Source organism: Microcaecilia unicolor, chromosome 4 (assembly GCF_901765095.1).
Source record: "Microcaecilia unicolor chromosome 4, aMicUni1.1, whole genome shotgun sequence".
In the NCBI taxonomy this organism is placed as follows: Eukaryota; Metazoa; Chordata; class Amphibia; order Gymnophiona; family Siphonopidae; genus Microcaecilia; species Microcaecilia unicolor.
In genome coordinates this window covers 338,846,851-339,081,505 of record NC_044034.1, presented here as the reverse complement: position 1 = coordinate 339,081,505, position 234,655 = coordinate 338,846,851, and the positions used below count along the sequence as shown (strand labels likewise).

Genomic DNA, 234,655 nt, shown 5'->3' with positions numbered 1-234,655 from the left:
TTCTGCCCAGCGTGCTGCTCTCCATCCTCCTGTATGCAGCCTGACGGTCTCAGCGAGATTCAAAATGGCCGCCGAGGCCACTTTAATTCTCGGCGGCCATTTTGAATCTCGCCGAGACCGTCAGGCAGCAATGCATACAGGAGGATGGAGAGCAGCGCGCTGGGCAGGAAAGAGGGGGCTCTTTCCTGCCCCGACATCACTAGACCACCAGGGAAGATCGCGTGAGTAGGGAGAAGTGGTGACAGGGCCGGGGGGAGGGCGATCCCGAACTCGGAGGGAGGGAGGGCGGGTTGCCTGCCAGCCAGCCAAATCTCTACCTTCGGAGGTAACCCTGAGGGTGATCCCGAACTTGGAGGGAGGGATTCGGACAAGACGCACCGGAGCACCTAGGTTTTAGAGGAGGGAAAAAGCAAATTTTTTTTTTCCTATTTCCCTCCTCTAAAACCTAGGTGCGTCTTATGGTCCAGTGCGTCTTATAGTCCGAAAAATACGGTAATTAAAGAAGCTTCAGACCGCTCAGAACACGACAGCTAGGCTTATATTTGGAAAAACGCGATATGAAAGCCCAAAACCCCTCCGCGAAAAACTACACTGGCTCCCAATTAAAGAACGCATTACCTTCAAACTCTGCACCATAGTTCACAAAATAATCTACGGGGAAGCCCCCGGATATATGAAAGAGCTAATCGACTTACCAACTAGAAACACCTCAAAATCAACGCGAACATATCTAAATCTGCACTACCCAAGCTGCAGAGGCCTCAAATACAAATCAACTTATGCATCCAACTTTTCCTACATAAGCACACAACTCTGGAACGCATTACCAAAAGCCTTGAAAACGACGCATAACCACCTAAACTTCCGGAAATCACTAAAAACTAACCTATTCAAAAAGGCATACCCTGCCGATCCAACCTAAATGCCCGATCTCTGTGACACAGCAAAATTAAAGTACGTAATGGACATAACTCATTTCCTCCGCTGCACGCTTCCCTAAATGTGACTTTACCACAGGAACTCTATCCTACCACAATATCACTTTGTAATGTTCTCACCGAAGCCGCCAAACGCCTTCCGGTACTATGTAAGCCACATTGAGCCTACAAATATGCGGGAAAATGTGGGATACAAATGCAACAAATAATAATAATAAAAAATTTACATTTCCATTGTTTAACATCTTGAATGCCAACGAAATGTTTTGGTTTCTTCATGATTTTGTAAAAGAATGTTGTGCCAGGTTTTTTTTTTAAACTTTTTGTACAAGTATTATACTTGATTGTAATTTTAAAAAATTTTCATTAAAAAAAAAAAATTACACAGAAAGGTACAATGTCTCTCTGTGCTGGTTAAAAAGAAAAACAGTGCGGGAACAATTGCGCATGTGCTGAAGTGGTTTGCCATGTACGGCACTGATCGATGATATAGATGGCATCAAGTACTGCTCAGACATGGCGTATTAAACTTATGAAAGGGCCAGTTTAGGAAAAAGATGGCAAGGAGTGGTGAACGCAGTTTGATGATTACGACTGCCAGATTGAAGCAAAACTATCGATATTGTGTGTTATTTATTTATTTATTTGTTACATTTGTATCCCACATTTTCCCACCTATTTGCAGGCTCAATGTGGCTTACATAGTACCATAAAGGTGTTCGCCAGTTCCGGTATAAACAGTTACACAGTGATGTTATGGTAGAATAGGGTTCATGTGGAACAAACGTATTAGGGAATCGTATAGAGGAAGAGTTACGCTATGGCCATTACGTTCTTTGGTTTGGTAGTGTTGCTGGGTATGCCTTAACAGGTAAGATTTTAGTGATTTCCGGAAGTTTAGGTAGTTATACGTTGTTTTCACGGCTTTTGGTAGTGCGTTCCATAGTTGTGTGCTTATGTAGGAAAAGCTAGATGCATAAGTTGATTTGTATTTGAGTCCCTTGCAGCTTGGGTAGTGGAGGTTTAGATATGTTCGTGTTGATCCAGTTGTATTTCTGATTGGAAGGTCGATGAGGTCTGTCATGTGTCCCCGGGGCCTCGCCGTAGATAATCTTATGAACCAGAGTGCAGATTTTGAAAGCAATGCGTTCTTTGATTTGTCTCATTAATTCCTGCTTTAGTGTACAAAGTGCCAGCATCATTTTGAAGGAATGAAATTGGAAACACTTATGAATTGTTTGAATACAGAATGCATGGATTATAGGGAGTGATTAAATAATAAAACAATGTACTCGCATGTTGTGTTTGTGAATTAAACTGAATCACCATGCCCGTGATATGATATATTAGAAATCTGCTTATGAAGATATCGAATATCTGCAATCACTCCTTGATATTGAAAACATTATAATTGTATTTTACTATATGTAAACCACCTAGGGGCACTTTTATGTTGCCATTGGCAGTATATCAAGGAACAAGAAATACATAAATAAATACTCAAAATCATATTCCAGTCAGGCTCGAGGCTGTGAGTAACAAGGAGATCAATTTTGGTGGCTATTAACAGACTAGTTCTGTTAAAATCAAGGCCATCCACAGAAATCATCTTTCTGGCTACTTCCTACCACTTCCTGCTCCCCTCCCCCACTATTATGTCTTCATGTCCACTTGTTGTCAATCCCTTATTTCGTATTGTAATCATCATTTCCAGTAATATATACTTCTTTCTATGTAGAACTTAGTGTGTTGCAAGGCCCCAGGGTTACACATGCATGATAACTGTAGCAATAAGCAAACACATTTTATTTTAAGTAATTCTTTTAAAATTGCTTCTTGGGCACACTTTTTCGGAGCATAACCATACTAACAGAGTAGCTGACAGCATCAATTCCTCAATCCAGTCTGCCCAGTTATCCCTATACACAATGCTAAGGACACATCATACCCGCCAGCTGTGCAGTGTGACTACAAAATCACCTATTTAGTTCATAATTCACATCAAGCCACTTCACCCCCCCCCCCCACCTCCTTTTCCAATTTCTAACCACAAATCTTTGCAATAATCTAAATAGCTATCAATTGAACACCTGGCCTCCTAGAGCTGTTTTAAATTTTGGATTTGGTTCTTTGAAACCAGAGTGATTCAAGAACAGAAAGCAGGACCCGGCACGTAGCCTGCTCCTGTGTGATACATGGAAATGCTCTGTATGTTGCAGAACTCAGGAAGTTCTTGGGAGGAATGAAGACAGTTGACTCAGCCTATCAGTCTTGCACCATTTCCCTTTTATTGGGAAGGAAATAGTATACGAGTAAGGACATATATCAGTTCACATCATTGCAATTAGCCGACAACACAGAGCTCTCTGTACCCACCAATCATTTACATAAGGTAAGGGAGAATATTCTAAAGTTTCATTAGCACTTCTAACTTTAAGGGACAAAACCAATTTACAATTGCTTGTTCCTATCACACGACAGAAACTGCTGTTGTTATGGTTACTAGTTCATTTTATAACTTTTCTTTCTTCTTTTAGCGATGAAATTCAAGGTGGCTATTATGCTTAGTTTATGTTCTAAAATAATAAAAGGTTATGCACAATTAATACTGAAAACAATAGGGCTAGTAATTCATAGCAGTGTGCAGCCTAAAAATGTTTATTTTGTTTTATTTACCATGTCCTTTATGGGAATTTTCTATTTGTTCAGATTTAAAAAAAACTTTTTCGTTTTAGAAGCAATACACCTTTACTGTAGTTATGTTTTATTGTTATGCTGTTCACAAAATTGTAAATTTTATGTTAAGCTGTACCTGCTGTACACCGCCATGGCCAAATCTCTTCATAAAGGCGGTTAATAAATCCCAATAAAGAAATAAAATACCACTAGTAGCATCACTCTTCCGATAGAGTGCACACTCTTTCCCATTAGTGCACACATGTGCACATACCCCAGATTCTATATACGGCACCCAGATTTGTTAATCCGCAAATAAACCTTTTCCGGAGATGGGAAGGCGGTAGAACTAGAGGACATGAATTGAGGTTGAAGGAGGGGCAGACTCAGGAGTAATGTCAGGAAGTATTTTTTCACGAAGAGGGTGGTAGATACTTGGAATGCCTTCCTGCGGGAGGTGGTGGAGATGAAAATGGTAATGGAATTCAAACATGCGTGGGATAAACACAAAGGAATCCTGTTTAGAAGGAATGGATCCATGGAATCATAGCGGAGATTGGGTGGCAACGCCGGTAATTGGGAAGCAAAACCAGTGCTGGGCAGACTTCTAAGGTCTATGCCTTGATCGTAAATGAATAGATAAGGATGGGCTGGAGTGTAAATTTTAAGGGGCTTTGATGTTAGCTTCAGAACTTTTAATACAAGAACAGTACTGGGCAGACTTCTACGGTCTGTGCCCTGAGAAAGGCAAGGACAAATCAAACTCGGGTATACATATAAAGTATCACATACCATGTAAACTGAGTTTATCTTATTGGGCAGACTGGATGGACTGTTCAGCTCTTTATCTGCCAACAATTGCTATGTTACTATCAGGCTCATTTTCGAAAGAGATGGACGTCCAAAAAGTGAAAAATCGGCACTTGGATGTCCATCTCTCAGAGATGTCCAAATCGTTATAATTGAAATCCGATTTTGGACATCTTTATCGGAAGTCCGTCACAAAGACATCCAAATTTCAAGGAGGCGTATCGGAGGCGTGGTCAAGGTGGGACTTGGGTGTTCCTAACACTTGGATGTCTTTGAGCCATAATGGAAAAAAGCAAACATGTCCAGGACTAAAACTTGGACGTTTTCCCCCGGACCTATTTTTGTTACGAATAAGACACAAAAAGGTACCCGAAATGACCAGATGACCCCTGGAGGGAATCGGGGATGACCTCCCGTTACTCCCCCAGTGGTCAATAACCCTCTCCCTCCCTCAAAAAACATCATTAAAAATATTACTTGCCAGCCTCAGATGTCATACTCAGGTCCATGACAGCTCATGCAGGTCCCTGGAGTAGTTTTGTAGTAGGTGCAGTGCACTTCAGTCAGGTGGACCCAGTCCCATACCCCCCTACCTGTTACATTTGTGGAGGAAACAGCGAGCCCTCCAAAACTCACCAGAAACCCTCTGTACCCACATATATGTGCCCCCTTCACCCGTAAGGGCTATGGTAGTGGTGTACAGTTGGGGGTAGTGGGTTTGGGGGGCTCAGCACACAATGTAAGGGAGCTGTGTACCTGGGAGCATTTTATGAAGTCCACTGAGGTGCCTCCTAGGGTGCCCGATTGCTGTCCTGGCATGTCAGGGGGACCAGTGTACTACAAATGCTAGCTCTTCCCACGTCTAAATGGCTTGCATTTGGACGTTTTAGACTTGGACGTCTTTGGTTTAGAAAATCACCAAAAATCAAAGACGTCCAAATCCAAGGACGTCCATCTTTTTTCAAAAATGACCTTTTCCCCACCTCCGAATTTGGACGTTTTACAAAGATGTCCAAATTCCAACTTAGAAGTTTCTTTCGAAAATGCCCTTCTATGTTACCCTAGATTTCAATGGCTAAACTATTGACGAAGGGTTGAATTATGCATTTCTGACAGATCTAACAATATTTAAATGTACATTCATTTTAAAAGTATGGTTTAATTTACAAAAGCTTCTAGGTATTTTTAAAGGGGCTGGATCTTCATACTCTCTTTTTTGAAAAGAGCACAAGAAAAAACAAAAAAGGAGAAAGGGTTAAATTAATTTTATGGACAGCTATCTAATATATCTGTCCTAGAGAGATCTTAAAATAAATTAAGCTTATTCTGTTTTCTAGGTTTCTGTTTATATTTGTATAATTTCTATTGGCTAGAAAGTAGCTTTTATATAAACATGTTTTTCATTTGCAGTATACCATGCAATAAGGATCTGGTGTTAGGAGGCTGCGGCTCAGTAGAAACACCTGGGTTTGATTCATAGACTTTATTTCTGCTTTCCAGGGTAGGTATAGACCAAGGATGCTGTACAGGCATTCACAGGGTCTGGTGGGAGTGAAGGGGACTCAGTCGTAAACAGTGGGCCAATATTCCTTGCCTGTCCCCTCTCCATCCCCCCTGTTATAAATAGAAGTGCACAAGATTGGAGGGTCAGGTTTAAGATTCATTGGAAAATCAAGAAAAAGGAAGAATCTGCTTCCCCCACCCTCCAAATATTGTTTTGAATAGATGTGCTCTAAATGATAAATTATATTCTTTTTAATTGACTGATATCTCTCTACTGCAGGTCAAATTGTACCAAATTTTCAAAACTGTGAACACGGCATGGTTTTCACAGTAGGACTTGTTCCCTTGATTTGGATTCTAATAATATTTCCTAAGGATTGTATTCTATCTCAGGATAAAGAATGTAAGTATGGCCCTAGAGTTACTCCTTAATGTTCAATTCATGATTCTTGAATTTAAGGTAATCAATAGAAATCAAACAAAATAAAACATGGAAAAGAAAATAAGATGATACCTTTTTTATTGGACATAACTTAATACATTCCTTGCTTAGCTTATAAAATAGAAGAAAAGTGATATACAAATTTGTTAATACGACCAAATGATTTATTAGAAGACTAGTAAAAAAGGCCCGTTTCTGACACAAATTAAACGGGTGCTAGCAAGGTTTTCCTTGAAGTGTGTATGTTTGAGTATATGTGAGAGTGACTGTGTGTGAGAGAGAGAGTGAATGTGCGAGTGTGTGTGTGTGAGAGAGAGAGAGAGAGTGAATCTGGGTGCGAGTTTGTCTGTGAGAAAGAGAGTGTGTGTGTGAGAATGAGAGTGTGTGCAAGTGCGTATGTGAGACACAGTGTGAGAGAGAGTGTGATTCATACAGATACAGTGTGTGCGAGAGAGAGAGAGAGAGTGTGTGTGTGTGTGAGACACAGACTCTCTGTGAGGCTGAGTGTATGAGACCAAGAGAGTGTGTGAGTGACTGTGTGACACATAGAGAGAGAATGTGATACAGTGTGAGACATAGAGTGTGTGAGAGACAGTGTGTGAGAGTGAGAGAAAGACATTGACTGTGAGAGAGAGAGTGTGTGTGTGATAGAGATACCTCCCCCTCCTCTCTGGTGTCAGGCCCCCCCCTCTCTCTTGTGTCTGAGCGTTACTGTGCAGGATGCTGAGCTCTGGCTGTGCTTCAACGAACTGACCAATCCTATTTAATAGAATGCACCTCCAACATTCTGAAGCCAAGAAACCTCGTGTGGTTGGTCACTTCTGCTTGTGACGAACCCGGAAGTACGTGATGTCAATTCAGGAGATGGATACAGAGAGCAGGAATGCCTCAGCCATGCAGTCAGCTTCAGAACGTTGGAGGTGCGTTTTATTATATAGGATGGTAACACAATACCTATATCACAGTTTCATGAAATTACTATCCAGTGTATTGTAAAAAATATTTTGATTGGGTCACAAAATGACGAATCTATAATCTAGATATATACATAAGCACATGTCATCTGATTTATAGTGAGTGCTTTAAAAGCACATTTATCATCATTATCATCATTATTATTATTCCAATATGAATGTTTAGTATTGAACATGTCTTGATATATATGTATCTTTTTTATACAGAATTTATGATTTCTAATTATCTAAATTTTAAATTCTATATACAAAAATGTTCAGTCTATTGTGGATTGCTGAGATAGCGACACTATATAGACATATATATATATGTAATTTTCAGTGATGTTTCCCTATTATATTTTTCAATATATTTTATAATCCATTTTATGAATGTTTTTAACAATATTACAATGTTGATCAAACATATGTTTTAACATTTGTTTATTATTTTTAATGGTGATTTATATGTTTTTATATGTTAGACCCCTGAGGCAGGCATTATTTAACGCCGAAACACGGCTTTTGTCGGGTCATTTATCAATAAAATACTCCTGTTGTCTCAGTCTTGAAGGCCCAGTGTTGCTACCTCCTACCCACCCCCACCCTGTTAGACTGTCAATGAAATGCTTGGATGTTTCACTTATATATGCTGTCATCTACCACATTTGCTTATTTCCGATCTGACGAAGAAGGGCAACCTTCGAAAGCTAATCAAGAAATGTATTAAGTTATGTCCAATAAAAAAAGGTATCATCTTATTTTCTTTTCCATGTTTTATTTTGTTTGATTTCTATTGATTACCTTTAAAAGTGGACTAACACGGCTACCACACCTCTCTACTCAAGATTGAATTTAAGGATATTTGCTAGTTTGGAAAATTCAGGGATTCCATCATGTGGGAATTATTTGCAAAAAAGAGAGAGAGAGAGAGAGAAAGAGAGAAAGAGAGAGAGAGAGTGAGTGAGAGAGAGAGAGAGAGAGAGAGAGAGAGAGAGAACACATAACATTTACATAAGTGAAAGTAAATAGCCTAATATAATACTTTTTCAGTAAAAGTACCACAACTACAATGAATACAGCAAGATCCCAAAACAGTACAATGCATTTTATGCTGCTTATCCTAGAAATAACCAGTGGATTTTCCCAAACTCTTATATTTCCAAGTTACTCGCTTTAACGTCGTCCTTTAATCTCCAACTATGCTCCACCTCCCCCACTCATCAAAATGGTCACTGTCTTGATCTCATCTTCTCTTCCAACTGTTCACCCTCTAGTTTCCTTGCCTCCGATCTTCCCCTCTCTGATCACCATCTTATAACTTTCACACTTAAATCTCCTCCCTCCCAGTCCCGTCCTATCCTATCTAATTTATCTAGGAATCTTCACGACATTGACCCTTCATCTCTATCCTCCCATGTTTCAAACCTCCTCTCTACTGTGGCACCATCCACGTCTGTCAACGAGGCTGTTTCTTCTTACAACAATACTCTATCCTCTGCCTTAGACACTCTTGCACCTTTGATGACCCGCCCTGTAAGGCGTACAAAACCCCAACCTTGGCTGACTTCTAATATCCGCTATCTACGTTCCTGTACCCGCTCCGCCGAACGCCTCTGGCGGAAATCTCGGGCCCTTGCTGATTTCTTACACTTTAAGTTCATGCTGACCTCCTTCCAATCTGCTCTTTTACGTGCCAAACAGGATTATTATATCCAACTGACCAACTCTCTTGGCTCTAATCCTCGACTTCTCTTCACCACATTGAACTCTCTCCTCAAGGTGCCCCCTCCCCCAACTCCCCCTTCATTATCTCCTCAGACCCTTGCTGAATTCTTTCACAACAAGGTTCAAAAGATAAACCTTGCTTTCTCTACCTCACCAGCTCTCCCTCCACTAGTCCGTTCCCCTCTCTCTCCTTCCCCTCATTCCCTTTCCTCCTTTCCTGAAGTTACTATTGAGGAAACTACACTTCTCCTTTCTTCCTCAAAATGTACCACCTGTTCCTCTGATCCCATTCCCACCCACCTTCTTAATGCCATCTCTCCTACTCTTATTCCTTTTATCTGTCACATTCTCAACCTCTCACTTTCCACTGCGACTGTCCCTGCTTCCTTTAAACATGCTGTGGTCACACCTCTCCTTAAGAAGCCTTCACTTGACCCTACTTGTCCCTCTAATTACCGACCCATCTCCCTCCTTCCTTTTCTCTCCAAATTACTTGAGCGTGCTGTTCACCGCCGCTGCCTTGATTTTCTCTCCTCACATGCTATTCTTGACCCATTACAATCTGGTTTTCGCCCTCTCCACTCAACTGAAACTGCGCTTACTAAAGTCTCCAATGACCTATTACTGGCTAAATCCAGAGGTCAATATTCCATCCTCATTCTTCTTGATCTTTCCGCTGCTTTTGACACTGTCGATCACAGCATACTTCTCGATACCCTGTCCTCACTTGGATTCCAGGGCTCTGTCCTTTCCTGGTTCTCTTCCTACCTCTCCCTCCGCACCTTTAGTGTTCACTCTGGTGGATCCTCTTCTACTTCTATCCCTCTGCCTGTCGGTGTACCTCAGGGTTCTGTTCTTGGTCCCCTCCTCTTTTCTATCTACACTTCTTCCCTTGGTTCATTAATCTCATCCCATGGCTTTTCCTACCACCTCTATGCTGATGACTCCCAAATCTACCTTTCTACCCCTGATATCTCACCTTGCATCCAAACCAAAGTTTCAGCGTGCTTGTCTGACATTGCTGCCTGGATGTCTCAACGCCACCTGAAATTAAATATGACCAAAACCGAGCTTCTCATTTTTCCCCCCAAACCCACCTCCCCGCTCCCCCCGTTTTCTATTTCTGTTGATGGCTCTCTCATTCTCCCTGTCTCCTCAGCTCGAAACCTTGGGGTCATCTTTGACTCTTCTCTCTCCTTCTCTGCTCATATCCAGCAGACCGCCAAGACCTGTCGTTTCTTTCTTTACAACATCCGTAAAATCCGCCCCTTTCTTTCCGAGCACTCTACCAAAACCCTCATCCACACCCTTGTCACCTCTCGTTTAGACTACTGCAATCTGCTTCTTGCTGGCCTCCCACTTAGTCACCTCTCCCCTCTCCAGTCGGTTCAAAACTCTGCTGCCCGTCTCATCTTCCGCCAGGGTCGCTTTACTCATACTACCCCTCTCCTCAAGACCCTTCACTGGCTCCCTATCCGTTTTCGCATCCTGTTCAAACTTCTTCTACTAACCTATAAATGTATTCACTCTGCTGCTCCCCAGTATCTCTCCACACTCGTCCTTCCCTACACCCCTTCCCGTGCACTCCGCTCCATGGATAAATCCTTCTTATCTGTTCCCTTCTCCACTACTGCCAACTCCAGACTTCGCGCCTTCTATCTCGCTGCACCCTACGCCTGGAATAAACTTCCTGAGCCCCTACGTCTTGCCCCATCCTTGGCCACCTTTAAATCTAGACTGAAAACCCACCTCTTTAACATTGCTTTTGACTCGTAACCACTTGTAACCACTCGCCTCCACCTACCCTCCTCTCTTCCTTCCCGTTCACATTAATTTGATTTGATTTGCTTACTTTATTTATTTTTTGTCTATTAGATTGTAAGCTCTTTGAGCAGGGACTGTCTTTCTTCTATGTTTGTACAGCGCTGCGTATGCCTTGTAGCGCTATAGAAATGCTAAATAGTAGTAGTAGTAGTTAATATTGGCTTATGGACTTTTCATTTAGGAAGCTATTCAACACTTTTTTAAACCCAGCTAAGCTAAATGCTTTTACCACATTCTCTGGCAACGAATTTCCAGCGTTTAATTACACATTGAGAGAAGAAATATTTTCTCCAATTCGTTTTAAATTTACTACTTTGTAACTTCGTTGCATGCCCCCTAGTCCTAGTATTTTTGGAAAGAGTAAACAAGCAATTCACGTTTACCTGCTCCACTCCACTCATTATTTCATAGACCCCTATCATATCTCCCCTCAGCTGCCTTTTCTTCAAGCTGAAGAGCCCTAGCCACTTTAGCCTTTCCTCATAAGGAAGTCGTCCCATCCCCTTTATCATATTTTGTCATCCTTCTCTGTACCTTTTTTTAATTCCCCTATATCTTTTTTGAGATGTGGTGACCAGACTTGCACACAGCATTCAAGGTGCAGTTGCACCAGGGAGCGATACAAAAGTATTATAAAATCCTCATTTTTATTTTCCATTCCTTTCCTAATAATGCCTAACATTCTATTTGCTTTCTTTGCTGCCACAGCACACTGAGCAGAGGGTTTCAAAATATCGTCAACGATGACTCGTAGATCCTTTTCTTGGTCAGTGACTCCTAACTCGGAACCTTGCATCACGTAGCTATAGTTCGGGTTCCTCTTTCCCACATGCATCACTTTGCATTTGCTCACATTAAACATCATCTACCATTTGGATGCCCAGTCTCCCAGTCTCGTAAGGTCCTCTTGCAATTTTTCACAATCTTCTTGCGATTTAACAACTTTGAATAACTTTGTGTCATCAGCAAATTAAATTACCTCACTAGTTATTCCCCTATCTAGATCATTTATAAATATTGTAAAAAGCAGCGGTCCCAAAACAGACCTCTGCGGAACCCCACTATCTACCCTTCTCCATTGAGAATACTGACCATTTAACCCTATTCTCTGTTTTCTATCCTTTAACCAGTTTTTAATTCACAATACAACACTACCTCCTATCCCACGACTCTCCAATTTCCTCTGGAGTCTTTCATGAGATACTTTGCCAAATGCCTTTTGAAAATCCAGATACTACTTATCATTTCTATAGCGCTACAAGGCATACACAGCGCTGTACACCATACACAAAAAAGACAGTCCCTGCTCAAAGAGCTTACAATCTAGATACACAATATCGAGTGGCTCACCATTATCCACATGTTTGTTCATCCATTCAAAGAAATGTAGTAGATTGGTGAGGCAAGATTTCCCTTCACTAAATCCAGTATATCAAGTTTTAATTCAATTTAAATTCAAGTGGGTGCACTTGTGAGTTATTATTAAACCAGCACAGTTAAAAAGGTGTTCGGCAACTGCACTGACAGGGAGTGTTCAGTCTGATAAAAAGTTCCTTCAAACAGGGCCTGTGTTAGACATGATGGGGCCCAGGGCAGACGTTAGGGAAGGGGCCCCAAAGCTTTTTTTTCAACTTCAGGCAGATTTAGGGCCCCCAGTGACATGGTGGGCTAGGGCAATTGCTCTGTTTGTCTAAACCTAACGCCGGCCCTGCCTTCAAATCAGACCAGGCTGCAGCAGGGGTGTAGCCAGACTTCGGCAGGAGGGGGTCCAGAGCCCGAGGTGAGGGGGCACATTTAACCCCCCCCGGTGCTGCCAACCCCTCCGCCATTGCCGACACCCACCCACCCCCGCCATTGCCAACCCTGCCGACGACCCTCTCGACCCCCCTCCCGCCGCCAACCCACCGTCGCCTACCTTTGTTGGTGGGGGACCCCAACCCCCGCCAGCCGAAGGACCCCAACCCCCACCAGCCGAGGTCCTCTTCTTCCTGCAAAAGGCTTCCTTCTGTTTCTGACGTCCTGCACGTTGTACATGCAGGACGTCAGACTCACAGAACGAAGCCTTGCAGTTCTTCACTCCTCCACTAACACTATCACACCTCCCAGTGAACCTGGAGAGCTCCTAATCCCATTTTTAGTAATCCCCTGGGGGAAACCCATACAGTTCTCTTACTCCCAAAGTCCCAGGGGATTACTTATATAATAATTTAAATAATGAAAAGACCATATTTTACCTACAAGCAAAATAGCCTCTGCACACATAGACCTCTGCTAATGAAAACTGAAATTAAAAGCCAGTGCTTATACAATGGCTGACTTCCCACCACATTTGGAGTGCTAGCTGATGTCAAATCTCCACTGAGAGATTAAATCCTAAGGAGTTTACCATAACAAATTTACAGACTTAAATTCCTGCTAAACTTTTGTATAAAGCTCATTTATTTGTAGCACTCTGTTTACCATATAAACTACTATGCAAGATCATAACTTCATTACTTGAAATCACATTATACACACACAAAAAAAGAATGAAAAGAGTAGCCCCCTCCCTCTCCTCCCCAGACTACCTTACAGTCCCTGGTGGTCTAGTGGTATAATCAGGGCAGGAGTGATCCCCAGTTCCTCTTGCCTGTGTGTGCTCTACTTTCAAAATGGATGCCATGACCTCTGGAGCTGTCTTGAAAGATTGTCAGTAGAGGTTATGGCAGCCATTTTGAGAGCAGCATGGGCAGAAGTGACTGGGGATCACTCCTGCCCTGGTTATACCCCTAGACCACCAAGGATTGTGCATACGTCTAGTAGCGCTTTAGAAATGATAAGTAGTAGTAGTAGTACTTCCATTGAAAGCAATGGCAGTAAAACCCAGACTGGCTTAATCTGTCCTCCTTTCTCTGGAGCCATATGGTAAGCCTACTGAGGGGGCATCTATAGGTGGGCAGGGGGGAGGCAACTCCTGTTTGGAGGGGAAGGGAGGAAGGGAGACAAACAAACAAACAGGACAAAGCCTACATTTTCAGCTTCCATTGAAAACACACAGTCAGTTTCAGCCCAAAGCAAAACCATGACAGCAGTCATTCATCTAAAACCGCAACCAGACAGAAAAAGGATTTTGGGCAGTTTTAGCACTGTAACCAAAACGGAAACTGAAATTCAGTTGACCTCTAATAGTATATTTACTGCTGCCACCTATCCATTTTACAGCACCAAATATGCACATTTTTAAAAAAAACACCGTGGCTGGGTTTCTAAAAAATTGGCTCACTTCTGACCTGGTAATGTTTTTTGTTTTTGTTTTGTTTTACAATGAAAGTGTTTTGTAAAATCAGATTTTGTTATATTTTTCAGTGGAGGACTTTCACATATCCCTTACAAACTTGAAGATGACTGTGTCAAAGCCAGGAGTTGTCCTTCTGACCTGGGACTGCAATGTAACTGATGATATACAGAAAGACACCAAATACACAGTTTCTGTGAGAAAATCACCAGGATCTGAGCCGGAAGAAAATCGAGTAAAATAGTCTATATATGTGCCCATAATTACTACTACTACTACTTAACATTTCTAAAGCTCTACAAGGGTTACGCAGCGCTGTACAATTTAAAATAGAGGGACAGTCCCTGCTCAAAGAGCTTACAATCTAAAAGACAAGTGAACGGTCAGTCCGATAGGGGCAGTCAAATTGGGGCCGTCTGGATTTACTGAACTGTAGGAGTTAGGTGCCGAACGCAGCATTGAAGAGGTGGGTTTTAAGCAAAGACTTGAAGATGGGCAGGGAGGGGGCTTGATGTATGGGCTCAGGAAGGTTGTTCCAAGCATAGGGTGAGGCGAGGCAGAATGAGCAGAGCCTGGAGTTGGCGGTGGTGGAGAAGGGTACTGAGAGGAGGGATTTGTCCTGTGAACGGAGGTTTCGGGCGGGAACGTAAGGGGAGATGAGGGTAGAAAGGTAGTGAGGGGCAGCAGACTGAGTGCATTTGTAGGTAAGAAGGAGAAGCTTGAATTGAATGCGGTATCTGATTGGAAGCCAGTGAAGTGACCTGAGAAGAGGGGTGATATGAGTATATCGGTTCTGGCGGAATATAAGACGTGCAGCAGAGTTCTGAACAGATTGAAGGGGGGATAGATGGCTAAGTGGGAGGCCGGTGAGGAGTAAGTTGCAGTAGTCAAGGTGAGAGGTAATGAGAGCGTGGACGAGAGTTTGGGTGGTGTGTTCAGAGAGGAAAGGGCGAATTTTGCTGATGTTAAAGAGGAAGAAGCGACAGGTCTTGGCTATCTGCTGGATATTTAATAAATAATTAATAAAACAGAACTACGTTCATATTACTCTATCCATAGATTCACACTCATGGGTCATGGTCCTTCATTTAGAAGCCCTATTTGTCATTTCCATGCCTAAACCAGCACTGCCCAGTTAAAAGCTGCTGAATATCAGCAACCTGCTCACTCAGCATGGTTGAAGTGGGCAGGAGCCCCGTGGTTTTTTTTTTTTTTTAGTGACTCCAAAATATATAAGCTCAACTTTAGGAGCTTGACTGGCAGTTTTGTAAAATCTTGCACATACACCTGGAGAGAGGAAGAGAAGAGGGAAACACGATGCTTAGAGGGTTACAGACTAGGGTTTGGCGAGGGGAGGAGGATGTCTCAGGGAAACAGGATACTGAGTGGGTGATAGACAGTTACAGGTGGGTTAGGAGACAGGAGGAGGAAGACTCAGGGAAACACGATGCTGAGAGGGTGAGAGACAGTTACAGACTAGGGTTAGGAGACAAGAGGAGGAAGTCTCAGGAAAACTTAATGCTGAGAGGATGAGAGACAGTTAAGGACTAGGATTAGGAGGGGGGGGGGGGGGGAGGAAGTCTCAGAGAACCACGTCATGATGAGAGGGTGAGAGAATTACAGAAGTAACAGACTACCAAAATGCCCTGTCATTGCAGTTGAAGAAAGAACATTCTGGCTTAGCTCCAGAAAAAAGTGTCAATCAAAGTGTAGCCTTAGCTCCTTGTGCAAGGGATGAAAGAAGTAAGAAGAAATACGGGACTGCCAGCATGTTCAGTAGCTGTCCCTGGAGCCATAACGACCAGAGCTAATTGTTTCCCATCATTGTTGAACTGTGTATAGAGATCAGTCTGATCCACAGCTGCCCCTCGGAGGCAGAGTGCCCTAAAGCAGAAAGCGTGGTCATGGAGAGCAAGGTTGTAGTCAGGGAGAGCAAGGTTGAAGCTACTGACAACTGTAAGTCCCAGTCAGGGAAGGGATTGAAAGCTGAAAGCAGTGGAACCAGTGAGTTCCAGGGGATAATTTACCCATCTGGGGCTTATCCTTAACCTTTTCACAAGGCATTCAGAAAACATTAGTAACCACAGGAGAGTTAACTGAAACACCACTGGAATAAGAGAGCAGGAAACCTGTTGCCATCCAACCAAGAAAGAGAGCGAGAGAGAGTCTCTGAGACTAAAGGCTAAAATCCACCATATTTCACCTAAATCAGGAAGAAAGTATAAAGAATAGCTAAGAGAGATTTTGATACACCATCATAAGGAGTTTATTTTACCATCTGCTAAACGTACAGAAGATGCTGGAGTTGGAAGTGAGTGAAGTAACACCAAGGAGACCTAGAAATGTTTCTTTTTCAATGTTGCAACCTTTTATCCTATGACCAATTTGTCTTTTACATTTCATCATTCTTCTATCGTATAGACTCTTTTTTGCCATTTTGTTGTCCTACTGTATCTGGCACTTTGTTATTTGCTTTACTGATCTCATTAATTGGAGAGGAACCCTTGATAGTCTGCAAGATTTGAGATTGAGAATGAGAAATATTACCGTGCATTTTGGCCAAAGACAATAAAAATTAATTATGTACCCGCCGCAGGGGTGACTCTCAGCCCTGACCAACGAGAGGCTGTTTACACAGACTAGGCTGAGATCAGGGAGACAACTACAGACTAGAACTGGCCAGGTGAGAGCTGGTAAGAGACAAGTAAATGGCAGACAAAGGTTAACAAAACATTTATCTTGAAGAAATGATTTTGGAGAATTTTACGTTGTTTTCATTGTATTTTATAAAGGTTTTTATTTTACATTTTGAGTGTAATAACTGACACTGGAGCATGACAGTGCTTTACTTATATTTAGTCTGTTTTCCCATGTTTAATAAATATTTTTAATGATTTTTGTTCCGTGTCTGGCCTAGGAGGAATTGTGCATAATGTATGACTTCCTTTTGCAACCCTGCCCCGCATCACCTATCTATCTGAAGTTCACATTATGAACTTGAGTGGTCTGTAACAAGACCATTTGATTACTGCAACCTCCCCAGAACTCAGGTCTTCTTGACAAGAGGAAAAGTGCATACCTCTTCTGTCTTTCCCCCTGGAGCTGGATCTCAACTGCTTCATTCTTTGATCCATGTGTAATCAAAGTACTAGGCGATACTGAGGTGGTACAATTTTGAGCTTTGGGCAAACAGCAGGATGTAAGCACCTCTCATGTCTACTAAAAGATAATGGAGGATCAGAAAGGACTTAAAGAGGAGATTGACTATATTTTCAATGGTTTCGGGAAACTTGGTTGCAAAAGTGTAGGGCTGGAGTCAGAGTAGGTATGTTGTGTAGATGCAAGGGGAGATTATGGTCCGGGCAGTCTTGTTGTTATACGGGGTGGGTAGCAGGAGGAGGAGGGAGGTTTCAAAACGGACTAGCAGGGCTGCACGTTAGTTTTTTTCACCTTCTACCCCAGTTTTGTTATCTTTCCCATGGACACATAGTTCCAAGAGAGTTAATTCAATTTTTTGTACATGGGGAAACAAGCTTAGCATGCATTTAATTTGTGTTGGATATTCACCCTATGCTCAAATGCCAGAATCTCATGGACATTCATTATGGCTATCCTGAAAACTTGCCCTGTTAGCAAATTTGTGCATTGCTGTAACCATAGTATCAAGAAAAAAGTTCAGAAACAAATACTTGCATGTTTTCTTTCATAGATATCAACTAAATATTTTGAAGACAAGATGGAACTACATAGAAGTTTATCATTCAACGTCACAACAAGCATAAAACACGTAGAGTTGTCTACAGAAGCCCATTACATTCCAGAAGGTAATGCAATGTTCTTTCAACATTCTGGCTGTTTGTAACTAATATTTCTGAGCAAATTGTCCTTTTTATGTTTCTTTCAAATGGCAGGTATGTTAAAGATTTAGCTACTTGTTTATTTGATTTTTGCTCAATCCTTTACATCAATAATTCTGCCTTACGTTTTCCAAATAATATATTTCCCTAGACAATAATGAAACAATGAAATTATATCATCTGTTTTATTTTAAAAAGAGCAAACTAATCAACAAAACGTGGATGGCAAAACACCATACAAAAGTGCCTAAGGGAGGAAAAAACCTCAGAAACAATGTCTGTGCACGTGAGGAGATATTTACTACTCAGTGTCACCCCAGACAAAACTTATAATTATTGACCAAAAACCTCCAGCACTATTATGCAAACAAATTGTGCACAGATATATTTGTATAAGTTAGTTTCAAGACAGTCTCAGTTTCCAAGTCATTCAAACGCTGTTATAGCTTCAATCAAATTTTGTGAAAAAAAAACTGCACTTATCTTTTTTCGTCCCTGATGGGGGTCCCATTTCACTAAACACTTCATCAAGGGTTGTCTAGTACACACTATGTAAAGAGCTATTTATTTATTTATTTGTTACGTTTGTATCCCACATTTTCCCACCTATTTGTAGGCTCAATTATGTTCAAGTATCCCCTGATGAAGCGTTTAGTGAAATGGGACCCCGTCAGGAATGAAAAAAGATAAGTGGTTCAATTCTTGCTTTTTCCTCCTAACACTCCTTGAGGCATTTTTTTGTAAGTCTAAGTGCTTTGAAAATGAGCCCCAAGCTTGCGACCTTGGGCAAGTCACTTCACTCTCTAATGCCTCAGGTATAGAACATAGATTATAAAAAAGGCCTCTTGAGCAGAAAAATACTGCTGTGTAGCGCAGCTTGGGATCAGAAAGGGGAATGAGATTTGATATACTGCCTTTCTGTGGTACAAGCAAAGCAGTTTACATGTAAGAACATAAGAATAACCATTCTGGGTCAGTCCAATGATCCACCTAGCCCAGTATCCTGTTTCCAACTGTGGTCAATCCAGGTCACAAGTACCTGGCAGAAACCCAAATAGTGCCAACATTCCATTCTACCAATCCCAGGGACAGCAGTGGCTTCCTCCATGTCCATCTCAATAGCAGACCACGGGCTTTTTTTCCAAGAAATTGCCCAACCCTTTTTTAAAACAAAGATACACTAACTGCTGTTACCACATTCTCTGGCAATGAGTTCCAGAGCTTAACTATTCTTTGAATGAAAAAATAATTCCTCCTATTTGTTCTAAAAGTATTTTCATGTCTCCTAGTCTTTATATGTTTTGAGAAAGTAAACAATGGATTCACCTTTACCCATCCTATTCCACTCAGCTGTCTTTTTTCCAAGCCCTAGTAGGCTCACAATCTAACCCCCTTGTTTACTGAGCCGCATTAGCGGCTGCTGCGCAGCAATACCAACAAAGCCCATTCAAAGTGAAATGGCTGTGTCTGCATTAGTGTGCGGCTTAGTAAACGGGGGGGGGGGGGGGGGGTACGTTTTTTATACCTGGGGCAATGGAGGGTTAAGCAACTTGCCCAGTGTCACAAGAAGCTGCAGTGGGAATTGAACCTGGTTCTCAGGGTAATGTATTAACCATTAGGCTACTCCTCCACTCAGGAGATCTGGAACAGTCTGAAAGCTGAAAACTGCTATAAATATGGCAATCGATCTTGACGCGAGGAAAGTAAACAAAAACAACAGAAACAGGAAGTCTATATGGTTCTCCAAACAAGTGGCTGAAAAAAATGAGGGCAATAGAGGCTTCGTTCAAGAAATACAAAAGAACTCAACGAGAAGATCATGGAAAAGATGACTGGATTATGCTCAAAGAAGCAAAGAGGGAAATGCGGCTAGCGAAAGTGCGGACAGAAGAAAAAATAGCTAAAGAGCTAAAGAGAGGTGATAAGACCTTTTTTAGATATATTGGGAAAAGGAGAAAAAATAGGAATGGATTTACAAGACTGAAAGATACTGAGAAACGCTATATGGAGAGTGATGAAGATAAAGCGAACATGCTACACAAATACTTCTCTTCAGTGTTCACAGAAGAAAATCCTGGAGAAGGACCACGGTCGGTTGCTGTGGGTTTATCTGGGAATGAGGGAGTAGATATTGCACCGTTCACAGAAGAAAGTGTTTATAAACGGCTTGAAAATCTGAACATGGACAAAGCTGTGGGGCCAGATGGGATACATCCCAGGGTATTTAAGGGGCTCAGAGAAGTCCTAGCTGGACCTCTTAAGCAGTGGCGTTCCGTGGTTGACTGACACCCGGGGTGGTTCGCCGCTGCGCGCACGCCCCGGGTGCAGTGCAACATGGCGGCACCCCCCCCTGGCGTGGACCCCCCAGCGCAGCGCCTCTCACTCCCCTCGACAGTCCCCACCTGCCTACCAGCTGAGCTCCGTGCAACCGGCACCTCGAATCTGCAGCACTGCTGACTGTAAAAGAAGAAAATTGTCTCGGCGTTGGCCCTTCCCTCACACTGTGTCCCGCCCTCTGATGTAACTTCCTATTTCCTTGAGGGCGGGACACAGTGAGGGAAGGGCCAACGATGAGACAATTTTCTTCTTTTACAGTCAGCAGCGCTGCAGATTTGAGGTGCCGGGTGCACGGAGCTCAGCTGATAGGCAGGTGGGGACTGTTGGATGGGGGGAGTGAGGGGCGCTGTGCTGGGGGGGGGTCCACGCCAGGGGGGGTGCCGTGCCACGCCGGGGGGGGGGGGGGGACGGAGCACCTCCCCACCCATTGACACCCGGGGCGGACCGCCCCCACCGCCCCGCCCTTGCTATGCCACTGCTCTTAAGGATTTATTTAATACATTTTTAGAGATAAGAGAGGTACCGAGGGATTGGAGACAAGCTGATGTGGTCCCTCTTCACAAAAGTGGAGACAGGGAAGAAGTGGGAAACTACAGGCTGGTAAGCCTCACATCGGTGGTAGGAAAAATAATGGAATCTCTGCTAAAGAAAAGGATAATGGACTTTCTAGAAGCCAATTGGTTACAAGATCCGAGGCAACATGGCTTTTTCAAAGGAAAATCCTGCCAAACGAATCTGATTGACTTCTTTGACTGGGTGACCAAAGAACTGGATGAAGGACATGTGATAGATGTTATCTACTTGGATTATAGCAAAGCCTTTGATACGGTCCCTCACAGAAGACTTGTGCTGAGAGGGCTGAACTGGATTGGAAACTGGTTGACTGGCAGAGGGTGGTGGTAAATGGAATCCGCTCAGAGGAAAGGAAGGTGAGTAGTGGAGTGCCTCAGGGGTGTGTTCTGGGGCCGATTCTGTTTAATATAATTGTGCGAGACATTACTGAAGGGTCAGAAGGAAAAGTTTGCCTTTTTGCAGATGATATGAAGATAGCCATTAAAGTGGATACCCTGGAGGGAATAGAAATCATGAAAATTGATCTCCAAACATTAGAAGAATGATCAAGGTTCTGGAAGTTAACATTTGATGCCAAGAAGTGCAGAGTGATGCACTTGGGATGCAGAAATACAAAAGAGATGTACCGGATAGGAGGGGAGAGATTGGTATGCTCGGTTCAGGAGAGAGACCTTGGGGTGATGATGTCTGAAGATCTCAAGGTGACAAAACAGTGTGACAAGGCGGTGGCCATGACTAGAAGGATGCTAGGCTGCATAGAGAGGAGCATAACCAGCAGAAGAAAGGAGGTGTTGATGCCCCTGTAAAAGTTGTTGGTGAGGTCCCACTTGGAGTATTGTGTTCAGTTTTGGAGGCCTTAACTTGACAAGGATGTAAAAAGACTTGAAGCGGTTCAGAGAAAAGCGACTAAAATGGTAGGAGGCTTATGCAGCAAGACGTACATGGAGCGACTTGCTGACCTAAACATGTATACACTGGAGGAAAGGAGAAACAGGTATTAATTTTTAAACAAACCTTTTCCAGAGACGGGAATGTGGTAGAACTAGACGGCATGAATTGAAATTGAAAGGGGGCAGACTGAGGAATAATGTCAGGAAGTATTTTTTTCACTGAGAGGGTGGTCGATACCTGGAATGCCCTCCCATGGGAGGTGCTAGAGATGAAAATGGTAACAGAATTAAAAAATGAGTGGGACAAGCACAAAGGAATCCTGTTTAGAAGGATCGGATCCAAAGAAGCTTAGGGGAGATTGGGTAGGAAAACCGGTGCTAGGCTGACTTCTTCAGTCTGTACCCCGATGGAGGCTGAGTAGATTTGGATGGGCCAGAGTGGAGCTTTTTGGGTGCTTGGACAACAACTTCAGAAATTTTAGAATAAGGCCAGTGCCGGGCAGACTTCTACGGTCTATGCCCTAAAAATGGCAAGGATAAATCAAGAACATGTATACATATGATGTATCACTTCATACCATATGTAATGAGTTTATATCATTGTGAAGACCGGATGGATGTACAGGTCTTTATCTGTTGCCAGCTATTACGTTCTATTACTATGTTATATATGTCCTTGGATTCTTGTAACCCAAGTGCATGACCTTGCAGTTCTTAGCATTATATCTTAGTTGCCAATTATCGGACCATTCTTCAGCACATTCACTCAGTTTAGAGGGAACAGAACTTCTTACCCTATTCATGTTTCTGAAACATTTTTCATGGGGTAGGAGTGATCCTGTGTTGCTATGGTTGCAATAAGCATGTAATATATGCAAAGTGTATACACTGATGCATGTATAGAAGTAAACTTCACATAGCATTTATTTATTTATTTATTTATTTATTTGTTACTTATATCCCACATTTTCCCACACATGACAATTATTATGACTTTATATGTTTTTTTCAAATTTATTTATTTATTTATTGTATTTGTACCCCACATTTTCCCACCTTTTTGCAGGCTCAATGTGGCTTACAGAGTATAGATATGATAACGTCGTTACATGATTTAAAAACAGTCGATCATAAGCAGAGGTGAAAGAGGATTTAGATGGAAGGTGTTAGGTAAGGTCGTGTGACAGGTGTTTTTTGGTCTACTTGGGTAGTTTAAGGAATGATTTGTTTCATTGAGGGTGACTTTTGTAGGCTCTGTTGAAGAGATGTGTTTTCAAAGCTTTGCGAAAGCTGGTTAGATTGGTCATGGTTTTCAGGGCCATGGGTAGTGCGTTCCAAGACTGTGTGCTTTTGTACGCAAAGGTAGTAGCATAAGCCTGTTTTTATTTCATTCCTTTACAGCTGGGGAAGTTCAGATTGAGGAATTTGCGGACTAATGCAGGCAATGGTCTTAATGAGATGCTTATGCAGATCTTCCACACAGATCTTTGAAAGCTTGCAGATGCTACAAAATACTGTGACCAGGTTTATCATAGGATTGTATCCCTATACCCATGCCTCTTCTATGCTTTAGCAATTACAGTGCTTGCCTATTGATTTTCATGTTCATTTTAAATGGTTAAAAACTATTTTTGATGTATAAAATGGAATCTGCCCAGTCTATCTGAGTATGACGTATGAGGAGAGACTTTCTGAACTAAACATGTATACTCTGGAGGAAAGGAGAAGCAGGGGGTGATATGATACAGACGTTCAAATATTTGAAAGGTATTAATCCGCAAATGAACCTTTTCCGGAGATGGGAAGGCGGTAGAACGAGAAGACATGAAATGAGATTGAAGGGGGGCAGACTCAAGAAAAATGTTAGGAAGTATTTTTTCACGGAGAGAGTAGTGGATGCTTGGAATGCTCTCCCGCGGGAGGTGGTGTAAATGAAAACGGTAACGGAATTCAAACATGCATGGGATAAGCATAAAGAAATCCTGTGCAGAAGGAATGGATCCTCAGGAGCTTAGTCAAGATCGGGAGGCGGGGCTGGTGGTTGGGAGGCGGGGATAGTGCTGGGCAGACTTATACGGTCTGTGCCAGAGCCGGTGGTGGGAGGCGGGGATAGTGCTGGGCAGACTTATACGGTCTGTGCCAGAGCCGGTGGTTGGGAGGCGGGGCTGGTGGTTGGGAGGCGGGGATAGTGCTGGGCAGACTTATACGGTCTGTGCCCTGAAGAGCACAGGTACAAATCAAAATAGGGTATACACAAAAAGTAGCACATATGAGTTTATCTTGTTGGGCAGACTGGATGGACCGTGCAGGTCTTTTTCTGCCGTCATCTACTATGTTACTATCTGAGTATGTGTCAGGTTGCTGACTGTGGTCATCTGCCATAGATTTATTGGTGATCCCGGGATTGGCTGAGCCTCGATTGATTTTGTGGCCCTCTTGGTGGAATGCTCTCCCTGAAGATATCCCCCTTTGTTCTATCTATAGTATTGATGCTTAGCGAAGTCTTGAACAAGCATTCAAGCTCTGAGTGGGGTCACTGTCAAGACTGTTATATATTAGATGAAGGGTAAAACTATGTGCTGATGGGTAGGAATTGTTCACAATGAGATATATAGGAGTGTATAAATGTTAGAATGTGCCTCTTTATGTGATTCTCTGGGAGGGGTGGTAGGTATTTTGTATAGTAAATCACTTTCAATTATTAAGAGAGGCAATTAAGCAATGTGAATGAATAAATACTTACATAAGATGTGTTGCAGGCTTCAATGGAACATCAGCAGAAAATTTCTCCTGTGTGGCGTATAATGTTACTTTTATGAACTGTTCCTGGGTTGTGGGCAGGGAAGCTCCACAAGATATCCAGTATTTTATGACACTGAGGTAAGTAAAAAAAATTTTTTAATCACTCTAGTTAATAAAAGTTTCATAACTTATTTGACCTATGTCTTAATAGTTCTAACTATATCTGAAATCTTTTGGAATGTACAGGCAAGGAGAAACAGTGGAAAAATGTCAGCACTATAAAAAGAATTCTTTCAAAAGACACATCGGCTGTAATTTTCAGAACCTGAGCATAAGCTTTGGTAGCAAAACTTATGCACTAATACATGGTTCCAGCAAAATATCACAAATCCAGATTTTCGACAAATGGTTCGAAATCAACAAATATGGTATGGATAGTGTGTTTCTTTTTTTTTTTTTTTTTTTTGGGGGGGGGGGGGGGTAAAGTGGTATAAAAATAATTATTATACCTACATTGTTGGGTGTCTACCCAGGTGCAAAGTCAGTAGATATTTTGGAACCATAGACTGTACAAATGTTAAAAGTAAGAGAGTGTGTGTGTGTGTGGGTGGGGGGGGGGGTTACTTTCCCTTTGAAAACTGCCCAATGGTTGCAGCTGCTTTGTGGCCATAAAGCTGGGAAACAAGCATGTGTGCATATATGCTGTTTCCTAATCCTACTCGAAAAACATCCCTGAGAATACCTCCTAACCCACCCACTTTAAAACAGCTTACAGGTGGGCAGTTTTCAGATAGCCTTCTCACGTAAGTAAATCAGTATTTAGCCAGCTAAAAAGATTTTGAAAGTCCTTCATCTATTGTACTAATCCATAAGTATTTCCCCTAAATTTTTTAATATAAATTGATTTATTGAATCAAAACTACATTACATAGGCATCAACAGGGTAAGCGTACTTGTATCGTGTATCATGGGTGCATCAACAAAAAACAATACATTGTTTACAATCACAATGTTATTTACCTACCTACCCACCCACACACACACCAACCCACCCCTCCCAAATCTCTGAGAGGCATCAAATAAGGACAACAGATACAGAGAGAAACACATAGAATGTAGTTATGGTTAATCATATATAATCATGTTAATTCAAGAAACGGCTACGAGCTATCGGATTAAGTGTGGACCCAAATCTCTCCCAGTACTTTTGAAAGTTCCTTCCCTTTGCTGAGGCAATGTCTTTCACGTCCATCCTCTCTAAAGCTAACTGAGTTATCATCTGCGAGCGCCAAGTAGAATACAGAGGTGAAGTCCTCTCTCTTCCACTGCTGAAGTATCACCTCCCCTAATTTTTAAATCAGTATAAAAAACTGGACACACTTGTTAAGCCAAACAAATTAGTTGCCAGGGGCTGCAAAAGAGGTCATTTTAGAAGCCTCATGTGTGGTAAGTAATTGCAAGTTTTCTAGTGCCAAAACAAGCAAGCAAACAAGAGCCCACACTCCACACAAAGCCAATAAGCAGAATAACAGCAGAGGATGTTTCAGGATGCAGATTCTGTGCATGGTCTGGGTAGTCTAAAAATATATATGCATTCCCGATTTTGCACAGGTGTAAACTACCATCCTGATCCTCAGAAACATTTATCTGGATAGTATCAACTGTGCAGAAGAGTGCAATTCAGATAGGGCCGCCGAGAGACTAGAGGCAGGGCCGCTGCCCCCCCCCCCCCCCCCCCCCCCCCCCAGGATCGTTGCCACTGCCCCCCCCCCCGTCAGGATCGCTGCTGCAACTCAAATACCTTGGGACTGGTGGGGATCCTGAGGTCTCGCCAGCGGAAGAATCCAGCACTGCGCTTCACTCCATGCCTGCCCTGCCCCTGCGGCTGCTTTTTTCTCTTGTCGCACATGCTTGGTTTCAAACCTGAGTATGCGCCTGAGGGGAAAAGCAGCCGCTTGGCACAGCAGTAGAGGTGGAGCGAACAGCAACGATGGAGGGGGGCCCATGCTGGAGTTTTCTCTCTCTTGCTCCTGTCAGGTCGCGATCACCCAGGTCCCGTCAGGAGCAGAGAGAGAGACCCCAGCGCTGGGCTCCCCTTGGAGGCTGGGCCTGGGGAATTTTGCCCCCCCCCCCTCGCCTCCCTCTCAGCGACCCTGAATCCAGATAGCGGCTCATGTGAATGTATGTACTGTGGAACATTGGCATGTACTCGCAGTTTAGTGCATAGCAGAAAAATAGTCATTTGTGTATGTGTCAGCAGACGTATACATGACTAGAATATTGGAATTTACGCATGTTCTTGCTGTCTACATCTAAGCGGCACCTTATAGATTTATTTATTTATTAGGATTTATTTACCACCTTTTTGGATGCATTCACTCAAGGCGGTGGACAGCAAAAATAAGTCAAACATAGGCAATAGACAATTATAGCAGTAAAAATATTCAAATAATAGTACAAAGTATGGCATAGTATACTACATTACAATGTCGACACAATAAGAAGCAAAACATTTAATAGACTGCCATTACAAAGAAAGCAGCAACAGGACAATATGTCCTGTACGAAAATCTCCTTCCCAACACCACAGGAGACAGTACATTGGACTATCTCCCTATGAGATGGACCAATCGCTATGCAAATGCTAGAGAAGCTACAGAGGTACCTGCAACTATATAGTAGATTAAGAGCACACGGGAATGCAACATAATAACATAATGCTTTATACAAGGATGTGATCAATAATCGATATAACTATGTAATCAATGCAAACGTATAATCAGCATATAATCAGTATATAACCGAGAAATTAATTAGCTTGATGATTTTTAGCTATCAAACATATAAACGGCGAGTGACCGACTCACTCGCAAATGCGCAGTAGAGACTTCCCTCTCTGTCCCGCCCCCGCGTCAATACGTGATGACGAGGGCGGGACAGAGAGGGAAACTGCGCCACCAAGGTTGATACCGCACCCGCCCACCCGAGGTCACCGCTACTGTTACCCCCCCCCCCACACACACACACACACCCGGCCCGGGCCCTCTCTCCGCTACTAAACTTACACATCCATTCGCCGGAACGCAGCATGCACATCAGCTGAGCTGCCATCGGCCTTCCTTCCCTGCCTGTGTCCCGCCCTCGCTGACGTTACGTCACAGGAGTGCGGGACACAGGCAGAGAAGGAAGGGCCGACGGCAGCTCAGCTGATGTGCGTGCTGCGTTCTGGCGAATGGATGTGTAAGTTTAGTAGCAGACTAGAGAGAGAGGGCCCGGGCCGGGTGGAGGGATGGCGGCGACTCCGGGGGGGGGGGGGGGGGGGGGGAAACGGTAGCGGTGGCGACCTCGCGGGGAGGGAGGGGGAAGAAAGGAAAACCCCAATACCAGCCCATTTTTACGGGCTCAACTGCTAGTATATACATATGTAAGAGTATGATTAAACCTGCAGATTAATAGGTTAAAAGATATTGCCTTTGTAATTGGATTTTGTTGCTCAATCGCAGATATGGGTTAGTCCCAAGAGGGGTTAGAATAAGACAGAGATGGTATCTATGTTGTGATTAGGATGTCAAAATCTTTGCCATACCAGCTTTCAATCAGACTCTCCAAATAGATAGCTTTACAGGATACCTTCTGGAATGGATGGTACCATGCTAGACAACCCTGGTGTCACCCTATGAGGGGAAACTTGAGACCCCTCCACTGGAATAGTGGTGGGCCGAGCTCTATAACCTAAGCTGCTGAAAAGCACTGACTAGGCCTGAAAATCTGATGATGGCCTGAGTGCCTGCGGAAGCAGGACCGCTTGGCAAGCCTTATTAGGATCTAGTGTGACATTCAAATACAATGTAAGGGCCAAGATGGAGGCATTAATGGCTAAAATAGTAAGAAGATTGGTTCATAAGATGGAGTCTGCTTTTGTTAAGATGGCGTCCAGTTCATGAGATATGAATACTAATCTCTGTATGTTATGAAAGATGTTTACACTTCAGGAAATGGCAGTTATGAAGAAATAGGTGGGCACCTGATCTGCAGTTAAGCAAACTGTCAGAAAGTATGATTCACATATGAAAAAAATGTGTGCCCGTTGAATTGAATGGCCAGCAGATGCTATTTAAGGTCTGCATATCTAGGCGGAGTTTGGAATTTTCCCCAACTCTACCCAGAGGGCAGAACTATGGTCGGTCCACCTGAGAATCTGACTGATGAGTGTGCCAGATTGAAGTTCCAATTGGTGAGAATAAAGAATATTTCTACCATTTACTTTCCTAGTCTGTGCCTAAACTTCTTGACTGCCTATCTGTTTCTTGGGACATTCTTACACAAATAGTGTTCACACAAGTAAGGTGCCTCCTACTCCTTAGTGCACTGTGTGGGAGAATAGTTACCCTAAGACACACTTAGACACCAGGAGTCAGAAAGGCGAGGTCCTGGGTAACAGACTTAAAATGAGCCTTCTGAAACCCACTCTTCATCTTCGTGGGCATGGGTCCCCCGGAGGTCTAGAGAGGGGTAAATAAAACACATTCTATTTGCTTTCTTAGCTGCCACTTCACACGGAGCAGAGGTTTTTTAATGAATCATCAATGATGACACCTAGATCCTTTTCTTGGACAGTGATTCCTAATGTGGAACCTTGTATCATGTAGCTACAGTATGGGTTCCTCTTTCCCAAATACATCACTATGCACTTGTTCACATTAAGCGGTATCTGCCATTTGGATGCTCAGTCTCCCAGTCTCTTAAGGTCCTCTTGCAGTTTTTCTCAAACTTCTTGTGATTTAACAACTTTGAATAACTTTGTGTCATCAGCAAATTTAATTATCTCATTATTCCCATCTCTAGATCATTTATGAATATATTAAAAAGCAGCACTCAGCACAGACCCTTGAGGAACCCCACTAAATACTCTTCTCAATTGAGAATACTGACCATTTAACCTTACTCTCAGATTTCTATCTTTTAACCAGTTTTTAATCGACAATAGGATATTTCCTCCTATCCCATGACTTCCTAATTTCTTTCATGAGGTACTTTGTCAAACGCCTTCTGAAAATCCAGATACACAATATCAACCAGCTCACCTTTATCCACATGTTTGTTCATCCCTTCAAAGAAATGTAGTAGATTGGTGAGGCAAGATTTCCCTTCACTAAATCCATGTTGACTTTGTCTCATTAATCCATGCATTTGTAAATGCTCTGTAATTTTGGTCTTTATAATAGTCTCTACCATTTTGCCTGGCACCTATGTCAGGCTCACTAGTTTCCTGGATGACCTCTGGAATCCTTTTTAAAAATTAGCACTACATCCCCGAGAATAACTCCTAACCCACCACATAGATGTATTACAGGTGGGTAGGCCATGCCTTCATCCCTCCAATGTTAATTTGCTCAATCAGGGCACCTTTTTGTATTCTGGACATGATTGAAACAGGTCTAGAGAAAAATGTCCTCCTTTTTTGCCTTGGATGTTTCTTCCCATTCCATTATCTCTGAAAGACATCCTAATTGTGGGCCCACCCTAGTCCTGGACAAAACATGCCTTCAACATGCCCCCTTACTATTTGGACAAACTGCCGTGTAAAACATCCAAATTCTGACTTTTGAAAATCGTGATTTGGATGTTTTCGGCAGATGGACCTTTTTGTGGCCATTTTGAGATATCCATCTGCTTCGAAAATTGACCCCATAGATAGATATGATAGAGTAGCAGGAGATAGAAAATAAGGGGACTAATTTAAAGAAAGTTGCACATGAAGTCAGAAAGGTACATGGATATACAACCAAGGCCTTAACCCCTTCATCTATGCAAACGATGTCACAATATACATTCCTTACAAATTTAAACTGACAGAAATCACCAACGAAATCAAGATCAGCTTGAACATCATGGACTCTTGGGCAAATGCATTTCAACTAAAACTCAACAAAGAAAAAACACACTGTCTTATCCTCTCATCCCAACACAGCGCGGACATCCCCACAAGTATCAACACCCCAGATTACACCCTCCCTATCTCAGACAACCTGAAAATCCTCAGCGTTACATTGGACCGCAACCTAACACTAGAGAGCCAAGTGACATCCACAACAAAGAAAATGTTCCACTCAATGTGGAAACTCAAACGCGTGAAACAATTCTTCCCAAGGGAAACATTTCACAACTTGATACAATCAATGTTACTAAGCCATGTAGACTACTGCAATGGAATTTATGCAGGATGCAAAGAACAAACCTTAAAGAAACTTCAGACCGCTCAAAACACGGCAGCTAGGCTTATCTTTGGAAAAATGCGATTTGAAAGCGTAAAACCCCTCCGTGAAAAACTACACTGGCTCCCAATCAAAGAATGCATTGCTTTCAAAATCTGTACTCTGGTTCACAAAATTATCTACGGTGAAGCCCCGGGATACATGACAGACTTGATCGACCTACCAACTAGAAACACATCCGAATCAACACGAACGTACCTAAATTTGCACTACCCAAGCTGCAAAGGACTCAAATACAAATCACCTTACGCATCCAGTTTCTCCTACATAAACACACACCTGTGGATCGCATTATCAAAAGCCTTGAAAACTACGTACGACCACCTAAACTTCCGGAAAAAAACTAAAAACTAACCTGTTTAAAAAGGCATACCCTACCAATTCAACATAAATGCCTGATCTCTGCAACACAACAAAACTATAAAGTACATAATGGACATAACACAACTCTTCCTTTGTACGATTCCTTAATGTGGCTGTACCACATGAACTTTATCTTACCACAACATCACTTTGTATTTGTTTACACCGGAGTCTGCAAACGCCTCTCCGGAACTATGTAATCCACATTGAGCCTACAAATATGTGGGAAAAGGTGGGATACAAATGTAACAAATAAAATAAATAAATAAAATAATCTTAGCTAGGGTAGACGTGGATAAGCATGTCCTGCTACAGTATGTGCAGTCGGTGTCACTTCTTGTGTGTGTGACTAGCAAGTTAGTTATTTCTTCCATTAAAGGCCTTGGCGATGAGCCAAGCTTTCACCTGCTTTCTGAAGTAGAGTTAGTCTTGTGCTGAGTGAAGCCTTTCAGGGAATACCCATGAATGCTGAAATTCGCACACAGTAACAGTTACCACACAAGCATGGGTCATCCTGTGCTAAATCTCCCACATTAATTGCTTTCCACAGCAGAGGGTGGGAAATGGTTGGAGAAGGTGGGTTACGGGTATGGCTAATGTTTGCAGATACTATATAGTTATTTACCCTTGCATCAAGTAGTAAATGCTTCTAAAATATGGGGCTACAAATCTAAAAGCTCATTGTTATCAAAAGACAGGCATCCTTCATTGTGGATTCAACCAAGTATGAAACTGCGGTGAATGGAGGGAGCAGCCAAAGATATATAAACTCAGATTTTCTGATAGCAATTGTGCACCTATTCCTCTAAGAGCATTTCTTTAATTCCTAAACTGAATTTGTCAGACCTGGGCTCTCATGTGTGAAGCCATATGGTGCTAGTGTTCAGTGACTTCTTTCCACTTTTCCTTTGTCTGGCACAACAGACAAAATACTCTGAGCCAGACAGGGTTATGGAGAGGGTAAGTGCTGAGACCATGCAGTCCTGTAAATGGAAGTGGAATTGCCCACGCAAGCATCTTTGCTGACAGCAAGTGCAGACAAATATCCCAGAAATCACTGCCTGTAGATCTGATGTTGTAGCTCACTCCCGAGGCTTGAACATACCAAACTGCAAGACCACAAGCCAATGTGCATGAGTCACCGTGCTTCCTAGTCATGATGGGTTCTACAATGACTGTCCTCAGATTGCCACACATGAAAGAGAGTTTCCAGTGCTGCACGGAAGTGTTATGACTCTGAAGACAGAAACAAGTTGCAGTAGCCTTGTTAAATTTCTGATGAGGCTTTTTGACCACCTTTGTTGCTTCTGTATGAAAGTATAATACCCCCCCCCCCCCGCCCCATGAGATGCCCACACATATTTATACCTGTTCTGAGGCATTCACTAATGTCCTGGCCAATGTTAAGCACATCTGCATGCAATTTATAACAAAACCTGAAAATGCTATCATTAATCTGCTTCAATCAACAAAACATTCAAATTCTCTTTACAAACAAAACTAACACATTTCATCCTCGCCAAACTGGATTTTGGTAGTATCATAACACTGAATCAACATTGCTAGGCATTGCTATTTTTATATATAATCACCTCGACCACTCTCAAAGCATTCTCCTCTTATCTCTTGACCTTACAGTTGTCTTCAACTTCATCAGTCATAAGATACTACTTCATCACCTTCAGGATATAGGAATTACAGACATGGTTCACAATTGGTTCTGGTCATATTTAAAAGATAGGCAATATACTGTCCACTCCGGCAACAGTTTCAACTCCATACGCTCCAACTTCAGGATACCTCAGGGCTCAATCTTATCTCCACTTTTGTTCAATATTTTTCTGTCCCCATTGCTCACTTTGGCCCAATCCATTGGTTCTACTCCCTTCGTGCAAGCTGATGATATTCAATTTTTATGTCCAGTTGACCCTCAAGATCCCCATGAGATGTCAACAGTTAAGTACATAAGTATTGCCATACTGGGACAGACCAAAGGTCCATCAAGCCCAGCATCCAGTTTCCAACAGTGACCAATCCAGGTCACAAATACCTGGCAAGATCCCAAAAAAAGTACAAAACATTTTATGCTGCTTATCCCAGAAATAATTTCCCCAAGTCCAATTTAATAACTGCCTAATACGCATAACAAATTGGCTAAGCAATAGTCATTTAGCCCTTGATCCAGACAAATCAAAAATCTTGTTATTTACTAACCATCCCTCCAAACAGTTTCATCAGCCCATCCATCTTTGCAATCGCCCTGTCCCACAAGTTGATACCACATGCATCAGACCGTACAAGCACCGGACTTAGTTCTTCACAGCGGAGTCAGTCGACATGCAAACACACATGCAACCATTTAAGTTTTGGTTTTTATACCATTCATTTTCTATAGAGATCATCTGTGTTCATCCCATGCCTTTTTGATTTATATCACTGTTTTTCTCTCCACCACTTCACTTGTGAGGGCATTCTAGGTATCAACCACCCTCTCCATTAAAAATAATTTCCTGACATTACTCCTAACTCTACCACCCCGCAACCTCAATTCATGTCCTTTGGTTTTACCGTTGTCCCTTCTCTGGAAAATATTTGTTTCTGTATTAATACTTACAAGTATCTGAATGTCTGTATCATATCTCCCCTGCTCCTCCTCTCCTGTAGGGTCTACATATTCAGGTCTTCCAGTCTCTTCTCATACGTCTTTTGGCGCAAGCCCCATACCATTTTTGATGCCTTTCTCTGTACCGCTTCAAGTCTTTTGACATCCTTAGCAAATTGTGGCCTCCAAAACTGAACACAATACTCCAAGTGGGGCCTTACCTACGACTTGTACAAGGGCCATCAACACCTGGTTACACCTCTCTCTATGTAGCCTAGCATCCTTCTGGCTATGGCCACTGCCTTGTTACACTATTTTGTCACCTCAGATCCTCAGATACTATCACTCCAAGGTCCCTCTCCCTGTCTGTGCATATCAACCTCTCACCTCCTAGCACATACGTCTCCCTTGGATTTCTACTCCCTAAGTGCATCACTCTGCACTTCTTTACATTGGATTTTAATTGCCAAATATCAGACCATTCTTCTAACTTTTGCAGATCCTTTTTCATGTGTCCACTCTGTTACAATTCTTGGTATCATCTGCAAAAAGGCAAACCTTACCTTCTAACCCTTTGGCAATGTCGCTCACAAATATATTGAACAGAATGGACCCCAGCAGTAAATTCAATTAACCACCACCCTCTGGCATCTGTCTTTCAAGCAGTTCCTAATGCAGTTCACCACTTGTGGTCCTAACTTCAGCCTGCCAAGTTTATTCAAGAGGCTCCTATGAGGAACCGTGTCAAAGGCTTTGCTGAAATCTAAGTAGATTATATCTAGTGCACATCCTCAATCCAATTCTCTGGTCACCCAGTCAAAGAATTCAATTAGATTTATTTGGCACAATTTACCTTTGGTAAAACCATGTTGTCTTGGATCTTGTAACGTATTGGATTTCAGGAAATTCACTATCCTTTCCTTCAGCAATGCTTCCATTACCTTTCCATGTGTACTTGTATAAAAAACATTTTCTGTGTTTAAAACCAAGGATTTATACAATTACACCCCCAACATATGTCACAGCAGTAAAGTACAGTGGAGATTTGGGGAGAACTGTGATAAACGGATCTGCTCCTAGGGGACCCTCTCACCGGAGAGACACTGCAGGGAGCACTGAATTAAAGTGCTGCAACATTGGACATAAGGAGGATGATTTAGCCTGTTACCCAGGGTGCCTCAGGAACCTGCTTAATTTGAATAAGTGCTAACCTATGCCTGAAGGGGGAGCCCTAGATTGAATATGGAGTGGAGTAGTAGCCTAGTGGTTAGAGTACCAGTCTTGGCATCCAGAAGTGCCCAGTTCAAATCCCACTACTGCTCCTTGTGATCTTGGGCAAGTTACTTAATCCTCTATTGTCTCAGGCACAAAATTAGATTGTGAGCCACCTCGAGGTCGTATCTCAGCCTACACTTCCCAAATCGCAGAGGCATCAAATACAAGAAGATCTTCACTCCATCTTTCCAATACTCCTGTGCCAAGAATTGGAATGTCCTGCCGAAATAAAACTGCAAATGGATCACCAACTGTTCAAGAGGCTGCTGAAAGCCCACCTATTTGGAATGGTCTACTCCCCTTACACTCTTCAAAATCAATAGCCCCACTTACTTACCCCTGAAACTGTTATGCCCCCCTTCCCCTTCCTTGCCCAATTTTTGTCTCTTACCATTTCTCTTATTGTATTGTCATTTTTACTTATCCTGTGTTAGCCACATTGTGCCTGCATGCGTGGGAAAATGTGGGGTAGAAATGTACTATCTCTATATATAAAAGGCACCACCAACGTTCTAATGAAGCCTCCAGCCGGAAGTGTGAAGCGCCAGAGATATCCGGTTTCCCCATGAGTGAAGGAAAACAGCACAGCACGAAATCCCTCTCTCTGTAACAGTGAAGGACTCAGAGGGGGGAGGGAGAGAGACGCCCTCACTCTCTCTGTAACACAAACACAGCACAGCAGGAAACTTAACACTGAAGGACTGGACTCGGAGGGGGGAGGGGGAGGGGACAGACAGCACAGGGGAAGGGAGAGAGGGCAGAGGGCAGGGACACACACACTCCCACATGCACACTCTGAAGAAAACCTTGCTAGCCCCCGTTTCATTTGCATCAGAAACGGGGCTTTTTCACTAGTAAATAAATAAATACCCAGTGTACCTGAATGTAACTCACCTTGAGCTACTATTGAAGAAGGCATGAGCAAGTCCAAACATGATGAGGACTTTGGATCTCGCATAGATACCACAGGGAACATAACCAATATAATATTATGGTGGGCTGGATGATCTCAGAATTCTTGACTTCCTCACATAATCTATGGTGGGCAATTTAAAAAGTGTTTAGTCGAAGGCTTGCTCAGCTAGAGAAAATTGGGATACTTTTCATTTCACTACCAGCTTTTGTGTTGACCTTGAACAGGGGGGAGAGAATGGGATGCAGGGAGTAGTGAGAGACAGGAGGTCAAGGCTGCCAATGTTATGACTTAGAAATGATTTTGCTAGTGTTTATTCTTTAATGTCTTGTTCTCTTCATTGGTGCCTGACAATTAAACTATTCAAAGTATTCATACATGCTTCTTGTATGCAAAGAATATAAATTTGAAGCTTTCAAAACCTGACATAGTCCATTTCATTGTTCTTTAAAAATGTTACTTTTGGGGTGGGGGTGGGGGGCAAATAGGGCCAAAATGCTGAAAAGCTGGATAGACTTTACAGAAAATAAAGAGTTTAAAAATATATATATTGTTATGCTTTCCAGTGATACCATTCCTCAGATGGACAGCATTACTCAAATGCTAACAATGAAAGATTGGTGCTGATCTACAAATCTAACTTTTCAAATTCCTTTCAGAAAGGCTAAATCCTCCTGTAAATATCACTTTGAGACAGAATCAACAAGATGTCATAGTGGAATGGAAAAAGCCAGAAACCAATTATCCCGCATGTGACGAATGCTTCAGATATCACATATACACTGATGATGTCAGCAAGAATAAAAAGGTACTGTCAGAGAATAACAGCTCTCATTTAAATCATTGTCTTAAAGAATCTTTTGTGTGCATCTTAATCTATGCTACAGTGGGGAAAAAACACAGTACTCAATCTATATTTGACATACTGTACTGGCAGGAAGATTTCTCTGCAGCATAAAAACACTGATTTTTTTTTTCTAGCAAAAAAGGTGCCGGTACTCAAATGTCAGGCTACCCTTCAGGGGTGGGGTGATCACTGAGAGACCCACCCCACAATAGCCAGGACCCCTGCAACTAGTCACAGAATCTATGACAAGGCAGAATTGTTGTGTAGAGCCTGAGCTCTTTCATTAAAACTTGGGAACCATGGGTCAATTTTAGCAATGGAAAAGGTGCCAGTACTCAGTACCCCTAAGTACCCCCTCGAAAAAAAGCCCTGCATAAAACATTAGTTATTTTCACAATTTATTAGCAGATTGCTGAACGAGTTGGAAAACATTTCTTCCCTCCTCTCCCCCTTCCTCTTCCTCTCTCCAATATTTTAATAGTAAAGATTTGTGTTGAAACCCAGGGCCGGTGCTAGGGCTTCTAATGCCCCCCAGCAACATATTTTGAAGCCCTCAGGTCCAATCCCCAATCACCCTTCTTAAAGGCCTCCCCCCCCCCCCGGTTCAAATCCCACTGCATCTCCTTGTGATTTTGGGCACAGGAGTAGCAAAACATATTTTTAATTGGAGAGGTCAAATTAACCAATCTCGGGCCCAGCATGCAAGTTCTTGAGTTGATGATCCCAGTGTTGGGGAAAATATTGGTGAGGTCAAGACTCAAGTGGTCCACCCCATTCTGCTGTCTGTGCTTGTACAAGTCACGTAACACTCCACTGCTTCAGGGACAAACTTAGGGGCCTTTTACAAAGCTGTGGTAAAAAGTGGCCTTAGCGCCCTTACATGGGTCTTTTCCATGCCATAAGGCTATTTGTACCACAGCCATAAAAATGGCTTTTTTCCATGTTTAAGAAAACAAAGGGGCAGACGATCTGCAAACTCCAAAGTGGAAACTGTACAAAGCAGATCGTTGATAAACTGAGATGTATTTTATTAATATAACAGAATTAAAATATGTATACAGAAACTCATATACATATACATATCATAGCCCGACACAGGCCGTGTTTCGCCCTGCTGGGCTGCTTCAGGGGCTAGAAAATAATAAATAAATAATAAATTATGCGTCTTAACATCTAAATAGAAGCATAAAATGATAACATAAAGATTGCATAATTTGAACATAAATAATATTATAAAAAATATTTAAAAAGAAAGGTATAACATTAAAAACAGATATAGATTTGTCGTGTCAAAAACAAAATGACATAAAATATATATGTATATACATCTATAATTACATATAAATTAATATCATTAAAAACTATAGCATCAAGATCCCACAAACTCATTGTTAATAATGAAAGGATATAGCAGTTGAACAATCTGAAATCGCATATGTTGGTCACAAATGGTTAATATATCTACAACATATATATACAGGTACATGTTACAGAATTCCAAAAGGATAATTATATAGTGTCGAGAGAAACACATAGACAGTATATACAGGAAAATAAATACAGACATAACATATTCAGACATCAGACAGCCATCCTCAATAATATAATTCGAAAGGCACCCACCTATATAGTGGTATTCCACCATCAAACCAGAGATTTTACTGGAGAAAAAACTAAAGAAAAGAAAAGTGAAGATGAAAATAAAAATAAATATAAATAATAATAGTAAATATGAATATAAATATAAAAATAAAAATAAAAATGAGTATGGTCAACTATGAAAAAAAGAGTAATGTGATAGAAGAATGATATAATAAAAACTCACGTATATAGTCTATATTCTGAAAAAAACAGCTCGTCTGGAAATGCAGAAACAATTGGTTGTAAACCTGTATAAGAACAATGTGATAAGAGTATATATTTAAAAATATGTGTTTAAAACCGGTTTGCAGGAGTATTCGCAAAGAGACTGTGTGATTGAAGATCAATCGCAACGCTTCATAATTATGTGCTAGAGAGAGATTTTTAAAGCCATTGTAGCGTTACTCTACGTGTGCCTAAACTTAGATAAAAAGGTTCCAAAGCTTCTAAAACAGTTACAGCGTCGCGCTATTTTATGCTTCTATTTAGATGTTAAGACGCATAATTTATTATTTATTTATTATTTTCTAGCCCCTGAAGCAGCCCAGCAGGGCGAAACACGGCCTGTGTCGGGCTATGATATGTATATGTATATGAGTTTCTGTATACATATTTTAATTCTGTTATATTAATAAAATACATCTCAGTTTATCAACGATCTGCTTTGTATTTTTTCCATGTTTTACATTAATGGCCATGTGCTAATATTGCTGTTAGCACACAGCCATTTTTAAAAATTAAGGCATGAGGACTTACTACTGCCAGCCATTTTGTAGACGGTAAGGGCTCACACCGTATCCGTGTGCTAACTTTTTAGCATGCGGTAATATAGCTGTGCTAACTGGTTAGTGCAGGAATGCCCACTCTCTGCCCTTGACACATCTTTTCAGAAAAAAAATATAGTGCATGCAGATTTCCGGATTGCCGTAGGCAGTGCGTTTTGTTTTGTTTTTTTAGCAAAAAAGGTGCCAGTACTCAAATGATAAGGCAGAATTGGTGTGTAGAGCCAATTAAAACTTTCATTAAAACTTGGGGTCCATGGGTCAATTTTAGCAGACAATGAAAAAGGTGCCGCTACTCAGTACCCCCTCAAAAAAAGCCCTGGCCTACTATGATAGGTATGTGTGAGCACTTAATGCACCTTAGTAAAAGGGCCCTTAGATTGTAGCCAGGGGACAAGAAGAAACCTATGGTACATGAATTTAACTTGTTTTGAGCTACAACTGAAAAAAAGGCGTGAGCTAAATCCAAACTTTCTTTCCTTTACTGAATTTGATAGCACACCTCACACAAAAAAGCCTGAAGTGTGTAACAGACAAAATAAAATCCAGCACATAAAATAAAATACATCCCCTCCCTACCAACACACATAAAATGAAAATACCCATCATCTCTGTAAGTCCTGTCCCAACAATGACCTTCATGAATGTCACAATCTTTTACCTTTCAACTGCTGAAAGTCTTACAGTAAAGCCATGCTCTTAATAAAACCTCTCTAATCACAAATCCATCGGTAATGTATTCTATAGTTTAGGACCTATTAACACAATCTCTTTAGAACCTCTCACCCCCACCCCTGATCCTCTTCTTAATGCTCTTCCATTCCCAATCCTCTTGCGTAACACCTTTGATCCCCCTCTTAAAGAATCCCCACCCCCCAAACCCTTCTGGCACCTGCCACATACTTTGATGTTTAATTTTAAAAAAAGCAGTTAAATATTTGCAAATAAATAATAGAGAAGGGGACAGATGTGATCCCCAGATGCTCCTACCCCAATGGTTCCCTGGTTCAAAATGGCCACCTCAGCCCCTTAGACCACTGTTCTCTCTAAGCGGAACAGAAGTCCTTCAACTGCATTGCTGCTATTGGGGGGTACTGCTTTAATATTGTGCTTTCTATCACTAGAGACAGACAGGCTCCCTGGAGACTTGCAGAGTTTACCTCTCTCACTTTGAAAATGTGATAATGAGACAGCACCCCCCACTGGCAGGACTGTAGGTGGAAGACTCCTGCTCAGTTTAGAGGGAACAGTGACTTATACTACTATGAAACAACCGCTATGGTGCTGAGACAGTCATTTGTGTGGGTCAGAAATAGACATTTTCCCATTACAAGCCACACAGCGCTTGAAGCCCTGTTTCTTCGGTGGCATGGCAGGGAAGAAAATCGCTGCTAGATTAAATTCTTTGAGTAATGATGGAATTATGATGACAAAAGTCAAAACCGGTTAAAGAAAATAAACTTATTGCATGAGTTAGGAAAACGAGATCGCAGGTCTAACCATCTGCGGAAAGAAGAAAACTGTTAAGGGGGCGGTGTCACTCGGTATTTATGCTGGCCCGGGGGGGGGGGGGAGGGGGGCGGGGGGATCGGCACAAGTGCATGTCTAATGACTTTAGTTTTATGCTTTACTACGGGTCCGGGTTAGTGATGTCACGGGAGAGTCACTTCACTTGTGTGGCTGCAAGATAGAATCTGTCCAGGGAGAACAGTGGCTTATGCTACTATGAAACAACCGCTGTGGTGCTGAGACAGCCATTTTGAGGCAGAGAACTGCTGGAGTAGGAGTGTCTGGAGATTATTCCTGATTTCCCCCTCCCCCCCCCCCCCCCCCCCCCACTAAGCTTTGCATCTCATTAGTTTATTTGTTTTGCAGTACAAAAATTCAAGTATTAAAGGCATGTAATGTATGTTTTAGCTAATAAAAAAAACCATGTTATTCCCTTAATACACTGTAGTAATTTTCTTTCTAAGTTGCTGCTTGAAACAGTGGCGGGTGAAGCGACTTGTACAAGGTCACATGAAACTGGTAGTCTGTAAAGAATGTTTTCGATATGCATCACATAGAATGATTTTAATCAGTTTTGCAGTCTATAAATTTGTTATACAATACATTTCAGTGGGAAATGTGGGATCTGAATCTTTGCTTCACTGATACTTGGCCTAGTGCTCTAACCTCCTTACCATGCCGTTTTGCTGTCTTCTCTCTTTACTGTATATTAGCATAATGTAATCTAGTTGTTGCTTGGTCAAAAAAAAAAGAGGGTTGGTCTATGACTACCTCTTCTTACATTCTATATAAAAATACATTTTTTCCAAGTACATGTTTTCAGACTTTGCATGCATTAATTTTTTTCTTAGTACTTTTTAAAAATTAAATCTTTGATCCTCATTGACTGTTACTCTGAAAAGAAACATTTGTTTAGCTCCTCCTTGAAGACTGTTGATGCTAAAGTCAAAGGTGAAGCTACATCCTGAGTCTCTTGAAGTAACTGGCCAGTGGCCTGGTCTGATCTTTGGAGGCTGTTGCATCACTTCTAACATTGAGGTGGATGGATGGTCTTCTGGCTAGGGTTACCATATGTCCGGATTTACCCGGACATAACCTCTTTTTGAGGACATGTCCGGGCAACCGGGCGGGTTTTGCCAATCTGCCCGTTTGTCCAGAAATCCAGACAAACGGGCAGATTGCTAGCCTCCCCTCCCCTTACTTACTACTGCCCTGGTGGTCTAGTGACCTCTTCCACCTTCGGGGCAGGAAAGAGCCCCCTCTTTCCTGCCCGGAGCGCTGCTGCCCTGCATGCATCCTTCCTGTTCCTCATCTCGGCGCCGATTCAAAATGGCCGCCGAAGTGACCTCGCGAGACTTCAACTCTCGGTGGCCACATGGATGTTCCAATCCATGTGGAAACTCAAAAGAGTAAAACCTTTCTTCCCGAGATATATCTTCCGCACCCTGGTACAGTCAATGGTAATAAGTCACCTGGACTACTGTAATGCACTATATGCCGGCTGCAAAGAACAGACTATCAAAAAACTTCAAACAGCCCAGAATACCGCCACCAGACTCATATTTGGAAAAACTAACTATGAAAGCGCAAAACCCCTAAGAGAGAAACTTCATTGGCTCCCACTCAAAAAACGCGTGGCGTTCAAGATCTGCACGATTGTACACAAAATCATTCACGCAGACGCCCCAATCTACATGTTAAAACTTGTGGACTTGCCTCCCAGAAACGCAGAAAGATCATCCCGCAAATTTCTCAATCTGCACTTCCCCAGCTGTAAAGGACTAAAATACAAGCTGATACACGCCACCACCTTTTCCTACTTGAGCACGCAGCTATGGAATGCCCTACCTACAGACCTGAAAGCGACTGAAGAAATAACTAACTTCCGCAAATCTCTGAAGACACATCTCTTCCAAAAGGCCTACAAAGAAAATACATAGCCTACGAAACTACCTCAACAATCCACACAGTTACTACAGTTCACCTATATCCTACCTAACAACTTCCGTCTATCTTCCTTTACCTAATCTTCAAACTTTAATAATTGTATCTGTTACCATGTAATGATTAGGTCTATCTTCCCTACCTAATCTTCAAACATTAAGAATTGTACCTGCTATCATGAAATGATTATGTCATAACCATACTCTGTAAGCCACATTGAGCCTGCAAAAAGGTGGGAAAATGTGGGATACAAATGCAATAAATAAATAAATACATTTTGAATCGGTGCCAAGATGAGGAACATGAAGGATGCATGCAGGGCAGCGCTCCGGGCAGGAAGGAGGAGTCTCTTTCCTGCCCCGAAGAGGTCACTAGACCACCAGGGCAGTAGTAAGGTGAGGGGAGGGGGGTGACGGGGAGGAGAAAATGTGACAGGGGGCGGAGCATGTGTCCTCCTTTTTGGGGGACAAAATATGGTAACCCTACTTCTGGCCAGGAGGACTTATATAGTATGGCAGCAGCCACTAATTTTGAGCTCTCAACCATGCTCCAGCAAGAGCCAATATCAATTCTCCTTAGCCTCTGTAGGTTTTGTGTGGGTCATGAAAAAAAGACCCAGGGTAACCTTTGGTATCCATGAAGACAAAGATGAATCCTCCTTCTTTGTATGGGTGGCAGTTGATGTATGATCCCAATGGGGTCTTATCAATGCTTGACAGCAAAGAAACCCCATGACTCCTGAATGTTAATGCGACCCCAGTGTCTGGAGCCGCTTCTGGACCCTTTGGGACCAATGCCTTTAATGCCACACATTGAATATCCAGGTCAAATTCAGCTCACAGTGGTCAAATTTGCTGACCACTGTGAGCAAATATTAGGGCGTATGTTTTTTGCATTGTACTGCAGAGCACACCAGGCTAGATTTGATAAAGCATGCCCACTAAAAAAAATGTCAGTATTAAAATTATTTTCCAAAGAAATATAGACAACACTAAACCTAGTTATTAAAAAAAACTGATGTAATAAAGTTGCTAATGTAATAAGTGTAATTATTTATCAATATGTTTTCTTTATCATTTTGCAGATAAATGTTACAGTGAAAGACCAAACTTCATACCAAATTTCTGGTTTAAATCTGGACAGAGTGTACACTTTGAAAATGAGAGCACGCTTAGAAAACCTTGACAAAAATTATGAGTGGGGTGAATGGAGCCCATCAATTGAATTTGGTAATATCTGAATGCTGTGAATTTTTGCATCTCAATTTACTCCACCTAAACCTTACAAGTGTAATAGCCTAGGTAGCTGGGGTGCAGAGCGGGAGGGGGAGGGGGAGGGCTTCACATTTCATCACCAAGACAGTTCATCCCATGACACTTCATCACCACCTCCGCATGGTATTTGTTTCTTGCGCATTTGTTATGCACTGTTTTTCTGAGCCAGATAGTGTCGCATTTTTTTCTTGCATGTATGTTAGGAGCAAGAAAATCTGATCAATAGAAAATCTTATACAAAACTAATAGTGCTCAACAACAACTTTTATTTACAATATAATCAAAGTTTTTCATGTTTTCAATAAACTTTTATTCAATTTTTAATAAGTACAAAAGACAATGTGAGAGGCATGCAATACTGCGCAAGTATACTAGAATGTCACTTGCATTATACAGGCTTACAGTATTCTTAACATAACATATAGTAACACAGTAAATGGCGGCAGATAAAGACCTATGTGGTCCATCCAGTCTGCCAACAAGAAACATAGTAACATGCTAACATAGTAGATGACGGCAGAGAAAGACCTGTACGGTCCATCCAGTCTGCCCAACAAGATAAACTCATATGTGCTACTTTATGTGTATATTTGACTTTGATTTGTATCTGCCATTTTCAGGGCACAGACCGTAGAAGTCTGCCCAGCACTAGCCCCGCCTCCCAACCACTTGACTCGCCTCCCCCCACCGGCTCTGCCACCCAATCTCCACTAAGCTTCTGAGGATCCATTCCTTCTGAAAAGGATTCCTTTATGTTTATCCCACGCATTTTTGAACTCCGTTACCGTTTTCATCTCCACCACCTCCCGCGGGAGAGCATTCCAAGCATAAACTCATTTTACACGATAAGTGATACTTTATATGTATACCCGAGTTTGATTTGTCCTTGCCATTCTCAGGGCACAGACTGTAGAAGTCTGCCCAGCACTGTTCTTGTACTAAAAGTTCTGAAGCTAATGTTGAAGCCCCTTAAAATTTATACTCAAGCCCATCCATATCTATTCAGTCACGATTAGGGCATAGACTGTAGAAGTCTGCCCAGCACTGGTTTTGCTTCCCAATTACCGGTGTCACCACCCAATCTCCTCTAAGATTCCATGGCTCCATTTCTTCTAAACACTGTATTCATATTAAATTTAACGCTTTGCTTTTTGGAACAGCAGGTTGAACACCGGCTACACCTACCCCCCCTTTCAAATCAACATAATCACCAGCTACTCTGTGAGATCTACTTGTCTGTTTCTCCATCTGTGGGCACTTCCGCTTTGTCTCACCATTAAAATATCATTTTCAAACAGTCGTGAAATATGGTCTTTCATTCATGTACCAGCACCTGGTAATACATGAATTAAAAACAAAATAGAGCTGTCAAGCTACCTGTCAAAGAAAGTTATGCAGGAACCAGTTTTAGTGTTATCATGGGCAAGTTAAAATCATATCCATAGATGCATATCCATAGTCATATCTTCATATTTTTTTTATGTGGCCATCTACTGCACATGTGTAAGAAAACAGCATTACCATGCAAAACAAATACATATGCATACAGTCTCTGCCTCCAGGTAACAGTGCAATTTAACTGCGCTTATAACCATGCTTAAAATTTACAAGATATTTTGTTGTTAATAATTGAAAACATTTGCAGTAGGCAGCCAGCCATACCCAGTAGGGTGTTATTGTAAACCACTTTGATGCCTATGTGTAGGCCTTTTGCCGCTATATTAAATGTGTCAAGTAAATAAATAATGACCTTTGTGCAAGTTTTCTGTGCACATATTTGAGTACATTTCAGTACGTAAGTATTGCCATACTGGGACAGACCGAAGGTCCATCAAGCCCAGCATCCCGTTTCCAACAGTGGCCAATCCAGGTCACAAGTACCTCGCAAGATCCCCAAAAAAGTACAAAACATTTTATGCTGCGTATCCTAGAAATAAGCAGTGGATTTTTCCAAGTCCATTTTAATAATGGCTTATGGACTTTTCTTTTAGGAAGCTATCCAAACTTTTTTTAAACCCCGCAAAGCTAACTGCTTTTACTACATTCTCTGGCAATGAATTCCACAGCTTAATTGCACGTTACGTGAAGAAACAATTTATCTGATTCATTTTAAATTTACAACTTCGTAGCTTTATTGCGTGCCCCCTAGTCCTAGTATTTTTGGAAAGAGTAAAGAAGCAATTCATGTCTACCCGTTCCACTCCACTCATTATTTTATAGACCTCTATCATATCTCCCCTCAGCCATCTTTAGTTCAAGCTGAAGAGCCCTAGCCTCTTTAGCCTTTCCTCACAGGGAAGTTATCCCATTCCCTTTATTATTTTCGTTGTCCTTCTCTGTACCTTTTCTAATTCCACTACTTCTGTATGTGTTGAACACTGTTCCCTCTATGCTGAGCTGAGTCCTCCACCTACAGTCCTGCCATTGGGTGGTGCTGTTTCACTATTACATTTTCAATAGTGTGGGACAGGCAAGCTCTGCAGGACTCCAGGGAATCTGCCTGTCCCTAGAGATTGAAAACATAATATTGAAGCTCCACCTCCTCTGGCAGCAATGCAGTTGGAGGATTCCTGCTCAGCTTAGAGGGGGCAATGCTAATGAACAGGGTTGCCAGGTGGGCGGTTTTACTGCCCAATTGAGCGGGTTTTCGCCAGCGGCGGCGGGAAAATTTTGCCGGCCATGGGATGCGTTTTTTTGGGCGGTTTTCCCGTTGCCGCTGTGCGAGTTCAGCGGTTTTTTCCGGGGCTTCTATTGGTCCAATTCGGTCCAATAGAAGCTTTTCTGGGGCTTCTATTGGTCCAATTTGGTCCAATAGAAGCTTTTCCGGGGCGGGGTTGACATCAGGGATGATGTAGGGGGTGTGGCTAGTAACGTGGGAGGTGGAGTTAGTGATGTGGGAGGCGGGGTTAGTGATGCAGGGGCGGAGTTAGGTGATGCGGGGACGGGGTTAGGTGATGCGGGGGCGTGGTTGGTGATGCGGGGGGCGGGGTTCGGTGATGCGGGAGACGGGGATTGGCTACAGGCGGTTTTTGGGCTGGTTTGGGGCTGGGAAAATTTTTCCCAGCTGGCAACCCTGCTGATGAAGTGTCATGTGATAAACTGCCACATGATCAATTGTAAGATGTTGAACTGGCCCAGTGATGAAGTGACACAGTGAGGAAGTGCCGTTTGATGAAGTGATGTGGTGATAATCTCTTGGTGATGAACTGTCATCAAAACCTTCACAGTATAGGGTAGGGGCAAAACTCCAGGGGCATGTGTTGGGTGGGGAGAGTATTAACTCTCGAGAGCCTAAATTTCTGTGGGATGCTGCATTTGATCTGATCTTCTCTTGGGCACATTACTAAGTTCACTGTCCAGGCCAGTCTCTGGCCGTAGCGAGGGGAGCTGACACCCGGGGCGGGTCACCGCTGCGCACCCCCTTCCCCGGGTGCAGCATGGCGCACCCTCCTCCCGCTGGAGCGCACCCCCCCCCCCCGGAGTGTATACCTCCACCCCCCGGAGCGCATACCTGCGGCGAGGGGCGGACGGGAGGGCCGATCCACCCCGACTGCACGTTGCTGGGGTGTGTCGGCTCCGCGCTGGTTCACTGCTCTCTCTGTCCCGGAACAGGAAGTAACCTGTTCCGGGGCAGAGAGGGCAGTGCACCAGCGCGGAGCCGACACCCCCCCAGCGGTGTGCACCCGGGGCGGACCCCCCCGCCCCCCCTTCCTACGCCACTGCTGGTCACCACTGTTTCCTCTAAGCAGGTCTGCCGAGAGACTGAGCCGGGCCTGGGGCAGGGCCTCTGCTGCTTCCCCCCCCCCACCCGATCACCACTGTTCCCGTCCCTTCCCTCCCCCTCCCTCCAGGATCGCTGCTGCTGCAATTGAGGTACCTTGGGGCTGCCGTGGATCCCGATGCCCTACCAGCAGAAGAATCCAGCACTGCTCTTCACTCCATGCCTGCCTTGCCCCTGCAGCTGCTTTTTTTTCTCGTCTCGCATGCTCGGTTTCAAAATCGAGCATGCGCCTGAGGGGGAAAAACAGCCGCTCAGCACGGCTGTAGAAGCGAGCAAAGAGCAGTGCTGGAGGAGGGCTCGGTGCTGGAGTTTTCTCTCTCCTGCTCCTGTCAGGACCTGATCACGTGGGCCCATCAGGACCAGGAGAGAGAGAGAGAGAGACCCCGGAGCTGGCCTCCCTTGGAGGCCAGGCCTGGGGAATTTTGCTCCCCCTGCCCCCCCCCCCTCTCGGCGGCCATGCCTCTAAGCTGAGCAGGAGTCTTCCAGCTATATTGTTGCCATTAGCGGGTGGTGCTTTAATATTATGTTTTCATTGGCTGGGGACAAAAAGGTTCCTTGAAGTCCTGAAGAGCTTGCCTGACCCACTGTTGAGAATGTGATAATGAAACAGCACCCCCTGCTGGCAGGACTAAAGGTGAAGGACTCCTGCTCAGCTTAGAAGGAACAATGGTGGTCACGCCTAACTTGTGTGCATGTATTTTATCTGTTAGGCTAGTTTTCTATAAAGGAAAGTAGGTGGCCACTTTCCTTTATAGAATTGGTTCCAGATAGGTGCCTCTTTATAGAATTACCCTCCTTGTCCCAAGGTGATTAGAGAAATATTCAGTGGCACTATTTTGATAAACAGAAAAGTTGAGTGGAGGAGTAGCCTAGTGGTTAGTGCGAGCCTGGGGAACTGAGTTCAATTCCCACTGTAGCTCCTTGTGACTCTGGGCAAGTCACTTAACCCTCCATTGCTCCTGGTACAAAATAAGTACCTGAATATATGTAAATCACTTTGAATGTAGTTGCAAAAACCTCAGCAAGGCAGTATATCAATTCCCTTTCCTTTTCTTTTGAATATTGAACTGATTTTTTTAAGCATCAAAATGTATAGTTATTAGCGCTATGAATCATAACTTCACACTGTGATGATGTGCTTTGTCTTTTGTCAGGTAATACTGTCCCATCCAGATTTTATATTATTGTGATACTCGTGATTATGGCAATCTTAATAGCAGTGTTCTCAATTCTCCTATGTCAAAGGTAAACTTATTTTAGGATGACTCCTGGTGCCGAAGTGGCAATTACACAATAGTATTGTTTCTGACCTGTAACAGGTATTTTCTGTCTACAAGCAGGATTGATCAGGCACATAAGAGGTGTCAGAGAGCAGCATGAAAATGGGGATTGTGGGCTTACCATGGGATTTCTGCAGGGATGGAAGAAATTGCCATGGGATTCCCATGGGATTGTAGTCAAAATCTCTGAACACTCCAGAATGAGGCTTGGAATGCACTGCAAGAGGCAGACTGAGGCTTGGAACACTTATTGGTTGAATAGTGAATACCATCCAAAAACCATGGGAGGCAGTTGGGGTTGGGAGGAAACAGAGGGCTGTGAACTAGTAAATAATAGCGTCAACTCCTGTGGGTACAGGTGGGGATGGAGGAGATTAATGGTGGGGACAGAATGGATCTTAGTGGATACAAGTGGGTATGGGTTACATTCCATTGGGGATAGGTGCAACTCTCTAGTGTCAGGTCAGAACAGCCCTTCCAGATTCCAGAACTAAATATAAAGCTCTTTGCATGGCTCTTCCCACACCCAGTGGTCTTCTCAGTTACTCAGTTATTTTTTTAGCTCAAGAAGGAATACAACTGTCTACTACTACTACTACTACTACTTATCATTCTCTAGAAGTATTAGGTAAATGCAATGCTGTACACATACACAAAAGAGACAGTCCCTGCTCCATGGAGGTTATGTTTATGTATTGCAACTTTTTATTTTCCATTTCCAAGTAACAATCATTACTTACAAACAGCCAGATAACTCAACTCATTGCAAAAAAAACAACAATGAAATCTTCCAAGTTACATGTTTTACAATTCATCCTCCCTCCTCAGCCTTAACCACCCCCCCTACAGTGCTTGGACTCAGTGGAGTTCCTTGCACCAAATCCAGGAAAGGTCATTTCCTGTTATTCCAGTCCTGGGTGGCATCCATTTAAGTCAGGTAGTTCAAAATTCAGCAATGTACTCTGTGCAGCTGCCAATCACATAAGTTCCCATACTTTTTGGAATGTTGTCCATCTATGCAATTGGGACCATCCTGCACTATACCTGTCCATCACCACAGTAGCACATAATAAGTTGAATCGATGTGTTAACATTAGGTGGGGAGGAATGTTGCCATTGCAACAAAATATACTTATGTACCAAGATGAACATAAAGATCTTTGTTCTGCTTTAATGAGTGTTCACTGGAGAATGTAGTAATCGGCAAACAAGAAAAGTTGGGAGAAAATGGGAGGTATAAATTTAGCATCCTCAAAATAGTCTGGGACACTCCATCCAAAACCGTTGAATGGCTGTAACGTCCAAAGAGATGACCAAATATAGCCATTGGCTTTCCGCATTTAAGACAAAAGAATAGCCATACTGGCTCAGATCAATGGTCCATCTAGCCCAGTATCCTGCTTCCAACAGCGGCCAATCCAGGCCACAAGTACCTGGCAGAAACCCAATTAGTAGCTTTACAAAGAGTGTCTTCCCTCTTCATCAACTAAGTGTTTCACCCTCTTGAGACCGCTAGCTTCCCATGTCTTAAAAACCTTACTGGTCATTCCTACGTGAAGTGAGTTACACCATAGACCTGGGGTAACTGCAGGCCCATAAATACAGCAGGGATGTGTGCAACTTACAGTATTCTGTAAATTACATGTGTAACTGGGAGCCCTGTCCCATGTCCTACCCATGCTCCATCCATGTCTATGTCCCCTTGCATTTACATGCTATGTAAGCAGTGCATTTTTTCTACCAAAAAAGATGCCAGTACTCAAATGCCAGGCTACCTACAGGGATGGGGTGACCACTGAGGAACCCACCCTACAATAGCCAGGCCCCCTGCAACCAGTCACAGAATCTAAGACAAGGCAGAATTGCTGTGTAGAGCCTGAGCTCTTTCACTAGAACTTGGGGACCATGGGTCAATTTTAGCAGACAATGGAAAAGGTGCCTATACTCAGTACCCCCAAGCACCCCCTCAAAGAAAGCCCTGTATGTAAGTTATGTGTGCCATTACAGAACAGAGCTTAGGTACCTTTCTAGCATTTCTTTGGGTGTTTGTGTACTTACACATGTAATACTAGAATTCTAACTGTCTAGATTATAGAATTGCCCTTTAAATCTTAAAATGCACTCTGAATTCAATAGGAAGCCAGTGTAATTCAGATAAGATTGGTATAGTATGGTCAAAAACCATAGGTGCAGTTTGGGATAAGCATGGGGGGAGGGGCAAATGTTGCGATTGCTAATGTTGAATTGGTCCCCCTCCTCCCACTGCCTCATCTAAAGTTTGGTGCAGTTTATAGAATTAACGCTTAAGCAGACAGTTCATGTGTAAATTCAGGCACCGCCATTTCCGCCAACAAAAATGTAATGCATGTGCCTGCACCTAAATTTACATGTGGAGCCCCATATTCCGTAATTACGCATGTAACTCAAAACCACGCCCCCGATCCACCCCAAAATGCCCATGACCCTCTCATTTTCACACGCCTTTTTTTCAAGCCACACAAATGTTAGATGTGTAAGTTCCATTTAAAACTAATTAGTGCTAATAATTGCTTGTTAAAAAGTCAATCATTGGCACTAATTGATTCATTATTCAATTCAAATTGCACACACAAATTTGGCATGCACCTAAATTTTACAAAGACATGCTAAAAAGTGTCCTGCCCTAATTTTAGCATGTGATTTTTCCGCACTCTCAGGTCACCTCTTAGTGTGTCTGCGTAAATGCCAAAATTCTATTTGTTGAACTTTTTGTTCCTGGTGTGTACATCTCCTGCCATTTTCCCTATATAGGGGGTTTTGTTTATTGTTGTTTGGTATTCCCTACTTTGTGGGTTTTTTTTCTTAAAATTCTATTTACAGCGTTAATGGCCAGGCACTAAGTTGCAAATTAGCACCTGGCCATTTACCATGTGAGCCCTTACTGCCTCCTATTTACTTGGTGGTAACGGCTCACAAGCTAACACCGCGGTAATCAGGCAACATGCAGCAATGTGGCCACACTGCCGATTACTGCTGGGAACTCCCCCCATGGTAGAACATAGAAAATTATTTCCTACTGTGGGAAACTGCATACACCAAATTTGGAAATACTGGCACTAGGTCCGGTTTGGTGCATGCTACCCGCGTGGTAGCCCTTGGTGAAAGGGCCCCTAACCTGCTTATTTTCGAATGAGAAGGCCAGCCATCTTCCAACACAAATCGGGAGATGGCCGGCCATCTCCTGAACCCGGCCAAATCGGTATAATCGAAAGCCGATTTTGGCTGGCTTCAACTGCATTCCATCGCAGGGCCGGCCAAAGTTAAAGGGGGAGTTTCGGCAGGGTACGGAAGGCGGGACGGGGGCGTGGTTACGAGATGGCTGGCTTTGGCCGACAATGGAAAAAAAAAAGGCCGGCTCTGACAAGCACTTCGCCGGGTTCACTTGGTCCATTTGTTTTTAGAAACAAGCCTCCAAAAAGTAACTCAACTGACCAGATGACCACTGGAAGGAATCGGGGATCACCTCCCATTACTCCCCCAGTGGTCACCAACCCTCTCCCTCCCCCCCCCAAAAAAATTTTTTTTAAACATTTTTTGCCAGCCTCTATGCCAGCCTCAAATGTCATACCCAGCTCCATGACAGCAGTATGCAGGTCCCTGGAGCAGTTTTTAGTGGGTGCAGTGCACTTCAGGCAGGCGGACCCAGGTCCATACTCCCCTACCTGTTACACTTGTGGTGATAAATGTGAGCCCTCCAAAACCCAATACAAACCCACTGTACCCACATGTAGGTGCCCCCCTTTACCATTTAAGGGCTATGGTAGTGGTGTACAGTTGTGGGGAGTGGGTTTTGGGGGGCTCAGCACCCAAGGTAAGGGAGCTATGCACCTGGGATCAATTTGTGAAGTCCACTGCAGTGCCCCCTAGGGTGCCTGGTTGGTGTCCTGGCATGTGAGGGGGACCACTGCACTATAAATGCTGGCTCCTCCCACGACCAAATGGCTTGGATTTGGCCGGGTTTGAGATGGCCGCCATTAGTTTTCATTATCTGCGGGAAACCAATGGCGGCGATCTCTAATGCCGGCGATCTCTAATGCTGGCCCAAATGTTGAAATTTGTCCGGCCCCAACCATATTATCGAAATGAAAGATGGCCGGCCATCTTGTTTCTATAATACAGTCGGGTATGTCGCTTTCCGGGGCCGGCTTTAGAGATGGCCGCCCATATAGATGGCCGGCCCCGTTCGATTATGCCCCTCCACGTGACATACAATGACATGGGATATGTTGTTGACATTTCTGATGTTGCAAACAACATCCCATCCCGATTAAGTATGTATATATCCTATGCTGCAGAGCTTATGTGTGAAAACTGACCAGTAACAGGAAGTTATTTGCATGATGAAATTAAGGACACAGATGGAAATTCACAGAGTTCCTCTTTACCCTGTTTTTCAAACACACTTCTGTCTCCTCTCACATACATGCAAGCAAATTCCTTTTCTGAAACATATACTATTATATGAAAACATCCTTTAATACACATATAAACGTTCCTTAATAATGTCAGCATCTATGTCATTAACACACAAAACATAAAAGCAAAAATGTTCATGCTCTATCCAGTGGCGTAGCCACAGGTGGGCCTGGGTGGGCCAGGGCCCATCCACTTAGGGCTCAGGCCCACCCAACAGCAACACATATCTAGTGCTAGCTAATGGGGATCCCAAGCTTCGCCAGCTGAAGACCTCCCCCTGATGGTGCTGAAAACATTGCTTTCCACTTCAGCAGTCTAAGCTTCCTAAGCTGCTGATACTGGCCTCATTGCATTGGGGGGGGGGGGGGGGGGGGAGGAAAACTCTTGGTGCCCACCCACTTCTTGACTAGGCCCACCCAAAATCTACTGTCTGGCTACGCCCCTGGCTCTATCTACAACAGAAAATCTTAGTTACACCCCCCTCCCCAATGGATCAGTTCTTTCTCGTGTATACAAATATAACTTCCCCATATCACACACACACACCCTACACGCAAACATAAAACATATTTTGGAGCTCTGTGCTCAATGTAAAAATGCCTTTAGATATTTTGTGTATTCTGTGCAACGCACCTTCCCACTTTAATTGTCTTTAGTGTAGTATAGTTTGGGATATTTATGTTTAAAGCATTTTTCCCCATGAATATTTTGTTTCCTCAGGTACGAAGTGATGCAGAAGCTTTTTCCTCCAATTCCACAGCCAAAGAACAAATTGAGTGATATTAACCAATGTGATATAGATACGCAGGTACTTTGTAACTTTATATTTGTGAGTAATCAAAAGGTTTTGAAAATGTTTTAATCAAATTATAGCCTATACATAAAATCCAGCAGTGGCCAATCCAGGTCACAAGTACCTGGCAGAAATCCAATTCGTAGTGCAATTCCATGCTACAAATCCCAGGGCAAGTAGTGGCTTCCCCCATGTCCATCTCAATAACAGACAATGGTCTTTTCCTCCAGGAACTTGTCCAAACCTCTTTGCACCTTGGTCTGACTCTGCATGGCTTTTCTTCATATTTACTCTTTCCGACTAGTGGATTTTAAATGTTTTTGTGCATGTAACATTCCACAAGACAATGTCTCAGAAAAGATCTGCAAGTCCAATGATATTTGTGAAGACCAGTGGTTCCCAAACCTGGTCCTGGAGGCACCCCAGCCAGTCAGGTTTTCGGGATATCCACAATGAATATTCATGAGAAATATTTGCATGCACTGCCTCCACTACATGCAAACCTCGCTCATGAATTTCATTGCGGATACTCCAAAAACCTGACTGGCTGGGGTGCCTCCAGGATCAGGTTTGGGAACCACTGGTGAAGATGATATCTTGTAGCTTATTCTAGTTCCTCAGGCTCAGGACTGAACAGGCTGTAAACAAATGTTATTAGCCGCTTTGAATTAGTGTTCCGTCAGATAAAGTTGTGCAAAGTTGCAATCCTTCTGAAGATTCTGGATCCTTTCTAGAGACAGACCCCTCCTCCCCCCCTGATTTTCAAAACCATTTAACCAGCCAGGAATGGCACCTGGACGGTTAAATGGTACTTAGCCAGTATCTGCTAATATTCAGTGGGAGATAGCCGGCTGTTTCCTGCTGAATATCACCAGATAGTGGCTAGTGGACAGCGGGTTATATTGCCTGATATAACTGGCTGTTAATTTTCACGACGACTTTGGCAGCCATTTTTGGCTGGTTTACACATAACCGGCCAGTGCTGAATATCGGCTTGGCTGGTTATATTTAAACTGGTCAAAATTAAACTGGATATTCAATGCCAGTCACCGGGAATAGACCAGCATTGAATATCCGGGATCAGCGCTGACCGCAGGAGGCAGCCAAATACCTCCTGCGGTTTGAATATCAGCCCCTGTATCTCTCGGGGGCAATCTTTCTAAAATTGGTTAACTTTGCACATACCATGCCAGTAATGAACCTCATTCTTATGATGCCTCAGTTATGTCATCATATCTTTTCTTCAAAATTCCCATGCCTTCTGTTATAAAAGACATCCTTCCTGTAGAATTTTGGGCTGATCTAACTTATTTCAATAATATCAGCAACAAAAACCTGCATGTCTTGTAAACTACTGTTTCTGTCACCAGTACTTGAAACTACGTCATAACAGAAACTATCTGACAAGAGTCACAAAATGAACTTAAGTACTATGAACAATCTGGGAAATGTAAAAAAAATCATGGGTTAAGAGGCACTATCCTATTATAGATTGGGAACCGGTTAAAAAGTAGAAAACAGTGAGTAGGGCCAAATGGTTGATTTTTTTGAGTGGATAAAAGTGAATAGTAAAGTGCACCAGGCATCTGTGCTGGGACCAGTGCTTTTTATAAATGACTTAGAAATGGAAACAAGAAAGGCGATCAAATTTGCAGATGACACAACATTTTTTTCAAAGTTGTTAAATCATAAGCAGGTTGTGGGCAATTGTAGGAGGACCTCATGAGCCAGGGAGGTGTATTTTCAAAGCACTTAGACTTACAAAGTTACATAGAGGGACATTTTTGATATGACATCTAAATCTGACTTTGGACGTTTTGCGGAAAACGTCCAAAAATCAAGTGCTGAATATGGTCATTTTCAAACCTGAAAAACGTCTTATCTTTTTTTGTTTCGAAAATAGCCATTTCCTAGATGTTTTCTAGACATTTTGTGTTTAGTGCATCTATCTTTTTGGCCCATTTTCAGTAACAACAAAAAAAGTCCAATTGAAAAACACACAAAATCAAGCCGTTGGGATGTAGGACAAGACAGCATTCTTGTAGACTGGCCGCACAGACATCCCAGCAGAGCAGTGGGGCATTGTAGATGGCACTGCAGTGGACATCACATAAAAGGTCCTAGGTACACATCTCACCCTTACCCTTTTATATCATATGGGGTGCCCTCCAAAACCCACCAAAAATGTACTATACCCAACTATACCTTTTCCGGTAGAACTAGAGGGCATGAAATGAGATTGAAGGGGGGCAGACTCAAGAAAAATGTCAGGAAGTATTTTTTCACGAAGAGAGTGGTGGATACTTGGAATGCCCTCCCACAGGAGGTGGTGGAGATGAAAACGGTAATGGATTAAAAAAATGCATGGGATAAACATAAAGGAATCCTGTTCGGAAGCAATGGATCCACAGAAGCTTAGCGATTGGGTGGCAGAGCCGGTGGTGGGAGGTGGGGCTAGTGGTTGGGAGGCGGGGCTAGTGCTGGGCAGACTTCTACGGTCTGTGCCCTGAAAATGGCAGATAATGACAGATACAAATCAAAGTCAGGTATACACATAAAGCAGCACATATGAGTTTATCTTGTTGGGCAGACTGGATGGACCGTACATGTCTTTCTCTGCCGTCATCTACTATGTTACTATACACCACTATAATAGCTCTTATGGCTGCAGGTGTGGGTACAGTAGGTTTTTGAGGCAATGACACTTTCCACCACAAGCGTAACAGGGAGGGTAATTCCTTTACTCCTCCAGTGGTCATTTATGGCACTTTTTTTGTGGCTTAGTCGTTAGATCGAGACCAAAATGTACAACTTTTAGTCCTGGATGTTTTGGTTTTGTTCCATTATGGCAGAAAATGTGGAACACCCACATCCCACCCTTATCGTGGCCCCAGGTGATTTGGACGCACTGGCAACAGACTGCGTAGAAAAACATCTAAAAAATGGGTTTTGAAAATAGAGATTTGGAAGTTTTGGGAAGAAAACCGTTCAAATGGCACTTTACGCCATTTTTTATGTTTATTTATTTCTATCCTGCCGTTATCAAAGGCGGGTAACAACACAACATACATAATAATGAAAATACAACAGTACAGACTATAAATCAATACAATAACATCAGTCTCACCCTAATACTTCAGCAAAGGGAACCAACAAGCATTATTAATCAGGATGGTCCAACAGATATCATTTCAACATCTGCATAAATAATGCATTATTTTGTTGCGATTTCAAAGACAGAGGCAATTTATTTCAGGCCTGAGGTCCAGCCACAGAGATGCTAAATTTTTAGATTTTTTTCTCTTTTGAAAATGAGCCCCATTGTAACCTATGGAACTTTGTAAGTCTAAGTGCTTTGAAAATGAGCCCCACAGTAATCAGATGGTAGATGAAATTTAATATGAATAAGTTCAAAGTGATGCACATAGGGCAGAATAATCTAAATATATAATGCTAGGTTCCAAATTCTGAGTCATCCTGTAGGAACAGAAGCTAAATGCCACTGTAGACAATATGTTGAAATTCTCTGCTTAGTGTTTTGTGACAAACAAACAAACAAGCAAACCAAATGTTAGGAATTGTTAGAACAAAACTGAAAAATATCATAATTCCTCTTTATTGCTCCATGGTGCTATATTATCTTCAGTACCGTGTGCAGCTCTGGTTGCTGAATTTCAAAAACCATAATCTCCACAAACCAAAGGGAACAAAGCCAATCACAAACATACTTCAATAATATACATACACAGTGTAACCACCCAAGACATATCAAAGACCCTCAGAAACAGAGCTCAACCCATGCAACTAAGAGGGTGGACAAGTTTCTTCATTCTTCGGGTTCTTCACACTGCAAACTAAGAGGTACTTTTATGAAGCTGCGGCAAAAGGGGGCCTCTGTTGGTGTGTGTTTTTGATGCATGCTGAGGCCCCCTTGTACAGCAGTGGGTAAAATGCAGGGTTTGTTTTTAAAGAAATGGACATGCAGCAAGTGAAGCACTTGCCACACTCCCATTTCGGCTGGGAGCACTTACTAGCGGTAAGGGCTCCCGTGCTACCCCAGCAGTAACAGGGCAGCGCATGGCACTGCCCGATTACCACCAGGTACACATTCTTGCAAGTTTGTTTGTTCATCCACACTGCTGAGTGTGAAGGAAACATTAGTTAAGGGGCCTTAGTTCGCAGTGTGAAGGAACCGATGAATGAAAAAAAGCTGTCCACCTTCTTTAGCCACCAGATGTCTGGTTAGCTGCATGGGTGAGTTCTCTTTCCGAGGGTCTTTGATGCTTAGTCTTGGGTGGTTGCACTGTGTATGTACATTATTGAAGAATGTTTGTGATTGGCTTTGTTCCCTTTGGTTTGTTGAGATTGTGTGTACTCGATACTAGAGGAGTTTTGTGATTTACACTGGGGTTTACTAAGCCGCTAGCATGGCTGGCTGCGCGCTAGTTCACTTTGAATGGGCTGCGTCGGCAATGCTGTGTGGGAGCCGCTAGCACGGCTTAGTAAACAGATCCCTTAGTTTTTGTAATCTCAAAAAAAAAAACACCAGTAAAATTAGAAAAGATACAGAGAAGAGCAACCAAAAATGATATAAGGGAAGGAATTATTTCTCTCTGAGAAAAGACTAAAGAGGTCAGGGTGGTTGAGCTTGGAAAAAGAGATAGCTGAGGGCAGATATAATAGCAGCCTATAAAATCATGAAAGGAGTGAAATGGGTTGATGCAAATCAGTCGTTTACCTTTTTTAAGTACATACTATGTTACACACACCATAAATTTACTAAGGAGTTCTTTTACTAAGGTGCACTAATGGATTTAGCATACTAGCCCATTGTATACCTATGGGCTGCATAACACTTAACGCACATGAATTCATTAGCAGGGAATGGAGGAGTAGCCTAGTGGTTAGTGCAGTGGACTTTGATCCTGGGGAACTGAGTTTGATTCCCACTGTAGCTCCTTGTGACTCTGGGCAAGTCACTTAACCCTCCATTGCCCCTGGTACAAAATAAGTACCTGAATATATGTAAACCGCTTTGAATGTAGTTGCAAAAACCTCAGAAAGGCGGTATATCAAGTCCCATTTCCCTTTCCCTATTTTGAGATTCTACATGGAATGTTGCTATTCCACTAGGAACATTCCATGTAGAAGCCTGCCCTTGCAGATCAGCAACGCGGCTGCACAGGCTTCTGTTTCTGTGAGTCTGACGTCCTGCATGTACATGTATTTGAAAGCTGAAACTTAATATTCAGTATCAGTATTGGTTCCTTGTCAATTATTCAGGGGGTGAGCAATTTTTAAAGCGTTAACAAATGGAATATGATAACATGATACTTTATTTTAAGTATATCCGCTGTGCAATCCACTGCAAACTAACAGACGTTTGCTTTGCCTTTATGCAGAGCCTCTGCCCAACAAATGTACAACCTTCACAGAAAGCTGAAACTGAAGAAATATTTATAACTTCTGTTGAAGAAATGGCATAATTTTCAAAAAACAAAGGAATACTAAACTCAAAATTCATCTGAAATGCCCCAAGTATGCCAGGTTAGCCTGGGCTGAAGACCAAACTATCACACTGCGATTTACCCTGCAAGTAACTTTAATTTAAAGAGAACAGGGCCAGACTCTGTAAATGGTGTTCAAAAATCCACACTGAAAAATAGCGGCACTCAATGCTAGTCTATAATCTGAACTCAAAGATGGGTGCCCATTACGCAATAGCATTGAGTGCTGATTTTGGCACCCAGATTTGGGTGTGAAGACCTGCGTCTGCTGAAACCAGACATTTCAAGTTTACTGCTCAATAACAGTCTCCAAAGGGTGACTGCTATCAAAGTGCTTTACAATATTACATATGAATGGGAGAGCTACAGAACTACAATGTGTATAGGAAAGAAGAAAGAAAAGTGGAGGAGTGGCCTAGTAGTTAGAGCACTTGTAATCTAGAGGTGGCCAGTTCAAATCTAACTGCTGCTCCTTCTGATCTTGGGCAAGTCACTTAACCCTCCATTGTCTCAGGTACAAACTTAGATTGTGAGCCCTCCTGGGACAGAGAAATATCCAGAGTACCTGAATGTAACTCACCTTGAGCTACTACTGAAAAAGGTGTGAGCAAAATCTAAATAAATATTTGAGATTCTACATGGAATGTTGGTACTATTTGAGATTCTACATGGAATGTTGCTGAGTGGAGGAGTAGCCTAGTGGTTAGTGCAGAGGAACACTGAACACTGCTACTATTTGAGATTCTACATGGAAGGTTGCTATTATTGGTGATTCTACATGGAATGTTGCTGAGTGGAGGATTGGCCTCGTGGTTAGAGCACCGGTCTTGCAATCCAGAAGTGGCCAGTTCAAATCCCACTGCTGCTCCTTGTGATCTTGGGCAAGTCACTTAACCCTCCATTGTCTCAGGTACAAACTTAGATTGTGAGCCCTCCTGGGACAGAGAAATATCCAGAGTACCTGAATGTAACTCACCTTGAGCTACTACTGAAAAAGGTGTGAGCAAATCTAAATAAATAAAAGATGAAGGGAAAGGGTACAGAAGGGGCAGCATAATTCCCAACATGCCATGGCTCCCAAATCCCTGCTCCAAATCATAAAGTTCAAGTGTAATTCTCAGTGCCCAATTTGGGCACACATCCCCATATTCTAGAACACTGCGAGCAAATTCTAGGAACACCCCCTTTTGGGTTGTGTGCTATGTACACTCAAATCCACATTAGTGCCTATTAGCACTCAATTATGGGCACAAATTGGCTCACCAGCCAATTTAGTTGGGCACATCAGGGCCGCCAATGGGGGGGGGGGGGGGGGTCACAAAAATCCCCAGGCCCAGCACGAGTCTTCATGCCTGCCTGCGTCCAGGTCTGTTCTCTCCCCTGCTCCTGCATGCCGCCATCATGTTAATGCAATCATCCAGGTCCCAACTCCTGGCACAGGACAGAATGTGGGAGCAGGCATACAGGAAGAGGCTTGCCAGCGCCGGGTTCTCCCCCCCTTGGAGGCAGAGACAGAAAAGGTACGGGAGAAAGCGACAGCATGAGTGGAAGGGGCAGTGTGAAGGGGCGGCGCATGCAAGAGGGCAGTGGAATATGTTCATGAGAACTGAGGCACCAATGGGGATCAAGGCCTGATTGTAAGGCACTCCCATCACTCCTGAGGTAAATCACAGTCTATCTATCAAACCTGCTGCAATTGGTGTGGCCTTACGCTTTCCAATCTATACAAATGTAAAAAAATATATAATTCTTTACCTAGGCTCCTCAACACTCGATGAATGTATTAATATTATAAACCACTAGATGTGAATGCAATCAAGCATTAAATAAACTTCAAGCTTAATACATACACCTTCCTACATATTCGCAGGACCTTTCTTCTTCCAGCCTAGGCATTCTTGTTTTATTCTGAGGCTGGGGTTCAGTTCCTTCTCCTGAGGCCCATGTGTAAAGTAAGGGCCTTTTAGTAACAGGTGTTAAAACATGTGAGAAAAAGGCTACTGCAAGACACAAAAGCATTTTGCTGCACTAAATCACACTTTTTTTGTATGTGTGGAAAGTGTGCACCATAGGCAGGGACAGATATGGAAGTACTATCCAGGATCAGAAACTTTCTCCGATATCCTGTCCTAGTAGATGGTTCCACATTCTTCCCCAAACTTAGTTATGTAACATAAATGACTAGGCTAAAAGTTTACACTTTGCCTCCCTCTTGTGGCTTTTTCTATATCCCACCCTTCCTGTCTTTCCTGGTGCGTGGAGCATAAGGTCAGATATTAGGTCACCATCCTTTCTTTATGCTCAGTCCTCAACATACATCTCACCAGTCAATATTCAGCCCACAGCAGTCAGACTTAGCACTGGATAGTCAGTGTCGGTGCCTGGACATAGCTAGGCCCTGAATATCCAGGACTAGCTCCTTTTACGGAAGCTGCCAGAGCTTATGGGATCCCAGCTGATACCTGCCTGGTACAGCAGCCTGTTCAAAATGCCTATTGCAACCTCTAGCTGCAGCCTTGCAGTACGTGTATAAGTTACAGGTCCCTAGTGAAGCTCTAGCCTTTTAGGTAACCACCATACAACAGCAGCGACACGGAGTAGGTGTAGTTCTGCTCTTTTATTCATATAGGCATCCCAACATGGTTCAGTTTCTCCTCACTGTTAATGAACAGAAGAGTCTTCTCCAGTCAAAACAGAAGTTTAATGGACCAAAGAACTGGAAGCATATTGGACACCTCCTAGCTTCCCAGTAGGAAGAGTAATTCTCTCACACTTATGAAACTCTAAACCTCAAAGGCTTTAGACAATGAAAGGATGAAGCAGCACCCAACTATAAAACTCACCTAGCCAGTAATTATTTCCATTAGGTGACACAGTCAGTTTCCTTATCAGAACTGAAAGGGGAAAGGGCTGCTCCCAGGAGGTCCACAAATTGAGTGTGAACCAAAATCAGGGGACAGACCTTTGCTCATGGGCACAATAAGGCACACTGGGATTAGCACCAGGATCCCTAGTCCCCAGAGCACTACTGAAATCAAAAGTCAAGTTTCAAGTGGCTATGCCAAAAACCAGACCCTACTGCTTGAACCCTCAAAAGGGTCTTAAATTTGTAGACATCTGTGCAAAGCACAAAAAACACGGCTGAATAGGCATAGAGAGAAGAAAGCCCTGTTCTTCTCCAATCCAGGGCACTTCAGAAGAAAATCTGAATATGCAAGGGCTAAAAAACTGGTTAAATGGCTATGCTTGCTCCCAGGAAAAGATGGTATTAAAAAAAAAAAAATCCTTAAATAGCTGCATGTGTGTGGATGCACGAGCAATGCTTGGATGGCGACTCCAGCTGTGAAGAACCAAGGCCAATGCCACAAAGACTTTGTAGGTTTGTGTTCTGTATAAGGCAATCCAATTTACAATGGGTTGGAAAGGGCTTCAACAGCAATTTCAGTAGCTGGAACCGAGGACAGTGCTGGGCAGACGTTTACAAGCCGGATTTGGATAGACTGGAGCAGGCTTTGAGGGCAACTCCGGTAGTTCGAACATAAGGACAGAGCTAGGCAGACTTCTACAGTCTGTCTCAGCAACACCAAAGAACGACCATGATCCAAGTATATATCATGTTCATTGTTGAATTAATCATGAATTGGTAGTGAGACTGCTGGCAGACTGGGTGGACCGTTCAAGTCTTTATCTGCCATCACTTACTATGGCAATTGGGAAGCAAAGGCAGAATTGGGCAAACATTTACAGTCTGCGCTCCCATTGTACCTGGTCAGATTCCGCTTCAGAAATTGGAGAAAAAGACCACTGCTGGGAAGACCTCTATGGTCTGCACCCTAATTGTGGCTAAATAGATTTGGATGGGCAGGAGTGGAGCTTTTCAGGAACATCAACATTAAAATTCATAAATTTTAGAAAAATGGCAGTGTTGGGCAGACTTCTACAGTCTATGCCCTGAAAATGGCAAGGACAAATAAAGACCACGTCTACATATGAAGTATCATAAGTACTGCCATACTGGGAAAGACCAATCAAGCCCAGCATCCTGATTCCAACAGTGGCCAATCCAGATCACAAATACCTGGCAAGATCGCATACCCCATGTAATGAGTTTATCTTGTTGGGCAGACTGGATGGACCATACAGATCTTTATCTGCCCTACTATGTTACTATGACATAAAAGTTGTCAGCTACATCTAATGCTCCAGAGAGGTGTGGGAAAAAAAAAAAAAAAAAAAAACAAGTGTTCAATAAGCAATAGCCAAAACTCCAGTGAAAATGTCACCCTTGCTCCAAGGGGAAGGGATTAAAAAAAATAATAATAAACCCTCCTCAGCTTTGGCCAATAATCCCAGGAGAGCTGTTTAAAAAGAAATTGACAATAAGTAGACACCAAAAATGTGAAAAAGAAAATGTTGTCCATACTCCCAGGGCAAGCTGTGGTCATTGCTTCAAAATAAAAAATGACCCTTTAAAATACTTGGCCATGGTCCAAGTACTGCGATTCTCCTGCAGAGGCAATAAATCAAGTGTCTCACAACAACATGGCCAGGAAAATGGAGACCTTCGTCCAGCTTCTCTTTGCTGAAGTTTCTCAGTAAGGTTCATCCACACCTCACCACCAGACTCTGCCCACTATCAAAATTTACCTCAGTGCTGCAGCTTAAGTGGGATAGACGTCGCTGTGGGTTATACAAACAGCTGCCTGCCCAAATTCCCTTGGAGGCAGCTGAACACAGCAAGGGCCCTTCTAATAGTTTATAGAGGTTCCCACTGGTCTAAAATAAGCATCTCCAACTATACTCCTACCATGTGAGATAGTTAATCTTCTACAGTTCCATTTCAAGGCAGGCTGGGGGTGGTGATGGTGGATCTCAGACTCCTCTGAGATATCCTCTAGGCTCCACAAAGAAAAACATCAAAAGCATATATTTTTTTTTAAATTAGAGTGATGCTTCAATACCTAAATCACCACCCTCTGCTCAACTGAGACTCAAGTCCTCTAACCCGATTAGTAACTTTAATCCAGCCTATTCAGAAGCTGTATAGTATGCCCACCTCCATATGCTGCAGATAGAGAAATACTAAACACCTGAACATGCATTTTACTCAGAGAGTATAGCCCAGAATTCTAGAATTACTGTCTCCACATTTGCTGACTTACACAACCCATATGTTCTGGCCTGGTCAGGTAAGGATGCTAAGGAAAATTGTTTTTTGACAACATACTAAAGACAGAGGGATGATGCATCTCTTCCACAATGTTCACTGTGGATATCCTGAAAACCACAAGTGCAGTGCAAACAAATATAGGAATAAATGTGAGGAAAGTGATGTGAAGTCCCCATTTAGTCAGAACAGAGGTCAAAATTCTAGACCTGCAAAACTGCAGTAGTATTTTAGAAAAGGATCTGCCCACCTTTCTAATATACCTGCAGGAATACATGTGTATACGTTGCCACATGCAGCAGGAGTGTTCATCTTACAATTTTAAAAGATGGAGGAAACAAAACCACACACGTCGGCCATTTAGCAAACTGTACATGTGAATGCTGCTAATTAAATACAAAGCCAGCCATTTTCTGATGAGCCCGGAAAGAAAATGGGAGACTTTTAGTCAAAGCCATAGGCGTAGTTTGACTGTTTCATTTGGGGGGGCAAAGGATGGGGCGGAGCATATTAGCATATTCATTTGCATATATAAATATGCAAATGAATATGCTAATATGGAGGAAGGAATTGAAATTTACAGGCAAAATCTCACAGATGCACATTTCAAAAAGCTGACATATTTCAATTAATATATTCTGAATAAAATACTTTTTTTACCTTTGTTGATCATTTAGTTTTTCTATTCGCTTTGGTCCCAGTGTCTTCTGTTTTATGCAGTGTCTTCTTTCCAGTAGGCTTCCCTCTGCTCCCCACCCCTCCCAGTCCCATCCATCTCCTGCTCCTTCCCTCTGCTCACCTCATTTCCCAGTCCAATCCAATTCCTGGTCCTTCCCTCTGCTCCCCACCCACCGCTCCCAGTCCCATCCATCTCTTACTCCTTCCCTCTGCTCTCCACCCTCCCAGTCCCATTCATCTTCCCTCTGCTGCCCCCCCCCCCCCCCGAGGTCCAGGATCGTGACTCCGTTTACCCCCTCTCTTCCTCCCTCCCTCCGGTGCAGGCAGCAGTCTTCTTCAGCCTTTCTGTGTTCCTGGCAGCGGTAGCGACGTACACGCTGCCTTCGGTCTGCCCCGGAAGCCTTCTCTTCAAGTTCCTGTTCCCAGCTATGCGGGAACAGGAACTTGAAGAGAAGGCTTCGGGGCAGAGCTGAAGGCAGCGTGTACGTCGCTACCGCTGCCAGGAACAAGAAAGACTTAGAGAAGATTGGTGCTGCCTGCGCCGGAGGGTAGGAAGAGAGGGGGTAGATAGACACGCTCGTCTCCGTCCGCTTCGCTGCTTCCCTGCCCTCTCTGTCTGCATCCCGCCTTCCTCTGATGTCATTTCCTTTCGGGCGGGACGCAGACAGAGAGGGCAGGGAAGCAGCGAAGCGGACGGAGACGAGCGCGTGCCTGCTTTTTTTTTTTTTCACTTCTAGCGCCAGTCCACGTCATCGTCGTTTGGGGGGGGCATTGCCCCCCCCCCCCCCCCCCCCCCCAGTCTACGCCTATGGTCAAAGCACTCTATCCCTGAGGAAGCCTGAGGATGAAACAGGCCCTGATGGGTACAGATAAGTGCGCTACACGTGTAATGTGTTTTACATATAAAGGTAATGGTAAATAAGAACAAAACACAATTAAAATAATTTTTGGCTGAATAAATTTGGAGGAGAGGAGTTTTTTTTGCCAATGATATTTTGAGGTCTAGTAGGGACAGCCCTGTAAGAGTTTTTACAGAGCACAAAAGGAGTGTTCCACAGACTAGTCCGCTAAGGTGCTGTATTACCATGGACCGCTGAAGCTTTTTCCCTCTCTTTCCATATGAGCGATTGGTATTATGTGACTATCCGCTTAAGGTTGATGGTTTTGTAAGCATTTATGTGGATTGAGGATCAGTGGTGTTGAAAGTCATAGCCACAAGCTCACACTGCTGCCATTTTCAGTTAAGTGGCACAGCAGCAAAACGGTTAGGAGCTACTTACCCACAGTCTAAACAATCATCTAAAGCCAGTGGAAAGTGTTACCCTACGATAAGTGATATACTAATAATTAACACAATACACATTATATACCATTTATTATTTTACAGCACAATCGTCTTAATTAGAACATGATTGCAGAAATGTTCAGATGTATAAAAGAGGCCATGAACAGTGAAATACTTCTGACAACATTATGGTCTGCAACAATGATTTGGCCTTGATAAACTGGAATTTCTTGAAACTTAAGTGGTCCATTATGATACAAGTATTCTACATGATCAGCTAGTGTTTTCAGAGTAGACTAACACTGATGTTTTTTTTTTTAAATAACTTTCTTGAATTCATCATACAACACAAGCACAAAGGCACCACCCATGCCTCTAAGGACATTAGACCAGGCACCCTTGAAAAATGCTCGTCCACCTTCATCTCTCAAAATTTTCCTCCAACAGTCAATTGTTCCAGTGTACATGATCTCCGCTGGGGGGGGGGGGGGGGGGGGGGGGCAGGTAAGAGAAAGAGAAAAGGAAGCATTGGTTTAGATTTCAACAAATGAAGAAATAAGATTTGACATGTCACATTTCTACTAATTTGGGAATTTACCCACAATAAAAAAAAAATGGCAAAAGTGAATGAAGTTATGTATTTATTGCCAGATGTCCATTTCAGATTTTAGGAACAGCAATGAATTATGTTAGAACTAGTGGTGGTGATAAAAATCATTGATTGTGTGGAAATGTGTTAGTTCACCAATGCCAAAGGGTCCACTGCATATAACAAGGATGAAAAAAATGAAAAAGACAAAAAAAAAACAAAAACAATGAATGCTTAATGTTACATTTCACTTTAGTAGCAGTAGGACCATCTGACATGGTCCGTGTTTTAGCGGAACAACCCACCTGCCTCAGGGGGTCACAATCAGACTCTCTACAGCCAAGGGAGGTGTAAAAAAAAAAAAAAAAAAAAGTCAGCACCAAAAGCTCTTATAAGACACAGGAAAGCAAGGAAAAAAAATCCACATTAAAGGCTGCTCTGTTTGATCAGTGCGGATTATTTTTCCCTTGCTTTCCTGTGCTTTACAAACACTTTCTGTTCCAGCATTTTTTGCACCTCCCTTGTCTATAGAGAGGCAGACGGGTTGTCCTGCTGAAACATGGACCATGACGTGTCCTCCTACTGTGACTAAAAGTGTGATTTAGCTACATCTCCTGTGTTGGATCATCTTTTTGGTCAGCCTCTACTTTCCCCTGTTTGTGCTGTCTTTGCGTAGAGGTTCTTCCTGTTTCTTGTGCCTAATGTTAATTTTTTCTGCTCTAGTGTTTCAGGTTCTAGTAATTCAAAGCATCTATTATAACCTTGAAGAATATATTTTCAAGCATATACTTTAAGTAGGGGCTGACGAAGGTCACTGCTAACTCTTGAAACACGTATACTGGTGTATCATGTATTTCTTCCACCTGTGCATTCATACACTGCTACTGGAAATTCTGTTTAACCAAGGACAGCACTTTAAAAATGTCTACGGTAGCAACAAAATTACCACTTAATAGAACCTGTAGCAAATGTTCTTGGTATATATAGCAGGACACAAATCCTTACAGACGGGCGATGTTGCTGATGCAGCTCAGCAATGCAATAAGCTTCTCCAGCTTACATATTTTCTAGAAGCATGTACATTATTTCCTGCCTGCCACAGTCATATAGGAACCACTTGTCTCTTTTTTTTTTTTTAAAACACCGTGTACAATTCCTTGAGAAGGTGGACGGATTTGCGAGGGCTTGTGTCCTGCTGTCCATGGAGAACACTAGTAGGCATATTTTCAAAGCACTTTGGGAGGCTAAGTTCCATAGGTTTCTATGGAACTTTGGGAGGCTAAGTGCTTTGAAAATGAGCCTGTATGTCTTCTCCAAGGACAAAGAGGATGAGCCGGTACATCAAGCTCCATCTCTGGCCGTCTTCAAATCTAAGCTAAAAGCCCACCTTTTTGATGCTGCTTTTAACTCCTAACCCTCGTTCACTTGTTCAGAACCCTTATTTTATCATCCTCACTTTAATATTCCCTTATCTCTTGTTTGTCCTGTTTGTCTGTCCTAATTAGATTGTAAGCTTTGTCGAGCAGGGACTGTCTCTTCATGTTCAAGTGTACAGCGCTGCGTACGTCTAGTAGTGCTATAGAAATGATAAGTAGTAGTAGGATATCAAGTCCACATAGATGGGACTCTAACTACAAGCTGCCTTCAACAGAAAGGAGGAAAAAAAAACCCAACATAAAAGGCACTGCAACCAGCAAGTCAAAAGTTTTGGTGGCAGCTACTACTACTATTTAGCATTTCTATAGCGCTACAAGGCGTACGCAGCGCTGCACAAACATAGAAGAAAGACAGTTCCTGCTCAAAGAGCTTACAATCTAATAGACAAAAAAAAAAGTAAGCAAATCAAATCATTAATATGTACAGGAAGGAGGAGAGGAGGGTAGGTGGAGGCAAGTGGTTACGAGTCAAAAGCAATGTTAAAGAGGTGGGCTTTCAGTCTAGATTTAAAGGTGGCCAAGGACGGGGCAAGACGTAGGGGCTCAGGAAGTTTATTCCAGGCGTAGGGTGCAGCCAGACAGAAGGCACGAAGTCTGGAGTTGGCAGTAGTGGAGAAGGGAACAGATAAGAAGGATTTATCCATGGAGCGGAGTGCACGGGAAGGGGTGTAGGGAAGGACGAGTGTGGAGAGATACTGGGGAGCAGCAGAGTGAGTACATTTATAGGTTAGTAGAAGAAGTTTGAACAGGATGCAAAAACGGATAGGGAGCCAGTGAAAGGTCTTGAGGAGAGGGGTAGTACGAGTAAAGCGACACTGGCGGAAGACGAGACGGGAACAAAGCTTGGAAAAGGACAAAAATGGGCCGGGGGACAGAATCTGATTCTAATCCCCAAATGTTCTTAAGGCAGATTGGTCAAGCCTATTATTGCTTCAGAGACCCCTTTCCAGACAGTAGTGACATGTGAATGTATGGATGGACTGATGTCCCTGATGTAGCTTTGCAAATTTCCTCCATGGAGGCTGAATTAAACTTGCTTGGGCATATGTGAAGGAATGCAGTCTGCTACCCAATTAAAGCAAGTTTGCTAATGGTAATTCCAGGTTTGTTGAAAGTCACTGTGAGGTCACAGTAAAATCAAATAACTATGATTAAAAGATAGACCCTGTTGTCAAATGGGACAACAGAGACATGTAAAAATTGGTATTAACTAGTAACACAGGGGAAAAAAGGCCATCTTAAGGTGGCCAAAAACAAAGTACTAACGAGTACACTGAAGAACTGAGAACAGAAAACATGCACACAAATGGAATTCACTTTGATCAGACATGCTAGGTCAGCTCTGTAGAAAAACAGACAAGTGGTCCCATGTTACACTGGCAGGCAAGCTTCTCAAAAGCTTCCAGAAAATGTGTAAGCTGAAAAAGTTTTATTTTCCTGTACTAGGCTCCATCAGTGACATCATCCATCTGCAAAGAGAAGCTGTCTTACTCGATAATTTTCTTTTTTTTAGACAAGGTCACTATTCTGAACCAACAGCTGTTATCCCTCCCCACCAGCAGATGGAGATAGATAAAACGAAATTCAACCAGTAACATCACCAGTTATAATTTGTGGTGCTCTCTGGAACAATCCAGTATGCATCTGCCCAAGCAGAAGAATTCTTTCTATAACGCACCCAGCCCCATCAACCACTGTAGAAGCAATAAGCAAGCGAGCAAAACACCAGAGTGGCACTCGCTACCCTTTAAAATACCAGGGAACAGCCATATCACCATAACCCTGTATGACTGCCAATTAGAATCAGAATATACCCAGAACTCTGGGGCCAAGGTCTTCCAAGAGCGGGATTTCAGAACAGTGACGCTGACTAAAGAAAACAAAATTATCAGGCAAGACACAATTGCTCTTTTCTTAGCGCCAGCTTACACTGTTCTGAACCAGCAGGAATGGGTAGGGGAAGACAAGCCCCCCCCTCCCCCCGAAAGACCACTCTGACACAGTTCACACAGACTCTGGCCAGAACATCCAACATCCCGGTTACAAAAGATCCAGAGGGACTCCCCTCAATAGATTCACTAGACTGTCTCACCAGGCCAGACTGAGCATGGCCTTGGGAGGAAGTAGAAGACTTAAGGTCCTGAGAGGGCGGAGCCCACTGGGACTGCTGTAGAGAGTGTATGACAGCTCTTGCCCAAGACACCACCCTCCAGAGTCACCGCCATGGAGCTGCAAGTAGTTCCAGACCGTGGGCTGCAGAAGCTTGTACAACTGGCGACTCTGCGCACGCTCCTCCAGGAGAAACACCATCCCCTGGCATGTGTCAAAATGAACTCCCAGGTACTCCAGAACCTGGAGATGGACATGGATGGCTCAGAGTTTCCTGTGGACTCAGAGTCCGAAAAGACCTCGTAATCCTCCCCATGGGAATCAGCAACTCAAGCACCCTTCCTTTGGTCCTATGCCGCTTCGAACCAAAACCAGGGCCCCACTAGGGGGGGACCACACCCGACTGCAACTGCTGTCAGACCAGCTGTGCCAAGCTCTTGAGCCAAAAAGCTCCAGGGCCCCCAAGTGGCTCTATCAAGACCCCCCCCCCCCCCCCCCCCACGAACCCGAGGGAGGAAGGTAGGTAGGGCCCCCCCAGGCCATTTCAAAGTCGGAAACAACCCATTGCACAGTGTGAGGACAGAACTGGCAGCTGTGCTGAGTTGCTGGTTCCTGCATAAAAAGCAGCGCTTCCTGGAGGGCATCCCTAGCCATAAGTCAGACAGGTGTGGGCCTGAAATGCTGCCCGAACCTGCCTCAAACTGGGGATCCAGATGCTGATCCATCCCATGCTGTCTGGGGGTGCAAATTAAAGGAATTGAGGTAGTGGATTTCCCTGTTCAGGGCTGTTCTGCCTTTTTTCTTTCCTCTTAGTGACAGAAGCAAAAAAGCCTTATTCCCTAAAACAGGAAAAAAAAAAGGCCACCCAGGGGGATTTAAGCACCTAGGAAAACTGCAGATGGATCATGTGGGGGACGCAGCCAAACAGGGCGAACGGGAAAGAATGGTGGGTGGATGGGGACCCATACCCTTCAGGCGAGATCCCCTGGGACCAAGCTAAAGCCTCACCCAGAGTAGTGCAACTGGGGGCTGCAGAACTCCCAGGTACAATCCTGAGACTGACTTGGGAGCGGCCGTTAGGCTTGACCACTATGTGTGGCCACAGCCAGCAGTGCAGGGAGCTAGGCCAGGGACAGAGCGCCACACAAGGGAATGCTCTTCCTCCTTTGGGGAGGATCCTCCAAGTTGGAGTCCAAAGGAGACTGGAAGGTAGAGAAAAATACTGAATTGTTCCAGAGAGCACCACAGATTGCTTCCATCTGATGATAGGAAAGGATAACACCAGCTGGTTCAAAGCAATGTAAGCTAGTACTACTACTACTTAACATTCCTAAAGCTGACACTAAGAAACTTGATACCCTGCTTGTCCTTGGAGAAAGACTAAAAACAAAATTAGAGCAAGAAGTCATTCTGAATGATATATACAGGATTAATGCAAAACAAGGCATCAACTGATCAGAACATTAAATGTTTCTTTAAAAGGGAAGTAACATTGCAGATATGGTTATGTTAATTCAATACTCTGCTTGAAGGTCACATCTTATGAGGAGTGGCCTATGGTCCTGGGGAACTGAGTTCGATTCCCACTTCAGGCAAGTCACTTAACCCTCCATTGCCCCAGGTACAAATAAGTACCTGTATATAATATGTAAGCCGCATTGAGCCTGCCATGAGTGGGAAAGCGCGGGGTACAAATGTAACAAAAAAGCGAATGCTACATACCTGTAGAAGGTATTCTCCGAGGACAGCAGGCTGATTGTTCTCACTGATGGGTGACGTCCACGGCAGCCCCTCCAATCGGAAACTTCACTAGCAAAGTCCTTTGCTAGCCCTCGCGCGCCCGCGCGCACCGCGCATGCGCGGCCGTCTTCCCGCCCGAAACCGGCTCGAGCCGGCCAGTCCAGTATGTAGCAAGACAATACACTTCAAGGGAAGACTCAACTCCAAAGGGGAGGCGGGCGGGTTTGTGAGAACAATCAGCCTGCTGTCCTCGGAGAATACCTTCTACAGGTATGTAGCATTCGCTTTCTCCGAGGACAAGCAGGCTGCTTGTTCTCACTGATGGGGTATCCCTAGCCCCCAGGCTCACTCAAAACAACAACATTGGTCAATTGGGCCTCGCAACGGCGAGGACATAACTGAGATTGACCTAAAAAATTTACCAACTAACTGAGAGTGTAGCCTGGAACAGAACAAACAGGGCCCTCGGGGGGTGGAGTTGGATCCTAAAGCCCAAACAGGTTCTGAAGAACTGACTGCCCGAACCGACTGTCACGTCGGGTATCCTGCTGCAGACAGTAATGAGATGTGAATGTGTGGACAGATGACCACGTCGCAGCTTTGCAAATTTCCTCCATGGTGGCTGACTTCAAGTGGGCTACCGACGCTGCCATGGCTCTAACATTATGAGCCGTGACATGACCCTCAAGAGCCAGCCCAGCCTGGGCGTAAGTGAAGGAAATGCAATCTGCTAGCCAATTGGATATGGTGCGTTTCCCTACAGCCACTCCCCTCTTGTTGGGATCAAAAGAAACAAACAATTGGGCGGACTGTCTGTGGGGCTGTGTCCGCTCCAGATAGAAGGCCAATGCTCTCTTGCAGTCCAATGTGTGCAGCTGACGTTCAGCAGGGCAGGAATGAGGACGGGGAAAGAATGTTGGCAAGACAATTGACTGGTTCAGATGGAACTCCGACACAACCTTTGGCAGAAACTTAGGGTGAGTGCGGAGGACTACTCTGTTGTGATGAAATTTGGTGTAAGGGGCCTGGGCTACCAGGGCCTGAAGCTCACTGACTCTACGAGCCGAGGTAACTGCCACCAAGAAAATGACCTTCCAGGTCAAGTACTTCGGATGGCAGGAATTCAGTGGCTCGAAAGGAGGTTTCATCAGCTGGGTGAGAACGACATTGAGATCCCATGACACTGTAGGAGGCTTGACAGGGGGCTTTGACAAAAGCAAACCTCTCATGAAGCGAACAACTAAAGGCTGTCCTGAGATCGGCTTACCTTCCACTTGGTAATGGTATGCACTGATTGCACTAAGGTGAACCCTTACGGAGTTGGTCTTCAGACCAGACTCCGACAAGTGGAGAAGGTATTCAAGCAGGGTCTGTGTAGGACAAGAGCGAGGATCTAGGGCCTTGCTGTCACACCAGACGGCAAACCTCCTCCAATGAAAGAAGTAACTTCTCTTAGTGGAGTCTTTCCTGGAAGCAAGCAAGATGCGGGAGACACCCTCTGGCAGACCCAAAGAGGCAAAGTCTACGCCCTCAACATCCAGGCCGTGAGAGCCAGGGACTGGAGGTTGGGATGCAGCAGAGCCCCTTCGTCCTGCGTGATGAGGGTCGGAAAACACTCCAATCTCCACGGTTCTTCGGAGGATAACTCCAGAAGAAGAGGGAACCAGATCTGACGCGGCCAAAAGGGAGCAATCAGAATCATGGTGCCTCGGTCTTGCTTGAGTTTCAACAAAGTCTTCCCCACCAGAGGAATGGGAGGATAAGCATACAGCAGACCTTCCCCCCAATCCAGGAGGAAGGCATCCGACGCCAGTCTGCCGTGGGCCTGAAGCCTGGAACAGAACTGAGGGACCTTGTGGTTCACTTGAGATGCGAAGAGATCTACCAGGGGGGTGCCCCACGCCCGGAAGATCTGTCGCACCACACGGGAATTGAGCGACCACTCGTGAGGTTGCATAATCCTGCTCAACCTGTCGGCCAGACTGTTGTTTACGCCTGCCAGATATGTGGCTTGGAGCACCATGCCTTGACGGCGAGCCCAGAGCCACATGCTGACGGCTTCCTGACACAGGGGGCGAGATCCGGTGCCCCCCTGCTTGTTGACATAGTACATGGCAACCTGATTGTCTGTCTGAATTTGGATAATTTGGTGGGACAGCCGATCTCTGAAAGCCTTCAGAGCGTTCCAGATCGCTCTTGAGTTGCGAGCGATTGATCTGGATTGATCTGTAGATCGCTTTCTTGGAGGGACCACCTTCCTTGGGTGTGAAGCCCATCGACATGAGCTCCCCATCCCAGGAGAGACGCATCCGTGGTCAGCACTTTTTGAGGCTGAGGAATTTGGAAGGGACGTCCCAGAGTCAAATTGGAGCAAATCGTCCACCAATACAGGGATTCGAGAAAACTCGTGGACAGGTGGATCACGTCCTCTAGACCCCCGGCGGCCTGATACCACTGGGAGGCTAGGGTCCATTGAGCAGATCTCATGTGAAGGCGGGCCATGGGAGTCACATGAACTGTGGAGGCCATGTGGCCCAGCAATCTCAACATCTGCCGAGCTGTGATCTGCTGGGACGCTCGCACCCGCGAGACGAGGGACAACAAGTTGTTGGCCCTCGCCTCTGGGAGATAGGCGCGAGCCGTCCGAGAATCCAGCAGGGCTCCGATGAATTCGAGTTTCTGCACTGGGAGAAGATGGGACTTTGGGTAATTTATCACAAACCCCAGTAGCTCCAGGAGGCGAATAGTCATCTGCATGGACTGCAGGGCTCCTGCCTCGGATGTGTTCTTCACCAGCCAATCGTCGAGATATGGGAACACGTGCACCCCCAGCCTGCGAAGCGCCGCTGCTACCACAGCTAGGCACTTTGTGAACACCCTGGGCGCAGAGGCGAGCCCAAAGGGTAGCACACAGTACTGGAAGTGGCGTGCGCCCAGCTGAAATCGCAGATACTGTCTGTGAGCTGGCAGTATCGGGATGTGTGTGTAGGCATCCTTCAAGTCCAGAGAGCATAGCCAATCGTTTTGCTGAATCATGGGGAGAAGGGTGCCCAGGGAAAGCATCCTGAACTTTTCTTTTACGAGATATTTGTTCAGGGCCCTTAGGTCTAGGATGGGACGCATCCCCCCTGTTTTCTTTTCCACAAGGAAGTACCTGGAATAGAACCCCAGCCCTTCTTGCCCGGATGGCACGGGCTCGACCGCATTGGCGCTGAGAAGGGCGGAGAGTTCCTCTGCAAGTACCTGCTTGTGCTGGAAGCTGTAGGACTGAGCTCCCGGTGGACAATTTGGAGGTTGAGAGGCCAAATTGAGGGTGTATCCTTGCCGGACTATTTGGAGAACCCACTGATCGGAGGTTATAAGAGGCCACCTTTGGTGAAAAGCTTTCAACCTCCCTCCGACAGGCAGGTCGCCCGGCACTGACACTTGGATGTCGGCTATGCTCTGCTGGAGCCAGTCAAAAGCTCGCCCCTTGCTTTTGCTGGGGAGCCGCGGGGCCTTGCTGATTCGCACGCTGCTGACGAGAGCGAGCGCGCTGGGGCTTAGCCTGGGCCGCAGGCTGTCGGGAAGGAGGATTGTACCTACGCTTGCCAGAAGTATAGGGAACAGTCTTCCTTCCCCCGAAAAATCGTCTACCTGTAGAGGTAGAAGCTGAAGGCTGCCGGCGGGCGAACTTGTCGAATGCGGTGTCCCGCTGGTGGAGAGACTCTACCACCTGCTCGACTTTTTCGCCAAAAATGTTATCCGCACGGCAAGGCAAGTCCGTAATCCGCTGCTGGACTCTATTCTCCAGGTCGGCGGCACGCAGCCATGAGAGCCTGCGCATCACCACACCTTGAGCAGCGGCCCTGGACGCAACATCAAAAGTGTCATAAACTCCTCTGGCCAGGAATTTTCTGCACGCCTTCAGCTGCCTGACCACCTCCTGAAAAGGCTTGGCTTGCTCAGGGGGAAGAGCATCAACCAAGCCCGCCAACTGCCGCACATTATTCCGCATGTGTATGCTCGTGTAGAGCTGGTAAGACTGGATCTTGGACACGAGCATAGAGGAATGGTAGGCCTTCCTCCCAAAGGAGTCTAAGGTTCTAGCGTCCTTGCCCGGGGGCGCCGAAGCATGTTCCCTAGAACTCTTAGCCTTCTTTAGGGCCAAATCCACAACTCCAGAGTCATGAGGCAACTGAGTGCGCATCAGCTCTGGGTCCCCATGGATCCGGTACTGGGACTCGATCTTCTTGGGAATGTGGGGATTAGTTAATGGTTTGGTCCAGTTCGCAAGCAATGTCTTCTTCAGGACATGGTGCAAGGGAACAGTGGACGCTTCCTTAGGTGGAGAAGGATAGTCCAGGAGCTCAAACATTTCAGCCCTGGGCTCGTCCTCCACAACCACCGGGAAGGGGATGGCCGTAGACATCTCCCGGACAAAGGAGGCAAAAGACAGACTCTCGGGAGGAGAAAGCTGTCTCTCAGGAGAGGGAGTGGGATCAGACGGAAGACCCCCAGACTCCTCGTCAGAGAAATATCTGGGATCTTCCTCTTCCTCCCACGAGGCCTCACCCTCGGTGTCAGACACAAGTTCACGGACCTGTGTCTGCAACCTCGCCCTGCTCGACTCCGTGGAACCCTGTCCACGATGGGGGCGTCGAGAGGTAGACTCCCTCGCCCGCATCGGCGAAGCTCCCTCCGCCGACGTAGTCGGGGAGCCTTCCTGGGAGGTGGCCGCGGTCGGTACCGCACGCGGTACCGACGTCGGGGACCTCAACCTGGGCGATGGGCCAGCCGGCGCCACGCTCGACGGTACCGGTGGCGCAAGCACCGCCGGTACCGGAGGGGTAGGGCGCAACAGCTCTCCCAGAATCTCTGGGAGAACGGCCCGGAGGCTCTCGTTTAGAGCGGCTGCAGAGAAAGGCTGAGAGGTCGATGCAGGCGTCGACGTCAGTACCTGTTCCGGGCGTGGAGGCTGTTCCGGGCTGTCCAGAGCGGAGCGCATCGACACCTCCTGAACAGAGGGTGAGCGGTCCTCTCGGTGCCGATGCCTGCTGGGTGCCGAATCCCTCGGCGACCCAGAGCTCTCGGTGCCGACACGGGGAGGAGACCGGTGTCGATGCTTCTTCGATTTCTTCCGAAGCATGTCACCGGAGCTCCCCGGCACCGACGAGGAGGACGTCGAATCCACCCGTCGCTTCCTCGGGGCCGAGACTGAAGAAGGTCGATCTCGGGGGGGCTGTACCGCAGGAGCCCTCAGGGTAGGCGGAGACCCACCCGAGGGCTCACCGCCACCAGCAGGGGAATGGACAGCCCTCACCTGCACTCCACCCGATGCACCACCGTCCGACGACATCAGCAGACGAGGTCCTGGTACCACCGACGTCGATGCAGCTATCCGATGTCTCGGCGCCGATGCAGAGGCCCGATGCCTCGATGCACTCGATGCAGGGGCGGCCGAGGAAGATGGTCTGGACGCTGACGACGTCGATGCACTCGAAGATCCCGGTGCCGATGCCGACGAAGAGCCCGAGAACAACACGTTCCACTGGGCTAGTCTCGCTACCTGAGTCCGCCTTTGAAGCAGGGAACACAGACTGCAGTTCTGAGGGCGGTGCTCGGCCCCCAGACACTGAAGACACGACGAGTGTCGATCAGTGAGCGAGATAACCCGGGCGCACTGGGTGCACTTCTTGAAGCCGCTGGAAGGCTTCGATGTCATGGGCGGAAAAATCACGCCGGCGAAATCAAAAGCCGAAATGGCGAAATTCGAAGCACCAAATTTAGAGGGAGAAAAAATCTCGACCGAGGCCGAAAAAAGGCCTACCCCGACGACGAAAGAAAACTTACCGGGGCAAAAAAGCTGGAAGTACGGGGAGGATTTACACGAAACCCGGCGGGGGGTTTCCGGAGCACTTCCCGACAGGACAAAGCTTTCCCGAAGGAAAAAAACACGTTCAAACAAATTGGACGCGCGAGGTCGACTTTCCGGGGCTCGACACGGCGAAAACACGACCGTACCGAGTGCGGACAAAAGAAGACTGGCCGGCTCGAGCCGGTTTCGGGCGGGAAGACGGCCGCGCATGCGCGGTGCGCGCGGGCGCGCGAGGGCTAGCAAAGGACTTTGCTAGTGAAGTTTCCGATTGGAGGGGCTGCCGTGGACGTCACCCATCAGTGAGAACAAGCAGCCTGCTTGTCCTCGGAGAAATAAAAAATACCTTCAGGGGCATTTTCAATAGAACGTCTAAATCAGAATTCGGACATTTTACAAAAATGGCCAAATTCTGAACAGGAAAGGAGGTCATTTTCGAAAAAGACAGACGTCTATATCTTTTGTGTTCGAAAATGCTATGGACGTCTTGCAATTTGGACGTCATTTTTTTTTGGTCCATTTTCGAACAAAATACGTCCAAATGCAAGACGTCCAAAACAGAGGAGGAGTGGCTTAATGGTTAGTGCAGCGGACTTTGATCCTGGCAACATGGGTTCAATTCCCACTGCTGCTCCTTGTGACGTTTTTCTCTTTTGAAAAATCAGCCTACTTGTGTAACAAGTTCCGGTGTAAATCAGCGATCTCCACACTAGTGTAAAGTTCTGAAGCTTACCTCCTTTACGGCCAGACTGCATCATCATACGACGTCTCACTGTATCAAAAGGGTAGGAAATCACACCTGCCACAGCAGTCACCGTCTGCGCAATCATCCAGCTAACAAAAATGTGAGTATTTCTAGGATCCGGAAGCATACCTGTTAAATAATATAAACATTGAGCGACAGTGGTTATTTCATATAAGGTAATTCAATAATGTAATACTTACCATTTGTGATCACCATATCTATTCACAAAACCCAAATTAAAACTGTAATACTAGTCTAACGCAAACGCACAAAAGCCAACAAATGCAGTTAACCTGCCACAGTAACAAGAACTTGGCACTCCAACAACAGATACAACATGACAGGAAGCAGGTGAAAGCTTGGCGCTTCAACCAGGCCTTTAATGGAAGAACTAACTAACTTGTTAATCTCACTCACATAAACAAAGAGATAACATTTTCTATGACCTCAAGTACAACTTTCTTTAGTCACCTTATTTTCTAATTCCTCTTACCCATCTATATGTTCCATTATTGCTTATACCCTTCACTGTCAATTAAAATGTTCTATTACGTACTGTGTTTGCATTGTAAGTAGTATACTATGCCATGCTTTGTATTATTTGAATATTTTAACTGCTGTAATTGCCTATTGGGTCATTCCATGCCAAGTGGTCTAAACCTGCCCACCATCATGTCTCCAGTTTTGTTTAAATTTGATCTGTTGCGCGAGTCAGGTGTTAAACGAAGTTTCCCAAAATTTGAGGTCTCTAACTGCAATAGTTGCAGATCTAGACCCCCTTTTCTGAAAGGTTGTCAGTCCATGAGCGCGTGACATTTACCAAAATGCCATTTTTGGGGTCTAATAAAATCCAAACACATTTATAAGAATGGCTAAAAAATTCAAATCCTGTACAGTTTTTGATGCTAATTCCGATGAAATACATTTTAACATTATGGATGCAAAATCCAGTCAAACAAGTTGACTCAAAGTGTGCATCAAAATTGGTCGCGACTCATCGGAACATATTTGGACCAATGTTCAGACTGCAACAACTTCCATGCAAACAAAGATACGGACTTGACATTTTGAACAAGCATTATGCTTGTGCTGGACATAATACTGCCAGATTTGCAACTAACCAGCATCTATAACCACCCTGCAGGATCTCTTCAAAGTTGGCACTGTCAGCGCAAATGGTAAAATGTACCAAAGTTCAAAGCCAATTATTAAAAAAAAAAAAAAAAAAAAAAAAAAGAGTCTGCCTGAATCAGCTTATGAACAGTATCATCTGAAAAGAGTTATCAATAGAAATCAAACAAAATAAAACATGGAAAAGAAAATAAGATGATACCTTTTTTGTTGGACATAACTTAATACATTTCTTGATTAGCTTTCGAAGGTTGCCCTTCTTCGTCAGATCGTAAATAAGCAAATGTGCTAGCTGACAGTGTATATAAGTGAAAACCTTCAAGCATTACTATGACAGTAAAATAGATACCATTGGAGATTCTACATGGAATGTTGCTACTATTGGAGATTCTACATGGAATGTTGCTATTCCACTAGCAACATTCCATGTAGAAGGCTGCGCAGGCTTCTGTTTCTGTGAGTCTGACATCCTGCACGTACGTGCAGGACGTCAGACTCACAGAAGCAGAAGCCTGCGCGGCCACATTGGTGATCCGCAAGGGCCGACTTCTACATGGAATGTTGCTAGTGGAATAGCAACATTCCATGTAGAATCTATAGAAATCAAACAAAATAAAACATGGAAAAGAAAATAAGATGATACCTTTTTTTATTGGACATAATACATTTCTTGATTAGCTTTCGAAGGTTGCCCTTCTTCGTCAGATCGGAAATAAGCAAATGTGCTAGCTGACAGTGTATATAAGTGAAAACATTCAAGCATTACTATGACAGTCTGACAGGATGGGGGTGGGTAGGAAGTATGCATGGGGACATCAAAGCATATCATTGATATTCTAACAGAATGGGTGTGGATAGGTGAGGGGAGGGTGATCAACAGAGACATACAGCTTTATGGTTTATAATGGGCTAGGAACCCCAGATCCTTGTTAAGTTCTTTCTGTTGGGTGTTAAAATATTCAATCATTCTGACTTCAAAGGTCTTACGTTCTTGTATGGTTTTAAAGTTACCTTTCAGGATTCTCACTGTGAAGTCACTGGTACAGTGTCCTGGTCCTGTAAAATGTTGACCAACAGGCGTGGGAACCCTACTGGCACCAGTATTATTTTGAATATTTTAGACTATCATAGTAATGCTTGAATGTATTCACTTATATACACTGTCAGCTAGCACATTTGCTTATTTCCGATCTGAGGAAGAAGGGCGACCTTCGAAAGCTAATCAAGAAATGTATTAAGTTATGTCCAATAAAAAAAGGTATCATCTTATTTTCTTTTCCATGTTTTATTTTGTTTGATTTCTATTGATAACTTTAAGAGTGGACTAACACGGCTACCACACTCCTCTATCTGAAAAGAGAAAATTGTGCTCTACAAGACTGATATGTTTTTGTTTTGCAATGCTAAAACTAGTTATTTCTTTCTCTATAAAATCAACAATTGAAAAGGTAAGACGAAACTGCTGCTCTACTTTTTTATGCAGCTTGTGGAGAGCCAAGCTGCCCTGAACAGGGACCACCGTCTTCTTGACCACCACTATGACCAGCGCATCCACCTTAGGGTACACCCAGCACCTCTCCACCTCCTTGGGGGCAAAAGTACAAATGCTCCAGGACCCTGGCCCCCTTGAGAGCACCCATCAGGTGAGTCCCATTCCGCCATCTCATGGAGAGGGAAATACTTTGGGGGGGGGGGGTCCACCGAGACCCTCCAACAGGGGATTCCCCCTGAGAAGGAACCTTGAACATCACTAGAGCTTTAGTAACCTCATCAATAATATGGGAACACGTCTCACCTGAAGAGGCAAACCATGTGGGAACACTTCTTCCTCCTCCTCCTTTGGGGGAGGAACCTCAAGTCCAAAGGAGACTGGGTGTCCAAGAGCTCCTTCTGAGGCTCTAGGATCACAGTAGGGGCGCTGTGTATCTGTTAATGGTTTATTTATTACTATATCTGTTGTGTTGATATAAATGCAAACTTTTTTTTTTTTCATAAAAATAATTGAAAAGGAAAACGCAAGGGGAGGAGGGGCAGCAAGTGTTAAAATCCACTTCTATTACTGTTAGATCCAACACCTAGCAGTATTCCCTTTGATGCACTGGAGCATTCGCAAGTGCTCCCTAATGAAAAATGCACGAAAGCAGAGTGAGTAGCGGTCTGGAAACCAGGGGAGAGCCCAGTTCAAATTTAGCTCGTTATAAATCATGAGCAAGTTACTAAGGGGTCCTTTTACTAAGGTGCGCTGAAAAATGGCCTGCGGAAGTGCAGACGCGTGTTTTCGGCGCGCGCAGAATTATTATTCCGCGCACCTACAAAGAATACCTTTTTAAATATTTTTTTGCTGAAAATGGACGTGCGGCAAAATGAAAATCGCTGCGCGTCCATTTGGGGTCAGAGACCCTACCACCAGCCATTGAATTAGCGGTAAGTTCTCACGCGGTAACGACCTACGTGTGTCAAATGCCACTTGAGGCATGTAGCTGACGTACGCCAGAAATTAAAAAAATATTTTTCAGACACAAGCCAAAATTGAAATTACCGTGAGGACCATGCGGTAACCGGGCAGTAACTCCAATTTAGCGCATTTAGGCGCCTATGCGGCTTAGTAAAAGGGCCCCTCAATCTTCCATTGCCTCAGGTACAAACAGCGCCAATACCTTTGGTAAATAAGAAAAAATAAAATACATAATAAAGTAGGCTGGATCAGTGCCGAGTATAATTTGCTTACTATATTTTGGTTTACTAAAATTCCTATTCCTTTTTTTTCTTCCTGAAAGCATTACCACAGTGGGTGAAATATATATATTTTCCTAAATTTTATGCAGTCAACTCATCTTAGTAACTACCGTATTTTTCGGACTATAAGACGCACCGGACCATAAGACGCACCTAGGTTTTAGAGGAGGGAAATAGGAAAAAAAAAAAAAAAAATTCGGACTATAAGACACACTTTTTCCCTCCTCTAAAACCTAGGTGCTCCGGTGCGTCTTGTCCGAATCCCTCCCTCCGAGTTCGGGATCGCCCTCCCTAGGGTTACCTCCCCTCCCCCCGGCCCTGTCACGACCTCTCCCCTTACTCACGCAATCTTCCCTGGTGGTCTAGTGATGTCGGGGCAGGAAAGAGCCCCCTCTTTCCTGCCCAGCGCGCTGCTCTCCATCCTCCTGTATGCTGCCTGTGACGGTCTCGGCGAGATTCAAAATGGTCGCCGAGAATTGAAGTCTCACGAGGCCACTTCAATTCTCGGCGGCCATTTTGAATCTCGCCGAGACCGTCACAGGCAGCATACAGGAGGATGGAGAGCAGCGCGCTGGGCAGGAAAGAGGGGGCTCTTTCCTGTCCCGACGTCACTAGACCACCAGGGAAGAACGCGTGAGTAAGGGGAGAGGTCGTGACAGGGCCGGAAGGAGGGGAGGTAACCCTAGGGAGGGCGATCCCAAACTCGGAGGGAGGGCGGGTGGCCTGCTAAACTCTACCTTTGGACTATAAGACGCACCCCCCATTTTCCTCCCAAATTTTTGGGGGGAAAGTGCGTCTTATAGTCCGAAAAATACTGTAGATGTATTGGGATTAAAATTTTACAGTAGTTACATAAGGAGCTATCCTTCATTGACAAAAGGGTTTTCTCCTCCTATTTGATGTTTACAGCAAAACTATTTAAGATAAATCTAGTGTGTTCTACATTTCAGTACCCAAGGACAATTCGGGGAAGATCTCATTATCAATTTTACTTACCCTTTGCTGTATCATAGACTCCAAAATAGGCGGCTCTGTAGATGATAATCCCCTGCACCGAGACATTGAAGCCCTGATATAAGCCTCGCAGGCCATCTGATTTTGTGATTTTCACAAGACAGTCGCCCAAACCGGAAAATTCTCTGTCCGCACCAGCTTTCCCAACATCAGCTGCCAAACGGGTTCTGGCAAAGTCCAAGGGGTAGACGAAACAAAGAGAGGTGGCCCCTGCTGCACCTCCAGAAGCCAAATTACCAGCAAAATACCTCCAGAACTGGGTGTGCTTGTCCACTCCTCCCAAGAAAATCTGCTTGTACTTATCCTTGAAGGCAAAGTTGAGGGCTTGTGTGGGAAAATATCTAATCACATTTGCCAAGTTACCACGCCAGAAAGACAGCATTCCTTGCTCCTTAGGGATGCGAACCACACAGTCGATAATACCTTTGTATTGTTTATCAGCAGTAATTTGTTTACTCGCATGCTGCACCTATGACAAAAGATTTAGAGCTTTGTAAATTTACCGTAAAATGACAAACTAAAATTACAAGTACACAGAACACAAGCAGATTAGTATTAGGGGCCAAACAGGCATTCAATAAGTGAATATAAGTGTGCTTTCTTCCAGTGGTATGAGCTATTAAATGCAGTTTAAAATTAGTGTAAAATATATGCTATTTGTGAATTTTCCATCCTAACACAAGAGACACATTCACATCTTTGAAACCAATATGGTTTAAGTTTTCTATAAATCAGCAGGTGTTTTACAGTTAGAACAATCAATCTTAAAAATTGAAGAGATATTAATAAATTTCACCTTGATTTCCTTTGAGTCCTGCTAGGCAAGTCCAGAACAATAGGTTGTGTCCTCCTACCAGCAGATGGAGACAGATACACTGAACATTTGATTTAAGGGCTGTTGAAGCCTGGAAACCTTCAGTATGCTACTACCAAAGCAGAACAGATACTAAATACTACTACACATCAAATCTGTACCCCAAAGGGAACCTCTGCAGCATCTATCCTCAATCAATATTTAAATAACCATGTACAAAATCCCAGGGAGAGAGCAGGAAAAGCTGAAAAGATATTCCTGACATTGTAGTCTTTCCAGGGCAGGCCCTGGACTGTTTAGCAGAACTCAAGGAAAGAACATTAAGAGGAATGAATACATTTGACCTTCCTTTTCATCCGGCTAGACCAGTCCATACCAATAGGCTGTACAAGAGCAATACTGAACTGAGAAAAGACAAGGCCCCTTCATCTCTCATTATAACAATCTTGTAGTGGTTCAAAAGAATGCAACAAGGACCACACCACCATCTTTCAAATGCTACCTAGGGTGACTGTCCAGGAGATCACCTGAGCACAAGTAGAATGAACACTCGGATTAGCCATGACAAGTTCCATAAATGATAATTCCTCAATTGCAGCTTTAATCCAACACACTACGGAGGGCTTAGAGGCAGCCAGCCCTTTGCGTGGCCCCCCTGAAATAAAAAAAAGCCTGGCCATTTGAAATGAGGAGTTGGTAACTTCTAGATAATGCAACAGCACCTTGTGGACATCCAAATCTATGGAGTTAAGAACGGAGATAGTATCTTTGAATCAGACAGTCTACTTTCAGCAAGACAGCGCAGTGAGGAGAAAGACTACCATCATCTGAAAAGGACGTGTAAGGACCCAAGACAGACAGGACCTGCAACTCTGACACTGTCTGGCAGAAAAAACAGCTACTAGAATACACAACCTTCTGGCCAGCTTTCTTCATTGGATCAAACAGCAGAACCATTAAGGCACTGAGCACCAGGCTAAGACCCTACTGCAGCAGGCAAGTCCAGAGAAAGGGCTGAATATGCTTCACACCGAGGGGCATAATCGAACACGAATGCCCATCTCCATGGGCGTCTATCTCCAAGGACGGGTCCGCGAAGGGGCGGGCCAGACCGTATTTTTGAAAAAGATGGGCTTCCATCTTTCGTTTCGATAATACGGTTGGTGCCGGGCAAATGCATCAGATTTGGGCGGATTTGAGCTGGGCGGTATCGGCTTTCAGCGATAATGGAAACCGAAGGCGCCCAGCTCAAAAACGAACAAATCCAAGGCATTTGGTCGTGGGAGGGGCCAGGATTCTTAGTGCACTGGTCCCCCTCACATGCCAGGACACCAACCGGGCACCCTAGGGGGCACTTGTAACAATTAAAAAAAATTAATATACCTCCCAAGTCCATAGCTCCCTTACCTTGGGTGCTGAGCCCCCCCAAATCTCCCCAGAACTCTACACCATTACCATAGCACTTATGGCTGAAGGGGGGGCACCTAGATGTGGGTACAGTGGGTTTTGGGGGCGGTTTGGAGGGCTCCCATTTACCAGCACAAGTGTAACAGGCAGGGGGGATGGGCCTGGGTCCACCTGCCTGAAGTCCATTGCACCCACTAACAACTGCTCCAGGGACCTGCATACTGCTGTCATGGAGCTGGGTATGACATTTGAGGCTGGCATAAAAAAGTTTTTTAAGTTCTTTTTTTTTTTTGGTGGGAGGGGGTTAGAGATCACTGGGGGAGTCAGGGGAGGTCATCCCCGATTCCCTCCGGTGGTCATCTGGGCAGTTGGGGCACTTTTTGGGGACTTGTTCGTGAAAAAAAAAGTGTCCAGAAAAAGTGACCCAAATTCTCGCTTCTGGCGCCCTTCTTTTTTCCATTATCGATTGAGCGCGCCGATCTCTCCTCGGCCAATAAACACTCCCCAATCCCGCCTTCACCACGCCTCTGACACGCCCCCGTCAACTTTGTTCGTTCCCACGACAGACTGCAGTTGGAAGCACCCAAAATCGGCTTTCGATTATACCGATTTGGGCGCCCATCTCCTGATTTGGGTCAAAATATGGGCGTCTTTCTCTTTTGAAAATAAGCCTGACTGTGTAGTATCCACCTGCATCACCAGGTGAAAAAAAAATTCATGCACCTTGCCCCAGAAACACCAAAAAGTTGCATCCTGAATTTGCTTAGGGCTAAATCTTGCTCCAGGCTACTATACAGAAAAACTACTCCACACACCCCCCTGCTTGCCAAGGAGAAACCTTATGCTCTGAGCACCAGAACTCAAAGACCCAGAACATACTGTCTCCGAGCCATCAGCAGTATAGAAATGATCAAAACCTAGAAGCTTGTGTTCCATAGATGACATCTCTCAAGAACCAGGTCATAAGCTAGAAGCAATACAGGTCCTTCATTATGTCTGGGCCCTGATTCAGAATCCTGTTCCCAAGGCTACAAGTTGGTGGGGGGGAGGGGAGGGGAACAACCACAAGCGCATGCATAAGATGTGTACCCTGAACAAGACGAGTCTGGAGCCACCAGGATCGGAGGGGGAGGGGGGTTTGGGGGGCCCGGACATATGCCGGACCTCCAGCCCCCTGTTGCTGGGGGGGGAGGGGGCTAGCTAGCATGCAAATGCATGTTGGACAGGGCTCACTATTCCTCCCCAATGGTATGCAAACCCTAACGCCAGCTCAGAGCTGGCGTAGGGTTTGCGGCAGCCAGCAAGCCAATCTTTGGTGCACTGGTCACTGATCATTGGGGATGAATACTTTTAGCATGCATTTGCATGCTACTTGCATTCAGAGCCCACGAGCCCGTTGTTTCACGCGCTCAGGGGCTCTGATCATGGGGCAGTAGCAAACGCAGGTGCTAGTATGGCGCTAACAGCCTCTAGCACCTGCGTTTGATTCTGATCATCAGCCCATGAATGTTGAGCACCTGATTCTCATAACATGATGTCTGTTTTGGTGGCCCTTTACTAGGTGAAAACATCTATGCACGAATACAGGGAGTGCCTATAGCCAGCCCATCCAAATGACAATTTAAAATGTAGAACAAATTAGTACTCTAACCAATGAAACTGATACTTCCTCTGTGTACATCCGTATGCTGCACAAGCTGGTACGTTTGACAATATAAGTGATTATCAAATAAACATGCTACCAACAATAAAGAATGACAACGTGGATGCGGCAGCTCATAGGTTTGTTTGCTTTGTTTTGGGTGTACAGGGATGATGGCTACGCGGGAAAGGCAGGGCTGAGCCAGCTTCAACTTTGACATCATGTTGTCTCCTGTTCTCCTCGATTCCCTCCTTCCTGGATAATAACTATCCAAATTTATCCCCTCTCTCTATTCCCTCCACCCACACATCAACTTCCACTATCCCCCCTGCTCACTGACACCAGCGTGTAGACTTCCCCTCTCCCAGCCACAACAAACTTTAGTGTAATGAGCTAAGCAGGGTGCACTCTTTTGTTGTGACTGCCGCTACCTCTTTAATCATGCAGGAACTCCCCACTAGAGAATGACATGGGGATGGGGACAAACTTTGTCCCCGTGTCACTTTCTACTTTGAAGCATGTTAATGAACTGGCTGTTATTTATGTTTGATTGATGCAGACAATATTTTTATTTTTTGGAAAAACAAACATGCTGGCCACAACTAGCAAAATTTGCATGGGGGATCCTGTATATCCTGCTACCAGCACATCTTCTATTGCGGGAAGGACTGTGGAAGACAGGAGAGCTAGACTGAATCCTGAGATTGTTGATGACTTCTTATTCATTCACAGATTAAAAAATAACAGTGCTTCACAGGGCATATTTCTCCCCTCTAGGGCATACAGAACGGGTCGTAGTTTGTACCCCTGGACATTTTAACAGGGTGGATTAGGATTCCTTGGGGTAGTAGAAATCAGCTATTGTTGGGATTGGAAGGGTAGAGGGTGGTGTTGGTGGAAGGGTTTATTATAGCTGCTCATTGTTATTGTTTTCTATTTGTAATTCATACACTATAGTTGCACAGCATATTGTTCCTTTTTTTATTTTAATAAAAAAGATGTAAATATACAGTCATAAGTGTTCGAGGCTTCTGCAGATGAGAACAGAGCCCACAGGGATGGGGTGGGAACACGGACAGAACCTGTGGAGATTGAGACAGAACCCACAGGGACAGGGCGGTGACAAATTTTATTCCCATGTCAATCTCTAGTTCCCACGCTAATCTAATCTGTCAATTTCTGCCAGATCCCGCACCCACTGGAGGAAAACAGTGTGTCAAAGGGGGTGGAACCCAGCAGGGAAGAACCAAGGAAGTTCTATTGAGAACAGAGACAACACAACTTCAAAAAGCTGAAGCCAATTAGGTTAATCACCCTTTCCCTCTCCTCTGTGCAGCTTTCATCCCAGTTCACACAAAACAAGGAAACCTCATCATAACCTGTTCCTTAGCTGGACTCTAGTATTACCATATTGAAAATGTGACCATACCGTGAGTTAAACGATTAATTGGCTTTCTTGAAAAGGATATTATAGCCTTTGGATGCATGACTAGAGACAAAAACATAGACATATATGCAATTATCACAATTCCTCATGTACAATCATAAAACAACCTTTTAGGGTTAATAGTGTTCACAATGAGCACCTTTTATTATCGACCAGTTAGAAGAGTTTTCAGTTTTGGCACAGTATAAAGTCATCACAAGAACAAAATACAAGAAAACCAATGGACTGCATTAGGGGTTTATAGCCCATTTAGTTATGTTTAAACAAAAGATTTGCACGAACCAAATACTTTTATTTTGACTTATAAAGCCACTTGGCCCTGAAACATGCTCAAAACAGAATAATTCATTTGTGTATCTAAAATGTAAACTTCTACAAAACAGATGAAGATGTGATTCCATGTGCCCCAATGAAAGGAGTGTTTAATTTTACTTCCATTTAATTTCAATATATTCCATCTTCCCAAGACAGTTACAACAGTTAACATGAACCTCCATCAGGAAACAGAATATATCTCACTGAAATTTGGTGTCGAAAAATGAGCACAAAATACAGAGTTTATAAGTGCTATTTCTAGCAACTACAATAATTTTTAAGCTTCAACTTTTATTTCATGATATTTATATCTACATATGGGAAGCTTTCAATTAAATTAAAAAGCTGTGAAATATGTAAAACAAAAAAACAGCTGTTCCAGTTAGGCTCCTTTTAAGGCACTGCCTATCCAACTGGAACAGCTTTTGACCTTTTACAGATGGCCCACTCAGAGACAGTCCGTTATTTCTAATAACCTTTTACTATTGTTTTCAATTTTATTATTTTGGGTGAACTAAAACAGTGGCACTCTCCGCATACTGGCTTCAGCTGATAAAATTGTTTAGATAGGCTCATACCATCTCCTGTTCTCAATCTAACTTCCTTGGGAAGAACTGACCTTGTCAGCGTGGGGAGCTCCCTGCAAGACGAAAGAGGCAGAGGCAGTGAAAACCAGAACAGGACTCTGTTTTTAAGGTAGCCCTCTGAGGATCCGTGAGATCCAGTAAAATCTTCAATAACCAGATTTCAATTATCTTAGCATTCGATCCGCTGAATCCGTCCTTTACCTTCTTCCGACAATGCCCAATTACTCCTCATGCACTCACTGACAGAAAGAGGGCCATTTTGCAAGAAGCTGCCGATTGCAATATCAAATATGCATGCAAATTAAGTAAAGTTCATAGAAGCCAACTTTTCAAAATGATTGGGGGGGGGGGGGGGGGCGCTAAACCCAAAGAAAATGACCCCTCCTTCGACACAGTCCAGAAATGTGCTCAATATTAGAGCTGCTCATCATCATGCATCATCCATAGAGGTGGCTCCTATGCGTAGCCTCCATGCAATCAGCAGCTCTAACGCGCGGCTTTCTGCATCGACCCTGCTCTCTTATACAATTGTAGCCACAGTTAGCGCGTCGCAGTGACCACCAACCTAATCACCGTTCTCTCCGTCTCTCTAATCCCAGGCAGGTAGGCAGACTCTAGGACACAGCACGTCACGTGACTCCATCAGTACCACCACAGCGGCCAGCACTCGCTTAGGAGGTAAATACGACAAGAGTAACATCCCCACTATCTCCCTTTAACTATTGCATAAGAGAACTGTTAGCCCAAACTGCATCCTCCTCCTCCTCCTCCACGAGCACCACCGCAGCGTGGGAAAAAGAAAAAGGAACGCGCACCATTATTTGCGCGCACGCGCCGGTAGCCGCAGCTACAGCAATTAGCCGACTCGTGCGCCGCACTTTCCCATCCCAGAATAGAAACCGCGCAGAGAGAGAGAGAGAGAAATAGTCGCCTACCTGCAGCAGCAGCTTCACTCTCTCGATAGGAGCCACAGCGGTTTTGGAGATAGCTGCGGCAACGCCGCCAGCCAGAAAATCTTTGGCAAAGGAGACGGCCTGATCCATAGCTTATTATGGGTCCTTTTATTGTGCCTCCGTTAATATGTAGGAAGAAAACAGGCCACCACCTAGAAGAACCGACTTGCCCTTCACAGACCCTGGATGGAGGAGAAAAGCCCTCTTCGCTAAGAATGCAATACCATCAGCGCATGAGCTAAGAAAGAATCCGTCGAGAGCCCCGCCCTCTGCGACCCGCTTGCCTTTCCTATTGGTGAAACTGGGAGGTGCAGGAGGAGGCCAAGCCACCTGCCGGCAGGGGAGGGGCGGGGCGAAAGTGCAGCTCGAAGCCAGCTGCCAGCCAGGGGGGATTTTAGTTCAGTTAGTTAAGTTTCGTGCGCAGGGGCCCACAGAGCGGGTACAGTTGGTCCGTTCCGCTAGTCTCACACGTTGGCGTCATCCCATCTTTGTCCTGTTTCCCTGTTGCTGAATTGGCCATACAGTTTTCTAAGATTGATTGCAAATCTGGGGCAGAAATAGGAGCTGTCAGCTGCAGAGGGAAGGAGGGAGGACACTGGCCAAGGGAGGAATACAGGGATGGAGGGGGAATTTCTTAGGATGAGGTGCAAGATAAGGAATGCAGGGTTAGTGTTGGCCCTTTGGTCAAATATATATGCTGCTATCTCAGCACCAAGGCTTATTAATAGCCCTTAGTTATTCCATGACCCTCCTTATAGTAGGTGGCGGCCCTACCATTAGGCCAACTGAGGCTGGGACCTCAGGTGCCACTCTCCATGGAGCATCTTTTTCAGGTACATCAGAAGGAGAAAACCTGTGAGGGAATCTGTAGGACTATTAAATCATGAAGGCACAAGGGGGAACTCAGGGAGGACAGTGTACCTGAATGTAACACACTGAAAAGGTGTGATCAAAACCCCAAATAAATAAAGGCCAAAGCGGAGAGACTGAATGACTTCTTTGCTTCAGTCTTTACAGAAGAGGTGGTGAATCGCCTGGACTGGATGGTATACCCCAGGGTACTGAAAGAACTCAAAACATGAAATTGCTGATCTGCTGTTAGTAATCTTTAACCTGTTGTTAAAATTATCCTTAGTACCTGAAGATTAGAGGGTGGCAAGTGTAACACTGATTTTTAAAAATGGTTCCGGGGCGATCTGGGAAATTACAGATTGGTAAGCCTGATTTTTAACAAAAATCAGACCATGGTCTTCATGCAGGCTGCCGCCGTTCCTCATAGAACATCCTCAGCTCGTTGAGGATTTGCCTGTGTGTGTGTGTGTGTGTGTGTATATATATATATATATTTTTATTTTTATTTTATAGCTCTCAGCTCCTGCTACACATCTCTGCGCAGGCCTGTGAGGGTGGTCTTGGTGGCAGCCGCTTCTGGGGGTGTGGGGGGGGGCTCCTCTCTCCTGTGGGGACACGTACCTCCTTATGCTTCTCAACATCCCCCTGCTAGGTGTGGCACTGTCGTGGGCACCTCCAAGGAGCCATAGTCCATGACCACCTCCTCCCACACCCTGTCAGCTGCAGATTGGTCATGCGTCAGCTGGAGGATGACCTTTATGTTTAAAAGGTTTGCAATTGATATCAACACATCGTACATGGTTTGCATAGGTATGCAGCTGGATCTAGGAAAGCTGGGACAGGGAGAGCTGGGGGTTACCTGGGGGACATCTCTGATCTGTAGTACCAATGAGATGACATAGCAGAGAACCCTGGAGCCACTGATGTAATATCTGTTTGTCCACTGAGAGGGTGCATACTTACTATTTTAAAGGGGAAGCACCCTTTATTAGGTATGTGTCCCTTTTGTATTATCTTTTATTTGCATATTATTTATTATTTTTTATTTGTATATTTTTTTTATCTGTAAACCTTTATATGTTTTTATTTATTTACTGCACTTGTATCCCACATTTTCCCACCTATTTGCAGGCTCAATGTGGCTTACATAGATCTGTTATGGCATCGCCATAACAGAGAAGAAATACAATTGGTGTTACAAAGGGATAGAAAAAGACAAGAGGATCAGGTTATGCAGCTATACAGTGAGACATTCTGAATAAAGGAGTGTAAGGGTTGTGTTCTAGTCATTATGGGTTCTCGTGGTAGGCTTTGTTAAAGAGATAGGTTTTCAGAAGCTATTTAGTTCGTTGATCGTTTTCAAATGAGCTGGTAGTGAATTCCACATCGTGCTCATGTAGGAGAAGCTGGACGCATGTGTTAGTTTGTACTTGACCCCCTTGCAGTTGGGGAAGTGTAGGTTGAGAAAGGTGCGGGAGGATCGTTTAGCATTTCTGGGTGGAAGGTCCATGAGATCTAGCATGTAGGTTGGGGCGTCTCCATGAATGATTTTATGAACAATCGTGCAGATCTTGAACGTGGTACGTTCTTTCAGTGGGAGCCAGTGTAGGTTCTTTGTTAGGGGTTTTGCACTTTCATATTTTGTTTTTCCAAATATGAGTCTGGCTGCAGTATTCTGGGCTGTCTGGAGTTTCTTGATGGTCTGTTCTTTACAGCCGGTGTAGAGTGAGTTGCAGTAGTCCAGGTGGCTTATTACCAGGGATTGTATCAGGTTTGGAAAGATGGCTCTTGGGAAGAAAGGTTTTATTCTTTTGAGTTTCCACATGGAGTGGAACATCTTCTTCGTTGTATTCTTCACATGGTTTTCAAGTGTGAGATTTCGGTCAATGGTGACTCCCAGAATTTTCAGATTGTTTGAGATGGGGAGGGAGAAGTTAGGGGTGGTTAAGGTGGTGAATTTATTTGTATTGTATTGTGTTGTGATGTGAGTATAAGACATTGTGTTTTTTCTGCATTGAGTTTTAGCTGGAATGCATCCGCCCAGGAGTGTATGATTTGGAAGCTTTGGTTGATTTCGTTGGTAATTTCCTTGAGGTCTTGTTTGAATGGGATGTAGATCGTGACATCATCTGCATATATGTATGGGTTAAGGTTTTGATTGTCTAATAGCTTGGCTAGTGGTATCATCATTAGGTTAAAGAGGGTTGGTGAGAGGGGGAATCCTTGGGGGACTCCGCATTCAGGTATCCATGGGTCTGATATCACCATATTAGTTGTTACTTGGTATGATCTGGTTGTCAAGAATCCTCTAAACCAATTAAGAACATTACCTCCAACTCCAAAGTATTCCAGGATGTGTAGTAGTATTCCGTGGTTGACCATGTCGAAGGCACTGGAGATATTAAATTGTAGGAGAAATATGTTATTGCCAGTTGCAATTGTTTGTTTAAATTTATTCATTAGGGTGACTAGTACTGTTTCTGTGCTGTAGTTCGATCGAAATCCTGATTGAGATTCGTGCAAGATTATTTATTTAGGTGATTAGTGAGTTGTTTTTTTCACTGCACCTTCCATAAGTTTGGTTATTAACGGGATAGATGCTACTGGGCGATAGTTGGTTAGGTCATTTGTACTTTTCTTCGCGTCTTTAGGTAGTGTAGTAAGTAAAATATTTCCTTTATCCTTTGGGAAAAGACCATTTTGTAGCATGTAATTCAAGTGACTCGTGAGGTCTGTTATAAATTGTTGGGGGGCGCTTCTTATCAGGTTACTAGGACAGATGTCTAGTTTGCAGTGCGATTTGGCATATCTTTTGAGTAAGCGGGAGATATTTTCGATCGATAGCGTGTCGAAGTTGGTCCATGATCGGTCTGCTGGGTATTCCCCATGTATTGGGTCTAGACACTCAAGGAGGTTTGCATAATCAGTTGTGTTGCTGGGTATAGTTTTATGATTTTCTCTTTGAAGTAGCTAGCCAGGTTGTTTGCTGATGGGATATCTATGTTTTTGGAGGTAACCGGCGTGGTATTTAGTAGATTGTTTACGAGTTGGAAGAGTTTATGTGTATCCTTGTAGCCTGAACCAATTTTAGTTTTATAATATGATCTTTTGGTCTGTCTGATAGTGTATTTGTATTTTCTTTGTAGTTGTTTCCAGGTGTTGAATGTAGGGTCGTCTTTTTTCTTGTTCCATGCACGTTCAAGTCTTCTAACTTGTGTCTTTAGTTCTTTTAGTTCTTCAGTAAACCATGGTATTGATTTTTTTCTATGTGAGGTTCTGGTTTGGAGTGGTGCTATGTTGTCTAGTGTGATTATGCATCTGTTGTCCCAGTCATGGAGAAATTGGGTTGAGTCTGTTGTTGTTGTCCATTCATTATCATAGACTTGTTGCCAAAATAACAGTGGGTCTATCTGCCTCTTGTGGTGTAGGTAGTTTGTTCTTGTTTATGTTGTGAATATTTTGTTCGCCAGTGAAGAGAGAGGTTTGCTTTGTAATGATCAGACCATGGTATGCTTGTCCATTTTGTATCTTTTACTGTGATACTTAGTTCATGTGAAAATTTGTATGTGATTAAGTCTAGTGTGTGTCCTTTGATGTGGGTGGGGTTTGTGTTTGGCCATTGGAGTTCCCATAGTTGAAGGAAGTCTTTGCATTCACACACGTTTGTTAGGTTAGCATATTCGAGGTGTAGGTTAATGTCACCTGCGATGAGGAGGTTTTGGGAGGAAACACAAGTGTTCGATATGAAATCCATGAGGTGTGTTTGGCAGTCTTGCCAGTTGCCTGGTGGTCTTAGAACAGGATAAGGTTTAGGTAGTCTTGTAGGGTTGGGTGGTTGATTCTGATACAATTTTGAGTGAGGGAAGTATGGATTCGGCTGTTGTTATGACTGTGAATTGGGATCTGTAGATTATAGCTATGCCACTGCCACTGCAGATCTGGCATTTACATAACCTATTTGTTTTGTTCGGTAAGGCTCAACTGGGTTCGGGGATGTGTTGATTTTTATTAATTGTCTGTCATCTTGGTCTTTGAGTTTGTTGTGGCCCTTCTTTCCTTTCTGTTGGTTGTTTCCATAGGTGATGGGTTGTCTGTTCCATTTTTTAGTCTTTTGGTTAGGTGCGTTGTATTTGGGCTGTGTGCATGGTTTGTGTGTTGTGGGTAGATTATTGTCTGCGAGGGGGGTTGTCAGTGCATGGTGAATTAGGTAGAGACAGTAGATGATTAGGAGTAGTTTGTTAGTATTCATGTTGACATTAGTGTATTTGGTGTTGCGTCACGTGGAACAGAGGTGGTTGATTACTCACTGGAGATTTTCATGCTTATCCATTTTAATAGACAGAACATATCATTTACCTTAATGGATATCACCTTTTGTCTTTTAATCATTAGAATTTTGAGCTTCGTATTGTTCTTTCTATTTAAGCACTGCAAACAGTATTTATTTATTTGTTGCATTTGTACCCCACATTTCCCCACCTATTTGCAGGCTCATTGTTTATGATGTTTGTTTAATATGTTTTTATTGTTTATTATTATTAAAGTTTTATTCTGGTTTTAGACATTTTTAGGATTATGTACATGTCATTTTAAACAATTGAATTAATGTTGATCTTAATTTTGTTTTTTTATATGTCTGATTAAAAGTGTATTGCAAACCCCTGATGCAGCCTTTTGAGGCAAAACGTGGCCACATTGAGTAACTGGAAATAAACCTACACAGCTCTCCATTCCTCAGTCTGTTTTTTTGTTTTATGTTATACTAGTAAAAGAAGCCCGTTTCAGAGCAAATGAAACAGGCGCTAGCAAAGTTTTCGTTGCCAACACCCTCCTCCCTCCCTGGCCCACCCCTTCATTGTTCTGGCATTGCTCCGCCCCCAATGTCATGACATTAGACGCGAGGGCGGGGCCCAGAGCGATTTCCCACCCACCCCCACCTCCCTCCCTTTCAACCCCTTTGTTGTTCTGCCATTGCTCCGCCCTCGAGGGCGGGGCCCGGAGCGATTTCCCACCCACCCCCGCCTCCCTCCCTGCCAACCCCTTCGTTGTTCTGCCATTGCTCTGCCCTCGAGGGCGGGGCCCGGAGCGATTTTGGTGGCTTCACCACCACGAACCTTCGAACCTTTTTGAAGGAAGTCAGAGCTTGGCTTCACTGACGTCAGTGTCCTCAGAACGTTGAGGGTGAGTTTTATTATAGTAGATTTGCAAGCAGATTACTGCCTCTCCTGTTTGTTTATTTAGGCATGATTGAAACAGGTCTATACTAAAACATCTTAACTTTTAGCCCTGGAAGTTTTTGCTTTATTACATTATGGCAGAAAAACAGCAAAGTTTTGGGAAAGCCCAAATCCCACCCCCAACATGCCTCCTTGTGATTTAGACATATTGCAGAGAAAAACATCTCAAATCAGAGTTTCAAATATTGCAATTTGGATGTTTTTCAGAGAAAAATATCCAAATTCCACTTTAGGCTGTTTTTGAGACAGTTTTCTCTTTTAAATTAAGCCCCATAATGTTCCACAAATGACAGCACTGCATCTAGGTAGATGTAAGCAAGGTAAAAGAAAAATAAAACCAACAAGAACCATTTAATTTCAGCTTTATAGTTTATTAAATTACAAACTTAACTATTAAAAATAAAAATCAGCACTTCTAGGTCATCTGTAGCACATGACAATACAAAAGGGTTCACCCCTTGACAGCCAAAATAGCATCTAAAACATTTCCTGTGATTTTAATTTGAATGTTGGAGAATCCATATTTTTGTAAAAGGCGTTTGTATTCGGAGCCGCTCCTCTGCTTGCCTTCTATCATGCTTAGAGACTGCAATAGTGCTCTGGGGTTTCTTTTGTCTTCATCAAGAACAATTTCGGCCACAAGCAAGAAGCTACCTATATTCCAAAATAGAGTTAGAAAAAAAATGTAGTTAATATTCCAAATATATAACATACATTGGCACAGGTGTAAAGTTTCATTCAGTAAATAAAGGGGAGCTCTGAGCTGTAAATGTCATACTGGTTTGGTTCCGCTATCCACCATGCAAGTTATTTAGCCTTCTAGTACTCAAACTTAGTGAAATGAAAGACATAACCCCTGTAAGCAGCCTTGATAACAGAAACTACAGTAGTCCAGGGAGAAAGGCAGACATGAATGCAGTGAAGCAAAGCTTGGATTTGGGGGGGGGGGGGGGGGGGGGGGGAGAGATACTCAAGGCACACAAGTGTGACCTTGGGCTAAGCTCTGGGGGAAGGGAGCTTCTAAGCTCACTCCAGACCAGCTATTCTCTGGGGCTAAAAAAGTTCAGGAAATCAACATGAAACCCTGGACTTTACTGAAACAGATCTAACACGCATCATGTTTCAGTGCTTTGCCTGCATCAGGGGTGAAATCATAAACCAGTCAACCATAATACATGCTACATCGACAAGAAGATAGTGGCCTGGAAATAACAAATTGGAACGTAACTAGAGGAAGAATGGATACTTTTCTTTCTTTTTTTTTTTTTTTTTTTAACTTTACTTTGGATTTATACCCCACAATTACCCGAGTTGAGAACACAGTTCTATCTGGCTTACAAAAAAAAAAAAAATCAAGCAGATATACAAATATAGGTCAAGGATGCATGATAAATACAAGATTAGGGATGAGACCTAGTAGAGGGTGGTTAGCTCCTTGGAATTAGGCATGAAGCTCACAGGTAAGTTAATGGGGTTAGGATAGGAGAGGAGGGTATAAGTGGGGAACTTTTTTATATAAAAATTTTTTCAGATTTTTATGAAAGCTTTTGTAGGAAATGTTGTGTCATATGTCTTTGATCAATGTATTTCACCATTTGGCCAAGTTATATGGAAAGCTGACAGAGTGTGCTGATTTGTAGACCACCCCTTTGCAGCTAGGATAGTGGATAATTAGGTGGTTTCTCAGCTTCTCCTTGAGGTTTAGTAACGGTAACTCTACTAATGACATCATATAGCTTGGTGCAGTGCCATGGTCAACTTGGTATACAAAAATACAGATTCTGAAAACTACTCTCACTCTTATTGGGATTGCAGCACTGGAACAGCATGGTTGTATCTGGATACGCCACAGATCAGACGTGCAGAGGTATTTTGTACTGTTTGTAGTTTTTTTTAGAGATTTATTCCCTATGTCCCACATATACCTCATTACAGTAGTCTATCTGGGACAGAAAAAAAAACACTTTGGACAAGTTTGCGAAAGGTGTTTTTTGAGAAGTGGGTTCTTAGTCAACGCAGTTGCCATAGCGATCTGAATACTTATTACTTGGGACACCAATAGACCTAGGTAAAATGATTGGAATCCCTATACTAGCAGCCACATTGGTTCAGGCTTCATACAAGTCTTGCAAGTTTAGGGTCCTATTTATTAAACATATGCCTCACAGACACAAAATGGACACAAAATAGAAATATGCTAAAAGGTAAGCTAATCCCTCATTTCATCAACTAAGGGAATAGTATGGGTTGCTAACCTGTGAAAAAAACTACCTACATGAACAAAGCTTCCATGAGGATTTGCAAAGGAATTTACCAGCAGGTAAAAATTTTTCTCCAAGGACAAGCAAGATTAATAGTCTTACCTGTGGGTGACATCTGAAGGAGCCGTGTGGGAATTTTCTCAAGGTTGTTTAAAACAACTTTTTAGAAAGTTGCACCATGCATGCATCCTCCTGCCTGCCGTTGTCACATGGGACCTAGCAAGTAGATATTTTTCCAGAGGTAATGGTCACACAAAACAGCGCTCTCCTCTGTTCACATCACAGAAGTTTTCTGTTGGTGATACTATCATAGTTTTTAAGTCCCGTCATCAAGCAGGGACATTCTTCAATCCCTTTTTAATTTTCTTTAGGTTTTTCAGCTGTTTTAAGTTTTCTTTACTTTCCACAGCCCACACTGGTTACTTTAGCACCCAGCTGAGTGCCGGGTAACCTTCAAAATCGAGTTGAGTTCCCTTTGGCTATTTTTCAGGATATATCCCAGAAACAAAAGTTCCCAGTGGCTTCAAAAATTGTGTCAGGTGTAACAGGACCATATTCATAATGGATATCCATAATTGGTGCCTGCAATAACTAGGACCCAACCATGATTCCTCTTCTTGTTACTGAAGTCATGGAAGGGAATCAAAAGGTCAAGAGAAGTAGCATGAACATATTTCTGGTGCAAGTAAGTCCAATCCAATATTGACTTAGAAGCACCGGTCTATATAGCTTCTAGAGCTGCATTGGACACTAACAATGCATCAACATCAAGAGTGCATTGATCACCCTTGACATCAAGTGATGAAAGGAGCCAACATGGTTGGTCATTCTCTAATTTATTTTCTCCAAAACAGGAGGAAGGATTCATATTCATCCTCTTTGGTGCTGAGAGACAAAGATACTGGATATCAGGTGGAGGCCAAGATGCACCAAAATCAGTCACCCTCGAAGCACAGCACTAAAAGCATCGAAGCACCTCCAACATGAGGAACATTCATCATCATTGGCATCGGAGAAGGTGCGGCACCATTCCAAGGATCCAAGATTTAGACTGATACACCCCAAATGTCTCAGAAGGATGGTGCGACTGTGATGCCCCAGTCTTGGTCAATGGCAGTCTTCTAGAAGCAGCCCATGAGGAATTTAAAAAAAAATAAAAATCACAGAGTGCTTCTTTGCCTGGCATAAAGCTATGGCTTCAAAAGCCTCTTTGCCAAGGTTCAAGGAGGTACAACCGATTCTTACAATCCATTCACTGCCTGCAAGGAATGCATCAACACCAAGGCCGTAAAAGGACATCAAGCTCAGTGCAAGCTGTTCGAATGTCTAATCTCCAGCCCATCAGGAGAGGAAGCTTCCCCAGTGCATTAACACCAAAGGCCCAGGCCTGACCAAGACAGTCAGTCAACTGAGGCAGGCAGAATTTAAAAAACTGTCTCCTACACAGTGCCTTTATGAATCAGCGACTGAGAAGTCCTGGATATTTGAAGAGGAGTCAGAGGTCTTACTGGAGGAAGGGCCCACTGGTCTTCTTACAGATCCTCCCCACCATACGATAGAAACTGTCAGAGGCATGTCTAAGTCTGTCCTATTTCCTTTGGAGACCAAGGATGAGCACAGGGCAGAAGTTTTAGACATCATTCAGTTTGATGACCCCACTAAGGAAGTGAAAGTGCTTTAGGATTCTGTGAATGGGCAAGTCCAGGTGAAGATGTGGGAGATCCCCTCTGTATAGAAAATTAACAAGAATGTCAACTTTGTATAGTGTTCAAAGTCTCTGGGATTCGAGGAGCTACAGTTTCCTCACTATTCCATGGTGACTGAATCTGTTCTCAAAAGGGCCAAGAGTTCAAAGACTAACTCTTCAATGCCCGGAGAGAAGCAATCATCATCATATTATTATCATTATTATTATTAATTTTATACTACACTAAGCACTAGCACAAGGCAGTTTACAGTAAGAGTTCCAACAAAACAAAGAAAACTCAGATCATTTACAATAGACAAATGTACAAACAGTATACTAAAACACTAATTATAAAATTGGTTAAAAAGACTAGTTTTTAACAATCTTCTGAACCTACGAGTCTTTTTCAAAATGCATTTCTAGAGGCAATGAGAGTTCCCTGCCATCTAGTACCAAGCCTTTAATAGGCAGAGATTTGCCTTTGCCCACTACCCACAAAAGAACATTGGAATCTTTTGGGGAAAACTTTTTACCAGAATGCTATGCTTACATCCCACATGAGTTTAGAAATTATTAACTTAATGTGCAGTCTTTGACAGATTTTTTTTTTCATTTGAAAATTATTAAAATTAAAAATGTTCCAGCTACTAGAATATTGACGAGGGGGATTGGTCCTTCTTTGAGGATGGCTGGTCCAAGATTTCAATTTCAGTTCCTTTCCAGGAGAATGTACTTAAAGTGCTTTATCGATGGTATTTGACTCTGTTAAGGTTTCACCATATGTTTACTGGGGTTTCACCAATGTGCTGGCGTGGATGTGGACAAAGGGGTACGATGGGTCATATTTGGTGGTCCTGTTTTAAAATTTGAGCCTATTGGAAAACTATACAACAGACTGCAAACTTGGTTTCAACGACCTATTAAATGGTCTCCTGAATTTTTTGTGTTTGCAAAAAAGCCACCAGGTCTTACTAAATCTCAGGCGTTGCTGACTAGGCAAGCTATGGTGGCGGCGAGAGTTGTGATAGCAGCGTACTGGAAAGCAACTAACGCCCCACCTCTGATGAGATGGTTAAATAAACTGTGGTATATATGTGAAATGGAGAGACTTCGGGCTGTGCGTAGCCACACGGAGACAAAGTGGGAGGTGATATGGGAGCCTTTTCTGAAACATCGTTTAGACTACTGCAATTCGTTTAGACTACTGCAATCTGCTTCTTGCTGGCCTCCCACTTAGTCACCTCTCCCCTCTCCAGTCGGTTCAAAACTATGCTGCCCGTCTCATCTTCCGCCAGGGTCGCTTTACTCATACTACCCCTCTCCTCAAGACCCTTCACTGGCTCCCTATCCGTTTTCGCATCCTGTTCAAACTTCTTCTACTAACCTATAAATGTACTCACTCTGCTGCTCCCCAGCATCTCTCCACACTCGTCCATCCCTACACCCCTTCCCGTGCACTCCGCTCCATGGATAAATCCTTCTTACCTGTTCCTTTCTCCACTACTGCCAACTCCAGACTTCGCGCCTTCTGTCTCGCTGCACCCTACGCCTGGAATAAACTTCCTGAGTCCCTACGTCTTGCCCCATCCTTGGCCACCTTTAAATCTAGACTGAAAGCCCACCTCTTTAACATTGCTTTTGACTCGTAACCACTTGTAACCACTCGCCTCCACCTACCCTCCTCTCTTCCTTCCCGTTCACATTAATTGATTTGATTTGCTTACTTTATTTATTTTTTGTCTATTAGATTGTAAGCTCTTTGAGCAGGGACTGTCTTTCTTCTATGTTTGTGCAGCGCTGCGTATGCCTTGTAGCGCTATAGAAATGCTAAATAGTAGTAGTAGTAGTAGTAGCTGGGGGAAACGGGTTGGGGTGGTTGGGAAGAGGGGTGGAGGTACTGGGTGGGGCAGGGAGACATGGATATTATACTTAAAATTTTACAAATCTGGGGTCACTGTTTGAGACTTTGGCAGCATTGAAATTGATATTGTCAACAGATTGTTTTTGTGTTACTGGAAGGGGTTTCTATGGGGGTTATTTTGTTTGATCTATTTTTCATGATTGTATGCTGTTTGACTCCTGAAGTATTTTTCTGTACAGGGATTATTCAATGCTTAATAAAGACTTCATACAAATTAAAAAAAAAGTTCCAGCTACTGCCTTGCATGAGGAAAGTAGAGATATTGTAGATAATGTGCCAGCAGATAGGGTTTGGACTCAATTTGAAGATGTTTCATTTTTGCAAATACAATCTTGGTTATCTAAGTTAGTACAATCTTCATATCCTTTGGATAGCTGTCCTGTGATTTTTCTGAAGGAAGCCCTTGTTTTGATTATATATTGGATACATTTATTAATTCATTCAATTCTGGGCTCAAGGACTTATCCAGAAAACATGGAAAATATTTTACTGAAAAAAATACAAAAGAGGTAACAAACTTTTAAAATATCCTTAAAAGGCATGAAACATGCAGTTTGCTAACAAAATGGCCAACACAGACTTTGAGGGGGTTACAAAAATCTCAAAAATATAAATAAAACAAGGACTCAAAGCTCAGAGCAACAGTATGACCAAATGTGTCAGTTTTCCCAAAGGAATTCCCAGATATCATCATGTTTCATGCGTTTTTATCATATTTTACTGATCTCTATATCTAAAGCACATGGGTTAGATCTTAGGCCTAAAACTAGAGTGTAAAGTAAGATCCAACCCATCTGCTTTAGGTAAAGGGGGTCAGTAAAATGTGATCAAAAAGCATGAAACATGCAGTTTGCTAATAAAATTACTAATAAAATAGCTAACAGACTATGGGGGGGGGGGGGGGCTACAAAAATCTCAAAATTTAAATAAACAAGGCCTCAAAGCTTAGAGAGCATCTGTGACAAAACAGTGGATTTTTGAGCATGAAAACTGTTATTTCATGGAGTGTATTTTTCTTAATTGGCCAGCAGATGGCGCTTGTTTTGAGTTTTAAAGCTGTTGCAGAAAACTACTTTCTTCCAGTTTCAGCTTATGGAAAGGCAATCTGTAGTACCATTGGGCAGTTACTTTCAAAATTGATGCCCTGGGCTTTGATTGGCCATGGATTTCAAATCTAGCCTGAAGGTACTGGATTTCCCCCCAGTCTCAGCCAGGGAGAGAAAAGAGATCTCTTCACTGAAGCCCTGTGAACAGTTATATTTTATAAACTGTGAGTAGCTATATTTCTTAAACTCCCCAAGTACTACCCATATAGTAAATAAATGTTTAGATAGCTTTATAATTGATCCATATTCAGTTACCTGTTATTGCTTGCTGATTTTACCTTTTTCTGTTTACTGCTCAAGTTCTGTGACAATAAACCTTATTTAGTTTATAGACTTTGCTGTTCTGGACTGACTAAGAATCCTGGTTCATGTTTTTGGGTATGTGGGTGCTTTCTGGGAACTGTGGGACCCCTGGAGTATAGCCCCCGTGTCCTAGAAATCACCGGGGATTAACCTGATAGTGAAAGACTAGCCCAGAGGCAAGCAGGACCCAGTAGGTGGGTGGAGAGTGCTAGTATAGAGCACGAGCCCAAGTGCAGGCGAGGCAGGTCAGACCCTTCAGGTGGTTGTAGGGTAACCCCAGGCGGGTGCTAGGCGTTCCATGACAGCATCGGTCTGACCAAATGTGTCAGTTTTCCCAAAGGAATTCCCAGATATTATCATTGGTGTCAATAATCAAACTCAGAAAAAAAAAAAATCCCCAAAACAAAGAAAAAAGTTGCTCACGAAAAAATGGAGAAAAATTCCACAGTCTGTTTTAGCCATCAACAGACAACAATTCCCACATCAAATCTCCATTAATCCCATTACATACCACTGGTAGTTCACGAATTATACCAAAATACAGTTCCACAGATACTTAGCTTAACTGAAGAGGCATCCTATCCCCATACTGGGTCATTGAAACCATCTGCTGGCACTACTGCCACACCAGTGGCGTAGCTAGGTGGGGCACAAGGGGAGCGGCCGCTCCCCCAAACAGAGTTCTGCTGGTGCCTATTTTTTTTCATTGTGCAGCACTGAAAATGTGCGCCGGCGCCCGGTGCATAAGAGTGCTCTCTTTCAGTGCTATGAAGTACAAACATATTCCAGCTGCCAAAACCTTGACAAGGGCGAATTGTTTTGCAAACCCGCTGCTTCAGGAGGTGCAACCAAGATTCAAAAGATTGTCCGAACTGGCCACCAGCTTTTATAACAAACACTCACATGAACAACCAATCACAGACTGGTCCATTTTGGGGATTTTTTTTTTTTGGTTGCTCTCTTTTTTTTCTGGAGTTTGTTTATTGAGGCCAATGATAATGTCTGAGAATTCCTTTAGGAAGACTGACACACTTGGTGAGACCAATGCTCTTTGTGCTTTGAAGCCTTGTTTAAATTTTGAGATTTTTGTAGCCCCCTCCCCCCCACATAGTCTGTGTTAGCTATTCTGTTAGCAAACTGCCTGTTTCACGCAGTTTGATCATATTTTACTGACCCCTATGCCTAAAGCAGATGGGTTGTATTTTACTTTACCCTCTAGTTTTAGGCTTATCGCCAGTATTCCTCTGCTTTCTAAATTGATGGAGTCCCTGGTAGGGTTGCAACTTACTCGTTATATTGAAAAACATCAATGTCTACACAAGACTCAATTTGGTTTCAGTAGTTTGCATAGTACCGAGTCCCTTATCTTTCTTGTCTAAAGTTTGTAGGGCCATGAGTTTGGGAAAACAGATGGTTCTCCTTCAATCTGATATATTGGGAGTCTTCAACGCAGTAGATCATGATATACTTCTTGGAAAACTCAATACACTTGGAATAGGTGGATCAGTACTTGCCTGGTTTCAGCGGTTCTTGAAAAAATCATAGTTATTGTGTATTAAAGAACAGGGTTTATTCCAATGTTTCGTACTCAATAGAAATAGAATAAAATAAAACATAGAAAAGAAAATAAGATGATACGGTATCATCTTATTTTCTTTTCTATGTTTTATTTTATTCTATTTCTATTGAGTACCTTTAAAAGTAGACTAACACGGCTACCGCATCTCTCTCCTTCCAATGTTTGTAAAGCTGTTTGGGTGTCCTGTTGAATTTAGGTAACGTTATGTTATTCTACCTGAAAAGACTATTTTCCTGTGCTGACGACATCTTTGTTTTAGCTCCTGTATGCTTGGACTATTCTCTGACCTTTTCCGTTATTAATTAATGTATAACCAGGATAAGTGAATGACTGGGTACAGGCGCCTCTGTTAAAGCTGAATGCATCCAAGACAAATATACTCTGGTTTACTAATTCTCTTTCTAGTATCCCAGAATCTGCTCCCTTAATAAATGGAGCGTCATTACCCCTAAAACTTTGGGCTGCTAACAACTGGTAATTTTAGATTCTGTGTTGTCCTTTGAGCCTCAGGTAAATAATATGATCAGAACCCGAATCGGCAGAACCACTCCTAAACACCTATGAGAAATCAACTTGGAGTTTTTGGCTCCAGTGGAGGTCACATTGAATACCATCTGGAAGGCGCTTCGGGACCTAACGGTGGCAGTAAATAATTTTGTTTCGGATATGATTTTATTAGAGAGTTACATGGACAATTCAACTGTACCCTTTGAGAGTAAAAAATTGATATAATAAATGATTCTACATGAGCAAGAAGTGGTTATGATTTTGAAAATTATAACAGACCAGAAATTTTGAATAATAAAATGATTATTATAGATGATTAATATTGAGATTATTATTTTTCCCAGAGTTCCGGGTATGACTCCTAAAGTTTTCCTCACAAATATTTCCTCAAATTATTACTTTAAAAGAAGTGAAGCCTGTAAAAACTGGGAATACTTTAATCAGTGGGATTTGAATTAGAGACTTAAGTATATGTATTGTTAAAGAATGTAATCAGATGTATTATTTCTAACTAATATTGGACAATAAGTATGTTTTCAATGAAATGATTTGACTATACACCGTATTGGCCTTGAAGAAGCCAACCAGATGATCAATGTGGAATAATGAATTAGATGAGTAATATCTGGGGATAGTCAGGTTAATACCATGTTTTTTTTTCTGTTTACTGTTTAATTGATCTTCTTATCTTGTTTCACTCTCCCTATTTAGTGGTCTAAGGAAGAGAATAGAATTACCTGACTGAAATAATTCCTACATATTACTTTCTCTGTATTTCCAGCAAGTTGTTTTATCGCTTGTAAAAATTTAAATGGTTATAAATAAAAAAAAATAATATGATCAGAAAGACATTTTTTAAAATTAAAACGGTTAAGATCTATTCGCTCTAATTTGTATAAGGAGCATTTTGCTCTGGTGGTTTAGGCAGTAATCCTGTCTAGTCTTTATTACTATAATTCTGTTTATTTTGCTCTTCCTCAGAGATTAATATTCAAATTGCAGTTATTACAGAACACAGCTGCCAAGATGATTTACCTTCGCTCAAGATGATGGGGTTACTCCTTTGCTTGTGTCTCTACACTGGATGCTGGTGATGGCCAGAGTCCATTTTAAGATTTTGTGTTTTATTCTATGGCTTGGACCCCTGTTCTCTGATCAATTTGGTTAGTCTTACTCCAGTATTAGTGTATGTCGATCAAAAAATTGCTGTATGCTGGTTATACATTAATAATGGAAAAGGTCAGAGAATAGTCCTGCGGGTATAAAATACACCCTTTTCAGTTTTTTCCTCCTTTAAAAACTTGGGTTGTTTTCCTTTTATTCTTCTTTTAGAGTCTGAAAACATACCTGTTTGACACATTTTTGTTTACTTAATCTTGCAGCTGTTCTATATCTTTGATAATTTTTGTTTCAATATTTTTTACTTTAGTCTCAATGCTTATTTTTATTTTGTATTGTTGATATTATTACTTTGTTAATTTTTTGATTGTAAATGGTCTTGGACCTATTGGATTTGGTGCTATATAAAATACTGGATTAGATAAAATAGCTTCTTACCATAAGAAAGCATAAAAGTGTTGCTATACTGGGACAGACCAAAGGTCCTTCCAGGCCAATATCCTGTTTCTAACAGTGGACAATCCAAGTCACAAGTACCTGGCAAGATCCCAAAAGAGTAAAACAGATGTTATGCTGCTTATCCTAGAAAGAAGCAGTGGATTTTCCCAAGTCCATCTTAATAATGGCTTAAGGACTTTTCTTTTAGGAAATCACCCAAACCTTTTTTAAACCCTGCTAAGCTACCTGTTTTTACCACATTCTCTGGCAATGAATTCCAGGAGTTTAATTACACGCTGAGTAAAGAAATATTTTCTCAGATTTGTTTTAAATTTACTACTTAGTAGCTTCACTGTGTACCCTGTAGTCCTTGTATTTTTGGAAAGAGTAAACAAGCAAGCTGAAGAGCCCTAACCTCTTGTCACCCTTCTCTGTATCTTTTCTAATCCCGCTATATATCTTTTTGAGATGCAGTGACCAGAATTGCACACAGTATTTGAGATGCGGTCTCACCATGGAGCAATACAAAGGCATTATAATATTCTCATTTTTGTTTTCCATCCATTTGCTTTCTTAGCTGTCACTACACACTGAATAGAGGATTTCAATGTATCATCAACAATGACACCTAAATCTTTTTCCTGGGTGGTGACTCCTACTGTGGAACCTTGCATCATGAAGCTATAGTTCAGGTTCTTATTTTCTACATGCATCGCTGTGCACAACTTACTGACCTTTATTTCGATATATTCAAGTGGAATCAAATATCAACTACACTTGTTTATGCAAATTTTTATGATAAAATTTACTTTTTCAATTTTCCTAGTACAACTTTGTGGCCCAGGATGTATCAAGGACTTTAGATAATAAAATGTAAATTTTACAGAAATGATTATCCCATCTGATTTTCTCTAAATGTGAAAGACTCCAAGATGCAGTACGCATTATAATAAAGTTAAGGCTTCCCAGTAAAGTAAGATGACATAAAGGTATATTGCTTACCTGGTTTGCAACTATCAGATACTCTGGTTAACAAGGTGTGGAGCTGCTCATCAGAGTAATGATGCAAAACTCTTGAGAGAATGTAGAGATCTGCCTCAGGAAGGCTGTCTTTGAAGAAGTCACCTGCCAGAAAAATGCCATTTATAATAAAGTTTTCCAGAAAGTATATTCAAACAAACAAAACCAGACTTTGGAAGCAAGTGTTAAAAACTTGAGAAAGGGGCTGACTTTCTGATTGCAATGGTAAATCTTTGTGGGTGATGGGGAGACTACCCTCCCTATCTAGGCACTTCCATAATTCTTTTATTTATTTGTGATAGGAATCTCCATTAGGCAGAAACAAACTAAATTTCTAGCTAGTCTATTTGCAACCAACCAACATTAAATTTTATATCTGTGGAATATAAGTATCTGCTTTACACTGTACTGCAACTTATGTCTTTAAATTTGACCTGGTCCACTCATTCAGCTGATGTAGAATTTTAATATGAGGGGGTGATATCTTAGTGAGCTAGATTAATGTGATGCCTTTTAATCTGATATGGTTGTTGATTCAACTGAACATCTTCTGAAGGTGTTAAGGCAGGTGGACTATTTACACTGACCTGGGTTTTTATAAGGTCTATTAGGTGTAATTCCTATTTTGGATCACACCTTATTAGAGTGTAACATCTAATTCAACATAATTCTTACATTGCTTACTTTAGCTTCTCTAGAGTTCTTTTCTGAATGTGTTTTGATGCTGTAATTTTGTGATATGCACCGATTGTGTTGAGGTTATCTGCCTTCAACTTTGCAGGTAAAGCGGAATAGGAACGTCTAAATTAAATTAAATTACATTCTCTATTGGGAGGAAAGCTTTGGTCTGCTGGGTCTCTATTCCTCAGACACTGATAGACTGAAGGTGCTACGTGGGGGGCATGGCAGCTTTGTCCACATTTATTTGTATCCTGTGAAGAACGGGCTGCTATGAGCAGATCGCCCATGTAAGTGAAGATGGGCCACAGCCAGCACTAGACACTGTGAAAACTCTTAGCATCGAGGCCCAGATGCTTAAAACTCTGGCGTTGTCAGAAAACTACCACAACAGCATGGGGAAGGAACTCCCTAATGCTCACTGCTAATGACATGCAAATTTAGGCATGCTGTTAAGAGTTGAGCATTAGGGACCTCTATGGAACGATTGTGCCTGGACATGCGCTGAGGAGCTGTGTATTAAGCACAACTCTTGAGCGCTTGCCCAGAGGCCAGACCAGGAGGAGGGACGGAAGAGGAAGTGCTGCCGGCGAGTGCAGCTGTGAAACTCTGAATTTCTTTGCTTTTATGAGCCTATGTGGCTCTCTTCTGCCACAAATGTTAAGGATTTTCTTGGATTAGTGGTTGTATGTACCTTTTTTCCCCTGATGTGGCCAAACTGGTGTCCACACAAAAGAGCACTCTTGTGAAAATACTGGAAATGCTGCATCGATGCCCTTAAACCCTTTTGTGCAATATGCTGGAGCCGTTTTTTTTAAACAGCCATGGCCTCTTCAGCATAAGGGCTCCCAAACCTACAGGCCCTGATGCTCGGCACAACCCTAATGCTAGCTCCGAGCTGGCATAGGGTTTGCTGCAGGAGGAGCATCCTTGTGTGGCATGCTGCCTGCTGAACAATGGGTAGGAATAAGTAATCACCTCTTTTGCATGAATTTTCATGCACTCAGAGCTGGTGAGCTCGTTGGTTCATGCACCCGCCGGCACTGAGCATTTGGCACTAGCAAATACGGACGCTAGTCCAGCACTAATGGTCTCTAGCGCCTGCACTTGCTTTTCAGCATCAGGGCCTGAGGAAATACTGGTAATGTTGAGATACATTTAAGAGGGTACACAGGTACATATGATGTGCATAGATTGAAAAAAAAGATATGTGTACGTGTATACATAAATGTATATGTATATATACGTATATAACTGTTTCTGTCCTATATAAATACAATTTATCCACATTCTCTGTTTTTTTAATATTTGTATTTTTAATGTTTATATTTTATTCTCTTTTTTTAATAACCTATCCATAATGGATTGTACACATATTTGTTGCAACACTATTCTCCTGTTTCATCGTACTATCTTAAGGTTGATACAAGAGTATTTTATGCGTAAATACATATGTAAATGTCGCATGGTTATGCATAGAAGTATGAACACCAAAATTGTCCCTTTCATTCGATTAGTTCTTAATTTGCACAAATTGTCATTATTTGGTCAATATTCATATATAAAATTTTTTTTATTATTTATGATTTTCCTGTTTTATCTTAGATTTTGATTGCATATTTGCACAGTCATTTTTTATTAATGTGTAATGTATATGTATATATATATATATGTGTTTTGTAGACTCCTGATACAGGCCTAACGTCCGAAACACAACGTTTGTGTCGAGTCTTTTTTCATCAATAAACAACTGATTTAAGAATCCATCCCTCCAGTCTTTGGTTTTCCGTGGTCAAACATCCCACTTTCTCCCATATCTGTATTCTCTCGTGAGGCGTTCAAGTTCTCCGCTTTCTGCGAATTATCTGGACAATGCTGATTCTCAAACATGAGTGAGGTATTTACTATGGTGAGGATAAATTAGGACTGGAATGTAGACATCATTCAGATCCAGAGAACCTAACCTATCATTTCAGGAAAGCAGAGTTAATATGGTAGCCAAGGAGTTCAATTTGATTTTTTCCCTTAATTTATTAGCATTTACTGCCTTTTTGAAGAAATTCAAGGCAGCACACAGAGCAAGAACAATTTGGATATATGCAGCTGAACAAATATTCAAATTACAGTGTATATTATTCCATAGTATGCTATTTACAGTGGGGGAAATAAGTATTTGATCCCTTGCTGATTTTGTAAGTTTGCCCACTGACAAAGACATGAGCAGCCCATAATTGAAGGGTAGGTTATTGGTAACAGTGAGAGATAGCACATCACAAATTAAATCCGGAAAATCACATTGTGGAAAGTATATGAATTTATTTGCATTCTGCAGAGGGAAATAAGTATTTGATCCCCCACCAACCAGTAAGAGATCTGGCCCCTACAGACCAGGTAGATGCTCCAAATCAACTCGTTACCTGCATGACAGACAGCTGTCGGCAATGGTCACCTGTATGAAAGACACCTGTCCACAGACTCAGTGAATCAGTCAGACTCTAACCTCTACAAAATGGCCAAGAGCAAGGAGCTGTCTAAGGATGTCAGGGACAAGATCATACACCTGCACAAGGCTGGAATGGGCTACAAAACCATCAGTAAGACGCTGGGCGAGAAGGAGACAACTGTTGGTGCCATAGTAAGAAAATGGAAGAAGTACAAAATGACTGTCAATCGACAAAGATCTGGGGCTCCACGCAAAATCTCACCTCGTGGGGTATCCTTGATCATGAGGAAGGTTAGAAATCAGCCTACAACTACAAGGGGGGAACTTGTCAATGATCTCAAGGCAGCTGGGACCACTGTCACCATGAAAACCATTGGTAACACATTACGACATAACGGATTGCAATCCTGCAGTGCCCGCAAGGTCCCCCTGCTCCGGAAGGCACATGTGACGGCCCGTCTGAAGTTTGCCAGTGAACACCTGGATGATGCCGAGAGTGATTGGGAGAAGGTGCTGTGGTCAGATGAGACAAAAATTGAGCTCTTTGGCATGAACTCAACTCGCCGTGTTTGGAGGAAGAGAAATGCTGCCTATGACCCAAAGAACACCGTCCCCACTGTCAAGCATGGAGGTGGAAATGTTATGTTTTGGGGGTGTTTCTCTGCTAAGGGCACAGGACTACTTCACCGCATCAATGGGAGAATGGATGGGGCCATGTATCGTACAATTCTGAGTGACAACCTCCTTCCCTCCACCAGGGCCTTAAAAATGGGTCGTGGCTGGGTCTTCCAGCACGACAATGACCCAAAACATACAGCCAAGGCAACAAAGGAGTGGCTCAGGAAGAAGCACATTAGGGTCATGGAGTGGCCTAGCCAGTCACCAGACCTTAATCCCATTGAAAACTTATGGAGGGAGCTGAAGCTGCGAGTTGCCAAGCGACAGCCCAGAACTCTTAATGATTTAGAGATGATCTGCAAACAGGAGTGGACCCAAATTCCTCCTGACATGTGTGCAAACCTCATCATCAACTACAGAAGACGTCTGACCGCTGTGCTTGCCAACAAGGGTTTTGCCACCAAGTATTAGGTCTTGTTTGCCAGAGGGATTAAATACTTATTTCCCTCTGCAGAATGCAAATAAATTCATATACTTTCCACAATGTGATTTTCCGGATTTAATTTGTGATGTGCTATCTCTCACTGTTACCAATAACCTACCCTTCAATTATGGGCTGCTCATGTCTTTGTCAGTGGGCAAACTTACAAAATCAGCAAGGGATCAAATACTTATTTCCCCCACTGTATGTTTACGCAATGCACAATAAAGCATCTTAATAGCAGAGTGTAAGCAGAGGTGGAACATATAGACAGATAAGATAGAGTAACAGGAGTTAGATAGAAAATAAGGGGACCAGCTTAAAGAAAGTTCAATGAGAAGTCAGAAAAGTGCATGAATATGATCTCAGCTAGGGTAGAAGTGGATAAGCAAGTCCTGTATGTGCAGATGGTGTTACTTCTTGTATGACTAGCAAGTTAGTTTTTCCTCATTAAAGGTTTGGAAGACGAGCCAAGCTTTCACCTGTTTCCTGAAGTTGAACTAGTCTTGTGTTGAACAAAGCCTTTCAAGAAGTGCATTTCAGAGTGTGGGGTCTACTCTAAATAGGCTGGATGGCAGATGTCACATTGCCTTAAGTATCAAAGCTTGTGTAGTTAGGGATACTTCTTAGCAATCTTGGGGGTGTGTAGGGGAAGATCTTTTACAAGTACATTTTTAGAAAGACATTGGGCTGCCTCAGATTTCATATGGGCTACAGCAGCCCTGACATTTTAGGGATCATAAAGTATGTGGAATAAAATCTTGGCTCCTCTGCAGAGAAGGGACCTCCTCGACTGCACAAGCTGTTAAGTACTAAGTTCCTATTCCTGCAAGGTTTTGTGATGATCCAAATGATGGGGGGGGGGGGGGGGGGTACAGTTTAGTTTGTGTCCCTGAGATAGGATTTGGAGTACCCAGTGCTCTGTTGTAATTCATAGCCAAGCCTCCTCTGACAGATGAAATTTGCTCATCACTGGACGCCTGTCAAAAACCCAGTACTGACTTTTGGTTGGTAGTGGTGGAGGAGAGTCATTGCTTTCTTTCCTATGGTTTTTGCTACTGTAATTAGGCTTTGGTCTCCCTGATACAGTTGTGGTTGATATCATTTGTGGGAGTAGAATTACTGAAAGTATGGAGTTTGATCCTGTTACGTATAAAAAGGCACGTGGTCTGAGACTGGAAGCAGCTTGGTTTGGCAGTTGTGTGGATTACTCCCTAAATGTGGAGTAATTGACTCTGATTAATGTGATTATCTTTTACTTTTTCTTCAAATAAATTAAATGAATCGTCCAGACAGGCACATCTTCCAAACAATCATGTAGGTCCTCTCGGAAGCCAGATGCTCTTAGCCCATGCCGTTCTGTACTTTCCCACCACAATCACCACTGCTTGAGATGCTCTATCATTCACTTTGCAGCTAGAACATTTAAGATGAAATTGGCAGTTGTTGAGATCTTTGAATAGAAGAATCAGCTTAGCAGAGAAATCCTGAGGAAATGTTTTGATAGTTGAGGAACACTGCTGCCACAGGGCAAATTGATATGTCAACATTTGCAACTGATCAGTAGTAATTTTTAAGTTTAACGTGACATTTTGAAAGACTTTCCTTTCCACTGTATCTAGTGTTCTAGAGTCTTTACCCAGCAATATTTTCAATCATTTTTAGATACTTTAGCTAGTTTTTAGGGCTGCTTTTACAACCACCAACTAGTGGGGAAGCCGATACAACCTGGAGCTGGCTGTATTTTATATGTGAGGTCCAGCCTTTTGGAGGCAAGACTGCAAAGGAAGTTCTGCTATATTTTTAGCTGATGGTCCTGGAAAATCTCCTGAACTGGAAGACCTGGCAGGAAGGATGCCTTTTTTTTTTTTTTTTTAGTTACATTTTGTACCCCGCGCTTTCCCACTCATGGCAGGTTTAATGCGGCAGGCAATGGAGGGTTAAGTGACTTGCCCAGAGTCACAAGGAGCTGCCTGTGCCGGGAATCGAACTCAGTTCCTCAGTTCTCCAGGACCAAAGTCCACCACCCTAACCACTAGGCCACTCCTCCTTTGCTAATTTTTGTAAGAAACTGAGATAAGTCCTCTTATTTATTCTGGTGATTCATTATCTGGAGAAACATTTCTATAGTGAGTTGTTTCACTGGGTTCTAGTACAATCCACATCATCTAAAAAAGGCTCAGTGGAGTAATAAGCTGGGGAATTCCATCCCTAGATGACGGAATCCCAGGATAGGATACACAGCATCTGAGTGCTGAAATTCTGGTGCACATATTGGAGGGGGGGGGGGGGGGGGGGAGAAATCAGTGGCTCTGCTGCCTCAGGAAGTACTTTAGATGCTTCTTGTATAAGTTTCTGTATCAGTTGGTTATCAATAGAAATCAAACAAAATAAAACATGGAAAAGAAAATAAGATGATACCTTTTTTTATTGGACATAACTTAATACATTTCTTGATTAGCTTTCGAAGGTTGCCCTTCTTCGTCAGATCGGAAATAAGCAAATGTGCTAGCTGACAGTGTATATAAGTGAAAACATTCAAGCATTACTATGACAGTCTGACAGGGTGGGAGGATGGGGGTGGGTAGGAGGTATGCATGGGGACATCAAAGCATATCAGTGATATTCTAACAGGATGGGTGTGGATAGGTGAGGGGTGGGGTGATCAACAGAGACATACAGCTTTATGGTTTATAATGGGCTAGGAACCCCAGGTCCTTGTTAAGTCCTTTCTGTTGGGTGTTAAAATATTCAATCATTCTGACTTCAAAGGTCTTACGTCCTTGTATCAGTTGGAGAAGCATACAGCATCAGGACATGTCTGCTCACTCTCTCTAAGGTAGGCATAACCTTGTAGTGTGAATTCTGGCTCTGGAATGACATTGGAGGAGTTCTAACTGGGGAAGGAAGCTCAGGGAGTGGAACTCCTTAAGAACATTATTATGGGACTATATGCCCTCTGTATGAGGCAGTAGATATTTGTTGTGACCCTTTAAGGTTTTCCAGCTTCAGTTTAGATTTTTTGTGAACCTCTAAGAAGAGTTTTTGACCTTTATTTTTAAAGCAGTAAGTTTATTTGAGTAGATTGACTTTCATGCTTCTTCCAGCTTAAAAAAAAAAAAAGAAAAGGCGAGATGTTACAGGGGATAGAAGGAGTAGTGCAGTTGTGGCTTTTATAACTGTCTGCCTGCTTCATTGACCTGTAAATTGCTGGAGCAGGCAGAGGAATAGCGCCTGGATAGTCTGCACAGCTAACCAATTTCACATGGTGATTTTTATTTGGATTCTCCACAGGTACCTGAAAGTGGCCCACTGGGGCAGTGTTTTTTTTTTTTTTTTTTAACATATCTTTCTATTATTAATAACATAAGAAAAGCCATACTGAGTCACACACCAAGGTTAATCGAGCCAAGCATTCTTGCAAGAGTGGTCAGTTCAGGTCACAAGTATCCAGCAGATCCCAAACAATAAATATTTCTCCTAGCTCATTTCCAGGATGAGAAATAGGACCTGAAGTCTACCTGGCTAATATTTAATGGACTTTTCCTCCAGGAACTTGTCCAAACCTCTTTTGAACCCCACCTTGTTAGTTGCCTTGACCACATCTTCTTGCAACTGACTGCACAGCTTAAATATGCACTATGTGAAATAAGAACCCCACTTTCTACTATTATGTTTTCAATCTGCTGATAATTAGTTTCTTGGAATATCCTCTTGTTTTATTGTCAGCTGTGGCTGGTGAATTAACAGACCGAGTTGCTCTCCTGAGTTCTGGAGAGCTGTGTTGAATTGTGTGAGGAGGGGTGCCACTAGAATGTCATCCATGCATGTGGCAGCATTATCCCTGCTTGCCCGTGCAGAAATTTTGTTACCAACCAACTTCAGTATAGTAACATAGTAGATGACGGCAGAAAAAGACCTGTACGGTCCATCCAGTCTGCCCAACAAGATGAACTCATGTGTATACCTTACCTTGATTTGTACCTGTCTTTTTCAGGGCACAGACCGTATAAGTCTGCCCAGCACTATCCCTGCCCCCCAACCACCAGCCCCGCACTATCACTGTATCTCTGCACTACTGATGCACTTCACTACTCTGTAGAAGAAAATGATTTCGGTATAAGCCTTTGGCGCATTTATGTAGGGCTGCATCATTCAAGCCTCTTCAAAGAGGCGTTCCATGGTTTCGTGGGACATAAAAATTGTTGTAACCCACATGAAAAGTCCCTACAAGCCTGGACTCTTGTGAGTTCAAGTAACTGACTTCTCCAGCACAGCCCCACCAGTTTCTCTCACCCCTAGCATATTGCATCCTACCAACAGTACAGCCTCACTTCACCAGTCTTTCCCCCAACCCTTACCTCACTGTTGCAGCTGCTGCTGCTCCTGTTTAAGTTCAGTTCCTGCTACTACTTCAGCCCCAGCTCTGCTTTTGTTTCTTCAGTTGACGGAGGACTAGAAACCCCGCCAGGCCCACTTGGTTCATTCCTTAAACTCCACTAACTCTACCCCTCAACTCTCCCTTTCCCCCCTTCCCAGTATCCCATTTCCCCTGCCTCCATCTCCTTCCTCAGAATTCAGCCCCTCCCCCAACCTCGGTATCTATCCACTGCTTCTCCCAGTCCTCTAGCATCTGCCCCCAGTGTTGCCAGGTGGAAAATTTTTTTCCCACCCAATCCAGCATAAAAACCACCCAAAACCCGCCCAAACTCAAACCCCGCCCCTGACACCCCCGCCCCCGCATCATCACCCCCGCCCCCGCCGTCATCAACCCCGCCCCCGCCGTCACGGCCCCGCCTCCCCGTCATCGGCCCCGCCCAAAACGTCACTAACCCGCCCAAAAACGTCACTAACCCCGCCCCCCGCGGCTGAAAAAGCCGCCCAAAAAACCGCCCTGAAGCCCCAAAAGCAGCCCAAAAAACCGCAACCCGCCGCGGGCAAAAATTTCCCGCGGCGGGTCGCGTAAAACCACCCAATTGGGCGGTAAAACCGCCCACCTGGCAACACTGTCTGCCCCTTACTTTCCTCTTTCCTTCAGATCACCTGAGCCTCTTCTGCCGCAACTCTCTCTCTCTCTCTGCTCTACTGGCATATCGAGCAAGTTCCAAACTCATGGTGTTGGCAAAGAGAAGGGAGCAATAGAACAGGCTCTTGCAACTCCAGCCCCAGCTGGCCTCTCCTTGTTTTTTTTGCTGGTAGGGACTGGAAAAGCAACTGGTCTTCAGCTTCAGTGCATGAGAGAAAGGGATCATTGCAGGTAAGCACAAGACCCTCTCCAAAAAGCTTAGACAAAACTCTGTTATGCCTAAGTAATAAAGAAACATTTCTTCACAGCCAGAGAGGTGAGTTTATAGAACAAAACACTAATAGTGGTGGTGGGACAAAACAGTAATGGGATTTAAGAAAACAGGGGATACACACAGAAAATCCTGGTAATGGGGGAAACCAGGATGAAGGCAGGGATTAAGCAGAGTGCAGTACCGCAACTACACAATGCTGACACCTACACAAGATCACAATGCATTCTTCCACCATGTATGTACGCACTTGATTGTAAAACCATGTGCTAATATGTATGCAAGATCACAATGCATTCTTCCACCATGTATGTACGCACTTGATTGCAAAACCATGTGCATATTTGTAGTCCGGAAATGGCAATCGCCATTACAGCAAATGTAAGCCACATTGAGCCTGCAAATAGGTGGGAAAATGTGGGACACAAATGGTACAAATAAATAAGTAAATAACGGAGGCAGAAAAACTGGTCCTTGTGATATTTCTCCGCCATATTTTGTTCAGGTTTTTGAAGACCTGCAAGTCATATACATATATTATACACACCTTTTGTGAATGTCACCCGAGCAGCACACTGTCCTAGGGGTTGAAAAGAAGAAATGTTCTCGATGACATGGGGAAGGTCAAACACCGTGACCTTTAAGTTTGGGTATATCTGGACCAACTCATGTGCTAGAGCTCCAGTACCACCTATGGGGAAAAAAAACATTGCTGAAAATCTTACAGATAAGTTTTATGCAATTACTGTTATCTTCTGCTGTTTCATTGTTGCATCACTCGCAATTAAATGCATCTGTCTAGAGAGGTTAAGACTCAGTTTTCTTCTTTCTTCTCCATTAACATTCTCCTTCTCACACAGCTGTGTACTAAATGGCTGCAATCCAGTGATGATGATTCATATATAGGCCAGTTTTCAAACTACCCGTTTTGACCAAGTCTACAGGTACATTTTACTCAAAGACTTTGCTCCACGTTTCGGGCACTTTCACTTTGAAACTTGCCCCAACAATTACATCTGCTTTTTGTGCAGGTAGGTCACAAAAAAGAAGGAAAAAAATCCTACGTAGAGAAACAGAATCAAGGAAATGCAAAAGTAGGGACGGACGAATAGCCTTCCCAGCAAGTCCACAGAAACACTCCAGAGATAGGATCAAAAACAGTCAAACGTTTATTGAAGCATCAAACTGGAGAAAGACTTGACACGGAACAGTGTTTCAGCATGTAACGCCTGCATCAGGAGTTTCTCGAGCTATACCTATTGATGGTTCACATGTAAAGTCTTCAAATATCTCTTTGAGTACAACGCTCAAAGTTTGTGATGACATCTGGAGTGTTTTTTGTGGACTTGCTAGGAAGGCTATTTGTCTGTCCCTACTTTTGGTTTTCTTGATTTTGTGCAGGTAGAACATTGCTGGAAAATTACAGTCTCGAAAATGCAAAAACTACATACATACTTTTTCTCCCCTTGACTTAAATACACACTTAGGAATTCCTACTTTAAAAAAGGCTAAAAGCACACATTGTGGAATTACACACTGCACCAGCAGATTTCAGACAGATGAAATATGTGGAGATCAATAGTTAGTGGGAACAGGAGACTTCATTCTCCTCTTTCCTGAATGCATATTGGGATCCAGTATACCTTGCTTTGGAGAAACAGCAATTTTGAACTTCTAAACTCTAATCCCATTTCCGATTGTAAGACATTGTGGCCATCTCTATTGCCGAAGACTAGTTTAGATTTCCAATTGTTGCAGCGGCTAGCTGGAAGGAACAAGAGTAGCAGTAGCTAGGCAGTCAGCAGTAATAACAGGATTGATATGCAGTAGGCTTTAAGTGGGCAGAAGAGGCTGAGCTGCCTGGCTACTGAAGTTCAGCCACGCTTAACTGGGCAGTGCTGCTGAATATTGGCTCTGACCACTTCGATACTGTCTGGGTGATGGTGAGGTGGTCCTGAAGTTATGTGGGCACCAGTGATATTCAGTGCCAGTCCTCGCATACCTAAGTGGGCAAGTTGGACTTTGGAAACATCAGTCCTAACTTTGCTCAGTTAAGTATGCAGGTACAGTACTGCACATTGGTTGTACCCACATAACTTCCGGATATTCCCACAGGTCTGCACAGTCAATGCCAGTGCTCAGATGAGGCTTAGAATTGAATATGCGGGTCTATTTTAGTTGGCAGCAGTCAGTACTTAAAACCAGTGCTGACCTCTGCTAATACTGACCCGTACATCTTCATATTAAAATAGTGGGAATGAAAGTTTCCTAAGGTAATGAATCTGAAAAAGTCAATTTTTGTAGCTGCTCAACAAATCTGTACATATACACAGTCCTCTTTAGGTGGGTCATGGCTGGTTAGACAACTGGAATATTACTCTATTTAGACTCAGATTTTGGAATAAACATAGGCAACTGCCCACAGTGCCAAATTATGAAGGCACTATGCTGTCATCTGATCCTACTGATAACATGGAGCGGGGGGGGGGGGGAAGTATTCAGGCACTACCCACAGCACAAGCAAAAGAAGGAGAAGCCAATGCAGGGCCTCCAACTCTCATATGGATTCCTTGGTAATGTGGAAGGCAGTAGCAAAGCCAACTCAGGGCTTGATTTTATCTTCCTTCCAGTTGCTACTTCTGCTACTCCTGTGGGTGCCATCTGATGATCCTCATGAGCTGAGGAAGGACACAGGTGGGAGGATTCAGCGTTATCTTCATCTTGGCCATACACTTTCTAACCAAGGGTATTCAAGGTGTAATCAGTATGAAATCAACCATATGCAAATTGTTTTATTATACCTCCCAAGTCACAGGCAGATTTCATCCGGGAAAGGTCAAAGGCTGTTACTATGGCTCTTCCTGTCACTTTGACAATGCTGTGCATGGCACTCAAGTGTTGCTTCACTAGCATGTCCTGATGAGTCTCCTTGGCATTCAAAGAGACAGAAAATTATGAAAAAAAAATCAATTAAATTATTCACAGAAACTTATGAAATATACCTATACTACCACAAATGATCATATTTAATTCAGTGTTGAGGTTCTCTGCTTTCTCACTCTTCTTTCAAATCACAACTCTGGGTGTTGAAGGTCATTTTTATCTTTTTGCACATTATTTATTTATTAGGATTTATTTGCCGCCTTTTTGAAGGAATTCACTCAAGGCGGTGTACAATAAGAATAGATCAAACATGAGCAATAGACAATTACAGCAGTAAAAATATTCAAAAACATTGCAAAGTATGGCATGGTATACTATTTACAATGTGTCAAAACTATCAGAAACCATTTTTTATGATTTTTATATATGCTATTAAGTTCAAAATCACCCGTGTTGTATACAAATACTATCTTATAAATAAATTAAATTAATAGTGCTCAGTGATACCATACTACTCCGGCATAGGTTGCCAATAGTAATACTCGGTTTATAACATCATAGCACTATGGTCCTGCCTTCCTCCTCTTAACATACTGTGTTCTCAATCACATATTTAGGTGCCAAACAGGGCAGAGGCAGAGCTGCCAAAAGCTGACAGGTATGCAAAATCACAATGGGACAAGACCGCAGAATCCCAACAGGGCAAGCCCAACAGCTGGAGCGCTCACTTCACCCATCCCACAGACACTGGATCTTTGGGACTGCCACTGGTGAGACCGGCACCACGTGGTGGACCACGAGCAGAACGCCGGATGGAGCACAGAGACCCAGCACCAAGTTGCTGGAGGTCTTGGTGGTTGGAAGCGAACTTTCTCCCATCCAACAGATTGCCAGCAGGAGCCCCAGAACTGCAAACCTGAACCGCACAATGGAGAACAGCTGGGACATCGGCGCCGGACTTGATGGAATAGCAGGCCGCCATAGTCTCACACACAAACGCTTTTAACAGCAAAAAAGCCCTCCTAATCTGCATATTCCAGGGTGACAAACAGATCCCCAACATCACATAACCCATCAGCACCACCGATACATCACCCTCTAACATAAGTGTACAATACTACTAAATCTAACTAACAACCCACACAACCCCACAAGACAAGCATCACAATTACCACAGATTAAGAAACACAAAATAAAAAATTATAGTCAATCTCAAGTTCTATAAATAACAAATTGCTGACTGCTTAATTAGCTCATTTTCAAAGCACTTAGCCTCCCAAAGTTCCATAGAAACCTATGGAACTTAGCCTCCCAAAGTGCTTTGAAAATATGCCTCTAACTGTCTCTCAACACACCTCAAAATGGCTAATACAAAAACACAGATAACCTACCAAATGTTCATAGTATGGATAACTGGGATGCAAGCTACACCTCATAACAAATGGTACAAAATCCCTGTACTTATCTCCAACAGATGATGTTCCCAATACCATATGGAAGAGCCAAAATACAACCCTAACAATAAACCAGCGACCAAACTGCTAACCGACAGCGAAAAGATAAATCTGTATAAAAATCAACATGACCACAACCTCAAAAAAGTTAGACTGCACATAAGTACATAAGTACATAAGTAGTGCCATACTGGGAAAGACCAAAGGTCCATCTAGCCCAGCATCCTGTCACCGACAGTGGCCAATCCAGGTCAAGGGCACCTGGCACGCTCCCCAAACGTAAAAACATTCCAGACAAGTTATACCTAAAAATGCGGAATTTTTCCAAGTCCATTTAATAGCGGTCTATGGACTTGTCCTTTAGGAATCTATCTAACCCCTTTTTAAACTCCGTCAAGCTAACCGCCCGTACCACGTTCTCCGGCAACGAATTCCAGAGTCTAATTACACGTTGGGTGAAGAAAAATTTTCTCCGATTCGTTTTAAATTTACCACACTGTAGCTTCAACTCATGCCCTCTAGTCCTAGTATTTTTGGATAGCGTGAACAGTCGCTTCACATCCACCCGATCCATTCCACTCATTATTTTATACACTTCTATCATATCTCCCCTCAGCCGTCTCTTCTCCAAGCTGAAAAGCCCTAGCCTTCTCAGCCTCTCTTCATAGGAAAGTCGTCCCATCCCCACTATCATTTTCGTCGCCCTTCGCTGTACCTTTTCCAATTCTACTATATCTTTTTTGAGATACGGAGACCAGTACTGAACACAATACTCCAGGTGCGGTCGCACCATGGAGCGATACAACGGCATTATAACATCCGCACACCTGGACTCCATACCAGACAACTATAAGCTGTTAAGCACACCAACATTAAATATGTTACATATGTTCTGATTCCTATAGGCTATATAAACGCAAGGTCAGCAGTCAATAAGACAGCAATACTCAGAGATTGGATTGAAACTGAACAATTAGGGGATGGGACGACTTCCCTATGAGGAAAGGCTAAAGCGGCTAGGGCTCTTCAGCTTGGAGAAAAGGCGGCTGAGGGGAGATGCTGAGGGGCGGAGGAGTGGCCTAGTGGTTAGGGTGGTGGACTTTGGTCCTGGGGAACTGAGGAACTGAGTTCGATTCCCGGCACAGGCAGCTCCTTGTGACTCTGGGCAAGTCACTTAACCCTCCATTGCCCCATGTAAGCCGCATTGAGCCTGCCATGAGTGGGAAAGCAAAGGGTACAAATGTAACAAAAATAAAATAGATACTATTGGAGATTCTACATGGAATGTTGCTACTACTGGAGATTCTACATGGAATGTTGCTATTCCACTAGCAACATTCCATGTAGAAGGCTGCGCAGGCTTCTGTTTCTGTGAGTCTGACGTCCTGCACGTACGTGCAGGACGTCAGACTCACAGAAGCAGAAGCCTGCGCGGCCACATTGGTGATCTGCAAGGGCCGACTTCTACATGGAATGTTGCTAGTGGAATAGCAACATTCCATGTAGAATCTCAAATAGTAGCAACAGTGGAGGAGTGGCCTAGTGGTTAGGGTGGTGGACTTTGGTCCTGAGGAACTGAGTTCGATTCCCACTTCAAGCACAGGCAGCTCCTTGTGACTCTGGGCAAGTCACTTAACCCTCCATTGCCCCATGTAAGCCGCATTGAGCCTGCAATGAGTGGGAAAGCGCGGGGTACAAATGTAACAAAAAACAAACAAAAAAAAATATGATAGAGGTCTATAAAATAATGAGTGGAGTTGAACGGGTAGACGTGAAGCGTCTGTTTACGCTTTCCAAAAATACTAGGACTAGGGGGCATGCAATGAAGCTACAATGTAGTAAATTTAAAACGAATGGTCAGACCACAAAAAAACTCTCATTCACATTTCAATGGAAAGAGAACGGTAAGAACAGGGCACCAAAAACATCACACACCTACATAACCAGAGGAAAGATGGATAATCATAGGTTTTGGACAATGGTGCTGAATGAACAATCAAACTTATTGCCCAATAACACCCACTTCCTGAGAAACTGGGATGAATTAAGTGAACACACACTGAACAAAATAGCACCACTCAAAAAGAAAACAAAAAGTAAAAAGCAACCACGTCCCTGGATTAACGATGAGCTACTGGAGAAGAAAAAACTCTGTAGGGTATTAGAAAGAAAATGGTCCAAAAACAAAATCACACACAAACAATATATGGAGGAAAGCTCTAAGAACATACAAACATAGCCTAAAGAGAGCCAAAGCAGAACACTACGGCACATACGCTAACACAGATCAATATGAATAAAGTTATCAATTATGAATAATCTACTAAACACCCCATCTTTACTAGCATCAAATGAAACAACACCCACTGCAGACGAACTTGCACAATACTTTGAACAAAAAAGAAAAAGATCAAATCTTTCTGTCACACAAACATCTCTCACAGACTTCTCACACAAATATGAATACAACAATGATCATATCCAGGCAGACAGAATTTGGTCATCCTTCAAAATACCAACAGCCAGCTCATTTAAAACAGCACTGACAAAATACACACAAACTGCATACTAGACAGTTGCCCAAATTATATGATGAAAAACCCACCAGACTGGTTCATCAAATGCTTTACTGAACACATAGAATACATGTTCTCAAATGGTCACTTCCCCTCTGATAAAGGCAACACTGTACTCACTCTGATTCCCCCAAAATACTACTAGCAAGATCAGCGAAATCACTGACTATAGACTAGTGGCCTCAATACAATTACTGACCAAAACAATGGAAGGTCTAGTAGCACAACAACTAATGGAATACCTGATGTGTTTCTCAATCCTCCACAAATCTCAATCAGGTTTTAGACCACTACAAAACACTGAGACAGTCATAATAACTCTGATAACAACATTCAGAAGACTAATATGCCAAGGACAAAAGATACTATTGCTTCAATTCGACATGTCAAGTGCCTTCGACCTAGCTGACCACGCAACACTAATGACCCTGCTCGACAATAAGGGAATTAGCGGTGCAGTGGCTGCATGGCTTAATGGTTTCTTGAGGACCAGATTCTATATTGTAAAGATGTCTAATCAACTTTCATCCTCTTGGATCGCTGCGTGTGGGGTGCCTCAGGGCTCACCAATATCACTTATACTGTTCAACGTCATGATGGTTCCAATCAGGGAAAAAACTAGAGCAAATTGGCATATATGAATGGGTTAAAGCCCATGACGTCACCCCCTCCGAAGGGACACCACCTTGTAGGGGTGGAAGGGCTTGTGTGTTTCAATGACTTAGAGGGCTATGCTGAAGGGTTACCCATATCACACAGGCCTCTGAAGAGAAACCAGACAAAGAGTGTCCCAAACTGGGACAGTGGTAAGATGGTGACCTGAAGTTCGTATGCCCAACGGCCCAGCTGCCCTCTGAAGTTTCGTCTTCTTTATGTAAATTTCCTCTCTGCAATTGCAGTTACCTTAACTGAGAGGAAGGGGACAACCGGCGGTCAGCCACCGATGGCCAGCGTTTTATCCCCTGAGCAGCAAGTGCGGGACCCGCTGCGCGACGAACTGCCCGCAGATGAAAGGGTTAGTGAGTCCTTTGATTAGCGCCGGCGAAGGAGCGTCAACGCTCTTGGACCTGGAAAATACAACTCCATCGCTCCTGAATTAGTCAACCACCATGTCCAAAGGAGTGGAGGAGTGAGTTAGAGGTATATGCTGAAACGGAGGACGTTTACAGCAGAACCTGAATCGGCGGAACCACTTCTAAACACCTATGAGAAATCAACTTGGAGTTTTTGGCTCCCATGGAGGTCACATTGAATACCATCTGGAAGGCGCTTCGGGACCTAATGGTGGCAGTAAATAATTTTGTTTCAGATATAATTTTATTAGAGAGTTACATGGACAAATCAAAAAATTGATATAACAAATGATTCTACATGAGCAAGATGTGGCTATGATTTTGAAAATGATAATAGACCAGAAATTTTGAATAATAAAATGAATATTATAGATGATTAATATCGAGATTATTGTTTTTCCCAGAGTTCCGGGTATGACTCCTAAAGTTTTCCTCAGAAATATTTCCTCAAATTATTACTTTAAAAGAAGTGAAGCCTGTGAAAACTGGGATTACTTTAATCAGTGGGATTTGAATTAGAGAATTAAGTATATGTATCGTTAAATAACTTCTGGTTTTTAAAAGAGAAAGAATGTAATCAGATGTATTATTTTTAACTAATATTGGACAATAAGTATGTTTTCAATGAAATGATTTGACTATACACCGTATTGGCCTTGAAGAAGCCAACCAGATGATCAATGTGGAATAATGAATTTAGACGAGTAATATCTGGGGATAATCAGGTTAATACCACTTTTTTTTTTTCTGTTTACTGTTTAATTGATCTCCTTATCTTGTTTCGCTCTCCCTATTTAGTGGTCTAAGGAAGAGAATAGAATTACCTGACTGAAATAATTCCTACATATTATTTTCTCTGTATTTCCAGCAAGTTGTTTTATCGCTTGTAAAAATTTAAATGGTTATAAATAAAAAAAAAAAGCCCATGATGTCACTACTTACATACCTTTTAACAACAATATCACAGAAATATTGGCAAAGGTCAAAAAAGGTCTGGACATCATGGAAAACTGGGCCACAACCTTCAAACTCAAAAATAGAGATAAACCCAAATTCCTGGTTCTATCAAGCCAGCACAACCCCACTTTTTACCAAAACTTCACAAATCATCCAAAAAGCATACCAAATTGAAACCCAGCTAAAAGTACTAGGAATCATCCTTGATAAACATTTAATCTCTTGAAAACCAAGTATCAGCACTCACATCAAAGAGCTTCAAAACACTGGAAACTAAGAAGAATTAGAGACTATTTACCCAGACAATCATTTCGTCTAACAGTGCAATCGATGATAATGTCATAGCTAGACTACTTTTGACTTCACGGAAGTACTTTTTTGACTTCTCGGAAGTGTTTTTGAATACGCTGGTTTTTTTGACTTCACGGAAGTGTTTTTGAATACGCTGAGCCTTTTTCCTGCATTGGCAGTGGATTATCATTGTAGCAGATGCCTTGTTTTCATTCTATTTGTGCTTAACATTGGTATATCTATATATCACAAGACTCCTGAGGAAGGCACTTTTTGCGCCGAAACACGGCTGTGTCGAGTGTATATTTAAATAAAGAGATTGTTCCTAGCTCACGTCGCCTACTGGTGTTGTTGAAGAGCCCACTCCTCCTACTCCCCCCTTTCCTCAGACTCTATTTTTCGTAGGAATTTGTGTACCTCCACCCTTGTGGTGGTTTGGTTTGCCTGCACAACTAGACTACTGCAATGCAGATAGGGTGCAAAGAAAACACACTAAAATCACAACAAACCGTTCAAAACATGGAAGCAAGACAAATTCAAGAACTTGAAATATGAAAGAGAATCCCGATTGCATGAAATGCTGCACTGGCTTCCAATCAAAGCAAGACAGTATTTTGAAAATTAGGGTGCTAGTTTAAAAAAAAAAAAAGTTTGGTATGTCACCTGAATACATGCTAGACCTGACTGAATTATCCCCAAGAATGCTAGGTCAGAGACCAGAGGCTACCTACTACTTAGTAGTTAAGTAGTACTCTACTGCAGAAACTTAACCTACAAGTCAATCTGGATTTAGTTATCTGAGATCCAAATGGTGGAATTCAATATCCAAGGTCACAAGAAACATTACAAACTATCTTCAGTACAGAAAAGAACTGAAGACCTACCTTTTCAAGAAATTCTATGGCTAGCCATTCACGCTACCAAGATCTCCACATCACTGTAACTTTGCTTAACTGTAAAATTGTAAGCCACTTTGAACTGAAACTTGTTTTTGGGTAATAGTGGGATATAAGAATGAATAAATTGTGCACAGAGCTTGGGAGTGTACCTAAATTTCCATGCGCAATTTTGAGCACAATATATAGAATTTAGGCCAAATGCGTTTTAATGTGGGACTTTCCCGCATGCTAAGCCCAAATTTAACGCAGCACTTTAAAAAAAAAAAAAAACTTTTCAGGTCGTGTGCCATATTTCCATTAGCATACGGTACATGCAAAAAGTTACATGGGAGTAATTACTGCACCCTATTTAGCGCACACAAATCCTAATATGCTAGATGGATAACATGGGAGCACCCACTCTCCACCCATGACAAGCCCCCTCAGCAAAATATTTTTAAAATAGGTAATGGGTGGCTTAGCATACGCAAACATGCAAATTACCACAAAACTCTTAATGTATTCTGCAGCAGCCTGTTAGCACGTGCTAGCCATGTGTTAAGGACTTAAAGCCCTTTCGTAAAAGGGCCCATAAGTTCAACAAAAGCAGTAGGCTGTCTTTGTAGATTCTGTTATTGGTCTCCATTATAAAGTATACATTCTGTAGTATCTGCATTACCTGGTGCAAGTGCTCATGATTTTTCCAACAGGTCTCACGGTGAAGTGTAGTTCCTTCTTTAACAGCGGTGTCCAGGTTTGTGAAGAATGGCCAAAGATGGTCATTACTGTACATAATGTAGTCATGAAGGGAATATTCGCTGTCTGTCGCCAGATATGTGTTTGCTAACTCTGTGTTACTATAAGCTTAAAAAGAAAACAGATATATAATTCAAAGAAAAATTATAACATCTTCATAATTCCTCTATTAGGTACATACCATATTCCCCCTTAGCCTAATGGTTAGTGCAGCTCCTTGAAACTCTGGGCAAGTCTAGTAGCGCTTTAGAAATGTTAAGTAGTAGTAGTAAGTCACTTAATCCTCCCATTGCCCCAGGTACAAAATAAGTAACTGTATATAATATATAAACTGCTGTGATTGAAACCACAGAAAGGCGGTATATCAAATCCCATATTCTCTAAGAGATATTTAACATTTCTAAGATGTTCTATTTTCCTAACTTCTGCCATTGTGTCTACAGCTTCCCTTTTGCTCACATATCCACATACTTCTCCAAACTCTACAGCAACAAAGCTTAAACCAGTTATCAATGTGGGCTACATTAAGATGTGTTAACTTATCCAATTCTTATATGCAGATGATGTCACCATTTACATACCCTTTTAACAACAATATAACAGAAATATTGGATAAGGTTAAAAAAAAAAGCCTGAATCTTCTGGAAAATTGGACCACAATTTTCAAATTTAAGCTAAATAGAGACAAAACCAAATTCCTGGTTCTATCTGGTCCGCACAGTCCCACCTCTTACCAAAACTTCACAATCAACCAACAAACATATCAAATCAAAACACAACTAAAAATACTGGACATTATCCTTGATAAACATATCTCTAGAAAACCAAGTATCAGCAGTCAAATCAAAATGTTTCAGAACACTATGGAAACTGAAAAGGGTTAGAGAATACTTTACTGGACAAGCCTTCTGGCTAATAGTACAATCGCTGGTACTATCACAACTAGACTATTGTAATGCAGCATATGTAGGATGCAAAGAAAACATAGTAAAATTGTTGAAATCGTTCAAAATACAGCAGCAAGACTAATATTCAAAAAGTCGAAATAAGACAGAGCAACCCCATTGCTCGAAAAGTTACACTGGCTTCCAATCAAGGCAAGATCATTCTTCAAGGCTAGAACCCTCATTTTCAAAATACTGTTTGGCATGTCTCCTGAAAACATGCTAGATCTGACTGAACTATCCCCAAGAAATGCAAGCCCGGAAACCAGAGGTTACTTAATTCTTCATTTACCAAACTGCAGAAATATAATTTACAAAACCATCTACACAGCTGGATTTAGCTATCTGGGCTCCAAATGGCGGAACTCAATACCCAAGGCCACAAGAAGCATTACTAATTATCTTCAATTCAGAAAAGAACTGAAGACCTACCTTTTCAAGAAATTATATAGGTAATTTCATACGGCAATGATGCTCACACCACTTTATAACTGTAATAAACCATTATAACTTCGCATAACTGTAAATTGTAAGCCACACTGAATCGAAACTTGTTTTTCTGGACAATAATGGAAAACAAGAATAAATAAATCCCAGAGAAGTAGCCTAATTAATGGTTGGTGCAATGAGACCTTGGGGAACTGGATTTGATTCCCGCTCTAGCTCCTTGTGATTCTAGGCAAGTCACCTAATCTTCCAGATCTAAAAAGACCGAGTCCTGTAGGGACAGAAAAAGTACCTGTATATAATAAATGTAACCATTTTGATTGTATCACAGTAAGGCAGTTTATCAAATCCATGACCCTTACCCTTTGTATCTTCTTCACATTTACCTCTCACGTAATCAAATACTAACACTGTAATCCCTCCTGATAATTGTAAGCTACATTGAACCAAAACTTGTTTTTGGATAATTGTGGGATATAAGAATGGATAAATTAAAAAAATAAATACATTTTACTGTTTTTGGACTGATTCACCAGTTATTTCTTTCAAGAAATACGTTTATGGGCTCAAACTCTATATAACTTTACATCAAATTATTATAGAAACTAAAAAGATTATGACCTTATTTTCAAAATGCAATTTTCAGATCATTAACTCAATCCCTGGTACTATCAAAATTTGATTACTGCAATGCGGTCTACACAGGACTTAAAGATCTCACTAATCAGAAAATTACAAAACTGCTCAAAACACATCAGCTCGACTTGTACTTAAAGCTACCCGATACTCCAAAGCGACCCCACTTCTACTCAAACTGCACTGGCTACCTATAAGCTCACGCATTACTTTCACATTATATGCATTCACCTACCAAATAATTTATGGCTCACCCCCACCTTACATGCAGAATCTTATAGAGCTATCAACTCATAATGCTAAAAAATCATCCAGAGACTTTCTTATGTTACACTTCCCTCAATGTAATGAAATCAAATATAAAACTATCCACAATGCTGGATTTTCATACCAAAGTACAACCAGATGGAACTCTTTGCCCGAATACTATCTCATATTTTGTAAATTATCGAAAACTCACTTGATAAGATCGACCGCTGACAACAGAAATAACTAATCCTCTAGCTAAACATGGAATAACAACTCTATCCATATTCACATTCTATCCTATGCATTACATGTTATATGACCAGGATTTCATATTATGTTATTAGTAATTTTCTGTGTGTGTATATACGCACACACATATACACTTTTGTTCTATGTAATCAGAACACCTTGTCAGTAAGTCTGCCTTTAACAGGATTGATATGTCTCTGCACAGTCTAGGTGGAGTGGAGCGTTCTATAGGTAACAGGTTCCCGCATCTCTGTGCTGCTGCTTTTGATAGGCTGTTGCAGGTAATTACTAGCAAGCACTTTGAGCTGCTGGAGAGGGCAGATTTAGCTGGGGATTGTTTTTTCCTGGGTCAATATACTCAACGAAAGGCAGGCAAGAGGGGATATGAGTGAGATGTTTAAATATCTCTGTGGCAATATATAGGAGGTGAGCCATTTTCAAATGAAGGAAAACTCAGAAATGAGAGGGAATAGGATGAAGTTAAGAGGAAAAATAGGCTCAGACGTAATTCAAGGAATATTTTTTACAGAAGGGTAGTGGATGCATGGAGTAGGCTCCCAGGTGGAGAAAAGCTGCTGTCCTGAATTTAAGAAAGCTTGGGACGAGGCCACGTGGGATCTCTTAGGGAAAGGAGGAGATAGTGTATGCCGCGGATGGGCAAACTAGATGGGCCATTTGGCCCTTATCTGCTGTCATGTTTCTCTGTTATATTGTGAGCCACATTGAACTTGAATCCTATTTGAGATAATGTGGGCTATAAATGTCATAAATAAATACATTTATTTTATGAGGAATAAAAATCCAAAATGTTTAATGCCCATCTGTTTCATTTTTTTCTTCAAAAATGGGTTTCTTTAAAAATTCTTAAATTAAAGCTACAGAAATTTTCGTACCCAGCAAGTGTCAAAGTTCCAAGAAGGCGGTGACGTCACCTGCCAGCATGGAAGCCTGAGTCTCAGCTCCTGCCCAACATGGTGTAATATCAAGGCAATCCCCTGCCATTGCAGTGATTTTCTGGTTTAAATCTTGGTGATCTTACTTCATGTCGGAGGAGAGCAAAGGTTCCTCGGTAAAGGATGCTCTTTTGACAATTCCACCACACAACCATCATGGCCCACTGGCAGCCAGCGTCTCCAGACCATCACGTGGATTCTGAACTCCAGGACGGCTCTGGGAGCAACACTGAGGAGTGGGGCCATAAGACCAGTGGAGTATTGCCTGAGCTCCGAAAGTTGCTGCAAGATCTTAAATCTGACTCTCAGGCTATGTGGGTGGATATTTTCACTAAAGCTTAATTCTTTAAGTCAGGGCGCGTGTGATATGGGTGCCTGAGTTTTGAGCCGACAAGCAAAGAAGATTTTTCTCTGCCCAACTCATGAGGGAGGTCACCTCCACTGCCACTGGACAGCCGCGGGTCCTGCCTTGCTTGTTGATATATGCCGCCGCTGTCGCATTATCAGGGAAAACAAACCAGGGCCCCCGCTAGAAAGGGAGCAAAGTTGCAGAAGGCTCTAAGTGATTTATCGACCACCGAGACTCCTGTTCCTTGCAAGTGTCCTGTGCCAGATGGAACTTAGAATGAGCTCCCCAACCCCACTTTCTGGCGTCCATTGTCACCACCTCTCATTGTGTTATCGGAAAGGGAGTTCTGACAGTTAAATTCCTGGGTGACAGCCACCACTGCATACTCCGAATGGCTACCAGTGTCCAACAAAGATGAAGGTTGTACTTTTGTGACATCAGAGACCAGCCATTGGCGAAGAGATTCATATAATGGCCACATATGAGCCCTTGTCCATGGCACCACTTCCATTGCTGCTGTCATTAACCCCAGACCCTGGGCCTGCCTTGATTGAGGAGAAGACTAATCTGTTGAAACAGCCTTGATCCTTCTGCGCTCTGTGAGGAAGATTCACTCCAGTACTGTGTTGAATAGAATGCCCAGATACTCCAGCATCTGTTATGGACTTAGTCTGCTCTTCTTGACATTAATCACTCAACCCAACGACTGCAGAAGGCGGACAAACTTTTTGGTCGCTACCACACTGTCCAAAGAGGACAATGACAAATTAGCCAGTCGTCGAGATACAGGTGATCTCTGATTCCCCGACACCACAGGAAGGTTGCCACCACCACCACTGCCATAACCTTGGTAAACGTTCTTGGAGCTATTGCAAGACCTAATAGCAAAGCCCTGAACTGGAAGCGATGGCCCAGTACCGCAAAACATAGAAACCTCTGATGCGGCAGCCAAATAGGTATATGCAGGCATGCCTCCTTAAGAATGAGGGTGGTGAGAAATTCTCCCACATGAATGAGTTATGACTGCTCTTTGTGTCGCAATGTGAAAATGGGGCACTCTGAGGCAGTGGTTTAGAGACCTTTGAGATTTAAGACTGGACGAAAGGTGCCTTCCTTCTTTGGGACAATGAAGTAGATGGAATATCTGCCTTGTCCCTATTCAGCGAGCAAAGAATCTATGGTGGCCTGAACCTTGACCATCTTGGTTCCCTTTTGACAAGGAAACTCCAAGAGTCCTCTTGAAGAGTGACCGGGTGGGAAAACTCCAACATGTAACCTTCTGTAAGAATATCCAGAATCCACTGCTCTGATGTGATTTTGGCCCACTCCTCCCGAAACTCCTGAAGACTTCATCCCACCAGAGGAAGAGAAGAGAGGACCAGCTTCGCATCATTGCAAAACTCTGGAGACATTGGGAACTACAGCTGTCTGAGAGGAGAACTTCCTGTACGCAGGAAAGGAAGACTGGCATGCCTGAAAGAGGAACTTCTGACCATATTGCCGACGACCAAACCAGAACCATCTTCTCCAAATAGCCACCTGTCTCGACAGGGCAGTTTAACTAGATGTGACTGATGCTGCATCCGCTGCCCAATGTCGCAACCAGAACTGCCTATGTGCCGTGACAGCCAAAGACTTACTGTGGGCTATAACTCGTAACATGTCATAAATAGCATCCACCAGGTAGGCCAACCCCCACTTCCAGCTGGGTGCTATGACGCCCGTCTTGTGTTGCAGACTGCTGATGCCACTTGAGGCATGCTCTTGCCAAGAACAAGATGCACACTGTTGCTTGAAGGCCCAAAGAGGCCAATTCAAAGGCTCGTTTCAGTGACCATTCTAGCTTCCAATCCTCTAGGTCTTTTAGGGCAATACCCTGTTCCACTAGCACAAGGTGGTCTTCTTAGTCACTGCTGTAACCAGAGAGGCCACCCTGGGAAGCTGCAATTTATCTTTCTCCTCCAGAACTAATGGGTAGGGGGCAAGCCATGGTTTCTTCCCACTCTCAGTCCAGTGTTTGGTGAGACCCATTCTGCTGTAATCAGGTCCTGAATGTCTGGATGCATCGAGATGGCCTTAGAAGGACCTCCAAGCCCCCTCATGATCGACGAAGAAGTAACTCCAGACGCCGAAGACTCCTCCTCAATGGAAAGCACCGCTAGTTCCTCAATAATGAGTAGTACTGTGCTCTTCTTTATGAAATAACCTCAGTACTTTCAGCTCATCCCCTCCTCAGGAGGGCATTCTCCCTCCTTGGCTCCTCAGAATAAACCGAGGCCACATCAGATAAGGAGGGAGAAGCAGAGATAGTCTCATCTGCCCACCTACCTACTCCTGGAGGTCTAAATGAGATCTCTTAGGAGCTGGAGAGGCAGCGGGGTGAGAAACTGAAGCACCTTCCAGTAATTCTGTCCCTGCTTAACTATATAGGTCTAGTCTAAGTGCAATTTAAACTCCGGAGAAAACAAATATTCCAAGGCTGTAGAATGGTGGGCTATGCTCTGCGCGTGATCAGTCCTGAGACTTCTCCTCAATGCCGACTGGCCCCAACAAAATGGCACCTGTTCCAATGCATCAAACTGCACATCGGCCCTGCCAGAGAGCCCAAAGACCCTGGCATATTCGGATGCTACAACCAAATCTGAAGATGTGCGGTTGCCAACCTCTTCCTCCACATCTCACAGGATTCCCAGCTTGCATGCACTGAAAAAGGTGAGTCAGGATCCCTCCCCTGCACCAAGTAAACTTGCAGCCATCTAAGTGGTTCTGAGTCAAACTTTAGTCAGACTTACCAATGACAGCTGCTCCCCCCAAGCTCAGTCTCCACAAGTCTTATCACAAATGAGAACGTCTCAGGACTGATACTGTTCCATGTTCTCCAGCAAACCTCTCATTTTTTTTATTATGTTGTGCTGTAAAAGGAAAGCTCCACAGGAAACAGGAGAGAGGTGAAGGGAGGGAAGAAGTAAATTTGCAGGGCACTACAGACAGGAATCTGAAAACCTCCAGATACGACTCTGCAGACTCGCCACCTGCAAAGCTGGACCAGGAGCAAACCACTCAGAACCAGAGGCTGAAAAGTGTGTCCATCCACTTGCTGAGACTGAAAATACTGAAGAGATGGACTGGATGCCAAGAGAGAGAACTGAAAACTGAGCCGAGACATATCTATCGCTACCTGCTGGTTGATGGACACAACTATCCCACAGGTACTGGAATAGTGGGAAATTATGTAATGGAAATGCACATTTATAAAATAGGTACATACATCGCAACCCCAACCCTGGCCCACCCAAACTATGCACCCAGAACACCTATGCATGGTAGGTGAACATTTTTTGTAAAATTACTCCCTAGTCCAAGTCACTTGGTGTGTTTTTTCTAGAAGTCCAAGGGCAACACAGACATCTAGAAGTCTCTCCGTGCCAGACACAGAGATGTTTCGTTTGTTTGCAACATCCATGGCTCTCAGCAAACCTCTTTCTTTCAGTATATCAAACACTTTTAGTCTGCATGCTACAAACAGCGCCTGCACAAAGAAAGACAAAAAAAATAATCTCTAAATGAATGAAAAAAAAATATATAATCACACATTATTTGTAATGGTGTGTTGAGGCAACATTCTTATTCAAGGTTCATTGTGTCACTTTCGCTGTGTTCTTTTCTTGGTTTTTCATTGTGAAACAAAGCAAACGGGTTACACTCAAGCAGCAATGCAGATAACAAGCATGCTTCACATTTGCCACTCAAGTGAACTGACTCAACACTGACCTTAATGCTAACAAGCTGTTTTGTTTTTTTTTTAACCAGTCAGGAGATGACCGTACACTGCCCACACTGTCCACATTAATGGAAACACCCAGGGTCGATACCATTTTTACTATCTTCACAGTGGCCGTTCAAGTGTATGAAAACCTAGGGGCTGATGCAGAAAGCAGCACTTTAGAGCCGCTGACCCCATGTGGGGTTCTTGCAAAAAAAATTGCTGCGGGAAGCAGTAATCAATGAACGTGCAAATTACTGCCATGTTAAAGTCTCAACAGTAATCCACAGCTCGTTGCCAAATATGGCTCAGGCACTGACATGAAGGGTGACATTTTTCAAATGTTGCCAGTGGTCTTCACTGCCCCCCTATCTCACTCTCCTCCTGCCTGACTGATCCTCGCTCCCTTCCCAATATTAACAAATTTCTCTGGTGTCTTATAGTGGCCCTCACAGCACCCAATGGCAGCCTCCCCCCCCTCCCAACAAAACTACTGCGTGGTGTCTAGAGGCACCCGCCCAACCAGAATTTTTAAAAAAATCCCTGGTGTCTAAATGGCACCCATTCCACCTCCTTTCCAAGCCCTCCCCAAAACCCTGTACCTTGAACAAAGCAGGAGTGATACCCACTTTGTTCCAAAATGGCATCCTGGTATGCACTGGGCAGAGTCTGCCATATAAGGGAATTTCTCCAACCTAGGATCTAGGAAGGTGACACAAAGGGCAACAGACATACATATAAGCATGCACCCACCCAAAAACTGACAAACACATATAAGCAGAAGAGTTGGAAAGAATTCATGCTCTGTTTCTTTCCCCGCCTGAATCAGTTTTCCTTTGTAAATGTTGTATTTATTTGATTTTATGTGTCAATTCTACTCTGTATTTATTAGGGCTACAGGCCGATTAAAAGTTTTAATCGCACGATTAAAGGTGGGGCATAGATAGCAGTCTTGGGGGGGGGGGGGGGGGGCAGGGGGGAGGGTGGACAGCTTCCCCCGCTCCCCTGGTGTCACACCTTTGCCAGTGGGGGGCTACCAAAGCCCCCCCCCCATTTAAAGAAATCCACTATCAAAGCAGCCCCTCTTCCTCCTTGTACTGCCTCAGAAGCGAGAAAGCTCAGCCCATGGTCAAACTTGGGGAATGCGTCAGTGGCTGGAGGCATGCCACTGACTTCCTCACTGCCAGGGCAGTAACAGGAGAAGGGGGTGACTCAGGTAGTGGATTTCTTCAGCTGGTAGGACTTCAGCAACCTCCCTCTCTCTTTCTGAGCCCATCTCTCTCTCTCTCTCTCTTCTCCATTCATTGCCCTCCCTAAGGTCCATTATCTCTCTACCCTCTCTCCCAACTCCCCACCCATCCAACATTTCTCTTTTTCTTCCTTCTCTCTACCCAAGGTCCAATATGTTTTTCTCTCTCTCCCCTCCCTCCCTCTGAGAGCAACATCTCTCCTTCTCATCTCCCTCCACTGCCTTCTCTCCATCCTCTTCCTCAGATCAGTTTCTCTCTTCCCATTTTCTCTTCCCCTCTGTACAATCCACAACCTCTTTCCTCCCCTTTTAGTCTTGTCCATGGTTCTCTCTCAACTCCCCCCTTCCCTTCCTGCAAGAGCCATCATCTCTCCCTTCCCCCACACCCGGACTTCTCAAGCCGCCCTCCTTCCTGCGGCTCTCTCAAGCACAACTGTATCTCTCACAAGCCCCTTCCCCATGGTTCCCCCTCTTCCACACGGCTCTCTCAAGTCCGCTAACCCCCCCCTGAAGCTCACTAAAGGCCCTCTTGCCCTCATTGCTCTCTCAAGCTCCCTCCCTCTCGTACCTTCCTGCTGCTCGCTCTCCCCTCCCCTCTGCCGTACCTTTTTAACAAAGTCTTTGGCCTCTCTCCCCCTCCCCTCCCCTCCCAGACCTGACCTCGTGTCTCCCTCCTCCCTACCCAGACCCACCCCTTCCCCAGTACCTTTTGAAACAGCAAGTCTTTGGCCCTGCAGGCCAGCGCAGCCCATACTGAAAAGGTGCCTGCGGCCTGCACTGGGCCTTTCCCTCTGACCCAGCCTGCCCCTTCTGACACAAATTTTGTCTGTAGAAGGGACGGGCTGGGTGAGAGGAAAAGGTCTAGGGCAGGCAGCTCATAACTTTGGTGTCATCTTTGACTCCTTTCTCTCTTTCTCTGCAAATATCCAACAGACTGCTACAACCTGTCATTTCTTTCTCTGTAATATCACCAAAATTTGTCTCTTCCTTTCTGAGCACACCACCAAAACCCTTATCCACACTCTTATCGCCTCTTGTTTAGACAATTGCAACTTGCTTATCTCCCATTAAGCCATCTCTCTCCTCTTCAATCTGTTCAAAATTCTGCTCCACAACTTATATTCCACCAGTGTCACTATGCTCATATTAGCCCTGTCCTCAATCACTTCATTGGCTCCCTAGCCATTTCTGCACACAGTTCAAAACTCCTCTTGTGTGACTTACAAGGGTATTCACTCTGCAGCTCCTCAGTACCTCTCCACTCTCATCTCTCCCTACACTACTCCCTGGAAACTCCGTTCATTGGGTAAATCTCTTATCTGTACCCTTCTCCTCCACTACCAACTCTAGACGCTGCTCCTTTTATCTTGCTGCACCATACCCTGAATAGACTTCCTGAGCTAATAAGTCATGCTCCATCTCTGGCCATCTTCGATTCTAGACTAAAGTCACCTTTTTGAGGCTGCTTTTAACTCCTAACCTCTATTCATTTGTTCAGTACCATGTCTGTTTTATCGTTCCCACCTTAGGTAATTCCCTTATCCCTTATTTGTCCTGTTTGTAAGCTCTATCGAGCAGGGACTGTCTCTTCACTTTCAAGTGTACAGCGCTGCATATGTCTAGTAGCGCTATAGAAACGATAAGTAGTAGTAGTAGTACTTTGTAGGTGTAGATCAGGCAATGAAAAAAATGTTTATTAAATATGCATATAGCGCAGCGATTCTCAACCAGTTCTCTGGACACAGCCAAGTCGGATTTTTGGGATATCCATGAGTGTGCAAGATAAATTTGCATTCACTACCTCAGCTTGTATGCAAACCCTATCTCCTGACTGGTTAGGGTGCCTATATAGAAAGATTTGTGGCTCTGCAAAAATTAGCATTCCAAAACTTCTGCAGCATGCTGTAAGCAATGAACATGCAAATTAATGCTGCATTACATTTGCAGAAGTAATCCGCAACTCATTGCTAAATCTCACCCTTCCTGTCAGTGAGTGAGCAGTGATTTGCTGATGCAGTAATAGAGGTGGCATTTAAAAGAATACATCACAAGCCACCGTGCATCTGCATCAGTTCCTGTCCCTCCAAGACCTGAGCCTCCCATGCCCTGCTATCTCTCACCTCCACCCCACCCTGCCGACCTGACCCCCCTGACCCTCAGCTTAATTAAAAAAGCGAATGCTGCATACCTGTAGAAGGTATTCTCCGAGGACAGCAGGCTGATTGTTCTCACTGATGGGTGACGTCCACGGCAGCCCCTCCAATCGGAATCTTCACTAGCAAAGTCCTTTGCTAGCCCTCGTGCGCCGATGCGCACCGCGCATGCGCGGCCGTCTTCCCGCCCGAACTGGCTCGTGCCGGCCAGTCTCATATGTAGCAAGACAAAGACTAGGGAAGACACAACTCCAAAGGGGAGGCGGGCGGGTTTGTGAGAACAATCAGCCTGCTGTCCTCGGAGAATACCTTCTACAGGTATGTAGCATTCGCTTTCTCCGAGGACAAGCAGGCTGCTTGTTCTCACTGATGGGGTATCCCTAGCCCCCAGGCTCACTCAAAACAACAACCATGGTCAATTGGGCCTCGCAACGGCGAGGACATAACTGAGATTGACCTAAAAAATTTACCAACTAACTGAGATGTGCAGCCTGGAACAGAACAAACAGGGCCCTCGGGGGGTGGAGTTGGATCCTAAAGCCAAACAGGGTTCTGAAGTACTGACTGCCCGAACCGACTGTCGCGTCGGGTATCCTGCTGCAGGCAGTAATGGGATGTGAATGTGTGGACAGATGACCACGTCGCAGCTTTGCAAATCTCTTCAATAGTGGCTGACTTCAAGTGGGCTACCGACGCTGCCATGGCTCTAACATTATGAGCCGTGACATGACCCTCAAGAGCCAGCCCAGCATGGGCGTAAGTGAAGGAAATGCAATCTGCTAGCCAATTGGATATGGTGCGTTTTCCTACAGCCACTCCCCTCCTGTTGGGGTCAAAAGAAACAAACAATTGGGCGGACTGTCTGTTGGGCTGTGTCCGCTCCAGATATAAGGCCAATGCTCTCTTGCAGTCCAATGTGTGCAGCTGACGTTCAGCAGGGCAGGAATGAGGACGGGGAAAGAATGTTGGCAAGACAATTGACTGGTTCAGATGAACTCCGACACAACCTTTGGCAAGAAACTTAGGGTGAGTGCGGAGGACTACTCTGTATGATGAAATTGGTGTAAGGGGCCTGGGCTACCAGGCCTGAAGCTCACTGACTCTACGAGCTGAAGTAACTGCCACCAAGAAAATGACCTTCCAGGTCAAGTACTTCAGATGGCAGGAGTTCAGTGGCTCAAAAGGAGGTTTCATCAGCTGGGTGAGAACGACATTGAGATCCCATGACACTGTAGGAGGCTTGACAGGGGGCTTTGACAAAAGCAAACCTCTCATGAAGCGAACAACTAAAGGCTGTCCTGAGATCGGCTTACCTTCCGCACGGTAATGGTATGCGCTGATTGCACTAAGGTGAACCCTTACAGAGTTGGTCTTGAGACCGGACTCAGACAAGTGCAGAAGGTATTCAAGCAGGGTCCTGTGTAGGACAAGAGCGAGGATCTAGGGCCTTGCTGTCACAACCAGACGGCAAACCTCCTCCACAGAAAGAAGTAACTCCTCTTAGTGGAATCTTTCCTGGAAGCAAGCAAGATGCGGGAGACAACCCTCTGACAGACCCAAAGAGGCAAAGTCTACGCTCTCAACATCCAGGCCGTGAGAGCCAGGGACCGGAGGTTGGGATGCAGAAGCGCCCCTTCGTCCTGTGTGATGAGGGTCGGAAAACACTCCAATCTCCACGGTTCTTCGGAGGACAACTCCAGAAGAAGGGGGAACCAGATCTGACGCGGCCAAAAGGGAGCAATCAGAATCATGGTGCCTCGGTCTTGCTTGAGTTTCAACAAAGTCTTCCCCACCAGAGGTATGGGAGGATAAGCATACAGCAGACCCTCCCCCCAGTCCAGGAGGAAGGCATCCGATGCCAGTCTGCCGTGGGCCTGAAGCCTGGAACAGAACGAGGGACTTTGTGGTTGGCTCGAGATGCGAAGAGATCCACCAAGGGGGTGCCCCCACCTGGAAGATCTGCGCACTACACGAGAATTGAGCGACCACTCGTGAGGTTGCATAATCCTGCTCAACCTGTCGGCCAGACTGTTGTTTACCGCCTGCCAGATATGTGGCTTGGAGCACCATGCTGTGACGGCGAGCCCAGGGCCACATGCTGACGGCTTCCTGACACAGGGGGCGAGATCCGGTGCCCCCCTGCTTGTTTGATGTAATACATGGCAACCTGGTTGTCTGTCTGAATTTAGATAATTTGGTGGGACAGCCGATCTCTGAAGCATTCAGAGCGTTCCAGATCGCTCGCAACTCCAGAAGATTGATCTGCAGATCGCGTTCCTGGAGGGACCACTTCCTTGGGTGTGAAGCCCATCGACATGAGCTCCCATCCCAGGAGAGACGCATCCGTTGTCAGCACTTTTTGTGGCTGAGGGATTTGGAAAGGACGTCCCAGAGTCAAATTGGACCAAATCGTCCACCAATACAGGGATTTGAGAAAACTCATGGACAGGTGGATCACGTCTTCTAGATCCCCAGCAGCCTGAAACCACTGGGAAGCTAGGTCCATTGAGCAGATCTCATGTGAAGGCGGGCCATGGGAGTCACATGAACTGTGGAGGCCATGTGGCCCAGCAATCTCAACATCTGCCGAGCTGTGATCTGCTGGGACGCTCGCACCCGCGAGACGAGGGACAACAAGTTGTTGGCTCTCGCCTCTGGGAGATAGGCGCGAGCTGTCCGAGAATCCAGCAGAGCTCCTATGAATTCGAGTTTCTGGACTGGGAGAAGATGGGACTTTGGGTAATTTATCACAAACCCCAGTAGCTCCAGGAGGCGAATAGTCATCTGCATGGACTGCAGGGCTCCTGCCTCGGATGTGTTCTTCACCAGCCAATCGTCGAGATATGGGAACACGTGTACCCCCAGTCTGCGAAGTGCGCTGCTACTACAGCCAAGCACTTTGTGAACACCCTGGGCGCAGAGGCGAGCCCAAAGGGTAGCACACAGTACTGGAAGTGACGTGTGCCCAACTGAAATCGCAGATACTGTCTGTGAGCTGGCAGTATCGGGATGTGCGTGTAGGCGTCCTTCAAGTCCAGAGAGCATAGCCAATCGTTTTCCTGAATCATGGGAAGGAGGGTGCCCAGGGAAAGCATCCTGAACTTTCTTTTACGAGATATTTGTTCAGGGCCCTTAGTCTAGGATGGGACGCATCCCCCCTGTTTTCTTTCCACAAGGAAGTACCTGGAATAGAATCCCAGCCCTTCCTGCCCGGATGGCACGGGCTCGACCGCATTGGCGCTGAGAAGGGCGGAGAGTTCCTCTGCAAGTACCTGCTTGTGCTGGAAGCTGTAAGACTGAGCTCCCGGTGGACAATTTGTAGGTTTGGAGGCCAAATTGAGGGTGTATCCTTGCCGGACTATTTGAAGAACCCACTGATCGGAGGTTATGAGAGGCCACCTTTGGTGAAAAGCTTTCAGCCTCCTCCGACTGGCAGGTCGCCCGGCACTGACACTTGGATGTCGGCTATGCTCTGCTGGAGCCAGTCAAAAGCTCGTCCCCTTGCTTTTGCTGGGGAGCCGAGGGGCCTTGCTGAGTCGCACGCTGCTGACGAGAGCGAGCGCGCTGGGGCTTAGCCTGGGCCACAGGCTGTCGAGAAGGAGGATTGTACCTACGCTTGCCAGAAGAGTAGGGAACAGTCTTCCTTCCCCCGAAAAATCTTCTACCTGTAGAGGTAGATGCTGAAGGCTGCCGGCGGGAGAACGTGTCGAATGCGGTATCCCGCTGGTGGAGCTGCTCTACCACCTGTTCGACCTTCTCTCCAAAAATATTATCCGCACGGCAAGGTGAGTCCGCAATCCGCTGCTGGAGTCTGTTCTCCAGGTCGGAGGCACGCAGCCATGAGAGCCTGCGCATCACCACACCTTGAGCAGCGGCCCTGGACGCATCATCAAAGGTGTCATACACCCCTCTGGCCAGGAATTTCCTGCACGCCTTCAGCTGCTTGACCACCTCCTGAAAAGGCTTGGCTTGCTCAGGGGGGAGCGCATCCACCAAGCCCGCCAACTGCCGCACATTGTTCCGCATGTGTATGCTCGTGTAGAGCTGGTAGGACTGAATTTTGCCACGAGCATAGAAAGAATGGTAGGCCTTCCTCCAAAGGAGTCTAAGGTTCTAGAGTCTTTGGCCCGGGGGCGCCGAAGCATGCTCCCTAGAACTCTTAGCCTTCTTTAGGGCCAAATCCACAACATCCAGAGTCATGAGGCAACTGGGTGCACATCAGCTCTGGGTCCCCATGGATTTGGTACTGGGACTCAATCTCTTGGGGATGTGGGGATTACTTAATGGCTTGGTCCAGTTCGCCAGCAATGTCTTTTTGAGGACATGATGCATGGGGTACTGTGGACGCTTCCTTAGGTGGAGAGATAGTCCAGGAGCTCAAACATTTCAGCCCTGGGCTCGTCCTCCACAACCACCGGGAAGGGGATGGCCGTAACATATCCCGACAAAGGAAGCGAAAGACAGACTCTCAGGAGGAGAAAGTCTGCTTTCAGGAGAGGGAATGGGATCAGAGGGAAGACCCTCAGACTCCTCGTCAGAGAATATCTGATGTCTTCCTCTTCCTCCCACGAGGCATCACCCTCGTTCAGACACAAGTTCACGAACCTGTGTCTGCAACCGCGCCCGGCTCGACTCCCGTGGAACCACGTCCACGATGGGGGCCGTCGGAGGGTAGACCTCCCTCGCCCGCATCGGCGAAGCTCCCTCCGCCGACGTAGTCGTGGACCTTCCTGGGAGGCGACGGCCGTCGGTACGCAAAAGCGGCACCGAAGCCGCGACCTCACCCCGGCGATGGACCATCCGGCTCCACGCTCGACGGTACCGGTGGCGCAAGCAACCGCTGGTACCGGAGGTGTAGGAGCACAACAGCGCGCCATGATCTCTGGTGAAGAACGCCCAGTAGAAAGCTCTCTGTTCAGAGGCGGCTGTGCAGAAAAAGTGCATGGGAAGTCGATGCAGGCGTCGACGTCAGAACCTGTTCCGGGCGTGGAGGCTGTTCCGGCTGTACCAGAGTGGAGCGCATCGACACCTCTTGAACAGAGGGTGAGCGGATCCTCTCGGTGCCGATGCCTGCTGGGTGCCGACTCCCTCGCGCCGACACGGAAGGGGACCGGTGTCGATGCTTCTTAGATTTTTTGCGAAGCACGTCACCGGCGCTTCCGGCACCGACGAGGAGGACGTGGAATCCAGCCGTACTCTTCCTCGGGCGAGACCGAAGAGGGTCGATCTCGGGGGGGGCTGTACCGCAGGAGCCCTCAGGGTAGGAGGAGACCTACCCGAAGGCTCACCGCCACCAGCAGGGGAATGGACAGCCCTCACCTGCACTCCAGACGAAGCACCACCGCCCGACGACATCAGCAGACGAAGTCCCGGTACCACCAACGTCGATACAGTCGTCCGATGTCTCAGCGCCGATGCAGAGGGTCGATGCCTCGATGCACTCGATGCACTGGTGGCCGAGGATGAAGGTCTGGACGCTGAAGACGTCGATGCACTCGATACCCCCGGTGTCGATGCCGACGAAGAGCCCGAGAACAAAAGGTTCCACTGGGCTAACCTCCTACCTGAGTCCGCTTCTGTAAACAAAGGGAACACAGACTACAAGCCTGAGGGCGGTGCTCGGCCCCCAACACCGAAGACACGAAGCGTGCCTGTCAGTGAGCGAGATTCACGTCGCACTGGGTGCACTTCTTGAAGCCGCTGGAATGCTTCGTATGTCATGGCGGAAAAAATCACGCCGGCGAGATCAAAAGTCGAAATGGCGAATTTGGCACCAGAAAAATAGCGGGAAGGAAATTTCGACCGGGGCCTAAGTAAGGCCTACCCCGACGACGAAAGAAAACTTACCGGGGCGAAAAAAACTCGAACTACAGAAGGGAAAGACCAAAGAGGTCTTTCCGAAACAATTTTCAAAGTTTTCTCACGGAAACGAGTCAAACGATGCGCGAGGTCGACTTTTCGGGGCACGAATGGCAAAACACAACCATACCGAGCGCGGAGAAAAGAAGACTGGCCGGCACGAGCCGGTTCGGGCGGAAGACGGCCGCGCATGCGCGGTGCGACATCGGCGCGCGAGGGCTAGCAAAGGACTTGCTAGTGAAGATTCCGATTGAGGGGCTGCCGTGGACGTCACCATCAGTGAGAATAAGCAGCCTGCTTGTCCTCGGAGAAAATTGCTTGGTGTCCCTAGGGCACCCTCCATCCCAGTCCTACCGGACCTCCTACTAAAACAACAAACAAAAAAACTCATTCCCTAGTGTCTAGTGGAACCCGACCCCCACGTTTTACCTTAAGAGATACAGAAGTGATGCCCATTCACTCCTGCCTCCAGTGCTGCCATTTTGGAAAATGGCAACATCCAGGGATGCACCGGGCAGGGTCACAATGTCAAATAAGTGAATTTTAACTACCAAATAAGGGAAAAATTCCCTTACAGGGCAGACTGACCTTCCCTGGTGCATCCCACTAGGCAAGGCTGGGTGCTGCTGTTTTCCAAAATGACAGTGCCGGAGACAAGAGCAAGTGGGCATCACTCCAGCCTCCCTTAAGGTAGAATTTGGGGGGGGGGGGGGGCCCCTCGACACCAAGGATTTTTTTTTAAAGCAGTGAGGAGGAGTTCGGGTCAGGGGGAAGGATCCTAGAAATTAGGGCTTTTTATATTTATTTATTTTTTTATAGCCCGGGGGGGGGGGGGGGGGGGTGCCAGTGCAGAAAGCTAAAAATGGAGCATGGATGTTAGCTCATGCTACACTGCCTTAGGCCAGGCAAAAGAATTTGAGTGGTAATCATGTGCTCAAGGCCACCGTTTCCTTTCCTGCATTGCCATGGCATACTTAATTGCCTCAAATGTGCAGCCACGCAAGCTGTGTAGTAATATGCTGAGCCCCATTACTGCATTGCTCAGCCAGTGACGTGCGCGTATACCCCGCAGTAATCATGCAGCTGAGCTGGTAGTAGCTTTCCGCATCAGCCCCTTGGTGTGTCCCAAGGACTGGGTTGAGAACTCTTGGCACAGCCACCAAGGGAAGAAGAGAGATAAGCACATATTTACCTTTGATGCTTTAAAGCCATCCAGAAGTCTTATCATTTTAGAAGGAAAAGCTATTGCATGGCCAGAGTTCCCCGCTGACATTCGTCCACAAGTATACGGAGCAGTTGAGCCACTTGCTCTGTGGGCCTTGCCTTCTGGAGGAAGATCATTCACATCCAATGTTTTGGTGGCTTTAGGACATTGGGTACGAGTGGAGCTCTCATTCTCTGCATCACTGAGGTCTTCAAACGTTTCCACATAAGGTATGGAGTCATGCTTTATGCGTTGTATAGCATTCTTGGGGGGCGGATAGTACAATTCTGCTAACTTTTTGCAGAAGTGGTTCAAAGGAAACCCCACTACATTTAGGAAGTCACCATGAACGTACTCGACCAGCATTCCTCCCAGGGCCTGAATTCCGTATCCACCAGCTTTGTCCCTGCACAAAACATGGGAGGCAATCAGAACTTTGGTGAAGACTATGGGATCAATTTGTTAATTGGCGATATGCAGTAAGCACGTTATTAGTGAACAGGTCCCACTGCCAATAACAGGAGCCATGGTAAATAATGCATGTTAGCATACACACCTCTATATGTTGGGTATAGTTTTATTGTAGCAGGAAAAACATTTAACAAAGATTTGGTCATTTTTATGGACAGCCATAGATCAGACTATACGTGAAACACTAGTGGTAAATTTTATCTATCAAAGTAAAACACATGCCCACTAACTGATGAGAAACACTGTCAGTGAATACAAAACAGAACATCAATGAAAAACTTCAATCACTATATGCAACACAAACCACTGCACTGTTATGAGATATCCCTCAAATAAAGGGAGACAGTATCAGGGATGGCTGGTTACCTAGTTGGGATGAACACACCTATAAGATGACAAGAAAATGTTGGGTTGTATTAAAACCTATCTTGGGCAAACTTTTATCACACCCAGACCAATTGAGTAAAAGGTCCATATTCTCTAAATGTATAAAGCTAATAGTGATATAAACAAACAAAATTGAATGGTATGCTTAAAAAAAAAAGTTCACAGCTGTTATTCAACAAATACGACTCTTGCTCACTGTCAAAAAACTGGGGCTTTCTTTCACACAATAAATTTCCATTCCCATTCCAGGAATAAATCCATTGCCTAGAACAAGAGACACTACAGAAGAAGGAAATTGTGAAACAGACTAAAACTTTTCCGTTCTGGAGGTTCCTGAAGGCAGAACCTCTAACTATAGCTTATCAGATAGTATAAGGGCTTCAGGGGTGGTATCCCTATCGCCCTCTGGCCTAGGGAGATGGTAAGAACTCCTAGCCCAGTGCTTCTCAACCCAGCCACTTGGGTTTTTAGGATATCCACAATGATATTATTATTATTATTTATTTGGATTTTGCTCATACCTTTTTCAGTAGTAGCTCAAGGTGAGTCACATTTAGGTACACTGGGTATTTCTCTGTCCCTGGAGGGCTCACAATCTAATTTTGTACCTGAGGCAACAGAGGGTTAAGTGACTTGCCCAAGATCACAAGGAGCAGCAGTGGGATTTGAACCGGCCACCTCTGGATGTCAAGATGGGTGCTCTAATCACTAGGTCACTCCTCCACTCCACTCTCTTATAATTTGCATATGCTACCTCCTTGGTGTTCAGATCTCTCTCATGCATATTCATTGTGGATATCCTGAAAACCAAACTGGCTGACTGGCTGTGTCCCGAGGACTGGGTTGAGAAGCAATGCCCTAGCTATGGACACCTTACAGAATCATAGGTCTTAGCCCAAGGAGGACCTAACTCCAGGAAACACAGGTATCAATTAGCACCTGAAAGAAGTGAGGATCTGCCCTAAGACCAGCCCACCATTAAGCAAGGCTAGGCAGCTACCTAGGGCAGCAGCTGCGAGGAGCACACCAGTTTCATATTAAAAACACTTCACAATAGCAATTACATGTATTTCAGCAGTCCAAATATTCAAATTCAGGGTAGGAATTCTGCCACAATCTTGGCTTCAGGGTTCACACTTAGCTAGCATTTATAGCAATGGAGTGAAAGAGTAGCCTAGTGGACAGAAAACCAGGGTCACTTAATCCTCTACTGCCTCAAGATACAAACTTAGAATACAAGCCTTCCAGAGACAAATACATATTGTAATCGGAATGTAATGTGCCTTGAGCTACTACTGAAGAAACAAGCTAAACCCATATAAACAAATTTAATTTATATTCCATCTTTCCAAACACTTAATTGTGTTCAAGGCTGATTAAAATAGTGTAGTGATGGAACATTTCATTTGTTTGAAACCAAACAAAAAAAGTTATTTCCAGTCACACACTGATTTCTCACTTTCTGATCATGGGAAAATGAACATGAGGTCTGGAAGGACTGCCACCAGGTTAAGCAGAACCTCTGGAGGGAGCACAGCTCTTCCCTTCTAGTTCTCCTCTTCCAGGTGTCCATTCTAGCTGTACCTTCACATGACTCTGGTCAAAATCCCTAAAGAAGTAGCACATACTTCAAAGAAACCATGACTAGTTCTCCATTTTTCTCCCCAGTTCCCCACTTCTACCTATACTGCCACACTGTAGCCAAACTCCACCTGGTCAAGATGGCAAAATACCTTCATCTGTCTTGTATAAGTCAGCATCCTCATCTATGCAAATAGCAGGGGCTTCACGTTTCCAGAGGTCAGGAGGCAAAGCTAATAGACCCCACACAGGATAGAGGGAGAAGAGGGGAACCCAATCTGCACACTCATGGGCTCATTTTCGAAAGAGAAGAACGCCCATCTTTTGACATAAATTGGAAGATGGACGGTCATCCAAATCGGTATAATCGAAAGTCGATTTTGGACGTCCCTAAATGCTTTCCGTCGCAGGGACGGCCAAAGTTCAAGGGTGCGTGTCAGAGGCATAGCGAAGGCGGGACTTGGGCGTGCCTAACACTAGGACGTCCTCAACCCATAATCAAAATAAACAAGGATGTCCCTGATGAACACTTGGATGACTTTACCAGGTCGTGTTTTTCTTACGACCAAGGCACAAAAAGGTGCCCGAACTGACCAGATGACCATCAGAGAGAATCAGGGATGACCTCCCCTTACCCCCCCAGTGGTCACTAACCCCCTCCCACCCTCAGAAAACATCTTTCAAAATATTGATTGCCAGCCTCAGATGTCATACTCAGGTCCATCACAGCAGTATGCAGGTCCCTGGAGCAGTTTTAGTGGGTGCAGTGCACTTCAGGCAGGCAGACCCAGGCCCATCCCCCCCTACCTGTTACGTCTGTGGAAGAAACAGCGAGACCTCCAAAATCCACCACAAACCCACTGTACCCACATCTAGGTGGCCCCCTTCACCCGTAAGGGCTATGGTAGTGGTGTACAGTTGCGAGTAGTGGGTTTTTGGGGGGGGGGGGGTTTGGGGGGCTCAGCACACACGGTAAGGGAGCTATGTACCTGGGAGCAATTTATAAAGTCCACTGCAGTGCCCTCTAGGGTGCCCGGTTGGTGTCTTGGCATGTCAGGGGGACCAGTGCACTACAAATTTTGGCTCCTCCCACGACCAAATGGCTTGCATTTGGTCGTTTCTGAGATGGACGTCCTTGGTTTCCATTATCACCAAAAATCAGAAACTACCAAATCTAGGGACGACCAAATTTAAGGATTTGGACGTCCCTGACCGTATTATCGAAACAAAAGATGGACGTCCATCTTATTTAAAAAATACGGGTTTCCCCGCCCCTGGATCGGGACGTTCTGCGAGGACGTCCAAAATCGAAACGAGGACACCCCTTTCGATTATGCCCCTCTCAGTCTTCCAAGGAAGTATCCAGAATGTACTGCCTTTATAAAAATTCTGCTACCCACAATTGGTAGATTTCATATAAGAGATGCCATATAGATCAATGAATACTTACATTGGTTCTCCGCTGTCAATATAGTCCCGCAAAAGCTCCTCAGACAAATCTGCAAACTTGACCTTTGTCTCTTCGTAAAAATCAATCACTTCAGTCTCTAGCTCATTATCTGGAAATAAAAATCTCTGTGTGAACCATAAAAACAACTTATTAATGTGGAATACTATGGCATACTTTGTATTGTTTGAATATTTTTACTGCTGTAGTTGTCTATTGCTTATGTTGGCTTATTTTTGCTGTACATAGCCTTGAGTGAATTTCTTCAAAAAGGTAGTAAATAAATCCTAAATAATAAATAAATAAAATATGCATGCTGGCAGCACAACTCAAAAGTAGATGTTTCATAGTATGAGGAAGCTGAACTCGGGGGGGGGGGGGGGGGGGATTCTCATGGTGTTTTTGTTGCATTCTATTAAATGAGAGTCTCAAAAAACAAGTTTTAGCCCCATCCTCTCCCACATAAAATAACAACAAAACAAACAAACAAAAGGACAGACACACATGGCAATGCTAAGATGTACTTTTACTTCTGTGGACTATCTTAAAATTGTTCCCCTGAAAATCTCAAAACCAAGCAGTACAAAATAACAGTTAAAGAATAAATTCTAAATTTATAACAATAACTGATATTTCTGTGATTTATTAAAATATAAATATTAGACATTGATGCTCCTGCACTTACAGTAAATATTACAAAACACCCCATTATGTTCATCCTAATCCGAAGGAGAAATGAGATCTTACCTGATAAATTTCTTTCCATTAGTTCTTCCCACTATTCCAGAAGCTGTGGGATAGTAGTGTTCGTCAACCAGCAGGTGAAGATAGAGAACTGAAAAGCGAGCTTAAACATCTCTCCTAGCATCCAGTCCAGCTCCTATTTACTTAGGCAAGCAGTAAGGAGAAACTCAGAATAAACACAACATCCTTAAACAACTTGCTAACTTAACACTAACCAGATGAACAAAGGCGTGGACCTCTCTCATCTCTGGACAACTGGTAGAGACCAAGAGGTATGCAGGAAGCACCATGCAAGGTGACAGTCATTATTTGACTCACTACTTTGCATCGACTAAACAGCTCAGAAACCTCAGGCGGGCCTCTGGAATAATGGGAAGAACTAATGGAAAGAAAATTATTAGGTAAGATCTAATTTATCCTTCCATTATGTAGCTTCCCACTATTCCAGAGCCTGTGGGGTGTTCAAAAATAATCAAGTAGGTGGGATCCTGGCACCGCTGCCTTGAGGACCAAAGCCCCAAAACTGGCTTCCAAACGGACAGCAACATCCATCCTGCAGTGCTTGGCAAAGATATGCAGCATCGACCATGTCTCCACCTTCCAAATATCCAATGAGGACTCTACGCGTATTGAGAAGTTTCAAGGAAGAATACTGAGCCTCTTCATCCTTTCTGCAAAAGGACGGAAGCACCACAGATCAGCTGAGATGAAATGCTGATATCACTTTTGGAAGAAAGGAAGGAATCATGCCTCTGAAAAGTGAAGAAAGGGATTCTGACAAGAGACAGCATGAGGCTCTGAAACCAATGTGCCAACGTAACAGCCACCAGGAACGCTGTCTTTAGCATAAGATCTTTCAAGGAGGCCTTCCGGAGTGGCTTAGAAAGAAGGCTACTGAAGAGCCGAAAAGGTTAAGATTCACTCTGGACATGGCGAATGAAAAGGCAGGTTGCAATCAGCCTGCTCTCCACAAGAACTGAACGATATCTAGGTGAGCCGCAAGAGAGACATCTTTTGTAGTCGGCCCCTAAAACAGGCCAAAGCTTCAACCTGAACTTTTAGAGAACCAAACGCTAATCTTTTCTGAAGATTTGACTGGAGAAACGCTAGGATGTGCACAATCTGACCAGAGAAGGGAGAAAGTCCATGCTAAGAACACCAGTCTTCAAACATCCTCCACACGTCATGAATGTAGAGTGTTTCCGAGCCTGAAGCAAGGTAGCAATGAACAAATTAGAACAATCCCGTCCAGTAGTCAAACCATGGCTGCATATCATGGCCTCCGTGGCCAATATGGGGGCCACATGGCCTACCATGAGCCAAGGAGGGAAGACATACAGTAGATGTGTTTCCGGCCAGGGCAGCAGTAGGGAATCGATCCCTACTGACCCTGATTCTTTCCAATGGCTGAAGAATTTGGGCACTTTGGCATTCCTTTTTGTCATCCTCAAGTCAAGAAGCTGAAAATCCTGGCCAGATAGTTCCCATTCTCTCAGATCCAAGGAGTGCCTGCTGAGAAAGTCCACCTCCACATTCAAGAACACAGCAATGTGAGCTGCCGACAAGCAGAGAAGATTTTTCTCTACCCAACTCATGAAGGAGACTGCCTTCACTGCCACCGGACAGCTGTGGATCCAGCCTTGCTTGTTGATATAAGCCACTGCTGTTGCACTGTTGGAGAAAACTCAGACCGGATCCTCCACAAGACAGGGAGTAAAGTCCTGTAACGCATTCTGCACTGCCCTAAGCTCCAATTATTAACTACAGACTCCTGTACCGTCCAGGTGCTTTGTGCTAAATAGAACTTGTAATGAGCTTCTCAACCCGACTTGCTGGTGTTCGTTGTCACCACCTCCCATTGTGTTATTGGGAAAGGAGCTCCAATGGTCAAATTCCTGGGCGGCAACCACCACCACTGCATACTCCATTTGGCAACCAACATCCAAAGAAGATAAAAGTCTTATTTCTGTGACACTGGAGACCAGTAGCTGAGAAGAGATTCCTGTAAAGGCTACATATGAGTCCTTGGCTCATGGTACCACTTCCATCACTGAACCCAGAACCTGGACATAGTGCCAGACCCTGGGCCTGCCTTGACTGAGGAGAAGATGAATCTGTTGACTAGCTTCGACCTCTTGTACTCCACGAGTAAGATCCTTTCCCATGCTGTGTCGAATAGAATGCCCAGATACTCCAGCATCTGCAACAGAGTTAGTCTGCTCTTCTTGAAATTGATCAACCAACTCACTGGTTCCCACACTTTCTCAGGTCATGGCACCCCTAGACTACACATTTCCTCTTGTCTCGCCCCCCCCCCCCCATCAAGGCCCTCACCCCCAACAGCATCGAGTCCTACCTTTGCTGATGGGGATGCCCAAGTCCCCCCAGCTGAAGAGGTCCATTGCCCAAGGCCAAGCCCCATGCTACTTGTGCAGCTAGCAAATTGTTGGCATGTTTCAGCCACCAACACCTGCAATCCTACGCATGCCCTCCTTCACTTCCCCCTTTCCATCCAGTGTCTGCCCTACTCTCCCCCCTTCTATCCATCTTCTGCACTCCCTCTTTCCCCAATTTCATCTAGCCTCTGTCCTCTCTTGCTCCCCCTTCCATCCAGCCTAAGCCCCCCCCCATCAACTCCATTCAGCATTACCCTCTTCTCTGTTTCTTCCCCCTTCTCTCTGTTTCTTGTACTACGACTTAGTTTCCCCCAGTTCTTCACTAAGTTCCTGAGATCTTCTCCAAATAGCCACCTGCCCCGAAATGGCAATTTAAATACACGTGACCGTCGCTGCATCCACTGCCCAATGCCACAACCAGAGCTGCTGATGTGCTGTGACAGCCAAAGACTTACTGCTGGCCGTAACCCGTAACATGTCATAAATAGCATCCGCCTGGTAGGCCAACCCTGCTTCCAGCTTGGAGTTATGGTGCCCGTCTTGTTTTGCTGACTGCTGATGCCATTTCAGGCATGCTCTTAGCACGAATAAGCTGCACACTGATGCTCGGAGGCCCAAAAAGGCCACTTCAAAGGCTTGTTTCAATGAGACTTCTAGCTTCCTATCCTCTAGGTCTTTTAGGGCAATGCCCCCTTCCACTTGCAAAGTGACCTTCTTAGTCACCGCCGTAACCAGGGAGCCCACCCTGAGAAGCTGCAATTTAGCTTTCTCCTCCAGAACTAATGGGTAGAGGCGAGCCATGGCTCTTCCCACTCTCAGCCCTGCATCCAGCAAGACCCATTCTGCTCTAATCAGGTTCTGGATGTCTGGATACATTGGGAAGGCCTTATAAGGACCTCTAATCCTCCTCATTACTCACAAAGATTGAACTCCTGACACTAAAGCAGGAGGCTCCTCAATGGAAAGCACGCCAGTGCCTCACCAATAAGAGTACAGAGCTCCTCTTTATGAAACAACCTCAGTAATTTCAGATCATCTTTCTCCTCTAACGGATCCTTCATCGATGGCTCCTCTGAATAGAATGAGGCCACATCAGATAAGGAGGGAGAAACAGAGAGCCTCATCTGCCCACTCCTGGATGTCTGAAAAAAGATCTCTCAAGAGCAGGAGGGGCAGCAAGATGAGAAACTAAAGCACCTTGCAGCAACTTTGACTGTCCATGCTATGGGTCCTCTCACTGGCTTCTAGTCTCCTATCATACCACCTACAAAATCTTGACTTTGGTTTTTAAGATACGGGCTACAGGGGATCCCTCATTCCTTGCGTGTTTACTACATCCCCATGTCCCAGCTCAATTTCTCCGCTCTTCCACCCAACATTGCCTGCTTGTTCTTACTTTTTGTGATATTGCACATGCTAGAATCAGGAATACCGTTCTCTCTGTACAAGGCCCAGAGCTCTGGAACACCTTAGGTCCCAATCCTCCCTACAGCGGTTTAAGACTGATTTGAAGACTCACCTCTTCTTAGAGGTCTTCCACTGTTCATTATTACCCCAGGCCTAAGTCTTTTCACCACTAATCTCTGAGAGTTCTCCCTGTCACTGATTGTGTTTTCCTTCCCCCACTTTTCTATCATAATTATTGTAGTTCTCCTCCCCACCTTTCTCTCTGCTGTGTTGTCTTTCTTCTTTTATTTCTCTTTTTCTTCCCTGTCTTTTTTTATGTCTGCAAGCTTCTTAGTTGGCATTACTGATAGGCAGGATAGCAAGTACCTAATAAACTTGAAACTTCAAACAATCAGACCAATGGTCCATGTAGCCCAGTATCTCCTTCCAACAGTGGCTAATCCAGGTCACAAGTACCTGGAAGAAACTCAATTAGCAACATTCCATGCTACCAATCCTGAGGCAAGCAGTGTCTTTCCTCATGTCCATCTCGCTAACAGATTACGGACTTTTCCTCAAGGAATTGTCCAAACCTTTTTAAATCCAGTTATGCTAACCACAGTTACCACATCCTCCAGCAGTGAGTTTCCAGTGCTTAAGTATTCTTCGAATGAAAAAATATTTCCTCCTGTTTGTTTTAAAAGTATTTCCATGTAATTTCATTAAGTGTCCCCTGGTTTTGTACTTTTTGAAAAGAGGGGAAAAGTTGATTCACTTCTACCCGTTCTACACCACTCAGGATATTATAGACCTCAATCATAACCCCCTTCAGCCATCTCTTTTCAAAGAGCCCTACCTCTTTAGGCCTTTCCTCATATGAAAGGAATTCCATCCCCTTATCATTTGGTCACTCTTCTTTGAACCTTTTCTAATTCCGCTATATCTTTTATGAGATGCGAGGACCAGAATTGAATGCAGGTTGTACCATGGAGTGATACAGAGGCATTATATATTCTTGGTCTTATTTTGCATCCCTTTCACTAATAACTCCTAGCATCCTGTTTGCATTTTTTGACTGCTGCACACTGGGCAAAAGATTTCAGCGTATTGTCTACAATGACACTTAGATCACTTTCTTGAGTGCTTACTCCTAAGGTGGATCCTAGCATCAGGTAACTATGATTTGGATTATTCTTCCCAATGTGAATCACTTTGCATTTGTCCACATTAATTTCATCTGCCATTTGGATGCCCAGTCTTCCAGTTTCCTAAGGTCTTTCTGCAGTTTTTCACAATCTGCATGAGTTTTGACAACTTTGAATAGTTTTTGTCATCTGCAAATTTAATCACTTCATTCATCGTTCCATTTTCTAGATCATTTATAAAAAGGTTAAATAGCACTGGTCCCAGTACAGATCCCTGCAGCACTCCACTATTCACCCTCATCCATCGAGAAAAATATCCATTTAACCCTACACTCTGTTTTCTAGCCAATAACCAATTCCTAAGCCACAGAAGGACACTGCCTCATATTCCATGACTTGTTAATTTTCTCAGGAGTCATGAGGAACTGCTAAAGCTTTCTGAAATCTAGATACACATCATCAATCAGCTCACCTTTATCCATGTTATTTACGCCTTCGAAGAAATGTAGCAAATTGGCGAGGCAAGACTCTCCCTTGGCTGAACTCTGGAGAAACAAAGATCCCGATGTAGCTTAATGTTCTGTCAGGTCCTGAGGCTGTAAAACAGCGGCTGTGCTCCATGAGTGATCAGCCAGAGGCAACTCCTCACTGTCAGTCAGCCCTGACAAAATGGCGCCTGTTCCCGTGCTCTCCTGCATCAAACTACCAGAGAACTCCAAAGACCCTCGTGTATTCAGATTCTGTGCCGAATCTGAAGGTGTGCTGCCGCTGACTTTTCCTCCATGTCCTGTGGGACTCCCAGCTTGCAACTCCACGAGGGAACACTGCTTAACTGCTTCCATGGGAGACGCCATTCACCCCCACTATCACCAGCACAGCACAATGCGTCTCAAGCGATGAGCCAGGATCCCTCCCCTGCAAAACTTGCAGCCCTCTAAGCGGATCTGACTCAAACTTTAGTTGGACCCTGCCAGCTGCTCCCCCTCAAGCTCATAGTCTGCATAAGTCTTACCACAGATGAGAAAGGCTCAGGACTGATGCTTTGTCCCATATTCTGCAGCAAACCTATCCTTTTTTTGGTTGTTGTGCTAGAAATAGAGAGAGTTCCACAGGAGGAAAGAAGTAAATTTGCAGGACACCACAGACAGAGATCTGAAGACCTCCAAATAGGACTCTGAAGACTCAAGCCACCCTCAAAGCTCAACTGGGGACCAATTGACCAACTGGACCAGGAGCAATCACTCAGAACCACAAGAGGTTGAAAAAAGTGAGTCCGTCCACCTTCTGGTGATAGAGAACTAAAAACTGAGCTGGGACACATTTTTGTTGGCATCCTATCCAGCTCCTCAGTTTTCTATCTCTACCTGCAGGTCGATGGACATAACTATCTCACAGGTGCTGGAATAGTATGAAGATACATAATAGAAGATCAGTTTTCCCTCCATCTTTTTCTTCCCTTTCTTTTTCATCCACATTTTGAAAATTCCCCCTTTTCAGCAACTATGCCCACGTATCTCTGGAGAACACTCGCCAACCCTCTTCCTTTCCTTCCCAGGCCTGAACATATCTGCCAGGGCTGGTGCCATGGATATGGTTAGAGATCATAAGCTTGTTCCCCTGCATTACATCACTATGGCCTAAGCCATGGAGACACCCCAAGGGAGCTCAGTTTAGTTCACATTTTCTGCTTTTTCTCGCCATAACTAACTTCTATTTCCCTCTGATAAAAACACTGGAAAATTATAACCCTTAGATGTCTGAACTGTGAAAAGATCTCTATGAGCATTACAATATCCTATATAATAAAACGCACCCCCAACATTCTGAAGCTGACTGCATGGCTGAGGCATTCCTGCTCTCTGTATCCATCTCCTAAATTGACATCACATATTTCCGAGTTCGTCACAAGCAGAAGTGACGAACCACACGAGGTTTCTCGGCATCAGAATGTTGGAGGTGCATTCTATTAAATAGGATTGGTCAGTTCCTTGAAGCATAGCCAGAGCTCAGCATCCTGCACAGTAATGCTCAGACACCAGAGAGAGAGAGGGGGGGGGGGGCCTGACACCAGAGGGGGGGGGGGGGGGGGAAGGTATTTCTGTCACACACACTCTCTCTCTCTCACACTCTCTCTCTCACAGTCAATGTCTTTCTCTCTCTCACTCTCACACACGCTATGTCTCACACTGTATCACATTCACTCTCTATGTGTCACACAGTCATTCACACACTCTCTTGGTCTCATACACTCAGTCTCACAGAGAGTCTGTGTCTCACACACACACTCTCTCTCTCGCACACACACTATATCTGTGTGAAACACACTCTCTCTCTCTCTCACACTGTTTCTCACATACGCACTTGCACACTCTCATTTTCAAACACACACTCTCTCTCTCACAGACACACTCGCATCCACACTCACTCTCTCTCTCACACACACTCGCACATTCACTCTCTCACACACAGTCACTCTCACATACACTCTGTCAAACATACACACTCCAAGGAAAATCTTGCTAGCGCCCATTTCATTTGTGTCAGAAACGGGCCTTTTTTACTAGTCCTATATAATAATTTGCACCTCCAACATTCTACGTCTGGATGCCTGGGTTCGTAACATCCATTCCCACTCATTGTCCCGCCCTCGCGTCAAAACGTAATGACGTCAGAGGGTGGAACAATGAGGGGGAACGCTGGAGGCGAGATGATGTCAGGAGGAGAGAATCGCGGGACATCGAGGGAAGGAAGGGGAGGGCAGGGCAGAGTAGAATTGATGGACATGTATGGGATGAGAGGACAGTCATAGGCACCCTGTATAAGAGGCTTGGGGAGGCTAAGCCTCCCCAGCCCAACCGTGACCTTCCCCTGGCTGCTGCCCCCCCCCCCCCCCAAATGCAGGGCTGCCTGGCACAGCAGCACTGCAGCCAGGCAGCTCTCGGACAGTCCCTCTGCTCCTTCCCACCCTCAGCTCCCCGATTGACAGCCTTCCTCTCTGTTCCTTCCTCCCCCCCCCCCCCCCGCGTTTAACCCTTTTACTTTCAGGCACAGCGATGGATGGATATGGGTGGATGGAGGAGAGTGCAGGGGAGAATGGAGAGTTGCTGGACATGGATGGATGGATGGATGGAGGGGAGGGAAGAGAGGAGAAATGCTGGGCATGGATTGAGGGGAGGGAAGACAAGAGAAATGCTGGACATGGATGGAGTCTGCATAGTCTTTATGTTTTAAAGAATACTATAAATAAAAATCACAAAAAAAGATTAAAACAAAAAAAAAAAAACAGAGTTAAAACATTCCGTATCTCATACCCCTGGAGCATATTACTCATTATACACCCTCCCCAATTATTGCTTATCATGACAGAACATTTCTCCTAACGGTTCCCTTAAAAACATAATCGCCATTACATGATAACCTTGCTAGCGCCCATTTCATTTGTGTGAGAAACGGGCCTTTTTTACTAGTTAATATATATTTATTTCTAAAACAAGTCATCAAGCAGGTTTATCATCACCCCCCAGTATTTTTTATACAACTGTGAGAAGGTAACAGCCAAAAAAGTTGACAAAAGCCAAGCAGAAGCAAGCAAATAGAGGGGAAATGTGTTCTTATCTGCTAAATTTCCTTCCATGAGTCTGACAAGGCAAGTCTAGATGAGTGTGTTCTGTGTCCTGACCAGCAGATGGAGACACAATAAACTGACAAACCAGTGACATCACTAGCACATGGAGTGATGCAAACCTAGAACCTGCTAGTCTACTATTCACAAAGCAGATCTGCAACACCTATGATCTACCCATTTGAAACATTATAAATTAATTCTATAAGTAAGGCTTATAGCTCAACATTATAGAACAACCTCATAGCATAACAGTATGCTGCCACAACAAAGTGCGATCAGATACAGCAACATTTCAATGCAGTACTATAGCACCATATTAAAAAAAAAGAGCAGCATTATATAGCATCATTATAGTGGAACATGAAAAATACACCTGTCACCAGTCCAGGCAACTGGAATGTACTAAAGCTCTAAGGACCCTTGGTGGGATGAAGACTACACCATAATAGACACCATGCTCCCAAAGTGACCGCCATCTGCTTTTAATCATCATCACAGAGACCATCAAATATGGGCATCATGCTGCCCAAAGGAATAACTTGTTCCTAATATTGTGCACTAAGGCCCTGGACCTTCCCAGAGATGGAGTTCATTCTACTGTCAGAGAACTCCCAACTTCCAAATCTAAAATGTCGATCAGCTGGCACAGACCCAGTCCCTTGCTGACCACCAAGCAGGGCAACTGAATTGTCACCATGCATCTCAAAAAAGACACAGCAGAATTAGAAAAGGTACAAAGAAGGGCAACAAAAACGATAAAGAGGATGGGATGACTTCGTTATGAGGAAAGGCTAAAGAGGCTAGAGCTCTTCAAGCTTGGAGAAAAGACAACTGAAAAGAGATATAATAAGAGGTCTAGAAAGTACTGAGTGGAATGGAACAGGTATTAATTAGTAAATCCACTTGTTTACTCTTTCCAAAATTAGAAGGATCAGGGAAACACAATGAAGTTATTAGGTAGCAAATTTAAAACATGAAGACAGCACTAACATTCACACACCTTTTCTCGTTATTTTGTAACCTACATATGTGAATGTTAATACACATTTAAGCTCTAGTGCTGTCCTCATGTATTTTTTAAACATTTATTAATAAAATAGCTCCTCCCTGTATATGTCCTACTTTGCCAGAATCTCTTTTCCCAGGGGTGTGGATATGTCAATTTTTGATGGGAGCTACCTGTACAGCCTTTCCCTTGTAAAACAGGTCACATTTTCTGCATGTTTTCACTCCCAAGTCAATATTCACCCATACACAAACTATCTAAAATGGTACTTAAGGGTCTAGGCCTTTCCACAGGTTGGTCAAGTTAGAAGAATTAGTTCCAGAGAAGGCTTGGACCATCCTCTTCATAGTTTGTTGCCACCTTGCAGTGGCTGGTTGCCTCATGGGCACAAAATCCCTAGATCTCTGGAAAGCAGACTTCAGGATAGGGGGGAGGGAAGGGGAAAATGATTTTAAAATGCCATGACGTTTTTGGTATGTATGTATAATCTTGGTTGAGTTTTATTTTGGAGATCCTTTGTGATCCATCTTGTGTACTGTTTCACTAGCTAAAAGTAAACATTTAAATAAAGGACCACTTAATATTCAAAGGCATCTTTATTATATTGAAAAGCATAATATTACCATTTTCACTTTTGCAGAGAACTATGGCGACCCCAGTAAAAACACTGTGTTCCTTGCCACTCATCCTACAAATGAAAAAAAGAGTGCTGTTTATTTTATAAAGATTTTCCTTTGCTCATTGTTCAACCCTGTATTGCAAAAAATATCCTGTAACCACCCCTATTCAAATAATCATTTTGGGTCACATTTTACAGACATATGGTAAGTTTTTGTACTTACTGCACCATAGGTGAAAAACTTAAGCTGTAGAAAATGCAAAGCCAGTGCAATAAATGTAGAAGGCATAGTAAGCATCTGTCCTGCATGTACTGTGCAGGGCAGACACATAGGACTAAATTCTGTAAGTGGCATCCAAATTTGGGTGCCGACAAAAATGCACGCTGTGCTCAAAGTTGGGCACATTTATAGAATAGCGCTTAGTGCCAGGATCTGAACCCAATTTTGAATGAGACGATTTACACCACCTGCTGCAAATCCTCACACCTAAATTAGGCACAGACCGCTGTATTCTGTTACACTGCATGCAAATGCCCCTGAGCCCCCATGCCTCTGCCATTGCCACGCCCTCTTTTGGGATCCAAACAGCATCTTTATAGAACACCGACTAAAGATGCACGTGTAAATTCTAAGAGGTCCTTATACTAAGATGCACTAGCAATTAGCGCATCTTAGTAAAAGGACTCCTAAATTTGTTGCCAGTTAGCACCAGTAATTGATTGTTGGTGACCAACTGGTGCTAATTGGCACATTGTTCAATTAAATTGCATGCGCAAACTGGGTATACGCCCAAATCTGCACATACAATTTTGAGCACCATATATAGAATTGGGGGATATCGCACAGGTCCAAGTTACGTGCATTGTCAGATCCCGGCACTATCTGCTAGGTATGAAAAACGGACCTTTCTACAAGCAAAGAAAAGTTGCCACTGCAGCACAGCCTGATCTCCTCTCCCAAACAGCTCCTCACACCCCGCTACAGGTTCCCTTCCCCGAGTTGAAGCCAATCCTCAACCCTCCCCACCCCAGGACTCACATGTGGTTCTCCCTGGTAGGTTAGAAGACAGAGCAGGAGAAGTAACCTTCTGCTTCTGCCCCTTAGCTAGCCTGGGTTCAAAATGCCATCCATGACCTCTAGCAGTAGTCTTGCTGTACTGCCGCTAGGAGTCAATCTGCCATATAAGGTGGAGTTAAGTACAGCCACACTATTGACAGTCACAAAAGGCAGCAAGCAGTGCCATCCACTTCACTAGCTGTCAGTGTCAGCCACACCTCATCTCTCCCTCCCATCTGCATTAAGCAGCCAGCACAGGCTTTCATTTTTACTGTACTGGCTGGCACTGTTCCCTATAAGCTGAGTGGGAGTCCTCCATCTATATTGCTGCCATTTGGGGGTGGCACTTCAATATTGTGTTTTCAATCACTTGGGACAGGTAGATTCCCTGGAGTACCACAGAGCTTGTCGTCCCTCACTATTGAAAATGTGATAGTGAAACAGCAGGCTCCACTGACGGGACTGTAGATGGAGGACTCCCACTCAGCTTAGAGCAGGGGCTCTCAACCCAGTCCTTAGGACACAGCCAGCCAGTCAGGTTTTCAGGATATCCACAATGAATATGCATGAGGTACATTTACATAGAACGGAGGTAGTGCATGCAAAATGTATCTCAATTTTCCCCATTTTCTCTTACATCACACTGTACAACTCCACGTCAGCTCCTTCTAAACTCTACTGAGGGAAAACAGACATGTGTATCACATAAAAAGCAAGCGCTATATTATTCTACTATCTTTTATACATATATACGCCAGGGATTTTTATAGGTGACTACTTCAGTGTATGAAACACTGTTGTAGATATGAAACTACCTGCAAGATTACTAGTGGGGCATCTCTATAGAGGAACCTGCCTTCTACTTCCATTTCTTTGGGAATAATTATTAAAAACTACAGTGTCGCTACCTATTTGGAAACATCACCACATCTACCCAATAAAGGAGCGGACAACTGCTATGTGCTATCCTCAGACTTCCTCTCCTCACTCCCTAAAGAACATGAAGAGAGAAAGAGAAAGACACAATACTACTACTACTTAACATTTCTAGAGCGCTACTAGGGTTACGCAGCGCTGTACAGCTTAACAAAGAAGGACGGTCCCTGCTCGAAGGAGCTTACAATCTAAAGGACAAAATGTCAAGTTGGGGCAGTCTAGATTTCCTGAATAGAGGTATAAGGGTTAGGTGCCGAAGGCGACACTGAAGAGGTGGGCTTTGAGCAAGGATTTGAAGATGGGCAGGGAGGGGGCCTGGCGTATGGGCTCTTTCAAGGTGGCATCTAGTTGAATGAACTCTTTAAAAAAAAGATTTGTATACACCTCTAGCAATTACTGCACAGATCCTAATTCAATGTTAAAATAAAGCACATGTGGAGGGGCATTTTCGAAAAAAAATGTCTAAGTTCGATTTTGGAAGTTTTGTTAGAAACGTCCAAAAATTGAGCAGTGAACATAGACATTTTTCAGGTTCCAAAATTGCCTTTTTTCCTTGTGCTCTGTGCGTTTTTCTTTTGGGACCATTTTGGAAAATAAAATGCTTGGAGAGAAAAACACCCAAAAACCAGCCATTGGGATATCTGGGGGGCTATCATTCTTAATAGATTGCCCTCACAGACATCCCAGCACAATAGTGGGGCAGCCTTGAGGCCACTACAGCGGACTTCCCATAAAAGGTCCCAGGTACATATCTCACCATAATCCCCTTAATATTGTATAGTGAGCTCACCAGGAGCAGAAAAATACCTACTGCACCTCACTACAATAGCTCTCAAGATTGCAAGTATCACCTATATGTAGGTACAGTGGGTATTTAGTGTGTTTTGGAAGCTCACACATTCCACCACAAAAGTACCAGTGGTATGTGGGTCGGGTCCCCTTCTCTACAGTTCACTGCAGTAACCATTAGGCTACTCCTGGGACCTGCTTGCTGCTCTAATAAGAATGGCCATCATATGTGAAGCTGTCATAGAGTGTAGTATGTACTGTCACATCATAGGGGGCTGGGAGGGGGGGTCAGTAACCACTGGGGGAGTAAAGAGATTATGCCCGAGTTCCTCCAGTGGCCATTTGGTCATTTAGGGCACCTTTCGGTCACTTAGTCGTGATTGAAACAGGTCTAGCAAAAAAGTCTTCATTTTGGCTCTTGACATTTTCATTTTGTTCCATTATTGCAGAAAGATGTCTATTTTTTTTCAGGCCGCACCCGTCACGCCCAAAACATGCCCCCATCACGCCCCCTTGAAATCTGGGGTCCCCCGCCAGCAAAGGTAGGCAACAGCGTCAGCAGGGGAGAGTTGGTGGCGGGAGGGGGGGGGGGGGTCGAGAGGGTCGTCGGGGGAGGGGGGGGGTCAAAGTTGGTGGTGTCGTCGTCAGTGGCAGGGGGGTTGGTGCCGCCGGGGGGGGGGGGGGCTAAAATGTGCCCCCTCACCTCGGGCTCTGGACACCCCTCCCGCCGAAGTCTGGCTACACCCCTGCTACAGTCACAGCACAAAAGCCTGTGTATAACTCAGGGAGCATACCATGCTCACATTAACCAACGGCTTTTAAAAGGTTTATGGTAATATTCAGCTGCACAAATTTTGGTTAAAGCTACAAACCTCGAGAGCATGTTATAGGCATCTTGCTTATCAACTGGCTTTTCAAGGATGGAATCTTCCAAAGTCTAAAATATAAAATAAATGAAAAGCAAATGAGCCAATTTACAGATTTAATTTAAAACACCTACATACTTTAATGAATACCCCTTCTATGAATCTATCAGTATTTTTCCAGTAGGAAGATATATGAAGAGACTTCTCATCCTACATAAACTTGCAACACACTTAATCTAAATTTTTTTCTTGAAACTATGGGAAAATTGGCCAAAGTTTATGAGTACGTAAGAAACTGATTTTACCAGTGAATTCTGAAGGCGTCAGCTGGAAGCCAAGAAGCAATTTTATACTGAAAACTTCAAGATTTTTTTTTTTATTTTTTTTACCAAGTTAATAATGAAATTAGTTCGAGTGAGCCACTGTAACTATCCTGACTCCCATTGCTTGAAATTTTATATATACTATAAATTTTTATTAAGCAAACAACTCATAAATTAGGATAAATCAAAATGGTTTCAATGGATTTCACACACATATCCAATTAGAATAACCTGGAATATTAAGAAAATGGGGATAAACGTGGCGTATAAGATGTTTATCTACATCACAGTGGCAGAAGGAGGGTGGGGCAGGCCACACCCACAACTACCCGCAATCTTCATTAATTTTATCTCATCCTATATTATGCGGCATCCCCCCTCCTCCTCTTTCCCGCTACAGCTAGGAGAATGCAGGATGATGTTTTATGTCACCTGTCTGTGGAGTCTTGCCTGGTTCAGACTTCACAGAAAGGCTGTCAGAGGGAGAGGCGCCGAGTTATTATTGAACTCCTGCCAGCTGACTGAAATCACAGTGGGTATTAGCTGATTATAATGGTAGAAGGAGAGGGAGTGGAGTGGAAGGGGATGATTATGCAATGAGTAGGTAACTGCTCTCCTTCTCCATGGCATAATCAATGCGGGGGTGGGGGGGTGGGGGAGGAAGAGGACCTGATTTAAGGTGGTGGTGAGGAACTGGATTAGGCCAGGAGCATGGTGAAGGAAGGCAATGGTGTCCTCCAACAAAGCAAACCTAATGTCAGGTACGTGCAGCCTAAGAAAGACTGGGTAAACTGATATACATGACCTGCTAGAACAGCGTTTCCCAAGTCCGGTCTTTGAGTACCCCTTGCCAGTCAGGTTTTCAGGCTGAACTTGATTTGTATACACTGCCTCCATTATATGCAAATCTCTCATGCATATTCATTGTGGATAGCCTGAAAACCTGACTGGCAAGGGGTACTCCTGGACTGGACTTGGGGAAATGCTGTGCTAGAAGAATGAAAGCATTCCTATAAATCGCATAGCACAGCTATGCTCACAACTTACCACAATGGTATCTGCTCCTACGACAATATCCGGTGTTATGTGATGTTTCTGAAAAAAAAATATTAGATTTTCTGAATAGAAGCAAAAAAATAAACTGCTATCAAAAATTAAATTTTGCTGTTCAGCAGATGCACAGCAGAAATGTCTTTTGGTCTAATATACCATTTACTTGGTATCTTTAATTGATCATCTCCAATTAACATAATCATTGCCAAATATCTGAATTACATCTGATTCTTCTCACAAACTTTCTTATGATAAAGCCACTATACAAGTTCATTTGAAGAGAAAAAAAACAATATCAGTTTGCAGCTGTTTTAGAAGTTATTTTGCTTTGTTACTGACAGTTCTTTGGAGTGCTGGTAGTATTGATTTTGAGACTCCTGAGGAAGGCTTTAATAGCCAACACACATAACTGTGTCGAGTCACAGACTTATCCCCCTGTTTACAAAGCTGCATTAGCGAATGCCGGTTCGGTAATGCCGACACAGCCCATTTACTTTGGGCTGTGTCAGCATTGCCGCACAGCTGCTGCTAGCATGGCTTTGTAAACAAGGGGGTTAGTTTTACATTACACATATTTTTTATGGTATATTGCACGAGGCTGGACCTATTAACTTACTACATTATTGCATTAAGTTTTTAAGTTGGAATCAAATTGGTCTTCCCCTACTTTCTTCTGTTTGACATTATTTGATAAATCTCTTAAGACCTTTCAATGGGGTATCTTTCCCTTCTGGTTTCAGTATTTATGTTAACTACTTTGTTTTAGAAACCGTTGTGCTATCTGTATATTTTCTATTTTTATTTGTTTTTTTACTGCTGTGACTCATGTGTGTTCTATTAAATTATCTAAACTTACACGGATAGTAAATTAGATTATTTGATAAGTGCCATTAGCTCCAACAGGTCTAGGTACTGAGATATTCAAAATATGCAAATTCACCCAGTTCACAGACCAAGTGAATGCAGATATACCTCATGAACATTCACTGTTGCAATTCTGACAACAAGATCTGTTGGTGTCTCCTAAGAATCAGAACGGAGAACCACTGCTACAATGTTCAGGCATTACGTGCAAAAGGAAGATGTCTTGGAAGTAGGGGTGGGCAATTAACGCGTTAACGCTATTAACGCCGGCTGATATATATATTTTTTTAAATGTAAACCCAACCCCCCTTCCCCCGGGTTTTCCTCAGCATTGCGTCAAAGATCCATGAGACTTCTCCAACTTCCTGTACAGCGCAGCTCAAGTATCTGCAGAGTCCAGCTGTGTAGGGGAAGAAAAAGGACTTTGAGGAAAACGAGGGGAGAGGGGCGTGGCGAGGCTATATAAAAAAAAGAAAGACAGAAAAAATTGGGAGCAAGAGAGAATCTGGAAGAAGGCTGGGGAGGAGGGCATGAGAGAATGAAACAAACAGGATGAGACAAAGAAATGATTGTGTTCAATAGAAGAGAGCCAGTAGGAAAGGGCAAGAGAAGTGCCCAAAATGCATGCCGTTATTAAGCGATAAATTACAATTTTTAATCATTACCCACCCCTACTTGGAAGGTAATGCTCTAAGCCTATTTCCCTACAAAATGAGCTCATATAGAGTCACTACCTCAAAAGAAGTTATGTTGAAAACTTTCCTTTTCACTGTGGCACTCTCAACTTACTAGATGCATTCTCCTTGCCACTTCAAGTGCTTTTTGTTTTGCTGTTTCCACAGCATACTCATGAGGTGCTGAAAACGTTGACTTGTCAAGTGTTTCTCTGAACCATGATGGTACAACCTCAAATCGGAGGCCCTACAATGAATAACAAAGAAGCATCAGATCAGAAAATGTCATCCCAGTGTCTCTAAATGAATTAGTTTTGCATATAAATTAACAGTAATAAAAACACGCCTCAGTGACGGTAAGCTGAGTATGATTTCTGCCTTTCAAACTCACTACTTAGTAACATGGAGGGGCCGAACGGCGCCGGACAAATAGCTGGCTGGCCATCTTCGGGGCCAGCGCCGTAAGTGGGTGGAGCCAACTTTATTTTCGAAAAAGATGGCCGGCCATCTTTTTTCTTCACTAACACGGTTGGGCCCAGCCAAATGTCAGAGTTCACCGGATTTGAGATGGCCGGCATCGGTTTTTGGCCATAATGGAAAATAATGCCGACGATCTCAAACCCGGCGAAATCCAAGGCATTTGGTCGTGGGAGGAGCCAGCATTTGTAGTGCACTGGCCCCTCACATGCCAGGACACCAACCGGGTACCCTAGGGGGCACTTCTAAAAATTAAAAAAAAAAAAATCTCCCAGGTGCATAGCTCCCTTACCTTAGTTGTTTAGCCCCCCCCCCAAATTCCCCCCCAAAACCTACTCCCCACAACTCTACACCATTACCATAGACCTAAGGGGTGAAGGGGGGGCACCTACATGTGGGTACAGTGGGTTTTGGGTGGTTCCCATTTACCACCACAAGTGTAACAGGTAGGGGGGGATGGGGCTGGGTCCACCTGTCTGAAGTGCACTGCACCCACTAAAAACTGCTCCAGGGACCTGCATACTGATGTCATGGAGCTGGGTATGACATTTCAGGCTGGCAAAAAAATGTTTTTTTATTTTTATTTTTTTGGGTGGGAGGGGGTTGGTGACCACTGGGGGAGTAAGGGGAGGTCATCCCCGATTCTCTCCGGTGGTAATGGAGATTTAAGTACGAACGAGCTGATTTGTGAGAGTTCCTAGGCGGCAGGTTAATTAGGGTGTCCATATGAGCAGGGGCTTCACCGTACATGATTTTGTGCACCAGAGTGCAAATTTTAAAAGCGATTCGGTCCTTCACAGGAAGCCAGTGCAGCTTCTCACGCAGTGGCCTTGAACTATCGAATCTCGATTTACCAAAGATGAGCCTGGCCGCTGTGTTCTGGGCAGTTTGTAGATTTTCTAGGAACATATCTGTGCACCCCCCCCATAAATTCCATTGCAGTAATCAAGGCGGCTTATGACTAGCGATTGAACTAAATTGCGGAATACTTCTCTAGGGAAATAAGGTTGTATACATTTAAGTTTCCAAAGACAGAAGAACATTTGCCTGGCTGTAGAGTTCGCTTGTTGCTCCAGGGTTAAGGTTCTACCAACAATGACACCTAATATTTTTAGGGACTCCGAGATTGGCAAGACAAGCTGAGGAGTGATTAATGCTGGGGGCGTGAATCTGTTATAGGGAGAGGAGAGAATTAGGCAATGAGTTTTCTCAGTATTGAGCTTGAATTTAAATGAGTTGGCCCAGTCAAGCATGGTGTGTAATCCTAGTCGTATTTCATTGGCAATTTTGCTTAGGTCTTTTTTAAAAGGAATAAAGATAGTGATGTTATCTGCATAAATAAACGGGTTGAGCCCAAGTTTGGAAAGGGCCGTGGCCAAAGGAATCAACATTATGTTGAAGACAGTTGGTGAAAGTGGGGAACCCTGCGGCACACACCACAGTCTGCTTTCCAAAGAGGTGATAAGCTAGTGCTGGAGTTAACTTGGTGAGGTTAGAAAGCCTTTCAACCCCAAGTTAAATGTCTTCTTAACTTCAAACTGCCCAAAACACAGCAGCCTCATTTTGAAAGAGCTTCACCTTTACTTACGTTATACTGGCTTCCAATTAAAGCTAGTTACCTTCAAACTCTGCACCTTCATCTTACAAATTTTATACGGTTTAACCCTTGAACATATGCAACATCTCACAGAACTCCCTTTACAAAATGCTGTCCCTGGGGATAGAGACTACCTAACACTTCACTTTCCAAGCTGCAAAAATATAGGACTAGATTCTATACATTATGCCTAAAAAAAATCTGTGCCCCCCCCCCAAATACGCCTAGGTGTATTCTATAAAGTATGCCTAAATGTAAGCATATTTTATAGAATACATCTACATTTCCTTGTGGTTTATAGAATATGTCGAGTGTCCATCCATGCAACTAAATTTAGCCATGAGTAGTTATGCCAAGTATAACTTGGTGTAAATGCCAATGCCTAAATTAGGCATGGCCTGGGTGTATTCTATAACGACGCACACAGATTTTAGAAATGCCTACGACCCACCCATGCCATGGCTGTGGCCATGCCCTCTCATCAACTATGTGACTTACAATTTGCACACATCAAGTTACAGAATACGTTTAGACTATTGTGTGTGTAAATCCTAATGCCAATTACTATCAATAATTGCTTAATTGGCAATTATTGGTGCTGACTGGCTTGTTAACTAAATTGAACGTGCAAATCCAGAATATGACTGGATTTGTGTGCACAACTTAAGTAGCGCTATATAGAATCCGGGGGGATTCCCTGGGCTCCCTGATCTCATCTCATGGCTTCCACTATCTTCTGTATGCTGATGACACCCAGCTTTATCTCTCCACACCAGACATCACTGCGGAAACCCAGGCCAAAGTATCGGCCTGCTTATCCGACATTGCTGCCTGGATGTCCAACCGCCACCTGAAACTGAACATGGCCAAGACTGAACTTCTTGTCTTCCCACCCAAACCCACTTCTCCTCTCCCTCCACTCTCTATCTCAGTTGATAACACCTTCATCCTCCCCGTCTCATCTGCCCGCAACCTCGGTGTCATCTTCGACTCCTCCCTCTCCTTCTCTGCGCATATCCAGCAGATAGCCAAGTCCTTTCGCTTCTTCCTCTATAACATTAGCAAAATTCGCCCTTTCCTCTCTGAGCACACCACCCTAACTCTCATCCACTCTCTCATTACCTCTCGCCTTGACTACTGCAACCTACTCCTCACTGGTCTCCCACTTAGCCATCTATCCCCCCTTCAGTCCGTTCAGAACTCTGCTGCACGTCTTATCTTCCGCCTGTACCGATATACTCATATCACCCCTCTCCTCAAGTCACTTCACTGGCTTCCAATCAGGTACCGCATACAGTTCAAGCTTCTGCTACTAACCTACAAATGCACTCGATCTGCAGCCCCTCCTTACCTCTCAACCCTCATCTCCCCTTACGTTCCTACCCGTAACCTCCGCTCTCAAGACAAATCCCTCCTTTCAGTACCCTTCTCCACCACCGCCAACTTCAGGCTCCGCCCTTTCTGCCTCGCCTCACCCCATTCGTGGAACAAACTCCCTGAGCCCATACGCCAGGCCCCCTCCCTGCCCATCTTCAAATCATTGCTCAAAACCCACCTCTTCAATGTCGCCTTTGGCACCTAACCACTACACCTCTACTCAGGAAATCTAGACTGCCCCAACTTGACATTTCGTCCTTTAGATTGTAAGCTCCTTTGAGCAGGGACCGTCTTTCCTTGTTAATTTGTACAGTGCTGCGTAACCCTAGTAGCGCTCTAAAAATGTTAAGTAGTAGTAGTAGTATAGTGTATAAATCATTCCATTCGGCTGATTTCACTTATCAGAGCGCTAAATCCTTACCTAAATCCATTAACCCATTAGTGCCCAATGTTCCCATATGTGGGAACAAATATGGGAATATCGGGCACTAATGGGTTAAATGGCAAAATAATTATCTGAAGTTCGGTAAAATTTTAAAAGCTATATCTTACACTATGAGGCATATTTTCAAAGTACTTAGCCTTCCAAAGTTCCATAGATACCTATGGAACTTTGTAAGGCTAAGTGCTTTGAAAATGCGCCTCATTGTATATCTTATTTTTTGGATGCTGTAGGTTCTTTGTTGTTAGCCACATTCAACCTGAGAATGCTTGGGATAAAGTGGGATATGTCATAAATAAATAAACAAATGAGGTATTCAAAACAAATGACACTATAGTTTTATGGTTCTATAATTTGAAAACAGTGTTTTATCAGGATGTCACCTCTGTGGGGCAGCAATTTACATAACCAGAACACTGTACCAGTGATTTTATGGTAAGAATATTGAAAGGGAACTTTAAAATACAGGAACGTTAAGACCTTTGAAGTTAGAATCCTACATAATAATTCTCACCTCCAACGTTCTGAACGTTGCCTGGGACCGTGGATCCCTCGGAGGTGGTCTACTTCCGTCGGTAGATCAGAGTGACGTCATGAAGTGGCATGCGCAAACAAAAAAAAAAAATTCGAGACTGGATGCCGCCCTCACGAACCTGTACTATAGTCTCCATGTCTCTCTGGCCCGCCCTCGCGTCAAAACGTGAAGATGTCGAGGGCGGGTAATCTCTCCTACTCCTCCCCCTGCCTGAATAACACCGGCGCAGACGCGAAGACAACTTAGGATGACAGCACAGGTACGCGACGGCGTCGGGGGAGGTTTTTCTGCGGGAAGGGGGGGGTCGACAGGGTCGCAGAAGGGGGGTCCAGGGGTCAGTAACGCGGAGGGGGGGGTTGAAATCGGAGGGAGGGGGGAGTCTGGAACTCAGTGGCAGGGGCGTGAGGGAGCTTGGAACTCAGAAGAGAGGGCGGGAGGGGGGTGTGGAACTCGGAAGGGAGGGAGGGAGGGGGTGGTGGGGTGGGGGTGGTGGGATTACCTTGCTAGCGCCCGTTTCTTTGCCTACCGAAATGGGCCTTTTTTTTTTACTAGTGATTAAATATTTTGACACCCACCAGACAGGACTTAAACAAGATCTAGGTTTTCTAGCCTATTATCTATATATATAAAACTCACCCTCAACGTTCTATTGGCTGCTGACGTCACTGAAGCCAAGGTTCGAAGCTCTGAAGCCTTGAAAATCACAGTCTCTGGGCCCCGCCCTCACGTCAAACGTTATGACGTTCAGGGCGGAGGCGGAGCAATTCACCGCCCTCGCGTCAAACGTTATGACGTTGACGGCAGAGGCGGAGCAATTCACCAACATCGACGACGGGTGGGGGGGGGGGGGGGCACAGGAAAGCCTTGCTAGCGCCCGTTTCATTGGCTCCAGAAATGGGCCTTTTTTTACTAGTAAACCATAAAATTCTACTGCTTTGTCGCCAATAAAAAAAGGTATCAACTTATTTTCTTTTCCATGTTTTATTTTATTCAGTTTCTATTGATTACCTTTAAAAGTGGACTAACACTGCTACCACATCTCTCTATCAAAGATGATAAAATCTTGCAGACTCCTTTTTCATTAGTAGGACATTCTTAGCAAAGTTCAACCCTCTAAACAAAAATAGATTTATTGAGACCAGACAGTGCTTGCATAGGAACCATTCTTTACTGCACTCTGTATGAAGGCAACTCTGTCTCACCTAATGAAAGGTCTGCATTGTTGCAACAACCTGAAATTCTTGTGCAATGGCAGATATCGATCTTCTAATTCACTTACAATGACCTTGGCAATCAGGTAGCTGTTGTCCACAAGCGGTCATTTGCCCCTTATAAATAAATGGCATTTGATATAACACCTGCTCTGTCAGCTACTGGTCAGCTGGTGATAAGATAGCAATGTTACTTATTTTAACATTCCTAGAATCTAGTAGAGGAGTGTGGTAGCCGTGTTAGTCCACTCTTAAGGTTGAATGTTTTCACTTATATACACTGTCAGCTAGCACAATTGCTTATTTCCGATCTGACGAAGAAGGGCAACCTTCGAAAGCTAATCAAGAAATGTATTAAGTTATGTCCAATAAAAAAGGTATCATCTTATTTTCTTTTCCATGTTTTATTTTGTTTGATTTCTGTGAAACACTTTGAAATTTAGCGGCTCATGCTGGTGAGACTTAACCACCAGACACTGCGCAGTGTCACCTTATAAATGATTTAAGAATTCAAGTAACCCATCGACCAGAAAAGCAAAGTACATAGTTTTACAATAACCTATATACTTCTCCCATGGCCCCACAACTATGAGTCTCCAACCTTAAAATAAGCGTAAGGATTAACAGTTAAGGTCATTTTTATTTCTTCCCAAGTTGTGTGATGGTTTTGGGGCACATACTGGTTTCATCAAGATGACATCCGTTCCATCATCATTTTCATCTGCTTGTCGAATTAGACAACATAAAAGCCCTTTCTGGTCTAGTTGATATGTAGCATATCCCCAAACCCATGGAATTTACAGGATTTATATATCTTTTTTATGTAGTTCACTAATGATACTTGAGGAAAATGTCTCCAAATGGGTTAGTTTTGTGCATACCGTGACAAGAGAACCTCACCCCTAAGCCAGGATATATTGGAGATGACCTCAATTTCTCAGAATTATTGCTAAATTTTTTTTTACAATAAATGTTTGTCTCAGCACTTGCACTGTGCCAGAAAATCTCCTGGAATTCAAATGCATAGGAAACAAAAAGATGCACCTGGAAATTATTTTTAATCAAGTTGGTGGTATCTGATACAACGGGAAAAATTTCTGCATATTTCGGTCACATTTGCTTAGCCTCTGTATTGGTTGATATTTGAGAATCGTTTGTTTCTCTACATGTAATATAGGATAGTCACTTGCTACTGACACCTATATTAGTAATGCCACTCTTGGGGGTTTCTATGATGTCCAGTTTTCTTGCATTAAGCTTTTTATCAGTGAAAACTGGGATGTCCCAAATTCTTCATTCTCCACATTTCTGTCAGGATCGTGACTCCAGTGTTTTTCTGGCACAACAATGTTATAGTGTTCACACAATTTCCAGTAAATGTGTGTACTATCTCCACCCTCCTATCTACAGCCCCCAAATCTATGCCCTCAAAAGGCCAATCAAAACAGATATCTCAAGAGTTTTAAGATGATGCTTAAGTCACATTTCAGCTTGCATTGCCAGTGAAAGATTATTCCATGACAGCATGAAAAAGAAAAATGCATTCTGTCCAATAGATTCCCTGCAAACAAGAGCTGGAAAGGGAAAAGCCAGATGATGATCATTAAATTATCTTATAGAAACATGATAAAACACAAGAGAAGTGCTGATGCCATATAGCTAAGCATGTCCTCATGGAGAGCCTTAAAAGCCAAAGAAGTATCTTAAGTTGAAAATGAAATAAAACTGGGAACCAACATTCATGAATCAATAATGGCTGAACATAATCTAGTCTACATAGTTGGCTTATCTTCCTGCTTCTGCACCCTGCCTCAAAGTACCTCTCCCCCCCCCCCCCCCCCATTCTCCCCCTTGCCTTTTGACCATCTTTCATCCACAGCATCTTCCTCCTGCCTTTCCCTGTCCCTTCCTGGCATTACCCTATTGCCTTCCAGCCCTGCTATTGCTACATCTACCCCTTCCCAATACTCTCCCTGCCTTTTCTCAGAGCAAAATAACTAACGGTAAAGCACAGACACCTGCTGCTCCTGACAATCTGCAAGCCTGAGTTTGCACAACCTGAGATCTTTATTTATTTGGATGTATTTACCACCTTTTTGAAGGAGTTCACTTAAGGCAATGTACACAGCAAGAATAAGTCAAACATAAGCAATAGATAATTACAGCAGTAAAAATATTCAAATAACAATACAAAGTATGGCATAGCATACTACTTACAATGTCATCACAATACATAACAAAACATTTTAATAGGCAGCAAAGATGGAACATAAAGACAGATACGATAGAGTAAGGGGTTTGATAATAAAGGGACTAATTTACAGAAAGTTGTAGTGCGATCAGAAAGGCACTTGCATATTATGTCAGCTAGGGTAGGAGTGGATAAACGTGTCCTGCACGATCCAGTTCTTTGTTATACCCTATACACACCACAGGGAACCATGCGGATGCTGACAGTGGCTAGATCTATCTTATCCCCCCCCCCCCCCCCCCCCAAACCACCACCACCACCACCACCACCACCATTGCGCTCATCTCAGAACTGACCATGTTCGTAAGGATGTCCTGCCTCCGCGGAGATCCACTAGCCAGCACCACTCTCTTTCCCACCAGCTTGGAGATAACCGGGCTCAACAGCATGGCTCTCGGTACAATGACCCCCGCAGGTCCAGAGACGTCCTGTAAAATCAGACGTAAGAGGACAGCTTTAGTTTAGTTCACTGGTCTGCTGCTACTCAGTGGTCCAAGTCACACGCATTAGGCTGCCCTCGCTCACGCGCCAAGCACTCCTCTTTACACGCGTTCAAGAACTCTGTCCTCCTCCTGCAATCTGGCAGCTCTCCCTCATTCTCAAACTCCACTCTCTCTCTCTCGCCCTACCTTCAAACTCGTCTGAGGTCAACAACACACCCGCCACAGTTTTGGCAGCTGACTGCAGTCTGCAATAGCCCCGCCCCGGAGCGGGTTTATTTTTCTGCTGCGTCCCGCCCCCTCGACAACAGGAAGTTACGCTACAGAAAAGCCAGGGGGGCGGGACGCGACAGAAGAAAAGAAGTTGCGTCAAAGGGGGCGGGAATAATGTAGGGAAAGGAAGGAACGCTTTAGTTGTGTGACGTAAGCAACCGGCACGAATATTGGTGCTAGCGATACAGTCAAGTTTAAAAGTAAGATCTGAGTTGGGGAAGAGAGAGTTGGTTATTTTTTTTTCTCCGCTACACAATGATACCTAACCTTGGGGTGTTTAAAACCTCCTTGTTCCCGTGTTGGGGTTGTTGCGGAGCTGCCTGGAGAGAAAGCGCAGGACTTGCCCTCGGAAATCCCTAAGAAAAGTGCTCCTGTTCTTTTTAGAGCCCTAGTTCGTGTCTAGTAAATGTGCCTCAGTCTGTGCAGGGAAGAAGGTAAAAGTTGGATCCCGCGGACCTCACGGATCCTCAGGTCGATAGGCATATTTTCAAAGCACTTAGCCTTCCAAAGTTCCATAGAAACCTATGGAACTTTGGAAGGCTAAGTGCTTTGAAAATATGAATGTCTCCTAGATTCGCACACTTGCACCCAAGGAGGTTGGAATGAGACAGACGGCATGAGCACATTATGTTGGCTGAAGCCAGTAGGCGGATCTTGCTGCTGTTTTAGCTCATGAAAAACAATAGCAAAATATTATTCGAAATAACGGACTGCCTAAAGCTATTCCTGTTGGATAGACAGTACCTTAAATGGTGGAGAACAATATTAATATATCTACTATAATAATTTGCACCTCCAACGTTCTGAAGCTGACTGCCAGGAAGTTGAAGCCCGGTCCGTAATGTCTGAAGCCTTCCGGTGACGTCACCGTGTTGCCTGGGAAACTGCGACGCATCTCAAGCACGGGCGCTATGAGTTCGCACCATCCCGCCTCCCTCCCTCAAAGTGCAAACAGGACCTCTCTTCTGGCAGCCCCTCACCTTCCTGCGTGCCAGTTGTAATTTAAAAATTGTTACCTCGGGGTCCGGCGTCAGCATTGAAAGCGAGCAGCGCTTCACACTGTCTTCCCATCTGTCTGAGCTCTGCTTCTGGTCCCACCCTTCCGGAAACAGGAAATGAGGGCGGGACCAGAGGCAGAGCTCAGACAGATGGGAAGGCAATCTGTAGCGCCGCTCGCCTTCAATGCTGACGCTGGACCCCGAGGTAACAATTTTTAAATTACAGCCGGCAAGGTGAGGGGCTGCCAGAGGGTAGGTCCTGCTTGCACTTCGAGGGAGGGAGGTGCGGGGGCGTTGAACTCGGAGGAGAGGGGGGAGGGAGGGGGCCTGGAACTCGGGCAGGGGAGGGGGTCCTGGAACTCGGAGGAGAGGGAGGGAGAGGGGCTGGAACTCAGACAACAGAGAGGGAGGGGGGGACCATGAACTCGGAGGGGAGGGGGGCTGAAACTCAGATGACAGGGAGGTAGGGAAGGGGCATGGAACCTTGCTAACGCCCGTTTCATTCCTCTATGAAACGGGCCTCTTTTACTAGTATATATATATTTACTTATTTGAAAACTTCTCAAATAAAACTGAATGTCACTAAAACAGCTTAAAAATTATTGTAGCTGGTAGAAACAGTAGTAATAAACTGTTCTTTGCACACATTTTCTACACTGTTGTATACAATACAGCAAATTTAAGTGAGGATATTCTGTTTCCTGATAGGTTCATCTTAACTGTTGTACTCTGCCTCGGAAAGCCTGGTGTTATAAAGATGAAATACATTTTAAGTAAATGGAAGTAAAATTAAACTCTCCTTTCATTGGGGCACATGGAATCTCATCTTTACCTGATCTGTTTTGGAGAAGTTTACATTTTACATACACAAATTGATTATTCTGTTTTGAGTATGTTGCAGGGACAAGTAATTTTATAAATCAACATAATGCATATAAATATTTTGTTTCACACAGTCCAATGGTTGTCTTATATTTTGTTTTTGTGCTGACTTATACTGTGCCAAAACTGAAAACTCTTGTCTGGTCTGTATGGTCAATAATAAATTAATGAGCTCACTGTGAACACTGTTCATCCTAAAAGGTTGTTTTGTGGCTGTACATAAGGAATTGTGATTGTGTTCCTAGTCATGTATCCAAAGGTTATAATCCTTTCAAGAAAGCCAGTTTATCCATTTAACTTTATTAGTGGAACATAACTACAAAAGCATGGGTTGCATTTTCAATATGGTAATACTAGAGCCCAGCTAAGGAAAAGGTTTATTTTGAGTTAACCTACTGGACCAAACCTGCTTTCCTTGTGCCATCACCATCCAACTGGATAGGCGGCGCCTTAAAAGGTGGAGGATGAAGGATTTTATTTTTTGACATTTATATCCCACATTATTCCAAGCAAACTTGGGTTCAATGTGGCTTACATTTCAGAACTTACCGAGTAAAATCAAACTCAAACATATCACCACCATGGAAAGCTACCTGTGGAGTACCTCAAGGATCACCACTATCATCAATACTCTTCAACATGATGATGATCCCACTGGCAAAGTCTCTATCCAACCGAGGCCTCAACCCGTTCATCTATGCAGACGACGTCACAATCTATATACCCTTCAGTCATGACTTGACAGAAATAACCAAGGAAATCAATGACGACCTGAACATCATGAACTCCTGGGCAAATTCATTCCAACTGAAACTGAATACTGAAAAAACACACTGCCTCATCATCTCATCCCAACACAACAAGTACAAACCCACAACCATAAACACCCTAGAACACACCGTCCCTACCTCAGACAGCCTAAAAACACTTGGCATCACAATTGACCGCAACCTTACCCTTGAGAGCCAAGTAAACTTCGTAATAAAGAAAATGTTCTACTCAATGTGGAAACTTAAACAAATAAAACCTTTCTTCCCGAGGGAAATCTTTCGCAACCTAATGTAATCAATGGTCCAAAACCCTGCAGATTACTGCAACGCAATCTATGCGGGATGTAAAGAACAACTTGCAAAAAAACTCCAGACCGCACAAAATACAGCTGCCAGGCTGATATTTGGTAAATCACGCTTCGAAAGTGCTAAACCCCTCCGAGAAAAGCTGCACTGGCTCCCAATCAAAAAACGGATCATCTTCAAAATTTGCACCTTTGTTCACAAAATTATCTATGGCGTAGTCCCAGGATACAAGATAGACCTTATAGATCTACCAACCAGAAACAGAACCCGATCATCATGATCATACTTAAACTTATATACAAAACAACTTATGCATCCAGCTTCTCCTACGTAAGCACACAACTATGGAATGGACTCCCAAAAGCTGTAAAAATAATCCATGACTACCTATACTTCAGAAAATCATTGAAAACCCTCTTCAAAAAGGCTTACCCCACTGAGCCAACGTAAATCCCTACACCCAGCAACACAGCACAACCAATGATCATACTGAACAATATACAATCTTCATTCCCTTCTACCTTCACAGTGCATGACACGCACTTACCTCATTCAACCACAATACAACCTGTATTTGTTATCAACCAACTGGCAAACGCCTTTACGGTATTATGTAAGCCACATTGAGCCTGCAAATAGGTGGGCAAATGTGGGGTACAAATGCAACAAATCAAACATAAATGGCAAGTGACTGACTCACCTGCAAATGTGCAGTACAGTTGGAACGCTGAGAGTGTAGGTGCAAGCCCCGCCTCCACCAGCAGTACAGCCCAAAAGGGAGGAGGGCTTCGACATAGGCGTGGAAATCGGAGGAGGAGGGAGCAGGGAGGGAAGGAGGGGGGTGGAACTGAGGGAAACAGACGCTGGGGGGAGGGCAGAGGAGAGAGCAGGGTTGGTGGATGGGGGGGGGGGGGGGGGAGGCCATAGGAAAACAAAAAACTAGCCAGTTGTTATGGGCTTAATGGCTAGTAAATAAATAAAATACAGTGAGAGAATAAAAAAATTACGTTGACCTTTCTTAGATGAGTCTATCCTCGGGAGGTGTCGCCCATTAAAGTCAATGCAGTGAACTTGGCCGCTGAGCAAGAGCAACAGCTATGCCAAGAAAAGGTGGGGGAGAGACTTGGTGAAAACATCAACATTCTAGAAGTGATGAACAGGCATGAATACCTGCCACAGCTGCCAGCATGTTTGGAGATGGGCAGTATATATAATCTTGTACAAAACAATACACAAGATACAAACAATCATAAATGAAATTTCATATAATAAAGAAATGTTTCAATAGTATACTACTAATCATTTCTATAGTGCTACTAGATATACACAGCGTTTTACACATGGTCTAGATCCTATAAATGGCGCCAAAACATGTAAGCACTGAGCACTATTCTATAAAGGACCCGCATCCTTTATAGAATAGCGCTAAGCACATGAACAGCCTAAGTCTATTCTGTAACAGTGCGTGCAAATTCTGGGAATGCCCCCATCCACGCTCCCTTGAAATTGCGTGCTATATGAGTTCTGTGACCTTGTTACAGAATTATTGGTGCTGATTGGCTGTTTAATCAAATTGCATGCATAACTTTAGTTGCCATTGACTAGATTCTATATTATCACGCCTAAAAATTTGGCGGCAAAATAAATTTGCTTAGGCATATTCTATAAAGTATGCTTTAATTTAGGTGTGCTTTACAGAATAAGCCTAAATTTGGGTGTTGTTTATAGAAAACACCTAGCGTCGGTAAACATTGAATGAACTTGCCAAACTCACCCAAAAAGTTGTGGCATCTAAAGAGCAGCAGAACTTAGGGGTCCTTTTACTAAGCTGTGTAAGCGCCTACGTGCACCCAACGTGCGCCAATTCAGAGTTACTGCGTGGCCTGTGCGGTAATTTCATTTTTTACATGCGTCTGCTAAGCGCACCAGAACATATATTTTATTTTCTGGCGTGTGGTGAAAATTGGGTGGTAACTCCAACTTGATGCGAGTAGGCGATTACCGCACACTTAATGCGAGAGACCTTACCACTAAGTCAATGGCTGGAGGTAAGGTCTCAGACCCAAAATGGACACGTTCCAATTTTTATTTTGCCGCACGTCCATTCTCAGCAAAAATTTAAAAAAGGCATTTTTTGCAGGCGTGCTGCAAATGGATCTGCGTACACCCAAAACGTGCACCTACACTACCGCAGGCCATTTTTCAGCGCACTGGTGTTGATCTTTCTTGCCAGACTGACAACTCAAATTAAACTCTTACATTTTTTTTTTTACCTTGCTGCAATGAGTAACAAGCTTCAGTGCCCCTCTTTGCTCCTACATTTAATTCCAAAGCAGGCTGAGAATTACACTCTTGCGCATGCACACCAACATATATCTGTGGGTGTCAAGACACGGGAAAGGGAAATAGGACTTGATAAACTGCCTTTCTGTGGTTTTTAATCAACACAGCCTCTGAATCAATCACCACTTTTGGTTTTGCAGTTACTGCCATTACACATTCTCATTTCCAGTATCCTCCAGAAGCAGACTAAGGGAGAGTATTGAATAGCTGGTTTCTCCTCTGAAGTAGATGTGGGCAGTGTGGGTTGAAAATGAAAGCTCTGAGCTTTTCTGTTTTCCATGTCAAGGTCAATTGCCGCCTTCTCCCTGCTGCTGCATGTCAGTATGCTGGCTGTGGTGTTGTTTGTTTTGTTATTGTAATGTATGGAAGACGTGGAGAGGCATAATCGAACGGGGACGACCATCTCTAAGGGCACCCATCTCTAAGGATGTCCCGGCGAAGGGGCGGGGAAACCCATATTATCGAAACAAGATGGGCGTCCATCTTTCGTTTCGATAATACAGTGGGGGACGCCCAAACATTTAGGTCGACCTTAGAGATGGTCGCCCTTAGAGATGGTCGTCCCCAGTTTTCGGCCATAATGGAAACCGAGGACACCCGTCTCAAAAACGACCAAATCCAAGACATTTGGTCGTGGGAGGAGCCAGCATTCGTAGTGCACTGGTCCCCCTGACATGCCAAGACACCAACCAGGCACACTAGGGGGCACTGCAGTGAACTTCACATATTGCTCCCAGCTGCATAGCTCCCTTACCTTCGGTGCTGAGCTCCCAACCCCCCCCCCCCCAAAACCCACTCCCCACAACTGTACACCACTACCATAGCCCTGAGGGGTGAAGGGGGGCACCTATATGTGGGTACAGTGGGTTTCGGGTGGGTTTTGAAGGGCTCACATTTACCAGCACAAATGTAACAGGTAGGAGGGGGGATGGGCCTGGGTCCACCTGCCTGAAGTGCACCGCACCCACTAAAACTGCTCCAGGGACCTGCATACTGCTGTCATGGAGCTGGGTATGACATTAGAGGCCGGCAAAAAAATTAAAAAAATTTTTTTATTTAGGGTGGGAGGGGGTTGGTGACCACTGGAGGAGTAAGGGGAGGTCATCCCCAATTCCCTCCAGTGGGCATCTGGTCAGTTTTGCACCTTTTTGAGGCTTGGCCGTGAAAAAAAATGGACCAAGTAAAGTCGACCAAATGCTCGTCAGGGACGCCCTTCTTTTTTCCATTATCGACCGAGGACGCCCATCTCTTAACCATGCCCCAATCCCGCCTTCGCTATACCTCCGACATGCCCCCGTGAACTTTGGTCGTCCCCGCGATGGACTGCAGTTGAGGACGCCCAAAATTGGCTTTCGATTATGCCGATTTGGGCGACCTTGAGAGAAAGACGCCCATCTCCTGATTTGTGTCGGAAGATGGGCAGCCTTCTTTTTCGAAAATGACTCTGATAGAGGCTCACTTTCAAACCACATAGACTTACAATGTTACTTGTAGGGGCATTTTCGAAAGAAACGTCTAAGTTGGAATTTGGACGTCTTTGTAAAACGTCCAAATTCGAAGGCAGGGAAAGGGTCATTTTCGAAAAAAGATGGTAGTCCATTTTTTGTTTCGAAAATACCAAGGACGTCCTTAGGTTTGGACGTCCTAAATTTGGACGTCCTTAGATTTTGACAACTTTGACTTTCTGCGTCGGCAATTTTCGAAATCAAAGACGTCCAAGTCTAAAACATCCAAATTCAAGTCATTTGGACGTGGGAGGAGCCAACATTTTTAATACACTTGTCCCCTTGACATGCCATGACAGCAATCGGGCACCCTCACTGCAGTGGACTTCATAAAATGCTCCCAGGTACACAGCTCCCTTACCTTGTATGTTGAGCCCCCCAACCCCCCCATAACCCACTACCCACAACTGTACACCACTACCATAGCCCTTACAGGTGAAGGGGGCCACGTAGATGTGGGTACAGTGGGCTTTGGAGGGCTCACATTTACCACCACAAGTGTAACAGGTAGGGGGGATGGGCCTGGGTCTGCCTGCCTGAAGTGCACTGCACCCACTAAAACTGCTCCAGGAACCTGCATACTGCTGTGATGACATTTGAGGCTGGCAGAAAATATTTTTAAAGATTTTTTTTGAGGATGTGAGGGGGTTAGTGACCACTGGGGGAGTAAGGGGAAGTGATCTCTGATTCTCTCCGGTGGTCATCTGGTCAGTTTGGGCACCATTTTGTGGCTTGGTCGTAAGAAAAACTGGACCAGGTAAAGTTGTCCAAATGTTTGTCAGGGATGCCCTTTTTTTCCATTATGGGTCGAAGACGCCCATGTGTTAGACACACCCATGTCCCGCCTTTGCTACACCTCCGACACGCCCCCATGAACTTTGGTCATCCTCACAATGGACTGCAGTTGGAGACGTCCAAATTTGGGTTTCGATTATATCGATTTGGACGTCTCTGGGAGAAGGACATCCATCTTCCCATGACCGGAAGTGAACGAAACATGCGTAGAGTGATGTGAGACGTCTTGTCTACGCCAAAGTGCGTGACTACAATTAGTCTGCCCAGATGTAAGGGCAAAGCTCTTACTGACATAATAATAATAGTACAGAGGAAAGCTAGTAAAAACCCCGCCCACCTGCCCTGAAAATACTGTAAGAGAACAGAAATGACAACAAATCTCTAAATCACTGTATTCCACTCAATGAAATCATTCAATCCATTAGGAGTTGTGGAGGGGCATAATCGAACAGCGCCGGCCATCTATATGGGCGGCCATCTCTAAGGCCAGCGCCGCAAAGAGGTCTCACGAACCGTATTATCTAAACAAGATGGCCGGCCATCTTTCGTTTCGATAATACGGTTGGGGCCGGCCAAATGTCAGAGATGGCCGGGTTTGAGATTACCAGCATCGGTTTTTGCAGATAATGGAAACCCAGGATATTGAGGGAGCTCAGAGAGGTTCTGGCTGGTCCTCTTAAAGATTTGTTTAATAAATCCTTGGAGACGGGAGAGGTTCCGTGCGATTGGAGAACGGCGGATGTGGTCCCTCTTCACAAAAGTGGCGATAGGGAAGAAGCTGGAAACTACAGGCCGGTAAGCCTCACTTCGGTTATTGGAAAAGTAATGGAAGCGATGCTAAAGGACAGGATAGTGAATTTCCTGGAAGGCAATAAGTTGCAAGATCCAAAACAACATGGTTTTACCAAAGAGAAATCGTGTCAAACGAATATCATTGAATTCTTTGACTGGGTGACTGGAGAATTGAATCAAGGACGTACTATGGACGTAATCTACTTAGATTTCAGCAAAGCTTTTGACACGGTTCCCCACAGGAGGCTCTTGAATAAACTGGACAGGCTGAAGATAGGACCTGAAGTGGTGAACTGGATTAGGAACTGGTTGACGGACAGAAACCAGAGGGAGGTGGAGAATGGAATTCGCTCGGAGGAGGGGAAGGTGAGTAGTGGAGTGCCTCAGGGATCGGTGCTGGGACCGATTCTGTTCAATATATTTGTCAGTGACATTGCCGAAAGGTTAGAAGGTAAAGTTTGCCTTTTTGCGGACGATACTAAGATTTGTAACAGAGTGGACACCGGGGAGGGAGTGGAAAACATGAAAAAGGATCTGCGGAAACTAGAAGAATGGTCTAAGGTTTGGCAATTAAAATTCAATGCGAAGAAATGCAAAGTGATGCACTTAGGGAGTAGAAATCCACGGGAGAAGTATGTGTTATGCGCGGAGAGTCTGATAGTTACGGATGGGGAGAGGGATCTTGGGGTGATAGTATCTGAGGATCTGAAGGCGACAAAACAGTGTGACAAGGTGGTGGCCGTAGCCAGAAGGTTGCTAGGCTGTATAGAGAGAGGTGTGACCAGCAGAAGAAAAGAGGTGTTGATGCCCCTGTATAAGTCGTTGGTGAGGCCCCACCTGGAGTATTGTATTCAGTTCTGGAGGCCGCACCTTGCTAAGGATGTAAAAAAAATGGAAGCGGTGCAAAGAAAAGCTACGAGAATGCTATGGGATTTGCGTTACAAGACGTATGAGGAGAGATTTGCGGACCTGAACATGTATACCCTGGAGGAAAGGAGAAACAGGGGTGATATAATACAGACGTTCAAATATTTGAAAGGTATTAATCCGCAAACGAACCTTTTCCGGAGATGGGAGGGCAGTAGAACGAGAGGACATGAAATGAGAGTGAAGGGGGGCAGACTCAAGAAAAATGTCAGGAAGTATTTTTTCACGGAGAGAGTGGTAGATACTTGGAATGCCCGCCCGCAGGAGGTGGTGGAGATGAAAACGGTAGCGGAATTCAAGCATGCGTGGGATAAACATAAAGGAATCCTGTGCAGAAGGAATGGATCCTCAGAAGCTTAGCTGAGATTGGGAGGCGGGGCTGGTGTTTGGGTGGTGGGGCTAGTTCTGGGCAAGACTTCTACGGTCTGTGTCCTGAAAATGGGGCTAGTTCTGGGTAAGACTTCTACGGTCTGTGTCCTGAAAATGGCAGATACAAATCAAGGTAAGGTATACACAAGAAGATGAGTTTATCTTGTTGGGCAGACTAGATGGACCGTGCAGGTCTTTTTCTGCTGTCATCTACTATGTTATGTTACTATGTATTTCTAACCCGGCCAAATCCAAGGCATTTGGTCGTGGGAGGAGCCAGCATTTGTAGTGCACTGGTCCACCTTACATACCAGGACACCAACCGGGCACCCTAGGGGGCACTGCAGTGGATTTCAAAAATTGCTCCCAGGTGCGTACCTCCCTTACCTTATGAGCTGAGCCCCCCAAATCCCCCCACAACCCACTCCCCACAACTGTACACCATTACCATAGTCCTTATGGGTGAAGGGGGGCACCTACATGTGGGTACAGTGGGTTTTTGGGGGGGGGGGTTGGAGGGCTCCCATTTACCACCACAAGGTAGGGGGGGATGGGCCTGGGTCCACCTGCCTGAAGTGCACTGCACCCACTAAAAACTGCTCCAGGGACCTGCATACTGCTGTCATGGAGCTGGGTATGACATTTCAGGCTGGCATATAGGCTTGAAAAAAATAATTTTTAATTTTTTTTGGGGGGGTGGAATGGGGTTGGTGACCACTGGGGGGAGTAAGGGGAGGTGATCCCCGATTCCCTCCGGTGGTCCTCTGGTCATTTGGGGCACTTTTTGGAGGCTTGGTCCTAAAAATAAATGGACCAAGTGAAGCCGGCCAAGTGCTCGTCAGAGCCGGCCTTCTTTTTTCCATTATCGGCCGAAGCCAGCCATCTCTTAACCACGCCCCCGTCCCACCTTCGGTACATTGCCGACACGCCCCCTTGAACTTTCGCCGGCTCCGCGACGGAAAGCAGTTGAAGCCGTCCAAAATCGGCTTTCGATTGACTATGCTTGATGGATATGGTGAGCTATAAATTCTAATGAATAATTATAGTGAATGTCAAGGATCCATGTGTATTTAATTCAGTACAATTAGATTGGATTATGAGGTATTTGTAGCCAGAGCTAGCTTTAGCATATGCCAAACCAGCTCAATTATTTATGCCCTGTCATAGCATACTCTTATTCGAACATGGTTAAATAGATGTAAGAGAGAGCTTAGGCTGCTGTGGTGTTACCTGCAGCTGTTGAAGTGTAGTTCTCCCTACCTGTCAGCCTTCACAGCCTTTCCCATTCTCTCCTCCAACCCTCAGCATTCACTGCCCTCCCTGTTTTCTCTCCCTAACTTCCAGAAAGTCTCCTGTCTCGTCCTCCTACCACAGGCAAAACCCCCATCTTTTTTTCTGCTTCAAAATTTACGGCACACACCATCTACCTTCAGCTCCCCCTCCCCTCCCCCATTCATTTTTGTACAGCCTTCCAAGGTACACAACACCTCATCCACCTTCTGTCACCCACTCTCCCCCTACCCCATTCATCTTTGTACAGCATAAAATGCATTGTACTGTTTTGGGATCTTGCCTGGACTGGTCACTGTTGGAAACAGGATGCTGGGCTTGAAGGACCTTTGGTCTGTCCCAGTATGGCCATACTTATGTACTTATGTATGGAATCTATTGATCTTTTGGGACTCTGCCAGGTACTTGTGACCTGGATGGGCCATTGTTGAAAATAGGATACTGACTGGGCTTGATAGACCTTTGGACTGTCCCTGTAGGGCAGTGCTTATGTAAGAGTAGGTAATGGAAAGCTGTTAAGTAAGTAGGTGAAAGGTGAAAGAGGGAGACTGCAAACTAGAAGGGTGTGTGGGTGGGGAGGGGGGGGGTAAGGTAGATAAAAAGGTAAAAAGGCAGATGAGAGAAATACAGAAAAAAAGGTGAAACCTAAGGACCAATGTCAGAAATAGATATAGGGGAGGCAGGGAAGACTGCAGCTTACAAGTGCTTACAGTGGAGCCCGTTGAGGCGTCGCACAGTAAAATCCTCATATGAAGTATCACATACCGTATGTAATGAGTTTATCTTCTGGGTAGACTGAATGGACCAATACAGGTCTTTATCTGTCGTAATCTACTATGCTACTTCGTTACTACCCACGCTAAAAATTAAATTGTATTTTTTGGTTGAGGGGGTGTGTCTGGGGCTAGAAAATGGGCCTGTCTGCGCTAATCAGTTAGTGCAATAACATTTTCATGTGGTAACTGATTAGCGCATAATCCCTTATCGCCTATAAAATGGGTGGTGGTCAGCGCATGGCCATTAATGCCAAAAAAAGAAAATCAGCCATTTTCCAACTGTGGCAAAAAGTGACCTTAGTGCACAGGAAAGACCCAGGTAAGGGAAAGGGAACTTGATATACCACCTTTTGGAGATCTTTTGCAACTACATTCAAAGTGGTTTACATATATTACTACTACTACTACTTAACATTTCTAGAGCGCTACTAGGGTTACACAGCGCTGTACAGTTTAACAAAGAAGGACGGTCCCTGCTCAAAGGAGCTTACAATCTAAAGGACAAAATGTCAAGTTAGGGCAGTCTAGATTTCCTGAATAGAGGTAAAGTGGTTAGGTGCCTAAGGCGACATTGAAGAGGTGGGCTTTGAGTAAGGATTTGAAGATGGGCAGGGAGGGGGCCTGGCGTATGGGCTCAGGGAGTTTATTCGAAGCTTGGGGTGAGGCGAGGCAGATAGGGCGGAGCCTGGAGTTGGCGGTGGTGGAGAAGGGTACTGAAAGGAGGGATTTGTCTTGAGAGCGGAGGTTACGGGTAGGAACGTAAGGGGAGATGAGGGTAGAAAGGTAAGGAGGGGCTGCAGATCGAGTGCATTTGTAGATTAGTAGGAGAAGCTTGAACTTTATGCGGTATCTGATCGGAAGCCAGTGAAGTGACTTGAGGAGAGGGGTGATATGAGTATATCGGTCCAGGCGGAAGATAAGTCGTGCAGCAGAGTTCTGAATGGACTGAAGGGGGGATAGATGGCTAAGTGGGAGGCCAGTGAGGAGTAGGTTGCAGTAGTCAAGGTGAGAGGTAATGAGAGAGTGGATGAGAATTCGGGTGGTGTGCTCAGAGAGGAAAGGGCGAATTTTGTTAATGTTATAGAGGAAGAAGCGACAGGTCTTGGCTATCTGCTGGATATGCGCAGAGAAGGAGAGGGAGGAGTCAAAGATGACTCCGAGGTTGCGGGCAGATGAGACGGGGACGATGAGGGTGTTATCAACTGAGATGGAGAGTGGAGGGAGAGGAGAAGTGGGTTGGGGAGGGAAGACAATAAGCTCGGTCTTGGCCATGTTCATTTTCAGGTGGCAGTTGGACATCCAGGCAGCAATGTCGGATAAGCAGGCCGATACTTTGGCCTGGGTACTTTGGCCAGGTACTTATTTTGTACCAGGGGCAATGGAGGGTTAAGTGACTTGCCCAGTCACAAGGAGCTGCAGTGGGAATTGAACTCAATCCCCCAGGATCAAAGTCCACTGAACTAACCACTAGGCTACTCCTCCACTCAGGGTGTCCTAAGACCATTTTTTTTCTACAGCTTTGTAAAAGGGCCCCTTAAGGAGAGGAAGAGATAGTAGATGTTATGGATGGGCAGAATGAATAGGCAATGTGGGCTTTCTCTGCCGTCATTTTCTCTGTTTCTATGAATGCATCTAATGATCTGTTTTTGACATCTGTCTGTTTTGTTGGAGAACACTGCAGTACAAAAAATAGAAACTCAATTATACGGTTAGATGCAACTTGCTGAACCTAGTTGCATAGGGGCCCTTTTACAAAGCTGCGGAAGGGCTACCACAGCAATGCGCACAAATCCAGAATACCACCGGATTTTAGAACACAATTTCAGTTGCGCTACATAGAATCTGGGTGTATGTGCTATTTTATAAAGGACAAAATATGGACCGTACTAAACTTCTATCACCACCCTGTCTTTATTTCTTTGTTGCTTTATACTTATGCTTCTTACATGCTTACTACTATACCATGTATTTTTATTATTGAACCAGAGCCTACCTCTATGGTATTGTGTAAGCCACATTGAGCCTGCAACTAAGTGGGAAAATGTGGGATATAAATGTGTTAAATAAATAAAATAAATAAATAAATAATTCTCCCCTGTACGTTCAGTCGATGGCATTTGGAAAATACATTAACTTGTTCGAACAAGTAAGCATTCTTTGTTCTTTTCAAATTCTTTGTTTGCTTCAAGTTTTTCATAAAACTTCTAATTGGAAGGTGTGTGAAAGCGCCATGACAGTAGGTGGAATTTTTGATGAGAAATATAACCCCGCAATTACTAGCACCGGATTGCTGGTTTTAGACCGGACTGTGGAAACATGAGATAATCTCCCAATATAAATGGCCACTAGGCAGAATTTATGTGATGATGGCCAAATTTACATATCAGCAATATTAGATACCGCAGATAAACCATATAGCTTAATTTTCAGAATTTCTAGGATTACGGTCATCTAACAATGTGGAGTTTTGATTATGATTGATTGATTTTGGAAGTATGGCACATGAATTTCCTCGATAAAGCCCGAAGTTCCAGGTAGACGAAATGGGACCCCGTCGGATCTAGAAGACAAGTGCTATACATTTTTATCTATATAAAATTTTAAAAATTAGCAATCACAATTAAGAGGAAAGTACAGAAACACAAAAGCTAGAGATTTTTTTTAGCCAATGAAGGCTTGTGGTTCTGCAAGTCATGAAGCAAAATCAGACTTTGATTATAGACGTACAGAAGTTTTTTCATCTGAAGCACTTTGCTGTCCCTTTGTAAATTGATAGCTGCATGAAGAGGATGTAGTTTATTTATCACCACAGTTTTGTAACCATGTTAATATTTACAAAGTAATTTTTCACCTACTGGTGATTGAGTTCTTTATGTTTAGATTTGGAAAATACAAACAAACACAGCAAGAGTTTATCCAAATGCATAGAAAAAAAATCTGGTCCAATTCCAAAGGTCAGTAACCACCAAGTCTCCAGCCCAAATCCAAATTTACTGACTTTTGGAATTGGACCAGAGTTTTTTTCTATGCAGATGCTGTTGGCTGCTTTCTTTTACTTTTGACATTGCACCTCATTTTTCTTTTAAACACAGATATTGCAGTGCTTGCTTTGTGGAAACCTACGTGACTTCTGAGAAAGGTTTTTCCAAAACTTGGCCAGGTTGGGTCCTGTTTCCATTAAAGTTGACATTTGGATAAACCGCTCGGCTACCACGTGGCTCTTGCTGTAATTTCATTTTTGGTGCACGTCTGTTATGCACGTCCAAAAATTATTACTTTTGGCTTCGCGTATTGGACACGCGCCAAGTGGCATTTGATGCGCATAGGTCATTACCGCCCGGTTACCACATGAGACTTGTCCGCTAGGTCAATGGCTGGCGGTAAGGTCTCAGACCTAAAATGGACGCGCGCCAATTTTGATTTTGCCGCACGTCCATTTTCGGCAAAAATTTTAAAAAAGACCTTTTTCACAGGCACGCTGACAAATGGATCTGACCATGCGCCCAAAACACCCACCTACACTAGCGCAGCCCGTTTTTCAGCACACTTTAGTAAAAGGACCCCTAGTATGGTTACTGCCTAGGCATCCAACTTCTCTGGTCCCCAGACCTTGTGTCCCAAGAGATCCCTTCAGCTACCTGGAATATTTGATTCATTGGAGGATAACTCCTGTACATCTTTATTTTCAGATCTCTGAATTTCACAGACTACAGGCCAGGATTTTTATCTGGCACTTTTTGTGCAGCATGTCACATTTCCCTACTGATTAAACTATGAACTCTTGAACTTTATCTGTATTGCGCTACAAGAGGACTATGGTTCACGGACAGATTTAGAAGCTGTCTGGTTCTGTACAAATTATCTGTTAAACATTTGCTACAAGCCCACATGAGGACACTAGAATTGTAGTTTAAAAACATGAGAGCAAGATTCTAGTGAAGAAAAGAGATGCATGGAATGCCAAATTTTGAATTTATTCCAGTATTGACTGTTTGCAAGGGAATTTGGTTGCAGCTAATTAAGGGCCCTGTTTACTAAGCTGCGTAGGCGCCTAAGCACGCCCAACTCATGCCAAATTGGAGTTACCGCCCGGTTACCATGTGGCCCTTGCGGTAATTTCAATTTTGGCGCATGCCCGCTAAATATTTTTTATTTTCTGGCGTGCGTAGTGAATGCGCGCCAAGTGGCATCGGACATGTGTAGGTCATTACCACCAAATTCTTTACCACTAGGTCTATGGCTGGCGGTAAGGTCTCAGACCCAAAATGGATGCGCGGCAATTTTGATTTTGCTGCACATCCATTTTTGTCAAGAATAAAAACCGGCCTTTTTTACAGGTGCGCTGAAAAATGATTCTGCGCGCTCCCCAAACCCATGCCTACACTACCGCAGGCCATTTTTCAGCACGCCTTTGCAAAAGGACCCCTTAACTACCTAAGTTGCTAGAAATGTGAATTGCTGCTTCCCATACAGACCAATCTTGCTCCTAGGAGCATGTGTTGTAAAGATTAGTTAAAGTAATCACACAGTAGGAAATGGTTAAGATTTTGAAGATAATAGACCAGAAAATTTTGAACAAAATGAATATTATTACAGATGATTAATATCGAGATTGTTGTTTTCCCAGAGTTCCGGGTATGACTCCTAAAGTTTTTTCCTCTACTACTACTACTTAACATTTCTAGAGCGCTATTAGGGTTACGCAGCGCTGTACAGTTTAACAAAAAGGACAATCCCTGCTCAAAAGAGCTTACAATCTAATCCTCTGAGGTAACTTCCTATTACTGCGAGGGCGGGCGGGACTCAATGTGGGAAGGCCCGATGACGTCGAGGAGATTTTTACTAGCAGGGCAGACTCGAGGCGCTGCCTGCCACTCCAGGGCTTCGCAACTTTTTTTTAAAGGCAGTGAGGGTGGTGGCAGGAGAACAGAGCTGGGAGGTGTGTCGGGTCGGGGAGGGACTCAGATGGGAGAAGGGTGTGGGGTGGGGGTTCTCAGATGGGGGAAGGGGGTGGGGAGGGGGTTCTCGGATGGTTGAAGGGGCTGGGGGAGGGGAGGGGGTTCTCGGATGGCTAAAGGGGGCTAGGGGAGGGGAGGGGAGGGGGTTCTTGGATGGGAGAAGGGGATGGGTGGGGTGGGGAGGGGACTGGGGTTCTTGGATGGGAGAAAGGGACTGGGGTGGGGAGGGGGTTCTTGGATGGGAGAAGGGGACTGGGGTGGAGTGGGGGTTCTCGGATGGCAGAAGGGACTGGGGTGGGGAGGCGAGGGGGTTCTTGAATGGGAGGAGGGGAGGGGGCTTTCAGATGGGAGAAGGGGGCTAGAACTGGGGTCTGAGAAAGGGCCATATGGGAAAATGGGGGCCATGCCTGGGGCTGGTGGGAAAATGGGGTATGCGTGGGTCAGGTGGGAGAATGGTTCTGGGGCTGAAAAGGGGGGCCCTAATACAAGGCATGTGGATGAAGGGGGCTGGAACTGGGGGCTGAAAGGAGGGTAGGTGGGATAAGGGGGCTAGTACTGGGACTGGAGGCTGAAAAGGGGCAGGGGCTGAAAGTGTGGGGACTGGGGGCTGGAAAGGAGACAGAAGTGGCTGGGGCTGAAGCTTGGGACTGGTGAGAGAAAAGGGCTGGGGTTGAAACTGGGGGCTGAAAAGGGGACAGGGAGAAGTGGCTGGGGGCTGAAGCTTGGGACTGGTGGGAGAAAAGGGCTGGGGCTGAAACAGGGGACTGGTGGGATAGTGGGGCTGGAACTGGGGCTGAAGAAAAGGGGCAGAGAGAGAGGGGCAGATCCTGGATGGAAGGGGGAGTGAGAGGGAGGGCAGACCCTAGATGGATGGGAGAGGGAGGGCAAATGGTGGATTAAAAGGGCAGAGAAAAAGGACAGACAGTGGATGGAAGGGATAGAAAGGGCAGACAGTGAATGGAAGGGGGAGAGAGAGAGGGCAGACAGGGGCAGATGGTGGATGGAAGGGGCAGGGAGAGAGGGCAGACATTGGATGGAGGGGACAGCAGAGAGGGCAGACACTGAATGGCAGAGAGAGACCGAAGACAGATGCTGGATGGAAGGAAGACAGTGAAAAGAAGATGAGGAAAGCAGAAACCAGAGACAACAAACTGTAAATAAAATATGTATTTTTATTTTTTTGCTTTAGGATAAAGTAGTATTGTAGCTGTGTTAATAAATGTTTATAAATAGAACATGTAAATAAGGTAATCTTTTTATTGGACTAGTTTTAATACATTTTGACTAACTTTCAGAGAAGAAAACCCCCTTCCTCAGGTCAGGATAGGATACTGTAACAGCACTATACTGTATTGACCTGAGGAAGGAGGTTTTGGCCTCTGAAATCTAAATGTATTAGTCCAATAAAATGGTATTATTTTATTTTCTATATTTGTTTTATTTCTATTTGTTAATTTGTAAAGTGGTGATTGGTATTTGTTAGGTTTTTTTTCAAATTTACATCTGCTGTCTTTATATTTTGCACAGTACTAGGGGACATTTTCTGTTTCTGCATTGTATGCAGAGTCTGGCATCTTGGGGGTTCAGTTTAATTTTTGTCTAAATAGAAAGTTTAAATATTACTACTTATTCTATAGTGGATTAGGGTGCATCTGTCTTTGTGAAAAAGACATGGCTTTCAGTTGGCATTGACTGTGCAGGATCGACAAGCTCTGGAGCTGGGGGCCTTGGAGCTCGGAGAGAGGGGTGGCCGGCCCTGGAGCTAGGGTGGGGGCGGAGTTAGGGTGGGGGCAAGGCTAGGATGGGGCCCCATCAAATTGGTCTGCATAGGGCCCCGCACTTGCTAAGACCGGCCCTGGGCAGGCCACAGTAGAGAGAAGAGGCCGGTGTCGGTGGCAGGGCAGCCTATGGGAATCGCTGCCACTCAAGGCCGTGCCAACACAGTAAGCTCGGTAAGCACCGCAGGGGGGCGTCTGCCTTCAAGGGCGCCGTGCCGTCGAGCTGTATTTAAAAAAAAAAACTTACTCCTCCGCTCCATCCCCGATTTCCCGGCGCTTTAAATTTACCTCGCTCCGCCTCCGACGTCTGCGCAGCGTCAGTGAAAGCGCTGCCTGTCTGTCGTCTCTCCACCAGCCTTCCCTTCGCTCATTTGTTCCCTCTGTGTCCCGCCCTCAAGGAAATGACATCAGAATAAGGCGGGACACAGAGGGAACGAACGAGTGAAGGGAAGGCTGGTGGAGAGACGTCAGACAGGCAGCGCTTTCACTGACGCTGCGCAGATGTCGGAGCTGGAGGCAGAGAGAGGTAAATTTAAAGCGCTGGGGAATCGGGGATGGAGCGGAAGAGGCTCAGGCCAAACCCAGCCATTTCCTTCATCGCGCCCCAGACGTGCTTTGGAGCCAGGCAGGTCCGGGGGAGGGGGTGCCAACTGATGGTCTGCAGGGGGGCGCCAGAGACCCTAGGCACGGCCCTGCTGCCACTGCCACTGTTTTGGAAAACAAAGGCAGGCTCATGGAAGGAGGTTGAAGAATGAAGAGGGGAGATGCCAGACCATGACTGGAGGGGGGGGGGGGGGGGGGGTGCCATCTCAGCCTTCACCTCAGGCAGCAGCCTTGGGCCGCCCCTGCCCATAGTAGCTAATGTGCTTGTATAAAACAGGTTCTCAGAACTGGAGATAATAATGCACACATTCTGTTACATAAAAGAAGGTCTCAGTGTAAGTGTACTCTATTCATGTACACAATATTATAAAATACGCACTTGCATCACAATGCACCAGGAATGCCTACCTGTAGACAGCATAAAAGTCCTCATGCTTTTGTCAGAACTTGTACCAGTATGCATGTATACTTCCAGGTTTTACAGTTTAAAAAAATGATTTATAAAATTCCCCCACAACAAAATGAAGCCTCATTGGATCCTTGTCACATGTTCATTGCTGTTAAACGGTTACGACGAGGAACTGCAAATCTCCAATAAGAACGTGTTCTCTTGACATGTTAATAGTTATTCCATGATTCTATATTTCTGTTGAATGCACATACCAAGGATTAATTCAGTTTTAATCCATTTCCCCTTCATATACTTTCTTTTAAGCACTTCATGGCATTTTTTTCCCCTCTTTAATTCCAGGAAGAGAAACTATTGCACTGTCTTAGGATAGTCATGGTTTCTACATGCTCAAAGTGTGTATGTAAGTTTATTTCTGCAGACAACTTGATTGTGGACCAGTTCTCAGTCATTTTCTTTCTCTTTATTCATATGTTAATGTTACCTCCCCCCCCCCCCCCCCCCCACCCTGGTAAGGCAGGCAATGTTGGCTATGAGTTCTCTGAGGGTTGATTGTCAGTAGTCGTGGCTCACCCTCAGGAACTCTCTGCCCAAACCGGAAGGAGGTACAAATCAACTAACCTCGTCTCCCGTCCTCAAAGGGCGGGAGAGGAATTAAAACTAAATTTAAGATAGATTCCGAATTAGGGGGAGACCAATTAGAAGGTTAACCAATATGTTATTAGTGTTCCCAAAAGAATTAGAATACTGTTTAATACTGTCGTCAAGGCAACCAGGTCTCAGCTTGCTCAGCTGTTGTTCCAGAGTGATGTCACTATAGAACTCTTTTTTCTTTTCCCTCTGGAGGAGCCCAGTTAAGATTATTTTAACCCCTAGGTTACATTAATCTAAAAAAGGTGCATATTAAACTTATCAGATCAATCAGTGGCTATCTACCCTTCCGGAAATCACTAAAAACCCAACTGTTCAAGCAAGCCTATCCTAATGACCCAAACTAATTCTATGAATCCTACTACCCATCACATATCCAGGAGACAACGACAATGACCTTGACCATCTTTCCAACCAAAATTCCATTTGCTTATCCTGTACCCGTCCCCCTCCTGCCTCTTCTACCCTTGCTTGCACCTCTCCTACTCCTTCACCCCTGTCCTTCTCTACCTACCTGTTACTTTTGTTATTCTGTTATATTTAACTTAACTTTTATTTTCTTATCAAAATCCTGTAATCCATATTACTATGTAAGCCGCATTGAACCTGCTTTGAGTGGGAAAGCGCGGGGTACAAATGTAATAAATAAATAAATAAAAGAGGTTTAGAAAAGAGCATGGTAAAAGTGAATGGGCAAAGGGCTCAGAAGAAAGACCTCTGTGGTGTAAATAGGATGCTGGAGGATCCCGAGCTCTACAGGGCAGCGCAATGAATCACACTAATGTCACATACAATGTTAAGGTTACTGTTATTTTGTTCATTGGTTCTTTGAGCAGGGACTGTCTTTTTTGTGTATGTGTACAGCGCTGCGTATGCCTTGTAGCGCTATAGAAATGATAAATAGTAGTAGTAGTTGCTCTTGTTTTGCACGATAATTGTACACAGCATTCTGCTTCCGTTTATTGCATTCATTCATTAAGTGGACCACATGAGGGCAGTGTCTGACTTCCTTAAATTAGTCAGATAACTTTATTGGCATGTGTTGCCAAAGTGATATGTTGTCTAATCTTATACTCTGTCTTTTTAGTTCTGTAGGCCCAACCAGAATAGCTTACAGCAAACAGAAATACAATTTCATATACAGTAAGAAAATGAACAGAAATAATTTTCAAAATAGTAATAACAACAGTAAAATAAAATAATAGGATATGTAATCCATAGTCAGATTGACTTGTATGCTGCTTGACCAGGTAATAGTCCTCTGGAGACGTGGAGGGGCATTTTCGAAAGAAACGTCCAAGTTGCGATTTGGACGTCTTTGCAAAACGTCCAAATCCAGGGGCGGGGAAAACCGTATTTTCGAAAAAAGATGGACGTCCATCTTTTGTTTCGAAAATACCGTCAGAGATGTCCAAATCCTTAAAATTGGACGTCCCTAGATTTGGACGTCCCTAGACATGGACTTTTCTGGCTTTCAACGATTTTCAAAACCAAAGACGTCTATGTCAAAAATGTCCAAATGCAAGCCATTTGGAAGTGGGAGGAGCCAGCAGGACACCAACCGGGCACCCTAGGGGGCACTGCAGTGGACTTCATAAAATGCTCCCAGGAACATAGCTCCCTTACCTTGTGTGCTGAGCCCCCCAACCCCCCCCCCCAAAAAAAAACCACTACCCACAACTGTACACCACTACCATAGCCCTTATGGATGAAGGGGGGCACCTATATATGGATACAGAGATTAGTGGTGGGTTATGGAGAGCTTGCTGTTTCCTCCACAAATGTAACAGGTGTGGGGGGGGGGGGGGGTATAGGCCTGGGTCTGCCTGTCTGAAGTGCACTGCAGATCCCACTAAAACTGCTCCAGGGACTTTCATGCACTGTCATGGACCTGAGTATGACATCTGAGGCTGGCATAGAGGCTGGCACAACATATTTTTAAAAATGTTTTTTGAGGGTGGGAGGGGGTTATTGACCACTAGGGGAGTAGCAGGAGGTCATCCCCGATTCTCATCTCGTCATTTCGGGAACCTTTTTGTGCCTTATTCGTAGTAAAAACACGTCCGGGTGAAAACGTCCAAGTGTTCATCAGGGATGTCCTTGCTTTTTACGATTATGGGTCAAAGACATCCAAGTGTTAGGCACACCCAAATCCCGCCTTCGCTACACCTCCGACATGCCCCCTTGAAATTTGGACGTCCTTGCGACGGACTGCAGTTGGAGACGTCCAAAATCGGGTTTCGGTTATACCGATTTGGATGTCTCTGGGAGAAGAAAGTTCATCTTCCGATTTATGTTGAAAGATGGACGTCCTTCTCTTTCAAAATGAGCCTGATAGTTTTATATGACTGTTAAGGGTTGCTGATGCCATGTTGAACTTGGTGCCAGAAAGGGAAGGAGCAACTGGTGATCATTCTTGCCCCGATCACACTAGACCCCCCTGGAAGCTGGCCAGTAAGGGTGGGGAGCTTTGAGGCAGCAGCGAAGGCATTGGGGGGGGGGGGGGGGAGTCGGGGGACAGGGAAATATTTAAGGGGAGTGGGGGAGAGCAGATCCTGATTGTCAGCGCTGGCCCCGTTAGGAAGTGGCCCAGAAGCATGGGATGGAAAAATAGTAAGGAAATGTTATGTAAGCTTTGCATCTCATTACTGTGTAACCCGCAGTACCTCATATTAACCTACGTTAACGGTAATATAACATGCACTTTCAGTGCTACTTAACTGGTTAGTGCTGCTGAAGTGTCTGGTTAGCACCTATCTCAAAACTAGCTATTTTGGGGGTGTTCGAGAGGCGGAGTCAGGAGGATCAGAACTTGGTAGGGTGGGTTATCATATGGCTCCAGAAAAAGGAGGACAGATTGAGTCAGCAGTGGTGTAGGAAAGGGGGGGGGCGGTGGGGGCGGTCCGCCCCGGGTGCACGCTGCTGGGGGGTGTCGGCGCCTCGCTGGTTTCTTGCTCTCTCTGCCCCGGAACAGGTTACTTCCTGTTCCAGGGCAGAGAGAGCAGGGAACCAGCGAGGCGCCGACACCCCCCAGCGGCGTGCACTCGGCGGATTGGCTCTCCCGCCCGCCTCTCACTGCCTTCCAGGTATGATCTCGGGGGGGGGGGGGGGGGAGGTTGCGCTCCGGAGGGGGGAGGGTGCGCCGCGCTGCACCCGGGGGGAGGGGTGTGCAGCGGTGACCCACCCCGGGTGTCAGCTGCCCTCGCGACGCCACTGTGAGTCAGTCCGGATTTTACTTCCATTGCTTTCAATGCTCCAGCAGCCACAAGAAAGTCCCTATCCGTTTTCGCATCCTGTTCAAACTTCTTCTATTAATCTATAAGTGTACTCACTCTGCTGCTCCCCAGTATCTCTCCACACTCGTCCTTCCCTACACCCCTTCCCGTGCACTCCGCTCCATGGAGAAATCCTTCTTATCTGTTCCCTTCTCCACTACTGCCAACTCCAGACTTCGCACCTTCTGTCTCGCTGCACCCTATGCCTGGAATAAACTTCCTGAGCCCCTACGTCTTGCCCCATCCTTGGCCACCTTTAAATCTAGACTGAAAGCCCACCTCTTTAACATTGCTTTTGACTCGTAACCACTTGTAACCACTCGCCTCCACCTACCCTCCTCTCTTCCTTCCCGTTCACATTAATTGATTTGATTTGCTTACTTTTTTTTTTTGTCTATTAGATTGTAAGCTCTTTGAGCAGGGACTGTCTTTCTTCTATGTTTGTGCAGCGCTGCATACGCCTTGTAGCGCTATAGAAATGCTAAATAGTAGTAGTAGTAGTAGTGGTGGTGCTGCTGCTGCTCACCACCAAGTCTGTGTCATTGTTCATGAGGGTGGAGCAGAGTAAGGGAAAGATGCTGGACAATGGGAGGAAGGGAGGAGAGACAGAAGGAGAGATAATGAACCCCAGGAAAGAAAGAGAGATAATGGACCTGGGGGAAGAGGAGGAGGGAGGGAAGGAAGAAAAAAGGAGAGATGTTAAATCTGGGGGTGGGATTTTCTATATCACTTTTTTGTGGTTACAATCAAAGTGATGTTCATATTATATACAGGTACTTATTTTGTACCTGGGGCAATGGAGGGTTAAGTGACTTGCCCAGAGTCACAAGGAGCTGCAGTGGGAAATAAATAAATACAACAAACGGAGTGATTAAAATGTTTTTAATCGCACAATTAATTGTCATTAAAAATATGAATTTAAATGCAGCCCTAGTTTTAACTGATTTTTGGTTTGCTACAAAACCTTTGTGAACCTGCGGCGCCCTTCTGAATTTTGCTGCTGGGAAGAAGTTTTCACTAGCTTGCTCAGGTGGTGTAGTTGTACCAACCTGGTACTAGAAGGAGTGAGAGTGTCCACCAGTGATGTGAACAGAAATGTTTTTTTTTTTTTGGTTTAATATATGCAAATCAGTAATATCTAAGCCAACTATTCCCATCCCAGTCCTGAGGCATACCTAGTCCCATCGGGTTTTCAGGATATCCACAATAAATATGCATCACTTTATTATGACCTAATCACCTTTTATCAAAATCAACACTAAATATTATTACAAACACATTGCTTTATTCAGTGTTGATTTTGATAAAAGGTGATTAGGTCATAATAAAGTGATAGATGACTTGATTGACCAATAATTAAGGAATTTAACCCGTGTTAGTATATTAACATCAATAAATATGCATGAGATAGATTTGCATTCACTTCCTCAGCCTGAGGACTGGGTTGGGACTGGCTGAAAGCGGTTCACAAAATCAGGCATAAGATATGAAAGTATCAAAAAAGAAAAGAAGATGGAACAGCACAAAGGGAAGCTAGGTAACAAATTATAACTTCATTTTGTTTACTCAAAAGTAAGAAAAAAAATAACCAACAACCAAAATTAACAAAAAAGAAGGGAAAAAATGTTAGGTTTAGCTCACCATGAAAACAAACAAAAAAAAGCACTCCAGGTCTGCCTCTTACCCCATCTGTCATTTCTTCATGGGACAAAAGTGATTCCCAGTCACTCCTAGGTCTTTCATAAGATGTAAGACAGTAGAGCAGTCACTGTGCTGAGCAGAGGTCCCTGAGCTGCACTGCTGCCAGTGGTGGATGGTGCTTCAATATTGTTTTACCACCTTAGGGACAGGCAGGTTCCCTGGAGTCCTGCAGAACTTACCAGTTCCTCACTATTGAAAATGTGATACTGAAACAGCACCACCCACTGGCAGGACTGTAGGTGGAGGACTCCCGCTTAGCTTAGAGGGAACAGTGGTGCTAGGAGAACGGATTTTTGGATTTAGTTCACACCTTTTTCAATAATAGCTCAAGGCAAATTACATTCACGTACAGTATTTCTCCGTGCATCAAGGGTTTCCAATCTCTCTGTAGCTGAGGCACCATGCTTCCTTTTTGAGTCAGTCTGTGAGTCTGCAAGCATGGAAAACCAAAAGAGAATGGGGTGCTAAAAGTATCCCTTTCACACTGGATATAGCTTTTGCCATAGATTATCCTGGTTGTTCCTCACCCACTGTGTAGTAATAGAAAATGGCATTGGGCGAGTACAGGTGTGGGTGGGTTCTCCTATTCCTTGGGATCCGGCCATGTTCTTGTTTAATAGGCCCGAGGGTGATGGGTGAGAGTCGGATCTTGGCTAAGCACTGCTTTAGTGCTGGTCGGGTGGTGATTGCTCGTTCTTGGAAGCAAACTGGATGTCCCTCAGTGGGTAAGTGGAAGAGTCTTCTGGAATATATTGTTGAGAGGGAGAGGTTACTGGCTAGAGAGCGGAACACTATAGCTAAGTGGAAATAGATATGGGCTCCCTTGGGTATTTCATAATGTGGTATTAGGTGACATGAGAGGTAGGGTGATTGATTAATGGTATCCCTGGGAAAAAGGGTCTGGGGGGTGGGAGGGGGGTTATGGGAAGTTATTTTGGTTCTTGCATTAATAATTCTGTTATAAAAAGTTAAAATACAACTGGGAAAGGTTAAGTACTGAGAAGGGGTTCTGCGCTGGGGGGCCCTTCCAAGAGATGACTTTGTTTAATGCATGATGTTTAGCTATGTATGTGTTACATTGTACTTCTGCTGAAGTCATTCAATAAAGATCCTGGTTAAAAATAAAAAAGAAAATGGCATTGGTCGACTTGAGCCAAGGCTATTTTGAATTTCTTGTGTACAGCAAAATGACTTGGTCTAACCATAAGGCCAACACCGTTTTGTATTGTTCCTGCCTAGTGAAGAAACCACATATGGGGCAAGAAGCCAGAAAGCAGGTCCTAAGGCCTGCTTTTAGTTTGTTTCATAGGGATTGGGCTTCAAATATACAGAACAAAAAGAAAATAAATTAAATATTATTTTGTGCTTCTTTGTGTCTCATTTTTTTTTAATACATGAAACAATTTTGTATTTCATTTCCAATGAAAGCACATTTCTGGGAGTCCACCAGTACTACACACACAGGAAAAGGAGATGGTGTTGACGTGGGGGCCAATTCAAAGCTACCAGATATCAAAGGATAACCTTTTCCAGGAAGTGTTCCTGCCAATAAAAACAAGGGGTCCTGAGAATGAGTGGCTGGTCTGGGCAATATAGAAGATACCCAATTGGGGTCCTGAGAATAAGTGGCAGGTCTGGGCAATAAAGAAGATACCCGATTATTTCTTAAGAAGTGTAATGTATTATGACAAACTATTTCTACTGAAGAAGGAGGAAATATTTTTTTCTCTCAAAGAATAAAGTTCTGGAACTGTTGCCGGAGGCTGTGGTAACAGCGGTTAGTGTATATGGGTTTAAAAAAGGTTTGGACAAGTTCCTGGAGGAGAAGCCCATTGTCTGTTATTGAGACAGACATGGGGAAGCCACTGCTTGCCCTTGGATTGGTAGCATGGAGTTACCAGTTGGGTTTCTGCCAGGTACTTGTGACCCGGATTTGCCACTGTTGGAAGCAAGATACTGGGCTAAACAGACCATTGGTCTGACCCAGTATGGATATTCTTATGTTGTGGGCCAATATTTAACCATTCTTTACACGCTGACCACTGCTGGCTAAACTAGACTTCGATATTCAGTGCTGAACCATATCTGGGTATCAGAATCAGTGGTGGCTCTACCATTAGGCCAACTGAGGCAGGGGCCTCAGGTGGCACTCTTCATACAGTGGCATCCCCTCACACCCGCCACAGTCTGACATCTCTCTCCCATCCCCCCCTTCCTTCCTCAATCCCCTTCCCTGAATCTACGGTAACGGAGTTCAAACATGCGTGGGATATGCATAGAGGAATCCTGTGCAGAAGGAATTGATCCTCAGAAGCTTAGCTGAAATTGGGTGGCGGAGCAGTTGGGGGGAAGAGGGGGTGGTGGTTGGGAGGTGAGGATAGGGGAGGACAGACTTATTCGGTCTGTACCAGAACTGCTGATGGGAGAGAGGGTGGTGGTTGGGAGGCGAGGATAGGGGAGGGCAGACTTATACGGTCTGTACCAGAGCCGGTGATGGGAGAGGGGGTGGTGGTTGGGAGGCGAGGATAGGGGAGGGCAGACTTATACGGTCTGTACCAGAGCCGGTGATGGGAGGCGGGACTGGTGGTTGGGAGGCGGGAAATACTGCTGGGCAGACTTATACGGTCTGTGCCCTGAAAAGGACAGGTACAAATTCAAGGTAAGGTATACACATATGAGTTTGTCTTGGGCAGACTGGATGGACCATGCAGGTCTTTTTCTGCCGTCATCTACTATGTTACCACGTTACCTTCTTTTCTTGGTTTCCAAAAGTTGGCGGCAGCAATTCCCATAGGCTACCCTGCCGCCAGCACTGGCCTCTTCTCTCTACTGAAGCCCACCTCTCTGACATAGCTTCCTGTTTCCTCAGAGACAGACTGCAGTAGAGAGAAGAGGCTGGTGCTGGCCACAGGGCAGCCTGTGGGAATTGCTGTTTCCTCAGAAGTAGGCTGCAATAGAAAGAAGAGGCCAGTGCCAGCGGCAGGGCAGCCTATGAGAATCGCTGCTGCCGTCGCCTTTTGGAAAACAAGAAAAGAAGACAGATTCAGGGAAGAGGGTTCATGCCAGATAATGGTTGGGGGGTGGAAGGAGTTGAGAGAGAAAGAGAAATAGATTGCCTTGGGCTGCCCCTGCCCATAATTATGCAGATACAGCCTATATTCAGTGTTGTACCTTCATAGCTAACCAGGCAGAACTGCCTTTTGCATAGCACATGTTGCCTGGTTAACTATACAGGCACTGGCATTGAATATCACCGATGCCCACATAACTCTCAGCTCCTCCCTGACTTCATCCCCAGGCTTTAGCTGGAAAGTGCTGTGACGGTCAGCGCTAAAATTTAGTGGCATTCTTCGGATCAGTGCTACTAAATATCGGCCCCCTGCTTGCTCGTTGTTGTTTAGGCAGGCCAGAACCTCTCCTGTCCACTTAAACTATGCTGAATATCAGGGACGGACTGACAGTGATCTGGACACCCGGTCAGAAAGGGTCACTGGCCCCAAAGGCCCCTGCCGCCACTGCAACTGCCCCCACTTTTCTTTCCAGCACCACTCCTGCACACTACAGCTCCCCGGGCCTACCTTGAACAGGCCTGGTGGTCTAGAGGCCTCTTTAGGGGGCAGGAAAGAACCCCATTCTTTCCTGCCCGCCGTCACTGCCTTACCCAGAATTGTTGCTTCGTCTTAATGGTTGCTGAGACTTCCCGCAGCAGTTTTGTGGGTCTTGGCAGTCTCAGCAGCCATTTTGAAGATGCGGCAGTGCTGGACAGAGCAGCGCAGCAGATATGAAAGAGTGGAGTTCTTTCCTGCCCCCAAAGAGGCCAATAGACCACTGGGGCCCCTAAAAGTAGGCCCAGGAAGGGCCCACTGAGGCTCGGGGGGGCTGTAATGCGCAGGGGGAGAGAGGCGCTGGGCCCTCGGGCATTGCCCAGTTGCCCGTATGGTCAGTCCGCCCCTGCTGAATATTGATCCCTTGATGATTATTAAGTTAAGTTTATTGTTGGAAGACCACTAGAGAATCCTGTGTGATTTGTTATAGACCAAGAAAAGATTTCCCTAAGGACCCTGTTATTTCTCTCTCTTCTACTGTTTTGAACAACTCCTGGGACTGCAATGAATCGTCTCAGGATTCAGCAGCCCCCATCATAGCCCCTTCTGAGAGGAGAGGACACGGAAGGAGGGCTACATTCATGTTTAGAGCTGGTCTTAATAGTGTTTGATAGTGTACAACATTTGATATACCACTCTTCAAACAGACCAGAGTGGTTTCCAATCTAAAGTTGAAGATAGAAAAGAATGCCAAAAACACAATAGGATAGACCTAATCATTCTGCCAAGAGCGCATTCATCCCACAATCTCATTTCCCCATTCCTACAATCCTACAGGTCTCCAGTGACATAAACCCAAGTCAGCCATTTTAACTTTAATTTAAATTATGCAAGAGAAATTTCATCCCGTAAATCCCACGGGAGCTGGTTCAATGAATGAGGAGCTCGTCAAAAAAAAAATAAAAGATGCTCTCTCGAGTAGTTGTAAGACAAGCCTGCTGTAGATTAGGAAGGGAGAACAATGAGGTATTAGTGGACCATAAAGTCTGAGTTGGAGCATAAGAACATATAAGAGGATCCAAATATGACGGAGATCCCCCGTACAGCACCTTATGGGTCAAAATCAAGATTTTATATAATGGTCTGTACTCCAATGGCAGCCAGAGATTACAGTCATACAATGGTGTCATATGCTGTCTCCATCCTATACCCTTATGTCTTACCCCCTTTCCAGGCTCCCGTTCCTCCTTTTACTGCCCCATTTCTACCCTCTATCATCACCTGTTCACTTTCTTTATCTCTCACCCTCTTCATAGCCCTCTGTTTCTTTTCCGCCTTTCCCCAGTATCCATTGTCCCATCTCTTTCCCATCCCTAGCATCCATCCCCCTCCCCCTTCACCAGCATCTACCTACCCACCCTCCTTCTTCTCCAATATTCATTTACCCTGTCTTTTCTCCTTCCCTGCAGCATTCACCCTCTGCTGCTCCATTTCCACCTTCCACTGTACGTGCCCTTGCTTCACCTCTCCCTCCTCCACCAACAAATTGTCTCTAATCTTCATTTTTCTTACTCCCCAGCCTAGGCTGGTACTAGGGTTTCTGGAGCCCCCCCTACAAACTATGAGTTGCCCATCTCCCTGGTCCAGCCTTTCCTTTCTCTCTTCCTTCCACCCAACCCTAAGCTCCACCTCCAATTCCCAAACTCATTTACATTCTGTCGATTTTATGTAAACCATATACCTCCTAATGCTACAACAGGGTGCCTAAAATTAAGCACCAATGTGTGTGTGTGTTACAGAACACTATCACTTATGCAAGTAGAGTGCTGGAGTGCTGTTCTGTAATTTACACATACAAGTTGCTTACCCCTGGGATGTGAACACAACCGAATTGATTAATGAGCCAATTAAACACCAATAATTGGGTGCTAACAATTATTGATGTTAATTGGCACCAGTTAGGGGTTGCACGCACATCTGGCAGCACGCTATTCTATAATCCTGGGTGCCCGACACTGGTCTCTGTAAGCTGAGCAGGAGTCCCCCAACTGCATTGCCACCAGTGGGAGGCAGTGCTTCAATACTGTGTTTTCAGTTGCTAGGAACAGGCAGGTCCTCTGGAGTCCTGAAGAGTTTGCCTGACCTTCACTATTGAAAATGTGATAGTGAAGCAGCGCCACCAACTGGCAGGACTATAGGTGGAGGACTCCTGCTCAGCTTAGAGGGCACAGTGGTGATAGAAATCCCATAGTGCGCAACTGAAAAGGGGGCATGGCCATGGGAGGGGTATGGGTAGGTCAAGAGCATTCTCAAAAGATGGCACACGGCAAACTGCACGCCAGGATTTATACTAGGTTTCAGTTGATGTAAGTCCTCGCGCTAGGCACTATTCTATAAAGAACATTCATCCCAGAGCACGCTTTTTAGAATAGCACCTGAATCCGGCCCTTAGCACATAAATGCGAAGGGATATACACATGGGTAGGGCATAGGCATGGCTCCCAATTACACTAATAACTTACGGAATACTGTAAGCTATGCACTAAGATGCCACATTGAGGCATGAATTGTTACTGCTGCTATAGATCTGGCCAGGGCCACCGAGAGACAAAGCCGGGCCTGGGGCAAGCATCCCCCGCATGTGTGCCTCTGCACCTTCACAGCGACCCCCACCTCGCACGACCCTCCCCTTACCTTGTCTCCTGTTCCTGTGTGCCAGAACCATGTAAGCTCTGCTATGCTGCACATGTCCTTCATCCTGTCATGTCCCGTCCCGTGTTTGTGGAAACAGGAAGTACTTCACACAGGAGGCGGGACAAGACAGGACCCGTGGCTGGCACAGCAGAGTTAATGCGATAATGTGATAACCTGGCACTGCAGCACACATGAGCAGGAGACCAATCAGCCATGATCAGGGCTGCCGAAAGACTGGGCCGGGGTCCCGCCCCTGCTGCCCTCGCTGCCCCGCTCCCGAGGTCGCCGCCGCCGCTCCCCCTCCATCCCCTCGAGGTCGCCGCCACTCCACCCCCTCCGAGGTCGCCACCACTCCCCCCCCCTTCCGTCCGCCATCAGGCCGGGCCCCCTGCATTGAAATCGCAGACTCACCTCCGTGAAAGCAGCACTGCAGGCAGCAGAACGCCTCCCTACGGCCCTCCTTCCCTCCTTGTGTCCCGCCCTCATGGAAGTTACGTCAAACGCGGGCGAGACACAGGGAGGGAAGGAGAGCCGAAGGGAAGCGTTCTGCTGCCTGCAGCGCTGCTTTCACGGAGGTGAGACTGCAATTTCAATGCAGGGGGCAGACGGTCGATGACGGAGGACGGGTGGGACTGTGGCGCCAGGCCCCCCTTGGAGGCCCGGGCCCGGGGAATTTTGTCCCCCCTGCCCTCTCTCTCAGCGGCTATGGCCATGCTGGTGCCAGACAGGCCCCCCTTGGAGGCTGGACCCTGGGGTACCTTGCCGTCCCCTCAGCGGCCCTGATGTAACTGTTCTTGCCTATATTAGGTGCATCAATGCCAACATCTCCTAGAATTCTATAATGGCATCTTGACGCATAGATGCTGTTATAAAATTGGTGCTCATGCACGTCGAATCGATGCACCTAAATTGTGATGAACAGTTATAGAATTGCCCCAATAGGGTTTATCCTTTTTTAGGGAACTGTAGCTTGTAAGGTCACAATAGACCTCATCAAAGTCAAGGTGATTTGTTTTCATGTCTATAAGCACAATAGCAGTAAAGGTGCCTGTATTAGGCGTGAGAAAGTGGGTTGTGTAACGGAAGGGAGGAGATAGACAATTAAAGCAACATCTTATCAGATGACAGAAGCACAAACAGGAACTTTGTGCACACATTCATCCTAGAAGTATGAAACAAAATCCGGTTTTGCAAACCTATAAATTTCAGATGCCTTCCTGAACGTTAGAGAGGCCCCAGAGAGTTTACACTATGGGCTAAGGTTCTTCAAGGCCTCCTTCCATACAACCCTTTTGGCTTTAACCAAGTAGTAAAAGCATGCAGAGCATGGCTCAAGGAATTCTTTTCAACTCTTCTGTGCATGAGTGTGCTTGCATATGTTTGGGTTGGCTCTGCTTTAACTGAGGGAAGAAGGGGTTTGAATAGAGTGGCACTCAAACATTCAATTAGTTTAGAAGGAATAATAAAATGGAACCAAGTATGATCATGTATCTAGCCATTAGGTGCCTCTGTCAATTGAAAAATATTTGAAAGGATATATTTTATAGAATGCCACTGCAGTAAGAAAAAATGCATTGCCATGCCTTTCCACCATGAGGATGCCATATACATAGGAACTAGTGGCAAGCTACATGGTTCAGTCATTAGCCTAGGTGCCACTGTGCCTAGCAGGAGGATTCTATAAATGGCGCTCAAAAATCGGCAGTGGAAAAACAGCGCTAAGCCCGATTCTATAAGGGCATGCACCTAACTTTTGGCACAGACTTATGCCTGCTGATACTTGTTGTAAATGCTGGCACCAAAGTTAGGCATGCTGAGACGGTATTCTAGAAGAACGCACATAACTTTTTGGAATGCCCCTGACATGGCAATGCCCCTCCCACAGCCACACCCCCTTTTGAGTTACATGCTGTTAGAGATAGGCGCCGTGCCTTACAGCAGTGTTTCCCAAGTCCGGTCCTGGAGTACCCCTTGCCAGTCAGGTTTTCAGGATATCCACAATGAATATGCATGAACTTGATTTGCATACACTACCTCCATTATATGCAAATCTCTTTCATGCATTTTCATTGTGGATATCCTGAAAACCTGGTTGGCAAGGGGTACTCCAGGACTGGGCTTGGGAAACACTGCCTTACAGAATAGCGCACAGACAGATGTGCACATAAATTTTAATGGGTGTCAATAAATTTCAATAATTGGTTGTTAACATCAATTATTGATTTAAATTGGGTGTTAGACAATTTATTTGTACACACTTCTTGGGAGTGCACCTACATTTTGGTGCACAAATCTAGGCACCATATATAGAATCTTGGGGAGAAACCTATGAGAGAAGTCCAAAAAGGTGCCCATTTTATAAAGGCTAGTTTAGGCTTTGTTCATTGTAGTGGCGTAACTATCGGTGGGTCAGGGTGGGCACAGACCCACCCGTTCTTGCCTCAGGCCCACCCAGTCTAGTGGCTCCTAAAACACCTCATTGGCAGTGCCTCACTCCTCTGTCTCTCTCTCTCCTCACTGCTAGCAGTATGGCAGCTGCCTGTCTCTCTCTGAAACCTCCTGCCCCCCAGTGGCGTAGCCAGGGGGGGTGCCAGGGGAGCGGCCGCTCCCTCAAACAGAGTTCTGCTAGCTCCGGCGCCTATTTTTTTCTCAATGTGTTGCATTGAAAATGTGCGCTAGCGCCGGTGGAAGTCTGCTCTAGCACCACTCTGGCTCCCCCTGCGCCATCAACCTGGCTCCGCTTCTGCTGCCCCCCCATCTACCTTCGAGCAGTCACCTGCAGCAACTCCTGTAGGCAACTTGTGCCAGCCCTGCAGGCTTCCCTGCACCGCGTCCCGCTCCTGATGACATCACTTCCTGTTTCTTCACAGGTTTGGTGGGGACGCAGTAGAGGGAAGTCTGCAGGGCTGGCGCAGGTTGCCTACAGGAATCGCTGCCGGCGACTGCTTGGAGGTAGATCAGGGAGGGAGGGTTTCAGAGAGAGAGACAGGCAGATGCCGAGTGGGAGGTAGAAAGGAGCAGATAGTTACATACATAGTAACATAGTAGATGACGGCAGAAAAAGACCTGCACGGTCCATCCAGTCTGCTGAGGAGGAAGGAGGTGTTTTAGAGAGCTCTGCTGACTTCCAGTGGAAAGGGAGTGAGACCTAGCTCCCTCCCCAAAGATGAGGAGGGTCCCTGGGGAGAAGGCCTCAGGAAAGTCCCAGGCTATGGGGCCTCCTGGGGCCCGGGACCAGAAGGCCGAAAGGAGTGGCTCTCTCCCTGGTTTGACTACCGGGAGAAGGGAAAGGAGTCCAGTGGACCGAAGGGAGAAGCAGCCCAGTGGAGGCCATCAGAGCATTTCCCCCTCCATGGCCCAGCTTGCGGAAGGTAAGCGAGAAGACAGTGGAGGGGGGAGGAAGATAGTACAGGCCCCAGAAGGGCGCTTCCAAGGAAGGGAGAAGGAAGAGGCGATGGAAGTTTGCCAGAAGCCTTTGCTGGAGGCAGCTGAGAGTGAGAGTGAGGAGAGTGGATCGTCAGATGAGGAGTTCCTTGAAGTGAGCTATGACCCTGATGATCCAGCAAGTAGTGTGGTAAATATTGTAAGACGAATTAAGCTGGTGGAAAAAGAAGTAGTGGAGCTAGGAAAACGTCTGAAAATGGCAAGAACTATGTGTAAATTTGCCCCAGCGGAGCACAGACAAATGTATGTTAAAGAGGAAGCCCGGATATCAAAGTTGTTGGGGAAAAAAGAACACTTGTTGAACTGTTTAAAAAAGGGCTCTGTGAATCCTTTGAGGGAGCTCTATGTTAACCGAGAAAGGATGGCTTCAATACCACAGTCTGGGGGTTCAGGAACACTACAGTTGCAGCAAGCTTCAGTGTCTTCAGCAGCATTAGACTCAAAAGAGTTGTCTGGGTTCAGAGGTGACCCCACTTTAAAATACATGAGACAGTTGGCAACACAGTCCAGAGCACTTACCCAGCAGCCAGAGGATAAGGAGGCAGCGGCAGGACATGGCTCTGAGGTGGGGGCTGGAGTAGAGATCCTACCTGTGGAGGGGAGGACAGAACTCAGTAACTTTTCAAAACTCCAGATAATGGAGGCAGCAGAGGGAGACGCAGGTAGCAGCCTGTTTTCTACAGAGGTGGTGGTCGAAGTCTCAGAGGGCTTACCTGCAGTTGTGCAAACAGCAGAGACAGTTGCCGTGAAGGAGGCCCTGTTGGAAAAGGGTCAGCAGAGGCAGACTCCGGTATTTTTGGCCGGGTCTGCAATGACTGAAGTGGAAACCGAAGCAGCATGGCATCTGGAGAAGCCCCGCCCACGAAGTCCGGGAGCAGGGGAGGTCTTCCCTGAGCATGGAGTAGCTGGCGGTTTACAGGAGAGGGGTCGGAGAGAGAGGAATAGGAGCGGGCAGCAGCTGGGAGCTCATTTGACCAGCTGTCCATTACAAGAGGTGAAATCGGGGGGTGCTAACAGCCAGCCTGTGGCGGAATCAGGAACAGACAAGCCATGCCCCCGGGAAGCGCCAGCCATTGGGAGAACGCAGGAGGGACTGCACCAGAAGCAAGGGGGAAGTAACCCGATTGTTGAGAGACTTTCGTTGACTACAGAAGTGGACATGGCAAGTCTAACAGATGTGCAGCGGGTGGTGGAGCAGACCTGCCAGCAGGACGGCTGGGAGCGAGGAGCCAAGGGGAGCGGCGGAGTTCCGGAGGCTTCGCCCCTGGTGCCGGAGGTTGGAGGGAGTTCGGGGGCAGAGCGAGCAGGGAGTCTGGTATCGCCAGCTGCAGACCTGACTGGGCAGGTGCCAGAGTATCGCCAGGAGACAGAGGAGAGGAGGCGATTAGCCCAGAGGCTGGAGCCTGCAGTGGCAGGGACGAGCAGGGACGTTCCAGGAAGTGGAGATGGGCAGGACAATCAGTTGGAGGCAGCCCAAGCCGCAGAACTGACTATGGACGTTGCTGGATGTTTGTCTGAGAGGGAAGGGGACGGGGGACAACGGGAGGGGGAGGGGGCGGTGGATATTGAGGAAGGGAGAGGGATGAGGGGAGGGGCAGAGGGACAGAAGGGGGGGGAGGCAGAGGGAAGGGCTGGAACAAGTGTGGAGGGGGGGCGGTGGGGGCTGGGGTCCAAGTCCTTTGCGGCAGTAGTCCAGGGAGGGGGAAGGAGGGAGGGGGGGAGATCGGGTGGTTTTGAGGGCCCAGGGAGGGGTTGGGGGGGGAGCGGGGACAGGGGGTGGACAGCTGCCTAAGCGGCGAAATGTGGTACAGCTCAAATGGATAGGGGAGGGGGCAATGCCCTCCAGGGATCGGGTCTTGAGGCTGGTGATGGGGATGGGGTTTATACCCGAGGACTTTTACGCGTGTATACACCCCATCAACATCCCAGAATATGACTTGAGCTTCATGACCCAGAGGGGGATGGAAATATGCTGGGAAAGGTACGAGGGGGGTGAGGGGAAAGGGGGAGTGGCGGGACCTCAGGGCCATTCCAGTCAGCAAGCCGGACCTGGTGCAGATCACCCTGCTCGTGAGAAATGAGTCTATCTCTGGGGCAGATTTAGCCTACTGGCTACAGAGGTACGCGGAGCTGAGATCCCCACTTACAAAGTTACCGGATCCAAGCAGGGTTTGGGCAGGAGGTTGGGGAGCCCTGGTCAAATTGAGGACAGGAGAGCCATGTGGTCCAGCACATTCCTTCGGCTGCCTTTATCGGTCGTGACAGGATACTGTGCTTTTACAAGGGGCAGCCGCGGCAGTGCTTCAGATGTGGTTCGTTTAGGCACTTCAGCATGTCATGCCCAGTGGTAAAGTGTGGAAGATGCGGGGATCAGCATGCCACAGAGGACTGCACCGCGATCAGGTGCAACCTCTGCGGCGGGTTAGGCCATGCATATCGGAACTGCCCTAGGGCGGCCCATAACGAGTGGGATATGTGGGGGAAGGGACGGGGAGGGGGGGTAATGGAGGAGGGGATAGGGCAGGGGGTGATAGGCAGGGAGGGGCAAGGGGGGGAGAAGGAGGGGATGCAGGAGGGGGGGCGGCAGGGGGCTGGGTCAGGAGTGGGGCAGGGGGGAGAGGGGGAGTGGGTACAAGTGCCACAGAGGAAAGGGAAGTTTCGGAGGGGGGGGGAAACTAGGGGTGGGCAGGGAGGGGTCGCTGCAGGGGAAGAGGGGGGGGAACAGATTTCAGGTGTTGGAGGAGGAGGAGGAGGATAGGGAGGTTGGGAGGGAGGAGGAAGAACAGGGGGAAGGAGAAGAGGTGGAGTTAATGGAGGAAGAGGGGGCGGCAGGGGGGATTGGAGAGGGCAAACGGAAATATGAGGAAGCACTGGAGGAGGGTACTGGTGGTAGGAAGAAGGGCGGGAAGGCTCTGGGGGAAGGGGGAGGGGTGAGGGAGGAGGAAGAGGGAAGGGAGGGAGGGAGGGGAAAGGGGAGTAAGAGGAAAGCTGAGGGGGCTGGGCAGGTGGTGAAGGCCCAAGTGCAGGCTTGGGGGGACAGAGTGGAGCTAGAGGAGGATCTGGAGGACTTGGAGGACTTGGGGGAGGTGGAGGACTCGGTGGAGGAGGTAGGGGGTGGGGGTGAAGAGGGGAGAGGGAGGGATCAGGGGGTGGGTCCGGATAGAGCAAAGAAGAAAGGAAGGAAGAAAGGGGGAGGTGGGGGTAAGGTGCAGACAGGACGGCTGCAGGGGGGGGAGGGGGATGTGGCAGGGGATGATGTAGACCGCATAGCAGAGGACCTGCTTCAGGGTAAGAAGGGGGTATCCCAGGAGATAAGGAAAGAAGTTGGGAGTGAGCAGACCCGTGACTCGCAATGAGGATGGCAGGCTTAGTGTTGACATTTGCCACGCTGAATGTGGCCAGCATCGCCTCTCCGAAGAAGCAGGGTTTAGCGTATGACTGGTTCGCGAGGGTCCAAGCAGATTGCTTCCTGCTCCAGGAGACTCGGCTGCGGTCCATTGAGGTGATCAGGCGGGCAAGGCGGGCCTGGAAGTGGGGTCCCTCGGTGTGGGGGTTGGCGGGGGAGAGGTATGGTGGGGTGGGGATCTTATTTAAGTCCCACCGGGTGAATATTCAGCGAGTGGTGGAGCTGGGGGTGGGGAGATGTCTTGTTGTGGATGCGATTTGGGAGGATAGAGCACTGAGGGTGGTGAATGTGTACGGGCCCCAAAGCAAGAAGGAAAGGGTGCTCCTCTTTGGGAAGATCAAGCCCTACCTATACACTTCGCGCCAAGTAGTCTGGGGGGGAGATTTTAACACCATATTGCGGAAAAAGGATAGTGGGGGACGATCGGTACAGGTGGGCTATGACGGGGTGAGGCTGGCAGGGATCATGCGGGAGGCGGAGCTGGTAGACGCGCATGTGGCCTTCTGTGAGGAACAGGAGGGGTTCACGTTCTTTCGAGGGCAGTGTAAAAGTAGAATCGATAGATTCCTGGTAAAGAAGGGGGTTTGTCTGGGGGGTCCACGAACCGTGGACGTGGACTTTTCAGACCACCACATGGTCCTCCTTCAGGTGGGGGGGGGCGGCAGCGCAGAGGCCAGGGAGGGGGCTATGGCGACTAAATTTAAAGTGGTTAGGTAGCGAGCAGGTGCGGGAGGAGTACCGCCGGTTTTTGGAAGATCAGGTGTCAGTGCAGGGGGCATTTCAGTCATTGGGGGAGTGGTGGGATACAGTGAAAAGACGAACGCGGGGATTCTTTCTCAGACAGGCGAGAAGGGAGGGGAGGAAAAGGACAAAGTTGGGCATGGCGATAAAGAAAAAGAGGGACACACTGATTTCACAAGGGGGGAGGGAGGAAGAAATACATGATCTCCAAGCACTCCTGGAACAGGTACAGTACAACCGCTACACCTCCTTGGTGTACGAGCGGGACTTCGGGAAAATGTGTAGCCCGGACCCCTTCGCATGCTGCCGGGAGCGGAGGGCGCGCAGGGTGATGGAGGGGGTACGGGACGCACAGGGGGTCCTGCAGGACACCAGGGAGGGGATTCTGGGGGCAGTGAGGGACCACTTTGCGGCGTTCCTTTCAGCCCAGCAGATTGATATAGAGCAGATGGAGTGTTATGTGGAAGAAACCCCGGGGATAGGTCACGGGGGACCCCAGCTTCAGGCCCTCTTGAACCCGTGGACAGAACAGGAGGTGGAGGAAGCCATCGGGGCGCTCCACAGGAAGACTTCGCCGGGGCCGGATGGGCTAACAACTGAGTTCTACCAGGCCTTTAAGGAGCAGCTGGTGCCGATCCTGGTGAGGGTATGGGGGGCAGCCCAGTTGGAGGGTTCCTTGCCTAGGTCACTGACGGAGGCGGCTCTTATCCTACTAAGTAAGGGGAAGGACCCGGCGATGCTGGCCAACTGGCGGCCTATAGCACTGCTTAATACAGATCGGAAAATTTTTGCGCGAATGCTATTCCAGAGAATGAGGCAGGTGTCTGGGGATTTGCTGGCAGCCTCACAAGCATGTGGGGTTAAAGGGAGAGGGGTCTTGGAAGCGGCAGCGTGGGTGCGGGAGGGGGTAGAACGCAGTAGAGTGGGAGGGCATGGTAGGCTGTTGGTAACACTCGACCAGGAAAAAGCGTTTGATAGAGTGCAGTGGGGTGTCCTATGGAGCATTTTGGAGCGCTATGGGTTTCCGAAGGGCTGGATAGAGCAATTACAGCTACTTTATCGGCATGCGGGGTGTTTCCCCCTGGTTAACGGGTGGAGAGGGCAGGGGTTTGAGGTAGGGGCAGGGGTCCGACAGGGGTGCCCACTCAGCCCGCTGTTGTATGCATACGCCATCGACCCTTTTATAAGACGGCTGGAGAAGGGGGGGGCGGAGGGGCTGGAAGGGGTGGAGGTGGGGGACAATAACCAGTTAAGGGTCGTGGCGTATGCAGATGACGTTACAGTGTGGGTAGCGGACCAGAGGGAGGGAGGTAGATTGCAGAACCTGATCCAGGAATACTCGCAGGCAACAGCGTCGCAGGTCAATTTTCAAAAGTCCAATAGCCTGTGGGTTGGGGATCAGGGGCTGCAATTTGAGTTGGGAGGTAGGTTTCCTACAGCTGTGGAACGTATACGGGTCTTGGGAATATATTTCGAGAAGGGGGATTATAGGCTCTACAACTGGGATAGGTGTCTCCAAGAAGTGAAGGGGAGGGTGGATAGATGGAAGGGGTGGAAAATGACCATGGGGGAGCGGGTACAGCTCATCAAGGCACACTTAGTTCCTTTGTTTCTGTTCGTCAGTTACATCTGCTTGCTGCCGGAGAGCCAGTACGCGGCCTTGTATGGGGTGTTCTTCCGGCTGCTCTGGGGCAACAGGACGAATCCGGTAAAACGGAATGTTACCTATCTGCCTAGGAGGGAGGGGGGGGGGTGGGCATGATAAACCCAGTCCTGTTTTTCAGCGCTTTGTTCCTGCAGTTCAATCTGGGGAGGGCGGTAGGGCGGGAGCCACCGGGGTGGGCTAGGAGTGTCCTGCAGTGGTGGCCGAGATATTGGGACCTATGGCGGGAGGGGGGGAGGGTAGTGGCACTGCGAAGGGGGGCCCCGGGGGGGGTGAGTTATTGCAAGACCCTAGTGAAATTGGTGAGGGTGTGGGGGCTGACGGTGGGGGAGGTGAAGGCAGGACAACGGGGGGTCTGGATGGACAGAGTACGGGCGCAGGTGTTCTCAGCTCCTCTGGCGCTGAGGGACGCGCCGGCCCCACGGATGCAGCAGGGGTTACGGTTGATTGCTTCGAACCGCATCCCGGTGAAGTATAAAGACCTGGCGTGGCTGTCCTTTCACGGTAGACTGTACGTCCGAGGAAATTTGAAATATCGCAATGTGCGGGATAGAGGGTGCCCACGGGAGGAATGTGCTGGAACTGAAGAGACGATGGAGCATTTCCTGGTGAGGTGCCCATTTACAGTCCAGGTCTCTGACCGGGTTTCCTCGTTGCTGCAGATCCCCAGTTTCCGCAACTACAGCTATGCAGACTGGGTGTACGGCCCAGAGGGTGGAGGGGGACGCGGGGATCCGGTAACACGCTTTCTGATTTCGGTGATATTGCGGTACTGCCTCTGGATGGCGCGCTGCAGGGTGTCCCTGTACCAGGAGGTCCGGCCGGCGGAGGTAGTCAGCTGGGATGTGGTAAGGGCGGTGCAGGAAGCGGCAAAGTGGGAAAGGGTGGAAAAAGGGGTGGGGGTGGCTTCGAGGTGGTGGAGACACGTGAGGCTTAAGCCACCATGAGGGGACATGCTTCCCAGGGGATTGTGTGCCAGTTGTCTGAAGGGGTTGTGGGGGGTCGGGGGGGGGGGGGGTTGATCCATTGTATTATTGAGGAGGGGGTGTACATAGATAGGCAGACCATGTCTAGCTAGGAGCCTGGGGTTTGATTTGCATGTCCGGTTTTTTTTTCTTGGGTTTTTCTAATACACAGTTTCCACTGTAGTATTGAGGAGGGGAGGGTGTGTACATAGATAGGAGGACTGTGTATAGCTAGGGGCTTGTTTTTGATTTGTATGTTATTTGTTTTTAGTTTTTTCCAATAAAAAGAGTTTTCCAGTCTGCCCAAGAAATGTGCTACTTTTTTGTGTATACCTTACCTTGATTTGTACCTGTCTTTTTCAGGGCACAGACCGTACAAGTCTGTCCAGCACTATCCCCGCCTCCCACCATCGGCCCTGGCACAGACCGTATGTCTGCCCAGCACTATCCCCGCCTCCCAACCACCAGCCCCGCCACCCACTGTGCCACTTTTTTGTGTATACCTTATGATGGGCAGAAGGGGAGGAAGATGATGATATGTGGGATAGGGGTGGAGGGATAGGTTTTAAAAAACTATATTACATATATGGGGGTAGGGATTGGAAGGGCCCGCTCAGGTTAACTCAGGGCCCACCCGAAGTGGCAGGTCTGGCTACACACCTGGTTCATTGGCTTCTTTGAATAACATGATTTTCTAGATTTTGGTTAAAAAAGGTGAAAAGAACACAGCGGCCATCTTGGAAGGTGTGTTAGTTACCAGTCAGGATGGTAACAGAGCTTTAATGTTTTTTCTTAAATTGCTTTTTTGTTATGGTTTGATGTTTTCGAGCATTGTAATGATGAGATTTTTTAGGTAACTTCCTTGATACAGTTGTGTGGTGAAACATGTTGGACATAATCCCCTGACTGACTGGAAAATCATTGTTTTGTCAAACATTTAAAGAGTATTTATCTTGTTAGACATTTTCAATATTTCAATAATTTAAGCTCCTAAAGTGAAGAAATCTTTAATAGATGTTTTTGATAAAGTTATCTTAAAATATATGACCAGTGACGAGGTGGATGTGTAAATCTTGGAGTAATGAAGATAGATCTCTAAGGAGCCCTTTTGCTAAGTGATGGTAAGCCCACCACGGGTTTACTGCACGCCAAACAGGAACTACCGCTGGGCTACCGTAGGAGCCCAGCAGTAGTTCCCACCTCCTGCGCGTGCCATTTCCGGTGCTACAAAAATATTTTATTTTGTAGCACCAGTGCTTACCTGGCAGAAATCGGGCAGTGCTATGTGCTGCCCAGTTATTGCCAGGTTAGTGCAGGAGCCCTTACCTCCACCTCAGTGAGTGGTGGTAAGTGCTCCTCCATGAAATGGCCGTGTGGTAAGTGGTTCAAAAGATGGGCATCCTTCTCTTTCGAAAATAAGCCTGATAGTGTGTATTTGCAAGGGGGTGGGCATACACAGGGGTGGAGCATGGGCAGGTCTCCCACTTAAGCACAATAACTTAGAGAATACGATAAGTATCTGCCGCACTCAGTCACTGACACTTACACCATCTCTATGGCTGGCAAAATAAGTACCTGAATATATGTAAGTACCTGAATATATACGCTTTGAATGTAGTTGCAAAAACCTCAGAAAGGCGGTATATCAAGTCTCATTTCCCTTATGCCTAAATGTTAAATCTGTATCTCAGGAAAGTAGGCACCTACATTCATTTATGGAATAGGCTCTTCCAGTGCATCCTTTGGATGCCTAATTCGAGGCACCCTGTTATAAAATTGACCCCCATGTGTGTACTTGTCTTTTGTATAACATACTCATGTACATCGCAACCCTACAAGTCCATAAACCACTACTAATGGACTTGGGAAAAATCCACAATTCCAGGAATAGAATGTTTGTACGTTTGGGAAGCTCGCCAGGTGCCCTTGGCCTGGATTGGCCGCTGTCATGGATAGGATGCTGGGCTCGATGGACCTTTGGTCTTTTCCCAGTGTGGCATTACTTATGTACTTCCTTTCAACATATACCTCCATGCAGTTTCTGGAAAAGTAGGTTCTTTTATGCACGTATGTAGTCATGTTATATATTTTTTTAAATTCTTTATTTATCATTTTCATTAATTTACAAGAATATATCTTGAACAAGTAAAGCAGTTTAACAGGTTACAGGCAATTTTCTCTAAGGAAAAAAAATTAAATAAGGAAAATATAGATTATCAACTTGTATTAGACCCCAAATTAAAGGGGCTGGAACTTAATACTACTCAGGAGATTAGTTTCAAATATCTTCCAAAAATAAGAGGTAAAGGGTTAACAGTATATACCGCGCATTTTACTTTTCATTAGTCTCTTTTTCCAAGGCTAATCAGACCTACTAAACTCCAACATAAATTATAAAACCTTTTTCTGTGTAATAAACTGTTTCAAGTGCTCAGAAACAAAAAAATACATATTTAACCCCTAAATATTTCACATTGCATTTACATGGGTAATTGAGATTAAAAGAGACTCCCAAGGCTAATGTTGCAGATCTTAATGCCAAAAACTCTTTCCTTCTAGCCTGAGTCTGTTTAGTGACATCTGGAAAGACTAGTACTTTTTTCCCATAAAATGGGGTTTGTAAGTGCTTTAATGCAGTTTTTCTAACCAGTTCCAGGTCCTGTTGAAAAATAAAAGATACCAAAAGAGTTTGTCTTTCAGTTATTTCAGTCAAGGAAGATTCTAATAATTCCGAAACCTTTAAATCAGGTTCTGTTTGTAGTAGTTCTTGGGGGCCATCTTTCAATTTTCTTGCTGGCAGATAATATACTTTATTGAGTGGAGGTATTTTATCTTCTGTAAATTTCAAATTTTCCATCAAATATCGTTTGAAGGTATCCAAAGGGGAATAAACTAAAGTTCTTGGAAAGTTCGACAAACGCAAATTAAGCCTCCTGTTGTAATTTTCAAAGTACTCCAGTCTGCTATGAATCAATGTATTGTCCTGTATAAGCTTTGCTGAAATTTCTTTCATTTTTACATTTTCATCAGATAAATGATTCATTCTTTCTGAGACTTCATTTTTCATTGCTGTAAGGTCTTTAGACAAAGTTTGAACGTTACTCACGAGAGAGTCGATCTTGCTAGTTGAGGTTAAGACCGTCTGAAGTATCTCCCATATAGCCTCGAGTGATACCGGCACTTTCTGGGCCTTAGATGAAACACAGGCATCGACTGGGGAGATCGCTATGGAGCCCAGTTGACTCACCGCTTCGCCGTCGTCGCGGTTTTGCGGGTCGCCTCCATAATCGGCCCCAGTCGGTTGTGGCGGTTGAGATCGCGTTGGAGGGGACAACGAAATATCCTGTCCCGAGGTCAGCCTCTCCTGGCGCTGTAAACTCAGCGGGACCTCCAAACGCTGTCGTTGCGGTTCTCGCGAGAAAACTATCGAGCCTCTGCTGGGTAGGTGTAGAAGTTTAGAGCTGCCTGGGCCGCGGCTCTAACAAATGCCTTTCTCTTTGTATGCGGCATATTTCCTTGCAGGTAAAACAAATTTTTTAAGGTAATAGAGAAAGGGTTTGTACTCCTGCTGACTCCTCGATGTTACTCGCGAAGTGATGTTACTGCCGCCATCTTGCTCCGCCTCTTGTCATGTTATTTTATAAAACTAGGTCAGTGAAAATCTGCCAAGGCAGAGGAATGCTGAGATCCCATGAAACACAAATAGGAACAGACAAGGAGTGGAAAATAGACCTAGAAATCCAATGATGAATGAGGAAACATTGGTTACTTAAACAATGTTTATTGACAGGAGACTCAACGCAGTACTGTGCTTTGACCACAGGCCTGCCTCAGGAGTCTTTGCAAACAATTTTTCATATAACAATTTTCAAAATAACCGAAACACGTATCATGAGAAATAAAGAAAACATATTGGTCAGACTCCTCCTCTCATTCATTCTGAACTGTTTGTAGAGTGACCCAGGGCTCTCCATTGACCCCCATCCTATTTAACATCATGTTGATTCCATTAGGCAATTTACTGGAGAAAAATGGTCTCCCAACATTCATTTATGCAGACGATGTTACCATCTATAATCCATTCACTAAATAAATAAATAAAATTACTCATATCATCAGAGTAGGTATCTCTCTAATGGAATCATGGAAATCCAATTTCAACTTAAAACTCAAAACCGATAAAACGCTATACTTACATCATTTACTACTGGGAACATCGTAGTCAAGGTGATTTGTTTTCATAGCTATAAGCACAATGGCAGTAAAGGTGACTGCATTAGGCGTGAGAAAGTGGGTTGTGTAACGGAAGGGAGGAGATAGAATTAATTAAAGTAGCATCTTATCAGATGTCAGAAGCACAAACAGGAACTTTGTGCACGTATTCATCCTTGAAGTATGAAATAAAATCCGGTTTTGCAAACCTTCTAGATGCCTTCCTGAACGTTAGACAGGCCCAGAGAGTTTACACTGGCATTTCTCTGTGCACTGTGTCTAAGATGGCCAGTAACCTTGTGAAATTTGTGGTAACCCCATTTTTTTATTTATTCTTGCTTTGTTATCACATACAGCCAGAACAAGCAACATTGATTTCACATAACTTCCAGCATGCAATAAGATTATTTCACATATTGAATTTTTTATGTATTTTAACCATGTATAAATTGCCTATAACCTACAGTAAAAAAAGACATACACAATAATAACACATTAGAAACAATTATACACAAAGCCTACCAAATCCCTCCTCATAGCTTCTGCAATGACAATCATGCAGTGAGAAATACTTGCAAAAAAAGATGGGTTTTCAAATACTTCTTAAATTGTCCAGTTCCCATACACAAATGCAAAGGTCCAGGTAATTTAACCTACATCAGTGAACCAGCCGCTGAGAAAGCTGCCATCTTAGTCTCTACATAGTGTGCCATAACTAGGGTGGTCAACTGGATCTAGATTAGAGAGTTGCACGGGGACAGAAATCCAACCCGTCCCCACTGGAATCCAACCCGTCCCCACCCGTCCCCGTAGGAAATCGAACCCATCCCCGCCCATCCCCGTGGGGAATCTAACCCATCCCTGCACGTCCCCACGGGGAATCTTACCCGTCCCCGCAAGAATTTAACCTGTCTTCACCCACAAGAATTTAATGGTACACTAAAAAAAATTCCTGTCAGCTCTCTCAGTCTCTGGGTTTGAGCCGCAGAACTGCAGGCAAGGAAGGAACGGAAGCTGGAACACTCTGGTGCGCACATATAAGACTTCTCTGACTCACTGGCACTTTGTGCTAAGAGATCACCACATGCACGCGCCAGTAGGTTAGGTGACATCTGATGCTCATGCTTATGTCAGAGCTGAGGTCTGCGCATCAGCCTGGAAGCAGAGAGGATTAATAGTAATAGTAAATGACAGCAGATAAAAACCGGATCGGTCCATCCAGTCTGCCCAATAGTCACAATCATTATCAATTCATGATTAAATCAACAATGAATGTGATATTATACACTTGATTACGGTCTTTCTGTGGTGTTTCTGGGACATAGACCATAAAGTCCGCCTGGCCCTATCCTTATGTTCCAACTGCTGGAGTTGCCCTCAAAGCCCACTCCAGCCTATTCATCTTCTCATTTGCGGGACACAGACTGTAAAAGTCTGTCCAGAACTGTCTTCATGTTCCAGCCACTAAAGTTGCTGTCTAAACCCTTTCCAGCCCATCCAAAACTAGATGGCCATTTATGAGACACAGACCGTACAGGTCTCCCAGTATCGGCCCTAGTTCATCAAAGCCAGAGTCACCATGTAAGTGTTATGCGACACATCCACACACATGCAGCCATTTAAGTTTAGGTTTTTTATAACTTCTATTTTCTAAATAGAGATCCTCTGTGTTCATCCCATGTCTTTTTGAATTTCGCCACCATTTGTATCTCTACCACCTCCTTAATGAAGGCTTTCCACATCTGTGCTGTTAAAGCAAAGAGAAGAAGGAGACAGCACTCAAAGAACTTGGTACTCGGTAGGTGAGAGGCTGGCGCAAGTGCAGCATACACTTCCACGGGAACCCCACAGGAACTGCTTCCGTCCCCACGGGAACTCCACAGGAACTGCTTCCGTCCCCATGGGATCCCCACAGAACTGCTTCGTTCCGCAGGATTCCCTCAAACCCCGTTCCCGTGCAAGTCTCTAATCTAGAGTCACTTGACAGGCTTGATCCAATCCTGGGTTTACCCTATTGTATGCAGGGTCTTGTAGTCATGCTTTTCTTAGGGAATACAATGAGGAAATCAGAACTACACATCCCTGCATGCACTGTGTGAACCCAGTACTGGATCAACCCTGTCAAGCGAATCTGGATCCAGTTGGCAACCTTAGTCATAATCATACTCTAAACTGACAATTACATTGCCGTGAGATATAGAACCAAAAAAAGTGAGGAAAAACCAAGTTGGGATACCAAAAGATGCTTTATTGTATAAAAACGACCCGACACAGACGTGTTTCGGCTCTAAGGCCTACCTCAGGGGTCTTGAACAATTTCAGATGATCTAGTGAATACATGTTATTTTAGAAGAGAGGAGGATCTTTTGTGGTAACGCCATTTCAAATCAGTTGGTCACTGAACATATGCTATTTTAGAAGAGAGGAGATCAAACAAGTTTGCGTTTAAGCAAATTTTTACCAGTGTATGTTCATACACTAGATCATCTGAGATTGTTCAAGACCCCTGAGGTAGGCCTTAGGGCCGAAACACGGCCATATCGGGTTGTTTTTATACAATAAAGCGTCTTTTGGTATCCCAACTTGGTTTTTCCTTACTTTTTTTGGTTCTACATCTCACGGTATTGTGAGGGTTTTCACCTCCTTTTTTTGTTTTATTTAATTACATTGCCCTGTCAGATCTCAACCACCACCCTGGACAGTACATAGACAGGACCTGAGTCAAATATCAGGGAATGGGCTGCATACGTCTGATAAATCAGTGACAAAAACTTATGAATGATATCGGTGCAAAGAGGGGTGTCATAAAATTGCTGACGTACACATTAAATGTACATTTATTGTCAAATTAAACAAAAATCTTAACTAATGCTTTACCCATGTTTCTCTTTTGCTTTTGTTAACAGATTGAATGATGGCACAGTAGATAAGAATTTTCTTAACACTTTTTCAGAGCATTCCTTGCACCACTGCTGGATAGCTCAGAAGCAGTAACAGTTTATCACCCTCAATCTAATATAATACATGTAAGTATTCACACCAGAGAACATCCTCTGAGGACAACTAATCTTTATCACACAAGGAAATTGCAAAAGTTTGCCTGGATGAGTCAGCTCAGGCTCTACTGGACATGGAATTGCATAATTCAGGCAAGATGTTGTAGCTTGCAGTTATCTGGGATCAAGTGCTTGGTTGTTGGTTTCATGTACGGATTACAGCAATATTTCAACTGTCATCTCCACACCACACACAACCATGCCATTTGCCTTTTGTGGCAGATACACACACAACAATTTCCCTTCCTGAAATAAAACTGTTCTCAGCAGTCAGCATGCAATTCATTTTTGAAGTCTGCTTACCAGGGCTTTTTTTGTGGGGGTACTTGGGGTACTGAGTAGCGGCACCTTTTCCATTGTCTGCTAAAATTGACCCAAGGACCTCAAGTTTTAATGAAAGAGCTCAGGCTCTACACACCAATTCTGCCTTGTCATAGGTTCTGTGACTGGTTGCAGGGGGCCTGGCTATTGTGGGGTGGATCCCTCAGTGAGCACCCCACCCTTGAAGGGTGGCCTAGCATTTGAGTACCGGCACCTTTTTCGCTAGAAAAGATGCACTGCTGCTTACAAAAAATCGAGTATAACACAACTATTTTCTGTTCGGTTGTTCATTTTTGTTAATTTCACCTCTGTTGTAACAGGGGCGTAGCTACGGGTGGGCCTGGGTGGGCCCAGGCCCATCCAATGTCGGCTCAGGCCCGCCCACTCAAGCGTCTGCAGCAGCCTTCATTGGATATCCATAGCGCTGATCCAGCCCACCTACCTTTCGGGCTTGAGGAAGACTTGGGATGCACGCAGTCGCAGACGGCACTGAAATGCAGGTCGCAGCTCTTGACCCCGTGCGTGACGTCCTAGGCTCTTCCGCAGCGCACTGAGATGTTGCATCGGTATGCTGTGGCTGTGCGCGGCAGCGCGCTCAGCCTCGTCTCCGCTCCGTCCATCTTGAGTGTGACTCAGACCCCCCCCCCCCCAACGTGCCGTACACAACAGTGAAAAATCGGCTGGATGGTCTCCTCCACTGCACCTGTGTGTGAGCTCAAACCTGGACTCCCTGCTGCCTGGGCTCAGCTGAAGAACAGTTGGGCCCTCAGTGATCAGCCTTCAGTACAGCCACAGGCCTCAGCACTCCACTGCAGCCACAAAACAGGCACAGGAACCAGCACATTCTCTGCATACTGAAGCCCGGGTAAAATAAAAGTTTTAAACATGTGTAATGCTGGTGGACATCTAGGTGTAGGTGGGCTATTCACTGCCTAGGGAAAAAAAAGGCTATTACTATATTTAAGGTTGGTGGGTTTCTAGGTGGGGGTGGGCTCAGTGCTCAAGGATAAAACAATTTTTTAAAAATTATTTAATGTTGGTGGGTTTCTGGGTCGGAATGGGCTCAGTGGTTGTATATTTCATATTTATGGGGTTTTGACTGGGGATGGTCTCTGTAGTAGCCAGGTTAAAATTTAAAAAAAGTTTTATATTTAATGTAGGCGGGTTTTTGGGTGGGGTGGGCTCTGAAGTGCTCAGGACATTAAAAAGCAAAAGGCTTTATATTTAGTGCTTCAGGGTGGGTGGGGGAGATTGGGATGAGCAGGGGAGATGCCAGACAATGGGGGTAGGACAGGGCTGAAGCTAGGCTACAGGGAGGGGTAGGGTAGGGCTGATGCCTAGCTACGGAATAGATGATAGGGAAGGGAAGGGCTGATGTCAGGCTACAGAGATGGATGGGGGTGGGTAGGGAAGGGAAAGGAAAGGAAAAGAAGGGCTGATGCCAAGCTACGAGGATAGATGGGGGTAGGAAAGAGAAAGGAAGGGCTGATACCAGGCTACAGGGATAGATGGAAGGGAAAAAGAACCTCAAAGGTATTTACCCATTTTTTGAATACAGTTTAATCAGGCATTTACATTTGTTATAAAGTAAAATTTGAAGGATATGCCATTGCTGTAATTATATTGCAGGATCCTGTCATATGTGTTGAGATGTTTGCCATTATAATAGACTTAGAGGGGCATAATTGAACGAAAACATCTATCTCCATGGGCGTTTATCTCCGAGAACGGGTCCCTGAAGGGGCGGACCGAACCGTATTTTCGACAAAAATAGACGTCCATGTTTTATTCGACAATTTGTGAGCTGGGCGTTTTTGTTTTTCAGTGATAATGGAAAATGAAAGCGCCCAGCTCAAAAACGAATAAATCCAAGGCATTTGTTCGTGGGAGGGGCCAGGATTCATAGTGCACTGGTCCCCCTCACATGCCAGGACACCAACCGGGCACCCTAGGGGGCATTTTTACAAAAACAAAAAAAAAGGTAAAAGAGCTCCCAGGTGCATAGCACCCTTCCCTTGTGTGTTGAGCCCCCCAAATCCCCCTCAAAACCCACTGCCCACAAGTCTACACCATTACTATAGCCCTAAGGGGTGAAGGGGGGCACCTACATGTGGGTACAGTGGGTTTGGGGGGGTTGGACGACTAAGCATTAAGCAGTACAATTGTAACAGGTAGGGGGGGATGGGCCTGGGTCCACCTGCCTGAAGTCCACTGCACCCCCTAACAACTGCTCCAGGGACCTGCATACTGTTGCCAGGGAGGTGGGTATGACATTTGAGGGTGAAAATAAAAAGTTGTGAAACATCATTTTTTGTGGTGGGAGGGGGTTAGTGACCACTGGGGGAGTCAGGGGAGGTCATCCCCAATTCCTTCCGGTGGTCATCTGGTCATTTAGGGCACTTTTTGGGGCATTATTCGTGAAAAAACAGGGTCCAGGAAAAGTGCCCTAAATTCTAGCTAAAAACGCATCCTTTTTTTCCATTATCGGTGAAATGCGCCCATCTCTGTTCGGCCGATAACCACGCCCCACTTCCGCCTTTGCCACACCTCTGACACGCCCCCATCAACTTTGTCCGCATCCGCGACGGAGTGCAGTTGAAAACGTCCAAAATCGGCTTTCGATTATACCGATTTATTCGTTTTTGGGAGATAAACGTCTATCTCCCGATTTGGGTCGCAATATAGGCGTTTTTCTTTTTCAATTATAAGCTGGTTAATGTAGCTATATTTAAAAATATTTATTTTTCCATTAAGAATGTGTATGGTTTATATTGATGCAGGGCAGCTGTTGGGCAGATTACTTAGAAATTCATCATCAAGTGCATTCTAAGGCATTATTTTGTAGTATCCCAAGAAACACTACTCATACCTATATACATAGTGCCCACCCTTATTAGCTCTGGGCCCACCCAAAATGTCAGGTCTGGCTATGCCATTGTGTTGTAATAAACCAAATATCTGGTACTTGCCACTATTAGAAGTATCTAAAGTCCACCTTAGGCAAGTAAAATTCTCTGCCGGAAACGTATTATTGCTTTTGAGGAAAAGAGTTCAGACACTTGGTACCAGCTGATTCTAATCTCGTTAGGACAGCTGACCGGCTTGCTTAGCGTATACCTTAAATTCAATCATACAGTACGTATACTAGTGAGTATCCTCATTAGTCAGAAAAACCTCAGTGTTGTTAACTGTGTTTAAATCTTAACTTTATTTCCTTTAATAAAGAGTTAAGAAACTGGTACTTAGCTGTGTTTTATGCCGAAACTATATCGTGTGTCCACGCCCAACAGCGAGCTCCTGCTTCGCTTGACGCTTCATAAGGAGCTGGACTCCACATCTGCTCACAGCTAACTGCAATACAAATATACTTTGAATTCGAAGATCTGAAGTGTGTGGTGATCGATCAGATCCCCATATCAGTTAGAGGAGGAGGCAGAGACCGGTATCTCACACAAAAAGAACAATGATGGATCTATAGATTGAAGTCATTAATACCAAATGGTTTAAATAACAGAGTTGAATGGAAAACTTTCCTATGAGGGTCGTGCTATAATTGTTCCTTGCAATTGTATTGCCAGTCCACGTTGATTAGAGGAGGTCCCTTAAATGAATAGCGTCTTCTGATTGGATAGGGTAAGCTAGAGAGACCTTTAAATCCCTGCCGCCATTTTGAAAAGTCTTTCCACAAGGGAATCACTTGGTACTATAAGGTAGGAAAGATAACAGTACGAGACTTTGCTTCCAGAACTCTCAACTCTTGCATGAAACCTTGTATTGCAGTTAGCTGTGAGCAGATATGGTGTCCAGCTCCTTATGAAGCGTCAAGCGAAGCAGGAGCTCGCTGTTGGGCGTGGACACACGATATAGTTTCAGCATAAAGCATAGCTAAGTACCAGTTTCTTAACTCTTTATTAAAGGAAATAAAGTTAAGATTTAAACACAGTTAACAACATTGAGGTTTTTCTGACTAATGAGGATACTCGCTAGTATACATACGTACTGTATGATTGAATTTAAGGTATACGCTAAGCAAGCCGGTCAGCTATCCTAACGAGATTAGAATCAGCTGGTACCGAGTGTCTGAAGTCTTTTCCTCAAAAGCAATAATACGTTTCCGGCAGATAATTTTACTTGCCTAAGGTGGACTTTAATTTCACCTCTGCAATCTGTAGGTACTCTGTTGACAATGTGATGAAATATAATCTCTGTTGCCAAGCAGAACTAATATTTCCATTTGGTTCCAATTTTCATTTTTTTTAAACTAGTAAAAAAGGTCCATTTCTGATACAGATGAAATGGGCGCTAGCAAGGTTTTCCTCGGAGTGTGTATGTTTGAGAGAGTGTATGTGAGAGTGACTGTGTGTGTGAGAGAGAGTGAATGTGCGAGTGTGTGTGTGTGAGAGAGAGTGAGTCTGGGTGCGAGTGTGTCTGTGAGAGTGTGTGTGTGTGTGTGTGTGTGTGAGAATGAGAGTGTGTGCAAGTGCGTATGTGAGACACAGTGAGAGAGAGAGATTGTGTTTCACACAAATACAGTGTGTGCAAGAGAGAGAGAGAGTGTGTGTGAGACACATACTCTCTGTGAGACTGAGTGTATGAGACCAAGTGAGTGACTGTGTGACACATAGAGAGTGAATGTGATACAGTGTGAGACATAGAGTGTGTGAGCGACAGTGTGTGAGAGTGAGAAAGACATTGACTGTGTGAGAGTGTGTGTGTGTGAAAGAGATACCTCCCCACTCTCTGGTGTCAGGCCCCCCCCTTCCTCCCTCTCTCTGGTGTTAGCCCCCCCCCCTCTCTCTGGTGTCTAAGCGTTACTGTGCAGGACGCTGAGCTCTGGCTGTGCTTCAAGGAACTGACCAATCCTATTTAATAGAATGCACCTCCAACATTCTGAAGCCGAGAAACCTCGTGTGGTTGGTCACTTTTGCCTGTGACAAACCCGGAAGTACCTGATGTCAATTCAGGAGATGGATACAGAGAGCAGGAATGCCTCAGCCATGCACTCAGCTTCAGAATGTTGGAGGTGCGTTTTATTATATAGGATAGGTTGAGAGATCTATATGCGACACTTTCCAGAACTGTACTAATATGTATAAATAAGCAGTATTTTCTTCACTTTACACTGTCTGGTATTTGTGACTGTGGAGTATAGCAGTTTAGGAATTTACCCAAGCACCTCTATGTGAAGTATCAGCAAAACATTGATACATCTGTCTGTGCTTAAAAATGTAAATCAGTTCAGGCAGTGCTATTTGCTGTTGAAACTAGAACAGCAAATAGCACTGCCTGAACTGATTTTGCTGTTCTAGTTTCACCCCAGGTGCTTCTCAGTAGACTCAAAATGCTTCATTGGGGGCTGCAGTCAACATGAGTCCAGATGGTTAACAAATACCCAGAGTGCTCCATTTGTAGTTATTTTAGAGATGAACCCAGCATTTCAGCTGACTATAACCTATCATAATTCTACTGGAATATTTGCATTTATGGATGGAAGAATCCACACAGACAATACTGAGTAATAATAGATCAGCTATGTTCCTTACAGCAATCTGATGCAGCTGTTTAAGATCTTCCTAGCCTGGAGTGCATTTTTTTCTATAGCTCACGTGCCCCCCCCACCCCCCCCCGATTCTGCCTTCTTGCCTATCAAACTTCCCCTAAGGATGGTCTTCATACAGATTGATAAATAAACTGCTTGCCTTTCTTCATTGCAACATTTACATACATAGTAACATAGTAGATGACGGCAGAAAAAGACCTGCACGGTCCATCCAGTCTGCCCAACAAGATAACTCATATGTGCTACTTTTTGTGTATACCCTACTTTGATTTGTACCTGTGCTCTTCAGGGCACAGACCTTATAAGTCTGCCCAGCACTATCCCCGCCTCCCAACCACCAGCCCTGCCTCCCAACCACCGGCTCTGGCACACACCATATAAGTCTGCCCAGCACTATCCCTGCCTCCCACCACCAGCTCTGGCAGAAAGACATTATTAAAAAAAAAAAGGGGGGGGGGCCCTTTTACTAAAGGGCATTAATCCCCTAATTCTATAAAAGCCACCAAAAATTCTGCGCACAATTTAATTGAATAACAAGCTAATTAGTGCCGATAATTGTTTTTTTAACAAGGAATTATTAACACTAATCAGATTTAATTGGCATTTATGCATGCAAATTTAGGCGCGGGATCACATACATAAAGTGCATCCCCTGCACTGTGCAGGGGGTGCACTTTATGTATGTGAAATAGTGCCATTCTGACTAGGCAATGCAGAACCTAGCCTAAGGGGTTAGTGCAGTGGCCTGAGAATCACTGGCCTCAACTCCCACTGCAGTTCCTTGTGACTATGGGCATGTCACTTAACCCTCCATTGCCCCAGGTAAACTTAGGGGCCCCTTTACAAAGGCACAGTAGGCTCTACGCGCATGCAGCAAAGGCATATCTGGACTTCGGCGGGAGGGGGGGCCAGAGCCAGAGTGAGGGGGCACATTTTAGCCCCCCCAGCGCCGCTGACCCCCCTCGCCATTGCCAGACCACTCCCCCGCCAACTTTGACCCCCCCTGCTGACGACCCTCTCCACCCCCCCTCCCGCCGTGAACCCTCCCCCGCCGCTGTCGCCTATCTTTCCTGGTGGGGGACCCCAACCCCCGCCAGCTGAGGTCCTCTTCTTCCTTCGTTCGGTTTCTGAGTCTGACGTCCTGCACATTGTACGTGCAGAACGTCAGACTCACAGAAACAGAACGAAGCCTTGCGGTGGCGTCAACACAAGGAAGAGGAGGTAGGCAGGCTGTGTCCTTCCTCCAACTAAGGTAGGGGGGCCGGGAGGGGGGGTGTCTTTTACTCTGGACCACCAGGGATTGGTCGGACAACACTGGGGTGGGGGGAGTTGGAGTGGGCTGGAGGTCCCCCGTCGCTCACTGGGTGGGAGGATGGGAGGGGGTTTGGCCGGCTGCCACTAGACCACCAGGGACCATTTTCTGTGGATTTGGGAGGGCTGGAGACCCACTGGATCTCCAGCCCTCCCTGAACCTGGGGGTGAGGGATCGTCGGGGGGACCAGAGGTCCGCCGGACCTCCAGCCCCCTGTTGGCAGGTTTGCTTTGGGGGGGGGGGGAATGGGGGCCTGCCAGCATGCAACTGCATGCTGGACAGGACACACCATTCCTCCCCAATGATCTGCAAACCCTAACGCCAGCTCGGAGCTGGCGTAGGGTTTGCCGCAGCCAGCGACCCAATTTTTGGCGTGCTGGCCGCTGATCATTGGCGATGAATGCGCTGAGCCTTGTTTAGCATGCATTAGCATGCTACTTGCGCAAAGAGCCCTCGAGTGCGTTGTTTCACGCGCTCGAGGGCTCTAATCATGGGGCGGTAGCAAACGCCGGTGCTAGTATGGCGCTAACAGCCTCTAGCGCCGGCGTTTGCTTTTGATCATGAGGGTATGAGAGTAGGGGTAATGTGATTTTTGCAGCCAACACTGGCTAGAAGTCTTGCAGCTGTGTTTTGAACAAGTTGAAGTCTATTTAAGCTCTTTTCTGACAACTCCACATTACAGTAGTTGAAACGGGAGACCACCAAAGCAAGAGCCAGGGTTGCCAGGTC

The 234,655-nt window shown here is 44.8% G+C and overlaps 3 protein-coding genes across 7 annotated transcripts; 1 reads left to right on the top strand and 2 right to left on the bottom strand.

Annotated features, from left to right (window-relative positions):
* The first annotated feature begins 3,276 nt into the window (after positions 1-3,276).
* LOC115468125 (granulocyte-macrophage colony-stimulating factor receptor subunit alpha-like) lies at positions 3,277-59,783 on the top strand. 2 transcript variants are annotated; one of them, XM_030199654.1, is made up of 12 exons: positions 3,277-3,330; positions 5,835-5,925; positions 6,208-6,330; positions 14,220-14,383; positions 17,858-17,972; positions 24,565-24,685; positions 24,794-24,975; positions 36,635-36,783; positions 43,783-43,927; positions 48,908-48,998; positions 54,209-54,296; positions 59,684-59,783. In XM_030199654.1, exons 3-12 carry the CDS (start codon positions 6,246-6,248, stop codon positions 59,765-59,767), a joined length of 1,224 nt encoding a protein of 407 aa, XP_030055514.1. In that variant the 5' UTR covers positions 3,277-3,330; positions 5,835-5,925; positions 6,208-6,245; the 3' UTR covers positions 59,768-59,783. The 2 variants fall into 2 exon arrangements, with proteins under 2 accessions (XP_030055514.1, XP_030055515.1); XM_030199655.1 differs by lacking the exon at positions 5,835-5,925 and having other exon boundaries at positions 3,288-3,330.
* Positions 59,784-66,859: 7,076 nt separating this feature from the next.
* On the bottom strand, positions 66,860-91,716 carry SLC25A6 (solute carrier family 25 member 6). The gene is made up of 4 exons (XM_030202110.1): positions 91,420-91,716; positions 84,255-84,741; positions 79,380-79,520; positions 66,860-67,393 (listed from the first exon to the last, which is right to left on the bottom strand). The coding sequence occupies exons 1-4, from the start codon at positions 91,525-91,527 to the stop codon at positions 67,236-67,238; spliced, it is 894 nt and encodes a 297-aa protein (XP_030057970.1). The 5' UTR covers positions 91,528-91,716; the 3' UTR covers positions 66,860-67,235.
* A 6,165-nt stretch (positions 91,717-97,881) lies between these two features.
* Positions 97,882-177,896, bottom strand: ASMTL (acetylserotonin O-methyltransferase like). Of its 4 annotated transcripts, none has more exons than XM_030202107.1 (14): positions 177,796-177,896; positions 177,463-177,594; positions 169,392-169,523; positions 167,733-167,780; positions 166,369-166,433; positions 162,719-162,783; positions 151,797-151,905; positions 147,896-148,313; positions 137,047-137,208; positions 129,776-129,961; positions 121,786-121,912; positions 119,532-119,675; positions 109,450-109,572; positions 97,882-98,180 (listed from the first exon to the last, which is right to left on the bottom strand). In XM_030202107.1, the coding sequence occupies exons 2-14, from the start codon at positions 177,553-177,555 to the stop codon at positions 97,978-97,980; spliced, it is 1,875 nt and encodes a 624-aa protein (XP_030057967.1). In that variant the 5' UTR covers positions 177,556-177,594; positions 177,796-177,896; the 3' UTR covers positions 97,882-97,977. The 4 variants fall into 4 exon arrangements, with proteins under 4 accessions (XP_030057967.1, XP_030057969.1, XP_030057968.1 ...); XM_030202109.1 differs by lacking the exon at positions 177,796-177,896 and adding an exon at positions 177,713-177,730; XM_030202108.1 differs by lacking the exon at positions 177,796-177,896 and adding an exon at positions 177,692-177,709.
* Positions 177,897-234,655: the final 56,759 nt, after the last annotated feature.

Coding starts and splice junctions, on each gene's coding strand:
- LOC115468125 (XM_030199654.1), top strand. CDS start 6,246: ATGGTTTTCACAGTAGGACTTGTTCCCTTGATTTGGATTCTAATAATA. Junction 24,686..24,793: donor CAGTATTTTATGACACTGAG/GTAAGTAAAAAA, acceptor TGGAATGTACAG/GCAAGGAGAAACAGTGGAAA. Junction 36,784..43,782: donor ATGTCAGCAAGAATAAAAAG/GTACTGTCAGAG, acceptor ATCATTTTGCAG/ATAAATGTTACAGTGAAAGA.
- SLC25A6 (XM_030202110.1), bottom strand. CDS start 91,527: ATGGATCAGGCCGTCTCCTTTGCCAAAGATTTTCTGGCTGGCGGCGTT. Junction 84,742..91,419: donor GAGTGAAGCTGCTGCTGCAG/GTAGGCGACTAT, acceptor CTTTTGTCATAG/GTGCAGCATGCGAGTAAACA. Junction 79,521..84,254: donor AGTCTATGATACAGCAAAGG/GTAAGTAAAATT, acceptor ATTATTTAACAG/GTATGCTTCCGGATCCTAGA.
- ASMTL (XM_030202107.1), bottom strand. CDS start 177,555: ATGCTGTTGAGCCCGGTTATCTCCAAGCTGGTGGGAAAGAGAGTGGTG. Junction 151,906..162,718: donor TCTCTGCAAAAGTGAAAATG/GTAATATTATGC, acceptor TTTTATTTCCAG/ATAATGAGCTAGAGACTGAA. Junction 137,209..147,895: donor ATGGCTTTAAAGCATCAAAG/GTAAATATGTGC, acceptor TTCTTTGTGCAG/GCGCTGTTTGTAGCATGCAG.